The sequence below is a fragment of the Bos javanicus genome, chromosome 1 (genome assembly GCF_032452875.1).
Source record: "Bos javanicus breed banteng chromosome 1, ARS-OSU_banteng_1.0, whole genome shotgun sequence".
In the NCBI taxonomy this organism is placed as follows: domain Eukaryota; kingdom Metazoa; phylum Chordata; class Mammalia; order Artiodactyla; family Bovidae; genus Bos; species Bos javanicus.
In genome coordinates, this window is record NC_083868.1 from 18,288,420 (window position 1) to 18,576,777 (window position 288,358).

The window sequence follows — 288,358 nt, forward strand, 5'->3', positions numbered from 1 at the left end:
ATAAAAATTTCAAGAACTGGCATCTATGATGAAGTTTTATTTAGAACTTCAGCAATTACCCAATATGTTACTGGAGGACAATGGAGAAATAACTCTAGGAAGAATGAAGAGATGGAGGCAAAGCAAAAACAACACCTAGCTGTGGATGTGATGGGTGATGGAAGTAAAGTCCAAAGCTGTAAAGAACAATAATGCATAGGAACCTGGAATGTTAGGTCCAGGAATCAAGCAAAATTGGAAGTGGTCAAACAGGTGATGGCAAGAGTGAACATCAACATTTTAGGAATCAGTGAACTCAAATGGACTGGAATGGGTGAATTTAACTCAGATGTCCATTATATCTACTACTGTGGGCAAGAATTCCTTAGAAGAAACGGAGTAACCCTCATAGTGAAAAACAGAGTCCAAAATTCAATACTTGGATGCAATCTTAAAAATGATAGAGTGATCTCTGTTTGTTTCCAAGCCAAACCACTCAATATAACAGTAATCCAAGTCTATGCCCCAATCAGTAATGCTAAAGAAGCTGAAGTTGAACAGTTCTATGAAGACCTACAAGACCTTTGAGAACTGAAACCGCCCCCCCCCCCCAAAATGCCATTTTCATTGTAGGAGACTGGAAAGAAGGAAGGAATTGAAGGAAGTCAAGAGATACCTGGAAAACAGGAAAATTTGGTCTTAGAGTAAAAATGAAGCCGGGAAGGGCTAATTGAATTTTGCCGAGAGAACCCACTGGTCAGAGCAAACATCTCTTCCAGCAGCACAAGAGAAGACTCTATACAAGGACATCACCAGATGGTCAATACCAAAATCAGATTGATTATATTCTTTGAAGCCAAAAATGGAGTAGCTCTATACAGTCAGCATAAACAAGACCGGGAGCTGACTGTTTCTCAGATCATGAACTCCTTATTACTGAATTCAGACTTAAATTGATAAAAGTAGGGAAAACCACTAGACCATTCAGGTATGACCTAGATCAAATCCCTTAGGACTATACAGTGGAAGTGATGAACAGATCCAAGGGATTACATCTGATAGACAGAGTGCCTGAAGAATTATGGACAGAGGTTTGTGATATTGTATAGGAGGCAATGATCAAGACCATCCCCAAGAAAAAGAAATGCAAAAAGGCAAAAAGATGGCCTGAGGAGGCCTTACAAATAGCTGAGAAAAGAACAGAAGCTAAAGCAAAGAGAAAAAAGGAAAGATACCCATTTGAATGCAGTGTTCCTAAGAATAGCAAAGAAAGATAAGAAAGCCTTCCTCAGTTATCAGTGCAAAGAAATAGAGGAAAACAATACAATGGGAAAGACTAGAGATCTCTTCAAGAAAATTAGAGATACCAAGGGAACATTTCATGCAAAGTTGGGCACAATAAAGGACAAAAATGGTATGGACCTAACAGAAGCAGAAGATATTAAGAAGAGCTAGCAAGAATACACAGAACCATACAAAAAGATCTTCACGACCAAGATAACCACAATGCTGTGATCACTCACCAGAGTCAGACAGCCTGGAATGTGAAGTCAAATGGGCCTTAGGAAGCATCACTACAAACAAAGCTAGTGGAGGTGATGGAATTCCAGTTGAGCTATTTCAAATCCTAAAAGATGATGCTGTGAAAGTACTGCACTCAATATGCCAGCAAATTTGGAAAACTCAGCAGGGTCCACAGGACTGGAAAATGTTAGTTTTCATTCCAATACCAAAGAAGGGCAATGCCAAAGAATGTTCATACTACCACACAATTGCACTTATCTCACACGTTAATAAAGTAATGCTCAATATGCTCCAAGCCAGGCTTCAACAGTACAGGAACTATGACCTTCCAGATGTTTAAGTTGGATTTAGAAAAGGCAGAGGAACCAGAGATCAAGTTGCTGACAACCATAGGATCATCAAAAAAGCAAGAGAGTTATAGAAAAACATCTACTTCTGCTTTATTGACTATGCCAATGCCTTTGACTGTGTGGATCACAATAAACTGGAAAATTCTGAAAGAGATGGGAATTCCAGACCACCTGACCTGCCTCTTGAGGAATCTGTAAGGAAGCAACAGTTAGAAATGGACATGGAACAACAGACTGGTTCCAAATTGGGAAAGGAGTTCGTCAAGGCTGAATACTGTCACCCGGCTTATTTAACTTATATGCAGAGTACGTCATGCAAAGTGCTGGACTGGATGAAGCACAAACTGGATTCAAGATTTCTGGGAGTAATATCAGTGATCTTAGATATGCAGACGGCACTACCCTTATGGCAGAAAGTGAAGAAAAACTAAAGAGCCTCTTGAAAGTGAAAGAAGAGATTGAAAAAATGGCTTAAAACTCAACATTCAGAAAACTCAGAACATGGCATTAGGCCCATCACTTCATGGGAAATAGATTGGGAAACAGTGGAAACAGTGAAAGATTTTATTTTGGGGTCCTCCAAAATCACTGCAGATGGTGTCTGCAATCATGAAATTAAAAGACACTTAATCCTTGGAAGAAAAGCTATGACCAACCTAGACAGCATATTTACAGAGGCATTACTTTGCCAGCAAACGTTCATCTAGTCAAAGCTATGTGTTTTCTAGTAGCCATTTATGGATGTGAGAGTTGGACTATAAAGAAAGCTGAGCGCCGAAGAATTGATGCTTTTGAACGGTGGTGTTGGAGAGGACTCTTGAGAGCTCCTTTGACTGCAAGGTGATCCAACCAGTCAGTCAGAAAGCAAACCAGTCCTTCATTGGAAAGACTGACGTTCAAGCTCAAACTCCAATACTTGGCCACCTGATGCAAGGAACTGACTTATTGGAAAAGGCCCTGATGCTGGGAAAGATTTCAGGCAGAAGGAGAAGGGAATTACAGAGGATGAGATGGTTAGATGGCATCATCAATTTGATGGACATGAATTTGAGTAAGCTCCCGGAGTTGGTGATGGACAGGGAAGCCTGGCATGCTGCAGTCCGTGGGGTCGCAAAGAGCTGGACATGACTGAGTGACTGTACTGAACTGAAGTAAGACTCTGAGAACTGAATTTTAAAGTTATATATAACACATTTCAAATAACTGATGTCTCTCAAGGCAGTTATGTTTAGATATTTTTTTCTCCAGTAAACATGTATTATGAAGTTTAAAAAATGTGAGAAAATTTGGATATGTTTTTCAATGTTTGTGACCAAATTCAAATCTATATTGTCACTAGAAATCTTGATTCTGCCATTATTCACTGTTGACAGTCAATCAATTTTCTATAAAGGAATAACAGTGTAAAAATAAATGAATAAATAAACTATTAATATTTTAAATGGCAATGAAAAAAACAAGCATATCTTTTATTTTGAGAGAATACCATTAACAAACAATTTTGTAATATACATTTTTTTCTTCACATTAATTTTAAAATGTACATTTTAAGTGTAATGTGTTAATATTCAATGTGATAATATTAACATGATTCTCATCTTTGCACTCCATTTCCTTTATCCTGAAGATGCCTGGAGAGTCACCTTGGAAGTTTTCTATGAAGCATGATGGTCTGTACTTGGAGCTATGAGGTTATTTCCTTTCTCACCATGATTTATCCTAATTATCTCTTAATTGAGTGTTTCAATAGGGTGTTGCTGGAATGCACAGTTCTAAAAATTTAACTCATTAAAGACTTCATTAATTATACTGTCCTTCAAGACATTTTGGAGAACTTTCTCTTTTATTTAGACATCTTAAAACATCTGAAAAGAAATTGAAAATGAGCATAGAAAGATAGCAAAGCTTAGAAGACATGTTTTCTTACTGACTATGAAATTATATTCATCATAAGAACTTTGGAAAGGAAGAAAAACAGAAATTTTTATAAGACCTGGAGTTTTTTCCCTCTTAGGACTTCTATGTTGAGAAGGGACTCCTATTTACTTTTTCTTAAAAAAAAAAAACAAAAAACAAAAAAAACCTTGGGTTTGAAAAGAATATGCTATGATTTAAAGAACATTGTTCATGAAGACTCAGAAACACTAGTGTAAATTTGAAGCCTGTGAGTTTACTAGTGTGTGAATTCTGTGGGGATTATGTAGGTCTTCCAAAGCTGTTTCTTCTTGTATAAAAGGTAGAAGTAAATGAAATAAATCCACCTTATTTCTTATTTCTTTTTCTGATTTCTCTATTTCTCATTTCTTATTTCTCTGTCTGAAGTAAGAGATCTACACTTGAGCATAGAAAATTTTATATTTCAGTTGTTTCAAAAGTTTAGGGGACAATATCCTTGGTATTCTAATATGACAAGTTGACAAAGAAAACAAAAAAAGACAAGAGTTCATTGTTTAAATATGAAAAATATAACAATCTATTTTAAAAAAATTGTGGATTAAAGAATAATTCAAGATGATATAAAATATCAAATTTATTAATATATTTTACCTCAATACATAAGAAAAAAATTATACATACATGATTGCTTCAATAGATGACAAAAGGAATATATTCTTATTTAATCAAAAGACCAAATATTTATTCTAAAAAAAATTTTCTTTATGTATTTTTCTTTAACACAAAACATGCCAATGAAAATCATAATTAAGTCGGAGATGAATTCTATAAGCATTATACTTAAATAATTTTAAAATAACTTATTAAACTGAAAAAGAAGTAATTATAATATTGTTCATATACCTATTACTAATAAAAAAAATTGCATTTACTAAAATTAGTGCAGTTTGTAGAATGGCTATACAGAAATTTAAGTTAAATATATTCACTATTTATCTTCACTAACCTGATAAATATATATATATTTATCTCATGAAAAAAATTTATAAATTGTTTTAATAGTTTTATTCTTTTTATTAGATTTATTTCCTTTAATTAAAAATGAGCAAACCCATTGCCATAATAAGGTAATTGTTTGCATAGTAGTGTAAACAAAATGAATAAATGAAGAACATATTATGATTTGGAATTTGAAAAATACAAGATGTTATGAGGATTTTCCTAAGATGGAACATTTGCCCCTGTGTGCTAAGTTGCTTAACCATGTCTAGTTTTTATGACTCCATAGACTATAGCCAACCAGGTTCCTCTCTCCATGTGATTTTTCAGGCATGACTGCTGTAGTGTGTTGCCCTCTTCCAGGGGATCCTCCCAGCCCAGGGATCAAAACTGCATCTCTTACAACTCCTGCATTGGCAGGTGAGTTCTTTACTGTTAGAGCCACCTGGGAATCCCCGAGATTCAGTTCGGTTTAGTTCATTCACTCAGTCAAGTCCGACTCTTTGCAGCCCCATGAAGCGCAGCAGGCCAGGCCTCCCTGTCCATCATCAACTCCCGGAGTTTACTAAAACTCATGTCCATCCAGTCTGTGATGCGGTCCAGCAATCTCATCCTTTGTCATCCCCTTCTCCTCCTGCCCCCAATCCCTCCCAGCATCACAGTCTTTTATAATGAGTCAACTCTTCGCATGAGGTGGCCAAAGTATTGGAGTTTCAGCTTTAGCATCATTCCTTCCAATGAACAACTAGGACTGATCTCCTTTAGAATGGACTGGTTGGATCTCCTTGCAGTTCAAGGGATTCTCAAGAGTCTTCTCCAACACCACAGTTCAAAAGCATCAATTCTTCGGCGCTCAGCTTTCTTCACAGCCCAACTGTCACATCCATACATGACCACCGGAAAAACCATAGCCTTGACTAGATGGACCTTTGTTGGCAAAGTAATGTCTCTGTTTTTTAATTTGCTGTCTACAATGGTCATAAATTCCCTTTCAAGGAGTAAGCATCTTTTAATTTCATGGCTGCAATCACCATCTGCAGTGATTTTCGAGCCCCCAGTAATAAAGTCTGATACTGTTTCCACTGTTTCCCCATCTATTTCCCATGAAATGATGGGACCAGATGCCATGATCTTCATTTTCTGAATGTTGAGCTTTAAGCCAACTTGTTCACTCTCCTCTTTGACTCTCATCAAGAGGCTTTTTAGTTCCTCTTCACTTTCTGCCATAAGGGTGATGCCATCTGCATATCTGAGGTTATTGATATATCTCCTGGCAATCTTGATTCCAACTTGTGCTTCCTCCAGCCCAGCATTTCTCATGATGTACTCTGCATATAAGTTAAATAAGCACGGTGACAATATACAGCCTTGACGTATTCCTTTTCCTATTTGGAACCAGTCTTTTGTTCCATGTCCAGTTCTAACTGCTGCTTCCTGACCTGCATATAGGTTTCTCAAGAGGCAGATCAGGTGATCTGGTACTCCCATCTCTTTCAGAATTTTCCACAAAGGCTTTAGCATAGTCAATAAAGTAGAAATAGATGTTTTTCTGGAACTCTCTTGCTTTTTTGATGATCTAGCAGATGTTGGCAATTTGATCTCTGGTTCCTCTGCCTTTTCTAAAACCAGATTGAACATCTGGAAGTTCATGGTTCACGTATTGCTGAGGGCTGGCTTGGAGAATTTTGAGCATTACTTTACTAGCAGGTGAGATGAGTGCAATTGTGCGGTAGTTTGAGCATTCTTTGGCATTGCCTTTCTTTGGGATTGGAATGAAAACTGACCTTTTCCAGTTCTGTGGCCACTGCTGAGTTTTCCAAATTTGCTGGCATATTGAGTGCAGCACTTTCACAGCATCGTCTTTCAGGATTTGAAATAGCTCAACTGGAATTCCGTCACCTCCACTAGCTTTGTTCATAGTGATGCTTTCTAAGGCCCACTTAACTTCATATTCCGGGATGTCTGGCTCTAGGTGAGTGATCACACCATCATGATTACCTGGGTCATGAAGATCTTTTTTGTACAGTTCTTCTGTGTATTCTTGCCACCTCTTCTTAATATCTTCTGCTGCTGTTCGGTCCAGACCATTTCTGTCCTTTATCAAGCCCATCTTTGCATGAAATGTTCCCTTCATATCTCCAATTTTCTTGAAGAGATGTCTAGTCTTTCCCATTCTGTTGTTCTCCTTCATTTCTTTGCATTGATCACTGAGGAAGGCTTTCTTATCTCTCTTTGTTTTTCTTTGGAACTCTGAATTCAGATGGGTATATGTTTCTTTTTCGCCTTTGCTTTTCACTTCTCTTCTTTTCACAGCTATTTTAAGGCCTCCTCAGACAGCCATTTTGCATTTTTGCATTTCTTATCCATGGCAATGATCTTGATCCCTGTCTCCTATACAATGTCATGAACCTCTGTCCATAGTTCATCAGGCACTCTATCTATCAGATCTAGTCCCTTAAATCTATTTCTCATTTCCACTGTATAATCATAAGGGATTTTATTTGGGTCATTCCTGAATGGTCTAGTGGTTTTCCCAAGTTTCTTCAATTTAAATTTGAATTTGGCAATAAGGAGTTCATGATCTGAGCCACAGTCAGCTCTCAGTCTTGTTTTTGATGACTGTATAGAGCTTCTCCATCTTTGGCTGCAAAGAATATAATCAATCTGATTTCATTGTTGACCATCTGGTGATGCCCATGTGTAGGGTCTTCTCTTATGTTGTTGGAAGAGGGTGTTTGCTATGACCAGTGCATTTTCTTGGCAAAACTCTATTAGTCTTTGCCCTGCTTCATTCCGTACTCCAAGGCCAAATCAGCCTGTCATTCCAGGTGTTCCTTGACTTCCTACTTTTGCATTCCAGTCCCCTATAATGAAAAGGACATCCCTTCTGGGTGTTAGTTCTAAAAGGTCTTGTAGGTCTTCATAGAACTGTTCAACTTAGCTTCTTCAGTGTTACTGCTTGGGGTATAGGTTTGGATCACTGTGATATTGAATGGTTTGCCTTGGAAATGAACAGAGATCATTCTGTCGTTTTTGAGATTGCATCCAAGTACTGCATTTCGGACTCTTTTGTTGACCATGATGGCTACTCCATTTCTTCTAAGGGATTCCTGCCCACAGTAGTAGACATAATGGTCATCTGAGTTAAATTCACCCATTCCAGTCCATTTTAGTTCTCTGATTCCTAGAATGTCGACATTCATTCCTGCCATCTCCTGTTTGACCGCTTCCAATTTGCCGTGATTCATGGACCTGACATTCCAGGTTCCTATGCAATATTGCTCTTTACAGCATCGGACCTTGCTTCTATCACAGTCACATCCACAACTGGGTATTGTTTTTGCTTTGGTTCCATCCCTTCATTCTTTCTGGAGTTATTTCTCCACTGATCTCCAGTAGCATATTGGGCACCTACTGACCTGGGGAGTTCCTCTTTCAGTGTCCTATAATTTTGCCTTTTCATACTGTTCATGGGGTTCTCAAGGCAAGAATACTGAAGTGGTTTGCCATTCCCTTCTCAAGTGGACCACATTCTGTCAGACCTCTCCACCATGACCCACCCATCTTGGGTGGCTCCACACTGCATGGTTTAGTTTCATTGAGTTAGACAAGGCTGTGGTCCATGTGATCAGATTGGCTAGTTTCTGTGATTATGGTTTCAGTGTGTCTGCCCTCTGATGCCCTCTCTCAACACCTACAGTCTTACTTGGGTTTCTCTTAACTTGGACGTGGTGTATCTCTTCAGGGCTGCTCCAGTAAAGCACAGCCACTGCTCCTTACCTTGGACGAGTTGCCTCTCCTGATCTTGAACGTGGAGTAGCTATCTCAGCTCTCCTTTGCCCACGCAGCCACTGCTCCGTGGATGTAGGGTTGCTCCTCCGGCCTGCTGCCCTTGACTTCCATCGAGGAGTAGCTCCTCTTGGCTGCCGCCCCTTAGGTCGGATGGTGCTCCTGCCTCTATAAGAATACTAAGGCATAAAAGTATGTGTTTATAGGAGTTTAATTATGAGTTTATAGGAGTATGTGTTTATGTGTTTATAGTTTTCAATAATTTCCTTTTGGAATTTGCCTGAGGAATAACCATACTTGTTTTAAACAGTATCAAAAATATAAAAATGAAGCCATTACCCTGACAGTGAGATAGTTTTGCTTGATGAATTTATTTTTCCTGATCTCTTCTTCTCTTTTGATGTATTCTTTCAGAGGCTTGCCAACTGAGCCTTGACATTCCACAGAGTTCCTTAGATTGTTTTTTAAACTGTTTGAATTTGAGAGCAAAACCATCTTTAACATAATCCAAAAGCTTTTCTTTTAAAGTTTTAACACTTCTGACAATATTACCTTCTTTTTCTTTAATATTTAAAACTTGCCTATTCTCTGAGACTTTTCTGTGTAACTTATGTTGTCCTAATAGATGGGGAAACAATGTCAGACTTTATTTTTTGGGGCTCCAAAATCACTGCAGATGGTGATTGCAGCCATGAAATTAAAAGACGCTTACTCCTTGGAAGAAAAGTTATGACCAACCTAGATAACATATTCAAAAGCAGAGACGTTACTTTGCCAACAAAGGTCCATCTAGTCAAGGTTATGGTTTTTCCAGTGATCATGTATGGATGTAAGAGTTGGACTGTGAAGAAAGTTGAGCGCCAAAGAATTGATGCTTTTGAACTGTGGTGTTGGAGAAGACTCTTGAGAGTCCCTTGGACTGCAGAGAGATCCAACCAGTCCTTTCTAAAGGAGATCAGTTCTGGTTGTTCATTGGAAGGAATGATGCTAAAGCTGAAACTCCAATACTTTGGCCACCTCATGAGAAGAGTTGACTCACTGGAAAAGACTGTGATGCTGGGAGGGATTGGGGGCAGGAGTAGAAGGGAACAACAGAGGATGAGATGGCTGGATGGCATCACTGACTCGATGGACATGAGTTTGGGTGAACTCCGTTAGTTGGCGATGGACAGGGAGGCCTGGTGTGCTGTGATTCATGGGGTCACAAAGAGTTGGACAAAGAGTCCAACTGAACTGACGCAAAGAGTCAGTTCAGAAGGACTGAAAGATTGAACTGAACTGAACAGTGACTGTTTCCCTGATTTTCCATCTGAGTACAAATCTTCTTCCCTTTAAAGTTTCACATTATCTAAATATTCCAGCATCTACTACTCTTTCTGAAACTACCTACATTTTGTTTTTAATTCTCAGCATTTTTCAAGGACATTGACAAACAGTATAGTATATCACAGATTGCATTACTTTTAACCCACACTAATGCTAATGGCTAGTTATGTAATAATAAGCAAGTTATTTTCCCTTCAATTTCCTTATCTATGGTGTGTCAATATTTAATGCATCTATTTCATAGTGTTGCTATAATGATTACATGACATTTCACTGCATTATGTTATGGTTTTTATGATTTTCAGTTTTACAATTGTATTTCTGATTTACTCTAATATCTATCTGGATGATCTCTTCAACATAGCCTCTGAAATACTTCCAGTTAAGAAAAAATACTACTTTTCAAGCACAGTCTATGTGCAACCTTCACAAAGATTAGACCAATTCTGGAAGAAGTCTGGTATTAAAGAGAACCCCACCAAATTGTCCAAGGGGGATCTGAAAGGAATATGCAGTGTCCTATGAAAAACTATACCAATTAAACCAAATTGGTCCAGCATCCAGGGAAGACTTCTTTGAAGATTACTAGATATTGTAAGGTTAACAGAAACCATATCATTAAACTGTATCTTTAAAACAGTTCACAAGCTGGTTCCATGCACAGAAAACAGCATGTGAATAAGTCAGGAGGTAAGTGAGACTATGATATGCTTAAGAAATTAGATTTACAGTCTAGTACAGAATGTGAGAAGGATAATAGTTGGGGATAAGATGATGAAACAAGTTGGGTATAGACAGTATTAAAAATCCCTGTGTATGAGTGTGTGCTTATATTAAATAAGAGAGATTTTAAAGCAGTGAGATGTTATATCAAATTTGTTCTCTATTTTCTTTTTTTTACTCACTCACTGCATTTGCAATAAGTAAATGGAAAAGTAAAAATTAGAAAGGATTAGAAAAGATTAAAAGCCAGTAAAGCAAAATGCAAGAGACTTGTTTAAGTGAGTGTTAGGCAGTTAGAATAGGAAAAGGAGTCCAAAATGGTGGTGGCTAAAAGACAAAGAAAGGAAAAGCCATGAAAATAGAACAAAGGAAGGTCTGAGGACCAGAGTGAGGACCTCAGGTAAAACAAACAGCCCTCCTGGCTAGCCCAGTTTACATAGGGCAGGCTCGGCTTGTGGGGAGGAGACAAATGTGTAAAAGGAGGAAGCCTAGAAGGATTGAGGGGAGAAGGCAATGGCAACCCACTCCAGTATTCTTGCCTGGAAAATCCCATGCACAGAGGAGCCTGGTGGACTGCAGTCCATGGGGTCGCTAAGAGTGAGATACAACTTAGCGACTTCACTTTCCCTTTTGACTTTCATGCATTGGAGAAGGAAATGGCAACCCAATCTAGTGTTCTTGCCTGAAGAATCCCAGGGACGGGGAAGCCCTGTGGGCTGCTGTCTATGGGGTTGCACAGAGTAGGACACGACTGAAGCGACTTAACAGCAGCAGCAGAAGGATTGAGGCTTCCCTTCTCTTTATCTTTTGGGTCTGGCTCCAGAGAGTACTATCCTTTGTTTTTCCTAATAAAACTGAGCTGTAACACTGATTCATCCATCACTTCAAATTTTTACAGGGGTGAGACAGAACCGAAGAAATTACAAACACCCCAACAGTGAGAGATGATGCTCGTTTGCTCATGAATGGAGAGAAATAAAGTGAATAAATTTCAAACATGATGAGAGGTTAAAATTCAGAAGACTTGGCACATGATTAAATGGAGGTGGGGATTTCCATCTTAACTAACTGGGTAGCAGATTATGTTGCAAATCAGCAATTTTAGTTTCTTACCAACCTAATCTCCCAATTCCATATGAATGCTGCTTTCACAAACTTAGAATACATCAATTGCAATGAAGATATGTACACTCACCCCTACGCACAATCAAACTACCTCCTTCCCCCCCCCCCAAAAAAAAAAAGAGCAAGAGAGAGAAAACACCAAATGTAATTCTCATAGCATGGGTGATTGGTATGCTCTGTAGAATGGGCATGCCCAGAATCATAGAGTGATCATTTCTGAAACTTCAAGATCAATATCCCATCATGTAACCTTTCTGCTATTCTCACAATGGCTGCTTTATAATTTCATTGGGAATTCCAAGTCTTCTGTCTCTCCCTTAACTTTGGATCCATTTACTACTTCTTGATATCAATTTCTTTTCTATCTATCCTAACACATGGCCCATCACTTCAAACATTTCTCCAATTTGGATGGTGCTGGAGTGACAGCTACCAGCTAACTCAGAAGTCTTTTCTTAAATCTACTATTATACATTTATCACCTCAGGGACTACAACAACTCACCTGGGACCTGTGTAACAGGTGGGGGTAAGTGCTTTAGTCATGCAGAGTAGAAATATCTTCTGCTTTTATGGATACACTAGTCAGATTCTTAATTACTGTGAATGAATCAGATGATGAGAAAGAGCAGTGCAAGTAAGTTTTGTGTTATGGAATCTGGTTTCCCATCTCAAGCTTCACCCTTAACATGTGATTACATTTCCTGAACTAACATCTGGTTTTCTTTCTAAATTGAAGGTAATACGCTTCTGTTTTTGGTTATATCACAAGCATGAGAACAGAAGGACATAAATGTAAGTAAATATAAATGTCTTATGAATAATCTAAAAACTGAAACTATAGTTTCATTGATATAGATATTCATTATATTACTAAGTCAAAAAGTAGGTATTTAGTTTAATATGTTATTTTTTTCTTATCCCTGGAATTTTCTAGGAAACTTGGCTGTCCTTGTCTTTACCATTGGTAACTTTTCTATGCATCCTCCATGTTCTTTTCCCTGTCATTCAATATATGATTACAATTGGGGATGGAAAAGTTAATGACTTTTTCTAAACCATATAGTCAGTTAGTGGTTGAAGCTAAGCTAAAAACAAACAAACAACCCAGTCTTTCTATCTGAAAGTGAAAGTGTTAGTCACTCAGTCTTGTCCAACTCTGCAGCACCATGGACTCTAACCCAGCATGGAATTCCTCAAGCAAGAATACTGAAGTGGCTAGTCATTCACTTCTCCAGGGGATTTTCTCAAAGTCTAATACAATTTTCCTGCAAGTAATAAGAATATTAGAATTTACATGTGGGCTGCTTATAATTTATGTACTCAGTGGTGTTCACAATATAAGACTGTGTAATATGGGATCCAGTATAATACAAATGGTTGACATTTATAGACAAATTAATGCTGCAGCTTATTAGATACCTACTGCAGAGATTCAAGTTATCTTACAGCTGGATAGATAATGCAAGTTTTCTCAAATACCCAAGCCTATTCAAAATAAAAATGAAGATAAATATTAAGCAGGATAACAACATCTACACTAATTCAGATTTCTAAAATTTTGGACAAGAATAAAAGAAGACCTTCAAAATATTCACATTGTCAGTATTTTTGAAGCCTATCAATTATTTTATCATCACTTCATACATTATACACTAAGATCTACTGATACACATTTGCTCCCATCAAATATAATTATTTCTTAGCTTTTAAGCAGAAGCATACTTTCCTTGTGTATTGAAAATTGAAGAAAATATGTCATCTTCAACATTTAGAAAAATTTCTCAACCTGTAAAATGCATCTTTACATTTAAGTATTCATCTATATGACATAAACATAAGTCAGAGAAGTAAAGCAATAATCATAAATTGATTTGTTTGGTATTAAGGAAATACATTTCAAATTAACTAAAACTTCCCAGATTGTCAGCATTTATTTTATTTGGCAGAATTAAATACTTTATTATGAAGCGAGATCTGAAAATATTTCAAATGTAGTGCACAAGCTCTATTGCTCTCCAATGGCACTTTTTTGAGAATGGAATATACATTACTCTAGGGGTTCTACCACCGTTTGCTTTAATTTGATCCATTTAATTAAATCAAATAGTGTTATAATCCTCAAGAGGGAAACTATGCCACTTATGATAACTCCATTAGAAATACTTGAAATATGAGTATTTTTATAGTGTACGTTAAGAGCCTTGTTAAAATTGCAGTATAAAAAAGAAGTGAACTTCTAAGGTTCAGTAGAAATGCTATATTTTATGCTTTTGTTAACCAAGAAAGTGACATGAAAGTAAAGCCTGTAAATAACCGTAACAAAAAATAATAAATGTTGTAGTAGAAAGCCACATAAAGTGCTATAGAGTGATTTTATGTAGATTAAAATCAAAATGCATCTACATGGAACACATTTGCCATTCAATGCTGCTATATGTCTTGAAGCACACTAGCATCCCTATTATTTAAGCTAATATTTCCTCAAGTTCCATTTAGTGCTTCCAATTCAGCTCTTCCCATTACTGATCACCTGCTCTCGGTGCATCGCTGTGTTATCACACACTCTTTCTTACCTAACATCTTTATTCATCTTACCATGTCTATGTGATGTTTAACCTTCCTGAGCAGACTAGTCCCCTAATTGGGTGGTAGGCTCTGTGAGAGATACTTGAGATGAAGATTGGGCTAAGTATGAAGAAGTTTATGGAAGTCTCAAGAATAATGTAAGGGTGTGACATCATCAATCAATCAAAGATCAATTTTATGGATGACTGTTAATTTATTTTAGTTGAAATGGGAGGAATTAAGATCAGATAAATCAACAGTACAGTTTAGGTTAAAGTCTGACACGCTTAGATACTTGAATTTCAACCACTTGGATAAATCACTGAATATAAATAAGCTCCAAGCCTGGCTATCCATAATAAAAAACGTAACACAAAAGTAAAACATAGTAAAGCCAATGTTTATAGCAACATTCTGCAATTTTAAATGGGTTATCTTATTATTTATCATCCTAATCAGGAATACACTGCATATGGTGACTGCAGCCATGAAATTAAAAGACGCTTACTCCTTGGAAGAAAAGTTATGACCAACCTAGATGGCATGTTAAAAAGCAGAGACATTACTTTGTCAACTAAGGTCTGCCTAGTCAAGGCTATGGTTTTTTCTGTGGTCATATATGGATGTGAGAGTTGGACTGTGAAGAAGGCTGAGTGCCGAAGAATTGATGCTTTTGAACTGTGGTGTTGGAGAAGACTCTTGAGAGTCCCTTGGACTGCAAGGAGATCCAACCAGTTCATTCTGAAGGAGATCAGCCCTGGGATTTCTTTGGAAGGAATGGTGCTAAAGCTGAAACTCCAATACTTTGACCACCTCATGCGAAGAGTTGATTCATTGGAAAAGATTCTGATGCTGGGAGGGATTGGGGCAGGAGGAGAAGGGGACGACAGAGGATGAGATGGCTGGATGGCATCACTGACTCGATGGACGTGAGTCTGAGTGAACTCCAGGAGTTGGTGATGGACAGGGAGGCCTGGTGTGCTGGGATTCATGGGGTCGCAAGGAATCAGACATGACTGAGCGACTGAACTGAACTGACTGAATCAGGAATGCCATAATGAAAGTTTTATATTTATTTTTACTATCAGCACAATTATAAGAAAGGTAGTTTCCTGTGTTTATACACTAAAAGGAAACATTCACACACACAAAACCATAATGTTTTAAACTTGTCAACTACAGTCTCTATTTCATTTGGTACAATATCACAGCTTCTTTGGATGCAACAATGAATTATGAGCATGCCATACCAAATACAAAGCATTTTTTTTTCTTCTTGAATACATTGGATTGACACATATATTTTAATATTTGTTAATCTGTACCCCTGTGGAAAATATTACCTTTAGAGTTAAGGGCTTACATGTAGTTCCTTTTGCCTTTAGTTTTACATATTGCCCTCATTTTCAAAGTTTCTTAAGCCAGTATCTTTTCCCTCATGTTCCTCAATGAGATAATTATAATACGGTAAGAGTCAGGTGTGACAATGGTACACTTTAGAAGATATAGACTTACCATACTCTCCAGCAATTATGCTCATAAGTGTGTCCATGTGGTAAGTCACTTCAGTCACGTCTGACTCTCTGTGACTCCATGGACTGTAGTTTGCCTGGCTCCTCTGTCCATGGAATTTTCCAGGCTAGAATACTGGAGTGGGTTGTCATTTCCTATTCCAGGGGATCTTCCCAACTCGGGAATTGAACTTGTGTCCCTTAGGTCTCCTGTATTGGCAGATGGGTTCTTTATCACTAGCACCAGCTGTATTTATAATACAGTAAGAATCTTTTGTGACTGTGGTACATGTTAGAAGACATAGTCTTACCGTCCTCTCCAGCAATTATTCTCAATAAATATTTGCTTAACCGGGGTCTTTTCCAGGGCCTCAGTGGTAAAGAATCCACCTGCCAGTGCAGAAGACACATGAGATGCAGGTTCCATCCCTGGGTTGGGAAGATCCCCTGGAGGAAGAAATGGCAACCCACTCCAGTATTCTTGCCAGGAATATCCCATGGACAGAAGAGTCTGATGGGCTATAGGCTGTGGAGTCACAAAGAATTGGACATGACTAAGCAGCTGAGCACACACACCCACATTTGCCCAATTAATTTGAATGCTGATATTCACACATACACACAAGTCTGCACAGAACTATTTATTACAGCTTTATTGACAACGGCCACAAAGCTGGAAACAACCAGCTTCTTTTTAGCATACTTTCACTTGACAATGAGCATTTGAAAGCATCAAGTTTGAATATGTTTACTTCCATTTCTGTAATTGGAATTTTCTCATGTATTTTGTCTATATGTTTACCTTATGTGCTGAAAGTCTAGAGACAGTATTTAATGTTAAAAAAAATCTGCTACTGAACAGTGAACTATGTCAAATATAGATTCATACCAAGCAATGGCAACTCTACTGTAGCAAGTGCATTCAGATAAGTCTATAGTAGGTCTGCTCAGCTTCTGTTCTCTGGATATATTTTTCTAATATAACCTATCTATAATTTTTCAGTTTTTCCTCTTATCCCCAGGCTATTAGCTTGATGGTTCTCTGCTAATCTCAGCACAGACCATGATTCCATGGCTTGCACATGAGGTGGTTGGCAGAGGCAGCAGCAGTGAGTATTTTTCCTGCCATCATTGAAAACAGTAAGTAGTTGGCAGTCCCTGACAGTTACATTCTGAGTGAAATTCTTTTTATCACTAGGCACCTGCATGCTATCCTTGGAAAGGAAGTGCAGTTACTTCGTGTATTGAAGGAGTTGCCAAGGAGTGATTGTCTTTGAGATTTAGCTGAGAGCTGACGTGAGAAGTCCATTCACAAGTATGTCTTGACATACAACTAGATGATAACAAGGCATAAGCTAAAAGTAATAAGTAAACTCCCAGTAAAGCAAAACTGGCATGTTTTGATACAAATTATCAATCATTTGTTAGAATGTAAAAAAAAAAAAAAAAGAAGAAAGCACCCATATGGGCAGAATGATTACACAAGTGTATCCTGGCACTGTCTGATATGGTCACCTTATATAAATACATGCACTTTTGAGCAGTGTAGTTCATGTTAAGGTGAAGTCACTTTGATCTTTGGATTGCCTGGGTGGGTTTTGTTCTTCACTTTCAGAAAGAAGTGTCTTCTGCTCAACACAAACATGTAAACTTTGATATTTTGATATGGTCAGTATAAAGAGAAGACAACGCAGGACAAGAGAAGAGACAACCCAGCACTTTTGGGCTCATCTGAAAGGAGATGTGGTCACTCAAATTCATGGGGTCTTGATGGCCAGAAATCAATACTGGAAAAGTTTCTCAAATGTACTTCTAAGATTTGTGTTCCCACATTATGAAATTTCAGTATTAGCTGCCCCTCCACACAAACAAAATTGGTAATTTTCTTACTTTCAAGAGTTTTATGAGAATATTTCCTCCCGTTTTATATATGCTTTTCCTTTATGGAACTAAACTTGTCTTGAGTTTGCATAATACACAAAGCAATACCACCTGTGTTCTTACAAAGAGCTTGGAGACAAAGGAGACCACAGACAGTGTGAGTTGTAAATAGCTTAAAAGACAGCTCTTCATATTCAGATTTTTTAATAAGTGAAAGTATAGCAGCGCTAGTTATGATAATTTAGAAAAGCAAAGGGAGTGGAGGATGTGGTGTTGAGAAGAATAGGCTGCTGGTTTAAGAGGTGCTCTGAGCCTACTGGTGTGAGGATTCACCCTCCCAGCACTTCCGATACAACAGTGGACTTAATTCCAAGAGACCCTTTTGCTATGGCAAAAGAGGATGGCTAATTCCATTTCTTTATTGGGGACATTATGAGTTACTCTGCTTACATGATAGACGAGTCTGTTGTGACTTCAATGCCCTCATCCTTAGATGAGTCTTTCAGTTCAGTCAGTTCAGTTCAGTCACTTAGTCGTGTCTGACTCTTTGCAACCCCATGAATCACAGCACGCCAGGCCTCTCTGTCTATCACCAACTCCCAGAGTTCACTCAAACTCATGTGCATCAAGTCGGTGATGCCATCCAGACATCTCATCCTCTGTCATCCTCTTCTCCTCCTGCCCCCAATCCCTCCCAGCATCTTTACACAATGTTTCCATTTTCACAGCTCAGATGATTCACCCTCAGTTTGGTTAAAGTTTACATATCTAATTGTGAAGCTGTACATATGAGATGATTCTCTCTGCCCCTGTCCGTTATGGCTTTTCTTAGACTTTTAAAAGTAACTAGGAGTTATTAAAAATCTCTCCATCATTAGAACTACCCCTTATTATTTAGCATATTTAAAAAAAAATTACACAGAGTGGAATCCCAATTCTGCAAATTTTATCTGCCATTAACCAGTTGTTTAGAAAACATAAAAGACATTAAATGTGGTATAAAAATATGATTGCATGAAATTCTGTAAAATGATTAGTATTTCATCTTTTCCCCTGGTGAATGAGTTATATTGTATCCTATTGGGCAATAAGCATGGAATTTTTGGTGTCACATATTATATATTCATGTCTGTGCTAATAAAAGTCAACTGTCCTTTTACTTACAATTTGCATTAACAGCTCATCAATACAAATGAAAATGATTTATCAAAATATTACTGAGTAGAGACCGAATGGCTCAGGGGATTGGTTCGTAATGGGATATGTAGTCTTTTATTTCTAGGTCACTGGTTTGAATTACATTTTGGCAGAGACTGGAGGCTATTCAGTGACATATGGTGTGTGGAATGGGGTGGTGATGTCAGTCTTATTTTCATTAAGTGCTGTCCATTTAGGTTTCAATATTTCAAAGAAACAGCACTCGACTCTAAAGCCTGTCTCCATGGATTCAAAACTTTAATATATGTGTGTGGGTGTATGTCTGTGTGTGCATAAAAGTATTAATGAGATTAATGTTACCAAGAATACAAAAAATTATAATCCATTGAAACATTTGCAATACGAAAAATTTTTGCAAGACCTATGTGGGTAGGTTGGACAAGCCTGAAAAAATCAATCTTTCAGGATAATTTAAGTACGCATACTCTTTGTGGGCTTTTTTTATTCTTAATGACATCAGGAAATACAGCTCTTTTGAAGTCAGACTTCAAGTTTACTTTGCTATTAAGATGTTAAGATATTTCATAGAAGTAAAATTTAAAATCTTCTGACAAAGAGTTATAGATCAAAATTTGTAATGTTATAATTGAGAAATCTCTTTAACTAACATTATTTTATGGATGAAGAAAGTAAGTATAAAGCTGAAATGACTTCCCTAGTATCATATAGCTGTCCTGAGCTATAGCTGAACTATAAGTTTCAGACCAAATCTCTTCTCACTGCTTGTGCCATCTCTTGTTTAAGCTGGAGGCCTAATTCATAGGAGAAATACCATTTCCCATTATTTTCAGGCCAAAATTAATTGAGGAAAAAAAATAGGTAAAAACATGAAAAAGGAGTATTTGAAGATCTAATGACTATACATGAAGCAAATCTATAAATATGCAGTCCTACTATTTGAATTATTCAGGAATATAGCAAGATTGCTCAAAACAACTTCAATCAACAAAAATCAATTTTGTTTCTATATATCAGCAAGAGAGATTTAGAAAATGCTTTTTTTTTGGAAATGACAACCCACTCCAGTGTTGCTGCCTGAAAAATTCCATGGACAGAAGAGCCTGACAGTCTACAGTCCATTGAGATGCAAAGAGCGGACACAACTGAGAAACTGAGCAACTGAGCATGCACTTGTGCACATTTTTACATGTAAAAGTTCAATAACAACAGAAACACTTATAAATAAATCAGCTAAAAGTTGTGTAAAACCTCTACACAGAAATGGATAAATCATTATAAAATATCTAGAGAAATGAAAGAATATGACATGTTCCTGGGTTGGCCTTCTAAACTTTGTTACAATTGTCATTTCTCTTCAAATAAGTCTTTTGATTCAGTGCAATGTCAATCAAACTTCAGTGTATTTGACAGGGGGTGGTGGTGTAAAGTATTGACAACTTTCTTTTAAAATTTTAAGGAAATGCAATGATGCAAGAAAAAGGAACGTAAAAAATCAAATACTGACACTAAGACATTGTCTGGCAAAGACAAACAGCGTGTGTTTTAAAGTGAGATCTGTCCAGGTAATTTGCTTTAACCAAGAACTGTGAGCAAAATTATATATTTTTTTTTTGCTAAAAAGAGGTAAAGAGTAGTAATGCCTGCCACAGACCATTCTAGGTTTTAGCTTGGATGACTGGGAGAGGATGAAAATGAATTTATAGCATGATCATCGACAGAGAGGTGGACATAATGAGATGTGTTTATTTCCATTTTCTTAGCAGAGCAAATATGTTGACTGAGCTTAGCAGCTAGATGAGGACAAGTATCTATGCCAAGGTAGATAATCACTCAAGATAACGTTTAGGAGTGAAGCATAGACATTTATGAAGAAGAATGACTTATATCCATGAAAAAACTATATTATTATTGTATTATGCTGTTTTGTGTAATAATTTGATAAGGTAATCACTTAAAATTCAGTTGTTATATATTTTAAAATATGAAAAAATGAAAAACTGTCATTTTTCACAAGTTCTAATATTTCTTTTGTGTACAAAAAGTTGCATCAAACAGTTTTCCATTAATGTCTCTGAGTAAAAATAGACCTTATTTTATAGCACAAAAATGCCTAATGAATACATCCTTCCATCTTTGTATTAACTGCATGTTCTGTGTGTGCTTACAGTGGTCCAATTTACAGAAAGCAATTTTCTCCTTTATTTAGGTTTCTGAATGGTGTACTTATTAGTATAATGGACAGCATACTGAGATGCTAATTGCCAGGTTTTCCCTATGTCTCCCTTTCTGCCTAATCTATTTTATAGATATAATTTAAATCATTTTAATTCTGTTGAAACTATTTTCCCCCCATGAAGACAATATTCACATTGAGGGGAAAAACCTTAGAATATATCTTAATTAAAAATTTAGAGATGGAAAACAGATTAGTGGTTGTCTAAGGTTGGCAGGAGTTGGGGAGGTGAGTACTAGAGGGTTTATTTGAGGGTGATGAAAATGTCCTGAAATTGAATGTGGTCATGCACATGTATGTCAATTATATCTTAGTAAAGTTGTTAATGCATATGTACACACTTATATACAAAATTTCAAATATATTCTACATATAGTGATGTATATATATACTTTTTTTTCCTGGAGTTTACATGTGTTACCACTGGTAAGGGCTTAGATAATATGTCATCTTCCAAGGCCACAGTTTGTCATTGATGGTATAAATTAATGCCATTTTACTTAAAACTATACAGACATTTTTTTGTTCATCTATTCATACATAAACTATAGGATGTCAGTGGGGTGGTAATATTTTGTACAAAACAACAAAATTCATATTTATTTTGAATTTTTAGTAAATATAAAGGAGCACTAATGCTTCAGTCCATAAATATGAAAGAATAATTTATTTCATTCACTATTTATGTTTCCCCAATCTTTATGATGTTCTCATAATTGTACTCAATATATTTGCTAAGTAAGCTCCAACATTTAATCTCGTGCTTCCCAGGGGGCACTAGTGGTAAAGGATAAGACTGCCAATGCAGGAGACATAAGAGACACGTGTTCAATCCCTGGGTCAGGAAGATCTCCTGGAGGAGAGCATGGCAACTCACTCTAGTATTCTTGCCTGGAGAATCCCATGGACAGAGGAGCCTGGAGAGCAATGATCCATACGGTCACAAAGAGGTGGACATGACTGAAGCAAATTAGCACATATGCACACAAGATTGTTTCCATCTCTGCTCTATTCACTTTCCTTCTATACTTAATTAGTTTACCTTCAGAAATGCAGGGGTACATAAAAGTACTTTGGGGCTCAGTTCAGTTCAGTCGCTCAGTCATGTCTGACTCTTTGCAACCCCATATATTGCAGCATATCAGTCCTCCCTGTTCATCACCAACTCCTGGAGTTTACTGAAACTCATGTCCATTGAGTCGGTGATGCCATCCAGCCATCTCATCCTCTGTCATCCCCTTCTCATCCTGCTTCAGTCTTTCCTAGCATCAGGATCTTTTCAAATGAGTCAGTTCTTCACATCAGGTGGCCAAAGTATTGGAGTTTCAGCTTCAGCATCCGTCCTTCCAATGAATAATCAGGACTGATTTCCTTTAGGATTGACTGGATTGATCTCCTTGCAGTCCAAGGGACTCTTCTCCAACACCACAGTTAAAAAGCATCAGTTCTTTGGTGCTCAGCTTTTTTATAGTCCAATTCTCACATCCATACACGACTACTGGAAAAATCATAGCTATGACTAGACAGACCTTTGTTGGCAAAGTAACAGCTCTGCTTTTTAATATGCTGTCTAGGTTGGTCGTAACTTTCCTTCCAAGGAGTAAGCGTCTTTTAATTTCATGGCTGCAGTCATCATCTGCAGTGATTTTGGAACCCAAAAAAATAAAGACTGTCACTGTTTCCATTGTTTCCCCTTCTATTTGCCATGAAGTAATACTTTGGGGTTTGCTACTATATAATTGAACTTAAACTTAGTATATTTTTATTTTTGACATTAATAGTTTATATAAAATCAAAGAAAATAAAGTGCTAGAAAGTTAATAGATAATAATAGAACAAATTCCTCAACCATATGTGTGTAAACATGCATATTACAACTACTCTGAAAACAGGTCTTCAGTAAAAAATAATTTGGAATTTTTTAAGAAATCAAAACCCTTTGTACTGGAAAAGAAAAACCTTTGATTTTAAAAGAAATTATTTTATTTCCTATAGATTTATAATTTTTACATTTTTTTTACTTACACGTCAATAATACAATATTTGTTAGAATTTGTTATTACTTAATTGCTATGTTCTAGGAAGTTTTCCAAAGGAGGAGTGAAAATCTGAAAAAAAAAATCATTTATGTCAACAGTATTATATCATGTATGCCAATACTTAGACAATCTTTAAAATTTTAGAAAAACAAATTTACTTTTGGAGTATGAGAAATAATTAGAGGTGTCAAAAAGAGTAATAACAGCATTTTGACAAGTCTTTGTTCCATAAGTCACTCCATTTGAACATGTTTCTGGGTTCTTTCTTTGCCTCCTCTGAGGTAGAGAAGCCAAAGGGAAATTCTGGTGTATTTTTCTAAGATATGCAATAAATAGGGGAGAATGCAATGGCACCCCACTCCAGTACTTTTGCCTGGAAAATCCCACGGATGGAGGAGCCTGATAGGCTGCAGTCCATGGGGTCGCTAGAGTCGGACACGACTGAGCGGCTTCACTTTCCACTTTCATACATTGGAGAAGGAAATGGCAACCCACTCCATTGTTCTTGCCTGGAGAATCCCAGGGACGGGGAAGCCTGGTGGGCTGCCGTCTATGGGGTCGCACAGAGTCGGACACGACTGAAGCGACTTAGCAGCAGCAGCAGCAATAAATAGGAAGGGATACCAACTGAAGATAATTTTATACTAATGATAAAGTTGAAAGAACAATTAAACCACCCAAAATTTCTATCTCCAAGTGTCCATTAACATGCAAGTAAAAAAAAATACACACAACAGCATCACCACCAGAAGCTAAATATTAGACTTGGGGAAATCACACAATATAGGAGGACATGAACGGAGAAGGCAATGGCACCCCACTCCAGTACTCTTGCTTGGAAAATCCTATGGACGGAGGAGCCTGGTAGGCTGCAGTCCGTGGGGTCGCTAAGAGTCGGACACGACTGAGCGACTTCACTTTCATTTTTCACTTTCATGCATTGAAGAAGGGAATGGCAACTCACTCCACTGTTCTTACCTGGAGAATCCCAGGGACTGGGGAGCCTGGTGGGCTGCCGTCTCTGGGGTCGCACAGAGTTGGACACAACTGAAGCGACTTAGCCGCAGCAGCAGCAGGAGGACTTGAAAAAATCATCATATCAATAAGACTGGCAAATGAAACACATTAATGGCTAATAATGGTTACCTCATACAAACTACCATATTTCTTTAGGTGTTGCTTTGTGACAATCAAGAAAGGAAAAACAATAACACTCTTTATTAAAATATGAGCAACTAAACTTTCACTCCAGCCTTTCATTTAGGAACTTCCCTGGTGGCTCAGACAGTAAAGTGTCTGCCTACAATGTGAGAGACCCAGGTTTAATCCCTGGGTCGGAAAGATCCTCTGGAGAAGGAAATGGAAACCCACTCCAGTACTCTTGCCTGGAAAGTCCTGTGGATGGAGGACCCTGATAGTATACAATCTATGGGGTTGCAAAGAGTCGGACACTACTGAGTGACTAAACTTTCACTTTTATTAAGATCAGTGCAATCAATACTTTGTAATTCTGAGTTGTAATACTCAACTCACCTTCAAACATCAGAATATGTGAAAATATACGTGGCTTAAAGCTTGTGAATATGATAATAAACAAAAATATGAGGAACACAAAACAGAATTTATTCTCATCCCGCAGCTAGGTGATAGGAAAGTTGCAGTAGTATGGGAAAGGGAACTAAGAAGATACTCAAGTGAAAATGCTTCCAGAAATGTATAATATCTACAAATGATCGCCTAGCATTAGATTCTAGCTGATGGTTTAAATGAACCTCTGACCTCAGCCTTAATATAGCATCACTGAACCAGACATGGATAGTATACTGTAAAGCCATTTGTTAGCAGATTGATCTCATCAGCATGGTCAATTACAGGACAAGAACAAAGAACTAAGTAAGAAATCAGTGTCCTAAATTATTCCAGCTTTTCACGTTTCCATTTGCCTCGGTGTACTAGTGTTATCTGGATGAACAATAACTTTTCAATAACTTCAGTAACTTTAAATATATTCTGGAAGGGATTTGTCCTTCTTCTCTGTAATTTCACTTGAACAGATGTGTCCTCAGGACATAGGTCTTGGTTCAGGCAAGCCAGTGTTTGAAAGACTGGAATGGGCTTCACAGCCTGCTGAGAAACGTTTGTTGGGCCTCTGAAAAGACAAAGCATTTAAAGACTATACATGTCAACATAGCCTCTGATTATTCATCTGAACTGAAATTCTGCTAGCATCCTCACCCTTGTAGGGAACTTTAAAAGCTGCCAGACTTTCTAACATTATTCACAATTGCCATTGCAAGGCCCGTAGAGAGGCTAACTTCGTAGGTTGCTGCTGGAGGGAAGGTCCACTGTGTGGGTGCAGCTGTCTTCAGTTCAACAGAGAGGAAAATGAAAACTTCATTTGACCTTAGGCCTGTGCAAAGCCTCTGATTCAGTTTAGCAGAAACATTTCATTGTGAAAAAATGCACGTGGAAGTTGTAAACTTTATACTTGCATCCCCAGTGGAGCCCTCCTTAACTTGTAAGAACCCAAAAGAGAGAGATGTGATCAGCCATTTTAACAGCTATGGAAACCAACTAGCACTTAATTTAAATAACTTTAATAGGATTATGTCATCATTGTGATGGCTTCAAACTTGAATCATTAAATTAAACAATTCAATATTTACTAGTGGATAAAATGTATTTTTGGAAATAATTTCGCTAGTAGATGATTAATGAAGGTTTTTTCCATTTCTCCAAGAGATGACACCACTGCTATTTTTTTGAAAAATCAAGGTCTCCTGCATTGCAGGCTGATTCTTTACCATCTGATCCACCAGGGAAGCTCCTAGTCTTCCTTATTCAAGAGAGATTTCTTGAATATATTTTAAGAGATAAATTTTGCAGAAGCATTTTAATTGTACTTTTCCAAGTGTCATTAATTTCCACTAAAAAAAGTAAAATTATTTTAAAGCAATATAACATGAATCTTGAAAAGTCAACTGAATGTTTTCAAATAAATTCTTATGCTCAAGGAAGAAATATCTTTCTATTCTTAAATAGCTGTTTCATTTAAAAGCCCTACTTTTAATGCGCCTGTCTATGATTTCTCTTTGAGTACTATTTCTTTTCCAGATCTCAAATTGTTATTGAAAAGAAGAAATGTTGATTTTTTTTTTCAGTAGAATAACAAGGAGGAGAATAGATAAAATGCATTAACAATAATGGGCTTCCCTGGTGACTCAGTTGGTAAAGAATCCACCTGCAATGCAGGATACGCGGGTTCAGTCCCTGAGTCATGAAGATCACCTGGAGAAGGAAATGGCAACCCACTCCAGTAAGCTTGCCTGGACAGAGGATTCTGGCAGACTATAGTCCATGGAGTTGCGAGAGTCAAACATGACTTAGTGACTAAACCACCACCACCATTAACAATAATGCATACAAAGATCAGAGAGGGTAGGGTTATCAGTTAAATAACAGGAAAGCCAGCTATGTTTGAACTTCAGGTAAACAAACATTTTGGGGGATATAAAAATGTCTCAAATATTGCATCCTGTATTTTTATTTACTAAATCTAAGTACGTATCAGTAAACTGAAATGTTATTTATGATGATCTTTGTCGGGTAGCATAGCATGTCTTCCGGGTGACTGTGGTGGTTAATTTTTTGTGTCAGTTTGACTGGGCTAAGAGATACCCAGATATCTGGTAAAACATTATTTCCAGATGTTTTTGTGAGGTTGTTTATGGAAGAGATTAGTATTTGAATAAACAGAAAGAGTAAAGTCCCCCTCACTGAAGTAGGTGGTCAGCTTCCAATCTGTTGAGTATCTGAATGAAACAAGAAGGCTTATCCTGGCAAAATAACTTTTCATGAATTTTATATAATTCTAATATGTTACATACCATATGACATTTATAATGACATATGTAACTTAAGATCTCATATGGGAACATTAATGCATGACCCTGCAGATATTGAGATCAGTTTTATAAGAGGTTCCAGAGTTTTACAAATTTTAGAACAATCATACTTTTTACATACTCCAAGACAATGTTCCTCACTCTTTAAAAAAAAAAAAAAATTGGGGAAGCTTTTCAAAGTGATCATTTTCTGAAGAGAATGCTATCCTCAAATATTAGGTTTATCTTATGGTTGGGAGGAGCTACTCCATGCCAAGGCCAGGGGCGGAGGCTGGGGGGAGCAACCCCATGTCCACCGAGCAGTGGCTGCGCGGGCACAGGAAGGCCTACAGGAGCTATTCCACGTTCAAGGTCAGGAGGGGCAGCGAAGAGCAGATACCCCTCGTCCAAGTTAAGGAGTAGTGGCTGCGCTTTGCTGGGGTGGCCGTGAAGACATATCCCATGTCCAAGGTAAGAGAAACCCAAGTAAGATGGTAGGTGTTGCAAGAGGGCATCAGAGGGCAGACACACTGAAACCATGCTCACAGAAAACTATAATCAATCTAATCACAATAGGACCACACCCTTGTCTAACTCAATGAAACTAAGCCATGCCCGTGGGGCCACCCAAGACGGGCAGGTCATGGTGGAGAGGTCTGACAGAATGTGGTCCACTGGAGAAGGGAATGGCAAACCACTTCAGTATTTTTGCCTTGAGAACCCCATGAACAGTATGAAAAGGCAAAATGATAGGATACTGAAAGAGAAACTCTCCAGGTCAGTAGGTGCCCAATATGCTACTGGGGATCAGTGGAGAAAATAACTCCAGAAAGAATGAAGGGATGGAGCCAAAGCAAAAACAATACCCAGTTGTGGATGTGACTGGTGATAGAAGCAAGATCTGATGCTTTAAAAAGCAGTATTGCATAGGAACCTGGAATGTTAGGTCCATGAACCAAGGCAAATTGGAAGTGGTCAAACAGGAGATGGCAAGAGTCAATGTTGACATTCTAGGAATCAGCGAACTAAAATGGACTGGAATGGGTGAATTTAACTCAGGTGACCATTATATCTACTACTGTGGGCAGGAATCCCTTAGAAGAAATGGAGTAGCCATTATGGTCAAAAAAAGAGTCTGAAATGCAGTACTTGGATGCAATCTCAAAAACGACAGAATGATTTCTGTTCATTTCCAAGGCAAACCATTCAATATCATAGTAATCCAAGTCTATGCCCCAACCAGTAATGCTGAAGAAGCTGAAGTTGAATGGTTCTATGAAGATCTACAAGACCTTTAGAACTAACACCCCAAAAAGATGTCCTTTTCATTATAGGGGACTGGAATGCAAAAGTAGGAAGTCAAGAAACACCTGGAGTAACAGGCAAATTTGGCCATGGAATATGGAATGAAGCAGGGCAAAGACTAAAAGAGTTTTGCCAAGAAAATGCACTGGTCATAGCAAACACCCTCTTCCAACAGTACAAGAGAAGACTCTACACATGGACATCACCAGATGGTCAACACCGAAATCAGATTGATTATATTCTTTGCAGCCAAAGATGGAGAAGCTCTATACAGTCAGCAAAAACAAGACAAGGAGCTGACTGTGGTTCAGATCATGAAATCCTTAATGCCAAATTCAGACTTAAATTGAAGAAAGTAGGGAAAACCACTAGACCATTCAGATATGACCTAAATCAAATTCCTTATGACTATACAGTATATGACTGTATTTGTATATGACTATACAAATTCCTTATGACTATACTATAGAGTGCCTGATGAACTATGGACGGAGGTTCATGACATTGTGCCATGAGACAGGGATCAAGACCATCCCCATGGAAAAAAAGTGCAAAAAAGCAAAATGGCTGTCTGAGGAGGCCTTACAAATAGCTGTGAAAAGAAGAGAAGTGAAAAGCAAAGCAGAAAAGGATAGATATAAGCATCTGAATGCAGAGTTCCAAAGAATAGCAAGAAGAGATGAGAAAGCCTTCCTCAGCGATCAATGCAAAGAAATAGAGGAAAACAACAGAATGGGAAAGACTAGAGATCTCTTCAAGAAAATTAGAGATACCAAGGGAACATTTCATGCAAAGATGGGCTCGATAAAGGACAGAAATGGTATGGACCGAACAGAAGCAGAAGATATATTAAGAAGAGGTGGAAAGAATACACAGAAGAACTGTACAAAAAGATCTTCATGACCCAGATAATCACAATGGTGTGATCACTGACCTAGAGCCAGACATCCTGGAATGTGAAGTCAAGTGGGCCTTAGAAAGCTTCACTACGAACAAAGCTAGTGGAGGTGATGGAATTCCAGTTGAGCTATTCCAAATCCTGAAAGATGATGCTGTGAAAGTGCTGCACTCAATATGCCAACAAATTTGGAAAACTCAGCAGTGGCCACAGGACTGGAAAAGGTCAGTTTTCATTCCAATCCCAAAGAAAGGCAATGCCAAAGAATGCTCAAACTACTGCACAATTGCACTCATCTCACACGCTAATAAAGTAAGGCTCAAAATTCTCCAAGCCAGGCTTCAGCAATATGTGAACTGTGAACTTCCAGATGTTCAAGCTTGTTTTAGAAAAGACGGAGGAACCAGAGATCAAATTACCAACATCTGCTGGATCATTGAAAAAGCAAGAGAGTTCCAGAATAACCTCTATTTCTGCTTTATTGACTATGCCAAAGACTTTGACTGTGTGGATCACAATAAACTGTGGGAAATTCTGAAAGAGATGGGAATACCAGACCACCTGACCTGCCTCTTGAGAAACCTATATGTAGTTCAGGAAGCAATAGTTAGAACTGGAAATGGAACAACAGACTGGTTCCAAATAGGAAAAGGAGTATGTCAAGCGTGTATATTGTCACCCTGCCTATTTAACCCATATGCAAAGTACATCGTGAGAAATGCTGGGCTGGAAGAAGCACAAGCTGGAATCAAGATTGCCAGGAGAAATATCAATAACCTCAGATATGCAGATGACACCACCATTATGGCAGAAAGTGAAGAGGAACTAAAAAGCCCCTGGATGAAAGGGAAAGAGGAGAGTGAAACAGTTGGCTTAAAGCTCAACATTCATAAAACTAAGATCATGGCTTCTGGTCTCATCACTTCATGGGAAATAGATGGGGAAACAGTGGAAACAGTGTCAGACTTTATTTTTTGGGCTCCAAAATCACTGCAGATGGTGACTGCAGCCATGAAATTAAAAGATGCTTACTCCTTGGAAGGAAAGTTATGACCAACTTAGATAGCGTATTCAAAAGCAGAGACATTACTTTGCCAACAAAGGTTCGTTTAGTCAAGGCTATGGTTTATCCTGTGGTCAATGATGGATGTGAGAGTTGGACTGTGAAGATAGCTGAGCACTGTAGAATTGATGCTTTTGCTCTGTGGTGTTGGAGAAGACTCTTGAGAGTCCCTTGGACTGCAAGCAGATTCAATCAATCCATTCTGAAGGAGATCAGCCCTGGGATTTCTTTGGAAGTAATGATGCTAAAGCTGAAACTCCTGTACTTTGGCCACCTCATGCAAAGAGTTGACTCATTGGAAAAGACTCTGATCCTGGGAGGGATTATGGGAAGGAGGAGAAGGGGACGACAGAGGATGATACGGCTGGATGACATCACTGACTCGATGGACCTGAGTCTGAGTGAACTCCGGGAGTTGGTGATGGACAGGGAGGCCTGGCGTGCTGCGATTCATGGGGTCCCAAAGAGTCGGACACGGCTGAGCAACTGAACTGAACTGAAGCTATTAACCATTGGTCTAGCGAATAATCCAAATGAGTTAATTACTTACTGATTTAAAGTAATTTTAATTGACTTTAAAGCACTTTTACATTTATAGCAAAACAGTGGAAGGTACAGATGTCTTTGGTGTATCCCTTACCCAACACATGCATACCTTCTCCCACTATCAGCTGGCCCCTGAATCATACTTTTGTTACAATCAATGCACCTACATTGGCACATCAATATCACCCAAAGTCTATAGTTTGAATTCTGTAAATTCCCAGTGTTATGCATTCTGTGACTTTGGGCAAATTTATAATGACATATATCAACTTATATAGATTCACAGAGTACTGCTCTAAAATCCTATTACTGTCTGTATAGTTTTGCCTTTTCCAGAATTCATATTGTTGAAATTCTACTTGCATAACTGATAAATCCCATTTGATCTGTGTCTAATTCTTTATATACATTTCAAAATTGCTAATATGTTGTTGAAGTATCATTAGCATTTAATGGAATTATTGATATGATTGAATTAACATTTACCATAATAATTTCTGTGTCCTTTGCTTCTATTTTTGTTTCCCCCCTTTTTTCCTCTCCTTTTAGGTTTTAAACTGAGCTTTTTAAATGATTTCATTTTCTTTTCTTAGCATATCAATTATACTAATTTTTGAACTATATTTAGTGGTTGCCCTAGTCTTTGCAGTATACATTTACAACTAAGTCCACATTTAAGTAATACTACACTGCTCCTCAGGTAGTGCAAGTGCCTTATAATAAGAAAATAATCCTAATTCCTTCCTCCCATCACTTTTATCATTGCTGTCATTTGTTTCACTAATATGCAAGCATGCAACTGAATACAGATGCTATTATTACTTTGAATAAACTGTTAATTCATATCAATTAACAATATGACAGTTAAAATTTTTATTTTACCTTTATCTTTCTTCCCCTGATGCTCTTCCTTTTGTTATGTAAATTCAAAATTCTGTCATTTTCATTAAGTAATGTAAGATGTGGAGAGAGGGGAAGTGTTTTACAGACCTATAATAAGATTTGTCTTTTAATGAGCTTTTGCTTGTAGGGTATGAGCTTTACAAATGATTCACAAGTTGTTTTCTTTTTTTTTTTTTTTCCCATCTTAGGTAGACAGGATGGCAAAAGTGGGCTACAGTTGGTTCTTTCTCTTTCCCCAGATCATTTGTATTCTAAAAAAGTAGCTTAGGTTCTAGGGGTGGCTCAAAGCTCCTGCAGTGCAGGAGACCCAGGTTCAATCCCTGGATTGGGAAGATCCCCTGAAGAAGGGAATGGCTACCACTCTAATATTCTTGCCTGGAGAATTCCATGGGAAGAGGAGCCTGACTGACTGCAGTCCATGGAGTCACAAAGAGTCAGACAATGATTGAGGGACTAACACTTCCACTTCATCACTTTAAGAACTTCCTAGCTTCACATTCCTGAGCAGAACTGGAAGTTAAGATTCCAATTATTTTTTAAGTGTTCATTAAGATCATGAATGAACTTTAAGGTTCATTAAGGTTCATTGCAGGCTTCCCTTGTGGCTCAGTTGGTAAAGAATCTGCCTGCAATGCAGGAAACCCCAGTTCAATTCCTGGGTTGGGAAGATCCATTGAAGGGTTAGGCTACCCACTCCAGTATTCTTGGGATTCCCTGGTGGCTCATTTGGTAAAGAATCTGCCTGTACTGTGGGAGACCTGGGTTTGATCCCTGGGAAGATCCCCTGGAGAAGGAAAAGTCTACCCACTCCGGTATTCTGGCCTGGAGAATTCCATGGACTGTATAGTCCATGGGGTTGCAAAGAGTCAGACAAGACTGAGCAACATTCACATTCACATTCAAGGTATGTTTTATAATAAAAATGTATCCTCTCCCTTCTTTCTCACAAAGTAAGCTATACGAAGCATTAATTGAAATCATCATGTTTCCCTCATTTTATCTATTCACAGACATGGAATATTTTATTTCAGTAGTTTGTGGAAAGCCACTTCTTCCTCTGTGGTAGAGAAATTAAGCTTTATTTACTGACACCCTACAATTTTTAAATTACTATACTTTACAAACATTACTTAATTTTCCATTCATACTACAAAAGTAAATATATGTTATTAGAGAAGGGTTTTCTTAGAAAAAAAATATGCTATGAGATTAAGTGCATTGTTCAGCATGGGAGCTATTTATAGCATTTATTTGATAATATATTCATTGGATGGTACAATATTTTCTGGAGTTAAATTCCAATAGTTTTACTAAACTTTAGTTCAGCCAGAAATATAATATCAGTAAGTATGGATGGCTATAAAAATTATCTCAAAATAATATTCATCACTTAATTAAAAAAGAGACTGAAGCAGTCTAAAAAATTTAACTATAAAGAAAAAAGTATATTTAGGATTTGACTAAATGCTTATTTGAATGCTCTTTATTCTTTTCCATTTATATACATGATTTTAGGGTTTAGAATTAATGATATTCAGAAGCAACAGAATTTATGGACTTTTATCTATGCTGAGAAAATTATAAATGTTTTTGACTAAATTTTATGTTGCCTTTGTTTTCCACAAATTAAAAAAAAAAATAAAACACACATTTTTCCTGTAAAGGCCTGTCAGCCAATAAGTTACTTTATTTGTGTAGTTTCAAACTTTCCAAAGACTGCCTGACAGCTTTTTCAATATGCCTAGTCTTACAACTGTATCCACATTATTGGTACTCTATGTTTTCAAAATTTTAAAAAGTAATTTCCAAAAAACTGTTGAAAAACCACAGTTTAAAATGATTACTTACTTGTATAAGTGCCTACCAAGCTATTTGTTCTATAAAGTGCTCTGAGGAAGTTGTGCCATGTAACTATTTAAAATTACAATAGAAATTTAAAAGAATAAGAGAAAACATTAATTAGAGCTCATTTAAAAGCTTCATGACAGGCCAACACTAAAATATAATAATAGTTTAAAATGACTAACTATTCAAATCTGTTCTTTTTATTTTCACAAAGGTACTTACAGTGTCATCTAAAATTGCTCCAATATAAAATGGTTAATGCTATGAAATTACTCATTCATTTATTCAGCAAATATGTTCTGTTATAATTATTTATTAAATAACACTTGATTAAAATGCAAGTAAATATATTTTCAGAAAGTAAAATTCTAAGTGTCCATGATTCTATAATCTTAGCCTAAACCCGACAGTTATTACAAAACTCTTCTTCAGTGTAGCTTATAAATAGGTATGAAATAGTTTCTAGATGGTTCAGTAATAAAGAATCTGCCTACCAGTGCAGGAGACACAGGAAATGCAGGTTTAATCCCTGGGTCAGGAAGAGCCTCTGGAGAAGAAAATGGCAACTCACTCCAGTATTCTTGCCTAGAAAATCTCATGGAGAGAGGAGCCTAGTGGTCTCTAGTCCAAGGGGTCACAAAGATTCAGATATGACTGAGCATTCACATATGCACAATAGTTTTCACAGTCCCTATTTTTACTTCATAAACTTTTTTTTGGTAAAAAATCCTGTATCATATTTGTCACCTAAAAATCAATACATGAACTTTCTGTGGCAATTTAAACTGTAAAATATAAATTTCTGATGTAAGCCTAATTTATAGGCATAAAATCAAAATAACAATCTTCATTTCTAGTTAATTCACTTATGTAAGTGGTGGTGTCTAAAACTCTGTGCAAAATTCTTATTAATTTTACTACAATAATTGAAAAACTTGGTCCTAGTAAACAGGACTGAGAATATTTATAAAAACATTTTAAAAATATAGTTATATTTTTTAACATGCTAGATAAACAAGTTAAAATTTAAAATTAATTCCAGGTGAAGATGATGCACTTTCAGACAATAGAGTTGTGTGTAAAAAATAAAGACACTAGAGACTTCATATTATATCTAGCCACAGAATCAAAACATTTGATATAATTTTGCTATTCTAATATATAAAATATTTAAATCATAAAATAATATTTTTCACATATGGTATTATACTTTAAAAGAAAAAAAAAGAAGAAATACTAGAATTTACCACAAACTTTAATATAATTAAATACAGAAAATTTCAGTAATATTGACAAGGAGTTTTCTGAATATCAAAAATAATCAGCTTGAAAAAAGTCTTCTTATAATTAATAAAATATGTAAAGTATTTCAGAATTAGTTTAATAAATAATGTAGTCTTGCATATAAGAATAATGCTGTAAATTTTCTAGGGGAATTTTAATAAAGTAAATTAACAACTGAAGAAGCTCATTAAATTTTGTAAGTCTCCTTTGGGGACTTTATTTTCTGTGTTTATTCCTTCAATCTGATGTCATGTAGTTCTTGCATAAGACATTCTATTTTATCCTGAAGCATGTTGTTCTCTCACATAAATTACTATCTAGTGCATAATAACACTTGTTGGGTACGTGTACCCAACAGTCCTTTGGACATGCTCACCTGGAGCCCTAGAGAGACCAGATATTTAGCATATGAAAAAGTGGACAACTCTTTAGAGCACTGCAATGAGCAACTGAAAAATGTGAATTCTTTTAAAATGTGCATGACACATTTATACAAATAAATAATATACTAAACTATAAAACAAGTCAAAATAAATCTCAAAGATGAAATTATAGAGAAAAATTTATCAGGATGCTATTAAGTTGATATTAAGCACAAATTTAATAAGAAAAATTCTATATATAAGGAATTAAGAATCATAATTCTAGCTAAGCCACAGACAAATAAGTAAATTGCATATAATTAGAAAATATTTTAACTGAATGATAATACTAATCAGATCAGATCAGTCTCTCATTCATGTCCGACTCTTGGCGACCCCATGAATAGCAGCACGCCAGGCCTCCCTGTCCATCATCAACTCCCAGAGTTCACTGAGACTCACATCCATCGAGTCAGTGATGCCATCCAGCCATCTCATCCTCTGTCGTCCCCTTCACCTCCTGCCCCCAATCCCTCCCAGCATCAGAGTCTTTTCCAGTGAGTCAACTCTTCGCATGAGGTGGCCAAGGTACTGGAGTTTCAGCTTTAGCATCATTCCTTCCAATTATGAATTAAAACTTGAAATCCAGATAAATCAGAAATTATAAGTAAAGTACTTACATATATGGGGCTTCCCTACCAATGAGGGACATACAGGTTTGATCCCTGTGTCAGAAAGATCCCCTGGAGAACAAAATGACAACCCACTCCAATACTCTTGCCTGGGAAGCCCCATGAACAGAGGAACCTGATGGTCTACAGTCCATGGGGCCGCAAAAGAATGGGACATGAATTAGCAACTGAACAACAGCAACAACTTACATATGGAAATAAAGAAAGACAAAAATATAGGCGTGAAGTATCTTTTTATCTTAGAAAATTAGAAAAGTATCAGGAAAATAACCTCCAAAAGAATAGAAGGAAAGAAATAATAGTAACAACATAAATCAATAAAATAAAAACAAACCTAAAATTGAGAAGATCATCAAAGCCAGGAACACTTTCTTTGAAAATATTTTTTAAAACTACTCAAATTGCTAAGTCCATTATGAAACTGCTAATAACATAATTCTGCATCTGGGACTCAGGTTGCTTGCATAACCCAAGATCTCAAATCCACATTCTGGATTGTAAATTTCACTTTATTGGACATTTTCTATAGAGCTTATTCTTCTTCCTAGATTTAAAAATGAATATATCCTCAATAAATAAATATTTTAGGTTAATAAAATCTCTAAGTAACAAAAGTCCTGTATAATCCTAAGAAGTAAATTAAAATATAGGAAACATTTTGAACTATTAGGCACAGGGTTGATTCTCTTGATATTTAAGTATCTTTAACAAAAATAGCAATGCTATTATTTGTTTTTTTGTGTGCAAAATTATCCAACATTAATATTTCAGCCAAGGAGCTTTACAAATTTGGGATAATCTTTAAACACCTTAAGAATCTAAAATTATGGATTTAGGGAATTTCCTGGTGGTCCAGTGGTTAGGACTCTGCTCTCATTGCTGTGGACCTCAGTTCAATCCCTGGTCAGGGAACTAAAATCCCACAAACAATGTGGGGCTTCCAAAAAGAAAATAATTATAAAAATAATAAAATTGAAAGAATAACTAAAAATTAAAATATATGAGTCCACAAATGGGCAAAAGTGATTTGAGGACTGAGCTATAAGATGTAAATATTTTATTAGAGAGTTGGCAGGAGCAAATTGGTTAGCAATTTGAAAAGCCCCATGTTTCAAGGTACAACATTATGTAATTGCAGCTCTTATGAGGGATTTATCAATTTTAATAACTTTTTTCAGATATCCAACTTTTGTCTTTAATGGTTAGCTCTAGTTTGATGCTTTCTATTTTATTATGTTGTCATCTTTACTGTTCCCTTCCTTTCTTATATGTAATAGAGTAATGATTTCTTAGGCGGGCATGAAATTCCTACTTGTATCCTATAGCTGTGTAACAAATTACCACAAATTGTGTGACTTAAAACAGTTTCTTATCTGCTGCTGCTGTTTAGTCACTAAGTCGTGTCCGACACTTTGTCTACAGATCTGGTCCTTAGCCCCATAGTCTGTAGCCGGCCAGGCTCCTCTGCCCATGGAATTCTCCAGGCAAGAATACTGCAGTGAGTAGCCATTCCTTTCTCTGGCGGATCTTCCTGATCCAGGGATCAAACCCAGGTCTCCAGCACTGCAGGCAGATTTTTTGTGATCTGAGCCACTAGGGAAGCCCAAAATTAGTGCTTTACAATTTTCAAAAGTTCCAAATACATAATTCCATATTTGTTGTTCAGTACTCAGTCATGTCTGATTCATTGAGACCCCATGTACTGCAGCATGCCTAGCTTCTCTCTCCATCACCAACTCCAAGAGCTTGCTCAAACTCATGTCCATTGAGTCGGTGACGCCATCTAATCATCTAATCCTTTGTCATCCCTTTCTCCTCATGCTCTCAATCTTTCCCAGCATCAGGATATTTTCCAATGAGTCGACTCTTCCAATCATGTGGCCAAAATATTGGAGTTTCAGCTTCAGCTACAGCATCAGTCCTTCCAAGGAGTAATCAGGATTGATTTCCTTTAGGATTGACTGGTTTGATCTCCTTCTGGGGCAAGGAACTCTCAAGAGTCTTCTCCAGCACCAAAGTTTGAAAGCATCAATTCTTTGGTGCTCAACCATCTTTATGGTCTAACTCTCATATCTGTACATAAATACTAGAAAAACCAGAGCTTTGACTATATGGACCTTTGTCACCAAAGTTAGGTCTCTGCTTTTTAATGTGTTATCTAGGTTTGTCATAGATTTTCTTCCAAAGAGCAACCATCTTTTAATTTCATGCCTGTGGTAACAGTTTGCAGTAACTTTGGGCCCAAGAAAATTAAGTCTGTCATACCATAAAAATCCTTGTTTTCTCTCAGTCCTATATTTCCCTGCCCCTTACTTACCCCCACTGGTAACCACTGGTTTGTTCTCTGTCTGTGATTCAGCTTCTTTTTTGTTTTATTCACTAGTTGCCTGTATGTTTTTTTTTTTGTTTGTTTGTTTCATATTAAGCAATATCAAACAGTATTTGTCTTTCTCTATCTGACTTATTTCATATACCATATTGCCCTCAAAGGAAAGGCAAGAAAGGTAATGCCAAAGACTGTTCAAACTACCTCACAATTGCACTCATCTCACACACTAGCAAAGTAATGCTCAAAATTCTCCAAGCAAGGCTTCAACAGTACATGAACCAAGAACTGGCAGATGTTCAAGCTGGATTTAGAAAAGGCTGAGGAAGCAAGTATCAAATTGCCAACATCCATTGGATCATAAAAAGCAAGAAAGTTCCAGAAAAATATCTACTTCTGCTTTATTGACAACACCAAAGCCTATAACTGTGTGGATCACAACAAACTGTGGAAAATCCTTAAAGACGTGGGACTACCAGACCACGTTAGCTGCTTCCTGAGAAATCTGTATGGTGATCAAGAAGCAACATTTAAAACCAGACATGGAACAATGGACTGGCTCAAAACTGAAAATGGACTACATCAAGGCTGTATATTGTCATCCTGCTTATTTAATTTTTATGCAGAATAAATCATGTGAAATGCTGGGCTATATGAAGCATAAGTTGGAATCAACATGGCTGGGAGAAATATCAATAAACTCAGACATGCAGATGACACCACCCATATGGCAGAAAGTGAAGAAGAACTAAAGAGCCTCTTGATGAAAGAGTTTCTTTTTTTTTTTTCCCCCCAAAAAACCAAGATTATGGCATCTGGTCCCATCACTTCATGACAAATAGATGGGGAAACAATGGAAACAGTGGTAGACTTTATTTTCTTGGGCTCCAAAATCACTGCAGATGGTGACATGCCACCATGAAATTAAATGATGCTTGCTCCTTGGAAGAAAAGCTATCATATACCTAGACAGTATATTAAAAAGCAGAGACATTACTTTGCCAACAAAGGTCCTCCAAGTCAAAGCTACGGTTTTTCCAGTAGTCATGTATGGATGTGAGAGTTGGACTATAAAGAAAGCTGAGCGCTGAAGAATTGATGCTTTTGAACTGTTGTGTTGGAGAAGACTCTTGAGAGTCCCTTGGACTGCAAGGAGATCAGTCCATGCTAAAGGAAATCAGTCCTGAATATTCACTGAAAGGACTGATGCTGAAGCTGAAACTCCAATACTTTGGCCACCTGATACAAAGAGCCAACTCATTGGAAAATACCCTGATGCTGAGAAAGATTGAAGGCAGGAGGAGACAAGGATGACAGAGAATGAAATGGCTGGATGGCATCACCAACTCGATGGACATGAGTTTGAGCAAGGTCCAGAAGTTGGTGATGGATAGGGAGGCCTGGCATGCTGCATCCATGGGGTCGCAGATAATTGGACACGACTGAGCGAATGAACTGAACTGATTGCACTCCAAGTCCATACATGTTACTGCCAATGGCAAAATTGCTTTCTTTGTTTATTCATGATTATTATCCCATTACACACACACACACACACACACTCACATGTGTATCCTCAAATGTTGATGGACAGTTAGGTTGCTTTCACACCTTGGCAATTGCATGAACATTGGTGTTTTTGTTTCTTTCTGATACATATACTTAGGAATGGGATTGCTGGGTGATATGGTAGTTTTATCTTTAGTTTGATAAACCTCCATACTGCTTTCCACATTGACTGAAACAATTTATATTCTCACCAATAATGTACAATAGTTCTCCTTCCTCCATATCCTTAACGACATTGGTTATTTTTGTTCTTTTTGATAATAGTTGTTCTGACAGGTGTGAGGTGAATATTTTATTGTAGTTTTGATTTGCATTTCCCTGTGACTAGTGATGTTGAGCATCTTTTTATGTGCCTGTTGGCTATCTGTACTTACCCTTTCGGAAAATGTCTACTCAGTTCTTCTGCCCATTTTTAAATTGTGTTAAATTTTTTGATGTTGTGCTCTGTGAGCTGTTTATATATGTTGGATATTAACTCTTTTTTTTAAATTTTATTTTATTTTTAAACTTTACAATATTGTATTAGTTTTGCCAAATATCGAAATGAATCCGCCACAGGTATACCCGCGTTCCCCATCCTGAACCCTCCTCCCTCCTCCCTCCCCTACCCTCCCTCTGGGTCCTCCCAGTGTACCAGGCCCAAGCATTCAGTACCGTGTATCGAACCTGGACTGGCGACTCGTTTCATACATGATAATATTAACTCTTTATCCGACTGGTGACTCGTTTCATACATGATAATATTAACTCTTTATCCATCATATAATTTGCAAATATCTTTCCTTCTTCAGTGAATTGTCTCTTCATTTGCTGATAGTTTCCTTTGCTGTGTAAAACCTTTTAACTAGGTTTGGGAAGATTTCCTTCCTGAAGAAGGAAATGGTAACCCACTCCAATACTCTTGCCTGGGAAATCCCATGGACAGAGGAGCTTGGCGGGCTACTGTCCATGCAGGCTCAAGGATCCAGACATGACTGAGCGACTAACACTTTCACACTTTCTTTCAGATCCCATTTCTTTATGTTTGTTTTTGTTTCCTTTGCTTTAGGAAATAGATCTTAAAGAAACATTGATATGATTTAAGTCAAGGAATATTCTGCCTATGTTTTCATCTAGGGATTTTACAGTATTCAGTTTTACATTTAGATTTTTAATCCATCTTTAGTGTATTAATTTTTCTCAAGATTGTTTATTCAAGGTATTTTTGTTTTGTTTTGTTTTCATGCAAATTTTAAGATTATATCTTCTGGTTCTGTGAGAAATATCTTGGTATTTTGATAGAGCTTGCTTTGAATCTGTAGATTGCCTTGAGTAGTATGGTCATTTAAACAATATTGATTCTTCCAACCCAAGAACACAAAAGTCAGTTTTAAAGGCACACCTGCAAGGTAAAGCACACGCAGCATAATTTCTTTATCTTAAAATCACTGTGCTGTATCTGTCAGTTCAGTTCAGGTCAGTCGCTCAGTCATGTCCGACTCTTTGCGACCCCATGAATTGCAGCATGCCAGGCCTCCCTGTCCATCACCATCTCCCGGAGTTCACTCAGACTCATGTCCATCGAGTCAGTGATGTCATCCAGCCATACCATCCTCTGTCGTCCCCTTCTCCTCCTGCCCCCAATCCCCCCCAGCATCAGAGTCTTTTCCAATGAGTCAACTCTTCACATGAGGTGGCCAAAGTACTGGAGTTATATATACTGCTACTGCTAAGTCACCAGTCGTGTCCGACTCTGTGCGACCCCATAGACAGCAGCCCACCAGGCTCCCCTGTCCCTGGGATTCTCCAGGCAAGAACACTGGAGTGGGTTGCCATTGCCTTCTCCGTAATTACTAGTGCTACCAGCCTATCATATCTGCAAATTCCAGACATTATAAAGGAAATATATACGACAGGATGGGAATCATTGGAACAAACTTAGAATGCTGCCATGGCTAAGAGAAAATAAAATATAAAATGTTTTAAATATGAAACTAAAATTCACATCATGAACACACACATATCACTAAAAATAATTATATCAAAAGATTCACAGTTTTCTTCATCTGCATGTAACAATTTTTCTTTTTATGTTTTCATTTCTTATTACAATGACTTTTCTACTTTAACATTATTTAAATAATTATTATTTTATTAAACCTTCCAACATTATTGTGGATATTTTCAGTTTTATTATATTAACACAAGTGCAAATTTTGGCTGATAACCTTTATGTAAGAAAAATAAAATAATTGTAATTCTGTTAGTAGAAGAGAATTCATTTGGGGAATTTAATATATAAGAGCAAACTGCTTTTTTCAAAACATAGATTCATTTGCATATCATGAAAATAGAGAGGTTGATATCACAAAAATATTGTGATAAAACCATGTATAATAAAAAAGAAAATATTCTTTTCCAAATGACTGTTCTGGTAAATTTATATTTTCATATTGGATTTTAGTTCAAATGAAAATATTGCTACCTATTTATCTGTTACATATAACATTCATTCTGATTATTATGAAACCCAAAGCTGACTTTACTCTGCCAGCCACACTACTTGTAGTGACCTCCTCCACCCAACAGTCAAATTGCATACTTTCATGGAATTGAGACTCATCTTTCCTTTAATTAAAGGAGAACAACTGGAAAGAAGACAGAAGTGGTAGACAGCATACTACAATCTGAAGTCAAATATAAGTAACTTTTCTTTATACATTATAATAAAGCATGTATACAAGAGTTCTTTTCCTTTATACAGAATTTAAAAATGTATTTCTTTATTGATATGCTACAATAATTTCATTATCATTTACAGATTTTTACTTTTTTTCATTATTTCTATAAGTTTTTAAATTCCTTGCTATTACAAAAGGAAAAGAATTAACTCTTTTAGAAATGAACTAGAAATGCAATTAAGTTTTAACAATCATTTAAAAAATAAAATTATTTAAACAGTTTGAGACAAACGTTTCACTAAAAGCTTAAGAAGAAAATGGCATGAATATTAAAGGGTGCTTATAATAGTTATATAAAAAGAGGAGAATTTTAGCAAAGCATCTGTGGAACTTAATTATTTTATAAATGATGAGAGATTCAATAGTCTATAAGTAAAGGGATAATAAATTTTCCCCTTAGCAAGATAATTAGTGGCTCTTGCTTTTTTAAGTATAAAAGCACTACTGAAAGGCAATTAATTGTTTTATTTACCTGAACTTGCTTCCTAATCATCTAGTTATTCCTAGTTGATGAGAAGCCAAACAGAAGACATGAAAATTATAACACACACATTAACAGGAGTGTGATATAGCAGGGGTTCTACTAAACTGTATTTTTTGTTTTCATTTTTAATTAACTTCTATTTTAAACACAGTGTGTTTACTTCAAAATAATGTTGTTTATGAGGCAAAGAATAAAGTGAAATATAAGAAAAAAGTTAATGCAGAATTCAAAAATAGGCAACCAGAGAGAAAAAATGGTATGGTTTAAATATTTGTTATAAACACTGAATTTTAATTTTTGACATGGAAGTATTGTATCTGAATATGTAAAATATGTTTGCACATAGAATAGGTTTATATCAAATTTTGCTAAATATGTCATCATAATTTTATTTCCCAGAAAATAGTGGCTATAATATATAACTGATCTTATATATTTTTATTATACCTTTAGTTTGATTGCAATTATTCTTAGCAATGACATCTAAGTGGAAATGTCACCATGTGTTTATAGAATAAGATATACATGTATGAATACCAAATATAATGGTTATCTATTAAATTATCTAATGTAAATACATGTTTAGTATTCAAGTCTCATGTATTCTTTTAGTGATGAAATCTCATTTTACTTGATTTGGTATTATTTTGCAGCACATCTGATGTGTCTATTTTAACTAACTTATGAAAATTTTACTAATTTTCACTAACTGAATTTTTGCTCATTTTACTAACAGAAGATTTTAACTAACTTATATTTTAAAATCTCTTCTAAATTTAGACTGTAAAGAAATTTTTACCTTAATTATCTTCACGTCATTTTGGCAAATAGATGTCAACCTTATAGTTGTTCTAGGAATGAAAGTCCTGAATGAAATTGATAAATATATTAACATCGATATTCCAACACAAATATTTCATACATTAATTTGTATGTTTATGGAAAAACTTCTCAGATCACATTTAAAAATCAAATATCAAGATTTGGAAATTATGTTTTAATAAATTAAGCATTATTATTTAATTTAAAACTAAATAGTCACTATTTCAAGTATTATTTTAATTAGTTTAATTGCAAACAAATATTTTATTGCACAGATCAGATCAGATCAGTCACTCAGTCCTGTCCAGCTCTTTGCGACCCCATGAATCACAGCACGCCAGGCCTCCGTGTCCATCACCAACTCCCGGAGTTCACTGGGACTCACGTCCATCGAGTCAGTGATGCCATCCAGCCATCTCATCCTCTGCTGTCCCCTTCTCCTCCTGCCCCCAATCCCTCCCAGCATCAGAGTCTTTTCCAATGAGTCAACTCTTCGCAAGAGATGGCCAAAGTACTTTCAGCTTCAGCATCATTCTTTCCAAAGAAATCCCAGGGCTGATCTCCTTTAGGATGGACTGGTTGGATCTCCTTGCAGTCCAAGGGACTCTCAAGAGTCTTCTCCAACACCACAGTTCAAAAGCATCAATTCTTCGGCGCTCAGCCTTCTTCACAGTCCAACTCTCACATCCATACATGACCACAGGAAAAACCATAGCCTTGACTAGACGAACCTTTGTTGGCAAAGTAATGTCTCTGCTTTTGAATATGCTATCTAGGTTGGTCATAACTTTCTTTCCAAGGAGTAAGGGTGTTTTAATTTCATGGCTGCAGTCACCATCTGTAGTGATTTTGGAGCCCCCAAACAATAAAGTCTGACACTGTTTCCACTGTTTCCCCATCTATTTCCCATGAAGTGGTGGGACTGGATGCCATGATCTTCATTTTCTGAATGTTGAGCTTTAAGCCAACTTTTTCACTCTCCACTTTCACTTTCTTCAAGAGGCTTTCAAATGCTATTATTACCTTGCTATTTTTGAGGATTTTTGTTTTGCTTTAATTGCTAATAATTTTGAATTGGAAGAATATGTGATCATTAGAGTCACATTTCTGGACTTAACAAATCCCTGTTACTACTCAGATCTGAAACTCTGAATTGCTATATTCAGAACACCAGCTCATATTCCTTATCTATTTCAGTCTTCCCCATTTCAGTCTCCTTTCTGTCTCTGGTCCTCCTGCAAGCAAGAGGGCCCACCTACCAGCTCTACAGGACATTTCTTCAATGTCCTCATCTCCATTATCATTATGTTAGTGAATAGAGCAGTTCTACTAATGTAATGCCCCCCACCACAAAGACTTTCCATGTTATTCCCTATCCTCTCCTCCCACCCAAATACACTGAGCCCCACTAAAGCAGAATGAAGTCAACTTTGTACTTTAAATTTGTCCACTTCAATCTACTTTACATTCTGTTCTAATGAAAATTTCTAAAAGACAGCTTCAACACTGTTCTTCAGCCTAGCAGCACTGCTATGGTGCTGGGAAGCTGTTCACATTGGTTAGCACCTTTGCCTTCTAGGTCATTAAATATTTTGAATTATCACTTTAAAAAAATTGAATGGTTTTTGTCTGCACCGGGTCTTTGCTGCTTCATTCAGGCTTTCTCTAGTTGCAGAGAGTAGAGGCTAGTCTTTGTTGAGGTGCACAGACTTATTGCTGTGACTTCTCTTGTTGTGGAACACAGGCTCTACACGTAAGGTCTTCAGTAGTTGTCACTTGCAGGCTCTGGACATGGGCTCAGTGGTTGTGCCATAGGGGCTTAGTTGTTCCATGGTGTGTGGAATCTTCCCGGACCAGAGATCAATCCCCTTTCCTCCGCATTGACAGGCAGATTCTTATCCACTTGCACCACGAGGGAAGTCCCTATCATCATTTCAAGTGCCACATAAGATGATGAATCTTAGGTGAACATGATTAAAGAACATCTTTCTGTTGATAAAAATTGTTAAAATATTCATCTGTATTATCACAAGATGTTAATTAAGGAATTACCTGATAAAATCACTTATCATTTGAGAAATTCAATATAGTCTTTTACATATATATGTGGTTGTTTCACATATTTTCATAAGGAGTGAGGTTTTTTACCTATAAATAATTTTATTGATCAATATAGTATTAGAAGCACTTGGCCATAAGTTTGTGGGGAAACCACTCTTCTGAATATTCAGTACTATTTGCTAGGATTTATTAACTTCATAATACATTTCAGCTGTCAGATTCTGATAATGAAACATAAAATTACTTTAGGTAGAAAAATGAATAAATTATACTTTAAACTGAATACATGTAGCAACAACTTTATTTTTTGAAAATTTTAATGGAAACTATAGAATCTAAGGTTTAATAAGGAAGAAAGACCACTGAGCTGTGAGTCAGCAATGGTTTCTGATATTGATTTTTTTTCCTGATTAGCTGTAGTACTCAATAATCCACATTATTATTTAAATAATATAATATTTTCCTTGAACATAAAATGAAGGGAAATTAGAAATTAGATTATCTCCCTTTTACCTTTACTGTTACACACACACACACTTCTAGTTAGTGATCCCAGTTAGTGAAATGTAACTGGGAGAGGAAAAACACCCAATTTCTGATATATACCATTAGTATCTTCCTGGAAAATGTGAGGAATAGCCAAAGAGTCCAGCAGAATACTTGATACTTTGATGGGCTTTGAATTTTAGGATTTGCCTTACTTTTTGACCTAGTCATGGTAAGAAACAGACTCATGTGCAGACAAATTTACCTATGAAGTTGCAAATGTGAGGGTAGGGGTTTAATTAGGGATTAGAGACACCTGTCTTGCTAACATTTCAGAACTGTGAAATTTAACTTTCATGTAAACAAGCACATAAAAACTTTGAATATATTACATGTTTAATCAGTTACCATTTTTACCACCAAAAATTTTGGAAAATTATTATATGTGAAGGGATGAGTTTTGAGTAGCACTTAATATGCACTGAATGTTCATATAAATCAAATTATTTAGAATTATTAATACTTTGTAAAAATTAATAATAAAAGATTCTTAAAAGATAAATTCAGTCTCTTTATTTTAATTTATAATCAAGTTACTGAATGCCTTTTTATTCTTTAATAAATGTTCTATCATTACTTTACAACTTTTGACCAAATTCATTTGCATACATTTCTTTCATTGAACATTTTTTTCTCAAAGTCAGTTTAGAGTATTTCTGCTAACTCTAAATTTCCATGAAAAAGTTCACATGCTATCAGGTTAGTTTGGTTTGCCACTTAAAATGTGAAATTGTAAAAGAAACCATAGTAGTTGACACTGCAAAGCAATCCAGGGGCTAAGCCAAAGCAACTTATTCATTCATTCATGTAATCATTAATTTTAAAAGTTCTTTTTATGAAATTTATATTCCAGAGACATGAAAGTAGCTCAATTGTGTCCAACTCTTTGCAACTCCATGAACTATACAGTCCATGGAATTCTCCAGGCCAGAATACTGGAGTAGGTAGACTTTCCCTTCTCCAGGGGATCATCCCAACCCAGGGATTGAACCCAGATCTCCCACATTGCAGATGGATTCTTTACCAGCTGAGCCACAAGGGAAGCCCTATATTCCAGGAAGTAAAGACAACAAGTAAAGCCCTTATATATACACCAATTTCATAGTATTTTAGAAAATATGTGTTTTGGAAAAATCAGAGTAGAGTAACTTAGATCAGGAGCACCAGCAGCTATGCAAATAAACTAAAATGATACATTTTCCAAAAGAAATATGAGTTGTCTGAGAAGAGATATCATTAAATTGGTATGTAAAGTCAGAATCATAATGTTTTTATTGAGGAATCCAAAAAACATTTGTTTGTCATATTCAGGATCAAGTAGGTAAACAGAATGAAACAGCTCAAAAACCTTTTTCCAGCACACATGCACTAGACAAATAAAAGAACTATTTGCAGGCTTTTACCTAGCTCATAATGTACTAAAATATAGAGGTGTAAAATAAGCTCATTATTTTGATAAACATTTGATCTTAAAGACTAACTTTGAATGAAAGAAATTTTTAGTGAAAAAAAAAACTGCACTTTTCCATGATGTTTTAATGAGTATTTGTCTCCTATAAAATATATCACTAAATGTAAAAGTTTTAAGTTTTAGTTTATCTAGGATTTTCTACTTGGCACATAATCAAATGTATGCTTTCCAGTAAATCCAGCAATGGAATTCTGGCTTACAGAGCTTTATGGGAAAACTAGCTGATAAGGGGAGAGGAGGATAGAGGAAAAGAAAGAATTAGGAATATTCCATAAAAGGTAAATTTTAAAAGGTCTACATTTTCTTACTATACCTGTTTTAAATCTAAAAAACAACAACAACAACAACAAAAAAACCCTCAAGATTTAATGATGAATAAAAGTGTTCTATTTTGGCCAGTAATATTTTGGCCAAAAAAACCTCAAACCAGCAAATGAATCATTGCTCCAAAAGGCTTGCATTCAATCATAGAAGAAAATTTAAAAAAAAAAAATCCTTTTCCCGTAACTGATGAAATAATGGCTTGGTCCCCTCAGACGTTTCTATCTAACTTAGAAAATTTGATGCTCTTCATAAGAGGTAGAACTCAAGATCATTAAAAGGAAGATTTAATGGAAGTTGAAGTATCTTCTATAAATCAAGTAAGGCTCTTGCAGAATTATAAGTCATATAAGTAGAAGCAGTTATAACATCAATATTTGGTTGTCAACTAAAAGTTATTGGACACGGCTAGTGTCACTATTGGAGAAGGTGATGGCACCCCACTCCAGTACTCTTGCCTGGAAAATCCCATGGAAGGAGGAGCCTGGTGGGCTGCAGTCCATGGGGTCGCTAAGAGTTGGACACGACTGAGCGACTTCACTTTCACTTTTCACTTTCATGTATTGGAGAAGGAAATGGCAACCCACTCCAGTGTTCTTGCCTGGAGAATTTCAGGGACGGAGGAGCCTGGTGGGCTGCATAGTCCAGTCTATAGGGTCGCATAGAGTTGGACACGACTGAAGCGACTTAGCAGCAGCAGCAGTGTCACTATTAGGAAAAAAAAAAAAAAAGCTTAGGAAACTGTTGAAATCATGTGTGTGTATGTACAGTCACTTCAGTAGAATCTGACTCTTCATGACCCCATGGACTGTAGCCCCTCAGGCTTCTCTGCTGCCCACGGGATTCTCTGGGCAAGGATACTGGAGTGGATTGCCATGCTCTCCTCCACGGGACTTTTCTGACCCTGGCATCGAACCTGCATGCCTTGCATCTCCTGAATTGCAGGCGGATTCTTTACTGCTGAGCCACCAGAGAAGACCTGTTGAAACCATGTGCTCTCTTTTAAAGGAACTGGTGGGAGAAGTATCAGTTACAGTCAAGAATAAAACGATGAAATTTTACTTTATATATAAATATATGTGTTAAAAAGTGAGTGAATTCGTTCAGTCGTGTCCAACTCTTTGTGATCCCTTGAACTGTAGGAGCCTATCATGCTCCTCTGTCCACGGGATTTTCCAGGCAAGAGTTCTGGAGTGGGTTGCCATTTCCTTCTCTAGATCTTCCCAACTCAGGGATTGAACCCGGGTCTCCTGCTCTGTAGGCAGAGGGTTTACCGTCTGAGCCACAAGGGAAGTCAAAAATGTATGTATTAAATCCCTGTATACATACTCCCTATATAACTATATAAATAAATATATATATATGTATATAATACAAGAATTTAATTTTGAAATATTAAGATTACTTGAGGAGTTATTTTATAGAAAAGTCAGTTTGCCTTTGAAATATTTTTTCTGGAACATTTATCATTCAATAAATAAACATTACAAGTAAAAATTTTACTGTTGAAAGTTGAATTCTCCGGAGTAGTGATTAAAATAGATAACATGAAACAAGCTTGCAGAACAATTCTGGAGTTTAGTCTTCAGCTGCGAAGAAAAGGTATAAAATTCATTGGGCCATGTGAAGGGGAGGCACCACCTCGCGGATTGGTGCCAAGTGTCCTGTGCTCTGCCCGGGGCTGGGATTCCCGAGACAAGATCTGCGAGGCTGCAAGTTATCCAGGAGTGTGATCCAGGACTCTCAAACTCACTACGACCAAATGGTGTCACATCTTCCTCCAAGATTGTTCCTGGTGTACCAGTTGTCCATCTGGGTCAGAAACCTTCATCTTGCTGGTTTCAGTGACCTCCTCAGTATTTCAAGTCCCAGCTTAAATTTCACTGTCTCTGCGGTTCCTTCCTTCACTAATGTAGAAATGAGGCCAAAAGCAGAATAGCTTCTCCATCATGCCAGAAACATCAAATCTGAAGAAGACAGCTGTTAGAAATCATGGAAAGGAATGAAGTAATTTCTGACATTAACTGCAAAGGAAGAAGTTCAGTCTAATTTGGGCTGGACATCTCTTCACCTGGCATGCTATTTTGAACATAGGCAGGTGGTCCAGGATCTGTTAAAAGACTGGTGCAGAAGTAAATGTATTAAATGACACGTGAGACAGGCCACTTCATCGGGCTGCCTTTACAGGACGTAAGTTGTGCAACCATAACCACAGTCCAGTTTTGGAACATTTCCATTCAGGCAGAAAGTTTCCTCAGGCCTGTTTGCAGTCATTCCCTGTTTCTTGACAAGCCTCAGACTACCACTAATATGCTTTCTGTCGCTAGATATTTACTTTTTCTAGAAATTTATTATAAATGGGATCATATAAACATTTGTGTCTAACTTCTTTAGTATAGCATAGTTAAGGTTCATCCATGGTGTAGTGTGCATCAATAATTTGTTCCTTTTTAGGGCTGAATAATATTTTGTGTATGGATATACCACTTTTTAAAGCCTGTTCTCTGTTTTTGGAGAGACTTTTCCCTCTGTATTGCCTTGACACCTTTGTTGGCAATCAGTTGACCATAAATGTTAATTTCTGGACTTCTGCTCTCTTTGATCTATATTCTATCCTTACACCAATAACAAACTGTTTTATTATAGTAGCTTTGTAATTAAGTTTTGATATTGAGTAGTGTAAGTTCTTCAACCTATGATCTTTTAAAAAATCATTTTGGCTATTCTCAGTCAAAAGTTTGTTTTTGTACAAATTTTAGGATTATTCAGTCAATTCCTATGAAAACACCTGTTGGAATTTTGATAGAGATCGTGTTTTCTTGAACCTATACTTAAATTTGGGAAGAAATTTGCCAGACTAAAATATTGTCTTCCAAACCAAGGACAGCAAATGCCTCTCTACTTATTTAGATTTTTAATCTTGCTCAGCAATGTTTTGATGTTTCAATATATAGATCTTGTATTCTTTTGGTTAAACTTATTCCTATGCATTGTATTTGTTTTGGTGCTATCTTAGATGGAGATTTTCTCTTAATTTCTTTTTTTGATTTTTTTATTGCTTCTATACAGAAAGACAACTTTTACATTGTTCTTGTGTCCTTACTGAACTTGCTTTTTAGTGCTAGTATGTTTTTGCAGATCCATAGTATTTTCTATATACTGGATCATACCATCTGCAGATAAAGGCAAAAACTTATTTCTCTCCAATCTGGATCATTTTCCCCTTCTTTGTTTTACTAACTAGATTCTAGTTCCGTGCTGAAAACAGTGAGAGGAGAAATCTTTGCTTTGATTATTTTATCTTTGGGGAATAGGATCTAGTTTTTACCCAGTAAGAATTATGTAAGTTGTAAATTTCTCTTAGATGCCCTTTATTCGGTCAAGGAAACTTTCTTCTGTTTCTAGTTTTTTTTTTTTTTTTTTTTTTATCATTAATGCCTATCATGTCTTTTGAAATGATCATGTGATTTTTGTTTATTATTCTCTTAAAATAGTGAGTTAATACACTGGACTATAAAGAAAGCTAAATGCTAAAGAATTGATGCTTTTGAACTGTGGTGTTGGAAAAGACTCTTAAGAGTCCCTTGGACTGCAAGGAGATCCAACCAGTTCATCCTAAAGAAAATCGGTACTGAATAGTCATTGGAAGGACTGATGCTGAAGCTGAAACTCCAATACTTTGGCTACCTGCTGTGAAGAATTGACTCATTGGAAAAGACCCTGATGCTGGGAAAGATTGAATGTGGGAGTAGAAGAGGACATCAGAGGATGAGATGGTTGGATGGCATCACACCAACTCTGGACATGAGTTTGAGCAAGCTCTGGGAGTTGATGATGGACAGGGAAGCCTGGCATGCTGCAGTCCATGGGGTCGCAAAGAGTTGGATATGACTGAACACTGAACTGAACTGAATATGCTGAGTGTGTGTTTAGTTGCTCAGTCATGTCCAACTCTTTGTGACCCCATGGACTATAGCCCACAAGGCTCCCCTGTCTATGGGATTATCCCAGCAAGAATACTGGAGTGGGCTGCCATTTCCTCCTCCAGGAGATCATCCAACCCAGAGACTGAATCCATGATTCCTGCTGCTCCTGCATTGGCAGGCAGATTCTTTACCACTGAGCCATCTGGGACAATAATTTATATGGTATATTACATTAATTTGGAGATGTTAAGCCAGCCTTGTGTTCCTATATAAGCCCCACCTGGTATTGATTAATCACTTTTGTATGTTGCTGGATTCTATTTTTTGATATTTTCTTAAGGATTTGGGGGTCTGTATTCCTGAGAGGTACTTCTCTGTAGTTTTCTTGAGATATGTTTGTCTGGCTGTGGTAACAGGGTAATACTAGCCTCATAGAATGAGGTGAGAAATGATTTTTCCTCCTCTGCTTACTGAAATAACTTATGAAGGATTGGTATTATTCCTTCTTAAATATTTGATAAAATTCACCAGTAAAACCATCAAAACAAAACAAAAAAATAATTGAAAACATAACATTTCTCAGAGAGTGAGATCTTTGAGCAAAAGCTGCAATTTTCACATATTACTAATTTCTGATTATTTATTGTTAATCTTTGTTTTGAAATGTTCAAAGGGTAAGAATTTATGCTAAAATCTTTTAAAGGCACAGTGTCAATATATTTATTAGCCACGAGCATACCATACTTTTTATTCATTTGATTCCTTATATTGTTACACATGCACAAGGATGTATGTGTGTGTATATGTGCATATGTATACTATAAAACCAATTAGTCTATATTTCTTGGATATAGAAATGTGATCTACTAAACATATGGAACTCAACTTTTTAAAAAATATGTAAACTACCAGGAAATTGCAAAGGGGATATTTATGATACTTATCTTGTATTTAGCTTCTTGAATAAGTTTAAAATTCATTTCAATTATTTACAAATTATTCCTCTGAAAACTTTAATCCAAGCAAGTATTCTCTTTGGGGTACCTTGGTACTTTGCATTTAATGAGCAGTCTGATAATAATACACCTAGGCAAAAACATTGTACTACATTTGTCTTTATCTCACCTACAAGTACACCCACATACATAAGTACTATGTTAGAATTTATATGTAAATATGTTATCCAAAATTAAGATTTTGTATTTGCATTCTAAGGAAATAATTTTTGTCACCCCAAAATATATATGAATACTTCTGGGAAGAAGAAATGATGCACAAGTGAATGTTAATCTAGAACCAAAATAGCAATAACATTTGTTGGTATAACATTCAGGAATGTTCAAGAGTTATTGTCATGAAAAGTTATTAGGAAATATATTCACCATGTGTTTTTTTTTTTTAATTATATTGTTGTTTAGTTGCTCAGTTGTGTCTGACTCTTTGTCAGACAAAGAGTCTGACTATAGTCCTGGCTCCTCTCTCCATTGGGTTTTCTAAGCAAGAACACTGGAGTGATGTGCCATTTTCATCTCCAGGGGATCTTCCCAACCCAGGGAACAGACCCACGTTTTCTGCATTGATAGGCATTGGCAGGCAAATTCTTTAACCACTCAGCCACCAGGGAAACCCTTTTTAGAACTTAAATGCACTGAATTAGCTTTGAAGTAAGAAATGCAGAATGACATTTTTATCCATGTATGTTTCACTACAGGTATTTTGAAAAGTAAGAACTGTGTTTTTCCTTGTACTTGTTTAGGAAAATATATTAATCAGAATTACTATTCAAAGAAGAAGTACATAGGGAGGTTCAAAATAATTATAGTAGATTAAATATTAGAGTGGAAGTTTCTTTGCTCAGACCTGGCAGAAAATATTCCCTATGTCAGAGGCATGAATCGACTTATTTCTTCTTTCATAGTGAACTGCTACCAATGCATCCTGAATTTTGGAATAGCTACTGCACTTCTGATGCAGTGGCATGAAGTAGTCACTTTTAATTATTTTGTATTACCTGACAAAAATTCATCTGTCTACTTAGAGACATAGCATATTAGTCTATAACTTGTCCATATGAAAGCTCTAAAGAACAAAACTGAAAAGATCTAGGCTAGTTCTTTGATCTTTTTAGTTTCCCTCTAATTGATTATGCAGCTTTTGTAGAAACTCTTTTTTATGATTGAATGTCTAATAATGCTGTAATAATAGTGCTGACATATTAATAATTTATTTCAAAAAATCTGTCTCTATAACGTTCACAAACTTTTGAGAGGTAAGTGGTATTCTTACCATTTTACTGATGTGAAGTTGAGATTCAGAAGTCAAATTACTTATTTAAGGTCCCAAACCTCAAAAATGGCAGTTTTGTTTTGGGTTCAGGAGTTAAGTTCCTTTCCCATGGTATTATATCTCCAAAGACTTGGACTCTTTGTAGTTAAATGCATTATTATTTTAGTTAAGGAAGCTCCCTTTCAAGCTATTTCAGTACAAAATCATTGCTCAATAAAGACCAAGTGTCCCTTATACTGTTAACCATTGTTCACAACTAATTTAATATAATTGATTTGTAAAATAATATGAGCTCTTCCTCTTTTTCTTCTTTTTACCTTTTTTTTTTTTTCAGTGTAGTTCAAAATAATTAGCTTTGTTTTGGTGTTAGCCTAACTGGTCTTCTATCATATTTGATCATAATGAATACATATTGTAATAGATATAGCCTACATGAAATATAACATATATATACAGCATAGCATGTGTGTTCAGTCATGTCCTAACAAACATATATAAAGCATAGCAAAATGGTTAAGATTATGGATTCTAGAATCAGATGGGTAGAGGCTATGCTGATGGGTATATTTACAAACACAGTATGTATTTGACTGAAATTAGTACATATAAATTAATACAAATGATTATTTAAATTTTAATTTAATTTTAATAAAGTCTAATTTATTACAATAATTAATAAAATTTCATTTTAATTGAAATATAGCCAAGATATACTTTCCATTAGTAGTGATTTGGGGGTAATAATTCTTTATTTTCATTTTCCCCATTCTCTACAGTGTCAATTCAAGCTATAGGTAAGCCATAAAGAAGACAGACATAAAGAAGTAATAATAGAGAGGCAATATTGTTGTTCAACCACTCAATCATGTCCAACTCTTTGCTATCCCATGGACTGCAGCATGCCAGGCTTCCCTGGCCTTCACCATTACCTGGAGTTTGCTCAAGCTCATGTCCATTGAGTTGCTGATGCCATCCAACCATCTCATCCTCTGTCAGAAAGGCAATGTACAGACACAAACCTTGTGAATAAAAACAATTTTTCTCCTTTAGTCAATAGCAAAAGAAAACCCAGTGAGATATAATGGGATTCACTGAGGTTCACAGAACTAAAAGCTAGATGAAGTAAAAAGTGAATATAAAAGGTCAATCTTACACAAACTAATGTAGTGAATGCAGGTGCACCAAGAGCTTGGAACCAAAGTTCAAGTCCAAAAGGCTGTATTTTCTGAGATTTCCATATAAGCTCCCAGGAAACAGATATAGTGGCTGAGAGTTGACCATGTGACACAGTTCACATGATCTCAGCTACTGTGTCACATGGTCTTTCTTTCCTTTTCCTCTTGCCTCTCTTCCTTCCTTCCTTCATTTTGTTCTCCCTGGCTCCCTTCTCCCTTCCCTCTCTCTCTCTCCTTTTCTCAGCCCACTTTCTTTCAATAGACTTATGTTTTTGAGCAATTTTAATTAGGCTCAGCAAAACTGAATGGGAAATACAAAGATTTCCCATGTACCCCATTCTCACACTTATGCATAACCTATTTCATTATCAACATCCTCCCAACAGAGTGGTAGATTTAATTTTAATTTGTGAAGTTTTATTGACACATAATTATCACACAAAGTACAGAGTTTACATTAAGTTTCACACCTGGTGTTGCACATTCTTTGAGTTTTAACAAATTTATGGTAAGTATCCACCATTATAGTGTCACACAGAGTAGTTGTACTTCTCTAAAAGTCTTCTGTGTTCTGTCTATGTATCACTGACCCACACTCCACTCCCTTGACCGCTCCTGGCAACCTCTGAAATTTTCACGGTCTCCACAGTATTGCCTTTTCCAGAATATGGTTGGGAGGCTGTGTGGTGCTGTCCCTTCTCCAGGGACATGGAAGACCGAGCAAAATGGTAGGCAGTGGAAAGGTGGCTGAACAGGCTGACAGACTGAAAACCACAATCACAGAAAACTAACCAATCTGATCACATGGATCACAACTTTGTCTAACTCAATTAAACTATGAGCCATGCCAAGTAGGGCCACCCAAGATGGACGGGTCATGGTGGAGAATTCTGACAAAACATGGGCCACAGAACAGAATGGCAAACCACTTCAGTATTCTTGACTTGAGAACCCTATGAACAGTATGAAAAGGCAAAAAGATAAGACATTGAAAGATGAACTCCCGAGGTTAGTTCAATTCAGTTCAGTCACTCAGTCGTGGCCGACTCTTTGTGGCCCAATGGACTGCAGCAGACCAGTCCTCCCTGTCCATCACCAATTCCCAGTGTTTACCCAAACACATGTCCATTGAGTTGGTGATGCCATCCAGTGATCTCTCGTCTGTCATCCTCTTATCCTCCTGCCTTCAGTTTTTCCCAGCAACAGGGTCTTTTCCAATGAGTCAGTTCTACACATCAGGTAGGCAAATATTGGAGCTTGAGCTTCAATATCAGTTCTTCCAATGAACACCCAGGACTGATCTCCTTCAGAATGGACTGATTGGATCTCCTTGCAGTCCAAGGGACTCCCAAGAGTCTTCTCCAACACCACAGTTCAAAAGCAAAAATTCTTCAGCACTCAGCTTTCTCTAAAGTCCAACTCTCACAACCATACATGACTACTGGAAAAACCATAGCCTGGACTAGACGAACCTTTGTTGGCAAAGTAATGTCTCTGCTTTCTAATATGCTGTCTAGGTAGGTCATAACTTTCCTTCCAAGGAGTACGCGTCTGTTAATTTCTTGGCTGCAGTCACCAACTACAGTGATTTGGGAGCCCCCAAAATAAAGTCTGCCACTATTTCCCCATCTATTTGCCATGAAATGATGGGACCAGATGCTGTGATCTTAGTTTGCTGAATGTTGAGCTTTAAGTCAAATTTTCACTCTCCTCTTTCACTTTCATCAAGAGGCTCTATAGATCTTCTTTGCTTTCTGCCATAAGGGTGGTGTCATCTGTATATCTGAGGTTATTGGTATTTCTCCCAGCAATCTTGATTCCAGCTTGTGCTTCATCCAGTCCAGCGTTTCTCATGATGTACTTTGCATATAAGTTAAATAAGCAGGGTGACAAAATACAGCCTTAACATATTTCTATTCCTATTTGGAAGCAGTCTGTTGTTCCATGTCCAGTTCTAACTATTGCTTCATGTCTTGCATACAGATTTCTCAGGAGGTAGGTCAAGTGGTCTGGTATTCCCATTTCTTTCAAATTTTCCAGTTTATTGTGATCCACACAGTCAAAGGCTTTGGCATGTCAACAAACCAGAAGCAAATGTTCTTCTGGAACTCTCTCTCTTTTTCCATGATCCAACAGATGTTGGCTATTTGATATTTGATTTCCTGCCTTTTCTAAATTCAGCTTGAACATCTGGAAGTTCATGGTTCACATATTGTTGAAGCTTGACTTGGAGAATTTTGAGCATTGCTTTACTAGTGTGTGAGATGAGTGCAATTGTGCAGTAGTTTGAACATTCTTTGGCATTGCCTTTCTTTTGGATTGGAATGAAAACTGTCCTTTTCCATTCCTGTGGCCACTACTGAGTTTTCCAAACTTTCTGGAATATTGAGTGCAGCACATTCACAGCATCATCTTTTGGAACTTGAAATAGCTCAACTAGAATTCCATTAGCTCCACTAGTATCGTTCATAGTGACTTTTTCTAAGGCTCACTTGACTTCACATTCCAGATGTCTGGTTCTAGGTGAGTAATCTTATAATCATGATCATCAGGGTTGTGAAGATCTTTTTTGTATAGTTCTTCTGTGTATTCTTGCTACTTCTTCTTAATATCTTCTGCTTCTGTTAGGGTCATACCATTTCTGTCTTTTAGTGTGCCCAATTTTGCATGAAATGTTCCCCTGGTATATCTAATTTTCTGGAAGAGATCTCGAGTCTTTCCCATTCTACTGTTTTCCTCTATTTCTTTGCATTGATCACTGAGGAAGGCTTTTTTATCTCTTCTTACTATTCTTTGGAATTCTTCTTTCAAATGGGTATATCTTTCCTATTCTCCTTTCTTTTTCACTTCTCTTCTTTTCATAGCTATTTGTAAGGAATCCTCAGACAGCCATTTTGCCTTTTTTGCATTTCTTTTTCTTGGGGATGGTCTTGATCCCTGGCTGCTGTACAATGTCATGAACCTCCGTCCATAGTCCAGGCACTCGATCTATCAGATCCCACTTCCACTGTATAGTTGTAAAGGATTTGATTTAGGACATACCTGAACAGTCTAGTGGTTTTCCCTACTTTCTTCAATTTAAGTCTGAATTTGGCAATAAGTAGTTCATGTTGTGAGCTACAGTTAGCTGCTGGTCTTGTTTTTGCTGACTGTATAGAGCTTCTCCATCTTGGCTGCAAAGAATATAATCAATATGATTTCAGTGTTGACCATCTGGTGATGTCCATATGTAGAGTCCCCTACAATGAAAAGAACATCTTTTTTGGTATTAGTTCTAAAAGGTTTTGTAGGTCTTCATAGAACTGTTCAACTTCAGCTTCTTCAGCATTACTGGTTGGGGCATAGACTTGAATTACTGTGATAATGAATGGTGTTCCTTGAATACGAACAGCAATCATTCTGTCGTTTTTGAGATTGCATCCAAGTACTGCATTTCAGACTCTTTTGCTGACTATCATGGCCACTCCATTTCTTCTAAGGAATTTTTTCCCACTGTAGTAGATATATTGGTCATCTGAGTTAAATTCACCCATTCCATTCCATTTTAGTTTGCTCTTTCCTAAAATGTTGACATTCCCTCTTGCCATTGCCTGTTAGACCACTTACAATTTGCCTTGATTCATGGACTTAACATTCTAGGTTCCTATGCAATATTTGTCTTTACAGCATCGGACATTGCTTCTATCACCAGTCACATCCACAAGTGGGTGTTGTTTTTGCTTTGGCTCCATCTCTTCATTCTTTCTGGAATTATTTCTCCACTGATCTCCAGTAGCATGTTGGACACCTACCAACCTGGGGAGTTCATCTTTCAGGTCTTATCTTTTTGCCTTTTCATACAGTTCATGGTGTTCTCAAGGCAAGAATATTGCAGTGGCTTGCTATTCCTTTCTCCTGTGGACCACATTTTGTGGGAACTCTCCACCATGACCAGTCTGTCTTGGGTGGCTCTACATGACATGGCTCATAGTTTCCTTGAGCAAGACAAGGCTGTGGCCCATGTGATTAGATTGGTTAGTTTTCTGTGATTGTAGTTTCTGTCTGTCTGCCCTTTGATGCCCTCTCTCCACATCTACCATCTTACTGTGGTTTCTCTGACCTTAGACGTGGGGTATCTCATCACAGCCCCTTCTCCTGATCTTGGGTGTGGGGTATCTACTCACGGCCCTGATCCTGACCTTGGACGTCGGGTATTTCCTCTTGGCTGCTCCCCGCTCTAGCACCGCACAGCCTTCGCCCCAGGTCAGTAAGTGCCCAATATTCTACTGTAGATCAGTGGATAAATAACTCCACAAAGAATGAAGAAACAGAGGCAAAGCAAAAACAAAGCCCAGTTGTGGATGTGACGGGTGATGGAAGTAAAGTCCAATGCTGTAAAGAGCACTACTGCGTAGGAACCTGGTATGTTAGGTCCATGAATCAAGGCAAACTGGAAATGGTCAAACAGGACAAGGCAAGAGTGAACATCGACTTTTTAGGAATCAGCGAACTGAAACAGACTGGAATGGGTGAATTTAACTCAGATGACCAGTGTATCTACTACAGTGGGCAAGAATCCCTTAGAAGAAATAGAGTACCCATCATAGTCAGCAAAAGAATCCAAAATGCAGTACTTGGATGCAATCTCAAAAACGACAGAATGATCACTGTTCATATTCAAGGAAAACCATTTAATATCACAGTAATCCGAGTCTATGTCCCAACCAGCAATGCTGAAGAGGCTGAAGTTGAACGGTTCTACAAAGACTTACAAGACCTTCTAGAACTAAAACCCAAAATAGACGTCCTTTTCATTATAGGGGACTGGAATGCAAAAGTAAGAAGTCAAGAGCTACCTGGAATAACAGGCAAACTTGCCCTTGGAGTACAGAATGAAGCAAGGGAAAGGTTAATAGACTGTTGTGAAGAGAACACAATGGACATAGCAAACACTTTCTTCCAACAGCACAAGAGAAGACTCTACATATGGACATCACCAAATGGTTAATACCAAAATCAGATTGATTATATTCTTTGCAGCCAAAGATGGAGAAGCTCTATACAGTCAGCAAAAAGGAGACTGAAAGCTGACTGTGTCTCAGATCATGAACTCCTTATTGCCAAATTCAGACTTAAAGTAGAGAAAACCACTAGACCATTCAGGCATAACCTAAAATATAATATTTTTATGATTACACGGTGGAAATGAGAAATAGATTCAAGGGATTAAATCTGATAGATAGGGTGCCTGAAGAATTATGAATGTGACATTGTACAGGAGGCAGGGATCAAGACCATCCCCAAGAAAAAGAAATCAAAAAGGCAAAATGGTTGTCCGATGGGGCCTTACAAATATTTATGAAAACAAGAAAAGTGAAAGGCAAAAGATAAAGGGAAAGATATACCCATTTGAAAGAAGAATTCCAAAGAATAGCAAGAAGAGATAAGAAAGCCTTCCTCAGTGATTAATGCAAAGAAATAGAGGAAAACAATAGAATGGGAACAACTAGAGAGCTTTTCCAGAAAATTAGATATACCAGGGGAACATTTCATGCAAAATTTGGCACAGTAAAAGACAGAAATGGTATGGCCCTAACAGAAGCAGAAGTTATTAAGAAGAGGTGGCAAGAATATACAGAATAACTATACAAAAAAGATCTTCACCACCCAGAAAATCATGATGGTGTGACCACTCACCTAAAGCCAGACATCCTGCAATGTGAAGTCAAGTGGGCCTTAGGAAGCATCACTACGAACAAAACTAGTGAAGGTGATGGAATTCCATTTGAGGTATTTCAAATCCTAAAAGATGATTCTGTGAAAGTGCTGCACTCAATATTCCAGAAAGTTTGGAAAACTCAGCAGTGGCCACAGGACTGGAAAAGGTCAGTTTTCATTCTAATCCCAAAGAAAGCCAAAACCAAAGAATGTTCAAACTGCCACACAATTGCATTCATCTCACATGCTATTAAGTAATGCTCAAAATTCTCCAAACCAGGATCCAACAGTACATGATTTGGGAAGTTCCAGATGTTCAATCTGGATTTAGAAAAGGCAGAGGAAACAGGTTTCAAATTGTCAACATCCTCTGGATTATCCGAAAAGAGAGAGAGAGTTCAAGAAAAACATCTACTTCTGCTTTATTGACTATGCCAAAGCCTTTGACTGTGTGGATCACAATAAACTGTGGAAAACTAAGAAAGAGATGTGAATACCTGATCACCTGACTGCCTCTTGAGAAGTCTGTATGCAGGTCAAGAAACAACCGTTAGAACCATACATGGAAAAATGGACTGGTTTAAAACTGGGAAAGGACTACACCAAGTCTGTATATTGTCATCCTGTTAATTTAAGTTATATGCAGAGTACATCATGAGAAATGCTGGACTGGATGAAGCACAAGCTGGAATCAAGATTGCCAGGAAAAATATCAATAACCTCAGATATGCAGATGAAACCACGCTTATGGCAGAAAGCAAAGAACTAAATAGCTTCTTGATGAAAGTAAATGAGGAGAGAGAAAAAGTTGGCTTAAAATTCAGCATTCAGAAACCTAAGATTGTGGCATCCAGTCCCATCACTTCATCGCAAATACATGGGAAAACAGTGGATACAGTGGAAGACTTTATTTTTGGAGGCTACAACATCACTGCAGATCGTGACTGCAGCCATGAAGTCTTAAGACACTTGTTCCTTGGAAGAAAAGTTATGATCAACCTAGACAGCATATTAAAATGCAGAGACATTACTTTACCAACAAATGTCCCATGTCTTGTCAACGTCTTGTCAAAGCTATGCTTTTTCCAGTAGTCATGTATGGATGTGAGAGTTGGACTAAAAAGGAAGCTGAGAACCAAAGAATTGATGCTTTTGAACTGTGGTGTTGGAGAAGACTCTTGAAAATCCCTTGGACAACAAGGAGGTCCAACCAGTCCATCCTAAAGGAAATCCTGAATATTCATTGAAAGGACTGATGCTGAAGCTGAAACTCCAATACTTTGGCCACCTCATGTGAAGAACTGACTTATGTGAAATAACCCTGATGCTGGGAAAGTTTGAAGGTGGGAGGAAAAGATGATGACAGAGGAGGAGATGATTAGATTGCATCACTGGCTGATGGACATGAGTTTGAGTTAACTCTGGGAGTTGGTGATGGACAAGGGAAGCTTGGCATGCTGTAGTCCATGGGGTTGCAAATAATCGGACATGACTGAATGACTGAACTGAACTGAACTGAGAATATGGTTAGTATCAATATATGGCACTTTCAGTATAGTATTCAGTATATAGTATTTTCAGATTGGCTTCTTTCAAACTCAGTAATATGCATTTAAGTGTTTTCCATCTCCTTTCCTTGCTTTAGAGATCATTTCTTTAGTTCTGAATAAGATTTAATTGTCTGGGTGTGCCACAGTTTAACCGTCCAACTACTGAAAGATATCTGTTTTGCTTCCAAGTTTTGGCAGTTATGAATAAAGCTGCTACAAGTGAGTCATTAATAAATAACTGAATCTGTTAGGACAGCCAAGAGGCCATTATGTCACATTTTAGTGTGGATGTAAAATTTCAGTCCCTTTGGAAAAGCACCAAGGAACACGATTGCTGAAGCAAACCTATGGTAAGGGTATGATACCTGCAAACTCTTTCCCAAAGTGGCTGTACCATTTTTCATTTCCATGAGCAATGATAGTTCTTGTCAATGTCATCTTCAGAAACTTTTGGTGTTATCAGTCTTCTGTATTTTGGCCATTTTAATAGGTGTATAGCACTATCAGTTTATTTTGAAATCAGAGTAATATATGTGTTATCTTTCTGTGAAGTTTAGCATTGTGGACATAGTGATTTTTTTTTTTTTTAATTCAACTATATTCTTTGGCCACCTGATGCGAAGAGCTGACTCATTTGAAAAGACCCTGATGTTGGGAAAGATTGAGGGCAGGAGGAGAAGGGGATGACAGAGGATGAGATGGTTAGATGGCATCACCGACTCGATGGACATGGGTTTGGGTGAACTCCGGGAGTTGGTGATGGACAGGGAGGCCTGGCATGCTGCGGTTCATGGGGTCACAAAGAGTCAGACACAAGTGAGCAACTGAACTGAACTATATACTCAATCCCATTCTCTCTTCCTTATTACACTGACTGCTTTTTCTAAATAAATGTGTGTTTGTTTGTTTGTTTTTTAATTTGTTCCTCTTCTACTACTTTCACAGATATAAGTGATTTAAAACATTACTGAACTAGTCTCATTTCCTTCCTCCAGGTTAATTATTCACATCTTTTGTAAGGACTAATGGAGACTTTCCTGATTTTCACACAAAATTTCCTAAATGTTTTTATTGAGCAATACAAAAGGCAGCCACCTTTGTAATTTTGCCTTTATTTTTTATTATCAGTATCACTCTTGTTTATTCTTAAATAGATGAACTTTATGTTAATCATGCTCTCTCGCCATAACCATAAATTCTTTCCCAACAATTTTCTTAAAAATTGCAAGGTTGGTATCCCATTAATAATTTTAATAAAGCATTTTATAGATAGTAGATACTCGTGTACATAATAGCTGTTTTTAATAGATTTTATTACCTTTTCATTTTTACTCTCATAATGGACTCTTGGCTCTTCTAAAAGATTCAGTTGTTTATTTTTGACTCATGAAAAGCCTAATTTATTTTAACACTCTAAAATGCCATACCTTATCTAGTGGGAGTTCCTTTCAGTTAACATATCATACATCTTCATGATAAATCTTACTCTTTCTTCAAAAATGAAAGTGATTTAGACTACCTTATTTTTCTCTTTTCCAAATGCATGACATGCTCCCCAATTTTTCTGCATCCTTCCCTTTCATTTCCCAACCACCCTGAAGTTGGGTGGAAGCCCAGTTTTTGATAATGTACTGTGGGTAAAATTGATGTAGATGACCATGCAGTGATGATTCTAGAAGCCATATGCAGATAAGGTAGTATTATGTAAGAAGGATATATCCTCCATTCCTAAGTCACCAGGTCAAGAAGATCCCAAATCTTATATGAATAAAAAAATGGTGTGGTCACACCTGAGATTTAAGCCTTACATTCAATCAAAATTGCATTGCTATAATAGAGAAACGGTTTGAAATCATCAGTGAATACAGAAGAGAAAAAAAAAGACACTGAAACAATGAAGCAATTAAGAAATAATTACAGAGATGATTTTTATAGAATTGGATATACAGTCTAACAGATTACCAGGGTTTATCAAGTACAGAATACAACAAGTGGAATAGAGAGCTATTCAAAGATGCAGTATAGACTATTTCTTTGGAATGAAAGAAGAAGCAAATATACAAAATGAAAACCAACCACAGTCCATGATAAATGAAGCAGCAAGACTGAGATGGATCATTATTGACTGTTTATTATGTAGAATTCCAAAGATATGGAAAGAATTCTTCAAGCGTGGGACCTAATTAACCTTAAAAGCTTCTGCACATCAAAGGAAACTATTAGCAAGGTGAAAAGACAGCCTTCAGAATGGGAGAAAATAACAGCAAATGAAGCAACTGACAAACAACTAATCTCAAAAATACACAAGCAACTCCTACAGCTCAACTCCAGAAAAATAAATGACCCAATCAAAAAATGGGCCAAAGAACTAAATAGACATTTCTCCAAAGAAGACATACAGATGGCTAACAAACACATGAAAAGATGCTCAACATCACTCATTATCAGAGAAATGCAAATCAAAACCACTATGAGGTACCATTTCACATCAGTCAGAATGACTTCGATCCAAAAGTCTACAAGTAATAAATGCTGGAGAGGGTGTGGAGAAAAGGGAACCCTCTTACACTGTTGGTGGGAATGCAAACTAGTACAGCCACTATGTAGAACAGTGTGGAGATTCCTTAAAAAACTGGAAATAGAACTGCCTTATGATCCAGCAATCCCACTGCTGGGCATACACACTGAGGAAACCAGAAGGGAAAGAGACATGTGTACCCCAATGTTCATCGCAGCACTGTTTATAATAGCCAGGACATGGAAGCAACCTAGATGTCCATCAGCAGATGAATGGATAAGAAAGCTGTGGTACATATACACAATGGAGTATTACTCAGCCATTAAAAAGAATACATTTGAATCAGTTCTAATGAGGTGGATGAAACTGGAGCCTATTATACAGAGTGAAGTAAGCCAGAAGGAAAAACATAAATACAGTATACTAACACATATATATGGAATTTAGAAAGATGGTAACAATAACCCGGTGTACAAGACAGTAAAAGAGACACTGATGTATAGAACAGTCTTATGGACTCTGTGGGAGAGGGAGAGGGTGGGAAGATTTGGGAGAATGGCATTGAAACATGTAAAATATCATGTAAGAAACGAGTTGCCAGTCCAGGTTCGATGCACAACACTGGATGCTTGGGGCTAGTGCACTGGGACAACCCAGAGGGATGGTATGGGGAGGGAGGAGGGAGGAGGGTTCAGGATGGGGAACACATGTATACCTGTGGCAGATTCATTTTGATATTTGGCAAAACTAATACAATTATGTAAAGTTTAAAAATAAAATAAAATTAGAGAAAAAAAAAGAAAGCTGTGGTACATATACACAATGGAGTATTACTCAGCCATTAAAAAGAATACATTTGAATCAGTTCTAATGAGGTGGATGAAACTGGAGCCTATTATACAGAGTGAAGTAAGCCAGAAAGAAAAACACCAATACAGTATACTAACGCATATATATGGAATTTAGAAAGATGGTAACAATAACCCTGTGTACGAGACAGCAAAAGAGACACTGATGTATAGAACAGTCTTTTGGACTCTGTGGGAGAGGGAGAGGGTGGGAAGATTTGGGAGAATGGCATTGAAACATGTAAAATATCATGTATGAAATGAGTTGCCAGTCCAGGTTCGATAAAAATAAAATAAAATTTAAAAAAAGAAAATAAAAAAAAAGAAAAAGCAAAGCCCTCTCCTGTCAAGATGGTAATGTAAATTCACATATTTAATATTTCTTCTTTCTGAAAAGATCGCTATAAAAAAATCATAGTTGTTCTCAGGAACAAGATAAAGAGCTCTTGAGCATGAAATGGAATATGATCACCATGATAAGAAGCAGAAGCCACGAGACTGCCCTGACTCAGGAAACAGGGATAGAATAACATAAGTCCGACTCCTATAAAGCATTAGGATCTAGAAACACCTTGAGTCTGGCAGGGTACATAAAGTGAAGTCACTCAGTCGTGTCCAACTCTTTACAACCCAAAGGACTATAGCCTGTCAGGCTCCTCCATCCGTGGGATTTCCCAGGCAAGAATACTGGAGTGGGTTGCCTTTCCTTCTACAGGGTCTCTTCCCAACCAAGAGATTGAACACAGGTCTCTCACACTGCAGGTAGATTCCTTATCATCTGTACCACCAGAGTCCAGGTGCGCTTTACTGAAATTGGATTTGGGATTGCATTCTCTTCCCATAGGAAGCCATAGATTTCTCTGATCTCTGTTTAAGCTTGTGACTTTATATCTTAGGTATCTAATTTTTTGGAATAGAAGCAGAAAATGTCATGAAGAGAGTACTCTGAACTTGCTGCAATATCATGACCTGAATGCAAATAAGTTGATTCTCTTCCTGGGTGCTAAAGTGTGAGTGATTACAATAGCACAATAGAATTGTTACGATAGGCAAGCATAGGGAGAGAAAATGGATAAATGATAAAATAAATCTACCACATGAGAGCAAGAGCATTAAAAAAGACAATCCCCAAAAGTTAAAAAAAAATTGCAAAAAGTAATAGTGAAACAAATTAATTCAGTATGTCAAATGCAAAAGACAAAACAATGTCAAGTTGATTTTAAAGGAAGTGGGTTAAGAACCTCAGAATTTAAGCAAAAGTATATGAGCCATAATAATCAAGAAATCCTGGAACAAAAATAGGGTGACCTAATTTTGGTCAAAATTTGGATTTTGAGCTAGCTAAAGATACACAGTAAGTTGCAAAATAAAACCAAGAGCTCATGTTCTTATCTATGAAAGGATCCTATTCATCACTTGGATTCTTCTGATGGTGATATGTTACCAAATTATAGTACGCTATGAAAACCACTACAAACAAAGCTAGTGGAGGTGATGGAATTCCAGTTGAGCTATTTCAAATCCTGAAAGATGATGCTGTGAAAGTGCTGCACTCAATATGCCAGCAAATTTGGAAAACTCAGCAGTGGCCACAGGACTGGAAAAGGTCAGTTTTCATTCCAATCCCAAAGAAAGGCAATGCCAAAGATTGGTCAAACTACCACACAATTGCACTCATCTCACACACTAGTAAAGTAATGCTCAAAATTCTCCAAGCCAGGCTTCAGCAATACGTGAATCGTGAACTTCCAGATGTTCAAGCTGGAAGGCAGAAGAACCAGAGATCAAATTGCCAACATCCGCTGGATCATGGAAAAAGCAAGAGAGTTTCAGAAAAACATCTATTTCTGCTTTATTGACTATGCCAAAGCATTTGACTGTGGGGATCACAATAAACTGTGGAAAATTCTGAAAGAGATGGGAATACCAGACCACCTGACCTGCCTCTTGAGAAACCTATATGCAAGTCAGGAAGTAACATTTAGAACTGGGCATGGAACAAAAGACTGGTTCCAAATAGGAAAAGGAGTATGTCAAGGCTGTATATTGTCACCCTGCTTATTTAACTTATATGCAGAGTACATCATGAGAAACGCTGGGCTGGAAGAAGCACAAGCTGGAATCAAGATTGCCGGGAGAAATATCAATAACCTCAGATATGCAGATGACACCACCCTTATGGCAGAAAATGAAGAGGAACTAAAAAGCCTCTTGATGAAAGTGAAAGAGGACAGTGAAAAAGTTGGCTTAAAGCTCAACATTCAGAAAACAAAGATCATGGCATCTGATCCCATCACTTCATGGGAAATAGATGGGGAAAAGTGGAAACAGTGTCAGACTTTATTGTTTGGGGGCTCCAAAATCACTGCAGATGGTGACTGCAGCCATGAAATTAAAACACCCTTACTCCTTGGAAGGAAAGTTATGACCAACCTAGATAGCATATTCAAAAGCAGAGACATTACTTTGCCAACAAAGGTCCGTCTAGTCAAGGCTATCATTTTTCCTGTGGTCATGTATGGATGTGAGAGTTGGACTGTGAAGAAAGCTGAGCGCTGAAGAATTGATGCTTTTGAACTGTGGTGTTGGAGAAGACTCTTGAGAGTCCCTTGGGCTGCAAGATCAAACCAGTGCATTCTGAAGGAGATCAGCCCTGGGATTTCTTTGGAGGGAATGATGCTGAAGCTGAAACTCCTGTACTTTGGCCACCTCATGCGAAGAGTTGACTCATTGGAAAAGACTCTGATGCTGGGAGGGATTGGGGGCAGGAGGAGAAGGGGACAACAGAGGATGAGATGGCTGGATGGCATCACTGACTCGATGGACGTGAGTCTGAGTGAACTCCGGGAGTTGGTGATGGATAGGGAGGTCTGGCGGGCTGCGATTCATGTGGTTGCAAAGAGTTGGACACGACTGAGCCACTGAACTGAACTAATGAAAACCAGGAAATTTTACTGGGCACATAAAATTGGTTAGACTACAAGACTTAATCAAAATTTCACCAGGTTTTGCATGCACATATTTTTGCATTTGCCTTGTATAAGTGAGTGAAGTCACTTCAGTCGTGTCCGACTCTGGGCGACCCCATAGACGGCGGCCCAACAGGCTCCCCCATCCCTGGGGTTCTCCAGGCAAGAACACTAGAGTGGGTTGCCATTTCCTTCTCCAATGCATCAAAGTGAAAAGTGAAAGTGAAGTTGCTCAGTCGTGTCCAACTCTCCACGACCCCATGGATTGCAGCCTTCCAGGCTCCTCCATCCATGGGATTTTCCAGGCAAGAGTACTGGAGTGAGGTGCCATTGCCTTCTCTGTGCATTGTATACCCGTAAGTATACCCATAAGTATATTTTTATGATTTTATCACATGTATATGAACATGTGTTGATTAGTCAGTTGTGTCCAACTCTTTGCAGCCCCATGTATTGTAGCCCATCAGGCTCCTCTGTCTATGGAATTCTCCAAGCAAGATACTGGAATGGGTAGCTATTCCCTTCTCCAAGGGATCTTCCTGACCCAGGGATTGAACCCAGGTCTCCAACATTACAAACAGATTCTTTACCATCTGAGCCACCAGGGAAGCCTTATCACATGTATACATTTTATAGTCACCACCATTCAAGACATTTTATTTCCTATAAATGTAGCATGGCTCTGATCGATTTTCTTCAGTTCCATACCATGTGCCAATAAATGTACCTAAAGTTCTTTAAACATTTGCTGCATTTTTTAAAAAATCAAAAAGGCCTCAGTTTAAAGACAGTATTATTTTGTGCATCACTCAGGAGGAAAATGCCTGACCTAATGCTTTCTTATCATGTACAGTTTTATATTTTGTTTTTTTTTGAAAAAGCTACATCTATCTTATTTAGATATAAATTGTTATGATATGTTATTCTTGTGCATAATATAAAGGAACATATACACTAAGAAATAAATTGAATAAGATTTGCCTGTAACTCACTAAATTTTAGAATGTGACTTCTGAATTCCAACTCTCAATTTTCCATCTCAAAGTTTTTCATACAATATTGGACTCAGTGCCACTAAAGGTATTTGTGACATGGTATATCTTAAGAGTATTCAAATAGTATCTCCTGAAGAGTCAAACCCAAAACCCAGAACCCATTGTCCACGTTTGTATATGTATGTATAGACTTTGACAACCTTATCATCATTGCCATATGGGTCCCAGAAATTATTAGATGTGTTATAATTCAGAAATAATAAAATATGAGTGAATTTTCACTTTGGTATTAATAAAAATGGAAATCTTCCCCCACAAAATAAATTATTATCCCTTGTCTGCACATTCTTCCCTATGACCATAAGAAAGGATTGCTTGTAGTTATCCAAAACCACAGGATCAACCGAAAAGGGCATCTTCTATATTTTGTATTTATAACATGTCTGATATTTTTTTCCTGAAAAACTTTGAGATTTGTTTTTTGTTTTTTGTTTTTTTTTCTGAAAAATGTTTGAGGTCTGGAAATAGTTGACTCTTTCTACTTCTAAATATTGCTAATTTCTGAGTTCTCTATCCCTCTTTCCTCCCTTCTCTGAGTTATATTTTGGAGATTTTTTTTTCATGTAGTATCTTCCCCACTGCAACAAATAAATGCCATCACATATCACAATTCCTTTTATCTACTTACCCTGAGCCACAGGACTGGTTGCACAAGGCTTGCTGCTACTTGACATGGGTCTCCATCTGTTTAGCTTCTAATATCAGTTTGCATTTAAACGCTAGTTGAATGAGCTCCTTTTTTCTCTCACTTAGGCTTAAGGAATCTATTTTTAACTTTGTTAAGGATGAAAATACAGTAGTTGCCATATGAGACAGAGCCAAGGATCTCAGTGGTTATGGGCTGATTTAGATATAGAATTTAATATGCATGTTCCTGATGGATAGAGAAGTCTCCTCCAAGTGGTGATTCAGGGCCCATCATGTATCTTCACCATCTGTATAATCCAACTTTGCAAATTCATCATTTTAAAATGCATTAATCTTGTAAAATAGAAAAGAATATTAAGAATCAAATAAGGAATAATTCTATGACACCAATCTGTGGCTTCACACCCTCAGGAGTTCCAGGATGTACTCTGAAACCAGCTCATATGCATGCGTTTTTACTCTATGCATGTTGTTTTAGATTATTTCAATAATATTTTTAAGACTTTACCCCATTATCTTTCAACCTCTCTCCAGCTTGAGAGTTTTTTTCCAATAATTTTAATATTATGTACATATAAGCAAATATATCTATACATAATTTTCACTGTACACATTTTATACTATGTAAACATATAGATTCAAATATATTTATTTCTTCTACCAAAGAAACTGTTAGAAGTTTCAGCAGAAGGTGTTGGAGGATGAGAGTAGGAAGGTAAAAATATTCCTGGCACTGAAAAACAATATGTTTGCTTTGCAATAAATTAGCTTTAGCCCTGTTTTCACAGGATTTTATTCTATAATCCACTCTTATTTTGTTTCCAAGAACACACTGATGTCATTTCATTTTGGAGCTAGAAATAATCAGATGAGGGTAATTATTTAGAAGATTAATTATGGGAAGAAAGAAAGAAACATTAAGTTACTAACTGTAATGTTCAATCAAAGGGGCCTAAATAAGTAAAACACAGTAAGTTTGTAAAATAAGTTATGACAGTTTAATTTTCTATTATCATCTAACCACTGTTGAGAATCATGGGATTAGTGTAAATAGTTCTAGAGTATATGTTTTTTTTCATTTCTGCACTAATCAAGACACGTCATACAGGGAGGCAATAAAACATAACAGATTAAGAGTATGGCTCACGATTCCAATTAAAATTCTAGAATAACTGTAATATTCTAATCTTTATTTTTTTTTAATTTTATTTTATTTTTAAACTTTACATAATTGTATTAGTTTTGCCAAATATCAAAATGAATCCACCACAGGTATACATGTGTTCCCCATTCTGAACCCTCCTCCCTCCTCCCTCCCCATACTATCTCTCTGGGTCGTCCCAGTGCACTAGCCCCAAGCAAATATTTAGAATCTAAACAATGTCTATTTTAAAAAGGTTATTATAAAAATAAAATAATACATAGAGCTTAGAACTTTCAAATGATAGCTAATAAATGGTAACTACTATAAACAAACACAACAAATAGAATAGAATAGTATAGGGCCCTATACTTCAGAAGAAGACCTTTACAGTTCATTTATATGCAATGGTCTGGGAACCCTTTAGAATTCTATGAGTCTAGAAGCATGGCTTTAAATATAGAACTATAAATTCACACTGGTGTAGTTGAACAATTCTTAGGACTATTCTAATAGTAAACAAAAATAAGAAATAGATTCAGACAAAATTATACCATGAATATGCTTGTATCTGTCTTGTATAAAGTTATCTAAGTTTGTGTAATAATGGGAAAACTCAAAGTACAGTATTGACCTCATGTTTATTTTAGTCTATTACTATACAAGAGTGAGATATTTAGTAAAGAGAAGCCTAGTAATATGTTTGCAGTCTCATCTAAATTCTAACTTTAAACAATTTTTAACATTTACATCATTAATTATTAAAATGATTATGAAGGTTTTAACTAACATTATAATTATGATTTTTATGATATAAGAGCTTATTAGAGACCAAGTACCTTGCTAAAAAAAAATATATATATATATATAAAATTACATTTATAGAGTGTTAATTGATATGTATACAATTATTTACTTTAGTAAAATTGTATGGTATCACTATTGTTATTGGTAATTTATACATGGAGAAACAAAAGTATCTTTACCAAAGACTCATGGTAACAAAGACAAAGTTAGGATAAAAGTGTGCATCTATTGGAATCCAGAACTAGTGTTTATGACAGTACGATGACTTGCTTGAATGTGCATGCGCAGTTGCTCAGTCACATCTGACTCTTTTTGAGACTCCATGGACCAGCCCACAAACCTTCTCTGGAGATACTGGAGCTGGTTGCCATTTCTTGCTCCAGGGCATCTTTCCAATCCAGGGATGGAAACTGCATCTCTTGTATCTCCTAATTGGCAGGCAGATTCTTTATTACTGTGCTATGTGGGAAGCCCCCATACTACACTTGATCTAGACTTGCTTGAATGGATTAAGTCAAATGGTGAAACCTGAAGAAACTCTTACTCCTATATTTTAAAAAGAAATCATGTAAAGGTCAAAATGTCACGCTGTGTATGCATAGCAGATATGTTGCTATAACAGACAAAAAATTAAATTAAAAAACAATTTGAGATATTAAAAAAAAAGGGTATTTGTCACAATCCAGTTTTTTTATCTTTAGAAATGACCTGCAAAAAAGAGAGTTGTAACCTGATGGGTCTGAAATTCATACTTTTGATTCACTCTAATCTGCTATATGTCTAACTTTTTCCCTCAACACTCTTGTCTCACTTAACTTTATAACATTATCAATTATTACTTGCTGACTGCCAAATTAAATAGATTTACTACGATCATTATCTTAATAGTCATTTTATAGAATGTGACCCTGTAAATTACTTTTCCTTCTGGAAACTTTCTTCTCTCAGTTGATTAACATGATACCTTTTGCTTTATTTAAGACAGAGGCTAAGCTTCTGTAATATAGAAATTAAAAAATGAAAAAAAAAGTGGATCTTTATATATATATATTATAATATATAATATAATATATAATATTATATTATATATATAGTCAGAAAAGTTCCATGATTAATGAATAGCTTTGTTCCATTATGTGCTCAATAGACTTACATTTCCTCTTCTTTACCATCCCACCATTTCCTAGATGTGGCATTTATCCAGAATGCCAAAACCAATTGCCATCCCTATGTTCATGTCCAACCTATGAGAAGGTGAAGAGAATGGAGAGCAAAAATTGCCTCAGTAAAGTTCTGTTTCTCTGCCGTTGAACAATATGTAGAGATAGTGAAAAGGAATTGTGGACACAATACAGGAGAGAGAGGCTAGGAGAAACTGAGAAAGTATTGTTGACATATACACATTATTGGGTTTCCCATGTGGTGCTAATGGTAAAGAACCCACTTGCCAATGCAGGAGACGTAAGAGGCTCAGGTTCAATCCCTGGGTCAGGAAGATCCCCTGGAGGAGGGCATGGTAACCCACTGCAGTATCTTGCCTGCAAAATCCCATGGACAGAGGACCCTGGGAGGTTACTCCAGGGTCACAAAGAGTTGAACATCATGACTCAAGTGACTTAGCATGCACACACACGTACAATATCCTGTGTAAAATAGATAACTAGAATGAAGCTGCTGTATAACACAGGAAACCTAGCCTGGAGCTCTGTGACTACCTAGAAGAGTGGAATGTCGGGGGAGGCTCAAGAGGGAGGAGATATATATATGAGTCCCTTGGACTCCAAGGAGATCCAACCAGTCCATCCTAAAGGAGATCAGTCCTGAATGTTCAATGGAAGTACTGGTGTTGAAGCGAAACTCCAATTCTTTGGCCACTTGATGTGAAGAGCTGACTCATTTAAAAATACCCTGATGCTGGGAGGGATTGGGGGCAGGAAGAGAAGGGGATGACAGAGGATGAGATGGTTGGATGGCATCACTGACTCAATGGAGGTAAGTTTGAGTAAACTCCGGGAGTTGTTGATGGACAGGTAAGCCTGGAGTGCTGCAGTCCATGGGGTTGCAAAGAGTTGGACATGACTGAGCAACCGAACTGAACTGATAATTGTGACTGATTTGGACTGATGTATGGCAGAGACAGACACAAAAATGTAAAGCAATTATCCTCCAATAAAAATAATATGTGGTTCTATAGTCATATTTTCCTTAAAGAGAAGGTGGAAAATATAGTGTCTACCAAAGTGACCATGAAACCTTCTAAACTCACAGGTTACTAGTATAAATAAGATAAGAAGGGTCAGTGGATACTGGGGGAAAAGTAACAGTCTCTAGTACATTTTTCATCTTTCTACTTAGAATTCTATCATTTGAATTCTTTGGTCATCTTGTTTTTCTCTATCCACAAAATAAGTGTTTTTCTCTTGATCTTTATGTCTTCCTCAACTTAATTCCAACCCTCTGTAGTGTGTCTACTCCTTGCTTAGTAGATGAAAGACTAAGGATTACATTTCCAGTTTCCTTTACTACTTGATGTCTTTAAAATTACAGACATTAGACATCCATGTATGGCATCTGTGAAGTGGAATTAAACTAGCTTAGGTGGAGACTATGCTTTGGCTTTTGCTGCTTCTTTCTGAGACTTGGTTTTCCTGTGACAGCTGTGGCAGGGATCTAATACCAGTCCTTAGCTTTGGGGAGTGAGATTTTTGACACGAAGTAGGGACTTCCCTGGTGGCTGAGATGGTAGAGCGTCTGCCTACAACGTGGGAGACCCGGGTTCGATCCCTGGGTCAGGAAGATCTCCTGGAGAAGGAAATGGCAACCCACTCCAGTATTCTTACCAGGAAAATCCCATGGATGAAGGAGCCTGGTAGGCTACTGTCCATGGGGTCTCAAAGAGTCAGACACGACTGAGCGACTTCAATGTCAATGTCTATGAATAACTACTCAGCTGTTATGACTCCGCCTATATTCGATAGTTTTGAAAAACACATAGCAATCCCTGGGTCATGGCAAAGACAATTTGCTGATGGAGACATGTTTGTAGGCTCTTTTGATTATCAATGGAATATAGGCTTGGTATTATACAATCTTGCCATGGAGACATATCTCTGAAACCCAAGGGATTTTTTTGAGGATCGTAATAATACCAGCACAATCGAGGAATTTGTACTAGATTATATGAACTTCATTCAAGCAGGACCTAAAAATATTCTAAACTTTTAATGTATTTGGGTTTTACCATCAGTAAAAGAATACTGGCAAGTTAAAGTGTTGAACAGGGCAATAAAGAAACATGAAATAAATGATAAAAATATTATAAACAGTGAATACATCTGGTTTCAAGACAAGTTGAATAAATGAAGGCTATCAAATTCCATGCTCTTCCTTTTTTTGAAAAATTATACTTTGTGTTATCTAGCTAGTTAGCCATAAAATATATATAATAATTATTTTCCTCTGAAATTTTATATGAACATTTTGGTAGTACAACATATGACTTAATATTCCTTTCTTTAGTTTCCATATATTTGTTTAGACTAAGAGAGGTGAAATAAATATCATTCAAAATGGTTAATGACTTATCCTTCTCCTATTTAAGAAAGGCAACAAACACTCCTTCTTATTGGAAATATGGTTGCATTTATTGTAGGAAGTATAATTGCATCACCTTAGAAGAGAAAACACAGCTAGTATTTTATTACAGGTTGGAAGTTTAACTAGAGAGGGATTGTACATTTGGAGACTCTGAGTTATCAATTATTGTGAGGAAGATTTTGTTACTTTTCCCAAAATTTCTGCAGTATGTTTTCTGTTCTGTGTTTGTTCAGTCACTCAGTTGTGTTCCACTCTTTGCAACACCATGGACTATAGTCCACTAGTCTCCTCTGTCCATGGAATTCTCTAGGTGAGAATACTGGAATGCTATTTCCTCCTCCAGGGTATCTTACCAATCCAGGGATTGAACTCTTGTCTCCAGTGTCTCCTGAATTGGCAGGCAGATTCTTTACCAGAGAACCAACTGGGAAGTATGTTTTTATGTACGTTTATTTAAAAAGTTAAATATTAGAGTCTTTCAAAACTTTTCTGCCTGTAATATAATGTGCCAAACACATTTATACTTGAGATTTGAAAGGCGAAAATGAGCATCATGTGATGAAACCTGTGTTTCACTTGCTTTTCTGCTTGAATTAATAATCCTGGTGACATATGTGTGTAAACATGGAGCATGAGCTTCCCTGGTGGCTCACATGGTAAGGAATTTGCCTATAATGCAGGATGCCCAAGTTCAATCCCTGGGTCAGGAAGATCCCCTGGAGAAGGACATGGTTTCCCACTCCAGTATTCTTGCCTGGAGATTTCAAAGGACAGAGGAGCCTGAAGGGCTACAGTCCATGGGGTCACAAAATGTCAGACACGACTGACTAACACAGAGAACAAGTTTGATTTTCAAAGATGCTGAGTACTTAGATACTGGCATCTTATTTTCTGATGTGGATGATAACGAGGACCTAGTTGCCTACCATTTTGGCTGCAGCTTTCTGGGTCTTTAGCTTCCTGGTCATGGCAGATACATGAGTAGACTGGATGAGACTGGATGAGTATTTTTTTTGGGGGGGGGTGAGGGGGAAGTGATTCTGAAAGTTCAATGTGGAATCTATGTATTTTGGCTTTACAATAGCGGTGTATATCATAACATCTGATTGCCTTAAATCGTTTCTGTTTTTAATAGCTAGGATGAAATAAACAGCTTTCAAATGATCTCTACCTTTAGTTAGTCACACTCTTGCCTAACTCTCGTCCCTTGAATATTCATGGAGTTTAAGACTTCAGGAAAAGCTATGGAGCATCACATCCATGATTGGGTTACACAGGATCTTAACTTCTGTCTTCCCTGCAGACTCACCAAGGACTCTGTTCCTTGTTGTCTTTGATGCACACTGCTGCGTTGTGAATTACCTTATGAATAAGGAACTGAGAGCAGCGTCCAGCTATGCTATGCTATGCTATGCTAAGTCACTTCAGTCGTGTCTGACTCTGTGTGACCCCTTGGACGGCAGCCCACCAGGCTTCCCCGTCCCCAGGATTCTCCAGGCAAGAACACTGGAGTGGGTTTCCATTTCCTTCTCCAATGCATGAAAGTGAAAAGAGAAAGTGAAGCCGCTCAGTAGTGTCTGACTCTTAGTGACCCCACGGACTAACAACCAACAAAAGCAGAGTTTCTTGGTCCTACAATCCACAAAAATACCACATTATTTCAAAAATTACATCAGGTTGGAAGTAGGTTCCTTCCCCATTAGAGGTCTGCGGTAAGACCAAAGGCTCAACTGGCACCTTGATGGCACCCTTTTGGAGATACTGGTTGAGAATACTCAGATAAACTATGAAAGGACCATATAAACCATGCTGGACTCCTTTCACACAGAAATTGTGAGATAATAAATATATAAGCTGCCAGTGTGTGATAACTGTTGCTTAACAAAAGATAAGCAATGCACATACCTATTTTTTTCTGTTAAAATGTATCATCAATTAAATAAAAGGCATGTCATTACTTTAAACTGACAATTTTGAAATTTATTTATTCACCTCAATTTTTTTTTTCCTGGTGCCTGTCATGTAGTCACTGACTCTGAACAACACTCCACAATCTACCCTACTCCACTTTTATAAGATTCTAAAGAACGTTTGTTTTGTATATCAAACTAAACATCTGGTAAACACCATGGAGATGTCTTTAAACCTTGAAATATGTTTTGATATTAATAAGAATCCTATCAACAAAGGTGTGCTTGAAGGTTAAATGTTTAAAGAATGCCCTGTTTCACAAATTATATTGCCTGAGCAGTGTTGATAAAAGATGATAAAGGTCAGGGGAAAAAATGAGTTAATTTGCCAGATTTTATGCACAATTTTAAAAAATAGATTATTTCTAAATTATAAGAAAAACATCCAACAAAACTTAGTTTCATAAAAAAAAAATACCAAAAGTAATGGATTGTGGAATTGTTTGAGTTATAAAGTTATTTAATAGGGAACTCAGATCTGAATTATGAGTTACTGCATCTTGCTTCTTAAAGGAACAAAGGCTTGAAGATCTAATCCTGATATGAAACTTTCTGTCTGATAGACATGTTTTTGGATTCATTTGCATTAGCTGCTGATATTTTTATCCTGAGCTGGTAAGTAGCACATTGAACATGTGCTGGAATATGTTGTCAGAAAAATTGATTTTATTTCATCTACAAGGTGGTTTTGTGTTAATTTCCATTCTGAAACTAAGGAATGAACTTATTTGAATATGTTTTGATTACTTTTTGACAACTGAAAATGCTTGTTTTAAGTTCTTTGGGGAAATTCATCTGGATGTTTGTTTGTACAGCAAAATAATTAAAACTTTTTTTTCTATATAACTGTCAGTCAGCATTAGTTTTTATATTGTGATTTAATGTCAACTGTTTCAGTATAATTCAATGGAATCCATGCTTATATTACCTTATTCATAAATGGTATGCCTTCAATTTTCCCTATCAAACTTAAAAATTTGTTATAATTTGAATCCATGTTTATTACTTTCCTATGTCTGTTTCATAAATTCACAGATATTCATTTAACTACCATATGTTTCTGGATATGTGTTACTTGCTAAATATAAATATACCTACTGCTTCATATAAAATTTGTGTGGTATTTTTCACAAATATTTAAATTTAAATGAAATAAAGTCCAATATTAATAATCTAAATATGTAACTTAAAATTACTGCACCAAAATATGCAGAAGGAAAATAGAAGGAATCAACTAATATAGCTAAGAGCAGAAATATCTGAAATGCAAAATGGACATTTAAAATAGGATATCAATCAAATACAAGTTCCCTGCCACCCTCTCCGCAAAACAAAGCAAAACAGGAAAGAACAAAAACACAGAGACTTGTGGAAAGACCGTTGAACATCTGATGAAAATAGAAAGGTATCAACAATAAAACTAGGAAATAAAAATAGAAACAATTACAGGAAAACAGTTTATAAAGCAAATAAGGAAGTATTATGCTCAAATGTACTACAGTAAAATGTAGGTGATATTGATTAATTCTTACAAAAAATGTAAGCTAAACTGACTCAAGACAGTAAAGGACATTATAGGATGCTTCAGGAAAAGAAAACTACAGATTAATCTCACTCGTCGACAAAAATGTAACAGTTCTAGAAAGCACAGTATTTGTTTTCCGAAATAAGGAAGCCAGTGTTATTCAATTCTATTTGCTCACTTATTTTTTCAATAATATGATATGATTCACCTCATAAAAAAAAAAAAAAACAGTGATCATAAAAATTGTTTCTTTGTACAGGTTACAGGTTTTCCCTATTTTCAGCGGTTTATTTTTACAACTTTTTATTTATTTATTTTTAATTTTATTTTATTTTTAAACTTTACAATATTGTATTAGTTTTGCCAAATATCGAAATGAATCCACCACAGGTATACCTGTGTTCCCCATCCTGAACCCTCTTCCCTCCTCTCTCCCCATACCCTCCCTCTGGGTCGTCCCAGTGCACCAGCCACCAGCATCCAGTATTGTGCATCGAACCCGGACTGGCGACTCATTTCATACATGATATTATACATGTTTCAATGCCATTCTCCCAAATCTCCCCACCCTCTCCTTCTAGCTATAGAACTTTTCACTTTACAACAGTTATAAATCTGCCACTGTATATTGTTTTATATTATTTTATTGATATCTCTGTAATTTTATAGTTTCTTATATTTTCTAGATATCCAATTGCATTTTTAAAAATAAAACACGGTCTATTTCTTATCATTCAATACTAATTATGTCTACTATTTTATTTTTTCTTGTTCTGTTTATTAGAATCATGATGTATTAGAATCATGTTAATATTGTACGTAGGTTTATTGTATTTAAGTAGATTAATTTATTTATACTTTATTTAGCATATTTCGTAGGAAACTAGACAGCACATTAAAAAGCAGAGACATTACTTTGCCATCTAGTCAAAGCTATGGTTTTTCCAGTGGTCATGTATGGTTGGGATATCCGGACTATAAAGAAAGCTTAGCGCCAAAGAATTGATGCTTTCGAACTTCAGTGTTGGAGAAGACTCTTGGGAGTCCCTTGGACTGCAAGGAGATCCAGCCAGTCCATCCTAAGGGAAATTAGCCCTGAATATTCATTGGAAGGACTGATGCTGAAGCTGAAGATCCAATACTTTGGCCACCTGATGTGAAGAACTGACTAACTGGAAAAGACCCTGATGCTATGAAAAATTGAAAGCAGGAGGAGAAGGGGATGACAGAGAATGAGATGGTTGGATAGCTTCACCAATTCGATGGATGTGAGTTTGATTAAACTCCGGAAGTTGGTAATGGACAGGGAAGCCTGGTGTGCTGCAGTCCATGGGGTTGTGAAAAGTTGGACATGCCTGAGAGGCTGAACTGAATTAGGAATGATCTGTATCATATAAAGTGCCTTCACTCATAATTTGATGATGTTATAAATTGCACTAAAATATTTTCTGGTTTTGAACTATACTTGAGCAGTTGGGATAAACATTCCTGATATTTGTGGATTACTCATTTGAAGAATAATTGGGTTCTATTTTTAAGTAACTTACCAATATTCAAATTTTTCCTTCTATATTTATAAATAAGATAATTTCAGAGCTTTCAAAATTGAGTTTAATGTGTTATGCTTTTAAATGAATAAAATACATTGGGATTTGTGTATTCCTGAGCTGCTAACTAAACTTTATTCACTTTTTTCCTTTCTTTGTCACTTTGAATTTAGACAATTACTAAGTTTCTCTGAACCTCAAATCTGTGCACAATTTTGCCTTTCTTTCATATAGTGGTACAATATTTTATTGAAGTATATTTACTGTACAACATTATATAAGTTAAAGGTATACAATAGTGATTCACAATTTTTAACATTTGTAATCAATTTATAGTTATTAGAAAATATTGGCTATATTCCTCATGTTGTACAATATATCCTTGTACCTTATTTTATACCTAATCGTTTGTGCCTCTTACTCACCTACCCCTCCATTGACCCACGGATCACCACTAGTTCTTCTCTACATCTGAGTCTGCTTCTTTTCTGTTACATTCCTTAAGTTTGTTGTATTTTTTAGATCCCACAACTAAAGTGATATCATACAATATTTGATTTTATATATCTGGGATTTCACCTACCATACGCTTGCCAAACCCATCTTTGCAGTTGCAAATGGCATAATTTCATTCCTTTTAATGGCTGAGTAATATTCCATTGTACGTACGTGTATATATATATATAATATAAATATGTACATATATATATATATCATATTTTCTTTAACTATTCATCCGTTGATGGACTTTTAGATTGCTCTCATATGTATTTCAATTTCATATCTATTCCAATCTGTTTCAATTTCATATAATTGCTGACAATTATAAACATTGTTGCTATGAATATTGAGGTGCATGTATCTTTTCAAATTAGTGGGGTTTTTTTTTTCAGTTATATATCCAGAAGTGGAACTGTTGAGTCATATAGTAGATTTATTCTTAGTTTTGTGTGAAATCTCCCTATTGTTTTACATAGTGACTGAACCAATTTATATTCCCACCAATAGTGTCTAAGAATTCCCTTTTCCCCATATCTTCTTCAATATTTGTCATTTGTGGGTGTTTTTTTTTTTTATGATAGACATTCTGACAGGTGTGAGGTGATGTTTTACTGTGCTTTTGACTTGCATTTACCTGATGATTAATGATGTTGAGCAACTTTTTATATGCCTACCAGCCAACTGCATTTTTCCATCAATAAAATGAGTACTCAGTTCTTCTGCCCAATTTTAAATTGTGATGGTTGTGTTTTTGGTGTTGAGTTGTATGTTGAATACTAATCCTTTATCAGTCATATCATTTGTAAATATTTTCTCCCATTCAATAAATTATCTTTACATTTTCCTTGTTTCATTTGCTGTGCAAAATATTTTACATTTAGTTAGGGCCCATTTGTTTATTTTTTCTTTATATTTCATTTAGGAGGTGGATCCAAAAAAATATTACTGTGATTTATGTGAAAGAGTGTTCTTCATTTTTTCCTCTAGGATTTCCTTTATTATAGTATCCAGTCTTAAATTTAAGTCCTTAATCCCATTTTTTGTTGAAAAATGGAGAAAATGAAGGGGAAAACATAACTGTTAATAACTAACAAGGCACTTCTTGTAAAACTTATAAATGCATTCTGAAGCAAAGATCCAAAAAGAATGCAGTAAAAGTTAGGACCCTTCAAATTAGCGATAGCACCTTTTATTTATTACCTTGAAACCATAATGGAACATCTGACAACATTTTTCAGGGTAGTCAAATATTCATTTGGATCAAAAGTTCTGGTAGTTTGTTGAATACAAAAATAGCCACTAAGATAACCAATTTCTTATGTGGCTCTCGAGTGAAAGTAGTAGATCTCTTTTGGTATGACTGATCTTCAAAGCTGTCTCCTTAATCTGACAATTTGTTGTTGCTCTTCAGTTGCTCAGTCATGTCTCACTCTTTGTGACCCCGTGGACTGCAGCACTCCAGTCTTCCCTGTCCATCATCATCTCATGAAGTCAACTCAAACTCATGTCCATCCAGTCAGTGATGACATCCAACCATCTCTTTGTCGTCCCCTTCTCCTCCTGCCTCCAATCTTTCCCAACACCAGGGTCTTTCTAATGAGTCAGCTCTTCCCATCAGTTGGCCAAAGTATTGGGGATTCAGCTTCACATCAGTCTTTCCAATGAATATTTAGGACTGATTTCCTTTCAGATTGTCTGGTTTGTTCTCCTTGCAGGGACTCTCAAGAGTCTTCTCCAAAATCACAGTTCTGAGGCATAGATTCTCCAGCATTCAGCCTTCTTTATGGTCCATCTCTCACATACATACATGACTACTAGAAAAACCATAGTTTTGACAATTCGGATCTTTGTCAGCAAAGCAATGTCTTTGTTTTTTAATATGCTGTCTAGGTTTTTCATAGCTTTTCTTCTAAGGAGCAAGCATCTTTTAATCTCATGGCTGCAGTCACCATCTGCAGTGATTTTTGGAGCCCAAGAAAATAAAGACTGTCACTGTTTCCATTGTTTCTCCATCTATTTGCCATGAAGTGATGGGACCAGATGCCATGTTTTTCATTTTTAAATGTTGAATTTTTCAGTTCTATTCAGTTTTGTCACTCAGTCATGTCCAACTCTTTGTGACTCTTGAAACACAACAGGCCTCCCTGTCCATCACCAACTCCTGGAGCTTGCTCAAACTCATGTCCATTGAATCAGTGATGCCATCTAACCATCTCATCTTCTGTCATCACCTTCTCCCCCTGCCTTCAATCTTCCCCAGCTTCAGGGTCTTTTCCAATGGATCTGTTCTTCACATCAGGTGGCTGAAATATTGGATTTTCAGCTTCAGCATCAGTATTTTCAATGAATATTCAGGACTGATTTCCTTTAGGATGGACTAGTTTGATCTCCTTGTAGTCCAAGGGTCTCTCAAGAGTCTTCTCCAACACCATAGTCCTTATGTTTAACTTTCTTATAAGTAGAAATGATTAATACTTCTGAAGCTTCATCACAACTTTATTAATGGTTCAAAGTAATCCAGGGGACTGCTGTGAATCTTAAATGGAGTTCCCAGGATTTGGAAAGGATAATTAAAATACTCTCCTACTTACCTAAGTGATGGAGAAAATGAGAAAAAGTGTGATAAAAAATGTATTCCTTGAAGCCGTACAATACTTTAGTTGTCTTTGATTAATCACACAATCTCAGACTCTCTGCCTCTAGAAGAATTATAATTTATTTCACCACCAAATCAAGGTCAATGCATTACTGTTTAAAAAAATCTTTTCATATAATAAAACTCTTAACCCTACTTTAGAAAGTGCCAAATTGATTTTAGATTTCTCTGGGGGACTGATGTCTGCCAGTTATCTGGCCTAACAGAGACCCATGGGTCTTTCCTGGTAGCTCAGCAGTAAAGAATCTGCCTGCAATGTAGGAGACATAGGTTCAATTCCTTGGTTGGGATGATCTCCTAGAGGAGGACACAGCAACCCACCCTTGTCTGGATACTCTTGCCTGGAGAATCCCATGGGCAGAGGAGTCTGGCAGGCTATAGTCCATAGGGTTGCACAGAGTCAGACATGACTGAAGTGACTAAGCAGCTGCAGCAGCAAAAGAGACCCATACAATGGTATTCTTTTCTCTGCATAATAATGATGATAACATTACTAAAGATTTTTAAATTCAGAATTTTATGTAAAACATCACTAAATTATACTATCTAGAAATATCTATAAGGATTCTAAACATGATACAGTACTTTTTCAGTTAAGTGGCTTAATGCCCAAAGTAGCTGAATATTAGTTATGTCATTTTCCTCCTTAATCCCATTGCCATAATAGGAAGAGGACCAGCCATAACATTGATTCTTGTGAGATAACAAGTGACATTCAGATTAATGAAGATAAAAGGAAGCACACCAAAGCTAACCAAAGCAACAAACATTTTCTAAGCAATTAAAAGGAAGAAGCTTCTGTAGAAAACTAGAGATCATAGTTCACTATTTTAAAAGATAATTTGAGAAAGATTAGAGGAGGCAAATATAAGATAGAAAACTAATCTTCTCCATGAGGCAATAAACTCTCCTATCCCCTTTCCCCATTCCACCCCCCAAAAGAAACACTGAGAAAAGAAGTGAGAGAAAAATGATAAAAATGAAATTAATTATACTCAATGTTGACAAGTCAACTGGCCAAATCTTGAAAAGCACCATTAGCTCTTCATTAAGATGTTAGATAGATGATAGATAGATGTTTGGTTGGGGTAGACATCTAATTGTTATAATTAACATTATATTGCTATAGGGGATAAAAATATGTAAGCTACATTCCTTAAAAGTCTGTCTTATCCAGTTTTGCTTTGCCTTTTTTTCCCACTGAGTGTACTGTGTATTATACTTGAGTCCATTACTACCTTTGACACCTGAAATCACTGACATAGCATGAATATATTTCAGCTGGCCTTCCCCAGAGCATGTTTGTCTGAATGAAAATCACCATGTTCCAGAGGGACTAGGCCTCTGTAGACAAGAAGTAAAAGTCAGTAAACTAGAGAATGGCTGGGAGAAGAATTATGGCTGGGGAATTTATGCTTTGGGCTCCTTATGTCACTTAAAATTTGATTTAAACAGATAATGTTTACATCAAGGCATTAATATGATTTCCATTAGAGAAACTGTCTTTCTGTTGGAGGAATTAAAGTTTTTCTTTCTTTTGCCTGATTATTCATCATTTTAGAGGCAATTAATAGATTTCACTACAACTATAGATAGCTTAAGATTAATAGCATATAGTTTATCATGTTATATGATATCCATAAAAGCTGAATTTGAGAAAGAAATATAATTATGCATTTTCCCTTCATAAAAATATGTCAAACTTGAAATAAATCACTATAAAGATTTCCAGAGAAGGATATTAACATGAATACTGACTCATAAGATAGTGTTTAGATGAATTTTTCATAGTTTTCTGTAGTGTGGCCTATGGTAGAACTGATTGGTGATTTCTAGGTACTAATCTGTGCCTAGTACAGACAAACCCCAGAAATATTGTGTGTTCAGTTCCAGACCACCACAATAAGGAGAAAATCACAATAAGATGTGTCACACTAATACTTGGTTTCCCAGTGCATATAAAAGTTAAGTTTATGCTAAACTCCAGTCTATTAAGTCTAATAAAGGAATTACTAAAAAAATATTTTGTTGCTAAAAAATGCTGAATGTCTGAGCTTCCAATGAGTCATAATCGTTTTACTGGTGGTAGATACTGCATCCATATTGATGACTGTTGACTGATCAGAGTGGTGTTTGCTGAAGCTTGGGCTGTGGTAATTTCTTAAAACAAGACAACAATGAAGTTTGCCACATCAGTTGACTCTTTCATTCATGAACCATTTTTCCATAGTGTGCAATACTGTTTGATAGCCTTTTACACATAGTAGAACTTCTTTTAAAATTGGAATCAATTCTCTCAAACTCTGCCACTGCTTTATCAACTAAACTTATGTGATATTCTAAATTCATTGTTCTCATTTCAAAAATCTTCATAGAGTTTTCACCAGAAGTAGTTTCCATCTTAAGTAACCAATTTCTTTGCTCATCCCTAAGAAGCAACCCTACATCTGCTAATTTTTTTTTTCATTAGACAGCAGCAATTCAGTCATATCTCCAGACTTCACTGCCAATTGTAGCTCTCTTACTATTTCTACCACACCTGTAATAACTTTTTCCACTGAAGTCTTGCAGTCCTCAAACTCATCCATGAGGGTTGAGTCAATTTCTTCCAAACTCCAAGTAATGTTGCTACTTTGACATCTTCCTATGAACTACATGTTTTTTGTTTGTTTGTTTGTTTTATGGCATCTACAGTAGAGAATGCTTACCAGAAGGTTTTCAATTGGCTTTGCCTGGATTCATCAGAGGGATCACTATTTATGGCAGTTACAATTTTACAAAATATATGTTTTGAATAATAAGACTTGAAGTCAAAATTACTCCTTGATCCATGGACTACAGAATGGATATTGTATTAGCAGGCTTGAAAACAACATTAATATTATTGCACATTTCCATCAAAGCTCTTGGTGACCAGGTGCATTGTCAATGAGCAGTGATATTTTCAGAGAACTCTTTTTTTTTTTTTTTCCCTGAGCAGTGAGTCTCAATGGTGATTTTAAAATATTAGAGTAAACCATGATGTAAATAGATGTGTTGCCATCCAGGCACAGTTGCTCCATTTATAGCTGCTGCTGCTAAGTCGTTTCAGTCGTGTCCAACTCTGTGTGATCCCATAGACGGCAGCCCACCAGGCCCCTCCATCCCTGGGATTCTCCAGGCAAGAATATTGGAGTGGGTTGCCATTTCCTTCTCCAATCCAGAAAAGTGAAAAGTGAAAGTGAAGTAGCTCAGTCGTGCCCGACTCTTAGCGACCCCATGGACTGCAGCCTACCAGGCTCCTCCGTCCATGGGATCTTCCAGGCAAGAGTACTGGAGTGGTGTTCCATTGCCTTCTCCGCTCCATTTATAGAGCAGAGGCTAAATCATAGAGTAGATATAGCACAATTCTTAAGGGCCTAGGATTTTCAGAATTGTAAATGAGCACTGGCTTGTATTAGCCCCTAGTGGAAAAAGCTGCTGGTCCTTTGAAGCTATGAAAGCAGACATTGACTTCTCCTCTTAGCTATGTAAGTCTGAGAGAGCATTTTCTTTCAGTATAAGGTTGTTTTATCTACATTGAAAATCTATTGTTCAGTGTAACGATTTTCATTAATTATCTGAGCCATATCTTCTGGATAATTTCCTGCAGCTTCTCCATTAGCGCTTGCTGCTTCACCTTGTACTGTTATGTTATAGAACATCTGCTTGTTTCACACTTTTCTTCTGCAGCTTCTCACCTCTCTCATGGTCTTCATGGAATTAAATACAGTTAGGGCCTACTTTTGGAGAAAGCAATGGCACCCTACTCCAGTACTCTTGCCTGGAAAATCCCATAGACGGAGGAGCCTGATAGGCTGCAGTCCATGGGGTTGCTGAGAGTCGGACATGACTGAGCGACTTCACTTTCACTTTTCACTTTCATGCATTGGAGAAGGAAATGGCAACCCACTCTAGTGTTCTTGCCTGGAGAACCCAGGGATGGGGGAGGCTGGTGGGCTGCCGTCTATGGGGTCGCACAGAGTCAGACATGACTGAAGCGACTTAGCAGCAGCAGCAGCAGGGCCTACTTTAAGGGGATGCTTTGGCTGGCTTGGTCTTCTATCCAGACTACTAAGACTTTTTTCCATATCAGCAATAAGACTGTTCCTCTTTCTTACCAGGAGTGTGTTAACTGGAGTAGTACTTTTTCCTTCAAGAACTTTTCCTTTGCATTCACAACTTAGTTAACTCTTTGACAGATGAGGCCTAACTTTTGACATGCTTGACTTTCAAAATGCCTTCCTCACTAAGCATAATCATTTGTAGCTTTCAATTTAGTGTGGGATATGTATGACTTTCCTTTCATTTGAATAATTAGAAGCCATTGTGGGGTTATTAATTGGCCTAATTTCAATATTATTATATCACAGGGAACAGGGAGACCCAAGAGGAAGGAAAGAGACAGAGGAAAGACCAGTCTGTGGAGCAGTCAGAGCACATGCAACATTTACTAAGTTTGTCCTCTTATGCGGGCATGGTTCATGGTGCCTCAAAGCAATCACAATAGTAACATCAAAGATCACTTATCACAGATAGCTATAAAAAACTTTAACAGTAATGAAAAAAATGTTGAAATATTGCAAAACTTACCAAAATTTGGCATAGAGATTTGAGTGAGTAAATGCTGTTGGAAGAATGGGACAGGTAGACTTGGGTGAGTAAAATCTATGCACTTAAATAATTCACAGATTATCACACATTGATTTACTCCATAGCATTTATTTTTATTTTTTTTCATATTAACACTGATTAATTACATTGTTATAGTTAAGATTTTCCCAAAATCTTTGTATTAAAGACAAAAGCAGCTAAATATATGTTTTGTGTACTATTGTAATATTATTATTGGTAACCAATATACAGTCAATAATTGTTGGTATCTTAAATTAAAAAAATTGTTTTCTTTTTCTTCCAGAGAACATGATGTGTTCTGCAATTAAGGATTTTTCCATTGTATCATTAAACTTTTTGTGCGTCTTCCATACTATATATAACTTAATTGGCTTAACAAAATTAGTTATCAACCTCATAATCTGAGGTCATGTCTGAAACAGTAGAAGGTCAAGTTTGGTATACGTTTTATTAATTTCTACTGTCCTGGATATATGCAAAAATAGTGACATCCTATGAACAAAGCTAGTGGAGGTGATGGAATTCCAGTGGAGCTATTCCAAATCCTGAAAGATGATGCTGTGAAAGTGCTGCACACAATATGCCAGCAGATTTGGAAAACTCAGCAGTGGCCACAGGACTGGAAAAGGTCAGTTTTCATTCCAATCCCGAAGAAAGGCAATGCCAAAGAATGCTCAAACTACCACACAACTGCACTCATCTCACACGCTAATAAAATAATGCTCAAAATTATGCAAGCCAGGCTTCAGCAATATGTGAACTGTGAACTTCTTGATGTGCAAGCTGGTTTTAGAAAAGGCAGAGGAACCAGAGATCAATTTGCCAACATCTGCTGGATCATGGAAAAAGCAAGAGAGTTCCAGAAAAGCATCTATTTCTGCTTTATTGACTATGCCAAAGCCTTTGACTGTGTGGATCACGATAAACTGTGGAAAATTCTGAAAGAGATGGGAATACCAGACCACCTGATCTGCCTCTTAAGAAATTTGTATGCAGGTCAGGAAGCAACAATTAGAACTGGACAGGGAGCAACAGACTGGTTCCAAATAGGAAAAGGAGTACGTCAAGGCTGTATATTGTCACCCTGCTTATTTAACTTATATGCAGAGTACATCATGAGAAATGCCGGGGCTGAAAGAAGCATAAGCTGGAATCAAGATTGCCAGGAGAAATATCAATAACCTCAGATATGCAGATGACACCACCCTTATGGCAGAAAGTGAAGAGGAACTCAAAAGCCTCTTGATGAAAGTGAAAGTGGAGAGTGAAAAAGTTGGCTTAAAGCTCAACATTCAGAAAATGAAGATCATGGCATCCAGTCCCATCACTTCATGGGAAATAGATGGGGAAACAGTGGAAACAGTGTCAGACTTTATTTTTCTGGGCTCCAAAATCACTGCAGATGGTGACTGCAACCATGAAATTAAAAGACGCTTACTCCTTGGAAGGAAAGTTATGACCAACCTAGATAGTGTATTCAAAAGCAGAGACGTTACTTTGCCAACAAAGGTTCGTCTAGTCAAGGCTATGGTTTTTCCAGTGGTCATGTATGGATGTGAGAGTTGGACTGTGAAAAAGGCTGAACTCCGAAGAATTGATGCTTTTGAACTGTGGTGTTGGAGAAGACTCTTGAGAGTCCCTTGGACTGCAAGGAGATCCAACCAGTCCATTCTGAAGATCAGCCCTGGGATTTCTTTGGAAGGAATGATGCTAAAGCTGAAACTCCAGTCCTTTGGCCACCTCATGTGAAGAGTTGACTCATTGGAAAAGACTCTGATGCTGGGAGGGATTGTGGGCAGAAGGAAAAGGGGATGACAGAGGATGAGATGGCTGGATGGCATCACTGACTCGATGGATGTGAGTCTGGGTGAACTCCAGGAGTTGGTGATGGACAGGGAGGCCTGGCGTGCTGCGATTCATGGGCTCGCAAAGAGTCGGACACTACTCAGTGACTGAACTGAACTGAATATTTGAATTATTAAAAAACATCCCAAGTGTCCTAATTTGATCATTCTCCTGCTCAAAAACATTTCAAAAATTTTAAAAAGATTTAAATTAAATATAAATTTAAAAATCAATACAAATATTAATAATGAAGATAATTTACATTTTACAAGTGTTTTAACATGATATTAACCCTAAGAAAGTGTACAGCCTATATAAGCAAATAGTACTGAACTTCTTAAAGCTATTCTTGGAAATCTTGGGTGGGAGAGGTGTTAATTTTTTGCATAAGTTTTAACAATTATCTGAGTATCTCTAGAATTCTTCTGGTCTTGACTTCTTTGCTTCCAATTCTCCTCTTCTGTCTTGTAACCTTAGTCTCTGTCTCCCACTGATATTCACCATGTTCATGTGGTAGCCATGGGGTGGCAATAAATGACCCCATGCTGGTACATCTATATTCTAATGATCTAATGCCTCTACTGATGCTTACATCTCATTTTTAAAAAATTTTTCTATCTTCATTACTCTTGGGAGTGGATCAAAAAAGAAATTTCTGCAATTTATGTCAGGGAGTATTTTGCCTATGTTTTCTTCTAAATGTTTTACAGTATCTGGCCTTATTAAAGACCATTTAGGTCTTTAAACTATTTTAAATTTTCATATAAGATGTTAAGAGGTATTCTAATTTCATTCTTTTAGATGTAACTGTTTAGTTTTCCCAGCACCACTTATCATAGAGATTGTGTTTTATTCATTTTATATTTTTGCCTTCTTTGTCATAGATTAGTTGACACAACTGAAGTGACTTAGCAGCAGCAGCAGCAGCAGCAGCAGCTGACCATAGGTGTGTGGATAAGGATGTACAGTGTAGCAGAGGGAAATCTACTCAGTACTCTATATTGATGTATATGGGAAAAGAATCTTTAAGAAAGAGTGGACATATGTACATGTATAACTGAATTATTTTAATTCACCAACCCTCTGGGAAAATATAGTTTTCTCAATGAGTTATAGCGTCACAGTCATTTAACATCCAGTGATATTCTAGAAAGCATCTAGGATATAGATTCTTTCTCCATTAAAATGCCCAATTAACCTGTATCTTAATCTAAATCCAAGTGCTTAACTAATAGAAACTACTTTTAAACATTGGCAGTTTTTCTCTCTTTTACCTTTCTACTTCCCTTTCCAGATTTCCTCTTTTCTTTTTTCCTCTTTCCAGAAGATACCATGTGAGCAAACAGTTGATATGAAGATGCACCTGTCATGAATGGAAACTGCACGAAGGGAAACAGTTGAGTGGAAGTTACTGTTTGCTAGGAAAGTTATAAAGAGTCATAATTAGAATTATAGTGTAGACAAAGGGGGGATTCCCCAGTAGCACAGTGGTAAAGAATCCACCTGTCAATGCTGCAGGAGACACAGGAAACTGGTTCCATCCCTAGGTCAGGAAGATCTCCTGGAGAAGGAAATGCTAACACACTCCAGTATTCTTGCCTGGAAAATTCCATGGACGGAGGAGCCTGGTGGGCTATAGTCCATGGAGTAGCAAAGAGTCAGACATGACTGAGCAAGTACGAGAGAAGGAGGGAAGCCCAAAGCCAGTGCATAGAATTTGATGACCAAGTTGATGAGATTAGACCTTATCCTCCAAGAAACAGGCAATCAGTGAAAATGTCTGTGAGTGAATGCTGGGGAAAGTTTTGGTGGATTCATATGATATTTCATGAAAATTACTCCAAAAGGAAGAGTGATAGATGAAAACAAGTGTAAACAATTAGGAATAACCATGGCATTAACTTGGAGAAGGCAATGGCAACCCACTGCAGGGCTCTTGCTTGGAAAATCCCATTGACAGAGGAACCTGGTAGGCTGCAGTCCATGGGGTCGCTATGAGTCGGACACGACTGAGATATTTTGCTTTCACTTTTCACTTTTCTGGATTGGAGAAGGAAATGACAACCCACTCCAGTGTTCTTGCAGGAGAATCCCAGGCACAGGAGAGCCTGGTGGGCTGCTGTCTATGGGGTCGCAGAGTCGGACACGACTGAAGCGACTTAGCAGCAGCAGCAGCCTGGCATTAACTTGGTTTCATTGTCATAAACATGACAATCTCATGGTATTAGCATACAGTTACAGCTGTACAGTGAAGGAAAAGTGAGAAGTCCAGTTGTAGATAGTGGCAAAGCAAATGGTTAGGAAAAGATGAATGCATGAGATTTTTCAGGGGAGACCGTACATACTTTGTAATTGATACTTTGGGGAGAGAAGTAAGAAAATCAAGGAGAATTTTAAGGGTCTCTGTTTTTTTCACCAATTTTATTGGTAGAATTGCTATATTATTACTTAAAATATCTAAACACAAGCTTGTTTATATTTAGAGCATAACATGATAAGTAATGTTTCCAGTGTAAGACAACTAATGTCAAAAATAAAAAGTCTTAAATTGATATAATGATTCTAAATAAGAGTAGAACACAATACTAAGACAAACAGCAACTGAATAAAGATATGGTATTGACAAAGAGGGAAAAAAGAAATCTAGAAATATTTGTGCAAGCTGCAATCAAACTACGGTTTATTACTGAATATTCAAATAAGCACGTTTGAGATATGAAGGTATTAAAGCCCCACGTGATACATGAAACAAGATAATAATGGCCTCCATATAAACATTTTTTTCAAAAAGAGCAATACTACTTTTTCATGTATTATGTGGATTGTTATTGGGTAGATAATGTATAACTAGAAGTTATATGAACTATTTATGCTGTTCATTAACTCATTGTGTAGAAGCAGTGAGCTCTTATTTCTATATTGGTTATAAATCAAGTGATTTATGCAAATAGAGCCACCCTAGAATGCAATGCATCCCTGGTGAACCAAGGTCTATGATACATATTCAGTTTAAGAGCCTTCATACATTTTCCATGCTACACAAACATATGCATTTTTTAGCTTAGCAGACTCTGCCAATACAAAGCTATATAAAACAACTCAAAAGTTGTGTCTTTGAATACTTTTACTAGTTGAATAGTTCACAGAAATTATAAATGAATGTATAGTTTTAAAGACCACACGAAAATGTGCACTGGTCTCAAAGGAAATTATTATAAATTGTGTCATTTTAAAACACAACTTACTCTTTTTACTATACTTGAAGTTATGTCACTTGGGCTTCCCTCATATCTCAGTTGGCAAAGAATCTGCCTGCAATGAAGGACACCCAGGTTCGATCCCTGGGTTAGGAAGATAATTTGGAAAAGGAAATGGCAACCCACTCTAGTGTTCCTGCCTGAAGAATCCCATTGACAGAGGAGACTGGCAGGCTATAGTCCATGGGGTCGCAAGAATCGGACACAACTTAGCAACTAAACCACCACCACCATGTCAATTGAAATAATAAGAATTGAATAGTTTTATCAGTTAATGGGATTCTATACATGACATTATTTCATTGGTTCATAAACTGTGTCTCTTATTACTTTAACATCATCCCGTTTAATGCCATACACACAAACCAGCACTTCACTCTGTTAACCAAGATTATGTTAATATTCATCTAGTTAACGACAGATATGTTAGAAACCATTTCAGTAGTCAAAGCAGGAAAAAAAAAAAAAACAGATTATCAGTGGGTATAGTGAAGAAAGTATGATGCAAGTTGTTGATAAAACCACAAAGAAAATGCTGAGATGCCACACAAGAGAAGGTATTGCAACTCAGAAATTACCATAGCAGGAAGTTTCCACTCCCATGAACTGTGAAAGCTTGGAGATGGAGACTGGAGACAGGATAGTAATACTGGAACCCAGAGGCCAACATCACATGACAGAGGCTGGAATCAGGTGAGTTTATCTGGCTGCAGTGGATTTGAAGGAGATACTGCCTCTGCCAGAAAATGACTCCTGAGACAGAGTAGGAGGGAATGTAATAGTCTGGCTGCTCTGGGAGCCTTACTACCCAATCCTCAGCCAGTTCTTGCCAGAGGCAGAACCCAGAGGGAAGTCAATTGACCTGAGATACTGGGAAAGAAAACTTCAGAAGTTCATGTTCCTAAAACACAGACTAGAGGAGCTGACGTGCAAAGGGAATAATAAGGGGGCAAACAGGCCCTCAGATTAACTGAAATGATAAGGCTTCGCAGGTGGCGCTAATGGTAAAGAACCCATCTGCCAATGCAGGAAACATAAGAGAGACGTATTCAATCCAGGGGTTGGGCAGACCCCTGGAGGAGGGCATAGGAACCCACACCATTATTTTTGTCTGGGGAAACCCATGGACAAAGGAGCCTGGCGGGCTGCACTCCATAGGGTCACAGAGTTGAACACCACTGAAGCGATTTAGTACGCAAGCACAGGGAAATCTGCTCGTTTGAATTCTGAGAAATCTGCTATGTCCATTAATTACAAATTGTGTAATAAAATTATCTGTAATGTTGACCAACAATTCAAGTCCTACACTTAGTGCAGAAGGAGGACTCCAGAAGAATGAGTAGAAAATTGCGTGTTGTGAACAGCATGAATTGACTTCAACTCTTAGAATGGTACATATTTTTTGAAGCATTTGGCTGAAAGGAAAAAATGTGCTTTGCTAAAATTAATAAAACTTCACTTATCCTTCCTTCATATATACAGAATATTTACTTAGACTATTTGATCTCATTTTGCTTTTAACTTTTCAAGGGTCCTGAAATAGGAGAAAGACTATTTGTTGTAGACTAGAGCCTTCAGAACAGGATTTGTTTGCTGATTATGGCATTTGCTGGCTCTGTACCTTTCGGTAAACTATTACTTCTCTGAGCTTTATTTTCCTACTGTAATAATGACTGCTTAGTATACCTCAGAAGTTTTGAGTTCAAACAATAAACGGTACCCATTTAAAAAACTATAAGGTATATTAAATTATAAAACATAATATTTAATATTTTAATCTTTATCAAAATATGATTATAAAATTTGAACTACATTTAGATCTTTATTAAAATGTTAACATCCTTATTATTTTCAATTATTGTTGTTACAAATTCAGTTATAATATGAAATTAAAAATAAGACTCAAGCAAAAACTGATAAGGCAAAAATTTGTTTATGAACAAAAATATTTATGGAGCTAGGGGTACTAATTTGTCTTAAGAAGGAATCATTATGTTTAGACTGAGGTGGTTTAAAAATTATGCCCTTAAATCATTTCATGGTAAGTAAATATTTTATAAAATTATACTTGTCTTATTATAATACAGAAACCCATTATATCTAGTAGTTTACAAATATCATAAAGTCTTTTTACAAAGAACCTATAGATATTTTGAGCTTACATTGAAATTTTGCGAGTATATGTCTGTGTGTGAGTGTGTGTGTGTTTCCTGTAAGAGAGAAATTTGGTTTAGCCTTGATCCAAGATATAGGACACTTTAAATTCATCCAGCACCGTTAAAGAAGTATACTTTAAATCAGTTTGATTTTATCAAGGCAATTTATTTTACCCTCATACAAATGCAGGAATGATTTATAATGAGTGTCTTTATCTCATAAAATAACTAAATGAGTTTTCTGCTTTAAAAGTACTTAAATCATAACAGTCCCTCCATTTATGCAACAATTTATGCTTTCAGCAATACAAGCATGATATCAAAATCTGTTATTTTTTGTACCTTTTTTTTTACAAGTGAATTGTTTATAACTCAGTTTAATCGAATTACTCTTTGTTGTGTTTTCTAAAACCAGTTGTGTATTTATCACCAAAAGTCTTATCTATATCACCATTATCGTTAATCATTTGTGAATTACTTAGCTTCTTAAGCATTTTATGGCCTCCATTTCCTTTACTGTCTGGTCTTCCCTTAGAAGTAGCTAAAATCAAGTGTTTTCAATTTAGGGTAGCTTTTTCAGTAAAATATTTCAAAATTCTATCTGTCTTCCCTGTATTTGAGCAAATAATCTTGCATATTTTTCACTGATATAATCATAGAACAATTTTGTTGACTTAATAGTGATCTTAAATTTAGCAAAAAGAAATCACAAAAATCCAAATGAAGTAGTAAAACTTAAATATGTTTTTTTGATAATTGGAAAAATCTCTTTTGATCACAGTTATTTGTGGTTCTTTGGCATGGTGGTGCCACGAAAGTCACATTTTCTTTTCATTTTGCCTTCCAACAGTGACATGCCTGACAAAATATGAATCAATATCCCATGTCAGAATAGAAACACAAAGACATCAGTGAGCTAGGTGTGGGTGCGGGCAGGTATTAGAGGAAAACAGTGGCTGCTCGCTTTGAGTTTAAAGTGAAGATTTTTTTGAAAAATGACACTATGCCAATATGCAGGCACACTGGAGGCATTTTGTGACTCACCCTCTTTCTGTAATTGTGGATCTGTCTTGGCAATAAGGTTCAAAATTTTGCAAGGACACAGATTCTTAGAGCTATAGGGCAGGTATTTAGAGAAAATCATGTCCAAGTTCCTTAAAATAGTGATTGAAAATATAGAAACACTTGTTCTTTAGCTAATGAGCTACAGATGTGAAGCTGATGTGCCTAAGCTTTGAACAAGTGCCAGCATCATCACAGTCACGGGTGTTTGCCAGGAGAATTTGCCTCTTATCCTGAGAATGGTCCACTCTGTCTACAAACAACTGGTTATCAGCGGTCATCAAAGTCCTGTCTTTCCAGATTTCCTGAGGGCTAATAAAGGCCTCTTTCACCAATACTTTTGCAGCCCTTCTATTGGTCGTATGTAATTAAATCCCTGTAATAAATTTATGCTCTTTGAAATAACTAGAATAGTTTCTTTTTTTCTGAAATAAACAAAAGTTATATACCATAATTCTATTTGTGTCTGTGTCCCACAACTTATTGAGAGCAAGAACTGATAAAAATTTATTGGATCTTTCAATTGAATATTATAGCAGAAAATACATACTGAAGCAGTGTGAGGACAAAATATTGGATTTATATAGATATATATGAAGCCTTAAAATGCTTTATATGAGAAATATATACAGATTTTCTATATTATAAACTAACACAAATGTATTATTGATGTTTCACATTATCAAATTATTTGGCTCAATTAAAAATGCATAGTATGCTATCAAACTAATATATGTGTATATATACACATACACACACATACATATATATACTCAATATTTTTGGATAGTTACATGGACCAAGATTTTGTCATAAATACTTTTCACTTAATAAGTCATTTAATTCTCAAAAAGGTCTTATTGTACATTTTTTATTCATTTTGCATCTAAAGAAACTGAATAGATTAAGTGACATTTATAAATTAACATTTCAAAAGATAGAAATTAAATCTATTCAATCTATCTCCTGAAAAAAATGCTCTTACACACCATTCATACTTTCCCTCATGAAGAGTTTATTCCCAAATCTAATCATTCAGAAATACAGTCTGAATGATGTTTATTTTCTCACAGTTTATGTGATAAAGGGAGCTTCCCTCATAGCTCAGTTGGTAAAGAATCTGCCTGCAATGAGGGAGACCTGGATTCAGTCCCTGGATTGGAATATCCCCTGGAGAAGAGAAGGGCTACCCACTCCAGTATTCTGGCCTGAAGAATTCCATGGACTATACAGTCCATGGGGTCGCAAAGATTCCACGGGACACGACTGACACATATCACTTTATGTGATAAAATTGATATTGTTAGTTATAAAATATATTTTTTAGATAACCAACTAAATATATTTTAAACTAACATAAATGTCATAAAATATATTTGAGGGTATTTATTTTATGGTTGTTGGCAAGTAAAGTTTTCTAATATTTATATCTGTATAACCTCAGATATGCAAATGACACCACCCTTATGGCAGAAAGTGAAGAGGAACTGAAAAGCCTCTTGATGAAAGTGAAAGAGGAGAGTGAAAAAGTTGGCTTAAAACAACATTCAGAAAACGAAGATCATGGCATCAGGTCCCATCACTTCATGGGAAATAGATGGGGAAACAGTGGAAACAGTGTCAGACTTTATTTTTCTGGGCTCCAAAATCACTACAGATGGTGACTGCAGCCATGACATTAAAAGACACTTAATCCTTGGAAGAAAAGTTATGACCAACCTAGATAGCATATTGAAAAGCAGAGACATTACTTTGCCAAAAAAGGTCCGTCTAGTCAAGGCTATGGTTTTTCCCGTGGTCATGTATGGATGTGAGAGTTGGACTGTGAAGAAGGCTGAACACTGAAGAATTGATGCTTTTGAACTGTGGTGTTGGAGAAGACTCTTGAGAGTCCCTTGGACTGCAAGCAGATCCAACCAGTCCATTCTGAAGGAGCTCAGCCCTGGGATTTCTTTGGAGGGAATGATGCTGAAGCTGAAACTCCAGTACTTTGGCCGCCTCATGTGAAGAGTTGACTTATTGGAAAAGCCTCTGATGCTGGGAGGGATTGGGGGCAGGAGGAGAAGGGGACGACAGAGGATTAAGTGGCTGGCTGGCATCACTGACTCGATGGACGTGAGTCTGAGTGAACTCCGGGAGTTGGTGATGGACAGGGAGGCCTGGCGTGCTGCAATTCATGGGGTCGCAAAGAGTCGGACATGTCTTAGCAACTGAACTGAACTGAACTGAACTGAAAGTGTGATAAAATAGATGTCAGACAGACTTAAAATATAAAGGTAGCTGAGCCATTGATAGAAAAAGGGAAAAAAAAAAAAAAAAGAAGAAAACCTCTCAAGAAAAACAAAAATAGTAACTATATAATTCTGATTTAAACTGCTGTGTATGAGAAATTGAGTTGAAATTTTACTCCAAAAAAAGGTAGCTATTAAATACATTATCTTTTGAAAGTATATATTATATCTGTTTCTGATATATATCTTTAAAACAGAAATATTGGTCTTAAATAAGAAGTAGGGATTTAGAATACATAGATCTATAGGTGAATTCAAAGTCCACAGCAAATTTTGCTATTGCTATTCTTCTTCTCCATGGCATTTATGGAGAAACAATGAAAGTCTGGAAGCACTGGGGGTAAAAATCTGTGGGTTTTCTGGAGGAAAGTTTCTATCACAGATGGGACTTCTTTAAAAGGATCTCATGTTGCCCTTAATGATACCATTGCTTGATGGCCTGTCTTGACCACAATTAAGCTGCTGCAATCACAGCGGAAAATGGAAGAGCAGAGCAGAAGAAATTGTAAGAATCATCTGTTAGCTGCTTATAAGATTTTTTATAAATTTTACCCATTGCTCTCTCTTTAACCTTCTGTTGATGCTTTGAATAACTCTATAATTCTAAACACCTGCTCCTTGCAACAACAAATCCAGGTCTCATATGTCTATAGGGAATATATGGGAAGAAATTTGCTGACAAACTCAGAGGCTATGTCATTTTAATTATTAACAGCATCATGGTACATTATTTAAAGCTATGTTTCCCTACAACTTGAGGTCACATAACATAGATTTCAAAGAAATTTCTATTTTTCATGATCTTAAAATACAGAATGAGTGTCCTTCTCATACATTTCCCTGTAATGAGGTGCTGCCTTGGGCTAGCCTATTCCAAAAACATTGCCAAGTGAAAGTCATATCATTATTAGGCTAATGTTGACTTCTCTATGTATATATATTTACTTCTCTAAATACATATATGTGTGTGTGTGTGTGTGTGTGTGTGTGTGTATGGAGGAAATGGCAACCCTCTCCAGATTTTCTTGCCTGGAAAATCTCATGGATAAAGGAGGCTGGTGGGCTACAGTCCATGGGGTTACGAAGATGTGGACACAAATAAGTGACTTTACACACACACACGCACACGTGTGTGTGCATACACGTGTATATATATATGTACATGTATGTATATATGTACATGTATGTATATATGTGTGTATGCATATATATAACCACCACAATATCAGTGCTAATTTTTGACATATAAATCACAACTAAATTTGCAGTTTTTCCAAATTCTCTGACTTAAGGAATTAGCAACTAGTAAATCTTATGTTTTCAGAACTGATATTCAATAAAGCAAAAAAAAAAAAAACTGCCATTAGTAACTCATAAATGATTCAACACACCTATTTTTTTCAGGTTCAATGAAAGCTGTACCAAAAAAGATGTAAAGATATGTAGATATTTTTTCATCTGAACAAAATAAAAGCCAGAGGCATGATGTTATATGTTTGGAAGAATAACACTTCTACATCATCACTGTTTTTTGGACTCACCTTAAACTTTTATGGCTACATTCAAGATAACTTTAAAAAATTCATATTGAACTTCATCCTATAAGTAAATGTATATATTACAAATATGGGTATATATATATATATACATCTTACTTATATTGTATATATTTACACGTACATATATTAAACACAAACACAGGTATGCTGCTGCTGCTACTGCTAAGTCGCTTCAGTCGTGTCCGACTCTATGCGACCCCATAGACGGCAGCCCACCAGGCTCCCCCATCACTGGGATTCTCCAGGCAAGAACACTGGAGTGGGTTGCCATTTCCTTCTCCAATGCGTGAAAGTGAAAAGTGAAAGTGAAGTCACTCAGTCGTGTCCGACTCTTTGCGACCCCATGAATTGCAGCACGCCAGGCCTCCCTGTCCATCACCAACTCCCAGAGTTCACTTAGACTCACGTCCATCGAGTCAGGTATATGTACACATATATTTATATCTATCTATCTGGTTGCTTTAATACAAGTAGCCTATGAATTGAAACATCTAAAACAGAAAGTTGACTTGTGAGATATTCTTCAGAATATCAATAGAATGTTGACTTATAAAATACCCTAATTTAATTGTATTACTATTTCAGTTAAATTCTGTCAATCATAAAGGAAAAGAAGGAGCATGACTCAACAGAAAGAGATTTAAGGGAATAAAAATAACCAAGAAACTTATCTGAGGTGCAGTTTGTACTATTTTGAATAGCTTTTTCATTCTCCTCTTTCACCTTTTCAAGAGGCTCGTTAGTTCCTCTTTGCTTTCTGCCATTAGGGTGGTGTCATCTGCATATCTGAGTTTATTGATATTTCTCCCAGCAGTCTTGATTCCAGCTTATGATTCACCCAGCCCAGCATTTCACATGATATACTCTGCATGTAAGTTAAATATGCAGTGTGACAATATACAGCGTTGATGTACTGCTTTCCCAATTTGGAACCAGTTCATTGTTTCATATCCAGTTTTACCTGTGACTTCTTGACCTGCATTTCGATTTCTCAGGAGGCAGATAAGGTGGTCTGGTATTCCCACGTCTTTAAGAATTTTCCACAGTTTGTTGTGATCCATACAGTCAAAGCCTTTGGCATAGTCAATAAAGCAGAAGTAGATGCTTTTCTGAAACTCTCTCGCTTTTTTGATGACCCAACAGATGTAGGCAATTTGATCTCTGATTCCTCTGCCTTTAAATCCATGTTGTGCATCTGGAAATTCTTGGTTCACATACTATTAAAGACTAGTTTGAAGGATGAGCATTACCTTGCTAACATGTGAAAGGGGTGCAATTGTGCAGTAGTGTGAACCTTCTTTGGCATTGCCTTTCTTTGTGATTGGAATGAAAACTGAGGCCACTGCTGAGTTTTCCAGCCTGGGGCCACTGCTGTGTTTTCCAGTCCTGGGGCCACTGCTGAGTTTTCCAAATTTGCTAGTATATTCAGTGCAGCACTTTACCAGCATCATCTTTTATTTGAAATAGCTCAGCTGGAATTCTATCACCTCCACTAGCTTTGTTCCTAGTAATGCTTCCTAAGGCCCAGTTGACTTCACACTCTGGGATGTCTGACTCTAGGTAAGTGATTACACCATTGTGGTTAACCGGGTCATTAAGACCTTTTTTTGTAATTGTTCAAAAATGATTTTTTTTTTCATATGTCTTATTTGAAAAGTAGCCTTCAATTTGTACCCAAAGTATTTTAAAAGAATAACATATAAAAACTTTAAAACACTAAATAGAGGTACATAGAGATACATATTATATTGATTACATCATCAAATGTACTATAGTCTGGATTGTTTTCCCCAAAATTTGTATTGTGGGAAAAAACCCTAATATCTGATGTGATGAGATTTAGAAAAAGTCATAAGTTTAGAAGCCATAATAGGATTAACATTCTTAAAAAGTGGGCAGAAGACCTAAATAGACATTTCTCTAAAGAAGACATATAGACAGCCATGCAGTACATGACAGATGATTCAGTTCAGTTGCTCAGTCATGTCTGACTCTTTGTGACCCCATGAACCACAGAATGCCAGGCCTCCCTGTCCATCACCAAATTCCAGAGTTTACCCAAACTCATGTCCATTGGGTCCATGATGCCATCCAACCATCTCTTCCTGTGTCATTCCCTTTGCTTTTTAATATGCTGTCTAGGTTGGTCATAACTTTCCTTCCAAGGAGTATTTATTCAAGAAATGCAAATCAAAACTACAATGAGATATCACCCTACACAGGTCAGAAGAGCCTTCCTCAAAAAATCTATAACTAATAAATGCTGGAGATGGTCAAGAGAGAAGGGAAACCTCTTATATTGTTGAGAGGAATGTAAATTGGTGCAGCCACTATAGAGAAAAGCATGAAGGTTCCTTAAGAAACTAAAAAGAGACTTACCATATGATACGGCAATCCAACTCCTTGGCATATACCTGGAGAAGAACATGGTCTTGAAGGAAACATGCACCCCAACGTTCAATACATACAGCACGGTTTGCAATAGCCAAGCCACAGAAGCAACCTAAATGTCCATCAACAGAAGAATGAATAAAGAAGACGTGGTAAACATATACAACAAAATGTTACTCAGACATTACAAAGAATGATATAATGCCATTTGCAGCAACATGGATGGACCTACAAATTGTAATGCTGAGTGAAATAAGTTAGATAAAGACAAATATCATATATCACTTACATGTGGAATCTTTTAAAAGTGTTATAAATGAACTTATTTACAAAACAGACACATGCTCACAGACTTAGAGAATGAAATTATGATTACCAGTGGGGAAGTGTGGAGAGGAGGAATAGTTAGGGAGTTTGGGACTGATGTGTACACATTGCTATATTTATAATGGATACCCAACAAGGACCTATTGTATCGCACATGGAACTTGGCTCAAAATTCTGTAACAACCTAATCAGGAAAATAATTTGAAAAAGAATAGATATCTGTTTGTGTATAATTGAATCACTTTGTTGTGCAGCTGAAACTAACACAACACTGTTAATCAACTATACTTTAATATGAATAAAGTTATTAAAAATAAAAATAAACCAACATCCCCTCCACAAACACACACACAAAGAATTGACAATGGAGGATACATTCTTTCTCTACCATGTGAAGTCATAGTCAGAAGGTGACTACACACAAGCTGGGAAGAGAGTGCTCAAGAGAAATTGACTAGTTGGTATCCTGGTCTTAGGCTCTCAGCCAAAAGAACTATGAGAAGATAAATTTCAACTAAGCCTCCAGTGTATGGTGTGCTGCTATAGTACCTGAGCAGATGAAGCCAATACACTGAGAAAGAATTTTGTAAATATGACTAAATGTTCTGAAATACAAATAAATTGATACGATCATTTCAGTTCAGTTCAGTCGCTCAGTCGTGTCCGACTCTTTGTGACCCATGAATCACAGCAGGCCAGGCTTCCCTGCCCATCACCAACTCCCAGAGTTCCCTCAAAATCATCCATCGAGTTGGTGATGCCATCCAGCAATCTCATCCTCTGTCATCCCCTTCTCCTCCTGCCCCTAATCCCTTCCAGCATCAGGACTTTTTCCAATGAGTCAACTCTGCGCATGAGGTGACAAAGTATTGGAGTTTCAGCTTTAGCATCAGTCCTTCCAATGAACACCCAGGACTGATCTAAGATGGACTGGTTGGATCTCCTTACAGTCCAAGGGACTCTCAAGAGTCTTCTCCAACACCACAGTTCAAAAGCATCAATTCTTCAGCGCTCAGGTTTCTTCACAGTCCAAATCTCACATTCATACATGACCACTGGAAAAATCATAGCCTTGACTAGATGCACCTTTGTTGGCAAAGTAATATCTCTGTTTTTAACATGCTATCTAGGTTGGTCATAACTTTCCTTCCAAGGAGTAAGTGTCTTTTAATTTCATGGCTGGAATCACCATCTGCAGTGATTTTGGACCCGAACAAAATAAAGTCTGACACTGTTTCCTCTGTTTCCCCATCTATTTCCCATGAAGTGGTGGGACCAGATGCCATGATCTTAGTTTTCTGAATGTTGAGCTTTAAACCAACTATTTCACTCTTGACTTTCACTTTCATCAAGAGGCTTTTTAGTTCCTCTTCACTTTCTGCCATAAGAGTGGTGTCATCTGCATAACTGAGGTTATTCATATTTCTCCAGGCAATCTTGATTCCAGCTTGTGCTTCTTCCAGTCCAGTGTTTTTCATGATGTACTCTGCATATAAGTTAAATAAACAGGGTGACAATATACAGCCTTGACGTACTCCTTTTCCTATTTGGAACCAGTCTGTTGTTCCATGTCCAGTTCTACCTGTTGCTTCCTGAGCTGCATACAGGTTTCTCAAGAGGCAGGTCAGGTGGTCTGGTATTCCCATCTCTTTCAGAATTTTCCACAGTTTATTGTGATCCACACAGTCAAAGGCTTTGGCACTGTCAATAAAGCAGAAATAGATGTTTTTACTGAACTCTCTTTCTTTCTCCAAGATCCAGTGAATGTTGGCAATTTGATCTCTGGTTCCTCTGGTTTTTCTAAATCCAGCTTGAACATCTGGAAGTTCCCAGTTCACGTATTGCTGAAGCCTGGCTTGGAGAATTTTGAGCATTACTTTACTAGTGTGTGAGATGAGTGCAATTGTGAGGTAGTTTGAGCATTCTTTGGCATTGCCTTTCTTTGAGCTTGGAATGAAAACTGACCTGCCAGAGTCCAGCTCCAGCAGCCAGGGATTCAATCTGAAGAGATGAATGGTGTCAGTGATGAGACAGCCTCTCAGTTTTCTTGGACTGCCTATTTATTTCAAGTTTAAGCTTTTCTTTTACACTTTTATAAAAGCATTAGGTCAGAGATTTGGCATTTTCAGTTTCCCCTCACCCAGATTCATTATGTACATCTGAATGCAGAGTTCCAAAGAATAGCAAGAAGAGATAAGAAAGCCTTCTTCAGCGATCAGTGCAAAGAAATAGAGGAAAACAACAGAATGGGAAAGACTAGGGATCTCTTCAAGAAAATCAGAGATACCAAAGGAACATTTCATGCAAAGATGGGCTCGATAAAGGACAGAAATGGTATGAACCTAACAGAAGCAGAAGATATTAAGAAGAGATGGCGTCCATATGTGCGTGGATTTATCTCTGGGCTTTCTATTTTGTTCCATTGATCTATATTTCTGTCTTTGTGCCAGTACCATACTGTCTTGATAACTGTGGCTTTGTAGTATAGCCTGAAGTCAGGCAGGTTGATTCCTCCAGTTCCATTCTTCTTTCTCAAGATCACTTTGGCTATTCGAGGTTTTTTGTATTTCCATACAAATTGTGAAATTATTTGTTCTAGCTCTGTGAAGAATACTGTTGGTAGCTTGATAGGGATTGCATTGAATCTATAAATTGCTTTGGGTAGTATACTCATTTTCACTATATTGATTCTTCCAATCCATGAACATGGTATATTTCTCCATCTATTGGTGTCCTCTTTGATTTCTTTCACCAGTGTTTTATAATTTTTTTTTTATCTTTGACAAAGGAGGCAATAATATACAATGGATTAAAGACAATCTCATTAACAAGTGGTGCTGGGAAATCTGATCAATCACTTGTAAAAGAATGAAACTAGAACACTTTCTAACACCATACACAAAAATAAACTCAAAATGGATTAAAGATCTCAACGTAAGACCAGAAACTATAAAACTCCTAGAGGAGAACATAGGCAAAACACTCTGACATACATCACAGTAGGATCCTCTATGACCCAGCTCCCAGAATATTGGAAATAAAAGCAAAAATAAACAAATGGGACCTAATTAAACTTAAAAGCTTCTGCACATCAAAGGAAACTATTAGCAAGGTGAAAAGACAGCCTTCAGAATGGGAGAAAATAACAGCAAATGAAGCAACTGACAAACAACTAATCTCAAAAATATACAAGCAACTCCTACAGCTCAACTCCAGAAAAATAAATGACCCAATCAAAAAATGAGCCAAAGAACTAAATAGACATTTCTCCAAAGAAGACATACAGATGGCTAACAAACACATGAAAAGATGCTCAACATCACTCATTATCAGAGAAATGCAAATCAAAACCACTATGAGGTACCATGTCGCACCAGTCAGAATGGCTGCGATCCAAAAGTCTACAAATAATAAATGCTGGAGAGGGTGTGGAGAAAAGGGAACCCTCTCACACTGCTGATGGGAATGCAAACTAGTACAGCCACTATGGAGAACAGTGTGGAGATTCCTTAAAAAACTGGAAATAGAACTGCCTTATGATCCAGCAATCCCACTGCTGGGCATACACACTGAGGAAACCAGAAGGGAAAGAGACACGTGTACCCCAATGTTCATCGCAGCACTGTTTATAGTAGCCAGGACATGGAAGCAACCTAGATGTCCATCAGCAGATGAATGAATAAGAGAGCTGTGGTACATATACACAATGGAGTATTACTCAGCCATTAAAAAGAATACATTTGAATCAGTTCTAATGAGGTGGATGAAACTGGAGCCTATTATACAGAGTGAAGTAAGCCAGAAGGACAAACACCAATACAGTATACTAACGCATATATATGGAATTTAGAAAGATGGTAACAATAACCCGGTGTACGAGACAGCAAAAGAGACACTGATGTATAGAACAGTCTTATGGACTCTGTGGGAGAGGGAGAGGGTGGGAAGATTTGGGAGAATGACATTGAAACATGTAAAATATCATCTAAGAAACGAGTTGCCAGTCCAGATTCGATGCAGGATACTGGATGCTTGGGGCTGGTGCACTGGGACGACCCAGAGGGATGGTATGGGGAGGGAGGAGGGAGGAGGGTTCAGGAATGGGAGCACATGTATACCTGTGGCGGATTCATTTTGATATTTGTTAAAATTAATACAATTATGTAAAGTTTAAAAATAAAATAAAATTAAATATATATATATATATATATATATATATATATATATATCCTAAGCTAATATTTTGGCTGAAATTAACACATATTAGAATAAAACAGTTCAGTTTTTCAATATAGTTCAATTCTATTTGAATTATTATATTAAGGATCAGTTTTGCTAATAAAGTGGGATCAAATCATCAAAAAAAAAAAAAGAAGAGATGGCAAGAATACACAGAAGAACTGTACAAAAAAGAGCTTCACGACCCAGATAATCAGGTGGTGTGATCACTGACCTAGAGCAGACATCCTGGAATGTGAAGTTAAGTGGGCCTTAGAAAGCATCACTACGAACAAAGGTAGTGGAGGTGATGGAGTTCCAGTTGAGCTATTCCAATTCCTGAAAGATGATGCTGTGAAAGTGCTGCACTCAATATGCTAGAAAATTTGGAAAACTCAGCAGTGGCCACAGGGCTGGAAAAGGTCAGTTTTCATTCCAATCCCAAAGAAAGGCAATGTCAAAGAATGCTCAGACTACTGCACAATTGCACTCATCTCACACGCTAGTAAAGTAATGCTCAAAATTCTCCAAGCCAGGCTTCAGCAATACGTGAACCGTGAACTTCCAGATGTTTAAGCTGGCTTTAGAAAAGGCAGAACCAGAGATCAAATTGCCAACATCCGCTGGATCATGGAAAAAGCAAGGGAGTTCCAGAAAAGCATCTATTTCTGCTTTATTGACTATGCCAAAGCCTTTGACTGTGTGGATTACAATAAACTGTGGGAAATTCTGAAAGAGATGGGAATACCAGACCACCTGATCTGCCTTCTGAGAAATTTGTATGCAGGTCGGGAAGCAACAGTTAGAACTGGACATGGAACAACAGACTGGTTCCAAATAGGAAAAGGAGTTCGTCAAGGCTGTATGTTGTCACCCTGTTTATTTAAATTCTATGCAGAGTACATCATGAGAAATGCTGGACTGAAAGAAACACAAGCTGGAATCAAGATTGCTGGGAGAAATATCAATAACCTCAGATATGCAGATGACACCACCCTTATGGCAGAAAGTGAAGAGGAACTAAAAAGCCTCTTGATGAAAGTGAAAGTGGAGAGTGAAAAAGTTGGCTTAAAGCTCAACATTCAGAAAATGAAGATCATGGCATCCGGTCCCTTTGCTTCATGGCAAAAAGATGGGGAAGCAGTGGAAACAGTGTCAGACTTTATTTTTCTGGGCTCCAAAATCACTGCAGATGATGACTGCAGCCATGACATTAAAAGACGCTTACTCCTTGGAAGGAAAGTTATGACCAACCTAGATCGCATATTCAAAAGCAAAGACAATACTTTGCCAACAAAGGTCCGACTAGTCAAGGCTATGGTTTTTCCCATGGTCATGTATGGATGTGAGAGTTGGACTGTGAATAAGGCTGAACGCTGAAGAATTGATGCTTTTGAACTTGGTGTTGGAGAAGACTCTTGAGAGTCCCTTGGACTGCAAGGAGATCCAACCAGTCCATTCTGAAGGAGATCAGCCCTGGGATTTCTTTGGAAGGAATGATGCTAAAGCTGAAACTCCAGTACTTTGGCCACCTCATGCGAAGAGTCGACTCATTGGAAAAGACTCTGATGCTGGGAGGGATTGGGGGCAGGAGGAGAAGGGAACGACAGAGGATGAGATGGCTGGATGGCATCACTGACTCGATGGACGTGAGTCTAAGTGAACTCCGGGAGTTGGTGATGGACAGGGAGGTCTGGCGTGCTGAGATTCATGGGGTCGCAAAAAATCGGACATGACTGAGCGACTGATCTGATCTGATCTGATCTGAAGTTGGTCTTAGATTTTCTTCCAAGCAGCAAGCATCTTTTAAATTCATGGCTGCAGTCACTATCTGCAGTGATTTGGGGGTCCAAATATACAGTCTGTCACTGTTCCCATTGCTTCCCAACACATTTGACATGAAATGATGGGACCAGATGCCATGATCTTTGTTTTCTGAATGTTGAGTTTTAAGCTAAATTTTTCACTCTCCTCTTTCACTTTCATCAAGAGAATCTTGAGTTCCTCTTCATTTTCTGCCATAGGGAGGTGTCATCTGCATATCTGAGGTTATTGATATATCTCCTGGCAATCTTGATTCCAGCTTGTGATTCATCTAGCCCAGTGTTTCTCATGATGTACTATGCATTTAGTTAAATTAGCAGGGTGACAATATACAGCCTTGATATACTCCTTTCGCAATTTAGAACCAGTCCATTGCTCCAACACCATTTCTAACTGTTGCTTCTTGATGTTCATACAGATTACTTAGGAGGCAGGTCAAGTTGTCTGGCATTCCCATTTTTGAAGAATTTTCCAGTTTGTTGTGATGTACACATGCAAAGCTTTTGCCATAGTCAATAAAGCAGAAGTAGATTTTTTTTCTGGAACTCTCTTGCTTTTTCGATGATCCAGCGGATGTTGGCAATTTGATCTCTGGTTCCTCTGCCTTTTCTAAAACCAGCTTGAACATCTGGAAGTTCACGATTCATGTATTGCTGAAGCCTGGCTTGGAGAATTTTGAGCATTACTTTACTAGGTGTAAGATGAGTGCAATTGTGTGATAGTTTGATCATTCTTTGGCATTGCCTCTCTTTGCGATTGAAATGAAAAGTGAAACTTTCCAGTCCTGTGGCCACTGCTGAGTTTTGCAAATTTGCTGGCATACTGAATGCAGAATTTTCACAGCAGCATCTTTTTAGGATTTGAAATAACTCAACTGAAATTTCATCACCTCCACTAGATTTGTTCCTAGTGATGCTTCCTAAGGCTAACTTGACTTTACATTCCAGAATGTCTGGCTCTAGGTGAGTGATCCACACATCATGATTATCTGGGTCATGAAAATCTATTTTGCATAGTTCTTCTGTGTATTCTTGCCACCTCTTCTTAATATCTTCTCCTTTTTTAGTTCCATACCATTTCTGTCCTTTATTGTGCCCATCTTTGCATGTTCCCATGGTAGCTCTAATTTTCTTGAAGAGATCTCTAGTCTTTCCCATTCTATTGTTTTCCTCTATTTCTTTGCCTTGATACCTGAGGAAGGCTTTCTTATCTCTTCTTGCTCTTCTTTGGAACTCTCCATTGAAATGGATATGGCTTTCCTTTTCTCCTTTGCCTTTCATGTGTCTTCTTGTCACAGCAATTTGTAAGGCCTCCTTAGCCAACCATTTTGCCTTTTTGAATTACTTTTTCTTGAGGATGGTTTTGATCCCTGCCTCCTGTACAATGTCATGAACCTCCATGCATAGTTCTTCAGGCACTCTGTCTATCAGATCTAATACCTTGAATCTATTTGTCATTTCCACCGTTATTGTACGGATTTGATTTATGTCATACCTGAGTGGTCTAGTGGTTTTCCACACTTTCTTCAATTTAAATGAATTTGGCATTAAGGAGTTCATGATCTGACCCACAGTCAGCTCCCAGTCTTGATTTTGCTGACTGTATAGAGCTTTTCCACATTTGGCTTCAAAAAATATAATCAATCTGATTTCAGAATTGATCATCTGGTGATCCCCATGTGTAGAGTCTTCTCTTGTGTTGTTAGAAGAGAGTGTTTGTTATGACCAGTGAGTTCTCTTGGCAAAACTCTATAAGCCTTTTCCCTGCTTCATTCTCTACTCCAAGGCCAAATTTGACTATTATTCCAGGTATTTCTTCACTTCCTACCTTCGCATTCCAGTTCCCTATAATGGAAACGAAATCTTTTTGGGTGTGATTTCTAGATGGTTTTGTAGGTCTCCATAGAACCAGGAGGGCGTAAAGGAGCTATCCCACGTTGAAGGTCAGGAAGGGCTGTGGTGAGGAGATACCCCTCGTCCAAGGTAAGGAACAATGGCTACACTTTGCTGGAGCAGCCGTGAAGAGATACCCCACGCCCAAGTTGTGTTGCAAGAGGGCATCAGAGGGCAAACACACTGAAACCATATTCACAGAAAACTGGTCAATCTAATCACACTAGGACCACAGCCTTGTCTAACTTAGTGAAACTAAACCATGCCTGTGGGGCAACCCAAGATGGGTGGGTCATGGTGGAGAGATCTGACAGAATGTGGTCCACTGGAGAAGGGAATGGCAAACCACTTCAGTATTCTTGCCTTGAGAACACTATGAACAGTATGAAAAGACAAAATGATCGGATACTGAAAGAGAAACTCCCCAGGTCAGTAGGTGCCCAATATGCTACTGGAGATCAGTGGAGAAATAACCCCAGAAAGAATGAAGGGATGGATCCAAAGCAAAAAGAATACCCAGTCGTGGATGTAACTGGTGATAGAAGCAAGGTCTGATGCTGTAAAGAGCAATATTGCATAGGAACCTGGAATGTCAGATCCATGAATCAAGGCAAAATGGAAGTGGTCAAACAAGAAATGGCAAAAGTGAATGTCGACATTCTGGGAATCAGCAAACTAAAATGGACGGGAATGGGTAAATTTAACTCAGATGACCATTATATCTAATACTGCGGGCAGGAATCCCTCAGAAGAAATGGAGTAGCCATCATGGTCAACAAAAGAGTCCGAAACGCAGTACTTGGATGCAATCTCAAAAACGACAGAATGATCTCTGTTCGTTTCCAAGGCAAACCATTCAATATCACAGTAATCCAAGTCTATGCCCCAACCAGTAATGCTGAAGAAGCTAAAGTTGAACGGTTCTATGAAGACCTACAAGACCTTTTAGAACTAACACCCAAAAAAAGATGTCCTTTTCATTATAGGGGACTGGAATGCAAAAGTAGGAAGTCAAGAAACACCTGGAGTAACAGGCAAATTTGGTCTTGGAATACAGAATGAAGCAGGGCAAAGACTAATAGAGTTTTGCCAAGAAAATGCACTGGTCATAACAAACACCCTCTTCCAACAACACAAGACAAGACTCTATACATGGACATCACCAGATGTTCAACACTGAAATCAGATTGATTATATTCTTTGCAGCCAAAGATGGAGAAGATCTATACAGTCAGCAAAAACATGACCAGGAGCTGACTGTGGCTCAGACCATGAACTCCTTAATGCCAAATTCAGACTTAAATTGAAGAAAATAGGGAAAACCACTAGACCATTCAGGTATTACCTAAATCAAATCCCTTATGATTATACAGTGGAAGTGAGAAATAGATTTAAGGGCCTAGATCTGATAGATAGAGTGCCTGATGAACTATGGAATGAGGTTCATGACATTGTACAGGAGCCAGGGATCAACACCATCCCCATGGAAAAGAAACGCAAAAAAGCAAAATGGCTGTCTGGGGAGGCTTTCAAATAGCTGTGAAAAGAAGAGAAGTGAAAAGCAAAGGAGAAAAGGAAATATATAAACATCTGAATGCAGAGTTCCAAAGAATAGCAAGAAGGGATAAGAAAGCCTTCTTCAGCGATCAATGCAAGGAAATAGAGGAAAACAACAGAATGGGAAAGACTAGGGATCTCTTCAAGAAAATCAGAGATACCAAAGGAACATTTCATGCAAAGATGAGCTCGATAAAGGACAGAAATGGTATGGACCTAACAGAAGCAGAAGATATTAAGAAGAGATAGCAAGAATACACAGAAGAACTGTACAAAAAAGAGCTTCACTACCCAGATAATCACAATGGTGTGATCACTGACCTAGAGCAGACATCCTGGAATGTGAAGTTAAGTGGGCCTTAGAAAGCATCACTACGAACAAAGGTAGTGGAGGTGATGGAGTTCCAGTTGAGCTATTCCAATTCCTGAAAGATGATGCTGTGAAAGTGCTGCACTCAATATGCCAGAAAATTTGGAAAACTCAGCAGTGGCCACAGGGCTGGAAAAGGTCAGTTTTCATTCCAATCCCAAAGAAAGGCAATGTCAAAGAATGCTCAGACTACTGCACAATTGCACTCATCTCACACGCTAGTAAAGTAATCCTCAAAATTCTCCAAGCCAGGCTTCAGCAATATGTGAACTGTGAACTTCCTGATGTGCAAGCTGGTTTTAGAAAAGGCAGAGGAACCAGAGATCAAATTACCAACATCTGCTGGATCATGGAAAAACCAAGAGAGTTCCAGAAAAACATCTATTTCTGCTTTATTGACTATGCCAAAGCCTTTGACTGTGTGGATCACAATAAACTGTGGGAAATTCTGAAAGAGATGGGAATACCAGACCACCTGATCTGCCTCTTGAGAAATTCATATGCAGGTCAGGAAGCAACAGTTAGAACTGGACATGGAACAACAGACTGGTTCCAAATAGGAAAAGGAGTACGTCAAGGCTGTATATTGTCACCCTGCTTATTTAACTTCTATGCAGAGTACATCATAAGAAACGCTGGACTGGAAGAACACAAGCTGGAGTCAAGATTGCTGGGAGAAATATCAATAACCTCAGATAACAGATGACACCACCCTTAAGGCAGAAAGTGAAGAGGAACTAAAGAGCCTCTTGGTGAAAGTGAAAGTGGAGAGTGAAAAAGTTGGCTTAAAGCTCAACATTCAGAAAACGAAGATCATGGCATCTGATCCCATCACTTCATGGCAAATAGATGGGGAAACAGTGGAAACAGTGTCAGACTTTATTTTTGGGGGCTCCAAAATCACTGCAGCCATGAAACTAAAAGACGCTTACTCCTTGGAAGGAAAGTTATGATGAACCTAGATAGCATATTCAAAAGCAGAGACATTATTTTGCCAACAAAGGTTTGTCTAGTCAAGGCTATCATTTTTCCTGTGGTCATGTATGGATGTGAGAGTTGGAATGTGAAGAAGGCTGAGTGCCGAAGAATTGATACTTTTGAACTGTGGTGTTGGCGAAGACTCTTGAGAGTCCCTTGGACTTCAAGGAGATCCAACCAGTCCATTCTGAAGACATTCAGCACTGGGATTTCTTTGGAAGGAATGATGCTAAAGCTGAAACTCCAGTACTTTGGCCACCTCATGCGAAGAGTTGACTCATTGGAAAAGACTCTGATGCTGGGAAGGATTGGGGGCAGGAGGAGAAGGGGACGACAGAGGATGAGATGCCTGGATGCATCACTGACTCATTGGACGTGAGTCTGAGTGAACTCTGGGAGTTGGTGATGCACAGGGAGGCCTGGCGTGCTGCGATTCACGGGGTTGCAAAGAGTCGCACACGACTGAGCGACTGATCTGATCTGATCTGATAGAATCATTCAACTTCAGCTTTTTCAGCATTACTGGTGGGGGCATAGACTTGGATTACTGTGATACTGAATGGTTTGCCTTGGAAACGTACAGAAATCATTCTGTTGTTTTTGAGATTGCATCCACGTACCACATTTCAGATTCTTTTGTTGACTATGATGGCTACTCCATTTCTTCTAAGGGATTCTTGCCCACAGTAGTGGATATAATGGTCATCTGAGTTAAATTATTCCATTCCATTCCACTTTATTTCGCTGATTCCAAAAATGATAACATTCTCTCTGGCCATCTCCTGTTTGACCACTTTCACTTTTCCTGGGTTCATGAACCTAACATTCCAGGTTCCTATGCAATATTGCTCTTTACAGCATCAGATTTTACTTCCATCACCAGTCACATGGACAATGGGTGTTGTTGTTGCTTTGGCTCCGACTCTTCATTCTTTCTGGAGTTATTTCTCCACTGAACTCTAGTAGCATTTTGGGTACCTACCAACATGGGGAGTTCATCTTTCAGTGTCACATCTTTTTGCCTTTTCATACTGTTCATGTGGTTCTCGAGGCAAGAATACTGAAGTGGTTTTCCATTCCCTTCTCCAGTGGATCGTGTTTTGTCAGAACTCTCCCCCATGAGCCATCTGTCTTTGGTGGTACTACAGGGCATGGTTTCATTGAGTTAGACAAGTCTGTGATCCGTGTGATCAGATTGGTTCAGTTCAGTTCAGTTTCTCAGTCATGTCTGACTGTTTGTGACCCCATGAACCGCAGCACGCCAGGCCTCGCTGTCCATCACCAACTCCCAGAGTTCACTCAAACTCACGTCCACTGAGTCCGTGATGCCATCTGGCCATCTCATCTTTGCCCCCAATCCCTCCCAGCATCAGAGTCTTTTCCAATGAGTCAACTCTTCGCATGAGGTGGCCAAAGTACTGGAGTTTCAGCTTTAGCATCATTCCTTCCAAAGAAATCCCAGGGCTGATCTCCTTTAGAATGGACTGATTGGATCTCCTTGCAGTCCAAGGGACTCTCAAGAGTCTTCTCCAACACCACAGTTCAAAAGCATCAATTCTTCCGTGCTCAGCTTTCTTCACAGTCCAACTCTCACATCCATACATGACCACAGGAAAAACCATAGCCTCGACTAGACAAACCTTTGTTGGCAAAGTAATGTCTTTGCTTTTGAATATGCTATCTAGGTTGGTCATAACTTTTCTTCCAAGGAGTAAGCGTCTTTTAATTTCATGGCGGCTTCTGTAATTATGGTTTTCAGTGTGTCTGCTCCCTGATGAAAAAGATAAGAAGCTTATGGCACCTTCCTGATTGGAGAGACTGACTGAGATTCAGACTGGATCTTGTTCTGATGGGCGAGGACATGCTCCATTCAGTTCAGTCGCTCAGTCGTGTCTGACTCTTTGCAACCCCATGAACCTCAGCACGCTGGGCCTCCCTGTCCATCACCAACTCCCATAGTCCAGACAAACCCATGTCCATTGAATTGGTGATGCCATCCAACCATCTTATCCTCTGTCATCCCCTTCTTCTCCTGCCCTCAATCTTTCCCAGCATCAGGGTCTTTTCAAATGAGTCAGCTCTCCGCATCAGGTGGCCAAAGTATTGGAGTTTCAGCCTCAACATCATTCCTTCCAATGAACACCCAGGACTGATCTCCTTTAGGATGGACTGGTTGGATCTCCTTGCAGTCCAGGGGACTCCCAAGAGTCTTCTCCAATACCACAGTTTAAAAGCATCAATTCTTTGGTGCTCAGCTTTCTTTATAGTCCAACTCTCACATCCATACATGACCACTGGAAAAACCAGAGCCTTGACTAGATGGACCTTTGTTGGCAAAGTAATGTCTCTGCTTTTGAATATGCTATCTAGGTTGGTCATAATTTTCTTTCCAAGGAGTAAACGCCTTTTAATTTCATGGCTGCAATTACCATCTGCAATGACTTTGGAATCCATAAAAATAAAGTCAGCCACTTTTTCCACTGTTTCCCCATCTATTTGGCATGAAGTGATGGGACCAGATGCCATAATCTTAGTTTTTTGAATGTTGAGCTTTATGCCAACTTTTTCACTCCTCTTTCACTTTCATCATGGGCTCTTTAGTTCTTCTTCACTTTCTGCTGGACATGCTCAGTAAATCTTTAATTCAATTTTTTGTTCATGTCGGTGACTGTTGTCCCTCCCTGTTATTTACCTAGGGCCAAACTATGGTGGAGGTAATGAAGATTACAGCAAGCTCCTTCAAAAGGTCTCATGCATACACTGCTACACTCAGTTCTTCCAACCCTGCAGCAGGCCACCATTGACCCATGCCTCCACCAAAGCCTGCTGGACATTCAAGGGCAAATCTGGGTCAGTCTCTTTTGGGGTCACTGCTCCTTTCTCCTGGATCCTGGTATGCACAAGTTATTTGTGCCTTCCAAGAGTCTGTTTCCCTTGTCCTTTCTAAGTTCTGGTGGCTCTATAATGGGTTTAATGGCGACCTCCTCCAACAGGGCTTATGCCATAGCCAAGTCTGCTGCACCCAGTGATATCCAATGCACCCAGAGCCCCTGACTCTTTAGCAGTCCACTGATGACCTGTACCTCCACAGGAGACACTCAAACACAGTTCTGTCTCAGTCTCTGTTGATTCCCTGTGTCCTGGTGCACACAAGGTTTGTTTGAGCCTTCTAAGTGTCTCTGGAGGGTATTGGGTTTGATTCTAAATGTGGTTTCGCCCCCCTACAATCTTACTGAGGCTTCTCCTTTGCCTTTGGCCATGGAGTATACTGCAAAGTCACTCCAGTGCCACACAGCTGCCACTCCAACACAAACCATCTTGAGGGGCTTCTCTGCCCTTTGGACATGTAGTATCTCCTCACAGTAACTCCAGCTCTGTGGATCTGCCACTTTAGTGCCTTCCTTTAAGTCTGGACCTGAGATGAGCAGTAGTTGCTTGCTCTCAGACTCACTCATCAGTTCAAAACCCCCTTGGGCTCCTCTCCAGCTGCTTCAGGCATCAGCTGCCTATCCAGAGGAGGAATTTTATATGGAAGCAAATCTTTTAGGATATTCATTTTATTTTCAATGTAATTACTGATGTCATGGACTCTTTCACTTTTTTCCAATTTCAGACAGTTTAATTTTCAGTGTAATTATTGTTTGTCCTAAATGGGAATTCTTTGGCAACTTTCTGCCTTATTTCCACAGTGCTCATAAATCAATCATGACTTCAAATCATCAACTTTTGTCAGCAACAAGATGCATAACAATGATGAAATGATATAGATTTGTTTAAAAATGCTAATTTTTCATGGATGATTTCTGCTAATAGGTCAGGCATATGGTACAGTAAAAGTATAGTTTATGCCCCGTAGTAATTTCTAAAATATCAATCTGTATTTGTCCCCTTTAGAAAGTTTGATTCTACTTGATAGATCATGGAGGTTACATACATTTAATATTTTGTGTCACACTTGACTCTTTTGGAGCAAGAAACCTAACTTCACTTTGTTTTATTTGCACAAAGTTCTTTCTGCATAAATATTCCAAACTCTCACCAAAATAAACTAAAGTTTCAGGGCTTACCTATGCAATGTGAGAAAATAAAATGTGTGTTTTTTCAGTGTTTAAAAAAGAAAATTTAAACTGATAATAATAATAAATAGAAACATATGACAATGAATTCAATTTGAAAGAAGGATGTATAGTTTACTTCTATGCATATGTAAGCATAACTACAATATTTACATACCTCTCTCTATATATCTATAGCTATATAAACATTATATATACCTTTATATAAATTATATTATAAATGGATAGAATGACATAGGGAATGCATGCATGCATATATATATATATATATATATATAAACCTATTTTTCCTTGAAGAACTGCTATTACTAATTTTTCAAGTTGTCTCTATTAATATGGACTTCCCTGGTGGCTCAGATGGTAAAGCATCTGCCTACAATGCGGAAGACCCAGGTTCGATCCCTGGGTTGGGAAGATCCTCTGGAGAAGGAAATGGCAACCCATTCCAGTACTCTTGCCTGGAAAATCCCATGGACAGAGGAGTGTTATAGGCTACAGTCCAAGGGGTCACAAAGAGTCGGAAACAACTGAGCAACTTCACTTTCACTTTCTTTCACTTTCTATTAATGTAGCTACCTTTATGAGTTATGAAAGTGAGTGTTAATTGCTTAGTCATGTCTGACTCTTTGCAACCCCATGGACTGTAGTCACCAGGGAAGCCCCTTTATGAGTTAAACTTGAAATCAAGTAACAGTTTATCCCTGAACTCAAAAAAAACCTTGAAATTGTTTTTACTGAGAACATAGCTTCAATATCTATATGCGTCTGTATATTTAAAAGATATAGATAGAAAAATTCTCTATAATTGTTTACTTCCATCTTCTTTAATATTTGTTTTTGATTCTATTGATAATGATATCAACTTAAATATTTAAAGTTTTGGAAATCACCAAGTCTTCTCTGGTGGTTCAGATGGTAAAGAATCTGCCTGCAATTCAGGAGACCCGAGTTTGATTCCTTGGGTCAGGAAGATCCCCTGGAGAAAGGAATGGCTGCCCATTCCAGTATTCTTTCCTCGGGAATCCCATGGACAAAGGAGACTGTCAAGTTACAGTCCATGGGGGTCTCAAAGAGTGGGACACTACTGAGTGATTAACACACACACAAATACTATTGAATTTTAAAAATGCTAACTCTTTCTTACATGTAAGCCTGCTACCCCAGATATTAAACATATTATTCTTTTTATCAAATAAATAGTAAAGAGAAATTTTCAGAAAAATGTATTGGCAGAAAAAGAATATCAGCACTCAAGAAAAAAAGAGGATGTGAGCCTCCATGTTTGTATTGAAAGAAGAATCAGCAGTATGCTTCAACATCAAGAAATCTGGAATAATGGTTGGGAGATCTGAGTTATGAATTATAGTCATGCATCTATCAACTGTTTACATAAAACTGAAAAAAAAAAACAAATTTGAATTCATATCCATAACTACCAAAAGAGGAAAGTGCCAACATTAGAAGTTCTGTAATCATCACAAATTTATTCTGCATTGAGATCCAAATGATAATCATGTAAATGGAATTTCTAAAACAAATATCTTTATATAGCCACTTTTTAAATATAAGTATATAAAACACATAGTCTATTTTTCTATTTTACTGCATTACAAAATTTTCCTCAACCAATTTTCATCAGTGTTTTAATAATTAACAATGAAATCAAATATTAAATGATGTATCTTGTCTAAGAAGCACTGGTTAATGGCAAAGCTTATGATTAAGATATATTTTCTCAGAGATAAAGAGCAAATGAGGAACATAGAAATAAGCCAAAAAAAAAAAAAAAGACAAGTTCAGTGATCAGATGATAGATTTGGAAAAAGTTATTAGAAGATTGTGCATCAGATTGTATGATTAAACTGTGAACTATGCTAAAAAAGGCTATTCTATTATCTATCTCACCACTTAAAAATTAAAGCATCAGGAATAAAATTAGAAGTATTTCAACACAGAGGGATTTTGAAGAGTTTTCTAGTAATCAATATCAATGACGAACGAGGTTTAAGTATGAATTATTTCCAGAGTTAAAGTATTCATTTATATACGAGTAAGTTTTTCTACTGGTTCAGCTAGAAACTCAAATTTTCTATCAGTAGCAGGAATAAATTCAGATTGCTCCCAAGATCTACTTCCACTGCTAAATAAACATTAATCTTCTAAACCTGATTATAAAGCTCCTTTAGTGTAGGGCTTGATTTCTGTTCTCAGATGTGGAGATGAATCCTAGTTCTATGCCTTGGAAGTCAATTATGGTAAATGCATTTCAAATGCAACAGAATGCTTTTCCAAAGGATTAAGATGTATGTGTTTGGGAGGAAAATAAATTTTGAGTTTCTGTGGCTATAAAAGATGTGAAATGGTTAAACTCTGAGTGCTATCATAGTAAGATTTTTCAAAAAGACTTGATGTTTTGTCAATACTGATTCAAGCTTCTCAGTGTCACTGGAGTAAAAATAATAAAATTCTGTTGCTGCAGGGACATGAAGGGAAAAAGTTTGATTGATTCTTCCATTATCCAATGACAGCTATTGTAAAGCAGAGAATAAAAATGGCAATTAGATACTTGGTTTAAAGGAAATATATGAGATTGTGTGTGAATTTAATGAGTGGAAACAAAAGTCTGAAGATATAAAAAGAAAATACTCAAAACCAAATAAGTCTAATTTCATAATAAGAATACTATAATTATTTTACTAAGTATAACAAATGATATACATTTTTTTCTTATATTTAAAAGCCATGTTGAATTTACTATAAAATAAAGATGTTAAAAATTTAGCAAGTTTCATTGAAAAAATAATTAATAATGAGGTCAATTTGAATAACATTTCTAAATGTCTCCAAAAATAATAAATGACATCTCTTATTGTAAGAGACACTATAAGATACTAAGATAGAATAAGCACAATGCCTGCTTTCATGGAGGAAGGAAAAATAGATGTTAAATAAGTGAATCACATGTTATCAAGAAGCACAGTTGCTACTTGAATGTACTTAACTAGTCTTAAATATGAGATGAGAGGGAGAATATGATTCCTAGGAAAAAAAAAAAAACAAACAGCAGATATTAACCTGAAAAAGTTTGAAGAACGCTTCAACAGCAGAAAATGGCAATGTAAATACATGAGGCAGGAGATAGAATAATCCACTTGAGGACATGAAAGAAGCCCTGCAGCGGATGGACCTTACCTGGCCATGGAAGAAGAAACACAAGCTGAGTCTGAAGACAGATGCAAGAGTCAATCAGGATATGATATTTCATGTTTAGCATTTTCCATAAGGGCAAAAGGAAAACATACAGTTATATTTAAACTGTGAATCCATATGAACAAGTTACTGCTTTTAACAGAACCACTCTGGTTACAGTGTGCATAAGTAATTAAAAGGGTGAACACATTCACTGAATTTCTCATTGGTAAACTGTGTTTCCATAAGCAAAGTCCATAGATGTGATTTTCAATCACACTGCTCTAGAATTTGATTCTGTACTCATTATTCTTTCCTATCTTTTGATACTGAGTTGGATGTCAGTTGCTATTTCTCATGATGGTATGGTATCGTTTTCTAATTGGAGAATTAGGAAGTAAAGTTTTGCTTTACCCTCTGCCTGTAACAAAAATGGAAAAGTAAAGATATACCAAAATGCCCAAATAGTTTGAGAAAAGTGAAAGTTTTAATCACTCAGTCACATCTGATTCTTTGTGAACCCATTGATTGTAGCCTGCCAGGCTCTCCTGGCCATTGAGTTCTCCAGGCAAGAGCACTGGAGTGGGTTGCCATTTCCTACTCCAGGTGATCTTTCTGATTCATGGATCGAACCTGGGTGTCCAGCATTGCAGGCAAATTCTTCACCATCTGAGCCACCAGGGAAGCCCCCAAAATATTGATATGTGATGAATGTTCAAAACTAACTTTATACATAAATTATATGACTAAAACAGGTATTTGGAAACCATTAGGTAAATTGTCTGCCTGCAATGTGGGAGACCTGGGTGTCAAGAAGATCCCCTGGAGAAGGAAATGGCAACCCACTCCAGTACTCTTACCTGGAAAATCCCATGGATGGGGAAGCCGGGTAGGCTACAGTCCATGGGGTTGCAAAATGTCAGACACGACTGAGCGAGTTCACAGTTGATTTAATAAATCATCTGTTTGTGTCATTTTGGGTTTTAATCCTGATTTTCACATTTAGGAAGATGGAAACTTCATCTATCATAAGAAAAGGAAGTGGAATTCCATGAATTTGGAAATTGCTCAATACATTGAATAATCTGTAAATTTACTTTTGGTACCATTGGTCAAGTATAATTATCTTGCTTATATTCTTTCACTCTTTCATTATTTTTTTCTGTCAGAAATGACTTTGAAATTTATCTATGTATATTGGCATTAAATAACTGCCCTAGGAAAAGAACCAGCAAAGTAATGCCATTCAGCACAGTTCACTGTTCTTGAATTCGTTGGGTTCTAACATCAGTGCCTCTTGCCTCCACTCCAACATTCTGGGGGAAACTCTCATTCTTGGGAGAAATGTTGCCAAAGTTATTGAGGTGACTTTGTCTTCATTCTGTTTATCATTATCACAATGTGGCTGCAGCAATTCTAGGAATCATCTTCTGGTAAGTCAGGAACTGACCTTCTGACAGTACCTGCAACATAGATGTGGGGGTAAAAAAATAAAGTTGTAATCATTCCACAGCAAACTTCTTCATTCATATGAACCAGCACTGAATCATACACTGTATAAGCCAAGGGCAGTGATTAGAAAATAGGCATCTTTCCAAAAAGGAGTAATTGTTCATTGTTGTTCAGTTGCTAAGTCATGTCTGACGCTTCACAATCCTATGGACTGCTTCACCCAGGGCTTCCCTATCCTTCACTGTCTCCCAGAGTTTGCTCAAATTCATGTCCATTGGGTCTGTGATACTATTTAATCATCTCATATTCTGCTTCTCCCTTCTCCTTTTGTCCTCAGTCTTTCCCAGCATCAAGGTCTTTTCCAATGAGTTGGCTCTTTGCATCATGTGGCCAAAGTATTAGTGCTTCAGCATCAGTCTTTCCAATGACTATTTAGGGTTGATTTCCTTTAGGACTGACTGGTTTGATACCCTTGCTGTCCAAGGGACTCTCAAGAGTCTTCTCCAGTATCACAATTTCAAAGCATCAGTTCTTCAGTGCTCAGTCTTCTTTATGGTCCAACTCTCACATCTGTATGTGACTGCTGGTAATACCATAGCTTTGATGCTTTTTTTTAAACCTTTTTTTTTTTTTTAATTGAAGGATAATTGCTTTACAGAATTTTGTTGCTTTCTGTCAAACCTCAACATGAATCAGTCGTGTGTGTGTGTGTGTGTGTGTGTGTGTGTTAGTCACTCAGTTGTGTCTGACTCTTTGTGACCCCATGGATTGTAGCCCACCAGACTCCTCTGTCCATGGATTGTCCAGCCAAGCATACTGGAGTGGGTTGCCATTTTCTTCTCGAGGGGATCTTCCCCTGGAGATCAAATCTGGGTCTTCTGCACTGCAGGCATAGGTATACATATATCTCCTCCCTTTTGAAACTCTCTTCCATTTCCTTCCACATCCCACCCATCTGGCTTTGATGCTTTTTAATACACTATCTAGGTTTGTCATAGCTTTCCTGCTAAGGAGCAAGTGTCTTTTAATTTTGTGGCTGCAGCCACTATCAACAGTGATTTTGGAGGCCAAAAAATAAAAGTTTTGCTGTTTCTCTCATTATTAGGAGCAATATACATCTAATATTACATTTATTTCTACATGGATTCAGGCTATGTTTAACCAATAAGCCAAAAATATACAATAGGATAAAAAAGAAATGATAAAAATCATCTATTTCACATATAATAATTCTGTGTTTCAAAGAAGTGTCCTGCTGTATACAAATGGTCTCCTCAACCATCATCATTATCACCTGATAACTTGTTCTGAATTTATACTCTTAGACCCCTCCAAAGCCTAAATTATAAGAAACCCTCCTGATCCATGATTTAACAAGCTCTTTGGTTGATTTTGAAGCACACTGTATTTAAGAAACTCATGGAGGCTTTTGCCCATATCAACATGTGGCTCCCAAGATCAGCACAGTGATCAACTTCCCAGTTAGTGGGAAGGCAACTGGAAAAGCATGAGAGAGTGATGTTCTAGATCAGAACTGGGGTTATCACTTACAACTTCCATTCATTTTCACTGGATAAAGCTCGGTCACATGGCCACACACAATTTTAAGGCAGAATAGGATATATAGGCATGCTCTGCCTTCAGAGAAATGAATCAGCATGTTTTGATGAGAACTTAGCAGTCTTTTCTACATCCTCAAGCTTTGTTCACATTCTACCTTGCTTTACTCCATCTGTAACTGAAAGTGGGGTCTGGCTGCTCGCTGGTCAAAAGCCAATAATGAGGCCAGGTTGGTGGAAATGAAAGCTTGCTTTATTTTGGATGACAACAGCTGGGGTGTTAGGGGGAGGGCAGATGCCTGTCTAAAGGCTGTCTACCCTTCCCCCGCTGCCCTGACAATCAGGAGCCAAGAGCTTTTATAGATGGAAGGAAGAAGCTATATGCAGAAACAGCATAGTCAGCACTGACAGTCATCTTGAACTTGGTTATCGGTGGTCTGACCAGCATCATCTTGATTATTTTAGGTACAGTTAATCTTCAGTTCCATGGTTGGTTTGTTTCCATTTCTTTGAAACAAATTCTTGGAATTGTGGCAGTGCGTGTCCTGGTTACAGTCTGGTTATCATGTAGTTAATTTCTTCCACCTGGTAGAGGTTTCAGACTTTATAAGACAGCTCACAGGATATGGCCCAGAATATCATTTATAGCCTTTGAGAAGGAACTAGATCCCCTTGACTATGCTTGACTAATCCACTCCAGTATTTTTGCCTGGAGAATCCCAAGGACAGAGGAGCTTGGTGGACTATAGGCCATGGGGTTGAAAAGAGTCAGACTCGACTGAAGTGACTGAGCACGCACGCACAAAAGCTCAATGACTAAACTATTATAATCTTGCTCCTTTTGACTGTTTCCCTTTGTGCATTTTTTCACTTCTCTGATTAAACTTATTCTTTGGCTAAAGATTTTCCACAAAAAAAAGAAAAGTAAGTGGAAGACATGGGGGGCAAAGGACTACAGGGTCCATCTCCATTATATATCCTTCTACAATGTTTCTAGCTGTGCTACTCTTGCTAATAATGTTCCTACTAATTCTTCAGTTTTGTCATTTATTTTTGGTTGCTAAATTACTACTCATCCTCTATATTCCATCTCAAATAACATTTCTTCAGGAAAGCAAATATATTATACCCTTTTATATATGCTGATGACACTGTGTTGCTTTATATTATAATAATAGTTATGACTTGATGTTGCATCTTTCAGTTCAGTTCAGTTCAGTCACTCAGTCGTGTTCGACTCTTTGCAACCACATGAATCGCAGCATGCCAGGCCTCTCTGTCCATCACCAACTCCTGGAGTTCACTCAAACTCACTTCCATTGAGTCAGTGAAGCCGTCTCATCCTCTGTCGTCCCCTTCTCCTCCTGCCCCCAATCCCTCCCAGCATCAGAGTCTTTTCCAATGAGTCAACTCTTTGCATGAGGTGGCCAAAGTACTGGAGTTTCAGCTTTAGCATCATTCCTTCCAAAGAAATCCCAGGGCTGATCTCCTTCAGAATGGACTGGTTGGATCTCCTTGCAGTCCAAGGGACTCTCAAGAGTCTTCTCCAACATCACAGTTCAAAAGCATCAATTCTTTGGCGCTCAGCTTTCTTCACAGTCCAACTCTCACATCTATACATGACCACTGGAAAAACCATAGCCTTGACTAGATGGACCTTTGTTGGCAAAGTAATGTCTCTGCTTTTCAATATGTTATCTAGATTGGTCATAACTTTTCTTCCAAGGACTAAGTTGCATCTTTATAAGTATTTAAATTACAATGTGTTTTCTCTACTTGAAATCTAGGTCCAGACCTGGTTTTATTCACCTAATATAATCACACTTAGAGCTTGCATGGAAGCAAACTCAATAATTTGCTTTGATGAATATATGATCATATATGTATATTTTTGAGTTAAAATTGGCTCCATATGTCTTGGACTTCCAGTGATGACTTAATGATAAAGCAATATCCTGCCAATGCAGGATACTCAGGAGAGCTGGGTTCAATCCTTTGGTCAGTGATATCAACTGGACAAGGAAATGGCAATGCACTCCAGCCTTCTTGCCTGGAAAATTCAGTGGAGAGAAAAGCCTGGCAGACTATAGTCCTTAGGGTCACAAAAAGTTGGACATGAATGAGTGCACATCCAAATACTTGTCATAAAAATGCTAGGATATCTAGATAAAATTATTTTCATAAAAATAAAAAATGCATATATGTTTTTATAACAAAAGGAAAAATGCTAAAAAATATAAATGACAATGGCCACTTTTGTTTTATATCCCCTTTATTGTGAACTGCATTATTTCTCCTTTAAATTTCCTCCTTACTAGCAAGTCTTTTCTCCATTTTTTCATTATTAAAAGGCAGCTTTGCTTTAAAACCTTAACTCCTGTCTTTCAATTTGCAACCCCCATTGACATAGAGACAGCTGAAAACAAGCTTGCCTTAGAAAAGAATATTGAATCCTGATGCGGAGAGAAAACTGAGGGCGTTGAATTCTGCAGCATGGAGGCCAATTCTGAATCTGAGATATTAATCTATACCATCTCTTTAGGAGGTTTTTATGTCCCATTCCTGGGCTCCCATTTCTCTTAATCTTAATATTTATAAAAATGGGATGAATGATGTCCAACAGTCTTAGAAGTAATATTCCCTATAAATTTGTATGTGACCTAAAATGTGAGCTATTTCTGATATATAACAATGTCTCTCTAAATGTTCAGCTGCAAATCCTTAATACCAAGAAGCCAGAAATGTAGCAATTCTTGTTACAATCATCACACACAATGGAAATATAAACTTGAAAAAGGTTAGAGTTGTAGATGAGGGCTCTGCTATTTTTAAGGCAGCCAAACCACTTTGACTTATTACTTCATTTCATATCAAAGGCTGTCATGAATTCCGAATGACTGAGTATGAGTTTCCTATCAAGATGATGCTCCAACTAATTAACCCATCCTCATGGCAATTTTAAACCTATCATCTGAGGGTTATTTGATACCCTTCACAGGTTATGTGGAGAAAGAAGAAATGTCAACCTATATTTATGTTCTAACTAAAGGTGATGAAAAAAGTTATGACACAATCAGTACTTTCATTAGTTATTTTTTGATGTTAGTGAAACTTTCCAAAGAAGTGTGAATTGATGTTTATAGAAACCAAAAATATTAACCACATGAAATAGACAGTTTTATGATGTTGCCTACCTGCTCATGCATCAGACCAACAAAAAGCAATTTATAATTTTCTAGATGTATTATACCTTAGCCACAGCAACCAAAAGCTTGAGCTACATTGAAAGTGGCTACTGGATACATAATTTTGGTCATAGCTATTCCATCATGATTGATGAGTAAGATTGGATTCTTACTGTGATAGTTTCAGTCTGCTTAGGTTGAAATGAATGTATCGGCCAATTGGATTTTCAGTAACCATAGCTTTATATCCATGCCTTATCTTGATGCTCTGTAGTGATATTCTATAGTCGAAGGAATTTTTGCTGCAAAATCCTATTTTCTATGCCTGTTTAAATGTAGACTGTCTTGGTAGATTCTACATGAAAAAGAAGTGTACCAGGAAATACCCAAGGGATACATTTTCCAAATGACATTACGCTACTCAAGTAAAAGGTAAATTTCCCTGAACTATGACAGAAAGCAATTTGTTGTCTCAATCATTTTGTTAAACTTCATTTGAATTACACTTGATGCTTCCCAAATGAATCTTCACACCTGTGTTTTTTGTGTGCTTTGAAACATTAGCATCATTTCCGAATTTTTTTTTCTATTCAGTTTGTTTTAAATAAAAATTGCAGGTACTCATAAGAATGTAATACACTCTGTTGCTTTTATTTCCACATCTTCTTTTATTACCTTGGGAGTATGTGTGGAGGTAGGAAAGAATTATAAATATATTTATCTGTGGAGGTAGTGATTGTTTTCTGATATTACAGAAAAACACATTTTTTTCTAAAATACAAAAAAAGATTTTAAAAATACAAAAAGTGTGTGGTATACGTGGAAGGTAGATGACTAAACATAAATATATTGAAAAAACAGCATTTGAAAAGACTGAATAATTTTTTAATATCTTTTTTAAAATATAAATTTATTTATTTTAATTGGAGGCTAATTACTTTACAATATTGTAAAGACTGAATAATTTTCAAAGCCATGTCATGTAAACACACTAATAGTGTGCATGTGTATATGTATATGTGTTCGTGTGTGTTTGTCTACATTCAAATCAATGCATCTCATGATTCATTCATTTGGTACCTACAGTGTGCTTATTTATTATTTCAGTCTTACATTGAATAAACATAAAATAAACCATTTATTATTAAAAATATAAAATGTAGTTACATTAACACAAAATATATTAATTCCAATAAGTTTCATTTTTTCATGCTAGGGATATTTGTGTATTTTATTCTTAATTGATTATATATTTTCAATTCAAGGAGAAAGACTATTACAGGATTTCTTTGGAATACCACAAAACAAAATTGCATTTTTTTTCAAATCTATGAAGAAGGCAATGGTCTTTATAGTGCCCATAGACCTCAAACACGTAATTTAAAAAAATCAACATTTTACACACTTAACTGAAATTGAGACACTTCTTGACTTGGAAATACATACAACTTGGAAATACATACAACATGGTGAGACCATGTTGGAATTAACAGATAATATACTGGACTTGTCTAAGTAATTACAATGGGGACAGCCCAAATAAAGGTCACAATATGAGTATGAGAAAGAATGGCATATCAGTTGAATTAGTGTATTTTATTTAAAACATCTCTGTTTAAATAACCCCTCTGCCCTACTCCTATAAAAGGGAAGTGCCTGTTATCCACCGTCAAAATCAAAAGAGGCATTTTTTTTATGTCAGAAGTTACTTTTCCTTTTGTTTCACTCTTAAAAGCCATCTACTGTAACATGAAGCAAAATCTTTAGGCTTTCCAACACGCCTCTGGGCTCCCTCCAAAAAGCAATTTATATCAGCTGGCAAGGTCATTAAGGAAACTGGTCAAAATGCAGGTGGGAAATGCAATCCTGTTGGGTAAAGTCTTAATGCTTCCATTTATCAGGAACACAAGGTCATAGTAATGGTGCTGAGTATTAAACTTTGACTTTCCAAGAATTCTGTGGCAATTTCCAATTTGAGACAATCTAAAATATGTTAGGAATATAAGTCTGGAGGTATATTTCTTATAAATGTGTGTAAATATATATATGCTATATGTATATATATATATATAATATTTTAATGTTAATATATGAGTTTATTTCAGGACCAATATGAGGTCAAATATTTTTCTGCAAAATAATATCGCAGCAGGTTGTATACTTGTGGCAATTTTAATAAGGCTTCTCTTCTACTCATTGATTTTTAATATTCTGAGCTTCTCTTGGAAAAATCACTAAAATAGGCTGACTTATCTTCCAAATGCCCAGTATAATGAGTTCCTGGTAGAGAAGAAACTACACACATACAGAATAATATATACTGGATTTTTCTGGAAGAACTGAAGGAATGCTTCAGGGCCTTTTGAGACATTGTGCCCAAGAACATTGAGACTTGGTAGAGACAATATCTGTCTTGTTGAATGGACTATGCTTAGTTGCTCAGTCATGTCCGACTCTTTGTGACCCCACGGACTTGCAGCCACCCAGGTTCCTCTGTCCATGGAATTCTCCAGGCAAGAATACTGGAGTGGGTGCTATGTCCTTCTCCAGGGCATCTTCCCAAACCAGGGACTGAACCCAGGTCTCCTGCATTTCAGGCAGATTCTTTACTGTCTGAGCCACTGAGGAAGCCCCCTTAACATTGGAGAGGGTAACCTTTCCATCCTCTAGGGGATCTTCCCAACCCAGGGATTGAACCCAGGTGCATGTGGATTCTTTACCAACTGAGCCACAAGGGAAGCCCAAGAATACTGCAGTGGGTAGCCTATCCCTTCTCCAGTGGACCTTCCCAACCCAGGAATTGAACCGGGGTCTCCTGCATTGCAGGCAGATTCTTTACCAACTGAGCTATGAAGGAAGCCCAAAACCTAAAGGCAGGGCTCATCTGGGACAGCTCTGACCAAATCAAGCTTCTAAAATTAGTACCAGATCTAAATAAAGCAGGAAAATTGAAGTTGAGTTCTTTTATAATTATTTTTTCCTTCCATTTTTTGACCCCCTCATTAAACCTGTGCTCATAGGAATCTTCTTGGGGTCTTTTATTGATCCCCAGACCCCACTAATATTAGTATACTTGGGCCAATCTCTCACTTGGGACTTGTTCCTTCTTTTTAGTCTCCTCTGCTCTCAACTCTCTCCCACTTCTACACCCGTTTAAAAGAAAAGTAAAAGAAAAACATACTTACCTACATATATTTTTAGTTAATGCCCTTGAATATGCTAATTATTACTAGCAACAACCCTCCATCCAAAAAAGTTATGTATAATAATTCATATAAAATGTTCAAGCCCAGGTAAAGCGTTGTAAATCATTAGGTACAAAATAAGTTACAAGGATATATTCTATATCACAGGGAATATAGCCAACTGTTCTACAGTTATTATAATTATAATTATAATGACTATAAATGGAATACATTCCTAAAGTCTGAATCAATATATTGCAGACATGTAACATATTATTATACATCAATTAAACATAAATGTGTGTGTATATATATATAAAATCTTCATTACTTCCACCATAGTTTGGGCCCAGGTAAACAACAGGGAGGGAACACAGCCCCACCCATCTACAGAAAATTGGATTAACGATGTACTGAGCATGGTCCTGCCCAGCAGAACAAGACCCAGTTCTCCCCTTAGTCAGTCTCTCCCATCAGGAAGCTTCCATAAACCTCTTATCCTTTTCCATCAGAGGGCAGACACACTGAAAACCATAATCACAAAAACCTAACCAATCTAATCGCATGGACCACAGCCTTGTCTAACTCAATGAAACTATCAGCCATCCTGTGTGGGGCCACCCAAGATGGACAGGTCATGCTGGAGAATTCTGACAAAACATGGCCCACTGGAGAAGGGAATGGCAAACCACTTCAGTATTCTTCCCTTGAGAACCCCATGGAAAGTATGAAAATGCAAAAAGATAGGACAATGAACAATGAACTCCCCAGGTTGGAGGTGCCCAAAATGCCACTGGAAATCAATGGAGAAATAACTCCAGAAAGAATGAAGAGACAGAGCCAAAGCAACAACAAACTGTAGATGTGACTAGTGATGGAAGTAAACTCTAATGCTGTAAAGAGCAATATTGCATAGGAACCTGGAATGTTAGGTCCATGAATCAAGGCAAATTGGAAGTGGTCAAACAGTAAATGTCAAGAGAGAACATTGACCTTTTAGGAATCAGCAAACTAAAATGGACTGGAATGGGTGAATTTAACTCAGATGACCATCATATCTACAACTGTGTGCAAGAATCCTTTAGAAGAAATGGACTAGCCATCATAGTCAACAAAAGAGTCCGAAATGCAGTACTTGGATGCAATCTCAAAAATGACAGAATTATCTCTGTTCATTTCCAAGGCAGACTTTCAATATCACAGTAATCCAAGTCTATGCCCCAACCAGAACTGGACATGGAACAACAGACTGGCTTCAAATCAGGAAAGGAGTATGTCAAGGCTGTATACTGTCACCTTGCTTATTTAACTTATATACAGAATACATCATGAGAAACACTGGGCTGGGTGAAGTGCAAGCTGGAATCAAGATTGCCAGGAGAAATATCAATAATTTCAGATATGCAGATGACGCCACCCTTAGAGCTAAAGAGCCTCTTGATGAAAGTGAAAGAGAAGGGTGAAAAAGTTGGCTTAAAACTCAACATTCAGAAAATGGTCATGGCATCCGATCCCATCACTTCCTGGCAAATAGATGGAGAAACAATGGAAACAGTGAGAGACTTAATTTGGAGGGGTGGGGGGAGGGGCTCCAAAATCACTGCAGATGATGACTGAAGCCATGAAATTAAAAGATGCTTACTCCTTGGAAGAAAAGTTATGACCAACCTCGACAGCATATTAAAAAGCAGAAACATTTTGTCAACAAAGGTCTGTCTAGTCAAAGCTATGGTTTTTCTAGTAGTGATTTATAGATGTGAGAGTTGGACTATAAAGAAAGTTTAGAGACAAAGAATTGATGCTTTCGATCTGTGGTGTTGGAGAAGACTGCTGAGAGTCCCTTGGACTGCAAGGAAATCCAACCAGTCCATCCTAAAGGAAATCAGTCCTGAGTTTTTATTGTAAGGACTGATGCTGAAGCTGAAACTCCAATAATTTGGCTACCTGATGTGAAGAACTGACTCATTGGAAAAGACCCTGTTGCTGGGAAAGATTGAATGTGGGAGGAGGAGGGGCCAACAGAGGATGAGATTGTTTGATGACATCACCTACTCAATGGACATAAGTTTAAGTAAACTCTGGGAATTGGTGATGGACAAGGAGTCCTGGCATGCTGCAATCCATGGGTCACAAAGAGTAGGACATTACTGAGTGACTGAACTGATACATATGTGTGTATATATATATATATATATATATATATATATATAAAATAAACTATACACATACTGATATATATATATATTTGTATTTTTTAGTGTATACCAATAAGGAAGACAGATTTTTATCCTCAAGTTTTAGAGGTCAGATATTTTGATAAAAAAATATATTTTGTTGAACTAAAAAATTTATAAAGTTATAATTAAGATAAATATTCTGTGATAGAGTAATATAAAAAACCTGTGAAACAGAATCCCAATTAGGAAAAAAAAAATTGACAAGACAGAGAAGCATTATGCTGCATGGGATGATTGAAAAATATGAGTGTTTCAGGTCATTGGGGAGGAGTCCTCGTGACATGATATGTCATTAAAATTCTTCTGTGAAGATGTCACCAAGATGGAATTAGATGGTGATGAGAATTATTTGAGGATAAAGAGTTAGGAAAATGAAATATGTGAGGTGAGCCATCAGTCACCTGTGAAAAAGAGAGAGAAAAAGGAAGATTGGGTAGAAAGAGGCTGAGAATGCAGCAAACTCTGAAAAAGACTAAGGCAGATTTAGGAGTTGTTTTGAGTGAAAATTACCTGTTTGAGGAGCCCTGCATCAAGTGCTAGTGGTCTGGATTTGATGCTGGTCATTGTGCTGAAGGTAGACGGGGAGAAGCATGACTTTAAGATGAAAGCTGATGGTGAATGAAGGTGAAAGTTGTGGGTGACTTTGAGCCCTCTACACTCATCAAAGCAGCTCCTCTTGATGTGTGGTCTGAGCAGGATCCTCTCATCTACCATACAGGTCAGGGAGTTATCCACAAACACTGAGATGCACAGGGAGTTTCAAAATTATATGATAAAATTTATGTTGAAGTCAGTAAAATACTTAGCCATTCTATGCTATTAATGTGTAGCCCTGGTGGTAGTTTAAATGAAAGAAAAATTCTACAAACCCACAGGTTCTTTTGTTGTTGTAGTTTGTTTTTCTTAAAGGTGTAAACAATGTGGTCTTTAGTAGTGGGACTATTTCATTTGACAAAGAGTAACAAAGATGAGAAGTACAGGAAATCTTTCAAAACTTGTTTTCAATGAATGGATGTAAAATACCCCACAAACTGACCTCAAGTGTATTTTAAATCTCAAATCCAAGCACCACTGCAAAGGAAATTTATGGTTTCATTATAAAAGGTATTCATCATCCTCTGAGTGTTTTTGCCACTTTTCTATTTTTGCTCATGATGTTCTTACATCATGTGTCTTCAGTGTGTCTTCAGTTAAGAAAACAAAAATTTCTACAACTTTTTTGAAGTGCTTCTGGGTTTTTCTAGATTACCAGAATTTAATGCATCTTTCTCTGCATCAAAGTAGTATTTTCTTTATAGCCCTTACATTGTTTATTTACAAATGCACAACTTTTTTACTAGAAGTTCGGCCTTATTTCTTCAGATTATTTCAAAGACTGAAAACATAGCATATGCATATTCTATATGCTAGGTTGCTCATCATAAACTAGAAAATATCAATCTTTCAATGAAATATTATGAACCAAGAAATATTGATCAAGATGACATAATGACCCTTAAAATCTACTATTCAAAAATATCACTAAAAGTTGATGCTTCTGGCCTAAGCTTGTGCTGCAGTAATAATGTTTTAGTAAGTGACAACACATAAATTATCAAGAACTGTAATTTACAAGTTAATCACTATTCTCTATGGTATTATCTCTGTGAAAAAAAAAATTAGAATGACTGATGAACTTGGTGATATTGGAGTGTTCTCTGAATTTTCTGAGCAGTCTCACTACTATTCTTTTCTTAGTTATTGTTATTCACTCTCTAACTTGTGTCCAGTTTTTTGTGACCCCATGGACTGCAGCATGCCAGGTTTCTTTGCCTTTCACCAACTCCCAGAATTTTCTCAAACTCATGTCCACTGAGTTGATGATGCCATCCAACCATTTCACCCTCTGTTGCCCCATTCTCCTCCTGCCCACAATCTTTCCCAGCATCAGGGTCTTTTCTAATGAGTCGGCTCTTTTTATCAGGTGGCCAAAGAATTGGAGCTTCAGCATCAGTCCTTCCAATGACTATTCAGAGTTGATTTGGTTGACTGGTTTTATATCCTTGCTGCCCAAGGGACTTTTAAGAGTCTTCTCCAGCTCCAAATCTGAAAACATCAATTCTTCAGTGCTCAGCCTTCTTTATGGTCCAACTTTCCCGTCCATACATGACTACTGGAAAAATCATAGTTGACTATATAAATCTCTATCAGCAAAAAGATGTCTCTGCTTTTTAATATTCTACCTAGGTTTGTCATAAACTTTTTTTCCCAAGGAGCAAATGTCTTTTAATTTCTTGGCTGCAATCACCATCTGAGTTAGTCTCAATAAAGAGCTAAGAACTGAAACTTGACCAAATTGTATTAAGCTCAAACTTGTCAATCATGCACTGAATCTGAACTAGAAAATCTTTAGAGAGAATCAACTACGGGTTAGATATAAAAACATGCAAAACAAAACAAAAAACTACAAGCTACCAAAAAAGAAGACAATGTCTCATCCAAATAGGAAAAGGAGTACGTCAAGGCTGTATATTGTCACCCTGCTTATTTAACTTATATGCAGAGTACATCATGAGAAACACTGGGCTGGAAGAAGCACAAGCTGGAATCAAGATTGCCAGGAGAGATATCAATAACCTCAGATATGCAGATGGCATCACCCTTATGGCAGAAAGTGAAGAGGAACTAAAAAGCCTCTTGATGAAAGAGGAGAGTTAAAAAGTTGGCTTAAAGCTCGACATTCAGAAAACTAAGATCATGGCATCCGGTCCCATCACTTCATGGGAAATAGATGGGGAAGCAGTGGAAACAGTGTCAGACTTTATTTTTTGGGCTCCAAAATCACTGCAGATGGTGACTGCAGCCATAAAATTAAAAGACGCTTACCTCTTGAAAGGAAAGTTATGACCAACCTAGATAGCATATTGAAAAGCAGAGACATTACTTTGCCAACAAAGGTCCGTCTAGTCAAGGCTATGGTTTTTCCTGTGGTCATGTATGGATGTGAGAGTTGGACTGTGAAGAAAGCTGAGCACCGAAGAATTGATGCTTTTGAACCGTGGTGTTGCAGAAGACTCTTGAGAGTCCGTTGGACTGCAAGGAGATCCAACCAGTCCATCTTAAAGGAGAACAGTCCTGGATGTTCATTGGAAAGACTGATGCTAAAGCTGAAACTCCAGTACTTTGGCCACCTCATGCAAATTGACTCATTGGAAAAGACCCTAATGCTGGGAGGGATTAGGGGCAGGAGGAGAAGGGGATAACACAGGATGAGATGGCTGCATGGCATCATCGACTCGATGGACATGAGTTCGGGTGAACTCCGGGAGTTGGTGATGGACAGGGAGGCCTGCCATGCTGTGATTCATGGGGTCCCGAAGAGTCGGACATGACTGAGCAACTGAACTGAACTGAACTGAACTGATGAAATCTGGTATATTTTGGATAGAATCCAATACCTTGATTTAAGAGATAGAGGATGACTTTATTTGGATTTCAATGAAGAACAGAGACATGAGAACATCTCCTGCAGGAATTTAATGTCATTTCACACTAGATGCCTTGAACTTAGTACAGGTTATGTGCCTGTTCTGTGGAGAGCTAGTATGGACTGTATATAGCTGATTATTTACTCATTTGACACAAATGACATTGATATACCCTCTAGAAATTAATACTGTTGAAGATTCCAAACTTGAAAATTAAGCAGAAAGAAATATCATTTGTCCTTTGCTTATTATTGTGATTCATTTGTTCTTTCTGTTCAAGATTGACTTGAATTATTTTCTAATTTTCAGTTAAAGGAACAAGAAAACTGAAGCTTATAGAACATTAATTATGAAGATAAGAACAAATCACATTTGTAAATCTTGTTGTGACTCAATTTCTCTAACAAAAGCAGTAAGTGGTGCCTAATCTAAAAATAATTAGTCTACCTTAACATCCAGACAGAATATACTTTGACTCATTCCAAATCATTAGAATTAGACAAACATTTGACTAATCCTAAATCCTCATCCTATTGCCCTGCCAGCATTACAATCAGGAGCAAAGAAAATCATCTATATTCTAACATATGCCCTTAGTATTTCTCCCAATAAAAGAGGGAGGCACTTTATATTTGAACACTTTATATTATGAGACATGCTTTTGATTACTTTCCATTTTTTAAACATACAAATTGGGATATGGTTTATAACCATAAATATATTCATTTAAATTACAAAATTCAATAGTTGCAGCATATTTACAGAGGTGTACAGCCATCAACATAATCTACTATTTAAATCTTTTCATCACCCACCCCAATAAATCTTATATCCAAGACCAGTCACTCCTTATTATGCCCCCCTCTCAACCCTTGTACCTGAGCCAGTTCTGAGCAACCACTGATCTACTTTTTGCCTCTGCAGTTTGCCTACACAGGAGGGTTCATCTAAATGAAATTATACAATTTGTTTAATCAACTGTCTTAATTTTAAGGGGATGGAAACTTTTGACTCAAATGGCTAATATTTGATATTTTGCTATTTTGCATATATGATATTTTGACACTTTCTTCAAAATGATTACCAATATTCTTTGCTCATATTCTTTGTAAAATGCTATTATATGCTTTAATTATATTTTAAATTAGTAGTTTTCTAAAAGGATACTTGGGGTTAAATCACTCCAGTAATATCACTTTGAGAGCCAATGGGAAAAGAGAAATTTTTTCAAGTATTATCTGAACTAAAAAAGAAAATTATTCACTGTTCACTATGGATTAAAGAATAAAACATGTAAGAATACTCTTTATAACTTAGATTCAACTTGAGTTTCCATTGCTTCTCTGAGCTAAGGCAAGTTTAGCAATGACTTGGTTATACAGCCAGGCATCTGGAAGGGGCAAGTTAGGAAGATTGAGGATAGCTAAGTATGAAAAAGTAGAATGAGAATGCACCAGGGTAGTGAGCCCAAAGCTAGTGGATTGTTGTATACCACATCATCACCTACCAGAGTGCCGACTGTGGTGGAGATACTGGGAAACTAAATGGAAAAGATGATTCATTCAAAGAAGATCAGGCTGCACTTGTTCTCAGTCATCCCATGCTCTTACAATGGGGCAGCAGTGGCTGGGCTGGAAACTATAAATAGGGTTATTAGTATGTGCTTCCTCTCATCAGGGATAATATAATTACTAACACTAATAAAATGTCTCATCTATGAGTATCAGACATTAACACTGAACATTTGATACCATTACTAGAGGAAAGCATCTACTTAATATTGATAATATAGCATCGTAAACTTTGCATCTATCAGAGGTAATGGAGAAGGCATTGATTTTCTCCCATCCTGAAGAATGCGGTAATTCATCTTTTTGAGATTCATACCTGTATTGGATCTCATTTTGCCTTCGATCTACAATACCTCTACTAGGGTTTCCTCAGTGGTTGAGATTCTGCAAAATTTTACCTTGGATCAAAGGACCAAGTTATTATTAAGAATTTTGACACTGGATAAATGAAAAAGGAATTCATTGATCATGCTCTATCACCCCAAATTTACTGGCCTGAAAGAATATGGAATGACTATTGGACTTCATTTTCAGCCAGAGCACATTTTTCAGGGTTGTCAATCTGTCCTCTGGAATGAATGGTACGTGTTGAACCAATTGAAGTTAAATGATGTGGTATCTCCAAGAGCTAAAATGCAAAGGAAAAGAAGGGATGGGAGTAGGATTGACTTCACTCATTATCACTCTCTGTGACCCGTTTGAAAAGTTTAGGATTCCTAACCCTGCAACTTTATGCTTTGAAGGGTACAGGTCATTTTCCCCGGATGGAATGAAATGTGTGTGGGAGAGGTTTATACTTATGGATACAATCAGAATCTCTGTTTTCCTAGTACTATAAGTGTCATCTTGTAATTTGGGGACTCATGCTGATCACACATCAATCACAAAAGGAGTTACTAGGCCTTGGGTCTCAACAGTGATTGTCATGCAGAGCTAGAGTTGCTGCAGTGTAATGGGTGAAGGAAACAATATGTTTGAACTTGAACTTGAGGCATTGATCACAGTGCTTCTTGGGGCATCCCTGCCTGGTGATAGCTGTAAATAACAACTATTCAAAAGGCAGGGTAAGCAGGGCTCGGGTACAGGCAAACCACCTAGACATGCAAGACTGCCGACCAAAGATATAGGAAATAGGCGATTGCTAGTGGGGAAGGAAAATGATTAATGTTCATATGGCCTCAGAATACAGATGCTTTCATTAATCTTTCATTTTCTCGCTTTTTTAGAGGTTGCAACAATTATCCTCATATACAGTTCAGGTTGCTGTAACGAAAGTACCATATTCAGTGGCTTAAACATTTATTTCTCCAAAGCTAGAAATCTGAGATCAGTGTGCCTGTGTGGTTGGGTTCCTGGTAAGGGCTATCTTCCCAGTTTGTAGATAGCAGCCATCTTGCTGTATTCTCACATGGCACAGAGAGTTCTCCCTTGAATCTCCACTTATAAAGACACTAATTATGTTCAGGAAGGTTTCACCCTCATGACTTAAGTACCTCTCAAGAACCCTTCCTCCAAATTCCATCACATTAGGGAATAGGAATCCAATATATGAATTTTAGGGGACACAATCAGTCCATAACCCCCAAAGTAACAGAGGGCACTTATATAATATATGTGAAGATTGAAAAGAACAAGCAGTTAAGTTTTAATATTTTCCACCTGATATCTGCTCACACCATTTCAGAATTTGCCTGTAGCTTCCACGGAAAGTTTCCTGGATGCGTCATGCTGACAGTTTCCTGTTCTCAAGCTTTCTCAGGAACCACAAGATCACTGTCCACCATATCAACTCAATCTGAAATTGTGCTTCTGTTCATTCTTCTCAGGCTAACCATCAAATAACAAGACTTATGAGTCAGTAGAAAATGCCCAGATCTCCCATCTTAGCTTCTTACGGGAAAGTCTGATGTATATTACACAGTTTTGCCAAAAGTTCACAGACTGAGCCCAAGTTGCTAACATTGTTATTAGTTAATGGATTCTTTATTAATCTTTTTCTTCCTTTAGCATACTAAAATCCCCTCTGCTTCAGTAGCTCTTCCTAGGATCACCTACCAAATAAACTGCATGAATTCAAGTCTTTCTTCAGTGCCTGCTTTGTCGTGGCTACCAAACACAAGCAGTATGATTATTTGGAATTATTTATCTAATTTTTATGATTTAGATGAGCATAACTTCTAACAAGACCTCACTAAGAGAATACAATATTGTAAAGTTTAAAAATAAAATAAAATTTAAATTAAAAAAAAATTTTGTGAAACTTCTGTCATTAAAGTTTTGATTCAGATGCCCAAAGCAATAATATTATTTCAGATATTAGAGTACTGTACTTAGTCGCTCAGCACTCAGTCAACTCTGACTCTTTGTGACCCCATGGATTGTAGTTCACCAGGCTCCTCTGTCCATGCCATTTTTCAGGCAAGAATACTGAAGTGGGTTGCCGTTTCCTTCTCTAGGTGATTTTCCTGACCCAGTGATCTAACTCACGTCTCCTGTGTCTCCTGCATTGCAAGTGGAGTCTTTACTTGCTGTAAAAAAACACAGAAACCTGATTTTCCGTATTTCAGTGAGTGTGATAGTCAGTAAATGAATCTTTCCCCTTCAGTGATGTCCATATCCTAAAGCCCATTTTGGTCTTCTGATGAGGTGTAAGATAATAAATTTGTGTTGTTCAAAGCCACTAGGTTTGTGCAAATGTGTTCTAATGGCAATATGAAAACAATAAAGCAAATTTAAATATACAGCTTATAAAAGAATTTCCATCTAAAATAGAATAAAATAATATAAAATAGAAAATCTCATGTGTGTGTCTCAAGAAAGCAAAACTTAAGGACTGAGAGACTTATATCCCATAAATGCATCATTTTTAGAAAAATGATAATTTTTAAATTTTCTTAAATGATGGGGAATTGGCAACTCCTTACATGCATGTGTGCTAAGTTGCCTCAGTCATGTCCAACTCTTTGAGACATTATGGACTGTAGCCTGCCAGGCTCTTCTTTCCATGGGATTCTCCAGGCAAGAATACTACAGTGGGTTGCCATGTCTTCTTTCAGGGGATCTTCTGACCCAGGGATCGAACCAACATCTCTTATGTCTCCTGAATTTGCATTTGGGTTCTTTACGACTAGCCCCACCTGGGAAGCCCCCTGGTAAACTCTTACAATTTCCTATTTTATCACTTTGGGAAGTTTTGCTTATGGTTTCCAGAGGCATGAACAAAAAATGAGCCAGATTGTGTTGATCTTGCAAAATAAGCTGAATTGGGCTTTTATTATCTTCTGGGAGAATTTTTAAACTGATTTTCATTTGGTTTTGATTTTAACAGAATGTAACTACACTCTCCCTTCTTTACATTTCCTATCTATCAACATAGCCTACTCCCGAGTAAATAATAATTTCTGTTTCTTTAAACCACCTAGTCTGTATGATTTTGTTGTTGTGGAGTCACAGTAAATTAAAACAACCTCCAAATATACAGCCGCTGAGAAGAACCGAGACTTGAAAAAACAAACAATTCACCTAGAACTGCCTGAATTTAGGGTGAAAATAAGATAAAGAATTAAAACCTGACCTATGAAAAACCTTCTTACGTTCAAATGAAACACTTTAAACTCTATGCCAAGCCACAAGCATATCCAGGCTGCACCTTCAGAGGTGTCTCTGGGGCAGTCTTTACTCTAAGAGAGGGCAGAGGACATGTACCAGGCAGAATAAAAATCTCTTTAATTGGTATCCTGCTGTAAAATTAATTACACCAATTTGTAAAGCTAAGATAAACATTTTTTTAAGTTAAAATTATTTAAAAAATTTTCAGTCAAGAACATTAGATTTGAACTAAACATTGAACATCTGTTGCATCTTTGAAGGTATATATGAATATATATGTATATGTATTTATATAAATATTCAAATACAAATATAAAGTATATATCATATTATATATGCAGACAGAGAGAGAAAGAGACTCACAGAATGTCCTGGCATATTGGTAAACTTCCCTACCTCCCTCCTAGGACTCCCCATATTTAATTCTGCCTCAGTTCTCATAAGGAGAAGAATCTCTGAACTGACCATTTCAATTTATAACAGTCAGGAACCTACCAATCAGGAGGCCCATGAGTGAAGTTGAGGATCCAAGGACAGTTTACACATACAGTTTTCAGGCTAAATATGCCTCAATAAGCTTTCATCCAATGGGACACAATAAAACAATAGGTAAATATAAAATCTAGGGGAAAAAATCAACCATAATAGAAGGCAATAGTGTGAATATTAAAGAAAAGACTTAATAAATTATAATTATTTTTTCCTCTTTGTTTAAGTAAAGAAAATATTGACTCTCTGAGAAAAATAGCAAGAGCATTTTATAGATAGATACAAAAATAGAGGTGGGTGTGATTAGGACAGATTGTCAGGAAACCACAAGGATAATGTAATTAAACATTATCTCATTAGTAGAGAGTATAAATATGTGGTGAAGAATATAAAGATTCTTCTCAGGTCATAGAAGGAAAAAAGGATGAATAAAAAATAAAGGGCAAATAAGAAAAGAAGAGGAAGAATAGAGCTCTAACTGAGAACTGGGCACTGCTGCTTCCTAATGCAATATTTAATTTTTAAAATGTTTTAATCTATACATAATATTTAGGAAAAAATGCCTTTAATTTGTTTCGTTGAGTGAAAGCTGTAAGTGTAATGAAATAGATGAAATAGCGTTTAGTACTGCCTACTTCCTACTATTTTGTATTTTCTGGGGTCAGATGTTTTCATGTTAATTTCAGTTTTTCCCAGTTGGGTTCTTAGTCTGGGGTAGCTTTTATGATTAAATGTCTCAGGCATCTCATTCTCCTCAATGACTTCTAGTAACTGAAATACTTGTTCTCTGCTTGGAGACATCTGAAAAGAAAATTGTATTACCTCTATGTTGAATGAAAGTATCTCCCCTACCCATAAGCACAACGATTAAACAAGCATTTTAGTGCAAAGCTCCTCCATATCTTAACACAGGGTCTCATATTTGCCCACTAATTTTCATTAAAATGTCATTCTGAACATGTTTTACAATGAGGTTGCCTTTTTTTACCCCAAACCACACTTCTTTATGGAACAGTGTTTCAAATTATATAGGAAATCATTTATGTTTTAATGATATTAGATCAAGTGTTGTTTTATGTTTTAAAGTATTCATTCACCCATATATTCATCATTATTAGATCAGATTGACAAGCAGTGACCAGGGAAAATACAAAAGTATTTGTGCTTCCATCCTCAAACAAAAACCTGCCATCAGCACACACACACACACACACACACAGGCGTAAGCACACACACACACACAAAGACAGGTTTGTTAAGAAAGTAAAATCAGGCGAGATCTTTAAAATGTATTTCCAATTACCTTTCCTTCTCATAAAAACATTTCTTTTTTATAAATAATTATCTCATCAGTTGAAAGAGTAATGAGAACACTGTAGTAGAATAATTTATGTATTTCAATTTGCTTCAATTTAGTAGGTGATGTTTTGGAGATTTTTAAAATCTGTTCTACTAGATATGTTTTCTCCAGAATATGTCTGTATGAAAAACATGTCAGAGACATGCAAAGATACTGGCCAAAGTTAGGTGGGTGGAAATTATGAATATTGCAATTAATGCACATATCTTAAGCAGGTTGTTTGCCATTTGTGAAAATGGCAATGATATAAAATTACCATTAACTATTGAGAAGGTCTGAATTATTTCATTAAAGCCTGATTCATATTTGGAAAAAATGAGTTATCTTTGCAAATCAACTAAAAGTATGACCCTACATAAAATGTTTGAAAACATCTGAGAAAATGTATAATCACTCTAAATTTCTGTTGCCTGATATAATATAATTAATGGCAAAAATGATTCTTATTTACCTCAATTTACACTGTGCCCAAAACATAATAAGTACTAAATAACTGTTGAATGAAATGAAATTTTGTGTAAATTTACTATAGTAATTTATGTCTCACTATGCACATTTCTTTTCCTCCTATGCATCCCCTTCTCTCTCCAGAGAAACAAAACATTATTGGAAAAATAGGAAGGGGCATAAAAATTTAATTTATTACATACTCCTGATCTCTAAATTTGCTTTTGTTTTGGATCATCAATATTTTTATTAATCTTTCATTGTACCACTTAAACCCTCATTTCTTCTCATGCCATAATACTCTGACTGAATGAATGACCCTCATTCAACTAAGGTCATTTCTTAGTTTATTGAGAAAAGATTGAGATAATCTGTCATTAAATATCTCATTAACCCTTATAATATCTTTCTTAGTATATAAGTAACTTTTACTGTTTCTTTCTTTCTTACCTATTACCGGGGATTGAGAGAAAAAGAGAGAACCCTTCAAATAGAGAAATAGATTAATTTCTCTATTTCAATCTGAATCTGAATTAATTCTGTTCCTTTCTAAATACATTTCACTTTCTCACTACTATGTCTGCATCTTTAGTACCTTTCATTTATATTTTACAAAGCCAGATAATTTTAGAGTTATTATTTACTATTCCAGTGTTTTAATCGTCACATTAGTTTCTGCATTTCTGTGTTTCTTTTTCTGAAATGTCATTCTTCTCACATTTAGAATGATAACAGGAATTAAAAACAAATAGATGCACTTTACAGAAAAGCAATTATTAACATATCAGTCATTTTGAAGGTCTTTGTAGGAAATATAGAATTGATGTAAGAGAGAAACCAAGTTAGAGGAAAAATAGCAATTTGAACCACTGTGAACTATTGTGAACATTCAAGGTGTTTACTGGGGTTAATTTTTGAGGATTGGCTATTTTGAAGAACACAGTGTGCTCTTTCTTCTAATGGCCTACTTAAAAGTCAAGCCACTTTGTGCTGGCTTATGTCACACCTTGTATTTTTAGAAAATGCTAGCTAGTATCACTATGTGTTCAATAACCTACTTTTCAACACAACATTTCAAATTAGCTCCTATACAGAAGGCATAAACAAGTTTAATGGGCAAGGTGTGCAAAATCTCTAAGAATGAAATTGCCTTATGGAAGGCTTGGGAACATTAAGAGAGAGCTGGTCACTTGTATGTTTCGCAAAGTAATGCTGCCTGTAATGAAATTAGTTGGCCACTAACTCTTTCCTTCTCCCAGTTTTAAAAAATCAGACTTGAATTTCTGTACACCAGTGACACATCAGATTCCATAGGAAGCTTAAAAGCAAAACGTAACAGAAGAAATAAAGGAAGTACTTCAAGAACACAATCTGAGTCAAATTAAATAGGAATTTCTAGGAAAGTTGTCAATTCATCATTATATTTTAAAATTTTTCATATGGTTCTATGTTCATTTAGGATTCAGAACCTAACCACTGATGTTAGAAAATTCAGTGGTTTCATCCAGGTTCTTAATAGAAGACTTTACACATGTGTGTCTCCTCAGGAGTGCTGCCCAGACTGTCCATCTTTCTGGAGTGAGAGTTCAATAACCGTGCCAGAAGGTTTCCACAAAGTGACAGGATATAAGGAAAAGACAGCTCAGCATTTGGGGTGAACAACAACACCAAAAATCTGTGAGAGTCATTTTCATAGACTGGAATAGTATCAACTGAGCAATTATAGCAGCAACATTGACTGAGACCTGAATATGTATGCCCAGAGATAAAGAGTTCTTGTTTCTAAAAGTGGCATCCTTTGTGCCCCAGGAGATAACATGGATTACTTAAGTGAGATATTATAGCTACTCATCATTGTTCAGGACACACTGTGTACTAAATATCAGTATCAATATCCAACTTTCATTAAGTGTGAGGTCTGTTTGCCCATGCTTAAAATGGATATCATCTGTTTATACATTTGCTAAATCTTAAATCTGTGACTTTTTTTTTTAACTTAAAATATCACTAACTCTTTTCAAGATATTTCTCAGGATGAACATGCCAAAACTGTCCTCCCTAAATTTCTTTTCTAGAATTCTCTCAGAAGTGGTTTGTAGTGGAAATGATACTTACAGAAAGCATGAACAATGAGAGAGTGCAGTGATCCTGTAGAAAATTGCAATAGGGCAAATGTGAATGACAATGAAAAAATTAAACTACAGTGCATAGGATCTGAAAATATTAATGACCATTTGGTGTAAGCAACCAGTAGGAGGGCTTCTCTGGTGGCTCAGACAATAAAGAATCCACCTGCAGTGCAGAGGACCTGGATTTGATTCCTGGGTTGGAAAGATTCAACCAAATCCAGTATTCTTGCCTGGAGAAATCCATGGATGGAAAAACCTGGTGGTCTACAGTTCACCGAAGTCACAAAGAGTTGTACACGAATGAACAACTAACACACACACAAACACACACATATAATCAGTAAGGATGCACGTAATGACTAAAAATTCAGTTCAGTTCAGTTCAGTTCAGTCGTTCAGTCATGTCTAACTCTTTGGGATCCCATAAACCGCAGCACGCTAGGCCTCCCTGTTCATCACCAACTCCCGGAATCCACCCAAACCCATGTCCATTGTGTTGGTGATGCCATCCAACAATCTCATCCTCTGTCATCCCTTTCTGCTCCTGCCCTCAGTCTTTCCCAGCATCAGGCTCTTTTAAAATGAGTCAGCTCTTTGCGTCAGGTGGCCAGTAGTTTCACCTTCAGCATCAGTCATTCAAATGAATATTCAGGACTGATTTCCTTTAGGATGGACTGGTTGAATCTCCTTGCAGTCCAAGGGATTTTCAAGAGTCTTCTCCAACACCACAGTTCAAAAGCATCAATTCTTTGGTGCTCAACTTTCTTTATAGTCCAACTCTCACATCCACACATGACCACCGGGGAAAACATAGCCTTGACTAGATGCAACTTTGTTGGCAAACTAATGTCTCTGCTTTTGAATATGCTATCTAGGTTGGTCATAACTTTCCTTCCAAGGAGTAAGCGTCTTTTAATTTCATTGCTGCAATCACCATCTGCAGTGATTTTGGAGCCCAGAAAAATAAAGTCAGCCACTGTTTCCACTGTTTCCCCATCTATGTCCCATGAAGTGATGGGACCAGATGCCATGATCTTAGTTGTGTGAATGTTGAACTTTAAGCCAACTTTCTCACTCTCCGCTTTCACCCTCATCAAGAGGGTCTTTAGTTCTTCCTCACTTTCTGCCATGAGGGTGGTATCATCTGCATATCTGAGGTTATTGATATTTCTCCTGAAAATCTTGATTTCAGCCTGTGCTTCCTCCAGCCCAGCGTTTCTCATGATGTACTCTGCATATAAGTTAAATAAGCAGGGTGACAATACACAGCCTTGACGTACTCCTTTTCCTATTTGGAACCAGTCTGTTGGTCCATGTCCAGTTCTAACTGTTGCTTCCTGACCTGCATACAGATTTCTCAAGAGGCAGGTCAGGTGGTCTGGTATGCCCATCTCTTTCAGAATTTTCCACAGTTTATTGTGATCCACACAGTCAAAGGCTTTGGCATAGTCAATAAAGCAGAAATAGATGCTTTTCTGGAACTCTCTTGCTTTTTCAATGATCCAGCTGATGTTGGCAATTTGATCTCTGGTTCTTCTGCCTTTTCTAAAACCTGCCTGAACAACTGGAAGTTCACGGTTCACATATTGCTAAAGCCTGGCTTGGAGAATTTTGAGCATTACAGTACTAGTGTGTGAGATGAGTGCAATTGTGCAGTAGTTTGAGCATTCTTTGGCACTGACTTTCTTTGGGACTAGAATGAAAACTGACCTTTTCCAGTCCTGTGGCCACTGCTGAGTTTTCCAAATTTGCTAGCATATTGAGTGCAGCACTTTCACAGCATCATCTTTCAGTAGTTGAAATAGCTCAACTGGAATTCCATCACCTCACTAGCTTTGTTTGTAGTCATGCTTCCTAAGGCCCATTTGACCTCACATTCCAGGATGTCTGGCTCTAGCTGAGTGATCACACCATCATGATTATCTGGGTCATGAAGATCTCTTTTGTGCAGTTCTTCTGTGTATTCTTGCCACCTCTTCTTAATATCTTCTGCTTCGGTTAGGTCCATACCATTTCTGTCCTTTATTGAGCCCATCTTTGCATAAAATGTTCCCTTGGTATGTCTAATTTTCTTGAAGAGATCTCTAGTCTTTCCCATTTTATTGTTTTCCTCTATTTCTTTGTATTGATCACTGAAGAAAGCTTTCTTATCTCTCCTTCCTGTTTTTTGCAACTCTGCATTCAGATCGGTGTTTATTTCCTTTTCTCCTTTGCTTTTCACTTCCCTTCTTTTCACAACTATTTGTAAGGCCTCCCCAGACAGCCATTTTGCTTTTTTGCATTTCTTTTTCTTGGGGATGGTCTTCATTTCTGTCTCCTGTAGAATGTCATGAACCTCTTAAGCATAATTTGAATTAAAGTATTTGAGACTAAGACAGAATTCTGGGGGCTGTCATTAAATTTATGAGATTGTACATTTCACCTATTTAGTGAAAGTATTGGTAATAACTGAAATAGGACAATGCTTTTAGACAAACTGTAACTGATTGATTTGACAAGCCATTAAAAGTATGACAGCTCTATTAAAGTTATTTTAAATATAATTATGAAAAAAAAATTTAGAGGCTCTTCCAATAGTGCTACAATTTCTTAAAATAAAATAAGATATAATGTGGATGACATCATTTACACAATATGTCAACATGTCCCAGAGACACTAAGTTTAAGAGAATGAGAATCCCCTTTGGATGCAGAGAGCATGAGCAAATCATGCAAGCACTTTGCAGTTTCCCTTATCTATCTAATGTGGATGATTGTATTTATTTTTTAAGATTAAATAAATAACATACTTGGTAACTACATAGTTAATGGTTAGTAAGAACCATAGAATACCATGATCTGCTAAGTCACTTCAGTCGTGTTCGACTCTGTGCGACCCCATAGACGGCGGCCCACCAGGCTCCTCCATCCCTGGGATTCTCCAAGCAAGAACACTGGAGTGGGTTGCCATTTCCTTCTCCAATGCATGGATGTGAAAAGTGAAAATGAAGTCGCTCAGTCCTGTCTGACTCTTCGCGACCAGGCTCCTCCGTCCATGGGATTTTCCAGGCAAGAGTACTGGAGTGGGGTGCCATTGCCTTCTCCGAGAATACCATGATAATAATTATAAAAAATAATACATTTATTTCAAAATAAGTTAATTCCTTTTTTTTAGAGGTAAAATTAACAGAAGAACAAACTAAAGTGACATTCCTTTAGTTTAATGGAGATTTGTGTTTCTTCCTGAATAAATTAAGCAAACTAATAAAGCTATCTTTTTAAAGACAGAGTAATGAGAAACTTAAATTAGTTAAAATGACCGACAAATGAAATCTAATTTATTTCATTTTTATCTTTTGTTATTTATCACATATTTGTTGATGGGAATCATATATACTCTTATTCAACAAAAAATTAAAATAATAAAATAAAAAATATTAAAACAAAAGTTGTATCTCACATTAGTTATTATTTCTGATTATATGAGGTGAAGGAAATTAAGATTATACAGAGAAGACATAAAAGTGACTACCTTATATGGATGTTTAATATTATGAAATTTTATGTATTTATTTTATTTGCAAAAGTATTTCAACCATTATTAACATATTCTTTCATTAATGCATGCAACTAGCTTGCTTTGTGAACAACATGAATTTTATCTGCTTGTTTTAGCCATCCTAAGAGAAAAACACAATGTTTGTTAAGTAATTGCTGCTTTAAAACTATCTACTACACACTCATTCCTATCCCAACCTGAGTCTTCAAATCTCTCTATGTGGCAATTTCAGTGCTGACGTTCTTTGAAAAATATTGGTCAAAATTAATTTGTCTCTATTTTTCTAATGGTAATATTTCTGCTGGAATATTGGTTTTTAAAGGTGGAATATAATATTTAAAAAGTCATTATAAGCAATAGGCTTAAATTATGATAAAAATCCTCTATTAAGACTTTCCTCATGCTCCCTGAAAGCAGGCAAGACAATTTCATCAAGGTTCAGAGTGGATATTTTTGGTTGTTATCCAGATGGTAGCAGGAGTGGATTGATTTTCTAAGGCAACTTCCTCAAACCTCATTTTATTGAGAACACTTAGATCTATTTCTTTTCTGTGTTGGTGATGTGTCCTTAAAAAACACAAATAGACGACCTTCGAATGGTTTCTCTTTCCAGCCAGGAAATGTCTTACTATATGATTTCAGTGCTTTTGGGTAGCTGTTTTAGGCACTTTAATAACATCAAAGGGATTATACACGCAGCACTGCAGTGTGAATTTAGCCATGGAGATGTGTAAATATTCATCTTTTTACTCAAAATCTCCTATCCCTATGCTAATGGATTTTCCCCATTATTGATAGCTATATGTGACTGTTTCTGTGAGAAGATCTAGGAAATACTTTGTGTTGAATAGTTTTAAGATATAAATATAGGCATATATCTTAACTATATTCAAGCTTATCTTAAAATTAATTTTATTATTGATACATCCAATTGGTTAAATCATTAAAATTTAAACACAGTGAGTAGTCAACCTCTGTTTCCTGTGTATGACAGTCCATTTTTCTAACACCAACTCTCTCACTCTAACACACACAGGTGAGCAGTGGTTTTCAGAACTTGTATTTTCTTCCAGAGATTTCTTTTAAGGAATAATGCAATAAAATACAAGCATATATTCTTAGTTTTCCTCTTTTTTCACACATCAGAACATCCATTCTACACACTATTCTGCTTCTTTCATTCAATAAAGTATTTTGGAGAGCTTACCATATCAGAATGGAAATATATTCCCCATTGTATTTGACATCTGCATAGCGTTTTATTATATGAATATGAATGAACATATAATCAGCACCCAAGCATTGATTACATGGTTGTTTCCAATCTTTTGTCAACACAAGCGAGAGGCCAATGAATAACCTTGTACAAATATCATTTCAGGCATGCTATTACATCTTTCTAGTGGATCCTCAGATATGACATGATATTTCCACTAGTAAATGTCAAAGATATTTCCAAATATCTATAGATATTTTCAGTCCTAAGAATTGAACCAATCTGCACACTCATCAGCAATATATTAAAGTTCTTATTTCCCTAGAGCCTTTCAAAGTAAGTGTATTATTAAACATTCACTTTTTTGTCATTTTATTACATCAGTCATTCTCAACCCTAGCAGACCCAGTGCTTCTTTTTTATTAAAAAATGAAGTGTAATACTCTCTTGCACTGTGCTGCAGTGAAATTCATCCTGTGCCTTTATATCTACATACTTTTATAGGCATGTCAATTCAGTGCTCTAACTAGTGCAAATGGAAATAGAAAGAAAAACTTTTAAGAAAATGTGTGTTTCAATCGATAAATACATAAATGTACCCACATGAGAAGTCATAATTAAGTAGTCAGGTGTGTGTACTAAGTTGAATTAAGGATCTGACAGAAGTATGTTGGGTTAGTAACTCATACCCATAGAGTTGACATGGTTGTTGTGATTATGAAAAATTGTGGCCAGCTCTTGATAAAGCTTCAAAAAGAGATTAGACACTTCTATTGATTCACAGAATAGTTCTATTACTGTAATATTCAATGAATCCCCTGATCCTAATATTTAGTAAAAATATATAAATTTGATGGAGATTATAGGCTCAGATAATTATAAAAACTCTTTAATATCTAAATACCTGGCAAGACATTTGAAAACTGTGTGAAATATCACTAATTTTAGGGAATTCTGCATCATTGTTTCCTATATTCTAAACATCAGTGACCTTAAATCTATTTTGCCAACTAAAAACATTCCCCCAAACTTTCAATAATTCCTTATTGGAGATTAAAGCTGATATTATAGATTAAATTGATATATTACCAGAGGTTTAATTTTTATCCATTTTATTAAGAGGGAGATTGCTAAGTCTTCATATATTTAAAAGCCATTTGTTTCATTTCTGTGACCTTTAACACTTTTTTCATATATATTAGGCAAGTATTATTTTTCTAATTAATTTCCATATATAATAGAAATCAGATCTTTGTGACATAAGTTACAATCCTTTCTCAGTTTTTATTTTTGAATCTGATTGGTTTTTGTTGTTTTTTTCTCTAGGCCTTTGTGTGATTATTTTCTGCTTGTTTTCAAATTATTCTGATTTTGCTTTCATAATCTTTACAGTAGGTGGGTTATGTTTCTCTCAATTATTAGTAGAACAATTAAATTATATAAACGTCTCTGAGCACAGTTTAAGCTGCAGTCTCTAGGTAATGTGTTCATTTTTGATGTTTGCTACTCTGAAATCTCAATTCTTTTTACTCTGTAACCCCAAAATTGCTTAGTAGCATTTTGAAATTTTCATAGGCCAGAGATGCTTAAAACTCTCTCTTACTACATTTACATTTAATATAGTACTGATAGGTATTTGTGTTTGTGTGTGTGTGCGTGTGTGTCCAACTCTTTGCAACCCATGGACTGTAGACCGCAAGGCTCCTCTGTCCATGGAATTCTCCAGGCTAGAATTTTGAAGTGGGTTGCCTTTCCCTTAGCCAAGGAATCTTCCTGATCCAGAGATTGATTCAGGGTTCCAGCATTGCAGGCAGATTCATTATCTGAGCCACTAGATGGCTGCTAAATGGGGGCAATTCTCAGAACTGAACGTATCTGTATATATTTAGAAATATTTGTAACATTTTGTAATGGAAATACCATCTCACATCTGAGGATTCATTTAACAAATTTCTATTTTGTTATGTTTCTAATCATATGCACTATGATGACATAAATAGTTTTGTGTTATCTTTACTTTTTCTATAAATTATTTATGATTTCTTTATGGACTAGTACTTGATATTGCAGCCATGAAAATAAAAGACGCTTGCTCCTTGGAAGGAAAGTTATGACCAACCTAGACAGCATATTCAAAAGCAGAGGCATTACTTTGCCAAAAAGGTCCATCTAGCCAAGGCTATGGTTTTTCCAGTAGTCATGTATGGAAGTGAGAGTTGGACTATAAAGAAAGCTGAACACCAAAGAATTGACGCTTTTGAACTGTGGTGTTGGAGGAGAGTCTTAAGAGTTCCTTGGACTGCAAGGAGATCCAACCAGTCCATCCTAAAGGAGATCAGTCCTGGGTATTCATTGAAGGGACTGATGTTGAAGCTGAAACTCCAGTACTTTGGCCACCTCATGTGAAGAGTTGACTCTTTTGAAAAGACCCTGATGCTGGGAAAGATTGAGGGCAGGAGGAAAAGGTGACGACAGAGGATGAGACGGTTGGATGGCATCACCGACACAATGGATATGGGTTTGGGTGGACTCCGGGAGTTGGTGATGGACAGGGAGGCCTGACATGCTGCAGTTCATGGGGTCACAAAGAGTCGGACACGACTGAGCGACTGAACTGAACTGAAGATAAGAATATACCACATAGCTCTCTATTGATAGATAATAGAAATACCTAATTAGTTATGTTATTTAGTTATATATCATTGTTAATGTGTCTTTTCAGGTCACCATACATACTCTGTCTTATAGTAATCTCCATAAAAAGAAAAATTTTTTATTTTCCTACATTCATATCAGTGTATCTTGGCATTTTGCTCAGCACAGATCTAAGTATTCTCCTACTAAGAACTGACCTATCTTCAGATAACAACTAAAAAATATATTTTTTAAAGATCTAAAGACCTCAAATCATGCACATACGTAGACGGAATCTGAAAAACAGTCAATACTTGGACGTAGGGACTAACAATAGAAAGGTTTCTTAGTTTTACAAACGTTAGCCTGAGAGGGTAAAAAAAAAAAAAAAAAAAAAAGCCAATTCTGCATAGAGACTGAAACTTTCATATGTGTGTGTGTGTGTGTGTGCGCACGCACATGTGTGCACACATGCACTAAGTTGCTTCAGTCGTGTCCAAGCCTATGCACTGTGGCTCATCCATGAGGTTCTCCAGGCAAGAATACTGGAGTGATTTGCTATGCTGAATTCCAGGGGATCTTTCTTCCCAACCCAGGGATTGAACCTGCATCTCTTACATCTCCTGCATTGGCCGGCAGGTTCTTTACCACTAGTGCCACCTGGGAAATCCAAACTCTCATAGAAAGCATGTATTCTTTCCAGATATAAGAGCTGGAAGACAAAATTTAGAGCAAGCACAACAGCTGGAAAATGAGAAGAGAGTTCACAGACAGGAGATATTCTCAGTTGAGAAATTTAATTTCCATTTAAACTCTACCTAAATATCTGTTCCTGAATCAGGCATGTGTGGGTCACACTTAACTCATCCAGCTAAAAGCTATTAAAAAAAATGAGATTTAAGTTTCTGCTAAATATCGATTTCTGCTTTACTGACTATGCCAAAGCCTTTGACTGTGTGGATCACGATAAACTGTGGAAAATTCTGAAAGAGATGGGAATACCAGACCACCTGACCTGCCTCTTGAGAAACCTGCATGCAGGTCAGCAAGAAACAGTTACAACTTGAATTGGAACAACAGACTGGTTTCAAATAGGAAAAGGAGTACATCAAGGCTGTATATTGTCACCCTGCTTATTTAACTTCTATGCAGAGTACATCATGAGAAACGCTGGGCTGGAAGAAGCACAAGCTGGAATCAAGATTGCCAGGAGAAATATCAATAACCTCAGATATGCAGATGACACCACCCTTATGGCAGAAAGTGAAGAGGAACTAAAAAGTCCCCTGATAAAAGTGAAAGAGGAGAGTGAAAAAGTTGGCTTAAAGCTCAACATTCAGAAAACTAAAATCATGGCATCTGGTCCCATCACTTCATGGGAAATAGATGGGGAAACAGAGGAAACAGTGTCAGACTTTATTTTTTGGGGCTCCAAAATCACTGCAGATGGTGACTGCAGCCATGAAATTAAAAGACACTCATTGGAAGTAAAGTTATGACTAACCTAGACAGCATATTCAAAAGCAGAGGCATTACTTTGCCAAAAAGGTCCATCTAGCCAAGGCTATGGTTTTTCCAGTAGTCATGTATGGAAGTGAGAGTTGGACTATAAAGAAAGCTGAACACCAAAGAATTGACGCTTTTGAACTGTGGTGTTGGAGGAGAGTCTTAAGAGTTCCTTGGACTGCAAGGAGATCCAACCAGTCCATCCTAAAGGAGATCAGTCCTGGGTATTCATTGAAGGGACTGATGTTGAAGCTGAAACTCCAGTACTTTGGCCACCTCATGTGAAGAGTTGACTCTTTTGAAAAGACCCTGATGCTGGGAAAGATTGAGGGCAGGAGGAAAAGGTGACGACAGAGGATGAGACGGTTGGATGGCATCACCGACACAATGGATATGGGTTTGGGTGGACTCCGGGAGTTGGTGATGGACAGGGAGGCCTGACATGCTGCAGTTCATGGGGTCACAAAGAGTCGGACACGACTGAGCGACTGAACTGAACTGAAGATAAGAATATACCACATAGCTCTCTATTGATAGATAATAGAAATACCTAATTAGTTATGTTATTTAGTTATATATCATTGTTAATGTGTCTTTTCAGGTCACCATACATACTCTGTCTTATAGTAATCTCCATAAAAAGAAAAATTTTTTATTTTCCTACATTCATATCAGTGTATCTTGGCATTTTGCTCAGCACAGATCTAAGTATTCTCCTACTAAGAACTGACCTATCTTCAGATAACAACTAAAAAATATATTTTTTAAAGATCTAAAGACCTCAAATCATGCACATACGTAGACGGAATCTGAAAAACAGTCAATACTTGAACGTAGGGACTAACAATAGAAAGGTTTCTTAGTTTTACAAACGTTAGCCTGAGAGGGTAAAAAAAAAAAAAAAAAAAAGCCAATTCTGCATAGAGACTGAAACTTTCATATGTGTGTGTGTGTGTGTGCGCACGCACATGTGTGCACACATGCACTAAGTTGCTTCAGTCGTGTCCAAGCCTATGCACTGTGGCTCATCCATGAGGTTCTCCAGGCAAGAATACTGGAGTGATTTGCTATGCTGAATTCCAGGGGATCTTTCTTCCCAACCCAGGGATTGAACCTGCATCTCTTACATCTCCTGCATTGGCCGGCAGGTTCTTTACCACTAGTGCCACCTGGGAAATCCAAACTCTCATAGAAAGCATGTATTCTTTCCAGATATAAGAGCTGGAAGACAAAATTTAGAGCAAGCACAACAGCTGGAAAATGAGAAGAGAGTTCACAGACAGGAGATATTCTCAGTTGAGAAATTTAATTTCCATTTAAACTCTACCTAAATATCTGTTCCTGAATCAGGCATGTGTGGGTCACACTTAACTCATCCAGCTAAAAGCTATTAAAAAAAATGAGATTTAAGTTTCTGCTAAATATCGATTTCTGCTTTACTGACTATGCCAAAGCCTTTGACTGTGTGGATCACGATAAACTGTGGAAAATTCTGAAAGAGATGGGAATACCAGACCACCTGACCTGCCTCTTGAGAAACCTGCATGCAGGTCAGCAAGAAACAGTTACAACTTGAATTGGAACAACAGACTGGTTTCAAATAGGAAAAGGAGTACATCAAGGCTGTATATTGTCACCCTGCTTATTTAACTTCTATGCAGAGTACATCATGAGAAACGCTGGGCTGGAAGAAGCACAAGCTGGAATCAAGATTGCCAGGAGAAATATCAATAACCTCAGATATGCAGATGACACCACCCTTATGGCAGAAAGTGAAGAGGAACTAAAAAGTCCCCTGATAAAAGTGAAAGAGGAGAGTGAAAAAGTTGGCTTAAAGCTCAACATTCAGAAAACTAAAATCATGGCATCTGGTCCCATCACTTCATGGGAAATAGATGGGGAAACAGAGGAAACAGTGTCAGACTTTATTTTTTGGGGCTCCAAAATCACTGCAGATGGTGACTGCAGCCATGAAATTAAAAGACACTCATTGGAAGTAAAGTTATGACTAACCTAGAAAGCATATTCAAAAGCAGAGATATTACTTTGCCAGCAAAGGTCCATCTAGTCAAGACTATGGTTTTTCCAGTGTTCATGTATGGATGTGAAAGTTGGAGTATGAAGAAAGCTGAGTGCCGAAGAATTGATGCTTTTGAACTGTGGTGTTGGAAAAGACTCTTGAGAGTCCCTTGGACTGCAAGGAGATCCAACCAGTCCATTCTAAGAGATCAGTCCTGGGTGTTCTTTGGAAGGACTGATGCTAAAGCTGAAACTCCAATACTTTGGCCACCTCATGCGAAGAGTTGACTCATTGGAAAAGGCTCTGATGTTAGGAGGGATTGGGGGCAGGAGGAGAAGGGGATGACAGAGGATGAGATGGCTGGATGGCATCACCGACTCGATGGACAAGAGTTTGGGTAAACTCCGGGAGTTGGTGATGGACAGGGAGGCCTGGCATGCTGCAATTCATGGGGTCGCAAAGAGTCAAACACGACTGAGTGACTGAACTGAACTGAACTGAAAGAATATGAGTTACAGTTTGAGCCCAGTCTAGCTAAGTGCCTGCTTAAAACAAAACAAAACAGAAGAATCTTTAAAGGAATGTGGCAGAATACTCTTTGTATTCAAGCTAAAATTTAGAATTAATCAAAATATGAATGATAAAAATCAGGAAACACAATCAACCAAGAGCAATGACTTGATTGTTACAGTTAGCAAACACAGATTTCAAGGCATTAATCACTATGCTCAATATTAACAAAAAATATAATCACATTGAAAGAAAAGATATGAAATCTTTAGCATTAAACTAGAAGATAGGTCAGTGAAATCATTTAGTTCAGTTCAGTTCAGTTTGCTCAGTCGTGTCTGACTCTGCGACCCCATGGAATACAGCACAACAGGCCTCCTGTCCATCACCAACTGCCTGAGTTTACTCAAACTCATGTCCTTTGAGTTGGTGAGGCCATCCAACCATCTTATCCTCTGTTGTCCCCTTCTCTTCCTGCCCTCAATATTTCCCAGCATCGGGGCATTTTCTAATGAGTCAGTTATTCACATGAAGTGGCCGAAGTATTGGAGTTTCAGGTTCAGCATCAGTTCTTCCAATGAATATTCAGGACTGATCTCCTTTAGGATGGACTGATTGGATCTCCTTGCAGTCCAAGGGACTCTCAAGAGTCTTCTCCAACACCACAGTTCAAAAGCATCAATTCTTCAGCGCTCAGCTTTCTTTATAGTCCAACTCTCACACCAATGCATGACTAATGGAAAAACTATAGCTTTGACTGGATGGACCTTTGTTGGCAAAGTAATATCTCTGCTTTTTAATATGTATCTAGGTTGGTCATAACTTTCCTTCCAAGGAGTAAGCATCTTTTAATTTCATGGTTGCAGTCACAATCTGCAGTGATTTTGGAGCCCCCCAAAATAAAATCTGTCACTGTTTCTACTGTTTCCCCATCTATTTGCCATGAAATGATGGGACCAGATGCCATGATCTTAGTTTTCTGAATGTTGAATTTTAAGCCAACTTTTTCACTCTCCTCTTTCACTTTCATCAAGAGGCTCCTTAGTTCTTCTTCACTTTCTGACATAAGTGTGGTGTCATCTGCATATCTGAGGTTATTGAAACCATATCATCTGAAAAACAGTGAAAAAACTTCAGTAAAAAACCCCACAACTTCTGCAAATTTGCAGTCCTTTCAAAGAGATAAACAAATGTACTCCCTTGGACTTTTTTTTCTTTCTTTTCAACCCTTGGACTTTAAGATGCAAATAAGATAGAAAAAGTCAGAAAGAAAAATATAATAAAAATAGTCAGTTTTTACCCACATATGATGAAGGCATGTTTATTGAGTTTCGATCAACCAAGTAACTTCCAAGGAGGCTAAACATGAAGGAAATCACTTTGCCAGAATAAAATATTATTTTCTTCTGGGCCTTTATCTTTGATCAATGGTATGACTTAACAACTAACAACTATCACCACATAGCTTCAGCTGCAGTGAATAGCAACACTAAAATCCAGTAGCTCTGACTTCTTCCTTTCATCAGTCCCTTGCTCTCTTCCTGTCTTTCTTTCTAGCAACTCTATTAGAAGTATAATTTACATATAGCATTTTTTAGTCCCTTTGTTTCCACTTTATTTAGTTTCCATTATCTATTCTCTTTATCTTTTTCTGTTTTTTTCTTCCCTAGAAGCTTTTATTTTTCCATTCCAGTCTTTCTTTCAATTTATCTTTATGTGTAATTATTTCATTTTCTCTTCTTTCCTTATGATTGGTAGCTTATATATTTCATCCCTTTATCCCATCCTCTCTCTCTCTGGACTTTTAAAATTAAGATAACAGCCCCATTTATTTTATTTAAACAGCCACAAAATATTTTATCATGCTTTTATTTTTTGTACTCATGTTTTTATATTTTCTGTTAGTCTTCATCATGTTAGTATGCTTTTATTCTCCTTTTTATCTTCTATACTAAAATAGCTTTGCTTTGAGGGTTTCTAGCTCCTTTGTATTGCTAATAATAACAAATTGGAGTTTTCTTGGATTGAAAATGTTCCCTGGGGAGTGGATTGGGCAAGTGTCTAGAAGACCTTCCTCATTTCTGCTGTCTCAGAAGCCATGTGGATGGTCCTTTGTATAGCGATGCTGTCTGTATTTCTTTTAATCCAATCGGAGCAGGGCAAGGAGGAGGTGATTTGCTTTTCCACATCAAGACAAGATGCTCATCTAGGGGACAATAGACGTTTGTTGGGATATCTAAATGTATCTAAGATGTCCTGCTGCTTGGCTTGTCCACATAGCTTGTGAGCAAACTCATTTTTGAAGAGACTTATTGACTGCATGGATTATATATGTCTCCCAATTTCACTAAAAATGGTGTTGACCATGTTGTTTTCTTATATTTTTTGGTGTTTCTTTTGTTCTTTCTCCAGGAAATAAAGAGGATAATGTTGACTCATTATTAGAGTTATTATTACAACTCTATTATTATTAGAGTTATTGTTACACAGAAACATGATACTATTGCACATTTACTAAAGGGTTTCATTTTGTTTTTCTCTTAAAATGAATCCAGAGTGCTATGTTAACTTCTTTTAAATAAATATAGCATTTTAGTAGTCTTGTGATCTGAACAACTTCAAAAGAAGCTACTTGTTTTATGAGCAAAGGCTTATGGCATTGTTCAAAACAGGATATTGGACTTAAATGGGCATTTTTCTTTTTTTAGGGCTATATATCAATTCTATTATAAAAAAAGAGGAAATTTTATAATGAATTAAACTATCTTGAATATTTTCCTCCAATTTGAGGTGTGAGTTAGTAATTTACACTGTCCACATTGTTGGAAAAGTGAGTTTTTGAGTGATTAATAGTGGCAGAAGTTACTTATTTTTCACTTAGCATGCTAAACTTTTTCTGATAAGCTAAGGATCAAAATAATTTCAAATCATGAATCAGTAACCTAAATATGAAATTGTATTCATTTACTTCACTACAAAATAAATAAACCTTATTTTAATTTACAGAGAGTGCTCATGTGTTGGAGATGCATTTCTCGAAAGCACTCATAATCTTCGAAATATATACTGCTTGTTCTTATTTAAGCTGTCTCTTTGTGGAAGAAAGATCAATAATCATCTGACTGAGATTTTAAAAGAGAAAGATAAAGAGCAAAATCCACAGCGACTTCACACCAATACATAATTGGAAATAGAATTTGAATGTTTTCCAAACAGACAATTGTTAACTTTTCCTACATGCAGCAGACATTTTCATTAAATAGGTTCCTTGGTAATAAATTGTATATTTACAAGGGCTTTGTTTGCAGTGTCCCTATGAGATGATATATCAAGTTCAGAAGCATCAATAAAAGTGACTTTAATATCCAGGAAAATACTGATGCAGCTGTTTGTTTTCCAGCAGTGCCAGTGACTCATAAATAATAAAGTAACACAGGCATACCTTGGGCAAAGTGGCTATATTATCCTTTCTATGACTCTAATACCAGTAAATCAGTTACTGACTTCAGCTTTCTTAGAAAATCTGCCTGCTAGTTCCAGACAATGTCCAAGTCTAAAACAATAATGCCAGGAACAAAATCACTTACCAAATAAATGATTATTTCTAAGTTAAATGAAGAACTACTGTTTAACAATCACAGAAATTTGGGGCTATTCAAGACTTTTAAAATCTCATTATTTAAAGAGGAGGAATGCTTAATCAGTCTCAACTGGAAAAAGTCATCAAAAATGGGAATTTAAACCAAATAAACCATGTGCCCCAAAACACAGAAAATAATATCTTGAATTTAATGTTTTTTTTTTTTCCCAAAGAGGTAAACATTTATATCTACAGACCTATATATATATATATATATATATATATATATATAATATACATATTCATTAAATTCCTATTATATTTGTTGTTTTTGTTCAGTCCCTAAGTCATGTCCAACTCTTTGTGAGCCCATGATCTGCAGAAGGCAAGGCTTTCCTATCCTTCACTATTCAAGAATTTGCTTAAATTCATGTTCTTTGAGTCCATGATGCTATCTAACCATCTCATCCTCTGTCACTCCCTTCTCCTTTTGCCTTCCAATCTTTCCCAGTGTCAAGGTATTTTCCAGTGAGTGGATTCTTGGAGTTCTTGGATTCTTGGAGCTTCAGCTTCAGCATCAGTCCTTCCAATGAATAGTTAGGGTTAATTTCCCTTAGGATTATATTTGTAGAGGTAGGTATTCTTGCCCCAGGGGAAATAGGTACTTTTTATTTGTAGTCTTTGAGTCAAATGCAGTCTGGAGCAAAATATAAGAATATCAACCCCTAGTCTAGAGTTATATTAAGACTAAGCAGATTTATTATTTTTTAAATAGCAAGAATTTGTCCTGCCACTGTCCACCTCACCCCAGGCTCCTTGACTATATTAAAAAAAAAATTGCCCCTACAGATTCCCAGAGAAGTTTACTTCCTTGGGTAGTTTTCCATAAACCCACCCCTTTTATCAAGTCCCTACTTATATTCTTTACCCAACTAGCATATTCCTTGGCTATATTCTTTGGTTCCTAACTTTGTAACTTTATCCTTTTTCATTACAGCTGCATTTTCCCCTTTGTCTCTAAAAAGAGTCACATTGAAAAACTTCCACTAGTCACAATTTTACTGCTAATTTTCCAGGTAAAAACCAAATTGCCTAAATACGTGTCTCCCTAAATTTAAAAGAAAAAGAAAAATTAAAAACATTTAGGGACTGGCTATGGTGAAAACATAGCAATATAAAATCACAAAACAAAAAAGCAGTGTGCTTACAAAATTCCCTATTTTTGGCTTCTGTACCCTCTTGTCTCTTTTGAGCTGTCCATAGTGATATATAGGTTAAATATTACTTTATATTTAATTTGAAAATTATTTCAACATTTCTCACCTTCCAAGAGTTTTTTTTTTTTTTTTTTTTCTTATAAGCCTTCATTCCTGCTAAAGGAATTGTATGGATCTTACATTACTTGGGAGAAAGACTTTGAGAGTCAAAAATCCTGAAATCAAAGCCCATGGAGACTGCATCATCTATCTATATACCAGAACTTTTTTTCTACTAGCTGTTCTAGTAATAATGCAGTACTCTGTACAAAGGTCTTCAAAATAATCAGGAATAAAGTCATCAGCATGGTGAATATTAGTCTCGCTGAAAGAAAAGTTCCGTTGGCATTAAATATTACATTTTAAATAAGTCTAAGTACATCTAAGCTAGTATCTCATATGGAATGCTACTATTTGTTTCATTTATAACAATAGATGATATGATCGGAGGAGAAATACATGCTTGTTTCTTTAAGAGTCAGAATTGATGAGATTACTGGGTTAGAAAAGTGAAGCTAGTTATTGAATTATAAATTCCATAATTGGATCTGTCTGGTTCTCTCTCCTCTGAGTGCAATGCAGGGACATTAAACACTGCCGTTTACCCTCTGGATCTGAGTGTTCCATATCAATCACTTTATCGGCAGGCTTTTTACTGTTCTAAAACACTGAATCTCTGGAGACAGTTTATTACAAAGAAAAATCAAGAAACACTAAATCTTCATCTATTTCTGCTGAAAAAGAATTATTTTTTTCAGTCATTTTTCTGGTAAGCTTAATATAGACATCAGTATGCACAGCTGTCACCTTGCAACTTTGATATTTTTATGTACAAAATCAAACTGGTTCATCTGTGAGATTATTTCAGAGAGTGGCTATAGAAGATAAAGCTACCTAAGTAAATGGTTTAAAAAATACAACCTTCCCTTCTTAAGTTTTCAACAAAAGACAGCTGATTAGAGTTAAATATTTTAATATTCAGATCTCAAATTTAAAATCATATGATGTTTGACAGTGCTGTGTTTAGGATATTTCTTGTAGAGATATAATAGATAGCTTTGAAGCACTCCCTTTTTAATTCAATGAATTGAATACTCAGAATTTATCTCTACTCATATCTTTTATCAATATCGATTTCTTGTGTAGAATAGTCTTAAAAATGATAATATCAAACATCCAATTTGCCCTCGCTATGTATGCTAAGTAACTTCAGTTGTGCCTGACTCTTGTGACCTCACTGACTATAGTCCACCAGCTCCTCTGTCAATGGGATTCTCAAGGAAAGAATAATGAAGTGGATTGGCATGCCCTCCTCCAGGTGATCTTCCCAACCCAGGTATCATATATGCATCTTTTATGTCTCCTGGGTTGGCAGGCAGGTTCTTTACCACTAGTACCACCTAGGAAGCCCTTATTGTGGGCCATAGCATTTTATATTTGATCTTCTCTTCCATACCACTTCAGTGTAGACATTACTATTTCCATCCACTAGAAGAGAAACTGAGACTCAAAAAGGCAGTGTAAATTGCTTAAAAAAAAAAAAAAAAACTAGCTTTCCGTCTCATTGATTTTTTCCTCTGTTGATTTTCAGCTTATACTTTTATGGACTTCTGCTCTAATTTTTAATATTGATCTCCCCTGCTTTAGAGTTCCATTGCTTTTTTCTCTCAATTTTTGGCATGGTAACTTAGATTATTGCTTGTAGACCTTTCTTATTTTCTAATATATAGGTACATTATCATAGATTATCTTGTGAGCATTACTTATACAGCATACCTCATTTCAGTTCAGTTCCATCACTCAGTTATGTCCGACTCTTTGCGACCCCTTGGGCTGCAGCACACCAGGACTCTCAGTCCATCATCAACTCTGGAGTTTACCCAAACTCATGTCCACTGAGTCAATAATGCCATCCAAACGTTTCATTCTCTGTTATTTCCTTCTCCTCCCACCTTCAAACTTTCCCAGCATCAGGGTCTTTTCAAATGAGTCAGCTATTCACATCAGGTGGCCAAAGTACTGGAGTTTCAGCTTCAACATTAGTCCTTCCAATGAACACCCAGAACTGATCTCCTTTAGGCTGGACTGGTTGGATCTCCTTGCAGTCCAAGGGACTCTCAAGAGTCTTCTCCAACACCACAATTCAAAAGCATCAATTATTCGGTGTTCAGCTTTCTTCACAGTCCAACTCTCACATCCATACATGACCACTGGAAAAACCATAGCCTTGACTAGATGACTCTTGGTGGCAAAGTAATGTCTCTGCTTTTGAATATGCTATCCAGGTTGGTCATAACTTTCCTTCCAAGGAGTAAGTGTCTTTTAATTTCATGGTTGCAATCACCATGTGCAGTGATTTTGGAGCCCCAAAATATAAAGTCTGACACTGTTTCCACTGTTTCCCCATCTATTTGCCATGAAGTGATGGGACCGGATGCCATGATCTTAGAAAACGTTAAGCCAACTTTTTCACTCTCCTCTTTCACTTTCATCAAGAGGCTTTTTAGTTTCTCTTCACTTTCTGCCATAAGTGTGGTGTCTTCTGCATATCGGAGGTTATTGATATTTCTCTTGGCAATCTTGAGTCCAGCTTGTGCTTCATCCAGCCCAGCATTTCTCATGATGTACTCTGCATATAAGTTAAATAAGCAGAGTGACAATACACAGCCTTGATGTATTCCTTCTCCTATTTGGAACTAGTTTCTTGTTCCATGTCCAGTTCTAACTGTTGCATCCTGACCTGTATACAGGTTTCTCAAGAGGCAGGTCAGGTGGTCTGGTATTCCCATCTCTTTCAGAATTTTCCACAGTTTATTGTGATCCACACAGTCAAAGGCTTTGGCATAGTCAATAAAGCAGAAATAGATGCTTTTCTGGAACTTGCTTGCTTTTTCCATGAATCAGTGGATGTTGGCATTTTAATCTCTGGTTCCTCTGCTTTTTCTAAAACCATCTTGAATACTTTTACAAATAATCTAAGTCAGTTTTCAAGTAACACCATCTGCTTCATGGCTAATGAGAGTATTTTAAAATACTCTGGTTGCTGCCTTTCAGTCTCTTATAACGCTTTATCATTCATTTCACTTACCTATTGAAACACATTATTTCTATTATTATTTTCAAGTAACAATGACCTATAACTTAAAAACAAGTAAATACAATTTTGTGTTCATTTTTTTTTATTTTCTAATGTACTTGCTTTCTTCATAAAGCTCTGATCTTCTGACCAATATTGCTTTTATTCTCTCTTAAGAACTTCAAAGAGTCATTTGTGTGAGACAAGACTACAGGTAACACATTCTCTCAGTTTGTTTCTGAAAAAATTCTTTGTCACTTTTGAATGATAATTTTGCTGGATACAGTGTTCTAAAAACATAGAAAGTTTTTATGTTCAACTTTTAAAATATTTTGCTTCACTCTTTTCTTGCTTGTGTAGTTTCTGGTTTTAAAAAATCTGATAATTTATTATCCTTATTCTTCTATAAGTAAGATTTTATCTTGCCTTCTGACTCTCCCCTTGATTTATTGGCCTATTTCAAGATTTCTCTTGGCCTTTGCTTTTCTATAATTGGACATGATATGCCTAACTATAGAATATTTTGCTATTTATCCTGCCTGGTGTTCTCTCAGCTTTCTGTAGCTGTGATTTAGTGTCTGTCATTAACTTGGGGGGGGTTTCAGACATTGGTTCTTCAAATATTTATTTGGCTCCCTTCTCACTTTCTTCTTCTAATATGTCCTTTACACATATATATGTTTAATAAAAGTCCCAAAGATTGAACGTTCTTTTCCATTTTTATTCTTTTTTCTCTCTTCACTTTGATTTTTGGGAGTTTATTCGCTATATCTTGGAACTCACTGATTCATACTTTAGCTTTTTTTCAGTCTCTGATGAACTCATCAAAGACATCTTTTATTTGTGTAATAGTGTTTTTTCCCCCTGTGGTGTTTTCTTTCATTTTACATTAGGATCTTCATCTGCCTGCTTGAATTAACCATTTATTCTTGCATGTTTTCTCCTCTTTCGCTAAAGCCCTGAACATATTAATTATAGTTATTTAGGGTCTCTGGGGCCTTCCAGGTGGTACAGTGGCAAAGAATCTCCTGCCAAGGCAAGAGACACAAGAGACATGGGTTCAATCCCTGGGATGGGAAGATCCCCTTGAGTAAGAAATTGCAAGCCACTCCTGCCTGGAAAATTCCATGAACAGAGAAGCCTGGAGGGTGACAGTTGTGCAGTCACAAAGAGTCAAGCATGACTGAGCTCACACACAAACACATTTAAATTTTCTCTCTCATATTTTCAAAATCTTTGGCATATTTGAATTTGATTCTAATGCTTGCTTTTTCCCTTAAGATTTAGTTTTTCTTGTCTTTGAGGATACAATGTAATTTTTTTAAAGGCATACATGACATATAGGGGGAAAGGAACCAAAGTAGATAGGTTTTTACTGTGATATTATATATATATATAGATAGATAGATACAGATATATATTTGGCTATGACAGATCTAGACAGTTTATTAAAAAGTAAAGACATCACTTTGCCAACAAAGGTCTGTATAGTTAATGCTATGATTTTTCCAATAGTCACGTACAGATGTGAGAGGTGTACCAAAAGGAAGGCTGAGTGCCAAACAACTGACGCTTTTGAACTGTGGTGTTGGAGAAGACTCTTGAGAGTCCCTTGGACTGTAAGGAGATTCCACCAGTCCATCGTAAAGGACATCACTCCTGAATATTCATTGGAAGGACTGATGCTGAAGCTGAAGCTCCAATACTTTGGCCACTGATGCAAAGGGCTGACTCATTTGCAAAGACACTGATGCTAGGAAAGATTGAGGGTAGGAGGAGAAGGGGTGATAGAGAATGAGATGGTTGCATAGCATCACAGACTCAATGGATATTAGTTTGTGTAAACTTCAAGAGGCAGTAAGTGACAGAGAAGCCTGGTGTGCTGCAGTCCATGGGGTCGCAAAGAGTCAGACATGAATGAGTGACTGAACAGTAACAACAATATATTTGGCTAGGAACTGGGCTGTGCTTAATGCTTTCTGTAGCTGTAGGTGTTAGAGGTGTCAGTTTCTTCTAGTTTTCCATTTTTTTCCCACCTCCAATGTCCTTTATTTTGGGGTTTTCCCTAATAACTCTTTTTTTTGTTGTTTAAATTAACGTCTTCATATGTTTGCTCTCTTAGTAGTAATCTTTGTTATTATATTGGAACCCATTTTGTATGGTGTGAAGATGCTGGGCAGCAAAAGCATTCTCAAATGTTATTATTATTAAGTCTTAGTTTTTTCTTTGACCTAGAACCTGCGCAGGGCTGTGACTTTCAGAAGTGTGTTTCAGCCTTTGTTTTCCCTTTCCTCGTGACCTCCTGAGAGGTCAGCTGGAGGCAACTGGAGTTGTCCAGTTACACATTTCCAAGAGAGACCAAGCTCTACTCAAATAATTGTGCTTACATACAGTCTTTTGTTATGCAGATCACACGTTAAATATTGCAGAATTTTTACGTTCCCCTTGGGCATTTTTCAGCATGTTAACTTCTCCCTTTATCATGCCCACAAGAGGAGAAGAACATGGTAAAACTTTATAGTCAGAACGTGGTAAAACTCTGGAGGTAATACTCACAAAGATGTGGTGCCACCCTTAATGGTTGGGCTCCCAGGGATTCCTAATACTCAAGCTCCTCCTTCAGCAATTTGTCAGTTACCCTTGTATCTCTCTCTACCAGTTATTGTTCCCAGTGTTACCTGTACCAAATCACAGCTGATATTGACTGTGGTTTCTGTATATGCCTGTCATTCTAGATTCCACAGTGGCATTATGTCCTGTGATCTTAATTTTCCAATAGATCTGGAAAAAAAAAAATGAGCTTTAGTTTGTTCAACTTCTTGTTGTGAGAACAAGAGTGATGACTTCCAAAAGTTTTTCATGTACTACAGGTGAAACAGAAAGTCTGACCTGGCACCTACCTGTATTAAGTGGGATTCAACACTTAGGGTAAAAAAAAAAAGTGAAATATTTTAAGCCAAATAAAGTGGTTATACAGTGGCAAAAATACAGCAATAAATGAAATTTTGAATTGTTTTTCAAACTCAGTAGTTCAGGTTTTTTGTTTGAATTTGTTGGTGTATTACATTAGCACTAATTTTTATACTCCTGAAAGCAGGATTGCATCTTATTTTTATTTCTTACCTTCACAATAACTAGCACTGGGTAAAATCAATATAGGTTTATCTGTATTAAATTGAAATAAATTATGTTGAAATGTGGACTTTGCTCTAATTATTACCTTACCATTTTATAGAGAGATCAATACAGTTAATGGATCTTTGCTTATATGGGACAAATGTAAAGTGATCTTTAAGTGACTTTCTTCTATTTCATTAGGAACGGCCCTCATAACCAAACCAAAAAATCTAATTATATTTTACTTATCAGTTATTGTGGCTTCTTCCTCCAATAATAGATTTATATAAGCTCATAGAAATTTTCCAAGCTCCTTATCATATTAAACATATATAATATGGTTAATGTTAATATTAATCATAACTGTAAATTGCTAAATAGATTTACATGCCCTTTTTTCTTTTAATTTTATAAGAAAAAAAATACTTTTATTATTTAAGACTCTTGACACTTGGATGTCCTCAACTCCTTCTATATACTGCCATCCTCTGGAACATCAAAGCAAATAACTTTTATGCTTTCTTTATCACTTTTTGACATTCACCATTTCTTAGTTTTGCTAATAAGATTCAGTTCTTTAAAATAATTTTTCAAATTTAGGAGATCAAGTATACTAGAACAAAATAGTAGGTGCTTGTTTTTCCTCTCTTTTCAAAAAATATATATTTATATATTGACATGCATGCATATATTTGTATGCAGTCTATGGCCATACCACCCTGAACATGCCTGATCTCATCTGATCTTGGAAGCTAAGCAGGATTGGACCTCGTATAGGTGCTTGACTTTCCTCTCTTTTCAAAAAATATATATTTATATATTTTTATGTATGCATATATTTGTATACATGTATCTATTTGTGTATTCTAATTTATGTGATCATATAGTGAGTGTATAAACACACACACACATATACATACATTAAGAATAACATAGTTGCTTATATTAAAATATGAAATGTACATGTACATTTATAGCTATACCTCTTTGAACAAAAGGAAATATGCTAGTCTCTGTTATTGCAATTCTAAACTATATTTAAGCATGCAGTCTACATTTAATTTATACTGCTAAGCATCATACAAATGAAGGAAACAGAAGTAATGAAATTTAATAATAGGTTTTCTCAAATAGCGGAAGAAAGAGGTAATACACTGAAACTGGTTTTGTTTGTTTGTTTGTTTGTTTGTTTTTGAGCAACTACTTTCAATTAATTTCTAACTAATGCAACAGTATTGCTTTCTCTTTTTTTCCCTAAATTTAAAGCAGCATTAATAACATGTAAAAATCTTCTGAATATTGCAAAACAGGATAATTATACATGTGACTAATTGTGATAGGTGTGTTTGTACAAATTCAACTAAAACTCGGCTTTATGAAATGGTTTCTATTAAAATGGAATGCATCAAAAAGGAAAATGAAATATCTACGTCCATCTCTTTCCTCATGATTTTCAAAATTAACACCAATCTCCCATGAAACACCATCTGCTCTCTCAATCACATTTATAGATAAGGCTTATCAAAACTGGGAGGGGATTTTGAGGAAGCAAAAAGAAACAATAATAAAATTTTGTGACAAACTGGAAAGGATGACCATATCAAATTTTGAAATAAAATCTCTGAGCTTCCAGCAGACAAAACCAATATTTGCTGAAAAACATGTATTTATCCTAAAACATACACCATCCCAGAGTTACTAATGTAAATGACACTTGGCCAGAAAGTTTCATTTATGAGATAATAAAACAATGCTTTACCCGTTATACCTAAGTTTCTATAAAGAAATAAGTTATTAACAGAGTTGAAATATGTCACATTATTGAAAAGCCTATTATACTGATCTATTATTATTGTGTTTTTTTTCTGGTGGCTCAAATTTACAGTTTATCTTTGCCTTTGAATTTCTTTACATCATTCCCATCTTTAAACTATTAATACATTAATACCTTGACAAGTTAACATAAATATGTGACAAGTTACAATGACTTGTTTAACTTCTAAACACATAACTGAGAGACTATTACTATCCATGACATTGCTGCTATCCCTTCAGTGTCCTCTGATGAAGGAGGACTATACATATTTCCTCCCTGGGAAGCACAAAGAATTAAGATCTGAAAATGTTGAGAAAAACAGTCTTGTTATCCAGCCTTGGACATCTCTCCCACACCTGGGCAGTAAACAGACACGGTCTGCCTGCCCACTTGGCCACTAAAATTAGGCCTCGGACTTGGAGCACATTAATGCTAAACGATAAAGACTCCTAATAACCTGTACTGGACTTAATGCTCTCCATGGGAATGCCACTCTCAGTTTCAGATTCAACATGTACTGTGTTGTTACTTGGTGTGTCATCTAGCACCCAGCCAACTCCACTGTTTCTGCTTCCTGCAGGGAGGGGATGAGATCCTCAAACTCCTGTGCCAGAGGAATGGATGCAGAATGATCACCCTGAATCAGCCATCAGGAGGGACTGGTTGATGGTGGGGGACCTATGCCTACTACAAAAGCTCGTCTTGCTCTGTCTCTTCTCTAAGGAGTCCAACCTGTTTCATCCAGTTCTTGACTGTGCTGTGTTTTCCTTGATCACTTTCATACCAGGAATCAGTGGGCAGAATTGCTTGGACTAAAATAGATAACAGATGTTCATGGGTGCTCAGTTGCTTCAGTCATGTCTGACTCTTTGCGATCCTATGGACTGTAGCCCACAAGGCTCTTCTGTCCATGGGACTCTCCAGGGAAGAATGCCAGAGTGGGTTGCCATGTCCTCCTCCAAGGGATCTTCTGGACCCAGGGATTTAACTCACACCTCCTGCATTGCAGGCAGATTCTTTACCAAAGAGCCACTGGGGAAGCCCAGCTAATAGATGCCTCTTGCTTAATACAAGTGATCCAAAGAAGTTTTATTAGTCAGTATATAAATTTCTATTGTCTGTTTTTTCCAGTCTCTGTTTGAAGAAGCCAGCATTGAGATAAAGTCAGGATCCTTATGTGATAACAAGTGATACTCTACGCTAAACCACAATGGACATGCAGAATGAGCAAGACATCAACTGTGTTTGGGCTAGAGTTTTCCTGTGTTTTTTTTTTTTTTTTTCTTTTGTTTTGATTTGTTTTCAATCATTGCTACCCCAGGCTTTGCTAAATGATTTAAGAATGGAGCTTCACTTGGAAATATCTGAAACAGTGATTTTAAGTATTGCCATTTTCCATATTGCTCAGTGAGTTTTATCATACTTGCCTCTGTTGTACATATCACACAAATATTGCCAAATACATCACATTTAATTTCAGTGTCCCTAAACTTGGTCTATCTTTGTTCAGATTGTTCTTACTCTAGATATTTACAATGCTCATGTTCTCATAGCAGTTCTCTCTTCAGAGACACCTTTCCAGAGAGGTCAACCTTGACCACTCTATTAATGAGTCCCCTTACCTGGTTAGTCTATACTATATTTAACTTTGTCTAATTATTTTTGTATTTGCACCTGTAGTATGCTGGGCATTCACTAAAATCAAAAAAGATTTTCTCTCTTCTTATTTATCATTATGACTTTTGGAACAGTTTCTGCAAGTGGTTGATACACACACACACACACAGACACAATTATTATAGGATAAGAAATGAGCATATTGCTTTCAGACTTAACATATTCACAGGTCATGAAGGAAGAGTTGAAAAGGCAATTCCCATAAATGGGCTTTATCTTGGAGTTGGTCTTGATCACTGCCTCTTGTACAATGTCACTAACCTCCATCCTTAGATCTTCAGGCATTCTGTCTTTCAAATCTAATCCCTTGAATTTATTTGTCACTTCCACTGTATAATTGTAAGGGATTTGATTTAGATCATATCTGAATGGTCTAGTGGTTTTCAATACTTTCTTCAATGTAAGCCTGAATTTGGCAATAAGGAGTTCATGATCTGAGCCACAGTCAACTCCCAGTCTTGTTTGTATAGAGATTCTCCATCTTTAGCTGCAAAGAATATATTCAATCTGATTTTTCTATTGATCATCTGGTGACGTCCATGTGGAGAGTTTTCTTGTGTTGTTGGAGAGCCTTGTTGGAACAGGGTGTTTGCTATCACCAGTGAATTTTTCTTGACAAAATACTGTTAGCCTTTGACCTGTTCATTTTGTACTCCATGGCCAAATTTGCCTGTTACTCCAGGTAGCTCTTGACTTCCTACTTTTGCATTCCAGTCCCCTATAATGAAAAGGACATCTTTTTTGGGTGCTAGTTCTAGAAGGTCTTGTAGTTCTTCAAAGAACTATTCAACTTCAGCTTCTTCAGCATTACTGGTAGGGCATAGACTTGGATTACTGTGATATTGAATGGTTTGCCTTGGAAATGAATAGAGATCATTCTGTCATTTGTGAGATTGCATCCAAGTACTGCATTTTGGAATCTTTTGTTGGCTATGATGGCTGCTCCATTTCTTCTAAAGGATTCTTGCCCACAGTAGTAGATATAATGGTCATCTGAGTTAAATTCACCCATTCCAGTCCATTTTAGTTTACTGATTTATAAAATACTGATGTTCACTCTTGCCATCTCCTATTTGACCGCTTCCAATTTGCCTTGATTCAGGTATGTAACACTCCAAGTTCCTAAGCAATATTGCTCTTTACAGCATCTGACTTTACTTCCATCACAAGTCACATCCACAACTGGGTGTTGTTTTTTATTTGGCTCAGTCTCTTCATTCTTTCTGGAGTTATTTCTCCACTGATCTCCAGTAGTACACTGGGCATCTATCGACTTGGGGAGTTCACCTTTCAGCGTCCTATCTTTTTGTCCTCAAGAAAAAAGATGCAAAACAGCAAAATGGTTGTCTGAGGGGGCCTTAAAAATATCTGAGAAAATAAGAGAAGCTAAAGAAAAAGGATAAAACCAAAGATATACCCATTTGGGTCAGAGTTCCAAAGAATAGCAAGGAAAGATAAGAAAGCCTTCCTCAGTGATCAATGCAAAGAAATAGAGCAAAAAAAAAAAAAAAAAAGAATGGGAAAGAGTAGAGATCTCTTCAAGAAAATCTGAGATACCAAGGGAAGTTTTCATGCAAAGATGGGCATGGTAAAGGACAGAAATGATATGGACCTAACAGAAGCAGAAGATATGAAGAAGATTCGGAAAGAATACATAGAAGAACTATACAAAAAAAGATCTTCATGACTCATATAACCATGATAGTGTGATCACTCACCTAGAGCCAGATATTCTGGAATGTGAAGTCAAGAGGGCTTTAGGAAGCATCACTAAAAACAAAGCTAGTGGAGGTGATGGAATATCAGTTGAGCTATTTCAAATCCTAAAAGATAATGCTGTGAAAGTGTCACGCTCAATACACCAGCAAATATGGAAAGCTCAGCCATGGCCACAGGACTGGAAAAGGTCAGTTTTCATTCCAGTCCCAAAGGAAGGCAATGCCAAAGAATGTTCATCCTACCACACGATTGCACTCATCTCACACGATAGCAAAATAATGCTCAAAATTCTCCAAACCAAGTTTCAGTAGGATGTGAAACATGAACTTCCAGATGTCCAAGTTGGATTTAGAAAAGGCAGAGGAACCAACATCTACTGGATCATCAAAAAAGCAAGAGAGTTCCAGAAAAACATCTACTTCTGCTTTATTGACTACATCAAAGCCTTTGACTGTGTGGATCACAATAAACTGTGGAAAATTCTTAAAGAGTTGGGAATACAAGACCACCTGACTTGCTTCCTGAGAAATCTGTATGTAGATCAAGAAGCAACAGTAAGATCTGTACATGGAACAACAGACTGGTTTCAAATCGGAAAAGGATTACGTCAAGGTTGTATATTGTCAGCCTGCTTATTTAGCATATATGTAGAGTACATCATGAGGAATGCTGGGCTGGATAAAGCACAAGCTGGAATTAAAGTTTCAGGGAGAAATATCAATAACTTCAGATATACAGATGACACCACCCTTATGGCAGAAAGTGAAGAAGAACTAAAGAGCTTCTTGATGAAAGTGAAAGAGGAGAGTAAAAAAGTTGGCTTAAAACTCAACATTTAGAAAACAAAGATCAGGGCATCTGGTCCCATCACTTCATGACAAATAAAGGGAAAACAATGGAAACAGTGATAGACTTTATAATTTTGAGCTCCAAAATCACTGCTGATGGTGACTGCAACCATGAAATTAAAAGACGCTTGGTCCTTCAAAGAAAAGTTATGACCAACCTAGACAGCATATTAAAAAGCAGAGACATTACTTTACCAACAAAGGGTCTGTCTAGTCAAAGCTATGATTTTTCCAGTACTCATGTATGGAAGTGAGAGTTGGACTATAAAGAAAGCTGAGCACCGAAGCATTGAAGCTTTTGAACTGGGGTGTTGGAGAGGACCCTTGAGAGTCCATTGGACTGCAAGGAGATCCAACCAGTCCATCCTAAAGGAAATCAGTCCTGAATATTCATTGGAAGGACTGAAGCTTCAGTTGATACTCCATCAATTTGGCCACCAGATGCAAAGAACTGACTCATTTGAAAAGACCCTGATGCTGGGAAAGATTGAAGGCAGGAAGAGAAGAGGACAATAGAGGATGAGATGGTCGGATCGCATCACCGACTTGATGCACATGAATTTGAGTAAACCCTGGGATCTGATGATGGACAGGAAGGCCTGGTGTGCTGCAGTCCATGGGGTTGAAAAGAGTCAGACATGACTAAGCAACTGAGCTGAACTGATATACGGCCTACATCTACAGCTTATATCAGCACTCCTGCTGGAAGGAAAGATGACCTTGGAGAGGGAGAATAGGGGTTCCAAATGTTGGAACACGATATCTGAGGTTGTTTATTGAGAGGTAAGCTTGAATAGGAAAGAAAAGAAAAATTGTTGCTGATGGGAAAATATGAAAGAAGAGTGACCAGATAGGAAGGCAGCCAGTGATTTTATTTTCTTAAAGAAATATTTGTGAAAGATTTCCTTTTGCATTTGCATACATCAAAAATGAACTATTTGAAAATGAAATTGGAATAGCAGTCTCATTTACAGTAGTGTCAAAGGAAATAAGATATTTAGGAATAATCTTAATCAATGGAGGGGTAAACATTTACACTGAAAACTATAAAAAATAGTGAATTGAATGAATAAAAATACAAATAAATGGGAAAACATTTCACATTTATGAATTGGAAGACTTAATCTTTGTTGTTTTAATTTAGCATGTAATTCTGTTTTTTATAGGCCTCTTCCAAATATTATGGCTGCCTTTGGAAGTCAAATGGAATTTGGAATGTGGAAACATTCTACATTTGACGTTCACTGGCTATTCTCTTTTTGAAAATATTCATTATTTGGTTGATTTCTATTAGACAGACTTTTAGTTCTTGTATTGTTCTCTTCTTCTCTTAGATATTACATGTAATTAGATACTGGCAACCAAACTTTACTCAATCATTCTTCCACGTCAGCATTCCATGTCCAATGTTTAAAAAAAAAATTGTAGTTTTCTCCAGAACACTTCCTTAAAGTCCCATCCTTAAAAATTTATCTGCTGCACATTATGAATTGGCTATGCAAGCACCCTCCACAACCTTCTCCCTGACCTTCCTCCACTAGAGAGACCAGTAAGCTAAAATGTTTACTTTTCCTGCCTCACAGATCATGACCAGGTGACACAGTTCAAGCTAATAAAATATTGGTAAAAGAGGGCTTTCTTTCCTAATATCAAATCATAGCCAAACTGGAGAAAATAGTTTACCCTTTTTCTTCTTCCTGTATGATGCATAGATATTCTATCTGGAAATCCAGCAACAATTTTGAGATCAGGAGGAGAAGACTGTATAGAACGGCAAAGTAGAAACCTAGAGGGAATTGTCTATGTCTGGCCATCTAGTTATGAAAGATAAGTAAACCTCTGTTTTTGTTAGGCTTCCTGGCATTTGCAGTATATGGTAATATCTTACCTCACGTCCTTATGTTTTATTGTTTATTGTTTTCTTCTGTACTTTGTTTTGAACGCATTTTAGTATCACCTGTTTAGGAAAAAGATGACATTGACATGAATTGATCATCCCTGAAAAAGATTGAAAAAGATTAAGTCTTAACTGTTCCTGCACAGGCCAGTCTCTGCCTCAATATTGACTTGATTTCTTTCTTCACATACACTCAAAGAGATCATATAGATGACTATTTTAAAAATATTGTTTCTGTGGGTATTATGTAACTATAAATTTAAAGAAGGGAGGAGTGGCAGCTAGCTAATTATCAATTATATGTCAGAATCTCTGCTAAATCATTTATGCAGTGTAAAAATGTCTTGAGATAATTATGCTTTTGTATCTAAGGAAGTGGAAACAATCTCAGAGATCAAAGTATCTATCTTAACATTTTACCACCAATTTTGAGTCAAAAGATTTCAAAGTAGTTTTTCTCCAAGTGCATTCTCCAGACCACCAGGATCAGTTTTGTCTGAGAACTTGCTAGTAACACAAATACTTGGACTCCATCCCAAACTACTAAATTAAAAAGTGGATGTGAATCCCAACTATCTGTTTAACAACTTCACTAGATAATGCTGATGCACACCAAAGTTAGAAAAGCAACAAATTCCAGGGTTTGCATATTAAGCATAACTAAAAAATTTAGAGCATAAAACCAAAATCAAGTTTTAAAATACTAAAAATGTTGTCTTATACTATGGTTTCCCAAATAAGAGTACATCCGCTATGACAACACTGCAGCTATGATTTCCAAATTAAGTCAGTATAAACCCGGTACATATGAAGAACAATTTACATAAAATCCTGTATTTTCAAGATATTGGGTAAGAGACTTGATGTCAGCAAAAGGGCCAAGCACTTAAAAGAATTAGGCTGCTGGAACTAATTTACCATCAAGATGCAGCATTAAAAACCAGCAGGGCTTGTGGAGGAGCTTGTTGTATTTAAGAGTTTGTACATTAAACCTACTGAGAAAATACTAGTCTTTAGCTTAAAGCTTGGTTGCATGCTGAAAAGAAACAGCTTAATTGCCTTTTTCAAGTCCCAGAACAGGTAATATATTAATCTGAGATTGTCATTTTGTTTGTATCATTTACTTTCCATTGTAAACCAGAAGGTCTGGGTCTGTTCAGGGGACCTGCAATTTAAGTGCCCAGTATTTAAGAAAGTAAAGCTTTAGATTCAGATCTAGGAAACTACCTTTTTTTTTTTTTCCCCCTCCAAAAGCAATTCTATATTTTTATATTTAATTCCTTGATTTAAAAACTTTTTCTAAGCCTTCTTCAAGTTGTCCCCAGTGTCTACCACCATATCTGTCCCTTAAGACTGTTATGTAGGGGCTGCTTCTGAGCAAAATTGGGCTCATCAGCATATATTAAGTTTTCTGAATATAGACTTCTCTATGTCTCATTTTCTTTATTGTTTTTTTTTTTTTAACCATCTCTTTTATTGGCTAGTTGTAACTTGTTGGCATAATACTATATAGAATCATTCAGTTACTTACTCAGAGTTTAAAAGCACTTGTCATTAGAAAATCATAACTATTAACATGAATGTGCTGCATTTTTACCACTCTTTAGCAACTTTTGATTTTAAGTCATTTTCTGTGTATAATATATTTCTTCATATTGATTAAAAGGACTTTGCTAGCAGGAATTTCCATAATGTTAAATTTTAAGTATTATACCCTATGTTGAAAAAAAAAAAACACTTGATAATTGGTATATATAAATTATATTTTTTTACTCCTTTCCAAAAATAATTATTATGTGAGCTTCCACAGCTTTTTGTGAGAGATTATACTATTGTTCCCTAGATTTTACACTGTTATCCTTTCAGCCTAGGAGATCCATCTGCTTTTTGAAAATTTAAAATAATTTGTGTGATTAAACTTTTATTTCGTTTCCTTTTAAAAAAATTAGTGGAATATAGTCGATTTACAATGTGTTAGTTTCTGGTGTACAGCAGAGTGAATCAGTTGTATGTATACATATATCCATTCTTTTCAGATTCTTTTCACATATAGGCCATTACAGATTATTGGGTAGAGTTCAATGTGTTATATGGTAGGTCCTTGCGCATGTGCATCCTAAATCGCTTCAGTGGTGTCTGACGGTAGCCCATCAGGCTCCTGTCCATGGGATAAAGAAAGCATTTAGAAAGATCACGTAAAAGGGGGAGGGAGACTTAGGGACTCAGATTTTTTCAAATTACAAACGTGAATACCCTCAAACATTGTCTATAGAATTTCCAGGTTAAAACTGTGACCATAAAAAAAAAAAAAAAAGAATACTAGACTGGGTTGTCTTGCCTGCCCCACAGTCGGTCGTTTTTAATTACCTATTAAACGTATAGTGTTGCATATGTGTCAATCCCCATCTTCCAGTTTACCCATCTCTACTCCTTACCCCTTCATAACCAAGCGTTTTCTTTAAGGAAATGACTGAATATTATAACTGATTATGCTAGAGCATGTTTACTATAATTAGTTTGTCCATTTGACTAACTTTATTTCCATACATATATTGGTAAATGCATATACATCCAAAATTTGAAAAACATAAGATTTCTTGAAGTGACAATATTATTTAATTGTGCTTTTCATTGTATCCAATTTTTGGTTATTATTTTTCTTTAGCGAAAATTGCTAAATGTATGATAGATTATATTGGGAAACACTGCAAAATATTTATATTTTAGCTACATGGTTATTTTCCCTTTTACTTTCCATTCCATTTCCTTTCCTACTTTACTGCAAAAAAGAAAGATACTTTCAGATATGTAAATCAATTTTTTTAAGTAAACACAGGTGTATATATATATATATATATATATATATATATATATAGCTGGCCACTTTTAAAAGAGCAGAAAATAAAGGATATGTGGTAAGCAAAAAGCAAAGCAGGATGAAAGCAAGGTTCTATGGGAAATGATTAATCAGAGAGTAAAATGTTATGATAGAGTAGATAGTAGGAAGAATTTTGGAACCAAAAATAGTATTTGATTACTGGAATTTTCAGACTGTTTTTTTTTTTTTCCAGATATTAAGATTTACTTTTTCTTTAAAAAAATTCCAAGTCTATTAACATGGATTTTTTAAATTATTCAAAAAACCGTTCTTTCTCCTAAACAAATATTCTTCCAATTTTTCCAACTATGTGCTTCAAAAGCTATTGTCTCCTTCTTATTTAGTTTGTTTGTTCCCTTGTAAGAAAAGCTATTTAGAGCATTTGCAAGCCTTTCATTTTCTTTATCAAAGTACCTCTTTGAGTGCCTCTTTCTGCAACAGTGCTGTTCCTGTGATATGAACTTTAATTCCCTCTACTGACATATTTGAGTCATTTAACAAAATGAGAGAAATGTTAAAATGAATTGTAAAAACATAACTTCTATTTGAATGAAGAGTGCATTAACATACTTCCCCAGTCTCCTCGTGTGCATTTAAAATTATTTTTAGACACTATATTTAAATTTTGGTTTGTATTAGCATGTTCCCACTAGTTTTTAAGTACCGCAAAGCTAAAAATATATCCTGTGTATTTTAATGTTCTTCAAAAAATAGCAGACAAAATTCATACATAATAGCCCCATTATTTACTTGAGATGGAATTTAATGTTTTACACTTTTACTCTCTGATATGATAACATTTCTTTAATACACATGAAACGTGATTGACTATCTCTGTAAAAGAAATCAGAATTATTTATGTATGTTTTCTCCATGAATCTATGCATTTCATTTATACAAAAATATTTAGATGGCTCCTTTTAGATGCAAGTGATTGAGCTACATGCCAAGAGCATCACTACACCATTATATTGGGAGCATTGTTGTGCTTTGTAAAGTACTATGTGTAGTGAAAGTGAAGACATTGTTTTTGCTACACATTGCATATTTTTCTGAATTCTAATTCAAATTTTCATCTTTATTTTTAGATCTGAGTGAGCAGTAATGCTGAATTGTTTTGGTGATGAGGGCAGAAGGAGGGGAGGAATACGCTGAGTCAGAATAGGGTCAAGTGAGTTCAGTTGCTCAGTCGTGTCTGACACTTTTCAATCTCAGAAAAATTTTTTTTTTCCACACAGTCAAAGGCTTTGACATAGTCAATGAAGCAGAAACAGATGTTTTTCTAGAACCCTCTTGCTTTTTTGATGATCCAACGGATGTTGGAATTTGACCTCTGTTTCCTCTGCCTTTTCTAAAACCAGCTTGAACATCTGGAAGTTCACAGTTCAGGTCCTATTGAAGCCTGGCTTGAAGAATTTTGAGCATTACTCTACTAGCGTGTGAGATGAGTGCAAATGTGTGGTAGTTTGAGCATTCTTTGGTATTGCCTTTCTTTGGGATTGAAATGAAAAATGAAAATTTCCAGTCCTGTGGCCACTGCTGAGTTTCAAAATGTGCTGGCATATTGAGTGCAGCACTTTCACAGCATCATCTTTTAGGATTCGAAATAGCTCAATTGGAATTTCATTATCTCCACTAGCTTTTTTTCTTAACGATGCTTCCTAAGGCCCACTTGATTTCACATTTTAGGATGTCTAGCTCTAGGTGAGTGATCATACCATGGTGGTTATCTGGGTCATGAAATCTTTTTTGTATAGTTCTTCAGTGTATTTTTGCCTCCTCTTCTTAATATCTTCTACTTCTGTTAGGTCCATAGCATTTCTGTCCTTTATTGTGTCCATCTTTGCATGGAATGTTCCCTTGGTATCTCTGATTTTCTTGAAGAGATCTCTAGTCTTTCCCATTCTATTGCTTTCCTCTATTTCTTTGCACTGACCACTGACGAAGGCTTTCTTATCTTTCCTTGCTATTCTTTGGAACTCTGCATTCAAATAGGTATATCTTTCCCTTTCTCCTTTGCTTTTCACATCTCTTCTTTTTACAGCTATTAGTAAGGCCTCCTCAGACAGCCATTTTGCTTTTTTTGCATTTCTTTTTATTGGGGATGGTCTCCATCCCTGTCTCCTGTACAATATCATGAACCTCCATGCATAGTTCATCAGGCACTCTGTCTATCAGATCTTATCCCTTGAATCTGTTTGTCACTTCCACTGTATAATCGTGAGGGATTTGATTTAGGTTATACTTGAATGGTCTAGTGGTTTTCCCTACTTTCTTCAATTTCAGTCTGAATTTGGCAATAAGGAGTTCATGATCTGAGCCACAGTCAGCTCCCAGTCTTGTTTTTGCTGACTGTATAGAGCTTCTTCATCTTTGGCTGCAAAGAATATAATCAGTCTGGTTTTGGGGTTGGCCATCTGGTGACATCCATGTGTAGAGTCTTATCTTGTGTTGTTGGAAAAGGGTGTTTGCTATGACCAGTGCATTTTCTTGGCAAAACTCTATTAGCCTTTGCCCTGCTTCATTCCATACTCCAAGGACAAATTTGCCTGTTACTCCAGGTGTTTCCTGACTTCCTGGTTTTGCATTCCAGTCCCCTCTAATGAAAAGGACATCTTTTTTGGGGTGTTAGTTCTAAAAGGTCTTGTAGGTCTTCATAGAACCATTCAAATTCAGCTTCTTCAGCATTACTGGTTGGGGCATAGACTTGGATTTCTGTGATATTGAATGGTTTGCCTTGGAAACGAACAGAGATCATTCTGTCATTTTTGAGATTGCATCTAAGCACTGCCTTTCAGACTCTTTTGTTGACTGTGATGGCTACTCCATTTCTTCTAAGGGATTCTTGCCCATAGTAGTAAATATAATGATCATCTGAGTTAAATTCACCCATTTTAGTCCGCTGATTCCTAAAATGACCTAAATTGAGTTAGACAAGGCTCTGGTCTATGTGATCAGATTCGTTATTTTTCTGTGATTGTGGTTTTTGGTCTGTCTGCCCTCTTATGGAGAAGGATATGAGGCTAATGGAACCTTTCTGATGAGAGAGATAATGGAGGAGGAAACTGGGTCTTGTTCTGATGGGTGTCGCCATACCTGGTAAATCTTATTACAACTTTCTGTTGCCAGATGGAACTGCTTTGCCTCCTGTTGTTTACCTGGGGCCAAATTATGGTGGCAGAATAGGGTAGCATTTTCAAAAGGGCAATTCTAGAGTAAGTAATTCTACTTACTTGACAGTAGTTTCAAGACTCAGCCTAAATACAATTTTCCTAAGTGGCAGAGATCTTTCCTTTTTCCCATAGTATCTTGTCCTTTGCCCATTACTGTACTGATTACACCTGATTTTAATTTCATGTTTGTCGGCAGTCCCATTTTACTGCAGGTACCATTAAGATAGCATCTTTGCCTTTCCTCTTCATACTTCTATCTTCAGTACCTACTATAATGCTTGACATGGAGTGGCTATCCCCTATTTTCTTGAATAACTATATAATATGTAACACATCTTCTTTATCCATGCCTCTGCTGATGGACATTTATGTTGCTTCCATGTCTTGGCTATTGTAAATAGTGCTACTTTGAACAGTGGAGTGCATGTGTCTTTTTGAATTATTGTTTTCTCTGAGTATATGTCCAGAAGTGGGATTGCTGGGTCATATGGTAGTTTTATTTTTATTTTTTTAATGAAACCCCATACTGTTTTCCATGGAGATGTAGTACATATATACAATAGAACATTATTTAGCATAAAAAGGAATGAAAATGAGTCATTTGCAGAGACATAGAGTGAAGTAAGTCAGAAAGAGAAAAAATGTATATTAATGCATATATGTATAATATAGAAAAACAGTATAAATGAATTTATTTGTGAAGCAGAAACAGAGACACAAATGTAGAAAACAAATGTATGGCTAGCAAGGGGGAAAGAGGAAGAGTGAGAGAAATCAGGAGATTAGGATTGACACATATATATATTATTGATACTATATATAAAATAGATAGCCAATGAGATCATATTATATAGGACAGGGAACTCTAATGCACTGTGATGTCCTAACTAAGGGAAATCCAAAAGGAAGTGGGTATATATATGTGGCTGATTGGCTGATTGACTTTGCTATGCAGCAGAAGCTAACACTATATTGTTAAGTAACTGTACTTCAATAAAATTAACTGGTTTAAAAATAATTATGTAATAATAGTTTTACAATGAAAGTATGAGAGGAGAGAAGCCAATGGTGGGGTAACTAGGAAAATATGAACCACTTTATATGTTGATTTATATATTTTCCTCTGTTTATTTTACAGACTTCATATTTTATTTTATGTGATACTTATGCAGTAAATCTGGTACACTGATACATTTTCATTCTTGTTAGGTCTTACTTTTTTCCTGCTGTCAAGGATCCAGTAAGGTAAGTTCATTTAAAATTTAATTCATGAGATGTCTAATCTCCATATGTTCAGGTATTCAGTGAAATATGGTTTGTTTGTTTTACGAAGATGCCCTGATAGATTAATATTACAAAAAAAAAATCTAAACCAACACATTGTTATTTTTAGTAGTGGTGTCAAAGGTTAGTTAGTGCAATTCTAAATATAAGATATTTATTATGTATCTTTTGCATCTGAATATAAATGCTTTCCAGCAAATATATGCATCTCCTCATGACCCAAAAACTTATTTAAAAAAACTACATTTTCTGATGTGCAAACACACTATAAAATACAAATAGTAGAAAGGACTTTTTGCTATGAATGCTAACCATACAAGTTGAACTTGAATTCTCTATGAGTGAGTCAGATAATATCTCGTTGAGAACTTCAGAAAGGATCCCTTGACTTTTTAGTGAATTATGAAATAAGAATGAGAATTTTTCATCTAAACTGAAACTTATTTGAAGATCATTTATTAAAAAATATTTACTGTGCATCTTCCTTGTATAACGTATTCAATTCAGGCTTAAAAAGCACAGTTTTAAGGAAGAGCCCATTATAGAATTAACTATTGCTACACATTGATCCTTTGATTCCGAAGCAAACTGCACAGATTACATATGTCTCCTATTAGCATATATGTAAGATTTAAAACAAAATCATTGATTAACATGTGGGATTAAAACTGTGAATATCTACTATCATCTTTATCCCACTTACATTGCATCACATTTTTATTACACTGAATTTAAGTCATTGACATCTTAATGGTCAGCTGAACATTCTTATAAACTCAGTCTACAATATTTTCATTTAATGCACACTCTAACAAACAAATTCCTAATGGAGAGCACACTTGCAATGTTGCCTCACTTGGCATACTGCATTCCATCTGGTTTTCAAAGTAGGAGTTGTGGAAAAATGCCAGTGCACACTGTTTCTGTCCAAGCAATTCATTGATTTCTTTCATCTTCAGCTAGTTTTGGTAACTTGAGGTGGTTGCATGGCAATGGGTTGTCCTTTTATTCCCCAAGTGATTCCAGCAAAAAGGAAAGTCATTTCTTGCATTGACAGCCTTAATAAATTAATAAAGGCAATAAGTGTCATGCCATCTGTACCTTAAGTGTGAAGGATATTAATCAGGGCAGACCTCCTGGCTGGGTGCATCTTTAGTGTATATCTACCTGAAACACAAGCAATGCCATGGATCAAGTCATAACAAGATAAAATTTAGTTAACCATCCTGCATTAGGCTTAGTCTGTAGGGATTCCTATTTACCACTGAGTTGCGTTTGTATTCTAAATATCCATCCACATCAATAAAAAAAAAAAAAGGTGGATATATTTGAATAGTCCACAAATAAGTTTAAAAATGAAATCAACCCTGAATATTTATTAGAAGAACTGATGCTGAAGATGAAATTCCAATACTTTGACCACCTGATCATTGGAAAAGATCCTGATGCTGGGAAAAAGTGAGGGCAGGAGGAGAAGGGGATGGCAGAGGATGAGATGGTTGGATAACATCACTGACTAAATTGTCATGAGTTTGAGCAAACTCTGGAAGACAGTAAAGGACAGGTAAGCCTGGTGTGCTGCAGTCCGTGGAGTTGCAGGGTTAGACACAAACTTAGTGACTGAAAAACAACAAGTTTAAAAAAGTTTCAATTAACCATAAAATAAAATTAATACCAGTGGAAATGTAGAAAACAAGGATAATTTAGTACTGTGGGAAAGGAAAAGTGTACCACCAAAGTCAGCTTGTAAAAACTAATGGTTAGAATATTGGTTTCAAAACACTGACTAGATATTCTGCAGGCATTCCTAATCCTTATCAGGAAATTTCCTTACCAGTTGAAATGTCTAATGTAAGAATTTAGTGATGTTGGTTTCCATCCGAGTGCTTCTTTAGCTGCATTCCACACATTTCTTACGTTTTGTTTTCATTTTTGTTCAGTTTAGTGTGTTTTTAATTCTCCTTGAGTCATCCATCTCTGACTCATGGATTAACTCCAAGTGTATTCGGTTTTCAATTGTTTGGAAATGTTCCTATTACCTTTCCATTATTGATTTCTGGCTTGATTTCATTGTTATAAGAAAACATATTCAATTATTTTAATTGTTGAAGGTGAATTTATTGCTCAGGAAAAAGTACGTCTTGATTTATGACCATGGGCATTTAATAAGAGTGTCTATTTTGGGACTTCCTCGGTGGAGCAGTGAATAAGAATCTACCCGCCATTTCCAGGGACATGGGTTCAATCCCCAATCTGGGAAAATTTCACATGTCAGAGAGCAACTAAACCTGTGAGCCACAACTACTGAGCCCACCTGCCACGTTACTGAAGACCTTGAGCACAACTACTGAACCCCACATGTCTAGAACCTGTGCTCAGCAACAAGAGACACCAGCACAGTGAGAAGCCCACACACCATGACAAAGAGCAGCCCTTCATCATCTCAACTAGTGAAAGCCTGCACAGAGCACGAAGAGCTAGCACAGACAAAAATAAAAAAATAAACGGATACAAATTATTATTGTTTTCAAAAATGATGTCTATTTCATTGTTCTGTTAAATGTTGATTACCTACTGTCTACTGATGACTCTGTCAATTACTTCTATACCCTTCATAATTTTTTTGTCTCATCCTCTCATTTACTGAGAAAGGGGTATCAAAGTCTCCAACTATAAATATAGACTTGACTATTTGTTTTAGTTGTATAAGCCTTTTTTAACTTCTTACTTTATATTGGGGTATAAGTGATGAACAATGCTGTGTTCCAGATGTTTAAGTAAAGTGATACAATTATACAGATATACGTGTTTATTCTTTTTCAAATTATTTTCCTGCTTAGGCCATTACATAATATTGAGTGGAATTCCATGTGCTGTACAGGACCTCTTTGCTGTTGTTCAATCACTAAGTCATGTACGACTCTGTAATCCCAGGAACTACAATACCGCAGACTCCTCTGTCCTATACTATCTCGCAGAGTTAGTTCAAATTCATGACCACTAACTTGGTAATACTATCAAAACAGCTCATCTTTTCTCCCCACCTCCTCCTCGTACCTTCAATTTTTCTCAGCATTAGGCTCTTTTCCAATGAGTCACCTCTTTGCATTGGGTGGCCAAATAATTGTATCTTCTGCTTCAGCATCAGTCCTTCTAATGAATATTCAGGGTTGATTTCCTTTCAGATTGACTGGTTTGACCAAGGGACTCTCAAGAGTCTTCTCTAGCAACACAATTCAAAAGCATCAATCTTTGGTGTTCACCCTACTTTATGGTCCAACTCTCACATTCATACATGACTACTGGAAAAATTGTAGCTTTGACTTTATGGACCTTAGTTGCCAAAATGATGTCTCTGTTTTTTAATACACTGTTTGGATTGCAATAACTTTCCTTCTAAGGAGCAAATGGCTTTTAATTTCATGACTGCAGTCATCTGACTTTGAAGCCCAAGAAAATAAAATCTGCCACTGCTTCCACTTTTTCCTTATCTATTTTCCATGAAGTGATGGTACTAGATGCCATAATCTTATTTTTTTGAAAATTGAGTTTTCAAGTTAGATTTTCACTCTCCCCTTTCTCCTTCAAAAAGAGGTTTTTTAGTTTTTGTTCACTTTCTGCCATTAGAATGGTATCATCTGCATATCTGAGGTTGTTGATATTTCTCCCAGCAATCTTGATTCCAGCTTGTTATTCATCCAAGCTGGCATTTAACGTAATGTACTCTGCATATGCTAAATAAGCAGGGTGACAATATACAGCCTTGTCATACTCCTTTCTCAATTTGGAATAAGTCAATTGTTCCATGTCCAGTTCTACTTATTGCTTCTTGACCCACCCCTGCACTCCCACTTACAAGTTTCTCAGGAGACAGGCAAGGTAATCTGGTATTCTCATCTCTTTAAGAATTTTCTACAGTTTGTTGTGATCCACACAGTCAACGGCTTTAGCATAGTCAATGAAGCAGAAGTAGATGTTTTTTCAAATTCCTTTGCTTTCTCTATGATCCAGCAAATGTTAGCAACCTGACCTCTGGTTCCTCTGCCTTTTCTAAATCCAGCTTGTACATCAGGAAGTTCTCCAGTTCATGTATTGCTGAAGCCTAGCTTAAAGGATTTTGAGCATAGCCTTACTAGCATGTGAAATGAGCACAATTTTTATGGTAATTTGAACATTCTTTGGCATTGTCCTTCTTTGGGATTGGAATGAAAACCGACCTTTTCCAGTTCTGTGGCCACTCCTGGGTTTTCCAAATTTGCAGGTATTTGAGTGTGGCACTTTAACAGCATCATCTTTTAGGATTTAAAATAACTCAGCTGAAATTCCATCAGTTTCACTTGTTTTGTTCTAGTAATGGTTCCTAACACCCACTTGACTTCACAACCCAGAATGTCTGGCTCTAGATGAGTGATCACACCATCATGATCAACTGGGTCATTAAGGCCTTGTTGTATAGTTCTCCTGTGTATTCTTGGCACTTCTTGTTAATCTTCCCTGCTTCTGTTAGGTACTTACTCTTTCTGTTCTTTATCATGCCCATTCTTGCCTGAAATAGTCCCTTGATGTCTCCAATTTTTGTGAAGAGGTCTCTACTCTTTCCCATTCTATTGTTTTCCTCTGTTTCTTTGCATTAGTTATATTAAGAAGGCCTTCTTTCTCCTTGGTATTCTGTGGAACTCTGCATTCAGTTGGGCATATCTCTACCTTTCTGTCTTGCATTTCACATCTCTTCTTTCCTCAGATATTTGTAAAACCTCCTCAGACAACCACTTTGCTGCCTGGCATTTCTTTTTCTTTTGGATGGTTTTGGTTACTGTCTCCTGTTCAATGTGATGAACTTCTGTCCATAGTTCTTTAGGCATTCTGTCTACCAGATTTGGAGAAGACGGTGGCACCCTACTCTGGTACTCTTGCCTGGAAAATCCCTTGGACGGAGGAGCTTGGTGGGCTGCGGTCCATGGGGTTCCTGAGTGTCGGGCACGACTGAGCGACTTTGCTTTCACTTTTCACTTTCATGCATTGGAGAGGGAAATGGCAACCCACTCCGGTGTTCTTGCCTGGAGAATCCCAGGGACGGGGGAGCCTGATGGCCTGCCATCTATGGGGTCACACAGAGTTGGACACAACTGAAGCGACTTAGCTACCAGATTTAATATTTTGATTTTGGGGACTTGATTTATCCCTCCTAGCTGACAAAAAAAAAAAAAAAAAAAAGTCCAAAATGCAGTACTTGGGTGCAACCTTAAAAATGACTGAATGATCTTGATTCATTCCCAAGGCAAACCATTCACATTCACAATAATTGAAGTCTATGCCCCAACCTCTGATGCAAAGAAACTGAAGTTGACCAGTTCAATGAAAACCTACATCACCTTCTAGAATTAACACCTAAAAAAAAAAAAAAAGGTGTCCTTTTCATCACAGGAGATTTGAACACAAATGGAGGAAGCCAAGACGTACCCATTATAACAGATAAGTTTGGTCTTGGAGTACAAAAAGGAGCAGGGCAAAGGCTTACAGAGTTTTGTCAAGACAACATGCTCATCACAGCAAAAACTCTTTCAATAACCCAAGAGATGACTCTACACATGGACATTACCTGATGGTCAGAACTGAAATCAGATTGATTATGTTCTTTGCAGTTAAGCATGAAGAAGCTCTATAAAGTCAGCAAAAACAAGACCTAAAGCTGACTATGGCTTAGATCATGCACTCCATATTGCAAACTGAAACTTACATTGAAGAAACTAGGGAATACCACTGGGCTATTCAGCTATATCCTTGTTAGTCATCTATTTTAAATATACAAGTGAGTACATATCAATCCCCAACTCCCTAACTTTTTTAAAATAAGCTTTTGTCTTATATATTTTGGTTCATCTATCTTCTTTTTTTTGCTGAGACTCTGTAGTTTTCATTTGTTTTAATTACATACATGATTCCTCTTCATTTAAGTCTTTTATTCATCACTGCTTTAAAAATCATTTCAAGTGATTCTAACATCCCTATCATACTTCTATTTCTCCTCTCATTTGAGTGGATACCTTCCTGGTTCTTGATATGATAAATTATTTCTTAATGGGACCTGGGCATTTTGAGTATTATAAGATTCTGGACCTTCTGGAAATATTCTACTTTAGCTACACTCCTGATACAAATCTTCCAAAAGAAAGGCTATACTTCATCTCTTACTGCCAAGCAGGTGTGATACCCAGGCATCTTGCATTACTGATGCTGCTGGGATTAGAGAGCTCATTACATCTTGAAAGGGTTACAGTCCTGGCTTCCCATTTGACCTTTATGTCACCACTTCAGCCAGGTAATTGGAGGGGCGCAAATTTCAGCCTGGTAAAGGTGGGAGTCCAAAGCCCAGACTAGACATTTGCTGGAACATTGGAAATGGTGGCTGTCCCTCCCTGACATTACACAGTGGTTGACTCAGTATGTGTAGAGTTGTTTTTGGATAAAAGTGTTCTGACTTCTAGGCTTTCTCTTTTCTGGCCCTTTGCTTAGAAACAACATTTTGGTTTTTTTTCTTTTTTGGCCTGCATTCCTTGGTTGGATTACCAGCATCTTCATCACCAATTATGGGATATATGCGCCAAAAAGAAAACCCAGGACTCTAAGTTCTGCATCATTCCTTAGGCTCCACCATTTCTAGCTGTTCTGCCATCTACTTTCTATTTCAGGATTTCTTTTATGTTTATTTTACATATAATATCCAGGACTTTTAGTTGCTCTTTGTCAGAAAAAGAGGGAAAATAGTTTTACTTTATCTTCATTGAAGCACAATTCCCAATACATAACATACAAGACATACAAGACATACATACAATGCATAACATACAAGAACATATCTTTGGAATGTAAAGTGTAATCATTTTAGTTAATGATTATAGATGATAATTATGATGAAAACAATGAATGAGAAAGATTTTATTTTTATGATGTCATCTCAAAAACATTTCCTGAAAAGTATGAATGGTTTAAGAAGACTACAACTGAAATGGCACTACCTTCATTTTTTTTTTTATCAAATGCAGTATATATAAATCTCCCTTAGGCAAAACAATGAAATAAATGGAAAACAGCCTATGATGTACTACACTTCCAGATTGAAAAAAGCTTTTCAAGAGAAAAAAAATATATATATATGGTTTATAATGATAACCTACACTGAGATATTTCACATTTATAAGCCACATATCAGTGATTTCAAATGGTTAGAAGTAAGTGAAACCAAGTGGTGCCCTCCTGGATACAAAAACCTTTCTTTGTCCCTCATTTCTTGTTAGTAGGAAAAGGACTTTCAGCCTGCTATACTTTTCCTTGAGTTCCAGAGGGTAGATTTGGAATGCAAACACAAAGAAAAGGCAGTCAAGGTACCATAATGCAATAACAGGACACAGTCTTGGTTTCTCCAGGAAGGATGTGCAGAGCAATCTGATACATATCTCTAGGTTCTCTAATCTATGTGGAGGACTGAGGTGAGCACAAGCACAGACCCCAGATTGACTGGAATCAGAAGGCTAATAACTGAGATTCCTGGATGACCACCCTGTTTCTTCCCCTCCAACCAATCAGAGAAAGGCCACATGCCCTACAGACTTCCCTCCAAGTTTTGCCCATAGAAAACTGCTCCCAGAAAACTATAGGAGAGTTCAAGCCTTTTGAGCATAAAAGCACCCACTCTCCTTGTTTGCCCCTGTTAATAAAACTTTCTTTTCTCTAAATTTCCATGTTCCAGTGTGTTTGGCCTCTTCACAAATGGCATGTGAACTTGGTTTCCACAATATATGTAGTTATCTCCATGTATCTTGAGTGGAAACAAAATGAACATTTAAATTTTATGTTCATATTAGCAATACGTTATTTTATTTATCTTTTTTTTATAAAAAGAAATGGGCTTCCTAGTGGCTCAGATGGTAAAGAATCTGCCTGCAATGTGGGAGACTTGGGTTCAATTCCTGGGTCAGGAAGATTCCCTGGAGAAGGGAATGGCTACCCACTCCAATACTCTTGCCTCAGGAATTCCATGCACAGACTAGCCTTGGTGGGCTACAGTCCATGGGGTCACAAAGAGTTGGACACAAAAAAATGACTAACAATTTCACTTTTCACATAAAAAAGAAACTAATTTGAATTGTCAGTCATATTCTTCATCATCCAGGCATTCCAAATGTCCTTAGGATATGGAACTAAAATGAAAAATTTGTCTTATCAGGGTAATGCCAAACTTTTTACGATGAGGACATTTTTCATTTATTTACTTCTCCAGACACCTTTAAACATGCTAAAAGAGCTATTATGGGTTTATTTAATAGTACATTTCACACAATTCTATTTGAGAATGTTTGGTTTCAAGGCATATCACTACTTCTGCACAAAATATCAATGATTCTAAATCATGTATTCAATATGTAAAACCCATGTCCTTTTAAACTTATTTCTCCACAGAAATAAAAGTAATAACCTATGTATCAGGGCATAGTTATAGATTTTTTTTTATCATATTAGGCCATTGGGTATTTTTTTTTTCAGATAAACGCTATAGATAATCTTTTGAAATGACCAAGCATCTTGCAAACTGAAACATATATGGAAAGTAATTTTTATGATAAATGGAAGTGATAAACTGGGATAATTCAATTATGCTTGTGGCATATTCATCATTTATATTAATAATAATGACTGTTAAAGTGACAAGGAGGAAAAAAGTCATCATTATTTTAATAATACATCAAAGGTAGATGAACTTATAAAAAATTTGAATTTTAGTTCCAGAAATACTTCTGCAGTGCTCATATGTGCAAATTACTTTCAGAGGAACCACAGAGGGAAGAACTAGAGACAATTTCCTCTGAAGCATTTGGCTATAGATTCACATTGTATTACAGACTTACAAAGTTTGGGGAAAAATAATAAATAGCAAAGGAAAGACAATTGTTCAGACAAAATTTATGGGGAGAAACATTTATTTTATATAATTCCATGTTATTATTAATAAGACTATAAAGTTAGTTTGTTCTAAATAAAATTTCTTGTTATTAATTAAAATATTTCCCATGCTTTCTTATTTACCACAGTGAAACTCCTGGACTCTTCGAAGTTTTTACTTCAAAATTCTTTTAAATTTATAATATTTTAAAACAAACGAGTTAGTGAGAGAAAGAACAGATATTTATCTGATATCTAAACCATGTAATTAATCATGCTAACTTTTTAACTTATTCAAATATATTGAGGTTTCTAAAATTATCAAGTCACAAAATTGAAGATTTTGTATCCTGAAAGTTTCTCTGAAATACAGAAGGTTTTCAGCAGCCACTGATTGAAAAAAGTAATCATAGACTTCTTTCTATTAATTGATAAACTCATTTGCTGTTCTAAGATAGAAGATGGATATTTGAATAACTTAAGTCTGATAATCTTATACGTGTATAAAAGAGGCATGGAAACATTAGCTATCACACACCATAAAATTTGTGGATGTTTATTATTTGTACCCATGTCTTTATGTTTTGGTGAAGAGACTCTTTAAGTGTATACACTCAATAGGATTCTATTCTTACCTTTGCTTTCCTATTACAGTCTCCATTGGCAATAAGACCATTAGTCATGACTTTAGTTATCATTAACATACTGATGACTCTCAGTTCTTCAGTACCTCCTGAGATTTCTCAAAGGCTGCTTTCAGCCAGCTGTCAAAGAATTCTACCTGGATTCATTAGCACATCAAACTTGGATATTCAAATAAGATAATCACATTGCAAATTCTTATTGACTTTCTACTAAATTATCCTATTAACATAATTCTTTTACTGCCTTAATTCAAGCTACCACTAAATATGCAGCAGGACCACAGTGGGGAAGAGAAAGGACTTTGAAACTACACCATTGGTTCACATCCTGGCTCCACCACTTACTAGTCACATGACCTTGGACAATTCACTTAATCTTTTCTGAGATTCAGTTTTCGCATTTGTAATATGTAGTAACAGAAATAAATATATTACCTAAATCATAGCATTTTGTTAATATTAATAACATACACCTGAAAAGTACTTAGAAAATTATCGTATAGTATGTGTTAGAAATCAGCTATTACTACTCATTTCTTGTCTGGATGGATAAAATAACTCCATATTCTTACCTGCTTATGCTCTGCCATTTAAAATCCATGTTCACAGGATATTGCTAGAATAAATTCTTACAATGGAAAGCTCATCATTTCACTTTTCTTCTTAAAATACTTCTATAACTTCTATTTATAAAATTCTTTGAGAAGCCTACAATCCTCTTGGTGAACTAGTTCATGAATGTTTATTAGATTAAACTCCCATCAGTTCTTGGATGTTCTGGAAACCACTCTGAAGTAGAGAGCAGTATGTAAGAGGTTCATCAGAGCTCACTCTTGGGATCAACATCGGTGAGGCAAAGGACAGAAATGGTGTTGAGCAGAAAAAAGTTGAGATATGATACAGTCACATAAAAGGCCTCAGCTGAATTTACAGGAAAATCTGAAGCAGAAATGATCTTCAGACCTTTCCATGCTTATTAGAGACATGAGGGCTGGTGTTTATACCCTTGTGTCTATGAATTCAGGGTTGTAGGGAATGGCTTCTGTTGCTCTCACAGAAAGTGCACTTTTTGGTTCTTCACATGAAGTATTATGTTTTTTGTCTACTGATGCATAGCTCCTTCTAGATAAATAATTTGCTTAGGTATTACATAAAAGACAGACATTTTCCCTATTGCCTCACTTTTAGGAGGATAACAAGAAGACACTCATCTTTGAGCAAGTCCCTGCTGCATAACTTGGTAAGAACTTTTCTCCTTTTGGGTGGCCTACACCTATCATTTATACATAAAATAATTGCTGCAGATAAGACGTTGATTATATTTTTTACTTTATAAATATGAGGAATCAAGAGTCAGGATTCTTTATGAATCATGCAAAAATTTTCATGATATAGTATAAAATGCAAAAGTTAAATGAAAATCATGTTTTACCTTTTTCTGTTTAAACAATATAAATTATCATTTTCTAATGAAAAGTTTAAGCTTTCCCACTGATAATTTATAAAGTCTATATGTCATAGATAAAGAAAGCAATATTCAGACAAAGACCCAAAAAAGTCCCCTTTTCCAGTGCATGAGAATCACCCAAGACTATTTTACACAAGGAAACTAAAAGAGAAGCACATCAGTTAATGACTCAAAATAGTATTCCATCACATAAAGCTTGATTCCCCTTTTACTCAATATGTCCACTTAGAAATGGAAGCAGCTACAACACTTGTGTGCTGTCAATATTACCTATACTAAAGAAAAATATTAAAGCCCTCCTACCCAGGTTCTGCTGAGCATGTATTTTGAGATTAACATTGCAATCCTCTTTATTTAAATAATATCTTTGCAAAATGTTAGATCACAGATAATTCCTTAGTAAATCATGAGGCATTTGCAAAAATTATAAGATTACATACATTATGCTACAGCCGATTAGAGACTATAGCATGTAGTTCTACTAAAATAGTGATTGTGGTCAATAAGGTTACTTTTCACAAATATTCACCACTCTTCTTCCCTTCCACAGAGTGTATATCTCATCTCCTTTGTTTTGGGAATTGGCCGTACAACTAACTTTGACATCAGATTGGATGAAGTATTCTTCTTGCCCTTTTAAGTTGGGCTTAACCATATGATTCATTTTGGCTGGTAGGATTTTTGCAGACATAATTCTTTGAAATATATTTTGAGTTTCACATTTGTACTTCTGTTTCTTTGTGATCACAATAAGAAGAGCATTCCTGGGTTAGCCTGCTGTCCCAAGTGAAAGAGGAAAACATGTGTTATGAGAACCACACTCAGGAGAGCCTCATCTAGATCAATCTTCCCTTAAACACTAAGGAGAATCAAACAAATGCTTGTTGTAGTCTACTGAGATTTTGTGTTATTATTATTATCACTGTTATTTAGTACTTTTTATGATGATAGCAAACTCATAAAGTGATATTAGAATGTTTACACCAAACTTCATAGTACACATTTATTACCACAAATTTAAAATAAAAGGCTATTATCGTTTAAAAGTTAGCTTTACTATATATAGAAAATACAAGACTTCCACATGTATTACATGTCAATGTCATATCGATCTTTTTATAGAACTGTGATTTTTAACTCTGGAGCTGTTGACAATAACCTAGATGTCACAGCGTTAAATAAAATCAGATAACAAGTGTATACATACTGGATATAATGGCTTATAATAAAAATAGAAGTGCTAGTTGCTAACCCAGAAAATATTTCTTTCCTATTAGAAATGTTCTATGTTATGAGAAAATATATATATTTTTTTGTTTTCTGTTCTCTCATACTCCCTAGTGTTGTTTTATTTACTTCAGTGGTACTTAACTTTATCCAACATAATTACTTTAATTTTTTTTTATTTGAGTTAGTATATTATGGGAATAGAGATTGAATATTCTGTACATTGAAATTTTAAAAACATCTCACAAATTACAAAAAGTAAACTTGTTAAGAATTTGGATAATGCCAGTGTAAAGCTCTGGAGAAAATAGCAAGTGTTTATCTGCAGCTTTGAACCGGGTTTGTAGCTTAATCACTAGATGAACTTTTTTTTATCGTTAATGATATACCCATCTAGCTATACCCTGAGTTAAAACTTAATTATATAGCACTGTACTAAGCATTGCTTAAATAAATGACATCACTGTTTAATAAAATACATATACATAGTTCAGTGTTTAACTTCTCCAAATATATTTTTCATAGGCATAATATAAAAATAGTTTGTGGAGCCTATCAAGTCTTCAGTATTTAAGACTTTTGAATCAAGCAAATATGGATAAAAACACTACTCAAGAATGCACAAAATCTACCTTTAAATTAGCAGTTTTAAAATCTGGACATCAAAATACTAATATACGTTGTCAAATATTTTTCATAACTCCATGGCTCCTTGAGACTTCTGGACAAATGTTACTTATAATAAAATTGTTCAGTGATGTGCATGTACATAACAGTAACATCAACATGCATATTCCAAAAGGTTTCTGAGCATAGAAATTAGTTGATAATACTAAAGTCTACTTTTCTTTTGGAAATTAGTTACCCATGAATCACTCTAAAAAAAACAGCAATTATACAAATGCATCCCTTCTATTTATCAATAATCTGCATGAAATGGATACTGAAATATTGTTATCAGAATTACTTCAACTAAAATCATAATTCAGAAGCTTCTTTTAAACAAATTGAAATTTGAACAAATAGTGATAACAGGTAACATTTACATCAAATAGAATATTTTCACATTTATTTTATATTCCCTTACATGAGATTAATAATGCTGTTAGTTGAAGTTTTTCTTAACAGAAGTTGGGTTTTGTCACATGTCTTTCAGATTTGATACATGTCCATTTGTCCAACCAGTCCATCCTATAGGAGATCATTCCTGGGTGTTCTTTGAAAGGATTGATGCTGAAGCTGAAACTCCAATACTTTGACCACCTGAGGTGAAGAGCTGACTCATCGGAAAAGACCGTGACGCTGGGAAAGATTGAGGGCAGGAGGAGAAGGGGACGACAGAGGATGAGATGGCTGAATGGCATCACCGAGTCAATGGACACGAGTTTGGGTAGACCCTGGGAGTTGGTGATGGACAGGGAGGCCTGGCATGCTGCGATTCTTGTGGTCGCAAAGAGTTGGGCACAACTCTTTGAGCGACTGAACCTGAACTGGGTGAAAAGAATCGACTCATTAGAAAATATTCTGATGCTAGGAAAGATTGAAGGCTGGAAGAGAAGGGGATGATAGAAGATGAGATGGTTGGATGGCATCACCAACTCAATGGACATGAGTTTGAGTAAGCTCCGGGAGTTGGTGATGGACAGGGAAGCCTGGCGTGCTGCAGTCCATCACAAAGTTCGGAGTGAATGAACTGAACTGAACTGAAATAGAGGGAATGTCATACAATTTGTACCCAGCAGTAAGTTTAGGGGAGGATACTGGTGTCCTGTAAATTGTGTTAATACAAGGATTTTTGTTATACCTGGAGAGTCGCTGGTTTTTGCAAAGAGGTGGCTATTTTGATTTACATTTTTGTAAAGTAATTTTGGTAGGAGCAATGCAGGACAGGATCCAGGTAAAAATCTCTATACCAGTTAAAATGCATTATTGTACTCCATGGAAAAAACAAGGGACTGAATTAGGGCATGGAGTTTCAAATAAAGAGGTGCCAAAGGTAAAGCTACTTAGCAGATTAAACAGAAAGAAAATGGAGAACATTTTAATGTGCAAGGAGAGTAGCTAGGAAGAAATTAAAATTCTGTATTGAGTTAATGGCAGAATATTTTTTTTCTTTCATAAATATAAGTAAGAGAAGCAGATTTTATGACACATTATGAGCTCAGCATTATTTAAATTTAAATCACAGGAATTTGGGGGGTGGGTGGGGCATGATCTAATTGAAGAAAAGATGAAAAGAGTAAATCTGACCAGGAGCAAGCCAGGTGCTTGGGTACAATGCCTAGAAATAAAAGCTAATCACTAAAAATTAGTCATTTATAATGTGTAGACAACTTATGTTCCTCTCTACAGATTAAAATAAACTATTTAGAGTAATTTTTCTTCTATTCTTTATGAACTGAAAGGGTTTTTGTTCTGATCTTTCAGAAGATAATACAGTCTAGCCTTTGGAGCTGTCTAAAATATAGTTGAGGGTTATTTTTAGTCAACACATTAGACACATTGCTGTAGTTTGCATTTCTCATCAAAGAAAATGAATAGGCAGTAAATATAAAGTACAAAAACTGCCATGGAAAAGAAGATTAATAAGGAAGGATTGTCATTTACTTTCAAATCCAATGGCTCATTTTAAATGGTCCTCAAAACTAATAGCTTCACAGTATTTGGATTAGACAATAAAATACATACCCTTAATGCTATCCTTATATTTAGTCATACATTTTCTTTGTATTCTAATCCGTACTTAAAAAATAAATAAATAGAAATTATAATGGGCCTTTGCAACAAATTCTGATTCTGAAATGTCTATCAATATATATTCAGTCTCCTAAAATTATTAATAATATGTACTAATGAGAAAATTAAGATATCATCTCAAATACCTTAAAATTAAACATTTTTAATAAATTTCATTTTAAATTTCACTTTAAAATATACTATTGCTAAGTATCTTTTTTAGCTTTATTGTAGTGTAATTGATATGGAAAAACTGAACATGTTTAACATGTATATCTTGATATGTTTGGACACACACGCATATACCAAATATAACATATTTTACAATGTCAGGTTTCAACACAAGCTGAATTCATAGCTATGAGTCTTAAGTAAAATTTAGGCTATTGATTCAGGAAAGTGGGAGAAATAGAATGCATATGTTCAGAAATAGTCAAAGATTCAGAGAACATTGAACGGACCTCCTGCAATAAGCCTGACCTCCCAGTTGACATCACCCATCCCCTCTGTCCTGAGAGGCTCTCTCTCCACTTTAAACAATATTTGCTGGCTTTGCCAGTGGATGTTGAGAGAGGGAATTTCTTTTCAAGGAAAAGCCAGAGGGTAACATTCAGTTCAGTACATTTCAGTTCAGTCGCTCAGTTGTGTCTGACTCTTGGCAACCCCATGAATTGCAGCACGCCAGGCCTCCCTGTCCATCACCACCTCCTGGAGTTCACTCAGACTCATGTCCATCGAGTCGGTGATGCCATCAAGCCATCTCATCCTCTGTCGTCCCCTTCTTCTCCTGCCCCCAATCCCTCCCAGCATCAGAGTCTTTTCCAATGAGTCAACTCTTTGCATGAGGTGGCCGAAGTACTGGAGTTTCAGCTTCAGCATCATTCTTTCCAAAGAACACCCAGGACCGATCTTCTTTAGAATGGACTGGTTGTATCTCCTTGCAGTCCAAGGGATTCTCAAGAGTCTTCTCCAACACCACAGTTCAAAAGCATCAATTCTTCAGTGCTCAGCTTTCTTCACAGTCCAACTCTCACATCCATACATGACCACTGGAAAAACCATAGCCTTGACTAGATGGACATTTGTTGGCAAAGTAATGTCTCTGCTTTTGAATATGCTATCTAGGTTGGTCATTAGGTGTGACCAAAGTGAAGGCTCATCAAAATTTTCTCATAGTGCTTTCTGCAGGGAACATTGCTTGCTCCACCTCTGAGATAAAACCATGCCCCCCTCAACAAGGAGCTCCGTGATGGTGATAGAAAATATACTGAGTTATGGGAAGAAAAATAAGGTAATTCGACATCAAAATTAAAACAACTTTTCAGAGTGTAAGAAGATGCTCCCAAATAATACTATTTCTAAAATCAGATCAGTTCAGTTCAGTTGCTCAGTCCTGTCTGACTCTTTGGGACCCCAGGGATGGCAGCATGCCAGACTTCTCTGCCCATCACCAACTCCCAGAGTTTACCCAAACTCATGTCCATTGAGTCAGTGATGCCATGCAACCATCTCATCCTCTGTGGTCCCCTTCTCCTCTTGCCTTCAATCTTTCCCAGCTTCAGGATCTTTCCAAATGAGTCAGTTCTTCGCATCAGGTGGCCAAAGTATTGGTGTTTCAGCTTCAGCATCAGTCCTTCCAATGAATATTCAGATCTAATTTCCTTTAGACCAGTTGGATCTCCTTGTATTCCAAGGGCCTCTCAAGAGTCTTCTCCAACACCACAGTTCAAAAGCATCAATTCTTAATTGCTCAGCTTTCTTTATAGTTCAACTCTCACATCCATATATCACTCCTGGAGAAATGATAGCTTTGACTAGATGGACCTTTATTGACAAAATAATGTCACTGCTTGTTAACATACTGTCTAGGTTGGTCATAACTTTTCTTCCAAGGAGCAAGCTTCTTTTAATTTCATGGCAGCAGTCACCATTTGCAGTGATTTTGGAGCCTCCCAAAATAAAGTCTCTCACTGTTTCTGATGTTTCCCCAACTATTTGCCATGAAGTGATGGGACCAGATACCATGATCTTAGTTTTCTGAATGTTGAGTTTTAAGCCAACTTTTTCACTCTCCTCTTTCACTTTCATCAAGGGGCTCTTTAGTTCCTCTTTGCTTTCTGCCATAAGGGTGGTGTCATCTGCATATCTGAGTTTATTGATATTTCTCCCCACAATCTTGATTCCAGCTTGTGCTCCCTCCTGCCCAGCATTTCTCATGATGTACTCTAAATATAAGTTAAATAAGCAGTGACAATATACAGCCTTGATGTACTTCTTTCCTGATTTTGAACCAGTCTGTTCCATGTCTGGTTCTTACTGTTGTTTCTTAACCTGCATACAGATTTCTCAAGAAGCAGGTCAGGTTGTATGGTATTCTAAAACACTTATCTGTTAATTGAAGAAATACATTTATATAAGTGGACCTATAGGAGGATGCCGTTCAAAATAATCTTATATATAAAATTCCATCTAAAAGCAATATACAAAGACACACATTAACACTTGATTAAAGCAACATTAAAAACTCTAGAGTATCTAAATATTGAAAGTAGAATTTTGAACCCACTTAAGGTATCTATAGATACCTTATTATATTTCTTATTGATATATTTTTTTCATAACATTTTACTGGTATTATTTTTAAAGATTGTTTTTCTTTCTATATATTATTATTATTAACATTTTGATAATGTAGCCAGTGATACTCTGACAAGCGTCATTGTATTTTATAAATTTCAAAATGTGTTAACTTTCTCTATATACCATCCTATTTTAACAAAGAAAATGCTTGGTCCACAGCACTATGGCAAATACAGGGCAAATTTTACTGAATGGAGACTATTTTCAATTCTACTTTATTTTTTCCACTTAGCATACAATATGTGTATATATACATGACATGGGTTTCTCAGGTATCACTAGTGGTAAAGAAACTGCCTGCCAGTGCAGGAGTCACAAAAGACACAAGTTTTATCCCTGGGTCAGAAAGATCCCTTGGAGGAGGGCATGGCAACCCACTCCAGTAGTCTTGTTTGGAAAATACTATGAACAGAGAAGCCAGTCCATAGGGTCACGGAGAGTCAGACATGACTGAAGTGACTGAAAACACACACACACACACACACACACACACACACACACACACATGATATACAAATAAGTATATTATATATGTTATATGGGGTTCCCTGATAGCTCAGTTGGTAAAGAATCTTTCTGCAATGCAGGAGACACCAGTTCAATTCCTGGGTTGGCAAGACCTGCTGGAGAAGGGATATGCTACCCACTCCAGTATTCTTGGGATTCCCTTGTGGCTCAGCTGGAAAATAAACCGCCTGCAATGCAGGATTTCTGTATTTCTTAAATATTTTTCACCAGTACTATCTTTTTTCTTTGTTTGTAGAACATTTCTTCAACAAATAGGAAAACATTGCCTAATTTGGATGTTGTAAAACATGTTTTCTTTCCCAATTTCATTCCAATCTATTTCAGAATATAAAGTTTCCCTATTAAAAATGAGAACTTTATTTTTAAAAGTACCCTCACAAGAAGATACATTATAAAGATAAGCATAGAATTTAAAAATAAATCCTTTATACAATTTGAGATCTCATTGTATAATTTATTTAATTCCTACCCATGCTTTTTTTAAGGGAAAATTTTTCAGTAACTTACTGTTTGCAATCTTTGTTTTCAACGATTTGTGTGTACCAAGAGTTTTAAGAGCACAGTGTTTATAATATTCCATTCAATTTTCTAATTTGCTTACAGATTTCCAAATGATATATTAATAGTAATGAAGACTATAGGAGAATTTATCCTCAACAAAAATTAAATAATATGAGAGGATCTTTAGAGGTAGTTGTCCTTCACATTCTTAATATATCTAAGATTGTGTACTGAGATACTATAGGCTTTTACTTTTATTGTTTGTTTTAGTACTTATTGTCAATTTCATTACTAAAATGTTGTAGTTAATGTAGTTCACATTATTGCATTTAATTTCAGTATGTATGTACCCATGGGCTTCTTTGGTGGCTTAGCAGTAAAGAATCTGCTTACCAAGCAGGAGACATGGGTTCCATCCCTGGATCTAGAAGATCCCCTGGAGAAGGAAATGGTAACCCACTCGGTATTCTTTTTTTTTTTTTTTTTTTTATTTTTTAAACTTTACAATATTGTATTAGTTTTGCCAAATATCGAAATGAATCTGCCACAGGTGTACCTGTGTTCCCTATCCTGAACCCTCTTCCCTCCTCCCTCCCCATACCCTCCCTCTGGGTCGTCCCAGTGCACCAGCCCCAAGCATCCAGTATTGTGCATTGAACCTGGACTGGCGATTCGTTTCATACATGATATTATACATGTTTCAATGCCATTCTCCCAAATCTCCCCACCCTCTCCCTCTCCCACAGAGTCCATAAGACTGATCTATACATCAGTGTCTCTTTTGCTGTCTCGTACACAGGGTTATTGTTACCATCTTTCTAAATTCCATATATATGCGTTAGTATACTGTATTGGTGTTTTTCTTTCTGGCTTACTTCACTCTGTATAATAGGTTCCAGTTTCATCCATCTCATTAGAACTGATTCAAATGTATTCTTTTTAATGGCTGAGTAATAATACTCCATTGTGTGTATGTACCACAGCTTTCTTATCCAGTATTCTTGCCTGGGAAATCCCATGTGCAGAGGAGCCTGGGGCCTTCAGCCCATGGGGTTGTAAAAGGGTAGGACATGACTGAGTGACTATACAAACAAAAAATTGTACCCACACATGCATACATGAATGAATGTGTTATGTCTGTATCAATGTGATATACATTTTTACTTTATTTCTTAACTAAGTGTAGATGATCTTACCATTACAAATACTAAATTTTATTTTTCTACTATAAATGAAAAGATAGTTACATTTTTAGTATTTGTTCACTTTATGAACTTTCTAAATCTCCTCTTTGATTCCATAACTCATCTGCTTTACTATAATTAAATAAACTGATTTCCTAATTGAAAAAACTGATGCTACTCATGCTACTCCTGAAAAGCTTGGTATAATTTAATTACTTATAAATGCTTCCTTTTCACTTAATGAGGCCAACTCAGCAACCAATATTTATTAACATTTATAACCCCTGTATAACATTTATAACATGTTTAGGATAACTCTGAATCAAAAATAAGTCAAAGTATTTTATTTGGTGTAGTGAAATGATATATTTCATTTGATAATGATGGCATTTTAACAATACAACAATTTATCAATGTACCTTTAGCAACTACATAGATCAAATCATTTTTTTGGAGATACATTTTTTTCTTTTGTTTCTTTATCTTTTCTTTGCTCATTAGCCCATTTAAATTCCTAATATATTCTTGATTAAATTTTTACTTAATGTATAGAATATAGGTAAATATGAATAAACATATTCAATACTTTACTTTTCATAAAAATAATTCAATTTTTCTAGGCTTGTAAATGGATTAGAATATATATTTCCAAATATATTGAAATAGATACTGTCACATTTAAAAACATTTTTTTTAAATCTCCTGGTCTGTAGTTATGTCCCCTTTCTCATTTATAACATGGTCATTGTCCCTCCTTTCTTTCTTCCTCCCTTTCTTCCCTCTACCCTCCCTCCTTTCCTTCCTTCCTTCCTTTCTTCCTTCCTCTCTGTCTTTCACTCCCCCCACTTTATTTCCAGATTTACCGAAGTCTATTCTATCTTTTCTATCGGACTTCTATCTATTCTATCAGACTTCCCTGGTGGCTCAGACGGTAAAGCGTCTGTCTACAATGCGGGAGACCCAGGTTTGATCCCTGGGTTGGGAAGATCCCCTGGAGAAGGAAATGGCAATCCACTCCAGTACTGTTGCCTGGAAAATCCCATGGACAGAGGAGCCTGGTAGGCTACAGTCCGTGGGGTCACAGAAAGTTGGACACGACTGAGCAACTTCACTCCACTTCACTTCATTCTATCTTTTAATCTTGTTTAGAAAGATCCTGGATAAATTCCATCATTTAATTTAATAATTGGTAATTTTTTCTATATTTAATTGTGAAAACAACTACATTTTAAAATTTAGAGTATATCTGCTCATTTTTCTAACTATATGTGCTGTATACTTATATTTTTAAGAGCTGTATTAAATATACTGTATAACAAATCCTTTATTTAAGTGATAGGGAGACTTTTATACCATTAACTATAGACTTTTTATTGACTTTCCTGTTAGCTCAGAAGGTAAAGTGTTTGCCTACACTGCGGGAGACCTGGGTTTGATCCCTGGGTCGGGAAGACCCTCTGGAGAGAGAAATGGCAACCCACTGTGGTACTCTTGCCTGCAAAGTCCCATGGATGGAGAAGTGTGGTAGGTCCATGGGGTCACAGAGAGTCAGACATGACTGAGTGTCCACTTTCACTTCACTTTTTATTATTGACTACAAATTTTCAAGTAGATGCTGTTGCTATTTCTCCAGATTTTGTCTTCCTCCTTTCAAATGCTTGATGACATAGCTATGGCCCATTGGTGAATATTGTATGGAAGGAATATTTATTCTTGATTTCTCTGAGAAACAGATAATTGATTCTTAAAAGCATGTCATTGCAAAGCAAAAATGTACTTGTGATAGCATAGCTATAGATTTGCACACTGCTGATGCTGCTAAGTTGCTTCAGTCATGTCCGACTCTGTGCAACCCCATAGACGGCAGCCCACCAGGCTCCCCTGTCCCTGGGATTCTCCAGGCAAGAATACTGGAGTGCGTTGCCAGTTCCTTCTCCAATGCATGAAAATGAAAAGTGAAAGTGAAGTTGCTTAGTCGTGTCCGACTCTTAGCGACCCCATGGACTGCAGCCTACCAGGCTCCTCTGTCCATGGGATTTTCCAGGCAAGAGTACTGGAGTGGGCTGCCATTGCCTTCTCCGATTTGCACCCTACAATATCATAAAGTCACTGTAACAAAATTCATTCATAGTACGCTATACTAATTTTATGGCACAGTGCACAGACACCCATCTCTGTTAATATTTCACATACATTTAAAAGATTTTTCCTCTTTCTTGTTGAGCCTGCTGATTAGCAGCCTGGTGGCATGCCATCATACAGCAGGCATGAACACAAAGTGACGAAGAGGCAGCAAATGTGTCTTCCACAACCACCTAAGGATGAAAGTCCTAAAAAGGCAACATTCTCTGTTTTCTTGTATTTTCAGTATAATTTATCAATTATACCTTTCACGCTGTCTTTGAAAGAGAAGTGTTAGTTACTTTGCATCTGGGGAGTTATTAATGGATGTCTTTCAAATTTGACACTCTGATAATACAGGGTCTCATGCAGTATCAAGCAAAACTGTCACAGAGATTGGAAATACAATGGTACCTCAATAACCTGTATCAGTTCAGGTAATACATTTATTTAATAGAAGTACTATTGTAAAAACTTAGAATAAGTGGTATGTCATAAGAAGACCAGAATAACAAATTTCAACAATGATTATGTTGATAAAACCAAAGCAAATAGTCATTCTAGTAGAAAATGAAAGAAATAAAAAATACTATTATAGCCTGCCTTATAACGAGGTTCAGAAATGAGATCTTTACTCTTTTTATATATTTTTGTGTATTATCACCTGAAGCACTTTATTGTCCATATACTTATATAATTCAATTTCCTCTTTTTCCTATTCTTTATGAATACAATTTTATATTGATATCTTGGTCAAGATTAAATTTTGATTTAACTCCTTGTTTAAGGAATATCAAAATGACAATTTATATCACCAATATTTTGGAACATGGAATAATTCTTAAGAAGTTAAATGCAGCAGCTGATCAGAATTTTAGCTGTTCCATGTCTGAGATGAGAACATTTCTTGGTACTCAAATGAAAGTTGCATATGCTTACGTGTACAAAGGATTTATGTGGTATTGCATGGTCAGTCTTATGGATTCCAGTATATTCATTCTGTCATCATCGAAGCTTGTAATCACCCTATCTGTTTGGTTAACATCCAACCGATGAGAATTTGGGGATGGGTAGTCTGTCTGAAATGCAGTACTTGTATGCAATCTCAAAAATGACAGAATAATCTCTGCTCGTTTCCAAGGCAAACCACTGAATATCACAGTAATCCAAGCCTATGTCCCAACCAGTAACACTGAAGAAGCTGAAGTTGAACGGTTCTATGAAGACCTACAAGACCTTTTAGAACTAACACCCAAAAAAGATGTCCTTTTCATTATAGGGGACTGGAATGTAAAAGTAGGAAGTCAAGAAACACCTGGAGTAACAGGCAAATTTGGCCTTGGAATACGGAATGAAGCAGGGCAAAGGCTAATAGAGTTTTGCCAACAGAATGCACTGGTCATAGCAAACACCCTTTTCCAACAACACAAGAGAAGACTCTACACCATGGACATCACCAGATGGTCAATACCAACATCAATTGATTATATTCATTGCAGCCAAAGATGGAGAAGCTCTATACAGTAAGCAAAAACAAGACTGGGAGATGACTGTGGCTCAGATCATGAACTCCTTATTGCCAAATTCAGACTTAAATTGAAGAAAGTAGGGAAATCACTAGAGCATTCAGATATGACCTAAATCTAATCCCTTATGATTATACACTGGAAGTGAGAAATAGATTTAAGGGACTAGATCTGATAGACAGAGTGCCTGATGAACTATGGATGGAGGTTCATTACACTGTACAGGAGACAGAGATCAAGAACATCCCCTTGGAAAAGAAATGCAAAAAGGAAAATGGCTGTCTGAGAAGGCCTTACAAACAGCTGTGAAAAGAAGAGAAGCGAAAAGCAAAGGAGAAAAGGAAAGATATAAGCATCTGAATTCAGAGTTCTGAAGAATAGCAAGGAGAGATAAGAAAGCCTTCCTCAGTGATTAATGCAAATAAATAGAGGAAAATAACAGAATGGGAAAGACTAGAGATCTCTTCAAGAATATTAGAGATACCAAGGGAACATTTCATGGACAGATGGGCTCAATAAAGGACAGATATGGTATGGACCTAACAGGAGCAGAAGATATTAAGAAGAGGTGGCAAGAAAACACAGAAGAACTGTACAAAAAAGAACTTCATGACCAAGATAATCACCATGGTGTGATCACTCACCTAGAGCCAGACATCCTGGAATGTGAAGTCAAGTGGGCCTTAGAAAGCATTACTACAAACAAAGCTAGTGGAGGTGATGGAATCCCAGTGGAGCTATTTCAAATCCTGAAAGATTATGCTGTGGAAGTGCTGCACTCAATATGCCAGCAATTTTCGAAAACTCAGCAGTGGCAACAGGACTGGAAAAGGTCAGTTTTCCTTCCAATCGCAAAGAAAGGCAATGCCAAATAATGCTCAAACTACCGCACAATTGCACTCATCTCACACGCTAGTAAAGTCATGCTCAAAATTCTCCAAGCCAAACTTCAGCAGTAGGTGAACTGTGAACCTCCAGATGTTCAAGCTGGTTTTAGAAAAGGCAGAGGGACCAGAGATCAAATTGCCAACATCCGCTGAATCATTGAAAAAGCAAGAGAGTTCCGTAAAAACCTCTATTTCTGCTTTATTGACTATGCCAAGCCTTTGACTGTGTGGATCTCAATAAACTGTGGAAAATTCTGAAAGAGATGGGAATACCAGACCACCTGACCTGCCTCTTGAGAAACCTATATGCAGGTCAGGAAGCAACAGTTAGAACTAGAATTGGAACAACATACTGGTTCCAAATAGGAAAAGGTGTACGTCAAGGCTGTGTATTGTCACCCTGCATATTTAACTTTTATGCAGAGTACATCATGAGAAACGCTAGGCTGGATGAAGACAATCTGGACTCAAGATTGCCGGGAGAAATCTCAATAACCTCAGATATGCAGATGACACCACCCTTATGGCAGAAAGTGAAGAGGAACTAAATACCCTCTTGATGAAAGTGGAAGAGGAGAGTGACAAAGTCAGCTTAAAGCTCAACATTCAGAAAACTAAGATCCTGGCATCTGGTCCCATCACATCATGGGAAATAAATGGGGAAACAGTGGAAACAGTGTCAGACTTTATATTTTGGGGCTCCAAAATCACTGCCTATGGTGAGTGCAGCCAATGAAATTTAAAGACGCTTACTCCTTGGAAGGAAAGTTATGATCAACCTAAATAGCATATTCAAAAGCAGAGATATTACTTTGCCCACAAAGGTCCGTCTAGTCAAGGCTATGGTTTTTCCAGTGGTCATGTATCGATGTGAGAGTTGGACTGTGAAGAAAGCTGAGCACCAAAGAACTGATGCTTTTGAACTGTGCTGTTGGAGAAGACTCTTGAGAGTCCCTTGGACTGCAAGATGATCCAGCCAGTCCATTCTAAAGGAGATCAGTCCTGGGTGTTCATTGGAAGGACCGATGCTAAAGCTGAAACTCGAGTACTTTGGCCACCTCACGTGAAGAGTTGACTCATTGGAAAAGACTCTGATGCTGGGAGGGATTTGGGGCAGGAGAAGAAGGGGACAACAGAGGATGAGATGGCTGGATGGCATCACTGACTCGATGGACGTGAGTCTGAGTGAACCCCGGGAGTTGGTGATGGACAGGGAGGCCTGGCTTGCTGTGATTCATGGGGTCGCGAAGAGTCGGACATAACTGAGCGACTGAACGGGACTGAACTGAACTGAGTCAGTCCACTAAACATTAAAAATAGCAGATATTTGCTCAAGCATGCTTCGTTGAACCTAGGATGCCTGCACGGGTACTGGGCTCCCTTTGTCTAAAGTAGCTGTTTCCATTTTGGTTTTTAATAACAGCTTTATGAGATATACTTCACAGATCATGAAATTCGCCCTTTTAAATTATACAATTCAGTGGGTTTTAGTGGACTCACAGAGTTTTAAAATTATTTGTTGTTGAGTCCCTAAGTTGTGTCTGACCATATGCCACCACGTGGATTGTAGGACATCAGGCTCCTCTGTCTAACACTGTCTCCTGGAGTTTGCTCAAATTCATGTCCATTGATTTGGTGATGCCATGCAATAATCTCATCCACTGTGACCTTCTTTTGCCTTCAGTCTTTCCCAGGATGAGGCTCTTTACGAATGAGTTGGCTCTTCACATTAGGTGGCCAAATATTGGGGCTTCTACTCAGCAACAGTCTTTTCAATGAATATTCAAGGTTGCTTTCCTTTAGGATGGATTGGTTTCATCTCACTGCAGTGCAAGGGACTCTCAAGAGTCTTTTTCAACACCACAGTTAAAAGCATCAGTTCTTCAATGCTCAGCCTTTTTTATGGTCTAACTCTGTCATCCATACATGACCACTGAAAAAATCATAGCTTTGACTAGATGGACCTTTGTCAGCAAACTGTTGTCTCAGCTTTTTAATATGCTGTCTAGGATTGTCAGTTTTTCTTCCAATGAGCAAATATCTTTTATATCATGGTTTCAGTTACCATTTGCAGTGATTTTAGAGCCCCCCAAAATAAGATCTGTCACTGCTCCAATTTTTTCCCCTTCTATTTGCCATGAAGTGATGAGACCCAGTGCCATGATCTGAGTGTTTTTTCATGTTGAGTTTCAGGCCAGCTTTTTCACTCCCCTCTTTCACCCTCATCAGAGAGGCTCTTATTTCCTCTTCATTTCCTGCCATGAGAGTGGTATCATCTTCACATCAAAGTTCTTGATATTTCTCTCAGCAATCTTGATTCCAGGTTGTCATTCATCCTTCCTGGCTCTCCTGTGTACAACTATTACTGCTATTTAATTCAAGAACATTTTCACCACCTCTCCCCAAAACTCTGTATCTGTTAGCCATTATTCCCTATCCTCTGCTCCTAACCCCCTGACAACTGCCAATTCAGTTTCTGTCTCTGAGTACAGTTTTCTGATAATTGCCTTCCACAGGTTTATGGATTTCTGCATAAACACAAAAGCAAAATATATGCTCAGTTCATGCTCATCAGAAAGCCCTCCCTGTGTTACTCTGGTTCTAGTGTCCAGTCTCACCATTCTGCCACTTGAAATAAGAGAAGGTTTCATCCTTTTCCAGGCCAAGGCTGATGTCAGTTCAGTTCAGCTCAGTCACTCAGACATGTCCAACTCTTTGTGATCCCATGAACTGCAGCACGCCAGGCCTCCCTATCCATCAACGACTCCCAGAATCCACCAAACCCATGTCCATTGAGTCAGTGATGCCATCCAACCATCTCATCCTCTGTCGTCCCCTTCTCCTCCTGCCCTCAAACTTTCCCAGCATCAGGGTCTTTTCAAATGAGTCAACTCTTCGCATCAGGTGGCCACAGTATTGGAGTTTCAGCTTCAACATCAGTCCTACCAATGAACACCAAGGACTGATTTCCTTTAGGATGCACTGGTTAGATCCCCTTGCAGTCCAAGGGACTCTCAAGAGTCTTCTCCAACACCACAGTTCAAAAGCATCAATTCTTCGGCACTCAGCTTTCTTTATAGTCCACCTCTCTCATCCATACATGACCAGTGGAAAAACCATAGCCTTGACTAGATGGACCTTTGTGGACAAAGTAATGTCTCTGCTTTTTAATATGCTGTCTAGGTTGGTCATCACTTTCCTTCCAAGGAGTAAGTGTCTTTTAATTTCGGATGGCTGCAATCATGATCTGCAGTGATTTTGGAGCCCAGAAAAATAAAGTCAGCCACTGTTTCCACTGTTTCCCCATCTATTTTCCATGAAGTGATGGGACCCGATGCCATGACCTTAGTTTTCTTAATGTGAACTTTAAGCCAACTTCATTCTCCTCTTTCACTTTCGTCAAGAGGCTCTTTAGATCTTCTTCACTTTCTGCCATCCCTGGGATTCTCCAGGCAAGAACACTGGAGTGGGTTGCCATTTCCTTCTCCAATGCATGAAAGTGAAAAGTCAAAGCAAAGTCGCTCAGTCAATTCCGACTCCTAGCGACCCCATGGACTGCAGCCTACCAGGCTCCTCCGTCCATGGAACTTTCCAGGCAAGAGTACTGGAGTGGGGTGCCATACACCTTCCACAGTTTCATGTAAAAAGATGGTTAAGACTTCACCTTCCAATGCACAGGGTGAGGGTTTGATTCCTGGTCAGGGAGTGGGGATCTCAAATGCCTTGTGACCAAAAAATCAAAACATAAACAGAAGCAATATTGTGACAAATTCAATAAAGACTTTGAAAGTGGTCCACATGTTTTTAAAAAATCTTAAAAAAAATAGATATTCATAGCATCAACACTAGTTTTTTGTTTTGTTTTGTTTTTTCTCTGATCTAGGGGAAAAAAATGGGGGGAAAATGTGTCTAGCTGAAGGAAATACTGCTAACAAAGAGACAGATTGGTTTGAGAATTACAAATACTGGAGTTAATTCACCTGACAATTTACTATGAACTCAACTATCTTGCCCTTTCTGTTTAAGGAAATTGAAAGGTTTTAAGTTCAGAGACAGAGAAATCCACTGTAAACAAATTCCTATCAATTAAGTTACAACGTCTATTGTTTATGAGGTCTCCTCAGCTTCTCTTCAATTAGTTCATGAAATTATTTTATAATCTATCTCTTATTTAAAGGAAATGAAAATGTGTTGCTGAGAATCAGCCTCAATTAGAAGAAATAAAGCATTGACAAAACTAGAAAGCATTTTAAAAAGCAGAGACATTACTTTGTCTACAAAGGTTCATACAGTCAAAGCTATAGTCTTTTCAGTAGTTGTGTAAGGATGTGAAAGTTGGACAATAAAAAAGGCTGAACACCGATGAATTGGTGCCTTCAAACTGTGATGCTGGAGAAGACTCTTGAGAGTCCCTTGGACTGCAAGGAGATCCAACCAGTCAATCCTAAAGGAAATCAGCCTTAAATATTCATTAAGGACCGATGCTGAAGCTGAAGCTCCAATACTTTGGCCACCTGATGCAACAAGCTGACTCATTGAAAAATGCCCTGATGCTTGGGAAAGATTTAAGGCAGGAGGAGAAGAGGATGACAGAGGATGAGATGGTTGGATGGCATCACTGACCCAATAGACATGAGTTTGAACAAACTCTGGGAGATGGTGAAGGACAGGGAAGCCTGGTGTGCTGCAGTCCATGGGGTCGTAAAGAGTCAGACATGACTGAAAGATTGAACAACAACAACCCCATTTTCAAAACAAGAGATTTATAAAATTGTGTTAATTCTTGCTACACACATGAAATTGGTTAAAATAAGTAGCAGACATTACATAGGGATATATATATATATGTATATATCTGTCTATATATACCCACATATATTTCCATTTCCTATGACTGTTCTGACTCCAGTGATTAGTGTGTTTTCTAACCTAATTCTCAGTTCAAATTCCATGCTGATTTTTCCACTCAGCAGCAGTGTTCACGAGTTTTAAGGACGAAAGTCATTTTCAGATATTTTTAGATCAGGATTGATTAGAGTAGTATTAAATTTATAGATGAATTACCATTGGACCATGGCCAGTCCTATGCTGTGAATTTGCATGGCATTATAAAAAGCAAATCTGTCATTAACCTTCTAGCCCATTCTGGTATTTAGGCAAACTGTAATAACCCCTTACAAGCATGAAATGTAGTAATGAATTTAGCAAGACCTGGAAAAGCCATATGGAGTTAGGTAAGTTGCATAAGAATAAGGTCAGTTAAAATCAGGTGGCATTTAATAAGCACAAAATGTGAAGTTGCAATGTTAGTATTTATAGTGATTATTTAGTATTCAGTGTTCTATTCTATGTATTCTTGCCACCTCTTCTTAATACCTTCTGCTTCTGTTAGGTCCATACCATTTCTGTCCTTTATTGAGCCCATCTTTGCATAAAATGTTCCCTTGGTATCTCTTAAGTGTTTCTCAGGGTACAGGCCTATAAGTGGAAAGTGTAATAGGAAAGAAAGCTTGAGGGATTTAGTGTGCAAAGCTAATGCTGTTAGTGTATAAGAATCATGGATGAATAAGCTGAAAAAAGGGGACAGAAGAAGTGAACTAGTTTAATGTAGTTATGTGAACATAAAAGCATGTGCATATTTTCAAATACTGATGACATCTTAGTGGATTGGACAGGATTCCTATAATTTGATTTGAAAGGTCATATTCAGTTCAGTTTAGTTCAGTGCAGTTGCTCAGTCATGTCTGACCATTTGTGACTCCATGAATCGCAGTATGCCAGACCTCCCTGTCCATCATCAGCTCCCTGAGTTTACCTAAATTCATGTCCATCAGGTCGGGGATGCCATCCAACCATCTCATCCTCTGTTGTCCCCTTCTCCTCCTGCCCCCAATCCCAGGACTGATCTCCTTTAGGATGGACTGGGTGGATCTCCTTGCTGTCCAAGTGAATCTCAAGAGTCTTCTCCAACACCACAGTTCAAAAGCATCAATTCTTTGGTGCTCAGCCTTCTTCACAGTCCAACTCTCACATCCCTACATGACCACTGGAAAAATCATAGCCTTGACTAGATGGACTTTTGTAGGCAAATTAATGTCTCTGCTCTTTAATATGCTATCTAGATTGGTCATAAATTTCCTTGTGAAAAGTAAGCGTCTTTTAATTTCCTGGCAGCAATCACCATCTGCAGTGATTTTGGGGTGCCCCAAAATAAAGTCTGACACTGTTTCCACTGTTTCCTCATCTATTTCCCATGAAGTGATGGGACCCGATGCCATGATCTTTGTTTTCTGATGTTTAACATTAAGCCAACTTTTTCACTCTTCTCTTTCACTTTTATCAAGAGACTTTTTAGTTCCTCTTCACTTTCTCCCATAAGGGTGGTGTCATCTGCATATCTGAGGTTATTGATATTTCTCCCAGCAATCTTGATTTCAGCTTGTGTTTCTTCCAGCCCAGCATTTCTCATGATGTACTCTGCATATAAATTAAATAAGTAGGGTAACAATATTCAGCCTTGACGAACTCCTTTTCCTATTTGGAACATTCTGTTGGTCCATGTCCAGTTCTAACTGTTGCTTCCTGACCTGCATATAGATTTCTCAAGAGGCAGGTCAAGTGGCCTGGTATTCCCATCTCTTTCAGAATTTTCCACAGTTTATTGTGATCCACACAGTCAAAGGCTTTGGCATAGTCACTAAAGCAGAAATAGATGTTTTTCTGGAACTCTCTTGCTTTTTCGATAATCCAGCGGATGTTGGCAATTTGATCTCTGGTTCCTCTGCCTTTTCTAAAACCAGCTTGAACATCAGGAAGTTCACGGTTCACGTATTGCTGAAGCCTGGCTTGGAGAATTTTGAGCATGACTTTACTAGCAGGTGAGATGAGTGTAATTGTGTGGTAGTTTGAGCATTATTTGGCATTGCCTTTCTTTGCGATTGGAAGGAAAACTGACCTTTTCCAGTCCTGTGGCCACTGCTGAGTTTTCCAAATTTGCTGGCATATTGAGTGCAGCACTTTCACAGCATAATCTTTCAGGATTTGGAATAGCTCCACTGGAATTCCATCACCTCCACTAGCTTTGTTCATAATGATGCTTTCTAAGGCCCACTTGACTTCGTATTCCAGGATGTCTGGCTCTAGGTGAGTGATCACACCATCGTGATTATCTGGGTCATGAAGATCATTTTTATACAGTTCTTCTATGTATTCTTGCCACCTCTTCTTAATATTTTCTGCTTCTGTTAGGTCCATACCATTTCTGTCCTTTATCGAGCCCATCTGTCCATGAAATGTTCCCTTGGTATCTCTAATTTTCTTGAAGAGATCTCTAGTCTTTCCCATTCTGTTGTTTTCCTCTATTTCTTTGCATTGATTGCTGAGGAAGGCTTTCTTATCTCTTCTTGCTATTCTTTAGAACTCTGAATTCAGATGCTTATATCTGTCCTTTTTCCTTTGCTTTTCGCTTCTCTTCTTTTCACAGCTGTTTGTAAGGCCTCCTTAGACAGCCATTTTGCTTTTTGCATTTCTTTTCCATGGGGATGGTCTTGATCCCTGTCTCCTGTACAATGTCATGAACCTCCGTCCATAGATCATCAGGCACTCTGTCTATCAGATCTAGTCCCTTAAATCTATTTCTCACTTCCACTGTATAATCATAAGGGATTCAGTTTAGGTCATACCTGAATGGTCTAGTGGTTTTCCCTACTTTCTTCAATTTAAGTCTGAATTTGGCAATAAGGAGTTCATGATCTGAGCCACAGTCATCTCCCAGTCTTGTTTTTGCTTACTGTATAGAGCTTCTCCATCTTTGGCTGCAATGAATATAATCAACTGATTTCAGTGACAGGTCATATTGTTTTGTAGCTATTATATTAGACATTAACTTTTAATATGTTCATGGTATATAATATTTTATTGTTCATAAATCCACTTTAGGATTTTTTAATTGTTCATTAAAAGTTAGATAAAACACTTCAATGTTTTGCTTTATTTAGAATATTATTGTTTATGCTCACTCATATATTGCAAAAAATAATTTAATATTTATTAACTTGTCAGCTGTTATAATCTTTTTTGTGTGTTGTGACAAGGAAAAATAGTAAATCATGGTGGTTACTTTTGTCAACTTGAGTGATGTCACAGACATTAAAGAATCTGCTTGCAATGCAGAAGACCTGGTTTCTATCCCTGGGTCAGGAAGATCCTCTGAGAAGAGAATGGCAACCTACTCCAGTTCTTGCCTGGATAATTCCATGGACAGGGGAGCCTGGTGGGTTACAGTCCATGGGGTAAGACACAAGTGTGTGACTAACACTTACTTACTTGAAAGGTCCTCCTGTATCCAGTGTGGTGGTTTAGGCCCTAAATCCTGTCTGAGTCTTGTGACCCCGTGGACTGTAGCCAGTCAGCCTTCTCTGTCTGTGGAATTTTCCAGTAAGAATACTGGAGTGGGTTGCCATTTCCTTCTCTAGTGGACCTTCCCAACCTGAGATCAAACTCGGGTCTCCCGCACCACAGGCAGATTCTTTACTAACTGAGCTAAGCATTCATTACTGGGGTATATCTATGAGGATGCTTCTGGATGAAATTAGCATTTTATTGGGGAGACTCAGTAAGTACACTTCCCTCCCTAATGTGAGCCAGCATCATCCAGTCCATTGAGAGAGTGAACAGAACAAAGCAGACAGGAGGGAAGGATTTTTCCCTGTTTGTTTTTTTCCTTCCTCACTCATTGATCAGGGACATCTATTCTTAACATCTCTGACCCTAGACTAGAACTTCAACCATCAGCTCCCCTGATTTTCAGGCCTTTAGACTCAGAGTTGCCCTTCTGGTTTTTCTGGGTCTCCAGCTTCAATGGCAGATGGTAGGACTTCTTAGCCTCCAAATAAATGTGTGTCTTTCCATTTGTGTGTGTGTGTCCCCTATTGGTTTGATTTCTCTGGAGAAATCTAGTATATCAACTTTGTCATTTTGCATGTATTTTATTTCTGTTATGAAATTTTAAATTAAGGTTATTTTCAAATATAGACAAGTGGAAAAATAGCATAATGACCCCACATAGGCATCAAAGCTTCAAAAATTACAAATATCCTGATGTTTCATCTCACCATATATGCATTTTAAAGCAATATTTAACATTTACCAAATCAAAAATAAATCTAGCTACCAGATTTTACTATTCTTCACACAGATATAAACATAAATTAAAAATAAATGCAATATTATACAATAGGCATTAACTTAGTATTAACAATATGCATATTCAAGTAACTGTATATTGTCACTCTTTTTCCTAAAGAACAAGTAGATTGTGTGTGGAGAACTGATCCATGCACATTTGTGCATATTGTATTCTCCATACATATAGCCACATGTATACTTACATCACAAAATGGGAAAGTCACTAATGAGTACCAGATGAGTTACAAATAAACCATAAAGTATACAGAAAGAAGAGAGTGACTATAGAGAACTAGAATAATTGGGAAAAATTATTTGAAGAAAATATTGAACATAAATAAAATGTAGCTGTTGTTCTCATGCATGAACAGGATCCACCTCAAAACTGAATGACTTACCATTTAGCAGCTGAAGGTGCTGGCAGCTGACACCTTTCAACTCTCAGTCATCTTTGAGCATTGCCTTACTCCAAAGAGCTTTGCTTGTCAAGGGCAGATCTCATTTCCAGAGCTGCCAACGTCTAGTGACAAGCGTATGTTGTGGGAGTACAAGGCTCCACTCCCTAACCACCATATGGGGCTACCTCCAGAAAACATTCGAGCCTCAGTGTATTTAGAACAATGGTTGAAGCCCTTGCTGAGTCTTCATCATAAACCACCTTCTCCCTTGCCCAATCTTGCTTCCTTTCCATCCATTTTAATGGTGTAGATACCCTAAGGATACCTCAAGGAACCACCTTCCTAAGAAACATGCAATTCAAATCTATTTCCAAGTAAGACAATTTGCAGTATCAGGGTTGAAAGTAATACGGAGACATCAAGCAGACAGCCATCAAAGGACAAAATGAGGACCAGATGGTTTCCAGTGTTCTTGAAAAACAAAAATATTTGATTTAACTAAAAATTAAGGATTTTGGTAAAAGGATTTTGTTTCTCAGTGTAAAATTTGTGAACCACCTGTATCAAATTATAAGTTCTATTCTCTCCCAAATTTTCATTTGTGTGCAAGGGTGTTTAGGGTAGGAGAGATGTGGCAATACCTTGGATCTTCATTTGTTAAAAATTATTAGGATTCTATGCATCCTAATGTGACACAAATTGCTTATAGTTCATAAATCAGGGAGGAAGGCTATCTCTGGAACCTACCAGATATATATTCTGGAGAACCTCTTACTTTATATACATTTGTATATAAATACATATATATATACACACACATCGGAGAAGGCAATGGCACACCACTCCAGTACTTTTGCCTAGAAAATCCCATGGATGGAGGAGCCTGGTAGGCTGCAGTCCATGGGGTCGCTAGGAGTCCGACACGACTGAGCAACTTCACTTTATTTTTTCACTTTCATGCATTGGAGAAGGAAATGGCAACTCACTCCAGTGTTCTTGCCTGGAGAATCCCAGGGACGGTAGAGCCTGGTGGGCTGCCGTCTATGGGGTTGCACAGAGTCGGACACGACTGAAGCGACTTAGCAACAGCAGCAGCACACACATTCATTTACTGATGTTGTTGCTTAGTTGCTAAGTCATGTTCAACTCTTTGTCACCCTATGGACTTTAGCCCATTGGGCTCCTCTGTCCATGGGATTCTCCAGACAAGAATACTGGAGTGGGTTGCCATGCCCTGCTCCAGTGTATCTTCCCAACCCATGAATGGAGCCCATGCCCTCAGAAATAGCAGAAGGACTCTTTGTCACTGAGCCACCTGGGAACCCCCAAGTACAAATTACAAAGCTCATCCCTTACTATTTTATGTACATGAGTGGATTTCTCCTCTGTTAATCTCTGACTCGCCTTGCCAAACTCTGTTGTTTTCTTAGCTCTTGTGTTACCTGTATAATCACTTTTGTGCACTGAATTTCCTCTGTATTAAGTACTTATCCTGGTTTCTTTTTTTTTTTTTTTTTCCTGGTTTCTTTTTATCTGGTCAGGCTGCTCATGACATATAACCACAGAAAAGAGAGGGACATTTGTGCCAGTCAAAAAACTGTTGAATAGGGTCAGCTATTTATATGCTAATCAAAATAAAATTTTTAAAAAGCAACAGCCACAGCAAAAAGTACAGCTTAAAATTATTTACTGCTCCTCTGATTCTGAAACTTCAAAAGATTCAATAAGATATAATATCAACTATTAGGTTCACTTGAACCAAGTCCATACAACAATGTCCTGTTTTGTCTCAAAAGCCTTCCAATTTTTAGCATCAGATTTTTTTTTAATTTAATAAAACAGAAGTAAAACAATACAACTGTTTGTAACCTCTATAGTATTTTACACCGTGGGGGTTATTTTCAAAGTCTGGCGATCAGGACTCAGGGAGTGTTAACACCAAAATATCAATAATAGAGCTTAAATGACTATTTCACATAATGATTATATAGAAAAATTTGTGTGTATTTGCTCAGCCACATCCAACTCTTTGGATCAAACCTGAGTCTCTTGTCTCTCCTGCATTGGAAGAGAGATTCCTCACCATTAGCAACTCCTGGGAATCCCATATGGAAAAATGTGCTGTTCTCAGATGCTCAGTCATGTCCAGCTCTTTTCGACCCCCTGGACTGCAGCCCACCAGGCTCCTCTGTCCATGGATTCTCCAGGCAAGAGTACTGGAGTGGATTGCCATTTCCTCTTCCCAGGGACCTTCCAACTCAGAGATTGCACCCATGTCTCTTGTGTCTCCTGCTTTGGCAGGCAGATACATTACCACTAACATCCCCTGGGAAGCCCATATGTAAAAATACTGATAATAAAAATAATTCTTTCTGCCTCTTAAAACACACACACACACACACACCAATAAGCAGACAAACTAACCAGCCAAAAAAAAAAAACAAAACAAAACAAAATTTGTAAATCTCCAACTTAGATGAATTTGTCGGTTACCTGAGTATTTAAGTTAAACAAAAAATTGAAAGTGTTACTTGCTCAGTCGTGTCCGACTCTTTGAGACCCCATGGAATTACAGCCCACTAGGCTCTTCTGTTTATGTGATTCTCTAGGCAAGAATACTGGAGTGGATAACCATTCCCTTCTCCAGGGGATCCTCCCATCCCAGAGATTGAACCTATGTCTCCTGCACAGCAAGTGGATTCTTTACTGTCTGAGCCACCAGGGAAGCCCAAATATATGTTATCTTTATTGTCAATCAGAAACAACAAACTTAAAAATTCACCAGAAAAATTACTTTCCTAAGCCTGATGAAATAATAAGGCATATTACTATATATTAAAATCTTTAAAATGTAAGGTAATTCATATATATTGACAATACAATTTTGTTTCAGCAAAACACTTGACTGATATTTTGTGATAGAAATATTTCAAAGTATAGATTTAAAAAAAGAAGGGTTTATAGTCAGCGTCAATTGTAAAATCAATGAAAAATAGTGATAAAGTCACACATTACATACAGGATATAAATGTGTAAATAGAATTAATTTCATGTAAGTTGTTTAGAACTTTAAATTAGCTATTTAAAAGAAATGTCAGCTTTTATTAATGCTTATGAGTAGCCAGGTTTGTTGAACTCATTAGGGTTTGTTTCTTTTGCGAGGAATCCATCTACTGTCACTTCATTATGGCCTGGAAAATAAAAGGCAAGAAGATAAATAATATATATAACTTCAAGTATTTTCTCATATTTTAATACATACTTTCATGAGATCCTCATTAGAGAATTTTATCTTTTTGGATATAGTTGCCTTATGACATTGAAATCCTTACAGCGAAATCTTTGTGAGATAAAGATATTTAAATACCCCTTTTTAAAAAATGAACAATATAATTAAGATTATATGTTTGAATTTTTCAAACTAACCCAATCTCCCCAGTATTGACTAGAGATATTTAAAATTCTTTTATCAAGAAAGAAAATAATAAAAAATTAAACTGCAACAATACTATTTTTATCATGGTAAAATGAAGAAACATTTTGGTTAGCATTTTTAGGCTGTTTTACATTTATAAGCAAATAAATATTAAGTAGTTGAATATTACTTCGGTTCAGTATATCCCTAATAAAATAAGCAAATAAAAACAGCAAGCAAAACAGGCTCCAATTACCATTTTAAAGTATCATTTCTTTGTGCTCAGATAAAATTAGTATATTTTAAATTATTGATTAACGCTAAAACTTTGCCTGTATTTGAGAAGAAAGAAAGGAAAATATTTGCATCTGAAATATTAAAATCAGTAAGACATGCTATTACTAGGTTTATTCATGCAGCCCTTCAAAAGCTTTCTCAAGAGTTTTGTCCCTGAAAACCCTGTTTTGGCCAAATGCTCCAAGAAATACGGCTCCATGGTCAAACAAGTTTAGGATGTACTGTGTAACATATTTATTACTGAGCAGTCACTGAGCATTTTGCATCTTAAAGCTTTAAAAGTAATGATAAATTTGGTTCCAAAGAAATGACTTATGCTAAACCAAATGATATTCACATTTGAAACAAATCTTGTTTTTGTCACTTACCAACGTTATGTAAGCTATCTCCTGAAAGACTTATTTACAAAGATGATGGACCATATTTTGCTTTCAGTTTACTTTTTTTCTAAATAATAAGTTCATATTTCTCACACAACATTGAGAGCTAAAGGTAGTTTGTGGCATCTAAAATGAATTAAAAATATATGTGTGTGTATATATATAACAAAGAGAGGTAGAATCAGTGTCAAAAACTAAAATACGGAGTTATTTAAAGCATATATTTGACTGGAATACTAGAAGGCTAATGTATGGGATGCCTAAAACTTAAGATACCATAACATGCAGGCAGCCTATTGTAAAAATAATATTTTTCATAAAGATGAAGCATCTCATTTTGATTCTGCTGAAGCACTGCCTTCCACAGGAAATATTGAAATGACATAATTGAATGAAATAGAATACTTTGATTAGTGTGAATTTCATAAGAGTTTAAAAGGGATTACATCTTACTTTCAGTTTAGTCATTATTGTTTTTATGTTATTCTCTTAGACTGAAAATGTTGGGTTTCATCACTTCCATGAAAACTGAGAGTACATAGCATATAACCAATCCATTACTTGAGATAAAATCTGGAGTTGAAAAAAAAAAGTTAACTAGTTTCTCTTAAAGAGGAGAACTTACCAAAAAATAATTTAAGAGTCTGCTTGATTTTGCCTGTAGGCTGGTGGAAGACCAAGGTTGTGTGAAAATGGAGAAATTTGACTTCAATATAAGAAATCTTTTAACTTTTTGAATTATGAGGAATAAAATAAATTTAAGAGTTTATCCCTACTCTCATCTCTTCTCTCCCTTTTATTGTGGTTTCTCTCTTTTTTCTTGATATTGTACCCTGCAAAGAATTGACTCTATGTCAATGGTATTGAATTAGGGATCTCAGAAGCAAGAACATGTTTCTATATAAACAGCCCTTTAGAAGTGTCAGTTTTATTAGGGTAAGCCTATTTTCAAGTAATAGGTCTATCACCTAAAATTCAGGAGTGCCACATAGCAAATAGATGAGAGAAAATAAAATTGTAGGAGATTAAGATTTATAGGAGAATAATTTTCTACCTGATTTCTGTTGTATTCTCTTGAGCTATAGTATTGTTTGTATATTTGTGGGTAATTTTGGTTTTCATCTAATTTAAAATGTACACCTTAATAAATGTTCACTTTATCTTACTATAAATAGTGTCTTTTTCTCCACTTTTTTATGAAGGAGTAGGAAAAATAAAATAGCTTCTTTCTCAAAATATATGGGTATTTAAGAGCACTGCAGTTCCAAATCACAGAGACAGAACCTAATCAATCAGTGAACATGAGTTATATTTGTCTTTTTGGATTGCTTGATGCAAAGCAAGGCATTTGAAAGAATTTAACAGAGGTTTAAAAATCTTGCTCTGGGTAGGTTCTGTCCCATCCTCAGACTTTATTCTCCTGGAACAAAGGAGAATATTCTAGGCAGAGCTGAAAGGGCTATCGGCCTCTTCTATCTCTGACATATCCCATGGCCCTTGTATGTACTGCTTACTCTAGAAATATTTTTTTCTTAGAGGAAAACCTTCTAATGTATGATTGATAGTATATTAAAATCATGGATTTTCAAATAAGCTGAAGGGTAGAATTTTTTATATGTATCTACCTCTATCAGGCCCCAACATACACACAAACACACACACACACACACGCACAGACACACATAACACTCATAAATATATACAGAAATAATTCATCAAAATGAAATGTATAATCCCTCCACCTAACCCCCCAAAATCACAACTACACAGTACACAGTTTCTGGAGGGAAAAGTGTGAACTGTTGCTCTGGAGTGACACCCAAGCCACCCTAAACTGTTAAAACGAAAGATATCTTAATATTTTCAGTTTACAGAGAATCATAACATGCACTTTTCCTTTTCACTAAAATCCAAAGAACAGCCTTTGGTAATGCATAGGACTTCCCTAGTGGCTCAGACATTAAGGAATCCAGGTGTGATGTGAGAGACCAGGGTTCGATCCCTGGATTGGGAAGGAAGTGTCAACCCACTCCAGTATTTTTGTCTGGAGAATTCCATGGACAGAGGAGCCTGGGGGGCTAGTCCAAGGAATCACAAAGAGTCTGACATGCTAAGTGACTAATACTTACTTACTTTAGTGAATTCTCAAAACTTCAATGAATGTGAATTGCTAAGATTGCCTTCATATGAGCTCTTGATTACACGTTAATCTTTGTGCTGGCTGTATACTTCCATCACTGTCTTACTATTCAAATATAAAAAAGAGGGAGATACAAGTCCGGGAGCCATTTGGAGAACAGTTGAAACAATATGTAGGATAATATCAATGATTATAATGTTATCATTTATTGTTTTCATTAGCGAGTACTAGTCTATACATTGTATACTTATTCAGTTCACTTCAGTTCAGTCCCTCAGTCATGTCCGACTCTTTGCGACCCCATGAATCACAGCACGCCAGGCCTCCCTGTCCATCACCATCTCCCGGAGTTCACTCAGACTCACCTCCATCGAGTCAGTGATGCCATCCAGCCGTCTCATCCTCTGTCGTCCCCTTCTCCTCCTGCCCCCAATCCCTCCCAGCATCAGAGTCTTTTCCAATGAGTCAACTCTTCGCATGAGGTGGCCAAAGTACTGGAGTTTCAGCTTTAGCATCATTCCTTCCAAAGAAATCCCAGGGCTGAATGCCTTCAGAATGGACTGGTTGGATCTCCTTGCAATCCAAGGGACTCTCAAGAGTCTTCTCCAACACCACAGTTCAAAAGCATCAATTCTTTGGCATTCCACCTTCTTCACAGTCCAACTCTCACATCCATACATGACCACAGGAAAAACCATAGCCTTGACTAGACGAACCTTTGTTGGCAAAGTAATGTCTCTGCTTTTCAATATGCTATCTAGGTTGGACATAACTTTCCTTCCAAGGAGTAAGTCTTAAAGCATAAGCATCCCCATGTTAACAATGAAGAAATTAAGGCATAGAGATGTGAGTTAACTTGCTGGACACCACACATCTAGAATACACATACTTTAGGACAACCTCTTGGTGTTCAGTTATTCTGCCATCACATCTTCTGTCTCCTGCATCACAGGCAGATTTCTTAGAGAAGAATGGATTTGGGGACCCTGTCATGTTCAAAAGTGCAGTGAAGGTACTAAACTAAGCTTTTGGAAATGAATCAATGTGGACAATTTTCATGCCTAGTTTGTTTTTTTTTTTTAATATGTGTATCTAATTTTGTCTGCATCAGGTCTTAGTTGCTGCACACAAGGTCTTCATTGCAGTTCCCGTGGGCCTCTCTCTAGTTGTGATGTGTGTTCTCAGAAGTTGTGGCATGCAGTCATGTGCCCCACAGCAAGTGGGATCTTAATTCCCTGACCAAGAAACCAACTTGCATCCCCTGCATCGGGAGGCAGATTCTTAACCACTGGATCAACAGGGAAGTCCTGCTCTGACTAATTTTAGATAGCTACAAGAAAATGACTGCAATAAGGGAAATGAGAACATGGGCTCCCCAAAGTTGGAAGGTGTCTCCCATCAATTCTGTTGAACTTTGGGGCCTTCAGTCTTCCTCAGGTTATTGCATTTGTTCTGTGGTGGAATACCTACTTACACAATTTTAGATGACAGAAGTGACAGTCAAATGCATAATGTTACTCAAGCTTGCCTCATATTAATTGGCTTTCAATGCTTATCAATGTTCTTAAGCCAAACTATTAAGTTTAAAAGACCATGTTAAGTGGGTGTAAGAAAAATAAATGCTTTCCATCTTCTCTCATGCCAACATCCTCCCAGAAAAGCAAGTGTTCTCCAAAATTTTATCTGTTCTACTATAATTTAGCTTCAATTATTTAAGTACTATGTTCATCCCCATGTCTGCTGAATAAGTGACATAGACATTACCTATTGTATACTTCCTTTTATGTATATGTGCTTAGTTGTTCAGTCATGTCTGACCGACTCTACGACCCTTTGGACTATAGCCCGCCAGGTTCCTCTGTCCTTGGGATTTTTCAGGCAAGAATACTGGAATGGATTGCCATTTCCTTCTCCAGGGAATCTTGCTGACCCAGGGATCGAACCTGAATCTCTTGTCTTTCCTGCATTGCTGGTGGATTCTTTACCCACTGAGCCTTTGGGGAAGCCCCTTGAGCCATCAGGGAACTCCCACTTCTATTATGGTACATGGAAATTTAGCCCTGCTTTACTCCCTCTCCTCTTTCTCATTCATTCTTACAAAAGAGTGAGTTATTGACCTACTGCCTGCCAGTAACTTCTCTAAGATCTGGAAATAGTATTATGGAAGTACAATTCTATTCAAAAAAGGCAGACAATAAACAAATAATTTAATATATCAAGCAGTAATATGTGCTAGCATGAAAAATAAAGTGAGATAAGGGAATAAAGAGTAATGAAGAGGTTGATTAGGAAATGTCTCTGTCATAAGCTCAAATTTGAACAGAAATCTGATGAGGTGAAGAAGGATCTATGCGAATATCAAGGCAGAGAATTCCAGGAAGAAGGAACAAAAATTGATAATTTTAAGGCAGGAACATTCCAGGTGTATTCTAGAGTTGATTAAGAGACTAAGAGAGCCATGCCAAGACTATGAAAGGGCAAGTCTTAGAGCATAATATTAGAGATCAAATCATAATATTAGGGACCAGATTTTAAATCTGACATGACAACCTTCTATCTTTTACCAGTGTCACCCTGAGCCAAACTACCAGCATCTTTTTTTTTTTTTTAATTGGAGGCTAATTACTTTACAATATTGTAGTGGGTTTTGCCATACATTGACATGAATCAGCTATGGATGTACATGTGTCCCCCATCCTGAACCCTTCTCCCTCTTCTGTCCCCATCCCATCCCTCAGAGTCATCCCAGTGCATCATCCCTGAGCGCCCTGTCTCATGCATGGAACCTGGACTGGTGATCTATTTCACATATGGTAATATACATGTGTCAGTGCTATTCTCTCAAATCATCCCCCCCTCGCCTTCTTTGACTGGACTAATTCAACTGTCTTTTAGCTGGTCTCTTTGCCATACCCTCAGAAACAAAATAAACAATAAACATTTGAAATAAGTAAAATACATACATGGTTACAAGTAGATTGTTGTTATAGAAAAAGAAAAAAATAGAGGACAGGAAGAGGATTGGGAGTGCAAATTCCATGTGAATGTGTTTTGGAAAAACTGCAATAGAGAGTGGTCCTAATAGGCCTCAGCTAGAGAGCCGAGGGTGCTCCAAGCACAGGGAACAAATTCAAGTTAGAACAGAAAGATGGTGTGACTGGAGCAGAATGAGTAGGGGGAGATTACTAGAGGAGAATGTCTAAGGCAAAAAGGCCTGTTATTTGACTTAATCTATATTTTATGCCATTATTATCACATGATTATTTATAAATTTACACCACATGAAGAAATTTGACTTACTCTGAGTGAAATGCAGAAGCATTGAATATTTTGAGCCAAGAGGCACCTTTTAAATTTAATTCCACATGAGTCTATCTGAATACTGTGTTAAAAAGAGACTACAAAAGAGAAAAGGTGAATGAAGACAATCCATTGAGAGTCTACTGCAGGGACGTAGGCTCACTATGATGAGGGACTCAACCTCGGTGACATATGAAGAATTAAGAATGAGATTTTGGATGCGTTAGAGATAAACTATCTGATACATATGCTTTAAAACGTCTTTACCCACCTTTCTACAATTTTGTTCCATTTTGCCTGTGTATAAAATTCAGGCTGAAAATCATTTTTCTCAGAATGTTAGAAGCCATTGTTCCATTCTCTCAGCTGCAGTGGAAAAGTTGGATGCCAATTTTCTTTTAAAACCTCAGTAAAGTTCTTGTTTTTCTTTCTTTAAAACTCTTTGTATCTCCTCTTCATTTCAAATATTGTGAAAATTTATGGTGCTTTGCCTGAAATTTTGTAGTGGAAATTTGACTTGCATCCTGTGGGGAGCCTCTTTAGGAATATAATTTTTTTTTTTCTCTCATCTCCAATGTCAATTATTAGTCTGTCTTCACTTATTGGTATTCAAGATGACACTTACCTGCCAGTTTCATTAAAAATAGTTGTACTCTTCCTCAAATTCTTGCTTATAAATTATTCCTTTGAACACAGTCAGTAAGCTTAAAATATCAAATAGAGCATGAGACCAAGAAATCAGAGTATTAGGAGTGCAAATTCCATAGGAATCTCTTTGGGAGAGACTGTAGTAGAGAGTGGTCCCAATAGGCCTCAGCTAGAGAGCTGAAGGAAAAGAAAAAATCTTTTCCAGGTCAAAGAGATGCCACATAATTTATAAGCAGTTTAGCCCTGATCATGCCAAGTTTAGCATTCACTGGATTATGTCATACCTCTTTTCTCTCTCTTTTCATTCTGTCCTTCCCTATCTTCTATTCTCTTTCCAGAATATATGATATCAATTGAGACAGGACTTCTCACTTTTCTTGCAATGTGCATCACTCAGATATGTCCATAACTTTAAAATCTAAGTGTCCAGTTCTTTGATATTTAACAATGAGTTAATTTTTGTTCAGTGGATAACATGTCTATTAAGTTATCCATTCCTGTAGCTCCTTCCAATAATGTTTATCTTTAAAAGCACTTGTTTTTGACCTTTTAATACTTTTTCTTTATTCTCTCAACCCCTTCACAACTACTAAATCCATTTATCTTCTCTCAAATTACTGAACACTGAACAAAGTGAAAAACTATTATGATAATTTGTCTGCATTTGCTCCATTAAATAGCACATGAGAATCTCTAAATTATAAACATACTATTTCTACTTAATATGCTAGACTGCAAAGAAATCTTTATTTACTAATTTTCCACATGGAATTAAATGAATGAATTTTACTCTGTGGGCAAATTTGGACTTTAGTAAAATGATTATTAAAATTTTAAAAAGCACATTTTGCCTCAAAAATGTATTATAGAAACAGAAGCAAGTTAAATATTAATATATTTTATATTTCCACAAACTAGAAATACACATTATAAACTTCAACACTTTATTTTCTTCCCCAGACACAATGTAGTATCCTATATCAAAAATGCCCAACTGTTACTATTAAAGTTTTTTGTTGTTGTAATGTTTTTTCTTCGCTCACTTTCTCATGTATTTATTTTTAGCTACTTTGAAGTTGAATAAAATAAACTTACCCAACATGTGCTGTGAAAATACAGGTAATAGATTAGATCAAGTAGGCAATTTACAATTTAAATCCTTGATAGAATGACAAGTAAAGAAGAATAATGGAGACTTTGGTATTTTAAAGGGACATTTGGTTCACAATTACATGTTTATCTGATTTTAAAGAGACTGTATTTATGTTATTCCTGAAAAAATCTACCTCTTGAGAGTCTTGCTCCTTACTTCTCAAATCTTTCAGTGACAAGCTATTTACTCTTAAAGGTTACTCCTGACCTTCCAATCTTAGGAGCCTGCTTCCTTCATGTGTAAGTCTTGGTCATATTATATCTGCTATTTCTTTATCTGCTCATACTACCAGCTACATCAATGAAAATCACACTTAACCATTTAACACATTTATATTCAGATTTTGTATTTACCTTTTAGAACCATAACTGAATATTGATCGTGATTAAATGTGTTCCAATTATAAGTGCCTAAGAGAGCTCAAAAAATCATTGTTTCCTGGAAAAATTCATATCACCAATTCAACAACAGAATGAGACCAATGTTTCTAGTATCTTGTTTTCAATGAACAACTGATCAGGAATTTTGAGGGTTAATCATAGTACATATAGCTAAACAATAAAGTTTTTGAATAGCACACAGAAGGTAAAACTTCTGACATGAATGCAAAGGTCCATTTGGCAAAAAATATCTGAGATTTATGTGAAAAAGAACAAAACAGTAGGTCTATGGATGTCATTTCAATACCAGCTATCAATGCTCATTATAGAGCTATATAAATATGACAGATTAAAGTAGTAAAGCAAATTAAGAAGCCCAAAAGTATATGTGTATCTGATAACATAAAAAGGGGTATTTCATATTTGTGGTGAAAGGAAAGATTTTTAATGGTTTAGAGAAAATAAGTTAACATGAAAGAAGTTAATTTGGGCCCAAAATTTGCACCAGAGTCAAAATGAAATCAAGGAAAATTCAATGCATTCATGCAAAAAATCATATTATAATATTTTTAAAAAACAGTACAACAAAATATTTTCAAGTCTTAGTGTAAGAAATAATTTCTTATATGTGACTTTGAAAATGAAATCATAAAGGAAAAAGAGATAAATAGTAAAGAAATTTCTATATGGATGTAAATAGGAATACTAATTTTTAATGTGAAAATGATATAGGCATTGAACTGGAAACTATTTTCATCAAAGTGCATTATAAGGGATCTTTTAAAAAGGAAAATTGGGAGAAGATATTTAAAATTTCAATACAAATTTATATATATATATATAGAGAGAGAGAGAGAGACGCTCAGTCATGTCCGACTCTTTGTGACCCCATGGGCTGTAGCCCACCAGGCTTCTCCAGGCAAGAATACTGGAGTGGGTTGCCATTTCCTTCTCCAGGGGATCTTCCCAACCCAGGGATCGAACCCGGGTCTCCCTCATTGAAGGCAGACACTTTAACATCTGAGAGAGAGAGAGAGAGAGAGAGAGAGAGAAACATAAACTTTAAAAAAGTGTTAACATTTAAAAGCAAAAACTTCAGGATAGTGAAGAACATGTATGGCTGATCAAATGAATATCATTAGAAAGCAGGGAAATCAAAATTAAAATTATAAGATATAATCTCATAGCAATGTAATTAAAATTTAAGAGGTCTACAATATCAAATATTTACAAGAATGTACTACAAGAATAGCATTCATATGCAGCACAGTAAGAATAAATCAGAAAATTTGTTTTGCATGATAGTATAGCAATTCCCAGGGAAATGGAACAATTCTATTTATGGATATTTAGTTTAGATATGGGCTTCTAAGGCGGCGATAGTGGTAAAGAACCCACCTGCAAATTCAGAAGATGTAAGAGATGGAGTTTTGATCCCTGGGTCAGAAAATTCCCTGGAAGAGGGCATGGCAACCCACTTCAGTTTTCTTGCCTGGGAAATCCCGTGAGCAAAGGATCCTGTCAGGCTACAGTCCACGGAGTTGCAAAGAGTTGGACACTATTGAGCAACTGAGCATGCACACAGGCTAGATAAATGCATGCATGTGTGCATTTTTAGACATGTGATTGAATGTTCATGGCGTCATTGTGTAAGAAACTGGGAAGATATCAAAATTTCATCAAGACTAGAATGAAAAAGTAATTTGTAGTATGTGGATAGAGTAGAATAATACTCAGTAACAAAAATGAATGAACTTTGGTTACATAGAGCAATAAGGTGAAAGATATAAATCACAGAATATATCCAGTGTTATTCAATTTATATAAAGTTTCAAGTCAGGCAATACCTAATAAAATGTACTTGAGGAAAGATGCTTAAGTGAAAAATTATGCAAATATAAACAGGATGATTAAAAGAAAAGTAAGTATAATGGCTCAGAGAGAGGATGTATTTTTAGGACAAGGGATTTATATCAGGAGAGCAGAACTTCTAAGTTACCAATAATGTTGTGTATTTTAATTTAAAATATTCTATTGGTATTCATCTTATTGTTATTAACTACACTAGATTTTACACAGTAGCATGTGTGTATATGTCCGCACTACCATTTCAGATCTGGCCTGGTTTCCAAAAGAGTTAATTGCAGTTCATGCTCAATTTTAGCAGTACTTATGAAATTATATTTTCAAATACATGTTTAAGAATTAAGTCATACTCTTGCATTCTTTTAATGAAAATGCAGTAAGAAACTCAGTTATATATTGATTTTTCTTTGTCTTTTATTTATCTTTCTATTGGAAGGATAGAACTAATAGTTTTAGGAATGGATGAACACAATTTGGCAAATGTAGCACCTACATAAGTGTCATGGATTTGGAGTTTGAAATTGAACACAAACATTTCAAGTCTCAAATTCCACTTGCTACTAGAGGAAAATCAATTCTTGGTTCAAGAGCCTGTATCTTCTAAGGTACTATGAGCATTTAATGTATTCTATATTTTTAAAATATTTGAATAATTGTGTGGTAATTCCAAAGCCTACAATAGTTTTATTAAAGTATAATTGCTTTACAATGTTGTGTTAATTTCTGCTGTACAGCAAAGTGATTCAGCTATACACATATACACATTTTTAATGTTCTTTTCCATTATGGTTTATCTCAAGATATACAATATAGTTCCCTGTGCTATACAGCAAAATCTTTTTTTTTTTCTTTCTAATTTTATTTTATTTTTAAACTTTACATAATTGTATTAGTTTTGCCAAATATCAAAATGAATCCGCCACAGGTATACATGTGTTCCCCATCCTGAACCCTCCTCCTTCCTCCCTCCCCATACCATCCCTCTGGGTCTTCCCAGTGCACTAGCCCCAAGCATCCAGTATCGTGCATCGAACCTGGACTGGCAACTCGTTTCTTACATGATATTTTACATGTTTCAATGCCATTCTCCCAAATCTTCCCACCCTCTCCCTCTCCCACAGAGTCCATAAGACTGTTCTATACATCAGTGTCTCTTTTGCTGTCTCGTACACAGGGTTATTGTTACCATCTTTCTAAATTCCATATATATGCGTTAGTATACTGTATTTATGTTTTTCCTTCTGGCTTACTTCACTCTGTATAATAGGCTCCAGTTTCATCCACCTCATTAGAACTGATTCAAATGTATTCTTTTTAATGGCTGAGTAATACTCATTGTGTATATGTACCACTGCTTTCTTATCCATTCATCTGCTGATGGACATCTAGGTTGCTTCCATGTCCTGGCTATTATAAACAGTGCTGCGATGAACATTGGGGTACACGTGTCTCTTTCCCTTCTGGTTTCCTCAGTGTGTATGCCCAGCAGTGGGATTGCTGGATCATAAGGCAGTTCTATTTCCAGTTTTTTAAGGAATCTCCACAGCAAAATCTTGTTGCTTCAAAATATTCATTTCACAGCTAAAATAATATGACTGGTTTTAAGATATTTTAATTGTAATTTAAAATAAAGTTATTACCCTAATTTTATAATACTTATTTTATTTTTCATACTACCAAGTCATCTGTGATTTGACTATGGTTCGACAATTGTCAATAGCTTGATTAAGACAGCTGACATGGGAGAAAAAAATAGGCATTTTAGATTACTATTTGCTTTTCTAAGCTTTACCCTCTGTACATTAGATAATAATAGAATATAGCAAACCTAGACAGCGTATTAAAACGAAGAGACATCATTTTGCTGACAAAGGTCCATAGAGTCAAAGCAATGGTTTTTCCAGTAGTCAGGTATGGATGTGAGAATTGGACTGTAAAGAAGGTGGAGCACTGAAGAACTGATGCTTTCAAATTGTGGTGCTGGAGAAGACTCTTGAGAGTCCCTTAGACAGCAGGGAGATCCAACCAGCAGATGCTTTACCATCTGAGCCACCAGGGAAGTCACCACCCTAAAGGAAATCAACCCTAAATATTCATTGGAAAGTCTGATGGTGAAGCTGAAGCTCCAGTACTTTGGCTACCTAATGCAAATAACCGACTTATTGGAAAAGATTTTGATGCTGGGAAAGATTGAAGACAAAAGGAGAAGGGGGTAGCAGAGAATGAGATAGTTAGATAGCATCAATAAGCATGAATTTGAGCAAACTCAGGGAGACAGTGGAGGACAGAGAAGCCTGACATGCTAAAGTACATGGGGTTGCAAAGAGTCAGATACAACTTAGAGAATGAACAGCAAAACCAATAATAAAATATAATGTATGCAAAATATATGATCATATTCTGCTAAAGTTATTTTTGTCATTTAATATTAAACAAAATATTAAGTTGCTGAAATGCCCAAATGATAGGGATAGTATTTACAACTAGCAAAAATTCTGGAAAAATTAAGAAAATTTCATCATTATTCTAAGGAATGCACCACAACTCAAAAGTTTCTATAGAAAACTATGTAGTTCTAGTAATTGATTTTTAAATATATTCATCACTGCTTTAAAATATTTCTAATATGTACATTTTAATATGCCCCCAAAAGGAGTTTTAACAATGATTTTCATGCTTATAAACTTGGGATATTGAATTCTTATAAACGCTACTTGGATCGACTTGTGAGATACGTACTAAGATAACTCATTCATGATCATAACCTAAAGGCTGAAGAAAAAAGGTTACAACCCAGAAGAGAAAACAAAGGTTGATAAAGATGAGTAACGGAGGAGAATTGAACAGCAAACCCCAGGTGAAAATTCAATTTCTGAAACATTAAGTTAGAAAAAGACTGAGCTAGGGAAAATGTTTTAAGGCATAAAAACTTAATAAGTGTTAAGACCAGGTACCATAAAACTCTTAGAGGAAAATACAGGGAGAACACTCTTTGACATAAATCACAGCAATATCTCTTTGGATCTGTTCTCCTAAAGTAAAGGAAATAAAAATAAACATAAACAAATGGCACTAATTAAGCTTAAAAGCTTTTGCACAGCAAAGGAAACCATCAACAAAATGAAAATACAATCTATGGAATGGAAAAAAATATTTTCAAATGATAGGACTGATAAAGAATTAATATCCAGCATATATAAATAACTTATACAACTCAAACAAACAAAGCAATTTAAAAATGGGCAGACCTGAGTAGACATTTTTTCAAAGAGGAAATGCAGATGACCAGCAAGTACATTTCCTCTTTGAAAAAATGTCTACTCAGGTCTTCTGCCCATTTTTAAATTGCTTTGTTTGTTTGAGTTGTATAAGTTAAATATGCTGGATATTAATTCTTTATCAGTCCTATCATTTGAAAATATTTTCTTCCATTCCATAGATTGTATTTTCATTTTGTTGATGGTTTCCTTTGCTGCACATTGGAGAAGGCAATGGCACCCCACTCCAGTACTCTTGCCTGGAAAATCCCATGGATGGAAGAGCCTGGTAGGCTGCAGTCCATGGGGTCGCTAAGAGTCGGACACGACTGAGCGACTTCACTTTCACTTTTCACTTTCATGCCTTGGAGAAGGAAACGGCAACCCACTCCAGTGTTCTTTCTTGGAGAATCCCAGGGACGGGGGAGCCTGTTGGGCTGCCGTCTATGGGGTCGCACAGAGTCAGACACGACTGAAGCAACGCAGCAGCAGCAGCAGCAGCAAGCACATGGAAAGTTGCTCAGCATCACTAATCGTTCAGTTCAGTTCAGTCGCTCAGTCATGTCTGACTCTTTGTGACCCCATGAATCTCAGCACGCCAGGCCTCCCTGTCCATCACCAACTCCGAGTTCACTCAGACTCACGTCCATCGAGTTGGTGATGCCATCCAGCCATCTAATCCTCTGTCGTCCCCTTCTCCTCCTGCTCCCAATCCCTCCCAGCATCAGTCTTTTCCAATGAGTCAACTCTTCGCAAGAGGTGGCCAAAGTACTAGAGTTTAGGGAAATGCAAATCAAAACTGCAGTTAGATATCACCTCACACCTGTCAGAATGTTGTTGTCTAGTTGCTATGTCATGCCTGAGTCTTTGCCACCCCATGAACTGCAGCATGCCAAGTTTCCTTATCTTTCACTATCTCCTGGAGTTAATGGCTGTTATTGAAAAGAATGTATATGACAAATGTCATTGAGGATGTGGAAAGAGGGAACCCTATGCACAGTTGGTAGGGATGTAAATTCGTACAGCCACTGCAGAAAACACAATGGATGCTTCTCAATAAACTAAAAATAGAACTATCATATTAACCAGCAGTTCCACTCCTGGGTATATATCTTAAAAACCCCAATAATTCAAAAAGATACATGCACCCCAATGCTTACAGTAGCATTATTTATTACTACTTTGCCATGATAGCAACTCAAGTGTCCACGAGGCAACCTAAGTGTCCATCAGCAGATGAACAGTTAAAGATGGATGTACATAAAGTAAACAGAGAAAGCCAAATACTGTATTATTTATGTGTGGAATCTAAAACTACAACAAAGTAGTGAATAAAACAAAGAAAAGCAAACTCACAAATGTAGATAACAAACCAGTAATGGGGAAAGGGTAAAATAGAGGTGGGGGAGTGGGGATACAAGCTATTGAATGCAAGATAGGTTCAAGGATGTTATTACATTAATACAACATAGGGGATATAGTCAATATTTTGTTATAACTGTATGTGGAAAGTAACCTCTAAAATTATATATAATTCTTTAAAAAGATTTTTAAGACCCCCAAAATTGTAGAGAAATAAATTATACAGGATTCTGGGCTCCTAACCCAGAAATGGGCCAGCTGTCATTAACGGAATATCAAATATTGTTAATATAGTATTCAGTGAATCTCTCAATCACCTCTCACTTAATGATTGCCTCCTAATGTGATGGACCATGTTAGAGTTCAGAGATACTGACACCAAAGCTCAGTTTTGCCTTCAAAACTCTCATGATTGCTTGAAAAATATTTTTCTCATTCAAAGTATTACAACTAATAGAACAAATAAGAACTAACATGCAGAGCAATTTAAAATATAAATCAAAGTTCTAACTCATTCTGACAGGTTAAAGATAAAGGCATGTGCCTTGAAGCACAAGCATGACGGTGTCCAAAGTTGAGGTTTACAAATATCATTACCGATACTACTAAGAGTACGTACAAAGGCAAGAGGTAGAAGAAAAATTGTCCAGGAATGGGACGTGAACAAAAAGAGGATAATGTTTCAGAACATTGCAGATGATAAGCCTGAAAAGATAGAAAGGACCAACACATAAAGTTTTTGTATGAAATACTATGGGCTTTAAAATTAATTGTGAAAGCATTGTGAAACTCTTGGATGCAGTAATATAAGAAAGTAAACTATGCTAAAGACTATTCTTTCAGCAATATAGTATTTAGGGACACTCCAGCATGAAGCAAACATTCTGTCACTTCAATTGTGTCTGACCCTTTGTGACTCCGTGGACTGTAGCCCACCAGGCTCCTCTGTCTATGGAATTCTCCAGGCAAGAATCCTGGAGAGTTTTGCCTATGTTCTCCTCTAGGAGTTTTATAGTTTCTGGTCTTAGGTTTAGATCTTTAATCCATTTTGAGTTTGTTTTTGTGTATGGTGTTAGAAAGTGTTCTAGTTTCATTCTTTTTTTTTAAATTTTATTTAATTTAACTTTACAATATTGTATTGGTTTTGCCATATATCAAAATGAATCTGCCACAGGTATACATGTGTTCCCCATCCTGAACCCTCCTCCCTCCTCCCTCCCCATACCATCCCTCTGGGTCGTCCCAGTGCACCAGCCTCAAGCATCCAGTATCGTGCATTGAACCTGGACCGGCAACTCGTTTCATACATGATATTATACATATTTCAATGCCATTCTCCCAAATCATCCCACCCTCTCCCTCTCCCTTTCCCAGAGTCCAAAAGACTGTTCTATACATCAGTGTCTCTTTAGCTGTCTCGTATACAGGGTTATTGTTACCATCTTTCTAAATTCCATATATATGTGTTAGTATACTGTATTGGTGTTTTTCTTTCTGGCTTACTTCACTCTGTATAATAGGCTCCAGTTTCATCCACCTCATTAGAACTGATTCAAATGTATTCTTTTTAATGACTGAGTAATACTCCATTTTGTATATGTACCACAGCTTTCTTTATCCATTCATCTGCTGATGGACATCTAGATTGCTTCAGTTTTCCCAGCACCACTAGTTAAAGAGATTGTCTTTTCTCCAGTGTATATTCTTGCCTCCTTTGTCAAAGATAAGGTGTCCATAGGTGCATGGGTTTATCTCTGGGCTTTCTGTTTTGTTCCATTGATCTATATTTCTGTATTTGTTCCAGTACCATACTGTCTTGATGACCATGGCTTTGTAGGAAACCAGAATTGAAAGAGACACGTGTACCCCAATGTTCATCGCAGCACTGTTTATAATAGCCAGAACATGGAAGCAACCTGATTCAAAGCAACATTTGAATCAGTTCTAATGAGGTGGATGAAACTGGAGCCTATTATACAGAGTGAAGTAAGCCAGAAGGAAAAACACCAATACAGTATACTAACGCATATATATGGAATTTAGAAAGATGGTAACGACAACCCTGTATGCGAGACCACAAAAGAGACACAGATGTATAGAACAGTCTTTTGGACTCTGTGGGAGAGGGAGGGCGGGGATGATTTGGGAGAATGGCATTAAAACATGTATAATATCATATAAGAAACGAATCGCCAGTCCAGGTTCGATGCAGGATACAGGAAGCTTGGGGCTGGTGCACTGGGATGACCCAGAGGGATGGTATGGGGAGGGAGGTAGGAGGGGGTTCAGGATGGGGAACATGTGTACACCCGTGGTGGATGCATGTTGATGTATGGCAAAACCAATACAATATTGTAAAGTAAAAATAATAATAATAATAATAAAATTAAAAAACAAAACAAAACAAAAGAATACTGGAGTGTGTTGCCATTTCCTCCTCCAGGGAATCTTCCCAGCTCAGGCATTGAACCCATGTCTCCTGTGGGTCCTCCATTCCTGGCAGATTCTTTACTGCTGAGCCACCAGGGAAGCCCAAACATTTACATATGCCCCCCCCCCCAAATAAAATATGGTCTTCAAAAGAAGATAGAATAATTACATATTTTTAAATATATTTCAAAAGCTAAAGTAATAACACCTAGTGCCAATTTAAATATGGAGATGATAAAACAAAGATGATTTCAAATTTCTGGCTTAATTAATAAATTTAAGCCTATTTCTCTCCCACTTATTCCCATTGACTATCCTGCCCTCATTCAGTTTATGACATGGTCGCATGTAAGAATTCACTCAGTGATGTATGAAACATGATAGATTGGAAGAACTGGGACCTAGAAGTCTTTAAAAGTTACAGTTTTCCACTAAATGGGTGCAGTATCTTCTGTGATCCACTAGTTTTTGTTTTTTTTTTTTAATGTATCCTCTTGTCTTTATTTTTTTCTTTTTTTTTAATTTTATTTTATTTAACTTTACAATATTGTATTGGTTTTGCCATATATCAAAATGAATCTGCCACAGGTATACATGTGTTCCTTATCCTGAACCCTCCTCCTCCTCCCTCCCAATACCATCCCTCTGGGTCGTCCCAGTGCACCAGCCCCAAGCATCCAGTATCGTGCATCGAACCTGGACTGGCGATTCATTTCATATATGATATTATACATATTTCAATGCTATTCTCCCAAATCATCCCACCCTCTCCCTCTCCCACAGAGTCCAAAAGACTGTTCTATACATCAGTGTCTATTTTGCTGTCTCATATACAGGGTTATTGTTACCATCTTTCTAAATTCCATATATATGTGTTAGTATACTGTATTGATGTTCCATTAGTTATTAACACGTTACTGGTCTTGCATATATGGGCTTCCCTGGTGGCTCAGAAGGTAAAAGCGTCTGCTCACAATGCGGGAGACCCAGGTTTGATCCCTGGGTCTGGAAGATCCTCTAGAGAAGAAAATGGCAACCCACTCCAGTATTCTTGACTGGAAAATCCCATGGATGGAGGAGCGTGGTAGGCTACAGTCCATAGAGTCGCAGAGAGTCGGACACGACTGAGCGACTTCACACACTGGTCTTGCAGGTATCTAAGCCCACAGGCTTTCAGTAAGCATAGGGTGTAATATTCTAGGGCTGTGTTCCTGGTGATAAAAAATCATTAACTGTTAACACATATTGTATATGTTATTTGCTGCACATCATTCTAAACTCCTTATATCTATTAACATATTTAATCCTCTGTACTAGATTAGAATTAGATCTACTAGATTAGTACTGTTAACTATTTTTGCTTGACTCAAGAGATGACTAAGGGATAGTGAAATTACAGAAACTCTCCTAAGAGCACAGGACCGCTTTTCGTTGTTGCTGTTGTTGTAGTTTAGACACTCAGGGGTGTCCCATTCCTTGAGATTCCAAGGACAGTAGCCCGCCAGGCTCTTCTATCCATGGGATTCTGTCTCTTCTGTCCATAGAACTGCTACCAAGATTTGAACCCAAATGACTAAGCTTCAGAATTCTTTCTCTACGGTGAGTATTTAGTTCTTTTACCTCACTTGTGTGTTTTCTTCTCAAAGAGAATTTTAATTAGAAAAAAATTATAAATTCATGGCTATAAAGATAGTAAGGAACTCAGGACTCTTGACAGCAACAGCTTTAAACTTCTTTTTATTACCAGTTTACTGGTGAAATTGTTGCTCAGTAGAAAACCATACTTTAAGTATAATCATATGTCTTGAAGCTCAATGCATCATTCACAGTGAAAGCGGTGAGAAAAGATAGCTTGTGTTCAAAGAAATACACTTGCACAAATTGGAAAAGTCAATAATTGCTAGGTGTTACTAAACAATCCAAATGTAAGTGAAGTTCACACCACGGAAATTCATTTCCCAGCAGGTGACAAAGTGATTCTGCTATGCTTATATTTGTATAGAATCAAAATCCAGTAGCAATTGACAACCCTAGGGAGACTTTACTGTATCTTTTTTTTTTTTTTGCTTTTGTAACAGAGATATCACAAATTGTATGTACTTCATCTAAACTGAGGTGAATTCCTGCAGACTTGATGCAGTAATCTTACAATGTTTGCAGATTTATTTCAATTATATTTGTGACCCATGTTGAGAAGATGTCTTAGAAAATATAGGGCAGCACCTTGTTGGAAAAGGCGACATTGGTTTGATGGGTCTTTAGAAACTTGATTGTTTTAACCTCATGTTTTTGAGCCCTCAAAATAATTTCTGGGTCTTCTTTCTGAATTTGCAATCTTCAGAAATCATTTATCATTCAGTTTTCAGAAGTACGTCCACAGGAAGAAAGCGTGAATATATCACTAGGAACTGTTTTTAGATCAGTGCTGACAAATGTTTCTCCCTGACTTCTCAGTAAAAATGATGCAGACTTCCTAAGTGATCTCATTCCATTATTTGAAAAGAGATAAGGTTTAATCCACTTCTGACAGGAATGGAAATATTGGCATGATGTGAAAGATAGAAACAGTGCAGAGAAGTGAGATAGCCACTGAAGAAAAGCTGCCTACAAGGACATTTGTGCTTGCCATGAACCTGGCACTCCCGAAATCAGTTTCTTCATTAATTCAGCAGCATGGAGCAATTCCATCTCTAAGAAGGCTGATTCTGAATTTTTACCTGACAAAATAAAGCCAGAGTTTGCCTCACTGTTCTTGAAGAAAAATGTCGTTTGAAGAATCATAGCACTTGGGTAGATTTGAGAAATTCCAGTTTAGAGCTATCAAAGTGACAGTCAGTTTCACTTAGTATGCCTTGTGGATGACTGGCTTAGTAAACAAACTCTCAATTTTATTTTGTTTATAACATCTCAAAAGTTATTTGATATCCATGACATCACACTTTTATGGAGACTTCCTTAACAAATAAGTAATGTTTTTCATAGGAAAATCTGCCATTTTTGAGATCACCATAGAGTATGAGAGCTACAGGCTTCAAAATGTAATCACCTTCCTGCTTTCTATAACAGAAACAAATTTTTTGTTTTTTTTTTACTTCAACAGTGGTAATTGAATAAAAAGCATTAAAAACATTTTATGGTTCCTTTTCATAGAATACAACTTTGCTCTTAAACCACAATAAACAAATTTGACTTACATTTTTCCAGACCAAAAATGGTCTTTAAAAGCTTTACTTTTCTCCTGCTCTCAATTCATATGCACATATTTTGGTTCTTAAGAACCTTGCTTATCAAACAGTGGTGCCACTTCAGAACCAGACAGAGATAATAGAGAAATCAATGTTAGAAGCTGTTTTTACAGTCACTGTAGGAAAATCTGGACTCCAATTATGACATTTTAGGTAAAATAATATTTTATCAAAATGAAAACTAAAAGAACTATTCAGGCATTTTTCTTGTAAAATGGTCTCACTTTCTTACAAAATAAAACAATGTAGTATATGTTTAATTAACATAAAGTTACTTTATTCAATTGAGACATTTATTAAGCACTTTCTATTTATTATGAAAGCCTGTATCCTGAAATAAATATAATGATAATAAGATAATAGCCTTTCTACAATGATGAAGTAAAGAAGATTTTTAAAATATACAAAATAATTATAATACAAAGTAAAATATTGTAAGTGCCACTACAGAAGTACTAAAAGTTCCATGAATGTCTCAGGAAGGAAGAGCCACTCTTGGGGACTTTCGAAAGGTAAGAAATTACATTGACTCTGCCCTTGAAGTTTCACAGAAAGGCATCTGAGGCCAAGTTAATAAATTAAAATAGAAGCTTACATACCAGAAAAGGAAAGATACAGGAATGATTTAAGCATTGCTTGCTTATCACATCAGGTATGTGTTCATCACATAAGAATGTGAATTTCAGACTGTCAGAGACAGTAGGAGGAAGTTGGATTTGATAAGAAATGAAAGACCACTGTATATGTGTTTGATATGTATATATTATGTGGTGAAGAGATTTGATAAAGGTTACAATATTAGAGATTAATTTGGTAAATATCTGTAGAAACTTGATGAGATGAAATAGACGGGTACATATTGAGGAAGCTGTTATATAATAATGGTGACAATGCTAATGACCTAAATAAAAAATAACAGTGGAACTAAAAAAGAAAAAAAGATAGGAGATGCATAATGGACATAGAATGACACAAAGTGTATGTTTGAGGAAGAAGAAATTATCAAGCATTGCTCAAAGGTTAATTATTTTTCATTTCTGCATTCAATCATCTATCACATTTTTTAAAACATTAGACTTTAAGTATATGACTATGTTATAAAGAGAAACCCATATGCATAAGGTTAAGACTAATGCTAGTTACAGGACAGTCTGATCTGATATCTTTCTTCCCTGATATTGGCATTAACTAGGGTTTTGGATAAATTATTATGATCAGGTGGTACATATTTATATCTTTGTGCTCAGTCTGATATGTCTGATTCTGCGACCTAATGGACTGTAGCCCACCAGGTTCCTCTGTCCATTGAATTTTCCAGGCAATAATACTGGAGTGGGTTGTCATTTCCTACTCCAGGGGATCATCCTCACCCAGCGGTCAAACCGGCCTCTCTTGTATCCTTGCATTAGCGGAGGATTCTTTAGCACTAAGCCACCTAGGAAGCCCACTTTTTGTCATTGCTAGAGCAAAATAGAAAAGATCCTCCTCTGTGAATTAGTCACATCCACTGTTTGCAACTATAAATCATCAGTAATGAAACTATATGGAAATGGTTAACCTTACCCAAGTCAGCAATGTATTTGAATCAGGAAATTGACATCGCTTGATTAATAGGTTCAAGAACTGCTATACTAGCAAAATTAATACATATATTCAAGCAGTAGATGTTAAGGGTGTAAAAAGAAAATCATTGACCCAACTGTCTCCCTCTGTAAATGAGATACCAGTTAATATATATCTTTTAATTAACATTATTTGGTGGTTTTATTTAACAAAATCAATGACCTAAGTTCTGACCTTCCAATTCAAATACACTGGGAGAATGAAAGTCAAAGACATACAACAGTCTCCAGATATATTAAATTCGGTTTCACCTTGAATGAACAGGGGATGGAAGATATTAACCAGTAGGTGACCCTGAGTTAATGATTTGATCACCTATCTTGTGCTTTATGAAAATATATTAAGGGACAACTGGAATGCCTTATCAACTTCTTAGCAAATAAAGAGAAGATTCTTGGGAAAGAGTAACTCAACTAATGTTGAAAAGCAATTTGAGGTTAATTGCCCTATCTTGAGGCAGAATTACTAGTTCTCCAGTCTCCAGGGCAGAAGTTAAACCTTAATGGAGAAGGACTATTACTCCAGGAGGAAGTATAATGACTCTCCTTGGTGAGTCTGTGATTGTAGGAGCAATGATCTGTTAAATGACACATAATACTCCAGAAAGGAACTCCCTGATCCAGAACTCAGTAATGAAAGTTAGATCAGGGACAGAACCATCTATGTGCCTTCCCCTGCTGACATTTCTAATGTTTAGGGAAACTGTAGAGAAAGGTGGTCTTCACTCTGAAGATCTTCACATAATTAAATAACCACACTCAGCACAAAATAAATGTAATGGGTTCAGTGGAGAAACACATTGGAGAGGACTCTCAGAAATCATCTACGTGACTCATCCTCTAGTGGGGGCAGAAGACAATGACATTTGGAATATATGTGAGACGTTGCATAATTACATGTTACATCATGTTTATGAAATTTTATTTTAATACACTGCTCCTAATATGTATATGTTAAAGTATAATTTGGACTTCCCAGATAGTGCTAGTGGTAAAGAACCTGCCTGCCAATGCAGGAGACTTAATAATTTAAATTTGTTTCTATGCATCAAAGAATGATTTTTCCAGATTCTCTGGGCTAAAAATGTATCAGTCAGTTCAGTTCAGCCACTCAGTCGTGTCCAACTCTTTGTGACCCCATGGACTGCAGAACACCAAGCTTCCCTGTCTATCACCAACTCCTGAAGCTTGCTCAAACTCATGTCCATCAAGTCAGTGATGCCATCCAACCATGTATGATACCATAATAATGTTTCTTAACCACAATGTAAACTATGTTGTCAAATGAATAGATAAATGGTTGAATTCTCTATAACATGACACCATTTACCATTCACAAACATGTCAATCATGGTGTAAAATGCTGAGTGATGACATCACTTATATCTTTGATGACACTATTAACTCTTGATCATCTTATACTAAATAAGTAGAACTTGTCATTAGATGATAAAATGAAGGGACTGCATTTAGACAATAGTTTTTCTCAGAGAAAATTATTTAATTAAAAAAAACTATTTTTCCTATTATGATCTTTACTAGCCTTGATAATTATTTGTATTTATAAGAAACATTGAGTGCATTAGTCTTTTAATATAATTTAAATTTTATACTATATACTTTTAAAATAAATATTTCAGCTACTTTATATGAGACATTTGCATTTTATAATAAAATTTCATATTTATTAACTCATTTATTGCTTAAACATTTCTTTGCATTTTTCTTGTATTCATTTCTATTGAAACTCACTTTCTTGAAAGTACTTTGAATATTTTCCTAACATTTTCAACTTCTTATTTAACAATATTTATTTTTGATATTCATTATTTCATTGTTTTATTTTTGATTTTGTGATTTCATGCTTTTAGTCATGCTATCATCTGTATACTTCTCTTTTTACTCTAAGAAGAAACTATTATTAGAAATTTGCTTCCCTAGGCTATTTTAATACTTTCATCATTTCTCAAATTTATTTTGAGTAATAAACATTCAAAAGAATATTAAAAATTGGTATTTGGGTAAAAGATGTGATCTGAAAAGGCAAGTTTTCCCTTAAAGACAGTTAAAAGATTCCTTTACTATAGTTTTCAGGAAAGTTTCATTTGCTGACTTGTACTATGAAAAGAAGGGCTTCTCCGGTGACTCAGACAGTAAAGAAACCTCCTAAAGTGAAGGAGACCTGGGTTTGATCCCTGGATTGGGAATATCCCCTGAATCAGAAACCATAACTCCTTGGTGAGCATAGGGAATAAGAATTAGATTCAAAACATGCCTTTGGATCCCCTTATCCAGGTTTTAAAAATTAATTATATGTAAATTGCCTTTTCATACTCTTCATGGGGTTCTGATCACTCTTATGGCAGAAAGTGGTAAAGAACTAAGTGACAGTGAAGTCACTCAGTCGTGTCCGATTCTGTGCGACCCCATGGACAGTAGCCAACCAGGCTGCTCCGTCCATGGAATTTTCCAGGCAAAAATACTGGAGTGGGTTGCCATTTCCTTCTCCAGAAAAAGAACTAAAGAGTCTCTTAATGAAAGTGAAAGAGGGGAGTGAAAAAGTTGGCTTAAAACTCAACATTCGGAAAGCTAAGATCATGGTATCTGGTCCCATCACTTCATGGCAAATAGATGGGGAAACAATGGAAACAGTGACAGACTATTTTCTTGGGCTCCAAAATCACTGCATATGTTGACTGCAGCCATGAAGTTAAAAGACCCTTGCTACTTGGAAGAAAACCTATGACCAACCTAGACAGCGTACTAAAAGCAGAGATATTACTTTACCAACAAAGGTCCGTCTAGTCAAGGCTATGGTTTTTCCAGTAGTCATGTATGGATGTGATACCTGGACTCTAAAGAAAGCTGAGTACTGAAGAATTGATAATTTTGAACTGTGGTGTTGGAGAAGACTCTTGAGAGTCCCTTGGAGTGAAAGCAGATCCAGCCAGTTCATCCTAAAGAAACCAGTCCTGAATATTCATTGGAAGAACTGATGCTGAAGCTGAAACTCCAATACCTTGGCCACCTGGTGAGAAAAACTGACTCATTGGAAAAGATCCTGATTCTGGAAAAGATTGAAGGTGGGAGGAGAAGGGGACAATAGAGGATGAGATGGTTGGATGGCATCACCAACTAGATGGACATGAGTTTGAACAAGCTTTGGGAGTTGTTGATGTACAGGGAAGCCTGGTGTGCTACAGTCCATGGGGTCCCAAAGAGTCAGACACAACTGAGTGACTGAACTGAACTGAATATGTAAATAATTATCTATCTGCCATTCAGGAAACTCGGGCTCAATCCCTGAGTCAGGAAGATCCCCTGGAGAAGGCAACCCACTCTAGTATTCTTAGTATTCTTGCATGGAAAATCCCATGGACAGAAGAGCCTGGTGGGCTAGAGTCTATGGGGTTGCAAAAGTCAGAGACAACCTAGTAACTAAACAACAACAATAATAATCATAGCTATGCATAAAGAATAGTGACAAAAAAATACCACACTCCTTAGTAGCCCAAACCAAAAACACTGCAATGTGGCCCCGAGTTAGGACCAGAGCAGGAAACCATGGTACATTCACCCTGAGGAGGGCTCTGCAGCCACTAAAATCAGGTCACCAAAGAAGATAAAATGGCGTGGAAAATGTTCACTATTTATGGCTATTTTCTAAAGCAGGTATTTGGTAATACATATAGCATGGAACAAGTATTCTTAAAATAACATATATATTAAGTAAAAGATAGGAAAATATCTGCCAAAATGTTATCAGCTTTTTCCTCTGTGTGATGGAATTACTTCTTCTGGCTAATCTTTTATTTTCTAAATTGTCTATAATGAGCATGTATTATTTTTACAACTATAAAATACAAAAATTAAAATGAAAGAAAAAAAAAAGAAGGAAAGAAAGAAAGGGAATGGCTACCGGCTCCAGTTATTCTTGCCTGGGAAATCCCAAGGACAGAGGAGACTGGCAGGCTGTTTTCCATGGTGTTAGCAAAAAGTTGGATATCAGGTGACCAATACTTTCACTTTACTGCTCACTTCACTATGAAAAGAAGATACATTATACAATTGTACAAAATATTTTACTAAGGTATTCTGTTTTTATAGTCTTTTGTAGAAGTAGTCAGGCTTTTGGTAACTCAGCTGGTAAAGAATCTACCTGTAATGCAGGAGAACTGGGGTTCGATTCCTGGGTGGGGAAGAGTCCCTGAAGAAGAGATAGGCTACCCATTCCAATATTCTTGGGCTTCCCTGATGGATCAGATGGTAAAGAATCTGCCTGCAATGTGGGAGACCTGGCTTCAGTCCCTGGATTGGGACGATCCCCTGGAGAACAGAATAACAACCCACTCCAGTTCTTGCCTGGAAAATTCGCATGGACAGAGGAGTCTGGTGGGTTACAGTTCCTGGGGTCGCAAAGAGTGGAAGGTGACTCAGCAACTAAACACAGCACAGAAGTAGTCACTAAACATATTTTGTAAAATTATGCATGACTGAAATAGTACCCTTTTTTAAAAGGTATAGGTAAATTAAGTGTTGACTCTTTGTGATCCATGGACTATAGCCCACAGGCTGTCCATGGAATTCCCCAGGCAAAAATACTGGAGTGGGTAGCCATTCCTTTCTCCAGAGGATCTTCCCCATCCAGGGATTGAACCCAGGTCTCCTGCATTGCAGGCAGACTCTTTACTCTCTGAACTACCAGGGAAGTCTACTCTTTAAAAGTATAGGTAAATTGGATTCCATAGTTATTATAATTGACTATTCTTTGCAGTTGGTTCTTATAACCTCACTTTTTTTTTCTCTACATGATTGCTCAATTTTTCTTTATTATTTGACTCTTTCTTGGCAATTGGGTGTTGAGAGAAGAAAAAATTTTTGCCTCAATGAAATCACTAGGAATTATGAACTATATTATAATTTTGAGACTTTTTTGAGTAATATTTCTAGTAATTATTTGAGTAAATATCTTTGAGCACTCATATGAACCATACATTGCTGTAGGAGCTGATGAAGAAACTAAATGCAAAAGTTGACATGACTTTTAAACTCACAGGGAAACAGATAATACTCAATGAATCATTTGAGTAAACTAAAAATATTCCAATCTGAGAAGTACTATTAAAAAGTTATATAAACAAGGGATAAGGGAAATTGCATTGTTCTCTGTGAGCTTGTACTTGAAAATCTTAAGTTATTATTAATTAGAGAGCAAAATGATGAATAGTTTTAAAAAGGTTCAGGGGTATATGGAAATGTAGCTAGGGATAATTTCTAGACAATGAAAGTTCAACCTGTGCAGTAGCAGGGAACATAAGTAAGAAACAAAATTTAAAGTTAGACTGGTAAAGAGAGCTGGGGAGGGTAAAGTAAAGCTTGCTCAGCAAATCAAGTTGTTAAAATAATTCCTGGTTAATTGGGGGAAAGTGTAGGTATGCTGCTGCTGCTGCTGCTGCTGCTGCTAAGTCGCTTCAGTTGTGTCCGACTCTGTGCGACCCCATAGACGGCAGCTCACCAGGCTCCCCCGACCCTGGGATTCTCCAGACAAGAACACTGGAGTGGGTTGCCATTTCCTTCTCCAGTAGGTATGCTAGGGACTTTTATATTTACGCTAATATAATCAAATGAAATATCTGAGTGGAAGATGAGAGAGAGAAAGGCTAAATAAAGCCAAGTTTGTGAGTCCATCTCTGCTGTGATGAAGTGAATGGTATTAGCCCAGTTAGTCAACAAGGAAAAGAGACAAGTTTAAGTACAAAACAGGGAGGTGTTAGTAGACAACATGATTTATGAAAGTTGCTGTATACTTCTAAATATTTATCAGCATAGTACGAGGTTGATTTTGCCATTGATCTCTGTTTCAAAGTCAAGATTTTTTGAGAAAACTGTGGGCCAAAAAATTTTAGAATAATATTAGATAAATTATTGCAGAAGAAATAACAAAAGAGTGAATGAAATGTTTATATATGGCATATTGCTTACGGTTTAGAGCCTAGACTCTGAACCGTTTGGTACATTATACATTCAATTCCCCTTTGGGAAATATTCCTACCAATACTTTATGTTGGCATTTTTTTGTTGTTGTTGTTTTTGTTATTATTAGAAAGACTGTTGGTATGTTGTTACTAGAAAACTGTTGTTGATGACTAATGAACATTCATAGCATTTCTGTATGAAGACAGTTCTATACTAAAGACAGTCATAACTTTTTTTCTATCCATTGGCATACAAGATTTGCTTACAGTCCAGTTTTTTTTTTAATTTTATTTTATTTTTAAACTTTACATAATTGTATTAGTTTTGCCAAATATCTAAATGAATCCGCCACAGGTATACATGTGTTCCCCATCCTGAACCCTCCTCCCTCCTCCCTCCCCATACCATCCCTCTGGGTCATCCCAGTGCACTAGCCCCAAGCATCCACTATCGTGCATCGAATCTGCTTTAAGCTGATATGCTTGAAAATTATCTGTACATAAAATTTCATTAATAAAAGTGAGCACATATGGGCAACATTTAGGGTGTCAGTGATACTATTTTTAAAGAATTGTCATGAATCAGAGCATTTCTTATGGGCCACATTCCTTGAAGTTATATATGAAACTGGAAAAGATTAAAAAAACAAAATGTTGCTTTACTTAACATATAATATATAACTCCCAATGCATTGGAAAGAAGTCACAGATATTTTCTTTGAATCCTCATCAATCTCATCACCTTGACTGATGCTTAAAATGAAAAGTGGGAGGGAGTAGGTTGCTAGAAATCTGAAAGATCAATAAATTAAAATAAACTGCTTTAATATTCACTTTATGAAATACCATTAGCATTCATATCATTATCCAATAAAGCCATCACTTAAATATTATATCTTTAGAATAATAATTAAAATTTAATACAGTAAGAAATTCAATATGCATGATTCTAATGTCTGTGTAATGTAATGTAGTTGATTGTGTAACATTACTGCAGATTATTATTGCAATTTAAGTAATTAGATTGTTAGAACACAATGATTTAATATGTACTTAGACATACACACATACACATACTTAAAATATTTCTCTGAAATATTTTAAGAGAAATACTATTTTTCATACCTGTATTCTATGGATGAAGTTTGAATTCATTAAAAAAATACATAACTTAAGACACTAATATGAGATCACATATTTATTTAAACTGCATAGTTTGAGCCTTCTCATCAATTTCTGAAATAAACAATAGTGTGAAAAAAAAATTTTAAACACATCAAATTCCATGTGAAAATCAAGGTCTACCAAAATAGGGAGACAGTGAGTTTTCTCTTTGAAAACAAACTTCTGATATTATAAAAATCACCAATGTATAAGGCAACATCAGATTCCTACAATTACCTATTATTTAATAATTGAGAAAACATTGCACATAATTACATATGTTCATCTTTAATTCAAAATAAACTTGAGCTTCTCTGGCAATACTTTTCAGCTTTACTCTGAGAAAATTAAATAATTTAGAGTCCTTAGTAAGTATAAATAGACACACATTTTACAAATTGCTTATGATTCTTGAATGTCATTTTACAGAACCTGAAATTAGGCAAAAAAACCACAATATTTTCTCATTTTCTCAGAAAACCCAATGAAAGTGTAAATAACCAAAATGTACAGCACAAAAATCAAATAGGCTTATGAACAACTGGACCAGGGTCTGCAATACAACCAGGACTCTCTACTATTTTTCTTTCAGTAAGCTGTCTTCATCTTCTTTCACTGTTTGGCAAAAGTCAAACAGTAGGAAATTTAACCACTTGAACCTTTACTGTTTTTAAGACTTATAACTTTCATCAACATCAAAAAATTGTCTTTCTTCTAGAGTAATAGCTTGAAAAAGTTCAGGCAAAAACTCAAAACAAATATGGCCAATTGTCTGCCTCTGGACAAATCAAAAGCAGTGTATTCTTACCAGCCTAGTTGGATTCTGAGTTAAGGGGCTCCGTTCCTCCTGTATTAAGGATCTTTTCCCAGACACAGGAGCACTTGAGGGTCCACTTATTTGAATTAGAGCTTATTACAGACAAGAGGAAAATAATGTGTGTCTTAAACCACCACGATAGATCTGCTATATTTTTCTGATGTTTCACAGACTTGGGGCAAAATTACATTGGCACTAGTAGTCACAAACCAATATTTCTCTTGCTTCGTTATTATCTGTAGTTTAGAAGTACCTATCATCTTAAAATATAACCTAATATTTCTCGAAATACCAAAATCTAACTCAGTTGCATCCCATGAGCCAGCTTTTCTTAGTCAGTACTCAAATAAAATCCACAGAGTCTTCTTTTGCTGCTCAAATTGCCTCTGATGAAATCACATTTTTATGACAATATCCAAAGAGGTAGTTATGCTTATGCCATTGCTGCCTATCAAAGGTCTCCCTATCCACTGAAATAACCGTTGCCACTGAAGTCCTTTTCCCGCACTGCTGAGGTTTTCCATGCTGTATGCAAAGACTGCAGTGTGATTCCAAGATGTCACGCCTTCCTTCTCAAGCTAAGCTGCTTGCACCAAAAGTGGTGAAAACAGTTATTTTCAATCTCTCATGTGACAGAGACAAGAATTACTAGAGCATAATCAGAGCTTTATGTTTAGTCTTAGGCAGAGAAAGAGACATAGTAAGACAAGTATTGGGGAGGTAAGTGCAGACCAGCAGAACCAATTAGCCTAGGTCCTTTCTTGACAAGAGCAGAGCAGTTTTTTCTTTATCCCAGGATAAAATGGAAGAATGACTCACTAAACATAATGTGAACATTTGTAGTTGAGAACAACTGAGACTGTTTGTATAGAATTTGGAACACCAGAATGAAGTCATCATAATTTTGGCATTTGTCTAGATGAAGAGAGATGTCCAGACCCAGCTGCCACTGCCACTGACTCATTAAAATGGAGTAATATGGTATGTCTGATCTATATATAGATCTCACCCAGCCCTCCCCATTCAAAGGATACATCTACTGGAGGAAAACAAAAGCAAAAACTAATGGGGCTAGAAAACCTGCAATAACTGGCTATACTACAAAATCTGTAACTTTACCTATAAATATAATTGAACATATCAAACCATTGACATCTAAGAAAAAGCAACAGCAGTAAAAGTAGGAACTGAATAGTAAAGATATTAGAGAAGGAGTAAATTTAGAGACTAAAAGGGAACTTAATTATAAATAAAGAAATGCTAGGGGAAAAACCTCAATTAAGGCAACCACAGAACTACGGAATCTTTTAGAATATGGAGCGAATACTGAAAGAGGTGATAAGTGAATGACATTTTAAAAGAAAGGGAGATTAACTCAAGAACTGAAAGATGAGTTTCTCTTAAAGCAATTGAGAAAAAAATAGAAGATAATTAATAACAATATGAGTATCTAAAATGTTCCTAATCTCCCAAGAAGCTATTAGTTTTCAGCTTGAAAGGCCCAAAAGAGTACCATACATGGGAAAAATGCATGGGAAAAATTTTCCCATACCAGCATGGGGAAAATGATTTAACACTCATAAACATTATTGTGAAAGTTTGAAACAAGGATAAAGATAATACCAGTAAATAGTGATATAAATAATCATAATACAGGAATAATTTATCAATAATTTATCAATGGAATAAATTATCAATAATTTATCAAATTTATAATTTTAATCTGAAAATTAAATTTTAGGAGAAAACTGTTATAGATTTATGTTACATGATAAAATGGTTTTAACACTACAGTTTTATATACACTGAAAGTATTATCAAGAGTAAATTTTAAATACCAATAAATAGTGATAGAAACAAGGAAGAGAGTCCAGAAAAACATCTACTTCTGCTTTATTGACTACGCCAAAGCCTTTGACTGTGTGGATCACAACAAACTGTGGAAAATTCTTAAAGAGATGGGAATACTAGACTACCTTACCTGCTTCCTGAGAAACCTGTATGCAGGTCAAGAAGCAGTTAGAACCAGACATGGAACAAAAGGAGTAGGTCAAGGCTGTCTATTGTCACCCTGCTTATTTAACTTATATGCAGACTACATCACGTGAAATGCCAGGCTGGATAAAGCACAAGCCAGAATCAAAACTGCTGGAAAATATCAATAACCTCAGATATGCCGATGATACCACTCTTACAGCAGAAAGTGAACAAAAACTAAAGAGCCTCTTGATCAAAGTGAAAGAGCAGTGAAAAAGCTGGCTTAAAACTCAACATTCGAAAAACAAAGATCATTACCAGTACCATTACTTCATGGAAAGTAAGTGGGGAAAAAATGGAAACAGTGACAGACTTTTTTTTCTTGGGTTCCTAAATCACTGCAGATGGTGACTGCAGCCATGAAATTAAAAGATGCTTGCTCTTTAGAATAAAAGCTATGGCAAACCTAGACAGCATATTAAAAAGCAGAGACATTATTTGCTGACAAATATCCGTCTAGTCAAAGCCATGGTTTTTCCAGTAGTCATGTATGGATGTGAAAGTTTGACCATAAAGAAAGTTGAGCACCAAAGAATTGATCATTTTGAACAGTGGTGTTGGAGAAGATTCTTGAGAGTCCCTTGGAATGCAAGGAGACCAAACCAGTCAGTCCTAAAGGCAATCAGTCCTGAATATCCATTAGAAGGACTGATGCTGAAACTAAAGCTCCAGTGCTTTGACCACCTGATGCAAAGAACTAACTCACTGGAAAAGACCCTGATGCTGGGAAAGATTGAAGGCAGGAGGAGAAGCGGACAACAGAGGATGATATGGTCGGATGGCATCACCGGCTCAATGGACATGAGCTTGAGCAAGTTCCGGGAGTTGTGATGGACAGGGAAGCCTGGCATGCTACAGTCCATAGGGTGGCAAATAGTCAGACATGACTGAGTGACTGAACTGAACTGAAATTTTAAATTAACATATTTTCTGAAATACAAGTCTAAGAAATCCATAAGTTCAGGAAAACCATAATCAAAAAGTAAATATTTCTTTTAGACATCATGAAACCAATCTTAAAATTGATATGGAAAGGCAAAGTTTACTACATGGTGTTGAAAGTGAATGAAAGTGAAGTCACTCAGTCGTGTCGGACTCTTTGCGACCCCGTGGACTGTAGCCTATCAAGCTCCTCTGTCCATGGGATTTTCCAGGGAAGAGTGCTGGAGTGGATTGCCATTTCCTTCTCCAGGGGATCTTCCCGACCCAGGAATCAAACCCGGGTCTCCCGCATTGCAGGCAGACGCTTTACCATCTGAGCCACCATGGTGTTGAAGTTTATTACAAAGATAGTTGTTTCCTCACTAAGTCATGGCCAACTCTTGCTACCCTGTGGACTGTGGACTACCAGGCTCCTCTGTCCATGGGTTTTCCCAGGCAAGAGTATTGGAGTACTAGCCATTTCTTTCTTCAGGGGATATTCCTGACCCAGGAATCGAACCTGCATCTCCTGTATTGTCAAGCAGATTCTTTACCAAGAGCTACCAGGGAAGCCCACAAGAAAACATGATATTGGCATAAGTATGGACAAATAGATCAATGGCACAGAGTAGAGCATCCAGAATCAATACATACATGGTCAAGATCTTTGAAAAAGGTGTTAGCAGAAATGTAAAGTGGTCCAACCACCTTGGAAAATAGGGAAATTTTAGTTGTTGTTTTTAAGAAATTAAATATAAAACCACTATCAGTCCAGTTCAGTTCTGTTCAGTCGCTCAGTCGTGTCCGACTCTTTGTGACCCCATGAATTGCAGCACACCAGGCCTCCCTGTCCATCACCAACTCCCAGAGTTCACTCAGACTCACGTCCATCAAGTCAGTGATGCCATCCAGCCATCTCATCCTCTGTCGTCCTCTTCTCCTCCTGCCCCCAATCCCTCTCAGCAATCAGAGTCTTTTCCAATGAGTCAACTCTTCACATGAGGTGGCCAAAGTACTAGAGTTACAGCTTATAGGACCCCTTCATTCCACACATTAAGTATTTACTCAAAAATATAAAAGCATATATCCTTAGGAGAACTTGTAAATGATTGCCTTTGAAAGCTTCACTGATAAGAGTTAAAAACTAGAAGCAACCAAATGTACAAGAGATGAATGAACGAAGGTGGTCTATCTCTACATAAGAGACCTGCTCAGCAAGAAAAAGGAAGAAAACCTAGAACAATGACATCGATTGAAATCAGTCAGATTTTTTTTAAATTACAAACTATATAATTTTATTCAGTCAACATTGTAGAAAATGCAAATGAAGGCTTATGGCAGAGAACAGACCAGAGTTGCCAGAGAGGTAGGTTGAAGAGGGGAAGGGTGGGGAGAGGTGAGGTCAGGGGCTTAATACAAAATGGAAGGGCAGAAGGACACTTTGGGTAATGGGAGATAGGCTCATTGTCTTCATTGTGGTGATGACTTCACAAGTATTACCTATGCTAAAAGGTAACTATTATACACTCTAAATATGTGCAATTTATAAAAGATGTGTATTAAAAAAGCATCAGCAAGGCTTTGGAGAAAGCAGAGCTCTCTTCTATTGCTAGTAGGAGTGTAAAATTATTTGAAAATAAGAGACCATTGTTATCTATGGTGTGTGATGGTGAGGCAACTAGAAAAAAAAATTAAAAATAAACTATGTTTCTTTTCTTTTCTTTTTATGGTATCTTACATGTAAGGAAGAAGGAAGACAAGAATGTTACCAGCACGGAAACTGGCAGCAGAGAGGGTCTAGCCCTGTATGGTCTTAAAAAGTATCCCATATGTGGCTATTGAGCACCTAGAATGTAGCTAGTCCAAATTGAGATGTGCCATGAGTGTAAAATGCACACCGGATATTAAAGGCTTAATATGGAAAAAAGAATGTAAAATATTTCATTCATAATGCTTATATTGATGACATGTTAAAATAATATTTTTGATCATTTAAAATTAAAAAAAGACAAAGTATCTTTTCTAGCATGTTGTTATTGAAAAATACAACTGAATTTCCATAAAGGCAAAGACTAAGAAGTTTTCAGCATTCTTGCAGTGGTAGTCTTATAAAAGATTTTTACAGGGAGAGACAGAAATAAAGAATGAGAAAGGCAGGGAGGGAATGGAGGAGAAGGATATTAAGGCAGGAAGTGACAGGTGTAGGGAGCAGAGAAAAGGCATAAGAAAACAAGAATAGTATCAAGGGATTAAGAGAAATGGGTCACTTGTCATTATATTAACACCTACTCAACACTGATCTCCCCCTCTGGAAACATTCTTATGGCATATTTATCCTGCTCAGAGTTCTACCATTCTCCAGGCTTGATTCTGCTTTATTCCTACATACTTTAACTGAATTTTAACCTTAGTTTAAAGGTAGTTTTCAGACTTGTAGGACAGAAACGCCTTGCAATATTCCCTGGGATGATACCACAAGAAGGTCAATTTACACATGCATCCTAGAGACAGATGTGGTTTGAAACATCCCGGGGAAATTCAGAATCACAGGGAAATCAGCAAGGGTGGACTCCCACGCCAACAAGAGAAAAATGCAGTCATGAATAAAGGGAAGTTTGAAGCGTTTTTTTCTCCTTTCATCTCCTCCCCTCCAGTTTTGAAAACTGAAACATCTCTATCTGGTCGTTTATGCTGCCTGCAGAGCTCTAATGACTACTCTGCTAAGAAACCTAGTGAGCTGGAGGTAGAAAATAATGACTATCGGGCAGAAGATGTCATCCCGAAGGTCAGAGATCGAAACTTGCAAGGCTTCAGCATCTGAATGAAATGCCATCCCTGTGCAGCTACTGTGGTGGATTCAGTCTGGCACCAAAGTAATTTGTCTCTAGGCAGCCTCTGGTGAAGTAGAGAAACTCACATCACAGCACTTGTAACTGGGATGGGTTCACAGGGTGAGTGATCAAATTGCAGTTATAAACTACCCATGAGTTCACAGATCTTGAAATCAAAAGTCTAGATCACGAATGCCAGGTCCATTCTATTTGTTTGGGTTTTACAAACTCAAAAGCAAACTGTGCACTATTTTAATGTATTCTTTTCCAGGTTCATATACAGCATTATCAAAATTGCAAAGCTTATAACACTTAGAAGTCTTCAAACAAATCTAAGTGAAGAAACGCACAGCAGAGGAATCAATATGAATGGATTTTGTACCCAAAATGCCTTATGGATTCTGACATTCTTTTTCATTAACTTCAGTTTATTGAAGATTATTATAAAATAGGTCTCTAAATTCAGTTAGGTCTCTTAGTAGTTCTCTTAATCCAAGTTATTTTGGATAAGAATTTACAAATTTGTTGTTATGCTAGATTGACCACTAGTTTATTGCATCTTATCCCTGGTGCTCAGATGGTAAAGAATCCACCTGCAATGCAGAAGACCTGGCTTTGACCCATGGGTCAGGAAGATCCCCCAGAGAAGGGAATGACAACACACTCCAGTATTCTTGCCTGGAAAATTCCATGGACAGAGGAGCTGACAGGCTACAGTCCATGGTGTTGCGAAGAGTCGGACACAACTGAATGACTAACACTTTAATACCACATTTCAGTTCTCCTTTAAGATGTCAGGACATTAATCTCTCAGGGGCAAAAAGATTCGTCAACATACTGTTTGTCTCCTTAGGTCACAGAAGCAATAATTTTTCTGTCTACTCTTTGGCCTCTAGAAGTTGATGGAGGCAGTATGCATATACAAAGATTTTTTTTCATTTGAATCTGTTACAAATGTGGCAGTGAGTGGCTCAGTTAAAGAAGAACAGTAACAGGAAAAAAGCATTGGCTAAACATGTGGTTATTTGAGGAGGAGAGACACCTTTCTACATCTTTTCTAAGTAATGTTAGGAAAGACAAGGAGAGAAATAATCTGTGAGTATGTAATGCCTTGATAATTTTTTTGGCAAAATGGATGTATAGGTCTTGATTAGAGTGATTAAAAAGCGTTACATGTTCCTTGTAAAATTTGAAGTGAAATTATTTGGAAATGCATCAAAGTTGAATAAAAGTTTATTTTAGTAAATATTTATCAAGTGTGTACAGTACCCTATATATCAGTAAGTGCTATATACGCATTTACAGTTAATATTACCAGTAATTGTTGGATTCACTGATAGATGAGGAAATTGAGATTTATAAAACCTAAGACTAAATAACCTGCCAAAGACTCTTCTGCTGTGATTGATGAGCCAAGCTGTTTAACTCTATGACTCTATCCCTATTGCTGTTTCCTTTAGCAGTGATTTTAAGTTAATCACAATAACTCCCCCAGAGACAACTGCAACTATTGTAAAGGGTGTTATATGGAATATCATTCTGTAGTTTAACATTTACGCATTGTTATAAATTGACATATCAATGTAAACAAATAGGCATCTCTTTTTAAATTCTAGGTGAAATATATTTTATTCAATTTGATAAACTGGAGAATAATTGCTTTACAATGTTGTGTTAGTTTCTGCTGTACAACATGAGTCAGCTATATGTGTACATATATCCCCTCCCTCTCAAGCCTCCCTCTCACCCTACCCTCATCCCACTCTTCCAGGTCCTCATAGAGTCCAGAGCCGAGCTCCCTGTGTTAAATAGCAGTTTCTCACTAGCTATCTATTTCATACAAGGTACTGTATATATGTTAATGCTAGTCTCATTAAATAAAATATCAGAGACAATGATTTATTTCCATTTCCATACATGTAGTCAACATTCATCATTTTACTGACTGCATAATCTTAAACTACCCTGCAGCAAGAATACAGGAGTGGGTAGCTTATCCCTTCTCCAGCAGATCTTCCCAACCCAGGAATCAACTTGGTCTCCTGCATTGCAGGCGGATTCTTTACCAACTGAGCTATGAGGGAAGCCCTCAAATTAATCTGTAAGAATGGAAAAGGAGTTAGGGAGAGGAACCATATACTAACATGGAGTAAAACATTTTTAAAAATGTCTAAAGGTATTGTCTTTACACAAAGAGGTATCACTGAGCATTGAGGTTATAGCAGTGAGTGAAATATGTGCATTCACTGCTCCTATAGAGATGATAATCTATTGGAGAAGACTGAGAATAATTTCTAAAAAAAAAAATTCAATGCAGACATATTTAATTAAAGTCATCTTAAGTACCAAAAAAGAGAGATGAGGAGTAGTATGAGATAATAGGGCCATCTGGGAAGCTTCCATGGAGAAACGTCACCCAAACTGAAAACCAAAAAAAAAAAAAAAAGATTACAAAAGGCCTAAGAAGAGAGAGAAACAGGTGGAAATAATAGCACTGGTCCACAGGAAGCATAGTGTGCCCATGGAAAGGAATAAGGGCATGGTATGAGTCTGAGGAGAAGGGGACGACAGAGGATGAGATGGTCGGATGGCATCACCGACTCAATGGACATGGGTTTGGGTGAACTCTGGGAGTTAGTGATGGACAGGGAGGCCTAGCATGCTGCGGTTCATGGGGTCGCAAAGAGTCAGACACGACTGAGCGACTGAACAGAACTTAACTGATGAGTCTGAAGTTGGCAGGGCAAATAATTTATGGTATGGAATCCACAATAGTTGCCTAGTTTCTATGCAAATCAAGAGAAGTCAAATTAAGAGACTAAACTAAGTACTGTCATGATCTGATTGCAATCACAAATGACCTCTCTGCATGTAGAAGGCAAGAAAGGAAGTAGGAAGGCTGGTTAAGTGATTCATGCCCGTGCAGTAAAGAAATTCTGTAACTATAGTAGAGCATGGGACGGCCTGAGCTAGGGAGAAATAGAAGAATTTGAAGCATGTTTAAGAGGGTGCAACAGGGGATTCTCTGGTAGCTCAGATTGTAAAGAATCTGCCTGCAATGCAGGAGACCTGGGCTCCGTCACTGGGTTGGGAAGATCTCCTGGAGAAGGGAATGGCAAACCACCCCAGAATTCTTGCCTGGAGAATTCCATGGACAGACCATGGGGTCACAAGGAGCTGGATACGACTGAGTGACTAATACTTGGAGGGTGACGCAAATGCACTTTGTAACTGACAAATGGTGGGAAAGAGAGTTACTGGATCTAGGTTTAAGGTTTTAGGAAGGAGCCAATAAATTGATACTGCTGCTACTGCTACTGCTAAGTCGCTTCAGTCGTGTCCGACTCTGTGCGACCCCACAGATGGCAGCCCACCAGGCTCCCCGTCCCTGGGATTCTCCAGACAAGAACACTGGAGTGGGTTGCCATTTCTTTCTCCAATGCATGAAAGTGAAAGTGAAATTGATACTGCTACTGCTGCTGCTAAGTCGCTTCAGTCGTGTCCGACTCTGTGCGACCCCAGAGACGGCAGCCCACCAGGCTCCCCCGTCCCTACTAGTATCAGATTAATAAAAGTTTATGAGGGGGGAACAGATTTAAATAAGAGGGGGAATGGGAAGTATTAAGTGAGAGAGGTGTAGAAATAGTATGGAATTTGCTTATATATATTTTGTTAGATAAGATCCTGGAAATTTTAGCAGATAATGTTCAAATTTTGTTACATACTGAACAATTATCCTTTAAAAGCATCGTAGCTGTGAAACCAGTCTCAGTATATGGGCCACCTATTTCATCATATCTTCAATGCCATTGATGTCATAATTTTTTTTTTCAATTCTGCTTATCTGATAGAGTAAATTTTATATCCTGTTTTTATTTTCTTGCATTTGTTTTATTGATGAGTTGAGTCTCATGATTGTTGGCCATTTGTGCATATATCTTTATTTTTATGAAGTTCATAATAGTGTATTGATTTTCCTAGTGTGTTAATTAATCCTTGCCTTAATCTTGGCAGGACAGTGTAATATAGCCATAGGTCCACACACTCTGGAGCTGCACTGGCTTGGTTCAAGTCCTGGCTCCACCATTCCGTAAAATATGACCCTTGGCATGTTCTGAAAATCTTTGTGCCTCAATCTTTCAGGATTTAAAATGGAGATAATAACAGTCTAAAGTCATTGTGATAATTAATTGAGTTATTTTGCCATCCACTTAGAACAGTGGCTGGCATAGTAAGCTCTATAAACTGTACTGCAATCTCATTAGTCCAACACCTCTTCTACTTATTCTTCCAGTTCTAATTTAATGTCATACTTTTTATCATGAGTTTACAAAGATGCCCAAACCCTACAAGAGATGAGACTAAGCTCTAGTTGTTTCACTTCCCTGGGCCTATACAGGGTCCCTTACTTTCATTATCATATCATTCATCCATCTGTTTTGTAATTGTTCATTTAAGTCTCTATCTCAACCACGATGTTTGGGACAAGGGAACGACTATAATAGTATACTCATCACCTAGTTAAAACCTTTGAAATGAATGAGCAGATGGTGTATTTTAAACTTTACTGCTCTTCTTTAAACTGTTCTCTCTTAAATGCTTTTATCTGTCAGTTCCCATACTTGGCCTTAGGAAACACACAAGACTACTTAAAACTGTGTGTTATCACATAGCACAGATTCCTTTATATATTTTTTCTCTTATTCTGTTTCTTGGGTCAGAAATCTACTTGATAAACTGAATGAAGCTGTTATATTCAAAGACCTGCTTCACCACAAAGGAACACACAAATATGCATGTTTTACATACAGTTGGGGTAATTGAAAAAAACCCTCTAGGATACATTCACAAAGCAGTTAAATCTGGAGTCACTTCCAGTATGACATCTTTGTTCAGGCCTTCACTTCTATCTCTATTCTACGCACAGGAACAGTAAGATTTTCAGGTTTGCCAACTATCTCTTCCATTTTTTCCATTTTAACAGTCTGTGGCTCTTTAAAATGTTTTCTCTGCACTGCCACATTAATTTAATACCAATTAATTGTACTAGGTAGCTCTTTTTTTTAATGTCACATGCTACTTTTTAAATACTATTTTAATCAGGAAATTGTTCAAAACTGTTCCAAATATAGCTCTCTCTGTTTAAAGCAAAATAATCTGATGTGCATTAGTATTTAAAACATTCCATCCATATTTACAACCTATGCTTTTCAGGCATTCATTAGACAAACATGCATAAATGTGTTATCTATGTTTTCAAATTTCCCAGTACAAGCAATCCTTTTAAATTCCCTGCTGAGATGAAACTCGGTTTTGTCCTGATGTAACACGCACTGTGAAGCTTTCCAACAGAGATAGCAGGTCTGCTTTCACATTTTAATCTGAAGCTATACTATTTGAAGGTACAATTATTGACTCATACTGGAAGAATTGAAGCTTTCCAACTGTGGTGCTGGAGGAGACTGTTGAAAAGTCCCTTTAACAGCAAGGAGATCCAGCCAGTCAATCCTACGAAGATCAGTCCTGAATATTCATTGGAAGGATTGATGCTGAAGCTGAAGTTCCAACACTTTGGCCACCTAATGCAAAGAGACAATTCATTGGAAAAGACCCTCATACAGGGAACAATTGAGGGCAAGAGGACAAGGCGATGAGAGAAGATGAGATGGTTGGATGGCATCACTGACTTGATGGATGTGAGTTTGAACAAACTCCAGGAGATAGTGAAGGACAGGGAAACCTGGTGTGCTGCAGTCCATGGGGTCACAAAGAGTCAGGCATGACAGTGACTGAACAACAACTGGAAGAGTGAAAAGATAATCTAGTTTCCCAATCCTGTTTCCAATATATGTTTAAACACCATCCACAAGAGCTCATCTTTGACTCTAAATTCATTTACCTAAACCATAGCAACCCACTCCAAAATTCTTGCCTGGAGAATGGATGGAGGAACCTGGCAGGCTACTGTCCGTGGGGTCATAAAGAGTTTTACACTACTGAGTGACTAACACGAACCATCTATCATCGTACTTGACTTCATCGGCTGACCACCATGATTCTTAAATCTTTCTTTTTTTTTTTTTCCTTATACTGACATCAATACAAGACTTTGATACCCAATCCTCATGAACTCAACTCCCCAGAAACTCATGGTTTGCTCTGGGTCAACAAGAAGTAAATGAATATCAAGGTAGAGAAATTTCTTTAAAGTTATGCATGGAGTTCAAGGGTAATGCATAAAAAAGGAAATAACACCTGAGTTTTAAAAGAAGTGGAACTTACCTAGGAGAGTGAATTAGGGTAATAAAAATAATAGCATGAGCAACAGTATGGTGTTTACAGAAACCTTCCAAATCATCAGGTGCATGACTGGGAATGGTAATGGTTGAGGCCAGATAGAAGACCATAGGAATGTTATGAATCCCTACCAGAGGCTCTGGCTGTACTTTACAGCACAGCAATTCTTTTGAAAGATTTAAGGACAGAATGTGTTTAGACAAACATAATATGGAATACATTTAACTTAAGGGATAATTTAAAACTGAAAGGAAGGATATTAAGCAGCAGAAAAATTAATATGAAATATTGGAAGAATCTAAATTAAGGTAGCAGTGATAAAATAATCTAGAAAAGTTTAGGAATTTCATTAGACTGACGTTTATGACTGGCTTGGAGTAAATGATTTGCAATAAAAAATAATTTAGAATCACTCAAATATTTCTGGCTGGGGTGACTGAGTAGAGTACATCATTATTAACTGAGTGTAGAAATACAAGATTCACAGATTTTAGGGGGAATCTATGTTGAGGGATTTGCTTATGATCTGTATTCACGTCAAGAAGCAACAGTTGGAACTGGACAAGGAACAACTGACTGGTTCAAAATTGGAAAAGGTGTACAATGCTGTATACTGTCACCTTGCTTATTTAACTTATATACAGGGTACATCATGTGAAATGCTGGGCTGGATGAATCACAAACTGGAATCAAAATTGCTGGCAGAAAAATCTACAACTTCAGATATGCAGATGATACCACTCTCATGGCAGAAAGTGAAGAGGAATGAAAGAGCCTCTTGATAAGGATAAAAGAAGACAGTGAAAAAGCTGGCTTGAAACTCAATATGAAAAAAAAAAAATCATGATATCTGGTCCCATCACTTCATGGCAAATAGATGAGGAAAAAGTGAAAACTGTGACAGATTTTCTTTTCTTAGGCTCCCAAATCACTGTAGACAGTGGCTGCAGCCATGAAATTAAAAGACACTTGCTCCTTGGAAGGAAAACTATGGCAAACCTAGACAGTATATTAAAAAGCAGAGACATCACTGTGCCAACAAAAGTTTGTCTGTATAGTCAAAGCTATGGTTTTTCCAGTAGTCATGTACAGATGTGAGAGCTGGACCATAAAGAAGGCTGGGCACTAAAGAACTGATGCTTTCAAACTGTGGTGCTGGAAAAGACCCTGGAGATTCCCTTGGACATGTAAGGAGATCAAACCAGTCATCTTAAAGGAAATCAACTCTTAATACAATGAATATTACATTGGAAGGACTGATGCTGAAGCTGAAGCTCCAATCATTTGGCCAGTTGATATAAAGAACCAACTTACTCTGATGCTAAATGCTGGACTCTGATGCTGGAAACAATTGAAGGCAAAAGGAGAAGGGAGTGGCAGAGAATGAGACAGTTAGACAGCACCACCGACTCAATGGACATGCATTTGAGCAACTCTGGAGCATAGTGGAGGTTAGAGGAGACTGGTGTGCTGCAATTCATGGGGTTGCAAAGAGTCATACATAGCTTAGCAACTGAACAAAGATGGCAATCCAAACAGACATATCTTGTAGCTACAGGAATATTTAAGTGTAAAGGATAAAGAGCTGAATAGTGATGTAAAGAAGCGACAGTGTTAATTAGAGCCAAGAACAAGAAGTAACCTACGAAGAATCTAAGAAAAAGAAAAATTGCTAGAATTTTTGACTGCACAGACTAGAAAAATCATATTGGTTGCCTTAAGTAAAACATGTGGACAGAACTGAAATAGTCATTGGAGAAAAAAATGGCCAGTAATCATGGGTACATTAGAACTTTCAAGAGTTTATTTTAACAAACACAGGTTTTAGTGTGTAGCACCAAACTGAAAGTGTTAGAGATGTTCCTCAGACAGCTGGAAGAAAGGTTACTACAGGGCAGACACAGAAGCAAAGTAAGAAAACTATTTGATTGGCTATTGCTTAAATAATTGCCTTCTTTGGGAAAGCCTAGCAGGCTTTTTGTGGTTAGTTATTCTCAAATTTCATTTTCTTGGATAGGAGACAGGAAGTTACTCTTGGTTAGGTTTTAGTTTGCTTACTTCAGCTATCAGGGCATTGAGCCACCTCAGTCGAATAGCTTCCTGTTTAATTAATTTATACCAATAATCCATTTGATTTGGAACTTCTCAGTCTGGTCAAAGTCTGAGACATCAGATACATCTGTCTAGGTCATGGGTCCTTTATGCCCTTGTTATCAGTGAACGGATGATGGACTTGGCCTTGCCAACTTTTGCCTCTTCCAATGAAAGCATTTTACCTAAAGGGACCAAAGCAGTGTGAAGAGGGAAAGGAGACAGGGGCAGGGATAAGAAAGAAAGGAAGGAAGGAAAGAGGGAAGAAATAAGGGAGGGAGGGAGAAAGAACGAAAATGAAAGAACAAAAAGGGAGGGAAAGAGAAAGAGAGAAAGGAGGAAGGGGAGGGAGGGAAAAAGAAAGAAAAAATTATTAATACAAAGAGCTATAATGGAAACAAGTAGTGAATTTTGTCTTTGAAGTAATAAAATTTAAAATTTCAGAATATAAGAGGACACACATACCATACATGCACATATGGTTCAAGGACACAGATAACCAAAATAGATTTAAATTTTTCAACTAAACTATAATTTGTAATATGTAGATTGTCATTTCATATTTAATATAACAAAGCCAATTTTGTTCTCTTAACAAAAGAACTCCACTTTCAAAGTTCTCATATCTTTTAAAACATGATACTTTAGGAATTTTTATCTGAAATCATCAATGAATATATTTGTCATTATTTCCTCCTGCTACTATGCCAAACTTCAACCTTGACATGCAAAACCTTCAGCTATAAAACATGATTTTCTGGAAGTACAAAAGTACAGAAAGCTAAAATTTAGCAGCCCTACAATTTAAAAATCTATATATAATTTCAAATAAGTATGTGTACCGTATTTAATTGTTTTAATAACTTTCTTTGGCTCACATTTCTAAGAACCATAGTCTTATAAGGTCTGCAGTTTAATAAATAATAAAATCCCAAGATTTAGAGCTATATATTTTATAATGCCAGATGTTCCAAGTCTTTAGCATTGTGAAAAATGTGACAATATTTTGCTAGTCTGAAAATTATAATTATATTCAAACTAGAATGCAAGATTTCTGATAGTAAGAATACCATCTTTTAAACTGTGAGTTAAAGACTTTACATCTTAACCTCCTTTGTTTTCAAATTCTTTCCTAGTCTTGCATTTGTATCATATCTAACTTATATGCAGAGTACATCATGAGAAACTCTGGACTGGAAGAAACACAAGCTAGAATCAAGATTGCCGGGAGAAATATCAATCACCTCAGATACGCAGCTGACACCACCCTTATGGCAGAAAGTGAAGAGGAACTCAAAAGCCTCTTGATGAAGGTGAAAGTGGAGAGTGAAAAAGTTGGCTTAAAGCTCAACATTCAGAAAATGAAGATCATGACATCCAGTCCCATCACTTCATGGGAAATAGATGGAGAAACAGTGGAAACAGTGTCAGACTTTATTTTTCTGGGCTCCAAAATCACTGCAAATGGTGATTGCAGCCATGATATTAAAAGAGGCTTACTCCTTGGAAGGAAAGTTATAACCAACCTAGATAGCATATTCAAAAGCAGAGACATTACTTTGCCAACAAAGGTTCGTCTAGTCAAGCTGTGGTTTTTCCTGTGGTCATGTATGGATGTGAGAGTTGGACTGAAGAAGGCTGAGCACTGAAGAACTGATACTTTTGAACTGTGGTGTTGGAGAAGACTCTTGAGAGTCCCTTGGACTGCAAGGAGATCCAATCAGTCCATTCTAAAGGAGATCAGCCCTGGGTGTTCTTTGGAAGGAATGATGCTAAAGCTGAAACTTCAGTACTTTGGCGACCTCATGGAAGAGTTGACTCATTGGAAAAGACTCTGATGCTGGGAGGGATTGGGGGCAGGAGGCGAAGGGGACGACAGAGGATGAGATGGCTGGATGGCATCACTGACTCGATGGACGTGAGTCTGAGTGAACTCTGGGAGTTGGTGATGGACAGGGAGGCCTGGAGTGCTGCGATTCATGGGGTCACAAAAAGTCGGACATGACTGAGCGACTGATCTGATCTGAATGTTCCATTTTCTCCACTCTTCCTCAATTGTGTTCTCCCTACTTCATCTCATGAGAATAATTAATGGAAATCTTTAACTATGAACAAATTTATGTGTCAAATAAATATTAAAAATGAATAATTAAAGTCTTTTAAAAGCAGAGGATGCTGGAAAAGATGAGGAACATATTGAGGGAAAATTATATTTAAAAGCAGAACATAGAAATTATTGATCCTGAAAAATAATTTCACACAGAAGAAATTTTAAGTATTGGATAAAATGTTTTTAAAAGAAATGTCAAATGTATGACTGACTTGGTAACAAAGTAAGGAAAATCTTCAGGCCAGAATGAGGAAAGGAAAGTACTCCAGAGAAGGCACACGGCAGCAGTGCTGGAGGCTGCCCTGAGGTTGTGGGTATCACACAGCTGATAAGCTGCTTTGTTTCAGTGGACATGTGCGGGGGAAGTAGACAAAGCCTCCGGCTTGTGCATCAGGATCCCTCAGTGCTGCAACTTCGGGATAAAATAAACCCTCTGTACAAAGAAAGATGGGAAAGAGAGTCACCTGTTTGGGCTATTTGCTATGGATGGAAAAAAAAAAAATTGTGATGACAGTAAATCCCCTTGATCCACACAAAACTCAATTATATCCATACTTGTATAATCTGTTGACTAAAACAAATAGACTGTCATATATTTCTTCAGCAAAGATAGGTTTATTTGGCATCATCTGTGCATGTGAGGTGGAGAAGGCAATGGCACCCCACTCCAGTACTTTTGCCTGGAAAATCCCATGGGCGGAGGAGCCTAGTAGGCTGTAGTCCATGGGGTCGCTACGAGTCGGACACGACTGAGCGACTTCACTTTCACTTTTCACTTTCATGCATTGGAGAAGGAAATGGCAACCCACTCCAGTGTTCTTGCCTGGAGAATCCCCTAGACTGTGGGCTGCTGTCTATGGGGTCACACAGAGTCGGACACGACTGAAGCAACTTAGCAGTAGCAGCAGTGCATATGAGGTGAGGTTTGTGCAAATTCCCACACAGCAAGGGAAGGAGAAATTTTTTATAGGAAAGAAAAGTTAGAAAAGGGAAATATGGTAAACAGAGAGTCCGTGGGTTTTCATTGGCTGAGTTCTTGTCAGGAAAGAAGAGTCCTCTTGTTGGGTTCTACTATTGTCACAGGGCTTGAAAGCACCCCCTTCTGGCCTTCCTACTCTATTCTTTAAGATTTCTGTGTATTTTCTTTTTTTTTTGCAGGTCCAAAAGTTAAATAATTATGACATAAACAGCAATTTAAAGAGCCATTATACAAGCAAAATATATTTTTAAAAATTTACTATCAATTCAATTGTTAACAATAATATAACAGTAGCATTACCAAAAAGATTATAAATAATTTCAGGTAGAGCGTTCATCATAACTTGGGTTTAACATGTTATCTCGGGTCTTAGGCAGCATCGTGAAGCAAAGTAAATAATGAGATGAAGAAGCAAAATAAAATAATTTAAGATAAAGCAAACATTTAAACTCTCAGAAGAGAGTAAAGAAGGATTTTTATGGCTTCAGATTACACAGAGATTAAATAAGACACAAAAAGGTTAGTATACAAATTATCAAAATAAAAAGGAAACCAAGAAAGTTGCAGACTAGGACAAAAGAATCTAAATATAAATATGTGATAATGCAAATATATGTTGCAAACGGTGGCTCAGATGGTAAAGAATCAACCTGCAATGTGGGAGACCTGGGTTTGATCCCTGAGTTGGGAAGATCCCCTGGAGAAAGGAATAGATATCCACTCCAGCCTTCTGGCCTGGAGAATTCCACAGGCAGAGTAGCCTGGCAGGCTATAGTCCTTCTGCTGCTGCTAAATCACTTCAGTCGTGTCTGACTCAGTGCAACCCCATAGATAGCAGCCCACCAGGCTCCCCCGTCCCTGGGATTCTCCAGGCAAGAACACTGGAATGGGTTGCCATTTCTTTCTCCAATCAATGAAAGTGAAAAGTGCAAGTGAACTTGCTCAGTCATGTCTGACTCGTAGCGACCCCATGGACTGAAGCCCATCAGGCTCCTCCGTCCATGGGATTTTCCAGGCAAGACTGGAGTGGGTTGCCATTGCCTTCTCCGAGGCTACAGTCCATGCGATCACAGTTTCAAAGTACTTATGTAGATACTTGCCCCTCCAGTAGGGGGAGTATATCCCATCTCTTTGAGTGAAGGCTGGACTTTGTGACTTGTTTCTAAATGAGTGTGGAATGAAGTAGAAATTAACTTTTCAATGGAGACAATTGCTATATACTATTTTTGCAGGTGATCAGCATTATCAGTGGTAAATAATAGTGATATCATCTACCCACTGATATGATATCATGAAAAGGACAACATTATGTTATTGTTCCCCAAAGTCCGTAATCCAAGACTAATCATGAGGAAAACATCAGGTAAATCCAAATTGAGAAATACTCAACAACATACCTTCCCAGTACTTCTTAGGGCTGTCAAGATCATCATTAAAAAAAAAAAAAACACTAAGAAATTCTAACAGATCTGAGTAGACTAAGTGGACATGAGAACAAAGTAAAATGTGGTATTTTGGCCTGAATTCTGGAATAGAAAAAGGACATTAGTGGAAAAACTAGTGAAATCCTAATAAACTTATGGGTGTTTAGCTAATAGCAAGATACCAATATTTACTTCATAGTTATGAGAAATATAGCAAAGTTATAAGCTTAGCAACAGGGAAACCTCTTGAAGGGTATGTATATCTTGGCAACTTAAATTTAAAGACATTCATAAATTAAAAGTTTATTAAAAATAGAAGTTTTTGATCACATTCTGTTCTTTCTTACGTTATAAGAAAGTAAAATGTTACAAACTGAGAAAGATAGTTTAAACATTGTTAACCCACAATTCATTAGTAGACAAAACATAAAATTACTAACAATGAGCATACATTAGCCAAAGTAAGAGAAAAATGGCTAAAAGATTTTGACAGCATTTTACAAGTAAATACATACATATATATATATATATATGAGTAAAATACTCCCTTATATAAATCATGGAGATTTATATGAAGATGCTCAAGCTCATGAGTTATCGAGAAAATTAAAATAATTATACAAAATTTGGCCTTAGAGTGGTAAGCAACGTAAGAGTTGAGTAATAAAATGGGTTGACTGTAGTCCGGAGTCCCTTGAGTTCATATTCTCCTTATGAAAGAGTTCATTTATAGAAAATAATCTGGCAGACAATTTGGCATTTTCTTTAAATGGAGTATGTGCATACTCTCTTATGAAGTAATTTCCTTCCTAGGTATACAAATTCAATGAGTCACTATGAGTCATTATAAGATTTATCATAGCAGGATAGTTTGTAAATGAAAAAAATTATAAATTATTAAATTTTCAATCAAGAGTAGAATGGATACATATTCATGCCACTGAGCTCTCTACAAGAATTGGACTGTGGCCACATGTGTAAACAGAGGTGACTCGTACAACATTGTATTGGTTTAGAAAAAGCAAGTAGTATAAGGATTAAGTGTAATACTATCCATTTAATAGGAAAAGACAACCAAATAAGTCTGTTTACAAAACTAGAGTGGAAAGCAAAGTAGTATTAAAAAGAATAGTCAGAAATATGAATAGCTTGAGGGGTTCAGCATGGAATGTGATTTTGAAGAGATTTCAAAGGTATCTTAATATTTTACATGTAAAACTACATGGTGATATATAGCTATTTATATTTTTTCAATATCCTTTAATCATTTTCTATATTATGCATATTTGGAGATTGCAATATCACAATATGCAAAAGTAAGACCAGCAGGACAAGTGCTATACTTTAAAAATTCCATACAATTCAGAGACAGAGATATTTTTGCTCATTTTTTAACATTTAAGAAATATTTCATTATTATACCTGGCGGGCCACAGTCCACAGGGTCACAAAGACCCCACAGAGCGACTAATTTTCTGTTTTACCATATTATTCATTATTTACTGTTTCCATCACATTCATTTATTACATTTTACTTATCTATTCTTTTCATGATGACAACTTGGAGGACTCCAGCATTTAATAGTAGGAGAACAATGCTTCAACAATTATCTTTGTAGCTGTCTCCTTAAGGACGATTGTTGGGTGCCAGGATATACCCTGACTTAATGTTCTCCCACCAATAGTTCATGAGGCTTTTCATAACTGATATTTTTTTTTTTTCTTTTCCAAAGTTTAAACGTTGTCTTTTGTATTGGAGTATAGCCAGTTAACCGTGTTGTAGTAGTTTCCGATAAACAGCGAAGGGACTCAACCATACATATACCTGAATCCATTCTTCCCTAAATCCCCTCCCATCCAGGCTGGCACATAACACTGAGCAGAGTTTCATGTGCTGTACAATAGGTCCTCACTAGTTATCATTTTAAATATAGCAGTGTGTACATGACCTTGCCAAAGTCCTTAACTATCCCCTCCTCCTGGCAACCATAAGTCCATTTTCTAAGTCTAATATTTTAAGAAAATGTAAAAAGAATGAGAACACATTGCTTAACGTTAAAAATCAAAGAGTGGGTAATAGGAAACTAACATATCAAGAAAGGATTCTTAGATCAGTCTTTTATTCAAAAGCAGAAATGAATCATTTCATAGCAAATGCTGGCAATGTCAGTGAAATTTTTATCTCTCATGGTAGTAGTTAAATTGGAAACAATCTCTTTCAAGGTTCCTGCTTAATCTGAGAAAGAAAGTCTTAAAAACACTTTGCAAAAGGAGGACATATCAAGAAAGAGGAATATGAAAGATTTTTAAAGTAATTAGTAGAGAAACAGTCAATTAAAGGTTTACGCTTTGGGACTCAAAGAATTTCAGGTGGCTTACTCCTGGCCAGAGGATTAGTAATAATAATATATCTAGACCTATATACCACTGGCAGGCTTCCCTGGTGGCTCAGTTGATAAAGAGTCTGCTTACAATGCAGGAGAGCTCAGTTCGATACTTGGGTTAGGAAGATCCCCTGGAAAAGAGAATGGCAAACCACTCCAGTATTCTTGCCTGGAGAATTCCATGGAGAGAGGAGCCTGACAGGCTAAAGTCCTCGGGGTCCCAAAGAGTCAGACATGACTGAGCGACTGACTATACACAGCACATATGCTGCTGGCAACTACTCTAAAATCTGTTAATCTCAATTCTGTCTGACTCTGCAATTCCATGGGCTCTAGCCAGCCAGGCTGTCCTGTCCATGGAATCTTCCAGGCAAGAATACTGGAGTGGGTTGCCATTTCTTTCTATAGGGGATCTTCTTGACCCAGGGATCGAACCTATGTCTCCCACATTGTAGGCCGAATCTTTATGGTCTGAGCCACGTAGGGAGCCCTCTCTAAAATGAGTGATACCTAAAATATATGAGAACTGAAACAACTTGCCATGTTAGATTTTAAAAATTTGTATTGATTTGTTACAGATCATATAATAGGAGATGCTCAGAGACATAGACCAATTCACATATAGCTTTTAAATCATGCCAAATATACCTTTTAAGGATGTTGAGAGAGTTCTTTAAGTTTCAAGGCACAGAATCAGTCTTGAATTCCATTGCTCTTTGGAAGGGAATTTGAAAAAAGAATTTGTTAGCCATAGTCTAGCAAGAAATTTATGTTGCCTGGATTAAGATGGAGGCAGTAGGCTAATGAAGTGTATAAATTCAAGAAATATTCAGAAACTTGACTTAAGAGGACTCTGTAGTTGTCTGCCTCTGCTATTAAAAAAAAAAAAAAAAAAGAGTCAAAGAATATTCCAAGAATAGTATGAGTTTATGCAACTATGGTGACTAGTCATAGGCTGAGTCTGATTATAAATGAAGATGGTAAATACCCCTGTGTTAATATGTGGAGTGTCAACAAAGATATTTACAACTTGAGAGCTGCGAGTTAAGTTTTATTTGGGGCACAATGCGACTGCAGCCTGGGAGGCAGCACTTCAGATAGCTCTGAGAAACTGCTCCAAAGCAGCAGTGGGGAAAGGTCAATATATAAGGTTTTGGTGAAGGGGGACTTAACACCAAGAAGGTTTTTTTTACAAAAGGTTTTTTGTTATTCATGAGGATATGATGTCACCATGAAGGGATTCAGTGCTTCTCTGGATATGAAGAGATGCAAGGGTTGAGATCATAAAATCTGTTCCTAAAAACATCTTGAAGAGATCTCTTCAAGAAAACTAGAGATACCAAGGGAACTTTTCATGCAAAGATGAGCACAATAAAGGACAGAACTGGTAAGGACCTAACAGAAGCAGAAGACATTAAGAAGGGGTGGCAAAAATACACAGAAGAACTGTACAAAAAAGATCTTTATGATCTAGATAATCATGACGGTGTGACCACTCACCTAGAGACAGACATCCTGGAATGCAAAGTCAAGTGGGGCTTAGGAAGCATCACTACGAACAAAACTAGTGAAGAAGCGATGGAATTCCAGTTGATCTATTTCAAATCCTAAAAGATGATGCTGTGAAAGTGCTGCACTCAATATGCCAGCAAATTTGGAAAACTCAGCAGTGGCCACAGGACTGGAAAAGGTCAGTTTTCATTCCAATCCCAAAGAAAGGCAATGCCAAAGAATGCTCAATCTACCACACAATTGCACTCATCTCACACACTAACAAAGTAAGGCTCAAAATTCTCCAAGCCAGGCTTCAACAGGACATGAATGGTGAACTTCCAGATGTTCATTCTGGTTTTAGAAAGGCAGAGGAACCAGAGGTCAAATTGCCAACATCCGCTGGGTCATCAAAAAAGCAAGAGAGTTTCAGAAAAACATCTATTTCTGCCTTATTGAATATGGCATAGCCTTTGACTGTGTGGATCACAACAAACTGTGGAAAATTGTTCAAGAGATGGCATGAAATCTGTATGCAGGTCAAGAAGCAACAGTTAGAACTGGACATGGAACACAAACTGGTTCAAATTTGGAAAAGAATACGTCAAGGCTGTATATTGTCACCCTGCTTATTTAGCTTAAATGCAAAGTACATCATGATTAATGCTGGACTGGATGAAGCACAAGCTGGAACCCAGATTGCCAGAAGAAATATCAATAACCTCAGATATGCAGATGACACCACCCTTATGGCAGAAAGTAAAGAACTAAAGAGCCTCTTGATGAAAATAAAAGAGGAGAGTGAAAAAATTGGCTTAAAACTCAACATTCAGAAAACTAAGATCATGGCATCTAGTCCATCACTTCGAGGCAAAGAGATGGGAAAACACTGAAAACAGTGAGACACTTTATTTTTTGGGATCCCAAATCACTGCAGATGGTGACTGATGGCATGGAGTTAAAAGATGTTTGATCCTTGGAAGAAAAGTTATGACCAACTTAGACATCTTATTAAAAAGCGGAGACATTAAAAAGCAGAGACATTTGCCAACAAAGGTCCATTTAGCCAAAGCTATGGTTTTTCCACTAGTCATGTATGGATTTGAGAGTTGGACTATAAAGAAAGCTGAGCACCAAAGAATTGATGCTTTTGAACTGTGGTGTTAGAAAAGACTCTTGAGAGTCCCTTGGAGAGCAAGGAGATCCAACCAGTCCATCCTAAAGTCCACCCATTTATGCAGTCCAACCAACATCAGTCCTGAAGCTGAAACTCCAATACCTTGGCCACCTGATGCGAAGAGCTGACTCATTTGAAAAGACCCTGATGCTGGCAAAGATTGAAGGTGGGAGGAGAAGGGGATGACAGAGGATGAGATGATTGGATGACATCACTGACTCAATAGACATAAGTTTGAGTAAACTCCAGGAGTTGGTGATGGACATGGAAGCCTGGCATGCTGCAATCCATGGGGTCACAAAGAATTGGACTGACTGAGGGATTAAACTGAACTGAACTGAAAAACATCCAACTCTCTAAAGACCTGACCCACCAGTCCCTAGAGCACAGAGTGACTCTCTCCACCCTGAACTCCCTCAAGGGTTGTTGAAGGTCAACAGTTATTGTAGCATGGGGTTTAATCTCCGTAGATGTAGATGGTAAATGTCTTTCTCACTCAGTCATTGACAATGCTCTTGGTAAGTGCCAATTTGTAGTTCACAGGAGTATGAAGTGTGTAATGGAATCTCTTTGGGGAAATATCCAGAAAACAGTTCAGTTCAGTTCAGTTCAGTTCAGTCGCTCAGTCCTGTCCGACTCTTTGTGACCCCACGAATCGCAGCACGCCAGGCCTCCCTGTCCATCACCAACTCCCGGAGTTTACTCAGACTCACATCCATCGAGTCAGTGATGCCATCCAGCCATCTCATCCTCTGTCGTCCCCTTCTCCTCCTGCCCCCAATCCCTCCCAGCATCAGAGTCTTTTCCAATGAGTCAACTCTTCGCATGAGGTGGCCAAAGTACTGGAGTTTCAGCTTTAGCATCATTCCTCCCAAAGAAATCCCAGGGCTGATCTCCTTCAGAATGGATTGATTGGATCTCCTTGCAGTCCAAGGGACTCTCAAGAGTCTTCTCCAACACCACAATTCAAAAGCGTCAATTCTTCCGCGCTCAGCTTTCTTCACAGTCCAACTCTCACATCCATACATGACCACAGGAAAAACCATAGCCTTGACTAGATGGACCTTTGTTGGCAAAGTAATGTCTCTGCTTTTCAATATGCTATCTAGGTTGGTCATAACTTTCCTTCCAAGGAGTAAGCATCTTTTAATTTCATGGCTGCAGTCACCATATGCTGTGATTTTGGAGCCCAAAAAAATAAAGTCTGACACTGTTTCCCCATCTATTTGCCATGAAGTGATGGAACTGGGTGCCATGATCTTCATTTTCTGAATGTTGAGCTTTAAGCCAACCTTTTCACTCTCCTCTTCCACTTCCATCAAGAGGCTTTTTAGTTCCTCTTCACTTTCTGCCATAAGAGTGGTGTCATCTGCATATCTGAGATTATTGAGATTTCTCCCAGATGTACTCTGCATATAAGTTAATAAGCAGGGTAACAATATACAGCCTTGATGTACTCCTTTTCCTATTTGGAACCAGTCTGTTGTTCCATGTCCAGTTCCAACTGTTGCTTCCTGACCTGCATACAGATTTCTCAAGAGGCAGATCAGGTGGTCTGGTATTCCCCTCTCTTTCAGAATTTTCCACAGTTTATTGTGATCCACACAGTCAAAGGCTTTGGCATAGTCACTAAAGCAGAAATAGATGTTTTTCTGGAACTCTCTTGCTTTTTCTATGATCCAGTGGATGTTGGCAATATGATCTCTGGTTCCTCTGCCTTTCTAAAACCAGCTTGAACATCTGGAAGTTCACGGTTCACATACTGCTGAAGCCTGGCTTGGAGAATTTTGAGCATTACTTTACTAGCGTGTGAGATGAGTGCAATTGTGTGGTAGTTTGAACAATCTTTGGCATTGCCTTTCTTTGGGATCAGAATGAAAACTGACCTTTTCCAGTCCTGTGGCCACTGCTGAGTTTTCCAAATTTGCTGGCATATTGAGTGCAGCACTTTCACAGCATCATCTTTCAGGATTTGAAATAGCTCCACTGGAATTCCATCACCTCCACTAGCTTTGTTTGTAGTGATGCTTTCTAAGGCCCACTTGACTTCACATTCCAGGATGTCTGGCTCTAGGTCAGTGATCACACCATCGTGATTATCTGGGACGTGAAGATCTTTTGTTTTACAGTTAAGCACCCACAAATGAAGAGGAGAAGGATTCAAAGCGGAGAAATAAATGTAGATCTCATCAGACTGTGAACAGTGCAGCCACTGAAATACATACTATTGTCAAGGTAGAGTGTGCAGAGTAGAAAGAAAAGAGGGTGAGACAGGGCCTTGAGAATTCCACTCTTAAGGGTGTGTAAGATAAGTCTGAAGTGAGGAAGGGAAAGCCAAACCATCCAGAAGGTAATTTTAAAAATATCCATGTTAGAATATGTCAAAGGATAGGAAAGTTTCAAATGTTTCCCTCAGTTAAGTGTGGTTCTGATAGTTTCATGAATTTTCCAACAAAAAAAAAAGGAATCCCAGTGGAATGATGGATTGTGAGTGGTTGAAATGAGCAAAAAATAAGTGTAGGATAAGCAAAAGGTGGCAGGGAATAGAGAATGTTCGTTCAAAATACTTATCTTCAAAAGAAAAGGGAATTTTGTTCTACCAGTATGTAATTGAAGTTATAGGACTCTGATTCAGAGGCCAGAATTCAAGGAACAAATATTTTTCCAAAACTTCTTGTGGAAATTTGAGTTAAATAAAGAAGACAATTTGTAATGAATATAAAGTGAGCTTCAACATTTTTATACCACTCTTTTTTTTTTTTTTTTGGTATTTCACTTCAGCCCAAATGACTGGTTTGAAAGAAACAAATACATTTGAAATAGTTGTAGTCATTACCATATTAAAGCATATGAAAGTATTCAAATGCAAGTACATATAATAGTTACTGAAAACACTTGTGCACATGACTAGTGTATTTGTTGAGAATTTTGCATTTAATAACTTTACACAGTAGCAATTTTAGTAGTGTTTAAAGCTTTATGTATGCCTTGTTTTTGCCTTAATAATTCATTTTTGGTAGTACATTTTTAAATGCATTTATTTCACAAAGGCTTTTTGGATGGATTTTTATGTTCTTGCTTTGCCATGTAGTCGTTCATCTCAGTAAAAATGACTTCACTTAAAACTGTATAGTATTTAATAGATTTAGAATGTGCTGCATTAGACATGCTATGTAAATTTCAAAAAATATACATGGGGAAATATTTGAGTCGTGATGATGAATTTCAGGCTATTTCTTCACATTTCATGCCCTGAGTACTTGTTTGCACAGTGGGAATTTCTCTGTTTGTAAAGATTAATTTCTGAGCACAGAGGCTTTAAGGCAGTATTTTCTTGGACAAATCTACTCCTTTTTAAAAGTGAGAGATTCATCCCCAGGTATACTTTAGTTCAGCAAGCGTGCATATGCCAATGAATGGCTGAAATCATCAATAACTGCAGAGCAAAACCCTGGAGAAAATGTTAAACATTCACTTGAAGCTATAAAAAACAATAGCAAACAAGGTACAATTGACCAAATTCTTCACTCAAGAAATGGCTTATTTGTAGCTTATTAGGAAGCAAATTATTGAATTCTATGCTATTTCATCATTCAGTTGGCTGCACATTTTACCTTTTCTAAGTATATACAGCTCAGTAGAGAATGTATTTACTTGGGACAAAAGCAAATTATGATTTACCAGATTTTTTTAAAGATTTTTTAAAATATAACTATGTAAAATATATTTTTTCCTTATTTGGGAGAATAGCATTGAAACACGTATAATATCATGTATGAAACGAGTCGCCAGTCCAGGTTTGATGCACGGTACTGGATGCTTGGGGCTGGTGCACTGGGACAACCCAGAGGGAGGGTAGGGGAGGGAGGAGGGAGGAGGGCTCAGGATGGGGAACGCGGGTATACCTGTGGCGGATTCATTTTGATATTTGGCAAAACTAATACAATATTGTAAAGTTTAAAAATAAAATAAAATTTAAAAAAAATTAAAAAAATAAAATATATTTTTTCCTTATGAAAATATTTTCATTAGGAATATTTAGAAAATATTGCCCAGTAAGAAAGAAAATCAAGTTATTTGTCTCTCACGCTCCTAACTAGAGGTAACCACCAAAACAACTGACTATATTTTATTGATTATGTGTTCAATTGTTTCAAATTTTTATTTCAACATTTTCCTATATGTGCCTATGTGTGATAGAGATGTGTGTAAAACATCAATATGACTTTCAAGTATATCATAAAGAATGCAAAATTTTATAATTTGATGTTATTTCTAACATTTTAAAAAATATCTGTTATAGCAAATAAGCTGAAACTAATACAATTGATCTTTGGACAATGAAGTTAGCAGTGCTGACACCCCATTCAGTCAAAACTCTAAGTATAGTTTATGAGCAGTCCTTCATTTCCACAATTCTGAATCCTTGGATTCAACCAACTCTATTACTGTAGTATTTACTATTGAAAATATCCATGTATAAGTAGGCCTGTGTGTTTCAAGCCCATGTTGTTCACGGGCCAACTGTATTGCATTTTATTTCATCTGGGCTTAATAATATCTGTAGGGAATTAGGTACTATCACATTAGAGGAAGGCGAACACCATAGTTGCATTAAAAAAAAAAAAGTGTTTTTATCTCCTGTGATTTTCAGGTACACATGTCAGTTTGAGTGAAATAACATTTTCCCTCATATAATGTGAACACTTATCAACCTCTGGGTGAATATCACTTTACTTATTGGATAACTGATCCTGTACTGTTCTCTGTACATAGTGGGAGTAAAATTTCACTCTAGCTGTTTAGTAGTAATGGAATCAAAATATTCCATTCTTCAATTACCAGTCAACCTGTACGAATCTAGTTCTTTGCAACTGAATAGAGTATAACTTCTCCAGATCATTCACAAATATAATTAAAAACAGATTTCATGGAAGGGAGAAGAATGCATTTTTTTTTTTTTCTCAAAATGGAAGCATCGAATCTTTCAAGGTTAAGGAAAACAAAGCCAGTTTGTAGAACAAAGTTTTAGTAGGAGTTGCCATTGTGTTGTAATTAAGAACTGTTGTTGTTATTTAGTCAGTAAGTCACATCTGACTTCACATTAAATCTATTCAACAATCCTGCTTAGCCTTATCACACTCACAAGTTCACCTTCATTGCAAGGCTCTTTGTCCCTCCAGGGTCTCTCTTCCTCAATGTTTATACACAAAGAACATATCCATGCAATATTCTACATATTTATACTAAACAGTTGTTCATTATTTGAAATTTAAATTTAATTTTGCATCTTCTATTTTATCTGGAAATCCTACTGAAACAGGAATCTGAGTTCTTTGACCACAGAGCTGAAGAATGGACTCCATGAACATGCAAACAAATAGGGTAGCTAGAGAATAAGACTTATTAGAGAGGGCTAAAGTACAAAGATCTCAGCACATACACTGAGGTGAGGTAATGTGATGTCATTCAGTCGTGTCCAACTCTTTGAGACCCTATGGACTGTAGTCCACCAGGCTCCTCCTCCATCCATGGGATTTTTCAGGCAAGAATACTGGAGTAGGTTGCCATTTGCTTTTCCAGGGGATTTTCCCTACCCAGGGATCAAACTCAGGTCTCCTGCATTTCAGGCAAGCTTTTTACCCACTGAGCCATCAGGGAAACCCCTGGTGAGACAAGGTAAGATGTGAGAGAGTCCTCAGAAAGGCATGGATTATAGCAGTTTTATATCTTTATCGGTATTACTCTGTACATTTTTTTGTTGGCTCCTATTCTTAAACCACATATATCCAAACAATCAGTTTAAAGGTCAAGATGCCTAACTTAACGTCTTTATGCCTACTCTTGATTTTTGGATTAAGTCACCACCCTTTTTCACTTCCCCTGGCCATTTTAAAATAGACCAGTTGTATGGGCTTTAGCGAATTTGGAAAACTCAGCAGTGGCCACAGGACTGGAAAAGGTCAGTTTTCACTCCAATCCCAAAGAAAGGCAATGCCAAAGAATGCTCAAACTACCGCACATTTGCACTCATCTCACATGCTAGTAAAGTGATGCTCAAAATTCTCCAAGCCAGGCTTCAACAGAACATGAACGGTGAACTTCCAGATGTTCAAGCTGGTTTCAGACAGGAAGAGGAAGCAGAGATCAAATTGCCAACATCCGCTGGATCATTGAAAACACAAGAGAGTTCCAGAAAAACATATATTTCTGCTTTATTGATTATACCAAAACCTTTGACTGCATGGATCACAATAAACTGTGGAAAATTCTGAAAGAGATGATAATAACAGACCACCTGACCTGCCTCCTGAGAAACCTGTATGCAGGTCAGGAAGCAACAGTTAGAACTGGACACGGAACAACAGTGGTTCTAAACAGGAAAAGGAGTACGTCAAGGCTGTATATTGTCACCCTGCTTATTTAGCTTATATGCAGAGTACAAAATAAGGAATGCTGGACTAGATGAAGCACAAGCTGGAATCCAGATTGCCAGGAGATATATCAATAACCTCAGATATGCAGATGGCACCACCCTTATGGCAGAAAGTGAAGAAGAATTAAAGAGCCTCCTAATAAAAGTGAAGGAGGAGAGTGAAAAAATTGGCTTAAAACTCAACATTCAGAAGACTAAGATCATGGCATCTGGTCCCACCACTTCATGGCAAATAGATGGGGAAACAATGAAACAGTGCAGACTATTTTTCTGGGCCCCAAAATCACTGCAGATGATGACTGTAGCCATGAAATTAAAAGACATTTGTTACTTGTAAAAAAGTTATGACTAACTTAGGCAGCTTATTAAAAATAAGAGACATTACTTTTCCAACAAAGATCTGTCTAGCCAAAGTTATAGATTTTCCAGTAGTCTTGTATGGATGTGAGAGTTGGACTATCAAGACATCTGAGTGCTGAAGAATTGACTCTTTTGAACTGTGGTGTTGGAGAAGACTCTCAGAGTCCCTTGGATTGCAAAGAGATCCAACCAGTCAATCCTAAAGGAAATCAGTCCTGAATGGTCATTGGAAGGACTGATGTTGAAGCTGAATCTCCAATACTTTGGCCACCTGATGCGAAGAACTGACTCATTGGAAAAGACCCTGATGCTGAGAAAGATTGAAGGCAGGAGGAGAAGGGAATGACAGAGGATAAGATGGTAGGATGGGTCACTGACTTGATGGACATGAGTTTGAGCAAGCTCTGGGAGTTGGTGATGGACAGGGAAGCCTGGTGTGCAGCAATCCATGGTGTCGTAAAGAATCGGACATGACTGAGCTACTGAACTGAACCAATACACTTTTAGGCTAATAGAGCTACGTGTTTACTGAAAACAAGACCTATGTTTCAGAGTTCTACACTGACTGCCTAGAAATTTCTACCTCACTACCACTACCTCAGAATAATGTAGCACAAGAGATGGTTTCTCAAAGGCATTTCCATTTAAAATGAAGTCTGAAATATAAATCAGGAATTAAGAAAGAGTAGCTAGAAAAGCAAAATATCTAGACAAGTGGTCTTTAGTTGGAGAAAGTAATATGGATTGTGAGGCAAGAGTGAAATTGGAAAATGGGAAGCAATGACTTGAAATTCACAATATGAAAAGATGTCTTAAAGAAGAAAGAGCGGAAGGATAGGCCAGCTTAGGAAGAGAGGAGAGAGAGATACGGAAATAGGGACCTAGAGGTAAAGAATATATTTCTCAATGTTCATTCGAAAACCATACTTTACAATCATGTATAAGCCTCTCTGTCTGTATTAGTTCTCCTAAGAATTTTAGAAGCAAGATTTTATCTCCTGAGGGAATAAGCAAAGGAAGAATATTCTCTGTTACCAAATGATTTGTGTGTGTGTGTGTGTATATATATATATATATATATATATATATATATATACTTTGCACAGGGACCATATTAAAGCAAATTTATTCATAGATTTTAAATGTGAACCAATACAGGTATTGTGTGTGTTTAGAGAAATGAGATAAATGTGTACATGTGTGTTTTAGATAAATCAATTACTATTGTTTTTTACTGGAATGATTTTGACAAGCAGGCTCTTTATGCCATCTACATTGAATAGAAAATATTTTTCAAAGAGGCTTTCAACTTAAAAAGAAGGGCATTATAAGATTTTCTCTTGTAAATATTGATACATTTTTCTTTTCCTAATGTAAGAATAGCAGTTCCTATGTGAGTCAGATTTTTATTTACATAGAAAAGCAGAAGTAAAAATAACAATAGGGCATATGCTTACTCAGTTTGTACATTTGTTTATATTACATTTTTGGTCATATATACATTTTGATCAGGGAAAGACAAAATCATTTTATATTCTAGTATTGTTTGCACTTTGAATTGTCTTAAGCATATTAACATTGGAAGTGCTTAGATCATAAATGTTGACTTCCTCCTTGTGTCAATATTTTATCTAATAAAATAGCTTTTCCTGGCAAAGGAAAGAATCCTGCACTTGTTAAAACAAATCAGCAGTACTTTTTGAGCTTCTTTTTGTGGCAGAACGTTCTACATGGTGAAAAAATGTGATTCAACATGAAAAAAACTATACATTGTTAATGACAAACTCCATTAAACATTTCAATTCTTAGCAGTAGAATTTTATGAAATTGGCACTTCATAAAATGAATCTTTTTAGATATGATAAGAAAAAGCATGATAAATTAGGTGGAAAGTGTGAATTTTAAGAGTGAAAATTATTGATTCAGTTTTACATATGTATATATATATGTATGTATTCTTTTAATATTCTTTTCCATTATATTTTATCATAAGATATTTAATATAGTTATCTGTTTTGCAGTAGGATCTTGTTGTTTATCTGTTCTGTATATAAGAGCTTACATTGGCCAACCCCAACCTCCCAGCTTTATTATTTAGTGAAATAATACAGAACATGACATAAATGGGTTACAAAATGACCTTCTTTGTGCCCTCCCTGAATATTTCTCATCTTGATTTACAGGGGAATCTGGACTCCTCCACATTTTACAGTAAAGAAAGTTCATGCTTGAGCTCTGAACACAGCTCCTTTCAGGTCTTCAATGGCCTGTGCAATGCATGCGCAGTTCCCTCTCATAAAGAAAAGAAAAAGCTCTGTAGGAAAAGTGTGTGGTGAGTGAGTGCTGTATGAACAAAGGATGGAAATAGTTTCCCCATATCTTCCCCTCTTGAAGAGTAGAAAACAATGGCAATGGCAACTCTCTCAAGAAAAAAGAAAAAGAAGTTTGCTGTACACAGCTGTAACTTCAGAGGCCCTAGAAGGTTCTGATCCCCTAAAACATTGGGCAGGGTATACCAGGAGTTTTGTCATTATCCCATTCTACGTTTATCCTTTGCGTATATACTGCTTTCTTCTTTCAAGAATGTGGAAGAATTAAGTCAGTGGCCACTAACAGTATTTGTTAATCAAGGGTAAAATTTTCATTTTGGCACCTTGAAAATGTATGTTTCAAGCTATTTGATTAATTTGAAGAATAATTTTATTTTAAAAAAATACCCAGTACTTGCATGGAGTTTTGGGTGGCAGACATTGTTCTCTCTTCATTCATTGAGCATGTACTCATTCAAACCCAGGAGACAGTGATTCAGGTGGTGGTGGTGATTTAGTCACTAAGCCGTGTCCAACTCTTGCGACCCCATGGACTCTAGCCTGCCAGGCTCCTCTGTCCATGGAATTCTCCAGGAAAGGATACTGGAGTGGGTTGCCATTTCCTTCTCCAGGGGATCTTCCCAACCCAGGGATGGAATCTGGGTCTCCTGCTTTGCAAGCAGATTCTTTACCATCTGAGCTATGAGGGGAGTGTTTTAGAGGTCTATTCAAAGGCACATTGAGTGTTTTGGGGAAATGGCACAATGTCTATTGATAGTCCTTGATTCTAGTCATTTTCTGAGTAGGATAGTCTCTGCACAGCTGATATTCCTGAATTTGAACTTTTGTAAGAACGTGTCCAATTATGGGAGCTTGAATGGACATACAGATTTTGAAGTTTTGGGGGGTTACAAAATCCCAGGTGGTATGGCCTATGAAATATGAACCAGAATAGTGAGCAATGATGGAGATGTTACTGAGAAATGTTGGTTCTTTTCTAAAGATGGTTCCTATTTTCCTAAGTACAGCTTAGAGTCTCTCTCCCTTATAGGCATAGAAAATTGTTCATAGATTTAAAGAAAAATACAACTAAGATTTCTATTCACTTTTATACTAAACAAACTGCATTCCTCTAAGCAGTTTTCAGTCAAAAAGCATGCATTCCATTCTGTAGTACTACATTTCTACTCTTCTGCCTGCAGCTATCATTAGCGATGCTCTTTCTAAACTGGATGCAGAGCTCAGTTATCAGAATCCCCAGATGTACCAAGCCGATGAAAAATGATGAGAATGTGGGAGAATGTGGCAGGTGCTGGGTCCTTCTCTGGCTGGCTAGTTATTCTGGCTTTTAAATTCCTAAGAATGCCAAACTTATTCCACCCTATTCATCTAACTTTTCTCTACAATCTTCATCCATAAGAATGTCCATAGTTTAGGTATTTGTTCATATCTTTGCTTTCTAAGATTCGTTTTGTTTTTAATAATCATAAAACAGTCCATCCTTGGCTTATAAGAGTCAATGAGTACATCAAGGGCAGGATTTAAAAATAGCTAAACAATGTATTACCTCCCATGTCTAAGTATGTTGATGCTAAGGTATTTATATAGCACTGATGAAAGTGAAGTCTTCACAACCTGGACCGAAATATGTGTGTTCAGAATAATGCATCAGTAAAAATTACCTGTCTGTTGCTTCTATTTTGCCAAACATAATTAAGTACATATGGAACCAAGCACAAGTAAGGTATAGTACTCATGTATGATGACTTCCCTTTCTGTAATTTCTTCCCACAAATGTACTTTGGGTGATGTCCCCTTCTAAAATCAAAATAAGAGTTTTTTTAATGGTTATTTAACTACATTGAACAGAAAAATGGATACAATTTTTTTCTTTCTGTCTAATATATGTTTATTTTGGTTCCTAGCTACTACAAAATTTCATAGCTTGCACCCTTCTAATGAATCGTGCAACCATTTCCTAATCTTGTTGGATCACTGTGTGGCAATCCCTCTAATACCAGCCCCCTACACTCCTGATACATCACACAAGCCTTCTTATAAGTCTTCTCTTGCCTTGAAACAAGAAATATATTTAATTGTTTCTTATTAAACAGAGTCATATTCTTATTAAACCCTCTTGTTCAATAGAGTCATAATTTATTTCAGAAAAAAATAGTTTATATAATTGAAAATTGAGCATAAGTAAAAATGTTTAAAACATTGATATTTCATTAACACAAATAATTATTGGTGGGGTATTACATATAAATTTATTTTTAATGATTCTTCTTTTTAAGTTGAGAAAAGTTTAAAAGGAAAAAAACTGCTGCTATGGAAAAAGAACCATGGTCTAAATGATGTTATCAATGAGAAAATTGTTTTACCATCAACTAATGAAAATAGTTGACCAAGGAGATCAAACCAGTCAATCTTAAAGGAGATCAACCCTGAATATTCACTGGAAGGACAGACAATGAAGCTGAAGCTCCAATATTTTGGTCATTTGATGCAAACAGATGGCTCATTGGAACAGTCCCGGATGCTGGGAAGGAACAAAGGTAGAAGGAGACGAGGATGTCAGAGGATGAGATGGCTGGATGGCATCACCGATCCAATGTACATGAACTTGGGCAAACTCTGGGAGATGTTGAGGGACAGGGAGGCCCGGCATGCTACAGTCCATGGGGTTGCAAAGAGTCAGACATGACTGGGTGATTTAACAACAACAAATGAAAGTAACTACAGATAAACTTGGGAAAATATTTTCCATTTTAAAAGAGTCCCAGGAATTTCCAAACTCAATGAAAACATCCTAAGGACAAAGTTGTCATAAATTAGTACTCAGTTCAGTTCAGTTCAGTCGCTCAGTCGTGTCCGACTCTTTGGGACCACATGAATCGCAGCACGCCAGGCCTCCCTGTCCAAGACCATCTCCAGGAGTTCACTCAAACTCACGTCGATCGAGCGTCAGTGATGCCATCCATCCACATCACCCTCTGTCATCCCCTTCTCCTCCTGCTCCCAATCACTCCCAGCATCAGAGTCTTTTCCAATGAGTCAACTCTTCGCATGAGGTGGCCAGAGTACTGGAGTTTCAGCTTTAGCATCATTCCTTCCAAAGAAATCCCAGGGCTGATCTTCAGAATGGACTGGTTGGATCTCCTTGCAGTCCAAGGGACTCTCAAGAGTCTTCTCCAACACCACAGTTCAAAAGCATCAATTCTTTGGTGCTCAGCCTTCTTCACAGTCCAACTCTCACATCCATACATGACTACTGGAATAACCATAGCCTTGACTAAACTAATGTTGGTTTATTTTTATTCATCCTTCTATTTGAAAGCTTACTTTATAGATTATT

At 36.9% G+C, this 288,358-nt stretch overlaps 1 non-coding gene across 1 annotated transcript; it reads left to right on the forward strand.

The window, feature by feature from the left end:
* Positions 1-119,437: 119,437 nt before the first annotated feature.
* TRNAC-ACA (transfer RNA cysteine (anticodon ACA)) lies at positions 119,438-119,509 on the forward strand. Its single transcript has one exon. It is a non-coding gene; the product is annotated as a tRNA-Cys (tRNA).
* The last annotated feature ends 168,849 nt before the right edge of the window (positions 119,510-288,358 follow it).